The following is a 288,358-nucleotide window of genomic DNA, read 5'->3' as shown; positions in this document are numbered from 1 at the left end:
TTGCCTGGTCATCACAGTGATGTGCCAGGGATACAGGAATGTGGAATATGGACCTCTTGCTGTGGGAAAGGGGATGGAGATGGAAGGAGAAGCTGCTCAGGAATGTCACTGAAGAGCAGGAGCCTCAGCTGGAGGTAAGCCACGGTCCTTTTGCCATTTATCCTCTCTGTATCCACCGTAAATAATGCTTGTGTGGGCTCCAAGTCTTCCTGACTTGTTGGAGAAAGAGGTGATATTACAAATTACAGCGCCTGATTCATTTCAGGGAAAGAAGAGCTTCAAGGAAAAATCATAATTAATATGATAGTTCAACCTTCATTTACCCTTTTCTCCAGTACCCCATGCTCATGTCTGTAACTGGTTTGGAAGTCCTCTTTTAGCCCCTTTCCCAGAAAGGGTAAGTGGCAAACCTTCGTTCTTGCAAGGGTGCGTTTGGATACTGCCTCCCAGGAACCATATCCCTTTCACATCTGTAACCCTTTTTTATCCCGTGAGGATGACTTTACCTTCATGAACAAACTGGTTTTCCATAAGCTCAGTTTGAGTCCTGCGGCCTGAGGTGCAATATCTGCTTATACCTGCAGGTTGTGCTTCTGGACAGCTTTTCTCATGAGCTCTAATTGCTCTCCTAGACCACTCCTGTAAAATAACACACTTTTTATCTTCTGGCAGATTATATTTGTCAGGGAAATTATTAATCACTTGCATTTGCTAGATTACCTTTGCATTTGTATCAACCTATAATGAGCTTATAATAAATCAGAGCGATGGTAAAATAACTGGCAAATATAGCAACAGCCTCAATAATCTATGCAGACATACGCTTGTGTGTATTTTACGATACTTTTACGTGATGCCAACAGTGTGCTAAGCACTTCAAAGCCTCGGAAGACAGATCTTTGCCCTGCAGCACTTGCAAAATAATAAACAGCCATTCAGGGGAAGGGCAGCAAGGAAGTGCCTAATATAGTTGGGATGTTTGAGCGGTACTGTTAGTGCTTGCATAGTTAACGTCCGTGGCATCAGGAAAATGCTGGGCTTGATACATTTTTCTAAGGTTGAGGGGGTTTTTTTGTCTGTTTGATGGAAGATCCCTGTCAGTGGCCACACCTGATAAAGTGCCAGTTCTCAAACTGTGAAATGCAGTGATAAGCCTGGCCTGATTTTGCTGTTGCAGCAGGGAAGGGCTATGCCTTGTGCTGCTAAATGGAGAAGTAACTTGGATATGGCAGGTGCAGGAGGAAAGAGGAGGATTGGCTCAGAACAATTTGAATTTAGTTAGAACAGCTTTTATTTTCTTTTGCTTAATGACTTTGCAGAAATGAGGGATATTTTTGTTTCTTCTACATATTGTATCCAGTTTGCATTGTTTTTACAGCATGTGGCTTGCTCAGTTCTCCTTCTCTCACACAGACACAAAAATGTTATTTTGGATTAAGCCGTCACTGTGGTATGCGTGGCGGTGCTACTTAAGGAAGCAAACAAGAAAATAAAGTGCACCAAAATTCTTCTCCTTGCACTACAGTCAAAAATATTTTTGTTGTCCTCTGGTAGCGTTTATGATCTCCTGACCTTTGTTTTGATTGCTGCAATAGCATTTGCAAGATAACCCTTGAAAGCAAAGGGAGGTATTGCACACCCTGCCTGGTAGACAAGCTTCCTGTCACACAGTAGCCCCGGCTGTTACCTCCAGTGAAGCGCAGGCTGATGTACAGATACCTTTGATTATCATGAGATTAATTTTGGGTGGAGTGGCAATCTGGGCACCCATTCAGCTGGGCTGATGTGCTGGTGCTGCTGCCAAGCGCCTGGAGCAGCCCAGCTCTGCTGACGGCCCCCGCGCCGCTCAGCTCTTCTGCCGGGGAGAAAAAGAGATCACAGGACTCGGGAGGGAGAGTCTGTGATCTGCTGGTTTTGCAAAATGCTCAGCAGTGTCCCTTCAAAAAGGAAACAACGCTTAGTAAGGTGATGTTACACCAGGCAGGTAACAAAGCGGGCAGCAGCTGCAAGCTGACAAATTTCAGCTTGTCCTTTCAGCTAACGTGATTTTTTTTTTTTTTCTTCCCATGACGTTATTCCAACTGAATGCTCTTGGGGTTTGAGAAACCACCACATAACTAGTGGCATTTCAGCTTTGGAAGTGAGTCATCCCCAAGCTCACACAATGACTTGCAGAGCAGGGTGACCTGCATTTGTCGCTCCAGCCGTCAACCTTCAAGCAGCCTGATGGCAGGCGTATAGAAAGATCAGTGGGGATACTGCTACTAATTTACAAATAAATGATAAATTCTGTTATTTTGCTATCCCAAAGTAATTGCTGTTGTTTACGTAGAGAAGGCTGAAGGCTAAAAACACTCTTGGCTGCTGGCTGGCTATCCTGTCTGCTGCAGATTGTCATCTTCTCTGTCACTTTGCTTCAACACTTCACTGAATCTGTGCCCAAAACTGGATCTGGACAACAGGTTTTCTTTAAGAAAAGCACATTTTTTTTAGGCAAATGTTTAATACACTTTACACAGCAATGAGGTATTAATTGTTAACACTTCGTGGGTTGTGATGGTTGACACAATAACTTTACTTGGGGCATCACAATCATGTGCAGAGCTAAGTACAAACTCACATCTCTGCAGCTCCTTTGAAAATTTAGGAATTGAGAGATTTGGGCTGAGCCTTACTAGTTCAAGCATGAACATGGTCAGGCTTAAACATTAAATTTAAGTGTTGTATAAATATATATGTACCCACTGTCTGAATACTCTTCTGTCCCTTCCTTTTGCTTCTCAGGATTGCTCCAGCAGTTATTGAAGCGCTTGTCATCTTCACATCACTTTGCAGTCCATGGGTTTGAGACAAGGGTTGCCTTTGGCTAAGGGCTCAAAAGGGAGTTAGTTGGGCTGGTGTGTGCATTATTACAGATTCTCTGGTGCCTTTGTGAGATGGCTCTGGGGAGCGATGAGTAAGGGCCCAGCCCAGTAACACAAGTCATTGCATTGTTTTACAGGGTTTTCTCTATTTTCTGTTGTGTTTCTGTGACTCAAATGCCCAGGGATCAGGGACGAGGGGCAGAGCTATGTCGAGTTAAGCGCTGTTCCAATATGTGATAAAAGAGACAAGCGCTGAAGAGTTTGCAATCTATTGTTGGTGGCAAAGCTAGTGGTACAAACGTTACACATTCTCTGCACTGATTGTTTTTGGGGGATGGGGTGATTTTGTTTTTTTTTTAAATGATGAAGTCAGCTGGCATTTAGTAAAGGCAAAAAAAGAGAAATTCTGTTTTCTTCTTTCCGTTTTGACACTGGTACAATGGATACTAGAGCGCAGGTCTATTTTTGCAATGAAGACTAAAGACTGAGGGAATAGTTAAGCCCAGCTGAGCCTGGAGCTTTGCCTTATAAGGGAACTGTCAGAAAGTGTATTTCTGTGGTGATCCTCCCCTCAGCAGAGAAATCCATAACACAACGCGGGGATGTGTCAGAGAGGAGGTTGCAGGGATGGCCAGAAAAACAACGCTCCTTTAAATAACTTTGCAAAACCTCAGTGTGAAGGAGGCCCGTGGCTTCCTTCTGAAGAGCAGGGTGTGCAGGCAGGCCAGAAAAATATCTGAGTTTCCCCGAACAGGAGCCTCCTTTGTGACAGCCCGTGTAGTCTCTACTGCAGATGGGTGCTTCAGCTGCCTTCTCCTCAGCTGGAGCTATAAACACCTTCTGGGCTACCAGGCACTTTCAGCTGGATGGAGAGAGCTCCTGCCCCCAGTTTAGGAAACGTTCCTGCCTGTAGCTCCTGGTTGTCACCCCATCCCCCAGTCCCTGCTGTTCTCTCCAGCTCCTGGGGCAGATCGTTCACACTGCGGTCTGCAAGAGCCTCGTCCATCTGCAGACATGCCTGAGCATCCCACTGGTTTTGAGAGGGGAAGCTGGGCTGATAGGTCCTCTTCTTGTACCACACATCCCTGCCCGAGTGAATGTGGTGGTAGAGAGACAGCAAAGATGCTTTGCAAAGACTGCTGGCTCAGCAATGAAAGTAATACTTTTTTTTTTAATTGAAAGGGTAAGTGGTTATGAAATGTTCCTGAAACCTTAATGTAAATAGACATCGACAGCAGCAGTTCTGTTTCAAGCATAATCAATTTAAATAGATCTGCTCGTGTCTGTCAGGCAGCCGTGTGACTCCCCTGGGTTTTGGTGTCTCGGCTACAAGGCAGCGGTTGCAGAGGATTTGCTGGGATGGAGCGGGATGAAATGCAGCCTCGATAGGAGACTATAAGGTGGTCTTTGTGTGGAAGGCAGCTTCCCAAAGCAGAGCATTGCAGCAACACTCCAGCTCCCGGCTCTTATTGCGCTTCCTCTAGTGCTGCGTTGCAGGTCAGTAAAACGTGCAGACAGTCAGAAAGCGAATTTGCAAATGAGCAGATGTGGGGAAATTCCCTTGCTCATTTTAGAAAAGAAGGGCCAAAATTGAGAAACTACCACCAGCTTGCCGTGTGCAGACTGTCACCCTGCAGAAGAGCTTCACCTGATCTTACCTGGTGTTGAGCCCAGCTTCGAAGACCACAGCACAGGGCAGAGACCTCCACCACTTTGGGAATTCAGCTTTGGAGTTAAATGCATCCTCACTGAAGGGAAAAGGTCCCTCTGAGGAAGGTTATGATTTTTGGGGGAGCAGGTTCAGCTCCAGAATACACCTTGAAGGCAAGTGTGAAATATGTGAAACCTGCTTGTGAGAGCACTTACGTACTATCCACTGCTGTTACTGGGTATGGGTGATGTTACTCCGTCACATAGCCATAAAGCTGGGATAATTCTTGGGTGGCAATGACAAAAAGCTGGCGTTATTAAATGAAAGCTACAGCTCCCCTCACTAAAGGAGCAACAGTATAAAATGGTAAAAAAAAAAAAAAATCTGTCTATATACATACTGCTGTGCATGGAAAAACTTTATTTGTGCAGAAACATCTGATATTCAAGAGCTCAATCAGGTGTGATGGATTAGCCTAAAGTTGCACTTGAAGAGCAGTCTTCAGAAGCACAAGGACGTTTCCCCATGTTAAATACGTACGCACGTAAGTGGTTCTGTAGAGGTCTGAAACATCCCCCATTGAGCACAGGTGCAGGAACTTTGCACCTTATCGAAAACTCTTCACAGGTTTTAGCAAAACCTAAGCCCTAGGAATAATCAGGAATAATAAATCCCTTTTCTCAACATTGTTTCTATTAATGCTGTAAAAATTCATATTTAAATTAAATCAATCCCTATTTTATCCTCATCAGTACTTAGTGCAGTGTCCTTTCTCCCAGTGGGATGACTTCACTGTGTGCCGGTGTTTAACCTCCTGCGTGGGAACAAGCCCCACCAGAACCTGTCAGATCTAGACACACGATGAGGTACCTGACCCTCAGGGAAGTTAAACCTGTACACTTCCATCTCAGGCTGAGTTAATAATTGATCTTCCTCAGATGTAAGCTACATGCTTCTGAGAAAATAAAAACAAACATAAATTCCTGCCCCGAACAAATGTCCCTGTGTCTGAACATGGACTGCTAATGAGTAACTTTAGCACAGAGTTTGGGAAACAGCTTTTGTATGAGCCTTGGCTAAACTCTCGGCTTTGCCTCTGGAAAGTATTTGCAGTGTCTAGAAAAAATATTATCGAGCATCTTTTTTCTGACTTGTGATTTTTTTGTATGTGCTTTTCCTAACCACTCTTCTGCACCTGGTGTCTACCCCTAAATGCATAATGTGACTTTTTGGAGTGGACGTAGTTGTACAGATGTGCTGTTCCAGGTGTATGGTATGACTTGCCTTTGACTCTAACCTGATGGTGAGGATGGTCAAAAGCAGCTGTTGAGGTCCCGCTGGTCCAGAAGCCTCGTGGCTCAGCATCTCTCGTGGCTCAGCACAGCCTTTGTAGACATGTGTCACCTCTGTGATGGTACGGAGCAGCCTTGGCGTTTCACAGCGCTTTATCTACTATTATGGGATATGATAGCTTTTAGCTACAAGTTGAAATGTATGATACATTTTCTCTCATCGCAGATGAAAAATGCCAGCTGTTCCTGAGCTGGTCGTCATCAGAATTTAATGCTGTGGAAAACCAATGCCTTACTTTTTTTTCTGTCAGGGTAAGATTGCTCGCTCTGCTCATAATGAAAAAAATTGGTTTTGAGTGCGCATCTTAAACATTTATCTGTATGGTCACCAGACTGCTCAGCCACCATGGCCATCCATTTTTGCATCTGGAAAGATGTACCGTGTTACTGTATTCTCGTTATAGCTGCCTGCCTATTAACATAATCCTTTTGTTGCCATTACATTGACAAATTACACACAGTAATTTTAGCGAGGCAGTTTTTCTTCCAGACGTGGCATTTGCTCCTCCAGGTCAACTGGCAGTGCCTGTCAGGAAAGGATGGAGTTGTGCCTGGCAAGCTGGGGGGACTTCTATCTCACCTCCCTTCTGCTTCTTTCACCTGTTGGTTCCATGTCCTTGCTTCCGAAGCAGCACATGTTCACTCTGCTGTATGCATTTTTTTCATGTATAAGTTTAGCCAAAATTCAGGGGGCTCAGGCCTGACTTCAGTTTGAGGACTGTAATTTTCACATGTACTTGCATGGCTGCTTCTTCTGTTGTTTTCTTCTCCCCTTGCCCACAAGCCCCTCTGCTCCATCTCCTGCCAGAAGATCTACTGCATCCAAGCTTTCTGTCGGCCTTTCTTTGTGATTAACGCACCCTGTTGCTTTGATGCACGTCTTCAGCTGTGGCTTCAGCTCCTGTACCTGCCAGCCTGAGCAGAAACGGTGGTTTTGCAGGAGAACAGTGGCTTTGACTGAGCACCCATTTGACAGAGTGCCAGTGATGTCTCCAGGGCTCGGAATATCTGGTTCAGGAGTAAATTCAGACGGTATCGTGGTACAGACAGTGAACAAAATCTGCATTACCTGCTGAGCCTGATTCCACAGAGCTGCGGAGACCAAGTATCTACCCCAGTGGTTCATGAATATGTCTCTTGTTTCGGTTTGGATAAGATCTGCGCCTGTTCTGGTATTTAAGCAGGGACTTCAGAGAATGTAGGTCGCTTAGTTGACCTGGGCTGTAAACCTTTATTTTTGGTGCAGGTAGGTGTATTTTGGCTGTGTCGATACAGACTCCTCCATCTAGACAGCTCTGAAAGTAAAGTTTGTGGTATGAATCTTGTCCGGTGCTGCCCCTCTAGGAGGTGATGACAACCAGCAAGATGGCCAAGTTGCCGTACGTGTGTCTTCTGCTGGCTTTACCACCTCGTATGTGCTGTAAAGCAGCACCAACTCTGGGCAGCAAGAAGGAACCTCCCTCGATGCTGCCAAAGCCCACGAGTTATGCCGGACAGATGCGGTATCAGGGGATGACTCACGGGATGATATGTCAGCTATGTGACCTTCTGAGCTGGGGCCTGGAGCCAGCTGGAGAGCAGGGACTTGCTCGCTCAAGATAACTCATGCTTTGTTATTGTTGTGCAGCCTTCTCAGCGCCGTGGCTGATGCTGCCTGCGTGTCCCAAAGTAGCCAATGAAGCACTTGATTGCTGGTACTCCTCTCAGTAGGGCTTGAATAGCGAAATAATCACGTGGGTGGTTTTTTTGCCTCCAGATGAACAAAAAAGGACACCTTCCACTTGCAGTGTGTCAGAGCTCTGGGGACGACTTAGCATATCCAAAAACGCAAGTGGTTAGTAACACCATCCATATTACTGCAAATGCTCTCCAGACACAAGACATTGCATGTGTGATGCTATGGCTACAGTATTACAGCCTCTTTTTTCACGCACCTTTGCTGGGGCCGGGGAAGCTTGCTTGGTGCAGTTGCGGCACTATCGGACTGTGGAAAGCCCTCACTTCATTTATCTTCAGCTCCTTGTAAGTGCTGACAGCTGCAGAAGGTGGCTGTGAGGGCCATCGTGGTACTCTTTCCTGGCGGCACCTAGGAAGGATGTTTTTGTGGTGAGGAGGAGCCAGGCGCAGGTGTACAGACCCTGGCCGTGCACACCTGAGAACACTGAGGGGAAGCCGAGTATGGGTCTGTCTTAATCCTTAGGGCTTAGAGCCAAATAGCTGCACGCGTTGGTCCTGTGCAGAATCACGGAGTGGCTGGGGTTGGAAGGGACCTCTGGAGATCGTCCAGTCCAACCCACCCGCTAAAGCAGGTTCACCAGAGCAGATCGCACAGGAAGGTGTCCAGGCGGGTTTGAATGTCTCCAGAGAAGGAGACTCCACAACCTCTCTGGGCAGCCTGTTCCAGGGCGCTGTCACCCTCAAAGTGAAGAAGTTTCTCCTCATGTTCAGGTGGAACCTCCTGTGCTTCAGTCTGTGCCTGTTGCCCATCATCCTATCGCTGGGCACCACTGAAAGAGTCTGGTCCATCCTCTTGACACCCACCCTTGCGGTATTTATCAGCATAAATAAGGTCCCCTCTCAGCCTTCTCCTCTCCAGGCTGAGGACTAAAGGCAGGAAGGCTGCCCAGAAGTGTGGTAAAGGAGCAGTAACTCTCATTTCAAGTGCTTGGGTATCTCATGTCTGGTGTAACTGCCTGAGCCACACTCCTGTATCCTCCCTGCGTCCAACGAACACCGCCAGGAACCTCCAGGGAATCCTTCCCGCAGACTTGGAGAAGGGACCCAGTTGTGCAACATGGGGTTTGCACTCTACTGTGGCTTCCACACAGGACTGGGACAGCATCTGTGCTCTCCCTGAGCTAATCGTCAAGTATGCCAGCGGGGCTGGGGCAGCCAGCCCTCATGGGGGTGTCCCCGACAGTGGAAAATGAATTAAAGGGCCACCGAAGCCCCACTTTTCAGGGATGAGCAGCGACCGCAGGACTTGCCAGGCTCTGGCTTACAGCTGCTTCCAATAATTCCCATGTCCTGGGTAACGTTGTGCATTTCCTTCCAGATTTCACTTGCCTGGGAATGCAGCAACATCTGCTCCTCCAGATTTTGTGAAAGACGAGCTTCCTCGTGGCAGAAAAGTGTATTTTCTTTCTCCCCCCCATTGTTGCTTTAAGTGAGGTTTAGCTCTGAAAGACTGTACATTTGTGTTTGGCTATTTGCTAAACTTTCTGCTTCTGCCTTCTCGTTACACCACCCCCAGCTCTGAAATTATGTTGGGGGCAGCACGCCGAGCCCTGACGGCCGCATCCGAGCCAGGAGCGGAGCTCCCGTGCGCTGCCTCGTGCCGCACAAAAGCAGAACAGATCGGCACCGCCGCTAAAATGTACCCCTGTGGTAGCCAAGTCTGCTGAGGAGGCATAATATGCTCTGGAAAAAAACCTTGCAAAGGTGTGTTCAGTCTGCTGCACAAATACGAGTGAAAACTGAAAAGGTTCACAAGAGTGAGACTAAACAGATAATTTGCTTAGTAAAAAATACCTCTTTAAAAGGTCACTCTTCTGTGTAACCTTCCACTCAGATTTTTTTTTTTTTTTTAGTAGAATATGACAGTTAATCTCTATAGGATCACTTATGGAACATAGATCATAGGGGTTTTTTGCAGAAAACTAAAAGTAATTATCTTTATTAAAAATGCTATGTACGTCATGGTTACCAGTAACATCATTCCTCATTGCTTTTCTCTTCACTGTATTATTACATGGCAAATATAATTTTCTCCTCTCTTTAGGATTATATGGTCACTCTTCCTCTTTAGGGAGGATGAGTGACACAGTTAAGAATAATTTTATTCTCGTGTAGCCCAGTACTAAAGAATTCCAACCCCGCAGCTCTCCTCCTGTCTTCAGCGGGAGCCTCGCACCTCCAACAGCTTCCCAACACCTCTGAGGAAGGCGTTTCTACAAACGAGCCCTCTCTTCGGGAATCATGTCGCCTTTTAACAGAGCCGCCTAAGCCTTTGCACACAGGCAAGTTGTGACCCCATGGACGGGCTGATTCCTGGGACATCCCTTTCTGTGGGAGCAGACATCCCTCTGCTCGGAGGTAATGAGTAACAGGCTGCCAGGCCCTTTGGAAATAATCTTCTCCATCCATCTGCAGCTCCGATCCGAAAGCCTCCGAGAGTTGAAGGTTAAGCAGTTCGGGTTCCAGCTGGAATAAGCAGGCTGAGGTTATAAACTCTGAAATATGCACTCAAAGGTTGCATCTGTAACTTTTTGCAGCACAGCTGCCTGTTACCCGTGCCCTTGAACTCGGAAGGCCTGCAGGTAACGGAGGTACAGAGAAACTAGTTTTGTCCTGCTCGGGGCAAGCTGAAGCCAGCCTGCTCTGCTGCCACCGCTCGTTTTGGAGTGCAAAATTCCCAGCATTGAGTTTCACCAGCTCTCAGTAGGCTCAGGACTGTCCCTCTGGGGGATGGCAACCTGGTGACCATGCTGCTTCTACTTGTCATCTCATGTGTGCGATGCTTTCCCGATTTTGGGGGTTTTGTTGGGGTTGGTTTTTTGGTTTTGTTTTTTTTTTTTTCAGATGCAAGTCTCAATGTGCCAAAAAATGTTGCCTAAACATCAGAAATGTAGAAGGAACAGAAATGAGCAGGTGAGAAAGCTCAGCTGTAGCTCAATTAAAGGTGCTCATTCTTTTTCTCCTCCCTGTAATGTTTTAAAGATGGTGTTGGAGCCAGTTGTATTCAATCTGTTCAGGGATGCAAAAAGCCTGCTAGCAGTCTTCTTTTAGAAGTACTATGAGGGAAGAGCACAATTCCTTGTGTGTTTTTCCAAACAATGGCTTAAGCTGCTGGTAATCCTGAGCGGAGCTGGATGCCGCTCGGCTGGGCTGCACCGAGCACCCAGAACCGGGCCAAATCCTCAAGAAAGGATCAGCAGCGTCCCACTGAACGCATCCCTCAGCTTTTCCTTAAGTACAGGGTCATCCTACGGATGCATCGACTCATCAACTTCCTAAATTGTATAGTTTTTCTTATGCAAATTGATATTGTGATGTAAATTAATCCCATCCCTGCTAGCTGTTAAAATAAGGGGCATAATCTTTATGTTCAGGATGTTTGTAGAAGATTATTACTCACTAGCACGTGGATTTTGATTATTTCCAGTTCTAGAAATCATTAACGACTAAGTAGTTTAAGAATCATTAACAGCTGAGTGGTTTAAGAATTACTTTTTATTTCAAAGGCTAAAATTTATTTGGCTTTACACCAAGGTAGATTAAGTGAGCCACACTGAACTGTTATTATCTATCTCTTCAGTCGTACTGCTGTGTAAAGAGGCAATACATTCTACTGCTTGTGCTTTTTCAACTCTGAAATTCACCTTTAATATCAGCAAAATATGTTGACATATCAAACAATGTAACTAATAGGTAAAGCAGAACAAAATTAGTCACTATTTAAACTATTTTTTTTAGATCATGCTTTCTCTATTGAAGCATATCAATCAAAAGACAAAGAGATACAACTTAGAAGGTTAACCTGATAACCTGGATAACCAGAGGAAAAACTCACAGAAATGTACAAGGTGAGATAAACTCCAGAAAAGAACTGCATCAGAATACACATAATGAAAGTGCAAGAAATAAAACATTTAACTTCTTAATTAAACTAATGACTAATAGGAAGACACATGTCCTGTATTGAGACCTTGTAATTCTGCCACAGACATGATGCAGTAAGTCAAAGCTGGAGAGGAAACAGAAAGGTGGCTGGATGATGTTTTTCCTAACCATAGATACATGAATAATTACATGTGTCTGTTCTGCCTGCCTTGTGGCCCAAAATACTTGACATAGTTCATTTTTCATTTGTTGTCTTAACGCCCTGTTAGCCCAAAATATTCTCCTGACACAGCCTGGTTCTGGTCTCGTTGCTCATCTGTACCACCGCTCTTCTGACCTTGTTTTAGCAGAGCTGATCCTCAAGTGTCTAATGAGATTTTAGTCTAGCGTATCATATATAGCAAAGAGCCTCAAGACAAAAAAAAAAAATCGTATCAAAGGGCCTACTGGTATGCTTTATTAGATTTGTTCTCAAATTGGGCACATGATGTCTTGGATGATTACTGCAGGGTATTACCAGGTTACTTCATGTGCGAGTATGTGACAGAATAAGGGATGTCCTAGTAATTCCAGAACTGCTTATATTTCCTCCCCAAATCAATCTAACCATATTATCTGGACAGGCAACTGTTTTGGCTTCATGCTTTATTATAAGGATATCTCATTGCCTGAAGCTCCGTTTGTTGATCAAGCAATCAGATGAAACTTTATCTAAATATTCAAAATATCCAAGCACTTGGTCATTGTTTAAAAATTGCCTGTGACAGGAAGGCTGTGAAGTCCATTGTCTAATAACATCCCTTTCCTGTGGTACAAGGTCAAGAATACAGAGAGAAACAGAATTATCAAAATTTCTTGGCTACTGCTCTTACTTTGAGCCATCTTAAGGCATGTCTAATTTGAAGACATGTTTCAGGGACTTCTTATGTGAAAATCCTCTCTCTCAAAGAGGAGAATCATCACTCATCAATTTTCAGGCCAGGTTGTCTTGCTCACACAGTTTACAGTGTTACCCAATTTGATAGTTGTCTCAGAACAACTGTGAGGGGGTGATAAGCCACGGCATGTGCATGGGAATGAGTGACTTCGCCACCAGAGATCACGTCGTGTTAGAAATGCTCCAAATTTCAACAGCGCGACCCAGTCAGTCAAGGCAGAAGCCCACATAATTGGGTCTAATACTGCTATGGAAACTACGCTGAGGGCTAAAAATACTATTTAAAAAGTAGAGATTCTGTTCTTGTGTGTTTTTCCATCGACTTGCTTCAGCGAGAGTTGTTTCAAGCCATGTCTGAAAAGACAGAGGATTATGAAGCAGTTAAGGATAACATAAAAATGTTCCATGACAGCAGTTAACTCTAAAGAAACACAAATTATGCTCTTTCACAAATGTTTCAAATGCGCCAAAAATACCTTGTAAGAATTTTGAATGTTTGCCTTCTTGGAAGTTAGGATGAACATACAGACATTTAGGCACTAAACTAGATATTAGCAAAAATACATGCTTAATCCTGCCTGATTTACAACCTTGATTGATCCATTTTTTTAATCTTTGAATTCAGTTCTGCAAATCTTCAGTTCCCACTGGCCTAGTGTTGTGGAACTGTTTGAAAGTTCTTGTCTAAATATTAAATGCCCTTGGAGTGTGATGGTACATCGTGTGCTGCTGGTCGCATGTCTGCAGTAACCAGCAACATGTTGACTCATCCACTGGTACCTGGAGTATCTGCTTTGCTGTGCTCCCTCGCCTCCTTCCTCTCGCCTCCTTAAGGAGGTTAAGTGTTTATAGAGAGAGAATTGGATAGAAAAAGAAAAAAAAATCTGCCTTCAAGGTTTACATCCTTCAAGAATTAAAAAAACAGTGAACGTTTTCGCGTTAGTCTTTATGGGACTGTTTTTAAGTCAACAGGAGACTTACGGAGACTTGCAAATTGTGGTGGCTGCAATGGAAGGCTGAGTCTAAATCACCTCATGTGTCCGTTCCTCTTCCCTTGGTGCGGCAAAAGGAATGAGAAGGTGCCAAAAATGTCAGGGCAGAAAGAACTGTGTGGTTTCACTGATTAGCTTACCATTTCAGAAGTGTTGGCGTTTGGTTGGTGCTGGCATTATTCTCTGCACTTGATCAGAGTGGTTTCTGTGTCTTCCAGAGGAGCCTTCTGGAGGCTGGAGACTTTTAAACTATTTGGATTATCACTTTATGATGAGATGGTTTCTATTAGAGTCTGAGTGCTTGTTTTGCTTGCTTAACTTTATCATTTTGTTTTGTTTTCCTCCAGGATGGGGAGCCATGCTCCTAAGCCTGGGTGCCCTTGTAGGCTTAAGCTTCTACGCAACTGAAATTTCAACCTCAATTTGTAAAAGGGTAAAACCAGATGTGTGAGAGAGGGTTTTTTCCTACATGTGGCCATTAAATGGGACTAATTGGTGTGTCTTTGCCTGAAAAACTGCACCTCCCCAAGCGCCTTTCCGTAAGGTGCTGGAACCAGGTGTGGAGGCAGGGCACTATCATCTCCATCACTTCAGGGCTGGGATGGCACGGGCAGATGTTACCGCTCAGCCAGCAATCGTCCAGCACTGTGTAGCTTTGTTCACGTCCAACCAGCTGGTGCTTAGCCTAAGTGCTCTGACCTTTGCTTAAACGCAGGCGGCGATTTTACGCGTCCATGCTCAGAAGCAGCGAGATGTGATTTCACGGGCTCGGCGCAGACACCTGGGATACAACGGAGCAGCAAGGTGATGCCGTCACTCGTTGCTGTTTTCCAGCATGAGATTACCAAGGCTAATATTTGAGGATGGGGAACATGAGCAGATGATGCAATTTGCTCCTGCTCCCTGGCCTGCTGGAGCAGCAAAACCTGGACTGCAGTTTGGCAGGTGTCATCAGAATTAAGTGTTAAATCGGGTTGCGGGTGGAATGCATGGGGTTCGTGACACTGTGATTGAGGTAAATTATAGCGCAAATAATACGCAATGTGCTGGATGAAGCAGGAGATACTTCTGCAGTAGGTAAGATGTGGCTTCTGAAGGTGAATGCATAAAGAATTTTGCTTCTGAAAAACGCTATAACCAATAATGTGCAAGAGGAACAATGGCACTGTCTCACTGGTGAAGATGAATGGAAACACATTAACAAATAGAGTAATAAGGAAAAATATTGACTAACAGACTGAACAATTAAGACCATAGTTCCAAAATTGCAATGCAAGTTGTCCATGTAGTTGTGAAAGAAGTTTTGTTCCCCATTTGTCTGGTAACGTGGACACACCATATGAATGCAGAAGAATCAAGGTTACCGGTAGGTCAAATTCTAACATTAAAGCTAGAGTCACTTTATTATTTGGGCATATAGAATACACATATCCAGGTAGTTTCCCTTTGGAAGTTATAGACAGAAAAGACCTACCAATTGATGGTTTTAGCGCATAATTAGAGTATAATTGTACTCCATAGAACATAAATGCATTGTTCATATGTGTTTTAAAAAAATCTAGTTCCTTTTATCTCCCCTTTAATGCTCATCTCTCTTCATAATTTAATTTCAAGGCAGCGAATAAAGGAGGTCACCACTGAGAAGCAAACCCTGGGGTAAGGAAGTGCAAGACAGCCCATCCATGCCAAGAGTGGGGAATAAACTTTGTCTTCTGAGACTCTGCTCCGGTGCAGATTTTCAGTGGCAGACAATCTTCCCCAATACTCAAGTTAGGAGATAAGTGAAAAGAAAAGCATTTTAAGTATTATCATTTTGCAGAGATTTGGGTTTGTTATTTTAATCATCATCTTTTCTGTTTATTCAAAATCAAATGGCAATTCTACGGCTTTTATGCATTTTAAAAAATTTTTATCCGTTGACCTTGTGTCAGCCTTCGCAGGTCAGCCTCAATAAACCTACTTCTATGATTTGCTTACTCTGCCATGTGTACACTAAAAAACATAATGTATTGTCTTTTAGTTATTCTAGGAATGTCCCAGGCCCTTGTAGTCTCTTTTCATGCCAGTCTCAGCAACTCTTCCAAATATTTTTCTTGCTTTCCTTTGAGTTACATCCTCACTGCCCATATTCACCTGGAATGAAAGTGATGAGAAACGAGTTATGGTCTCACTCATGTGCTATATGAGGGAGATGATTTAGAATTTTTGCTATTGTTTGTCGCTTGAGGTTACTCCCTCAACTATTACCTTCCAGGTAAATTATTCCTCTGAATATTTTCATCCTCATTGGATTTCTGAGGTACTACACCCAAATATTTTAACCTTCATTTTCTTAGATTAAATAGTAATTTTATTTACTGGTTATGCTTCTATGCTCAGAGGAGGCTGTTCTGTATCCTCTGTACAATCCAACTGGGAATGTTTCTTGTGGCTGAGCACCTTTCATTTGAATCGATATCAGAATGTTACCCAAATGTGCAGCAAGTTAGCCTCACAAAAGAAAAAAAATATACTTTTAGGAATTGCTGCTACTTGAATAGAGTCAAAACTGCAGTTTCTGGTCCTCAGTTCTCTTACCCAGCAACAAATGAAATGGAGCCAACATAACCATTTTAAATAGCAAAGTAAACAGCTCATGTTGTAGCCAAGATAATCCTTAATTTTGGCTGCTTATCTGTGATCTGCCCTGCCGATCTGATGGGAGGATTTAACCTTCCTGAAAGCTGTTATCAGTGCGTGTGCTTGAACTGGGAAGACCTCTTTCCACCTGCTTTTCAGAGCCCTTCCTCCTCGCAGATTAACGCTGCTATGCCCCTTTTAGAAAGAAAAAACTCTGAAATGTGGATTATTTTTAGAGGGTTACATTAGGAATATTTTGCTACAATACAGCTTAAGGGAAATACTTAATAATGCCTCTTTAAAAGATCCACTTTTTTTTTTTTTGGTCTTTACTGAAGAACCATGTCATCTTAAATTACCTCTTTTTGTCTTACAAAAATACACATATAGTTGTGGAAATTAAAAAGAGAATTATTGGCTTATGGTTGTGTAACCAACTCAAAATAAAAGCTATAGGGAATTTTAATTTCAAATCTCTTTGCACTCTGTTGGAAACCATTTCTGTAATTTTCTGTTTCTCTCGGAATGCTGTGTGAACACAGTACAGTGGAGCAGATGGCCTGGCTTGTATTTCCAAAGAGATGAGCAATATGATTGTGCTCAGGAGACAAGTCTAAAGGAGGTTTCACTGAGGTATGGGGAAAGCCTGGTCTAACACCTGGATCAAAACAAAAATCAGAGTCAGTTTAACACATTTAATGTATAACACTTTCCACAAGCAAATGGATGCATTTCTGATGTTATCTTTACTATGTTTTTCATGGCTTATTTTAAAAGTTAAAAAAAATCCATCTTTAAATTAAAGAGTCTCTAGCATACCTGCGCCTTTGGGAAAGAATCACTGGGTGAAACTACTTAGGCTTAGTCATAGTAGGAGCGATGGCCTGAAATATGCAGCAAAAGTTCTCAGAATAGGGAATGAGTCACTACTGCCCTTGAACTTTGTGAATCTGAAACTATATTTGTCATTTTGCATTGTTTCTGAGCTGTGTGTTTGCAGTTCCACACACAGAACAACTTGCCTTTTCTGCCCACAGGAGCTAAAACACACACAAGGGACATTCCTGGGAGAGAAGTTAAGGATTAATTTCTTGGAGTGACTTCTAGGAAAAGCTTTATTGAAGAATACTCGTGTTGGGAGATTGCTTGATGTTATGGTGGTACTAAAAGGTTAAGTAAAGGAATGAGGAGATAGCATGTGGAAGAAAAAAAAAAAAGGAAATGAGTCAGAGTTCACGTCGGGTCAAGAATGTGTAATACAGGTTACTGTCATGAGAGGCAAACATTTTTATTAATGTAGTACTTTTTTTTTCCTTTCCTTCCCTTCCCACAACCTTATTTGCAACATTCTGAACAGCAACCAGAGCACTAAAGGGATCCAGATCATTGCATTTTGCATTCTTCCTCTTCTTCCCCCCTTACAGTACAAGAGGCTAATTAGACAAGGTTTGGAGCCAGGTCAGTTACTAAACAGCTGGTTTGTGAAAGAGCGCAGCTGTCGCACCAAAAATATCACCTTGGCGCTAAAAAATCAGCGGGGAATCTTGTAAGCGGCCGCAGAACCACGTGTTCGATTAGTGACCAAATGCACAGACGTGCTTGCTGCTGCTGCTCTTACACCGGTAGCTCCTGCAGAGAGAATGGGAAAGGTGCTTGGGAGACTTCTAGCTTCAGAATATTTTACATAACGGAATTAAAAAAAATGAGAAATATTGGGTAGCAGAATGAAAGAGGCAGTTATTGGCTTGCCAAAAAGGCTTAGCAGATGGAAATCTAGATTCAGTTCCAGGAAATATAATAGGTAATGTAATAAATATGTGAGAACTGTAGGTACTTTGCATTTTTGTATGTGAAGTGACTGTAGGCCAGGATTACACATCCCACACTGATATTTCAAGTTTCCTTGTTCAGTGGGAAGGAGAAATGAGCGCTGAGGCATAGATTATCAGCTATCTTTAAATCTGCTTCCAAAAACTCTCATGGCTGTTGTGGCGATATATTAGCAAAAGGAACTCTGTGGGCATTTGTGTGGCGGCATAAGTACAAGCAAAGGCTCTTCTCAATAGAGAGTCCGTTTGTAGTGATTATCTCAAACTCAGGAGTGCACGGAAAACAGGCAACAAAACCCCCTTTGTGTTGTATGTGGTTCTTTAACTGCAATTTACTATGTTTAGGCAGCTAAAACTTTCAGTCTGAGGGGCGGTGGAAAATAAAATATATTATCTTCAGAGTAAAACATTTCCAGTAAGGTGTGCAGTGGGATAATTTAAACTCAGAACTACAACTTCTCCACCCCTGCCGAACATAACAAACATATGAAAAGAAATAAATCTTGATGCATGGGGAAATTGTTGACCAGGAAATTTTGCAGCAATAGACTCAGAACTCCACAACTATTTATATTTTTGCTCAGAAAAAGCTATTGGCAAATTAAATACTGCTTTCCACACTGGCACAACCGAAGCAGGACGACAACAGACCTCCACTTCTAATTTACTAATATAGATTTGTATTCATCCAGGACAAATTTAGCCATTGGTTATGTGAGCGAAGAGTTTCACCCGGTAACTGCAAAATCTGTGACTTCGAAGATGCTGTGTGCACAGGGGAAGCAGCACGGTGGGATGCCGTGACGAAGTTTAAGGGCACAGGAGTGACATTTACACCTCGCGCTGAAGCCCTACAGCTATTTTTTGCTCCTCTTCCCACTTTGGCCACGGGTGTTGCGTTACTACGGGTCGGCGGTTCCCAAATTGAGGCCTGTAGATTAGTGGCAGAATTTTCACACTGATTAAATGTTTGATGATGTGAAGAATGGCGGCACCCGGTTCATCTTGCCGTACAGGTCGTTTAATTTATTTTTTAAGTATTTTTTTTAGAAGTTGTATGCTTTGGTATCCACAGCAAGTTTTGGCAACGGGCTACGCAATTACATTTTTATTGCAAGCGCGTGGAAACCCCTTAGAAGAGCCACTCATTAACAGAAGCCTTTGCCCGAAGATTTTTGGGAACCCCTCTTCCCACTGCGGGAAGTTTTCTTCTCTCTTCTGCATTTCTAACAGGTTTTTCTCTCCCCAGCCGTTTCCCACAGCTTCCGAAGGGCTAACACGGGCCCTCTGAACCGGGAGCGTCCGTGCCGCCCCTGCTGGGGCCCGCTTAATAGGTAAAACCAAATATTTTTTAAAAAATCGCCCGTATCCATGGCAACCTAAGCCCGACGGGGCTGCAGCCCGGCCCGTTTCTAAGCCTTGGCAGCGGGAAGCGCCGTCGGGGCCGTTTCAGGCCGTTCCGGAGCCCGCGGGGACCCCCGGGCGCGCCCGGCGCCGTCCCGCAGGTGCCGGCCTCGCCCCGCGCCCCGTCCCCGCCGCGGCCCGGCGGCGCCTCCAAGTTGTCCCCTTCGGGAGCCGGGACCGACAGAAGATGGAGGCGGCGGGAGGGGCGGGGTGACCTCGGTGCGGACGCAGCCCCGGCCCGCTACGGCCCGCCGCTCCCCTCGGCCGCCGTGCGGCGGGCCGGCCCGCGGGGGGGCGCTGTGCTGTGCCCCGCCGCTCCGCTGCAGCCGGCACCGGCCCCGCGCGCCCGCCCGCCCCCGCCGCGCGCCCGCGCTCCGCCCCGCGCCCGCTGCGCCGCGAGCCCCGCGCGCGCAGACCCCGGCGGCCCGCGGGCGGCTCGTCCCGCGCCGGGGGTGCGGCCCGACGCCGGAGTGACGTCCCTGCTGGCCAATGAGCGCGCCGCGTGCCTGACAGTTACGCGGCCGCCGCCAATGGGGTGGAGCGGGGGCGGGCGCGGCGGGGCGCGAGCGGCGCCGCAGGCAGGCGGCTGTGGCAGTCGGCGGAGGGAAGTGGCGCAGCATGATGCGGCTGTGGCGCTCGGCGCTGCTGCGGGAGCTGCTGCTGCTGGGCCCGCCGGGGGCGGCTGGCGGCGGAGGCCCAGGGCCCAGCGCCGGCCCCAGGCGCCTCCCGCCGCCGCTGGCCGCCTTCGGCGTGAGCCCGCCCGCCTCCCGCCGCGGCCCGGGGCTGCCGCCTCCGGCGCGGGGTTTGTGCACTCGCTCGGAGGGAGCCTTGGAGGAGCCGGGGAAGGGGGCGCAGGCGCCGTCGCCGACCCCCGGCGAAGCCCCCGCCGACAGCGGCCACAACAACAACCACGGCGGCGGCAAGGAGCTGGCCGGAGGCGGCGGCGGGGGGGAGAAGTGAGTGCGAGGCGGGCGGCGGGGGTGCGGCGGGGCCGGGCCGGGCGGCGGAGGATGCGGAGGCGCCATGTGAGCGCCGCCTTCCCCCTCGCACGCCGGCAGCCTGCGGAAGGGGGACGGGCCGGGCGGGGCGCGGGGGCCGCCGGGCGCTTCCCTGGCAGGTGCGAGGGCCGGGCCGCGGGGAGGGCGCCGCGCCGGGGAGGCATCGCGTCTCCCGGGGCCCTGCCGCGGCGGGCTGGGCTGTGACGGCCCCTCCCCGGGTACCGCCGGCGGTGCTCGGCGCGCCCGCCCGGTGCCGCGGCGGCGGCCGGCGGGTGGCGGCCGGCGGGCTCGCAGGGGAGGGGAGTGCGGGGTGTGGGGGCCGTGTGCGCCTCTGGGGTTGCCCGACCCGCTGGGGGCGGTCCTCGCCACGCCTGGAGCTGCCACCTGGCTTGAGATCCCTGTCACAGACGACTCCGTGCATATGCAGGGGGTGCTTGTGTTTTGGGTCGGGAAGACAGCGTGCGTTAGGGTGTTTTTTTTTCTAGAGCTGCTACCAGCATAAAATATTTTCCAAACGAAACAAAAGCTGTGTCATCTTACATTAATTATTAAGGGCAATGGATGGAGTGTGTAGTTCAGCCTTGGAAGTTTTGCAGCACTGTCTTCTCTACGTGTGGTGCAATTAGGATTATGTGTTACCACGCATTAGTGGTGTGTACAGATATTCCTAGGTGCTGCAGAATGTGTCCCTGTGCCAAGATGTCCTGATTTGTCCCTAAGTGACAAAGGTCCATGCAGGTCATGGAATTATAAGACCGTATGTGTTTATGAAGTTAATATTCCTTCACCAAGAACCTGAAATATTCTCAAAAGTATTGGTCAGGGATAGGTGTATTGACTCCGGTTTGTGTCCCTGGTAGTGACCAGTAGCGAATACCTGGGATAGAGTATAATGATGAGGTAAATGGATTGATGGTTCTCCTTTGCACTCTGCTCTTAGTCCTTAGCATTATGCAGCTCTTTAAAAGGTCCGGTTCGTTTCCCACCCCCCATCTGACAGTTTGCCCATTGCTTGTTTGAACCTGCAACCCCCATAAGACCCATCTTCTGCGTGTGTTTGGAACATGCCCCTTGGCTTTCTGGTAGGCAGCCCACGTGTCGTCTTTGCGCTGCTTACGGGGTGGTGTAATTAAAATCTAGACCCAAGATTTCCCAGGCTTTGCTATGCTTATTACCTAGATGAAAAAAATGAAAGACAGAGGAAGTAAGGCTAAGAAAAGAGTACCTTGTTTTAATACTGAGCGAAGTCTTTGTTAGCCTAATGCTAAGAGGAAGTCTGGGAAAGATTCCACAAGGCCAGTCGGGAAGGCAGCAGCTCTTAGCTTGTTAATACTTCTGCTTTTGAGTTGTGGTTTTTGAGGGATTTTTTTAGCATGAACTTGTATTTCTTCAACATGGCAGGTGGAGAAAGAAGCTGTTTTCTTGTTCTTCTCCCCTTTCTCCCTCCAAATGTCTTAGCGGCTCACCTTGGTTCAAGCCTTTTGTTTCAGAGGGATATAGTCTTCTTCAAAGGCATCACTTATAATTTCTGCTGTCAAGCTCCTTAAGAATGCATCCATGTCAGGTTATATAAACATATACAATATAATACACAATTATATGTGTATTATTATTATATTTATACCATTGTTCAACATCTATGAAATCCACTTTTCGAATTAGCTCTATACATAATGTTTTCAAACAAAAACAATTATTCAGTTGTGGCTCAAGTAGGTGTGGTTTATGGTTCCATTTCCAATGAGAAATACAGTACCATTACAGTATGCCAACTGTGAGGGGCTTTTGAGGATGCTGAAAAGGCGATTTATTAAAGAGGTAATGTTTTCTTAAACTGAGCTTTTATAACAGCTTTCTACAGTTAGCATCAATTAGGGAGATCCCATAATTTCTAATACATCTGATAGGGCTATGTAGTCACAAACCAGTTAGACACTTTTAATCATTTTTGGCTTTTGCAAAAAGGATGTATTTGAAAGTCAGATTGCTTGTTCTTTGAGCCTTACTGCAAAATGAGCAAGGAACAATTACGTAAAACATACAGCATACAGTTATGAACAAGGAAAAAGCTGGAAACAGTTTCTTTTCAGGCTGTGCAGGAATTCCTGGTAGCACATTAGCCAGGCTGCTGGATACTTTCATTCTTATTTTTCTTAATGCAGATTATGAAAATCTTCTTTAAGTGTTTGTAAATGGTATGTTACATGTGGAAATCATTGCTATATTAAGAAAGAACACAGGATTCAGAGGAAAAGTGAAGTTCTTCAAAAGACAGGTTTGTGGACTAAATTGGTAACTGGGCTAAGTCAGGGTAGTCTGTGTGTTCTGCTGAGTCCAGCACTTTGCCATCCAGCAGTGTATATCATTTGATTTGTGTTTGGCAGATGGTTTGTAGCCCTAACTGGGAAGACAGTACTCCTTTTTATGCTTTCTTTTTTTGTATGTTTTGGGGGATTATTATTTTTCTATTTGGTTTTAAGTTTGTGGTTCTAGGATACTGGAATAACTTGCAGTGTCAAAAGACAGCACTAAGATTCTCTTGCTTCTTTGCTTGCCTTACAGTCTTCATATACAGAGAGGAGGAGTTGCAAGTGAAAAACCTAAAATGTTTTGTGCAAAGGCTGTACAGAAATTTAGAACAGTTTAATTCCTTGTAGAGGGGATAAATTACGAGGTCTGTGGCTGATGAAATAACCAGTATCCCATTGCATAACCAGATCTCCGTGTGCATTTTTTCCTGAACATCTTCCACCACCTCCTTATCCCAGCTATGCAGCCTTTGCTCTGCGTATCCACCTGAAGCTTAATATATTTTGGAAAGGAAAAATGTTTGAGTTTAAACTGAGAGTGGTCATAGACTGGTAATTTTGACTAATGAATGCTGTGGATTGAAATGTAATCATATCTATGTTCATGCTTAAATACTTAAAACACAATAACCTAGTACAGCCCTAGATTATAAATTCTGTAATATTTAATAGCGTTTACTTCTCCTTTTGTTATAACTACATTGTTCTACTTACAACTTATGCTGGAGAGTAGTAGGATCTCGGTTTGTCTTAGTATAAACTCTTTCTAAATACAAGGGCCCTGATTAAGGCGAGAGGGAAGAACTAAACGTGAGCAACCCTGATTTTTAAAGTATAACTGAATTGCAGTAGTGATGGGTGCTAGTATATGGAATATAGCAAAATGGTTAATGGAAGTGTTCTATTAATTTTTTTTTTCTTAAAATGGCAAGGGAGGGGTAGTGCTCCTTTTCAAGGACAGGGATGAATTCTGGAGATAATTTTAAAATGAATGTTGCTTTTGTGCCTGTACTAGAATCCAGAGGAATAACTGCATAGTAACCAGGCAGTGGTTCACCTCACAGGTGCAAGAAACTGTTGGAAGTGTGCTTTGATTAGGCCTTTCATGACTTCCTTCAAGGCTAAGGTTTTGAAGCAACAATTCTTGTTTTTACCATAAACACTTCAAAATCTACTAAAACATCCATTTTTTGGTTTATGTTTGTAAATATGTAGTTTTGTCTGAATCTGAGTAAGTTCTCAGGTAAATGGTTACACACCACTGTTAATGGGATCGGTGTCTGTGGTCAGAAAATAGTGACACATACTTATCTTTTAGTTGAAGATCAGTTATTTGTAAGTATTGTGAGAACTTCAGGGTGCCTGTTCTAGATAAAGCAGCTGCCAACTGCGAGTAGCAGCCCTTGCAGCTTTCAGGTGCTGTGACCTCCTATTTTTATGACTGGTGTCTTATGGTTACTAGTGAGCCTGATACTGTTATTAGCAGTAACATATCTTTATATTGTTTGTTCTGTAAATCCTGTTCTGCATTTTGCCAGTTACATCTTGAAGTACAAAGTAGGAATGTTGCACTGTATTTGAAATTTAATCTTTCTTACATTGTAGAAATTATAATTCAGCTTTTGTTAGAATGCAATCCTCTGTGGAATCTGGTATAAGCACTGTGCTGATGCAAAAAGAAGAGCTGAAGGAAGGCATCATACAGACTGCAAAGTCCTTCTGGTTGGAATTCCTGCACTCTGTTTTTTATTTAAATATAAAGAGCAATGTGGAGCATCTGCCAGTATTCTGGTCCACAGGTTACAGTACCACCGAAAAAGTCTAGTAGCGTAATAGCCTGGTGCCTACTTATTTCCCTTCTCAAAAAAAAAAAAAAAAGTATATATATAAAATCATTATTCATGAAATGGAATAAACGGAAATTTCCATTTTAATTTGACCGTGGAAATTGCAAGTTCCCAGACTTGAAAAACAGCTCTTTACAATGTGCTGAACAGCACTATCTTGCTAAGTGTGCTCGCGGTGCCAAAACATAGCTTTTAGGTTAAGTAAACATTAGTTACTGACATCACGGACCTGATAAACTGCAGAGCAAGCCTTTCCACTTCTATTTAGCTGATAAACTTTATCAAAATACGGACTATTTGACAAAGAGTGATTTTCTGTAAATATATTGAGTGCCATCCTCTTTGCTATGGCAGTCAGTGCAGATCCAGTGTGAAAACAGGCTGACTGACCCAGTATTGAACAGCAGATGTGAGTGATACGGCAACTGTGTCGAGAGAGAATTTATGCTGCAAAAAGCACACATCTCTTTAAGAGGTGAAAATCTTAGAGAGAGGTAGATAAAAATCTTGGTTGAATGCCTGAAGTTCTTTTCTGCACCCTTCCAGATAGAAATTGCACATTTGGAAAAGCTGTAAAATTCTGAGTAATAGCTCAGAAACTTGTCATTAAATAGGTTATCAGTTAAAATGTCTCAGTGTGCTCTCTGACTTGTTTTGTCAAAGTGAAATATGGAAGTTTCCTCTATCAGACGGTCCTGTAACAAGTCTTGTAGCAGAGACATTCCTTAAAACATGAGATCTCAACACTTTGGGGAGCTTGGTTAAATGCTCTGTGTAAATGGGGAAAATGTAGGGGTGTAGGCTGTATAACTCAGCTTTAACAAACAAAGTACATACCTGCAGAGGTTGTGTACAGGTATAGGATGAAGCTTTAATTAGTGTGTTATTATAGCAGTTTTGGTTCTGTTGGCTTGACTGGATGTACTGTTCTCAAAAGATTGAAGGTGCAATGAGCTGCATGGAAGACTTGAATTTTCTTTAGGAAAATGGGTGTGCAGTAATTTGCTTGAGGTAGTTGCAAGCGTTTGTCTTGGTTGAATTGCCAGCCTGTCTGTGCATTAGTCAGCCAGCATCATTAAAAAAAAAATCCAGACTGGTAGACAAGGAAACTTCTGTTGGCTTACAAAGCTGTCTTCTGTTCTTAGTATGTAAGTACAGTGTTTTAAATACATCAGAAAATAAGAAGTGAGATTTTTACTGTTGGTTTTCACTGCTAGTTACGAGGAAATGAGAGAGGCGAGTGCAATCTAAAGGTTGTCTTAAATTTAAAAGGGTATTTGGATATAATCAGATTTTTATTAGAAATAATAATAAATCTGTTGTTGAGCTAGAATAAGCTAGCATTGGGAGAGGAAGGAGGATTAAATATCAGTCTATAAGATTGCATTGGCCTGCCTAGGGTCTGTGCTTAGTCATAGTATTTTATTTTCATAGTTATAACCCTGCGTACTGATATTCAAAGAACTACTAACCTTAAGAAAACTTTCATGACCAGAATGTAGACCTGCTTGTTGTACACACCTTTGTACACGTATAAAAATAAATTGGCACTGAGCATTCTAGTTTCAGGTGATAATTTTTATATATGACAGTATAGTAACGAAGTATTGCCAATATTATTAAATTATAAGATTGAGCTTTAAAATGGATGGTTAAAATCATGTAAGACTGCGCACTCTCCCTTTTAGTATATTTATATCTACATTTTGTAGAGAACTGTTTTGTTTTTATTTAGTTTTTGCTTGTGAAACATCCAAACATTGGCTGTCGACTGAGTTTGTCTAGAACCAAACCTGAGCGCTTCAGGCGGCTGAAGGGATCAATACCTTTGCTATCGCCTCTCTCGCAGTTTGGAACTGTGTGTTCCAGCTGTGCTTGTGGGGGGAGCGTAAAGAATCGAGTACAGACTCGTGCTCCTGCCTGCTGCGGGTGCTTCAGAATATCAAGGAAAAGCAGAACTTGGAGGTTAAACCGTTTGAGACCCTCCAAAGGCTTTGAGAGAAAGCTGTCAGTATTACAGCTGGCTCTCTTGGAAGGAATTTTATGCTTAATCTGGTAGGTTTCCTTCCCTTTTCACTTAAAATGGAGATGCAAATTTTAAAAAAAAAAAAAAAGAAAGAAAAAATGCAGGCATACATACGCTTGGAGAGGCATTTACCCCTGCTAACCACAGTGAGCTTTAAAGAAGCATCCACGCTGCACATTAATGCTTCTAAATATGCAGGATGAAGAGTTTGTGCTGATGGGGCTGAGCTGGTTCAGGTTACGGTGCTGTGCTGCAGGAGGCTTGCTTGCTCTCAACATAACTGGTGGGGCTTATAGCACCTTCTAGAAGGGCAAGGGCTTTGGGGCTCCTTCTAGGAGTCCCTAAAAACAGCATTATTTTGAAGAAAATAATACACAGTTGTCATCTCTTTTGGCTGTGGGACCACTGGGTCAGTCTGCTCTTACAGCTTTATCATGAGGCACATAGGCCTTTGAGTCTTATAAATAATTTATCCTCTGTGTGAGTAACGTGTGTCCTCTGTAACATCAAGAAGAGGGAAATGCAATGAATCTGCTCAAAAAATATCTAAATATAGTCTTAATAATAAATGTATGTCAGTGAAAACATCACTATGTTGCAGTTAAAAATGTTTGCTATTGTAAAGTATACATATGCTAGTTTTAAATATTACCCTTTTTTCCTACTTAAAGCTGAATTAAGCTTTGTGATCACTGATAAAAGGGTTCTTTGAAATTAATGATAGCAGTTATATTGGTAGTGAAAATGTGTTTTCTTGTAAATAATGCAAAAATGTGTATAAATGAAAATATGCACTAAACTAATCTATGCTTTTTTTTTTTTCAGTAAAATGAAGCAAGGTCTCCTTCCTAGCTTAGAAGATCTACTTTTCTATACTATTGCAGAAGGACAAGAAAAAATACCAGTTCATAAATTCATAACTGTAAGTTTACTGTTCCAAAGTGCTGTATGAAAGCAAACTACTGCAAGTTTTGTTAACATTCTAAATGCAAGAATACAAAGCAAAGATTTTCTGTTATACATTGTAAGCTGCAGCAAGGAGTGTAACTACTTTTATTTCTTCCCCTCCCCCCCCCGCCCCGGGACACTGTTTATGTAATTAAGAGAATGAGTGTACTGGTATTGTTATTCACTTATTTGCTGTACATAAGGGAATACTTGAAAGCATCTGTGGCAGGGCTGGGTAGTATTTGCACTTGTGTAAAACATAGTTGGGCCACTGTGGATTTCAAATGACCTTAATCCTTTGACATCAAATGCAGCCAAAATGAATGGCAAAAGGATCAATAAGGTGTCAAAATGTCTCTGTGTTGATAATGTGGTGGCAGAAGTCTCTTATGTTGATAAATAACTGAGCAGTAGAAACTTTGTTATAGCCCATTTCTTTCATTTTAGTAATGATTGTTTTATTGTAACAGGCACTCAAATCTACAGGATTACGTACATCAGATCCCCGATTAAAAGAGTGCATGGATATGTTAAGACTGACTCTTCAAACAACTTCGGACGGTGTTATGCTGGACAAAGACCTTTTTAAAAAGTAAAGTTTCTGTCAATAATGTAACCGTATAATGCTGAATGAATGTCTGTGTGTTACCTTATGCCTCTCCTAAGACAGCGGTCAGTATATAAATCAATACATAATTAGGGAATCAAACACACACTCCTGCTGATGCTGTTTTCATATGAGTTTGTTCTCTGGTTTCATGCAGCAGACAGATTGTGTGTTCTCCACAAGAGTTTAATGTATCAGAGTTGTTTTTGTGTCTATCTGACCCACTACTGCAACTCTCGGTCAGACGCCAAATAAATTAATTGATGCAGCGTGGAGCATTTAGTGTGAGTACATAAAACTTCTCTCTCACTGCATCATCAGTTTTTAATCTGAAGTTCAAGGTATTGCTTCTGTGAAGCAAGATATTCAGAGGATGTATGTAGTTAATTCTAAAAGTGACTATATGAAAAATAGAGTGAAGTTAGATTTCAAGATATGTGGAGATGAGAGCAGTTAGGACTGTAGACACTGCTTTGGTCTGTTTTGGGAAAGATTTATGTGCCATATTTTAGTGATACTTTTTTTTTAAAGAAAAATCTGCGGTCAGATGAACAGTACAAGCACTGTTCAGGTTGTCTTTGTGTTCACACTCCTTTGCTTCTCTACTCATAGCTTTTGTGGGCCAGAAGATTGGAAGTTTAGAGGCGCTCTTAAATGTCAAAATGAATTGTAGACTATTTTTGAATCTATATTTTTATTCCATTTACAGGGTAAATTACATGATATGTAAAACTCGATTATATCATGAAGAGTCTACTTTTGTCAAAATTGGTACATTTTTGTTCTGTAGCTTTTTAAAATTTGTGAGCTAATGCTATTTCAGTTACAATTTAAAATATTTGTGTATAAAAAAAGCTATGTTTATATATTTGTGTATATATTACATACATGTAAGTATATAAAATATGTAGTGTACAGTGTATGCTTATACTAGATTACATATTTAGTTTGTATAAATATAAACAAAGTATATATGTTATATATTTTAAAATACACATAAACATTTTTTGAACTACATTGAGAAAAAATGAATGTCTCTGTATGTGACAAAATAACAAACCAGTCAACTCCTTAATCAAATGTGGGATACTTCTTAAAGGTACAACATGGCCTAACTTTAATCCTGTATCTAAGTTCAAGACTGGTTATTTGTCAGCACAGTAAAAACTCTAAATTGTTAGAGTCAGAGACGTACCTGGGGGTGTGGTTGGATTGGAAAGTAAATGCTTTTGCTGTTATGTATTACATTTTATACTAGAAGGCTTGCTTGCAATAGTAAATTATGAGTTGTTTTAGGCTGGGGCTTTATAGTAAAAAAAAGGACAAGTGATTGCTAATTAGAGGGCTGAAGATTAGCCCATGTTCTGCATCATATCTCCAGGACTTGATCCTCTATGTTAGGGGAGTGGTTGTTACTGTGATTATTTGTGGAAAGTTTACATGGTTGCTTCTTCTGTAGGAAGAGTTTTGAACATAAAGACTGTACAGAAGGTGGAGAGGTGAATCTCTCTTCACATAGCAGATTCTCTGTCGCAGCAGCAGATGTTAACCTTTTTTATGAATTAAGCCCCCTCGAACATCAGTGATCTGTTCCTCCCAGGCACACTGCATTTGCTGTGTAGAGACTTGCACAAGGTTTCTGTATTTTTTGTTCTTCTCTAGGTGTTTAAGGTGCGAAATATAATAATGTATCTACCCAGCTATGCGTACCTCAGGAATTTGAAGTTTCAGTTCACCAAATGTAAAAGTCAAGGTTGTAATTCTCATGTTGAATTTGAATCCAAAGCTGCTAGATCAAATAAAACATCAAGGATAGTGATAGCATAAGCTTGACTAAATCAATCAAGTCCAGTAGAAATTACCTGTGTAATATTTTAGCTTTTTAGCTCGTGCTTTTTTACTGTCTGTAAAGAAGCTTGAACACCTCTTCAGCGGTCTAAACATTAAAGTCCAATTTGATTAAAATTGCTTTCCACTCAAATAAAAATGGGGAGAAAAATCTCCACGTTATGGGCAGAACAACTTGGGTTTTTAAAGTTTCATCTCCAGAGTTTCTTGAATTGAAGGTTTCAGTGGTGCACATTTCAGAGTACTTGACCTGTTTCTTGAATTAGCTGTTTATATAACGTAGCATGTAGTCTTTGTGGCACGAATGGTACCTTGCTGAGAAGAGCCCGTTTACTGAAAGCAGCGCAGTATGCAAATTAGCTTCCTGTGTGGATTTTTTTTCTTTTCTTTTTTTGGTACCCTAGCTATGGTAGGACTTAAAGTAGTAGGAGTAGTATCTAATTATTGTTAGATGAGACTTAAGCAACTTAACAGATATGGAAGATTGTACTTGCTAATCTTCCTCATGAAGTGTGCACATTTTGGCATATCCTATTTTTTTAGATCTGTTTCTATGACATTGTAGTTAATTTGTAGAAAAATTTCTAATAATCTTTGTAAGAAGTCCTCCTACCCCTCTTGGCTTTAATTCACAGCTTGTTACTAACAGAAGAATATTAGACTTGCAAAAAGCCCTATTTGTTAACTAACAATATTTTGGTTGGGGGGGGGTGGGAAGGAAAGGCATGAGGCAGTTGGAATTGAGTGACTTTGAAAAAGGTGTAAAAGTGAATGAGATGATAGCTACTGAGTAACAGTTATAACTGAGGTTTAAACTCGATTCTGTTTCAGAATGACTGACTTTGTTTTGTAGACTTAGCCTTTGTCACAAGGTGCTGTCTATCCTGCTGAGGAAAACTTTCCTTTTAGTTATGCTTAACCCAGGTATTAATAAATGTTTTCATCCCATTTGTTTGAGCGATTAGAAAGCTTTTGACAGAAGATGTAGAGGACTTCTGCTGTGTTATAATATTAATACCTCATTTGTCAGAATAATGTAATTGTAGTGATTATACTATAGCTTTTTAAACAGAAAAAGAAGTTGTCCATTCAGCTATATAGATAGCCTAACAGTTCTTCAGAAATAGTGGGAGTTCAGCCTGTGTTTTTAGCAGATGTCTACTTTGTGTAGAGAAGCAATAATCAGAAAGCAGTCAGAACTTGAAAAAGAATAGATAAATGTAACAAGTTGTGTCATAAAGGAAACAAAGTAGTCCGAACTTTATGATGGAGCCCAAATATTCAGTTGCCAAAAAACCCCTCAAACTGTTACTTTCACTGAAAGTCATTATAGATCATAAGACGTGCATCATGATCTTCGTAACCCAAATGTATAAGGGAAGTTTTATAGCTTGAAAAGATGTGTTTTTAAATGGAGGAAGAAGTGCTTGGATTGGGATTTGGCAAGACAGAAGTTTTTAGGGTGAGACTATAAAGTTTGGAGAAGTGGAAGAATTTGAGGTGGAAGGTTTTAGTGTGCCTATCTTAAACACCGCTAAAGTATGTGGGGGATAAGGGCTATATTGTTTGTAAAATTTGACTGCAGAATGATTTTTATTTATCAATATATTCATTTATTTAAATTCCTCCCTGTGATCATTTCCTGCTGCTCCTTTTCTCAGACCGTTCATCCCCAAGGGGTTACTTAGAACATAAACCGGTTAGAAACTCCAGTGGTGAGGAGATGCCAGTTGCAGAGTATTAGAGGCTGTCAACGCGACTGTCCACTGAGTGCAAATATTACTGCCTCGTTAATTACAACATATTAAGACCCCTGTCACTGTGTCCATACAGTAATTGTTCCAGGTACCCATCTCAATTAATTGAACGCCCATATTTAATGTCTCTGAATTCATGGGATTTCCCTGGGTTAAGGAGTACCAGGATAAATACCTAGACACTACCCTTGGCAGAAGTCTGGGAGCAGTAACTTCTTGCAGAAATAGGTAATGTCCTTAACTAGCATAGCTATTTCTGCAGTGAGTTTCAATCTTGAGCTTAAAATGGTTGAATTATTGAAGTGAGCAGCCTTGACTTTGTATGAATTCATAAGTGTATAAATGCCCTTCCTGTTTCAGACACATAATGTGGTATCAGAGGACTCTCTTTCAGTTCAGACTGCCTTGTTTTCCACACTTTGTATTCTTGAGTTGTTCTAATAGGTGTAAGAAAAAAGAAAAAAATTAAATTCAACTACAAGACTTCTTAATGCTGTCCAGGTGATTCAGACAATGTAGAAGTGCATTGGAAGGTTAAACCTAGTGCAGGTGTGTGTTGTTATTCCTTCAGCACACCCAGCTGCCATAACTGTTATTAATTACTTTTGAAAAGGGGTTGTTGCACCTTGTTGAGGTTTGATTGCAGGGTGACAATAAAACTGTGGCAGATGTATTGTTAACCCTCTCTCCCCCTGCTTTCCCTTTCAGCCCCTCCCTCTCCTCCCTTTCCACTAAGGACAGGCAATTGCGAGGGAAAGAAGGACAGAGAAGAGAGTTGGAAAAATTAAAAATGTTTTACTAATGCTACTAATAAAAATAGAGAAAATAATACAAAATATACAAAACCAATGTTGAAAGTCCCAGCAACTGCTCCAGCAGATGTGGGGATGGCACCCAAAGTCCTGGACTGGACTCTGCAGCCAGCCGGAACTGGATTCAGTCTGTCACTAGGCCTCAGTTTGCAGGGACAACTCGCAAGGTCCTCTCCCAATGTCGGCCATAAGGAAAAGGGAATGAGATCCTCGTGATCCCCCACTCTTACATGAAGTATGACCTGAATGGGATGGAATACTTCAGTTGGTCAGTTTTTCAGTTCACCTCCTGCTTGCACATCTCGCAGGACGCATCATTATCGATGACCTTGCATTCCATTGCTATGTCTACCAAAACATGTACCTAACTTTCAGGAAAACTGCAGTTAGTAAGAAGACTTTAGCTGACAGAAAAATTCACTAAAAGAGAAACCTGTTTTTAACAAAACCAGGATGCACCTGGAGTAGGTAACACTAATTGGAGGCTGCTGGGAACAAAAATGAGCAGGATTTTTTGTAAGATATGTGAAAAAGGAGTGGATAAGCATGACAAATTATACCAAAACCAAATCAATTGCTGTTCTAACGTAAAGACTGTCAAAGCAGCTTATTAGACAGAGCAATTCTTAAGATGCCAAATGTGTACGACGGAAACTTCTCTGTTTCTCTTTCATTCTTGGAGAGTAGCACCTTATGGCATCTGAAATGGTTGTCAGCTGAATTTGGGATAAAGTCTCTTAAACACAATGGCGCTCAAACTGAAGCTTTGAAAAAAGAGAGGGGGATTCAAAGGGAAAATAATTCTGTCTGTTCACTGGTCTTCATGCAACTTCATTTTGAACCGATAATGACTTGTAATAATAGGATTATTGGAAGTATCTATCCCTAGTGAAAGTATAGGACAAGAGGAAAGGGCCTCAAGTTGTGCCAAGGGAGGTTTAGGTTGGATATCAGGAAAAATTTCTTCTGAAGAAGGGTTGTCAGAAGGAACAGGCTGCCCAGGGCAGTGGTGGAGTCACCATCCCTGGAGGGGTTTAAAAGATGTGGAGATGAGGTTCTTAGGGACATGGTTTAGAGGTAGACTTGGCAGTGTTGGGTTAACAGTTTGACTCAATGATCCTAAACATATCTTCCAACCAAAATTATTTTATGATTCTATTTCCCTAAAAATTAATTTTATAAGTCTTCATTGGAAGGATACATGCTCATTTGTATTATGGGCCTAGATGTTCTTAACTTCCCATTCGTCTGGATTAACTGCTTCTGCATAGTGTGAACACGTTAATGAAATTCTTCGTTTGATGCTAAACCTTCTTTTCTCTTCCTTGCACTGGGATAGGGCTGTTAATTCCGTTTATCAGGTTGTATTTCAGCTGATGTGATAAAGGCTCCCAATTCCCACCCCCGCACTAGTTCAAGCAGCAGGTCTCAGCTTGTGTTCTGATCCTTCGCCTCTTCTGTTTCTCCTAGATAAGTCCTTTCCTTTCTGTGTCATCGGTTTTTAAATTTACCAGCTGGGTAATTCAGAGGGTGTGGGTGATAATGTCTTGTGGGTTAAAAGGCAGCAAAGCCTCCCGAACTGGTGGTAGTTTGAAGCCAGAAACTTGCAGTACTACTCAAAGTTTAATTTAGTTTAGAAGACGTTACCAAGCACTTCAACAGGGTTTTGTTCTTAGAGTGGAAACTCATTCCAGTTTGGGCTGTTGGCAGTGGTGTTCTTCAGTTCATGGTGAAACCAGTTGGAATATTGCTTATAGACTGGAAAATTGAAAAGTCTTTCTAATAACAACCTGTTCTTCTGGGCATATAACTTCAAGGGACTGGTCCTTGTTTAAATAGCATGTAATTGCTGCTTAAGTAAGCTTTTTGACAGTACTTTGTCAAAATACTAATGAACTTTAAACATTTTTTGCAGGTGTGTACAAAGTAATATCGTGTTGCTTACTCAGGCTTTCAGGAGGAAGTTTGTCATTCCGGATTTTATGTCGTTTACTTCACATATTGACGAATTGTATGAAAGTGCTAAAAAACAATCTGGAGGAAAGGTAACCTGTTTGTAAATTCAATTTCAAACTTGTAGAGATTTCTTGATATTTACCAAATATGTTTGTTAAGTAGACAGTTTTTTCTTAACATTTTAAGCAAATTGGTAAACTGATAACTTGATAAAATAGTTTTGGAAGTTCAGTTATGTGTGCAACTTGTAAACTGTGTTAGAAATAAAGCTCCTTACTTCTAACAATCAACAGTTTTGGGGTTAGACAGAGAAAAGTCTTTTCTTTATTTTACATAACGTGTAAAACCACTATATAATTTGTCAGACTAAATTTAGTCTATAAAAAATTGTGCTACTCTGCACTACTGGCTGGATTGTGTGACAAATAGTTGTCAACACCATACCTGTGTTAGCAATTCAAGTTTATTCTTGTGCTTATTTTCAATAAATTAATTGAAAAATTCCAGACTTTGTTACAAGCTAAAATTTTATATTATTTGAAAATGCTAAACATGCCATAACATGGAACAGAACTTCCTCTTAGAATGTGCTGAAGTTTGTACTTTCATTGAAAAAATATTTTATTTGATAATGATCTAGTGAATATAATAATTTATAATGAAGTTTTAGATGTGCTAGGTGATTATTGGTGGAATAATTCAGTTGTAACTTGTGTACCCTTTCCATTGGCATTAATTTTGATTAATATATGTTAACATATAGTTAAATAGTCTGGATATCATAATGTCTCTGTTTTTATTTCACATTGTGATAGGTTGCTGATTATATTCCACAACTGGCCAAGTTCAGTCCTGACTTGTGGGGTGTGTCACTCTGCACAGTGGATGGACAGAGGTATCTTCTGACTTCCAGATTTTACTGTTTCCATTCTTTAAATTATCATCTGACATATTGTGAGGAGCAGGGAGTTGGACTCAATGAACCTTATGGGTCCCTTCCAACTTGAGATATTCTATGATATACAGCACTTGATGGTATCTCATGGGTTAATAAAGAAAAAGATTTACTGGAGTTGTTTAAGAAGTGAAATCCACTTGGTCTTAACATTTTTTTCAACTTCTCTCTTTAAACTGAATTATTTTGCTATTATTATAAAATAGTTTAAACAGTGTTTGTAAATACTATATTTAAAGCTATATTGTATTGTGCCTATGATCCAAACACAGTAATGAAGCTCTGGGTAATTTCGGTGATTACCCAAGACCAAGATAGAGACAATGCTTACGTAGCATTAATCTGGGGAAGCTGAAGAGCTTTGTCTGATAGTACCCATGCCTTGAACCACATTATGTTTTCTGTGAGTCACAACATACTTAAAAGTTAGTTCCTTTTCTAGATTTTACATAGTGTAGCATTATTAAAAGATCACTGTGAGTCACTGAAAAAGGTTAGTTTTTATGATGCCAAAATGTTTTTGTAAGTTTCTCTGAAGTCTTTTCACATTTTCTGCAAAGGAAAGAAGCAAATCCACTTCTGATTTTGTCATCAGATAAATGGTTGCTTGGAGCCTTTCGCTCCAGATGGGGCATATGCTGCTTGTATGAGTCATTCTTCAGTGCAGTCTGACTTAGATGTTGAAAGTAAACCTTCTAAAAGATAGCATTTAATAATTGTCATAAAATGCCTATGCCATTATCAAAGGCAGTATCAATACAGCTATATAATTTTTGCCCTGGAATTCCAAAACCGAATTGGATCTCATCTTTCTTCACATAGACATATATATATATATGTATATTTATTTATTTATAGAGTATGTTGTCTGCAATTGAGTAGGGTAAGTGTGTTAACAGAGCTCTGGGGTGATTTTTTTGCTCTGGTACCAACCCATTTCTGAACTTCCTTTTATTTTGTTACATCTCTGTAAGGACCAGCAAGTGACTTTGCTATGCTTAGCTTATGGAGGCAATTGTTAAAACCTTTAAATCTTTTTTTCTGTTCTTCAAAATGAGACTTAGTAATAATATGATTTCGTTTTTGGGGGTTGTTTTTGTTAATAGTCCTGGCAGGTCGAAGAATAAATGAAGCATTTAACACTCTACTTGTCACAGCTGGCAAATAGGAAATTTCAAACCTCTTCATCTGTGTTTTTCACAGGCATTCCGTTGGTGATACCAAAGTTCCATTTTGTCTTCAGTCCTGTGTAAAGCCTTTGAAATACGCTATTGCTGTTAATGACCTTGGTACAGAGTACGTGCACAGATATGTTGGTAAAGAGCCTAGTGGATTAAGATTCAACAAATTGTTCCTGAATGAAGATGGTAAGATATATATATAATACTTAACAATGCAAATACTCCATTTCAGAAAATTATAAAACAAGCTACACATTTTTTTAGTCTTTTCATTTTACTGTATCCTCTTAAGTCTTATTATTAGACAGTGTCCCAAAATGTTTTGCCATCAGCAAGGTAGGCTTATCCTTTGTCATTCACTTTTACCTAATTTAGAATGCTAGTAAAAGATAGTTTACTACTTCTGTTCTATTTGTTAGTATCCAACTGCAGGAAAAAACAACGAATTTTGATAATGCAAGTATTTGAAATGTATATTTCTTGAGTTGAGCTGGTAGCAAATGTTCCTTAATCGTGCCTTCTGTAAAATGATGGTGAAAGAATCAAAGATGTTAAATTGATTTTAAGAAACATGGATATCACTTCCTTTCTCAGCCCTCTGACAAGCAGGCACTGGTGCCAAAGGCCAGCGCTGGCTGGTTTCCAGAAAGCAAAATTCAACACATCTTCCCACAGATTATTCTCAAGTGAATTTGGCTACTGATTCAAAACAATGTTTTTATTTTGTTCTTTTTTTTCCTGTGGCAGGAGTTGCTTAGCAAGAATTTGTCATACATACTTATCTAGATTATTTCTTTTTCATATTATATTAATTCTCAAGCATGAAAATGTCATTTTTAAAAACAATATAGCAAAAATCTAAGAAGGATGACTCATGTAGCCTTAGAGGAAATACTGGATGTTATCTCTGAAACACAAATGTTTCTTCTAGTGGATCCTTCTCAGTAAGAGAACAGAGAATGTTTCTGTTGCTATGGTATTGCAATTAATATTTAATTAAGAGCATAAGGCTTGGACGATATTTTTATCAAGGGCTGTATTGAATTCTGACTTAAATATCTATATTATTAACATATAAATAGTACATAATTATATTTAGTCCATACATTTAAATCCTCTTTCCAAACTTTCAGATAAAACAGATCTTGACAACTTCTTGTCTTTTTTGCTAGGTTATTAACTGGTAGTGAAATACCAACATGCTTATATATCTCCAAGAGGGAATTAAGCATTTTGTCAAGCTTTGCTGTCTTGTTTTTGCTTTCCTACTTTTTCCAAATACAACATTGTACAGTGTGAAAAAGACTGCCTTTTATGTCCTGAGAAAGCTTTCATCTAGAAAAGTTTCGATGGTGCTGAAAATTAAAGCATTGTAGTTTTTTACCACTTTAGTAGTTTTTATTGCTACTTTTAAAATTGAACTATGAGAGAAGATGAATTATTAGGCTGTGATCTTTTATTATATTACTGTTACACTTTAAGAGTGTTTATAAGAGAATTAGGATTATTGAAAGTGTGACCAGTGTGTGTGAAATTAATAGAGAGGGCTAATTAGCATGATAGAAATTTTACATTTTAAGTGTATGCTTGTGTGGCTGATACAACTGACATGGAAAAAAAGTGTTAGAACTAACCCAAACAGCCTCTTATCTATACAGTCCTTAAAGGAAAGACTAAAACAGAAGGTAAAACTCTAATAAATAGGAGCATTTCAGTTAGAGAGAGAGAAAGGGAAGCTGAGTTTTCTACCAGTGGAGGAGGAGGAGGGAAGAAGGGATTATGCTTTACTTGTAGACTTAAGTTGATGTATGAAGTCTGGATATGCAGAGCATCTGGCAGTTTGAACATGCATAACTACCTTGAAGACCAGGTTTGAAAATCTGTCTATATATAATACAGATATTTAATCTATTTGCTTTTTGATTATTGTGATATAGTTGAATTTTGTGTTTGTAATCAGGATTTTGTGAAGTGAAATGCGGGTATTTGAAAACTGGTTAGACATGCATCTGAAGCTACTTTCTATAATTACCACATTAAAGATTCATAAAACAGGATGTTCTTTCATGTCTTTATTTACTAGTATTGAGATTGAAGCTGAAAAGAATGGAGAATATTACAAGACATTTAAAAATCATAGCTAAAAATGCCAACATATAACAAAATGTGTTACTGAGAATCATGTATGTTTTGAGTAAGGTCTGTTCTGTGCAATGGAAATGTGGAAATTCTGCAGCCTTGTGAATATTCAATCTTAAAACGTTTTTAATCAAAAGGAACATCTGCCAAATCAAACAATTCAGATTTCTGGAGAACTAAAACAATTCCCTTGTTAATTAAAACCAGATTATTCTAGTTGATAGAAGTAGATTGGGAATTTTACAGAGTAAAATGTGTCTGAAATAGGCAGCGTCAGGAATAATTTTTATGGTCATTGAGCAGTTTGCAGGTTTTTTTCATGCCTCTTGAGTTGATGGTGCGATATGTCTGACTATACCTGTATATATGCACAGTTAGTATCTCTTATTCATACATGGGACCTTCTCTTGATCATTATTTGTAGAATTAGTTCAGTAATAAAATGGCTTGTAGAACTTAGTCCAGTAATAAATGATTTTTTTAGAGTTTTGAATTTAGATATACCTTCTAAATATATTGCATTTCTCTGTGTAAAAGGCTTTTCTTGCCAAATATCTGCTTCCCACAGCAAAAAGAGAGCAGTGTATCAGAGAATAATATATTTACTATTCAGAGGCTGTTAGGTGGGTTGTTTATGCAAGAGGCAAATCTTTGAATCAGTGTGAGACTTAATCAGGGCACCCCAGTTAAAGTTGAAGGGTTGTTATGACTTGTGCTTTTCATTAAGGATAAAAACATGAATTTACTCCAAAGTATGAGATGATACAGCAATATAAGAGATTTGCAGAGAAGTTGTGAAAAAGATTTTTTTCTTTTTTCAATCTGAGCAGATCATTTCCTTTATTATTTGATTATATATAGTGTATGTGTGTGTTTTTTAGCGATATATCAGTTAGCTTTGCAGAGTTTGATACCTCTTTGTAAAGATTAATACATGAGTTTGTTCACCTCTTTGGCAAAATCTTGCAATTACAGTATTAATCCTCATTCCTTGTTGTTGTACAATATGGAATCACCTTGCTGATGTGAGGTGAATCAGTAGTTGCTGCCGCTTTAGAAAGGGACTGGTGTAAGACTTTCCTTAAAAATTATTGTAGCATCAGAACCTGTACATCCCCAAGAGGTGAAAAATACCTGGGAATGGAAGTATTATTGATGGGAATGGAATACATCTCTTCTTTGAAATTAGCAGGAATTGTTCAGAATGTAAGCTTTTTATTTCGAGGCCCTTAAAAAAGGCAAGTGTATCATAAGTCTGGGGAGAGGTTCTTCATTACAGAACAGAATATTTGAGTTGGAAGGGACCTACAACAATCGTCTAGTCCAACTGCTGGACCACTTCAGGGCTGACCAAAAGTTCCTGCATGTTGTTAAGGGTGTTGTCCAAATGCCTCTTAAACACTGACAGGCCCGGAACATCCACCACCTCTGCAGGAAGCCTGTAGCTCTTGTGGCAAGACAGAAGTTTATCTGTCTGTTGCAGATATCTATGGATGGGAAGTGTTTGGATAGTGTTATCTGGTGCTATCCAGATAATAGTAAAAATCGCTTTCCTGGGACGTGGGTACTCTGACAGGGTTTATTCTGCTTAGGAGAGGCTGTAGATTGATGGAAGGTGTCCTCCTCGCTCTGTGATGTCCTGGTGTTAGGCAGCAGTAGGAGAGGCCCTCAAAGATCTTTTGTCAGTGTTTGGTAGGCTGGGCTGTTGTAACCCCCCCTTAGCTGTTAACACTCCGACAGTGATCGTTCCTTGTTGATTCCTCAAGGAGGGAACAAAACACAACTTCATTTCAGGAAAGTCCGTGTTTCATTTAATCAGAAGGGTCTTGCCATTCCTCAGGTGAGGTCAGGACATGGTGCTGTTTTGGTTGTGAAGTGGCCAGAAGTGGTACATGTAGTTTGCGATGTTAAGCAGTGAGAGACAGGAATCTTCGGAGTAGAGGAAAAGGTGATCAAGAATGCCTTGTGACTTGGAACATAAGTGGTGACATCTTCAAGGAAATGACATGCAATAGAATTTCTGAGGGTGTGTTGTGTTGTATGGACTTACCACATTGGTAAGCTTTTGAGTAGCTAAATGCTAAATAAATATTACATATGCTTTTTATTCAAGTATACATGTAACATGGGGTTTGGGATTTTTTTTTTTTTTTGCTTTATCCTGTGTGGCAAATTGAAGCCATAGAGATGTGCAGAAGAATCAAGAGCAAAACGTTTCTGAAAGTACTTTTAGAATGGGTTGTATATGATTAAGTCGTTAACGTGCTTATGGACTGGAATGATACTGATATTGATGAGAGGAAGCTGGCATCAAGACAAGCATAGCAAGAACTGAGGGTGACAGCCTGTTCTCACCATGCATGGAGGCAGTGTTGTGTTGTGTTGGCTTGTAACATCTTTGGTGGTCGGGTTTTTGGTCCCTAAGGAGATACGGAGTTAGGAAGCTATGGAAATACTACATTTTTGCTACCTAGAGTCTGGTTTTAATCAAAAGTTGAATACATTTGACCCAGTTTACTTGCGTTATTGACATGAGTAGGACAGGATCTTCGATATAGGTGAATCTTAAGTACAATCAGATGAAATGAGAACAATTAATGAATCTGTGACAGAGAGATTAGGAATGGCACTAACAACTTTAAAAATAGTATATAGACATTAAGTTTGTATTTTAGGGGAGCTTCACATTTTTTTGAACAGAAGATACTGGTCTCACCTTTTCACAAATAGAATAAGTTGATTTTTTTAGAAGTTCCTTTTAATATTGACTTTCTGAAAAATACTCAAAGGAACTTGAGATGATTAATTTTTGGAGATTACTTGATAGCCATAGATCGCTAAGTGCTATTCCCCATGACTGGTGTAATTTTCATGGGAAAATACATGTGTGTGTATATACTGTGAATATCGTCTGTGTATTATAAAAATAGTGGACATACTGTGTGTGTTAAATGAAGATTGTTTTCAAATTTGGAGGCAAAGTGACAGCAAATAAAAAGAAGAATTCAAACCTGTCACAGTATTAATGTATTGAGAATTGGTTGACATTTTTCAGACGCCAGAACCCTCAAAAAATCAACATCCTAGTTAGAAGGCACAGGAAAAATGTTAGTTAAAAATAAGTAGTAACCGTAGAAGGTAGATGTTGATGAGTGAAAACTTGTATTTGGGAAAAGTAGAGAGCTGATAGGAAAACTTTTTTGGAAAAAGAATTTTTTTTTAAAAAAAGTGATTCATTCACATGAGTAGCCAAGAATGATTGGGAATGCAAAACCACTGTTAAATATGGAGATTAGTGATGAAAATAAAAAAATTAAGTGTAGCAGGTATATGCAAGTCAATTATAAATCAAATTCTAGTGAGGATAAGTAAACTGTCATTTGTATTTCAGTAGCCACCAATAGAAACCTCTCGTTCTTAAAAAGAATCAGAATTTTGTATTTATGTACAGCAGAAAGGAAATTCAAGAATTCTGTTTTATTTTAAAGGACTTGTATGAACACTTTTGAGATTGCTGAGACTTGGTAACTTGGAGAAAAGCCGTGAGGTCCCTTAGAGGTTGTACCACTTGCAGATGTTGCGTTGATCAAATCTTGGAACACTGGAGAGGATTAAAAATTTTCAAGAAGAGAAATGATGCTAAACTGATTTATTGGACTGTTAAGTAGCATTCGGCTGAGTGTGTTCTAAGCTGTAAAATATTTTGCTCAGAATTACAAAAAAATTGTGTATAATGTTGGGTTACAGTTTAATTTAGGATCATATACCATAATCAGAGCTTTAACTCATACATTAATATATATCAATATATGTATATTAAGTCATACATTTAAGTAATACATTAATATAAATCACTTGACCGGGTTTGTTTGACAAATGTCTTGGGATATATTTGTAATTGAAAACTTATTTCACAGACAAGCCTCATAACCCTATGGTGAATGCTGGAGCAATTGTGGTCACGTCTTTAATCAAGGTAAAAAGTTCATTTTCAGTTTCTCTCAGAGTATTTTAATAGAGTGTAGAAAAAGTATCTTGTACAGATTATGGCCTGTTTTTATTTTGTGTGTGTAATACCTAATGGCAGTTTACTCATTAGTGGATAGAGAAGCTCTGATGTTTTGGAAAAAGTAACACTTCAAACAAATGCAATATTAGACCAGCCATTTTTAAAAAGTAATGGTGCAGCTGAAAGACTCTTTTTCTTTAGTATTTTTACTTTGTTTCCTTCTTTAACTGCACAACACTTGATAGTCTCTCTCGAGAATTGCCTCATACTTGTTGAATGTTAAGAGAGTGTTCTCAGGAATATACTTTATAGCATTTAGAAATATGTTCCTGAATGCCTAATGCACTTATATAGCATGAAGTTACCCAAATATTTCTTGCTGTGCAGAAGCAATGGAAGATACTGTACTTTGTGCAGGAGCAGTGCAGCTATATTTGCACCTCAGTCTTAGTACTGAATTTGTCTGCTATTAACATACTGTGCAAGTAAATTATGCTTAACTTCTATGTTATGTAGTTTCTGTTCAGATGTTAAATGTTCTTTCTTAAAGAAGTGTGTTCGGAAACAGTTACCTCTATTTTACTGCATAAAATCTAACTGAATAATGACTTAACGTCTTTAGTCTGTGATCTTGTGACTTTTGGGAAGCTGTATTTTACTTTCCCTTAGAATAGCTGTATATACCTCTTGAAGCTGTAAGTGGTGTAAATTCCAGGTAATGCTAGTGTTTGCTAGATATTTTACTTGTATTTTCTGCCTTTTTTTGGTAACCACTCATACAAAAACAATTTTTTTTTTTTTTTAAGGGTAACCACTTAGAATTGTGGGGAACATGTCAGTTCTCTGGAGTTTTGAAGTACAAAACTTAATACTGTCATTTCAGAGGTCTAAAAATTTTGTTTATAGCTTTTGTCTTGGTCTTGTTTCAAATTCCATTAGCTACAGTGTTTTTCCTACCTCCTATTTCCAAGTTGTTGATTTTAAAATTACTTAGATCATGATTTTCTGTGTAACAACTCCTGCTTAAAGACATTTATCTTTAATAGCTGTAGGTGAAAGAAAATGGCCTTAAGTATGACAGGTAAATTTATTCACATTTAATATTTTTTTTTAAAGGTTGACTGAGCATTGAAATTCACTTGGTTAATAGTGAATTTTAAAATCTGATTTAACACATTTGTCTGAAATGTCAAAATGTTAGTCCTATGACAACATGCCCTCCTGGTCCTAAGAGAAAACACAAGCATGTGCCTCTTGCAGAGGGCACATAGTTCTTGATAAATGGTGTACTTCTAAATAGATAACGTGGATTCGTTTACTGCATGCAATCGTGATATTTCTTAGAAGGTTGGGGGGTTGTTTTTGCTGGGTGTTTTCTTATTTATTTATTTGCTGTACTGTTCTTATGAAGAGTATTGCATTGCACTGACATCTTTGCATGTGGTAACTGCACGTCTAATGGGCGCATATCATACTTATCACACTCCATTATTTTCAGTGTGATTAAAATGGAGATTATTTTATGTACTGCTTCCACTAAGATACCATTTATCATTTGAATAACTAACCAAACTAAACATATTCTGAAGAAAATCACATAGTGAGTCATGGGTACGAAGTTACCCAAGTCATATTTTTTGTGAAATAACTTCTTTACAATCTGCAACTTAACAATATTCCTACTAATTATTGCGTGCTTTAAGTAATTCACATTTATGTTTGATCTAATCTAAGATTTTTTTTTAAGTGGCCTCATTAACCCATGTTTTGCCCTCAGTTCCTCTGCATTCATTCTGTTTATTTAAGGTGTTACTTGCACATCTTGAAGACTGTGTATGGCTCCTACAGTCCAAGAAAATTAAGGCATTATTAAACATGGTCTAATTCACCATGTATGACAGATTTATATGTTGATAGCTATGGGGAGATTGGTGCTGATTTTCATTGTTAAGAATGCTTTTACCTCATTTGCAATTCATTTTTTAATCTCTTTGTGAGAAATTGATATAAGAATTCTTTCAAAATTCACATACGTTGTACTGAATTCAGCAGCTGTTAGTATGCATGATGTTGCACACAACTGCCCTTAGAATCGGACATAAATTATGATTACTTGTGGATAAGAGGTGATACTCAGACTAATCTTTTTGTCAGAACACGTAATAATGTGAACATTTTAGAGGGGAAAAAAGAGGTCTTAGAAGACACTCAGAACTGGGTATGTGATGCTGAATTTGGTATATACACCTTGGAACAGAGCACTGACCTAAACTGTAATGTTATCTTTAGCCTTTGCTATTCATAATAATAAATAACAAAGCATATGTGCATGTTAAGTTGTACATTTGGCTTGCTTAGGCACAACTATGTCATACTTTTACCAGCTTAAGTGATCCTCCTACTGTCATGTGCTTGGAACTATGATGTATTTACGCTTTGGTGCCTTAACTCACGGCTGTGCTGTAAATGTACTTGCATTACACTCCACAGACTGTTCCAGCAATTTAAAACATGTATTTATGATAAAAACACTTTAGCAAGAAGACATCCCGTGGGCCAGTTTTAATGAAATAAAATTTTTGAAGAACCCTAAGGACCTTTTCCCTTGTTTGTAATTGTACAGCCATTTGCCTTTATTACTAGCTACATAAATTACATAGTTATAATAATTTAAAAGTAATTGTTATCAAAAGAAAATTGCAGTGGCAATTACAGGAGGTTTTGGAAAAGTGATATTAGATATAATGGTAAATTCTCCCATGTCCCTGAGGAAATCCAGGTGCTTGGAAGAAGATGATTCAGCTGGTGCAGAGGTTTAGTACAGATGCAGTGCTCTGAACCACACAGCTTTCTGTGCATCACACGGACTGGGAAAAGTCTTCATTGCCTGTAGTGTGGGTAGAATTTAATGCTTTGATCTGTTGTTTTTTCTTAAACCTTCAACTCAATTCCCAAAGCATGTCAGCTTCAGGAATATATGTGGTTGCGTCAGTAATTGCCCATTTCCGGGTATTTTTAGTGCCTTGAGAGAGTGGTGTCTTAGGGGTGCAAATAGGATGAAGAGGAAAGGTCCAGAGTGAAATATATAGAAGGTGACAAACAACTGGGGAAGAATTCACCAGAGTACACGGAATTAATCTTACATAATTTTTATTGTATACTTTGAGAGTCCATCTGTAGATAAAAGCTTTCTTAGTGTAACAGCAAAGGTTTGGGTAAATACATATTAAAATATATATATATATATATATATATATATATATATATATATATATATATATAAAGCTGATAAGTGCTGACAACCACACACACAATCTTAGACAGTGACGATAGACATGAATGTGCAGTGAAGGGAGGTGTTTTATAGTATGAATTAACATGGAGAGCATTTAAGACACATTGAGGGGCATAGGAGTATTCATATAGTCCTTGAAGAAAACTGGGTGCACAAGAAAATGAAGATACTGATCTTACTGACTTAATTCAATGAAGGCTTTTCTTTTTTTGTACGAAACATAAAGAGGTGTATCCCATATACTTCAGAGCTTTCTAAATATGCTGAAAAGTCATCAAATGAATGTGTCAGAAAGTGGTGTAAAAATATCTAATACTTGAGAGATGGGAAAATGCATGGTTTATTTGTTTATTTGACAGTATAGTTAAATAAATAGTACAGACTTAGCTCAATTGCTCTATGCTACCCAGTCCAGTTATCCTTCCTGATAGACTGATGTGTAAATGTACATGCACACCGCTTTAAAACCTGTGTTGGTGTTGTGATCTTGTCTGCCAGATACTTTATTTTAGTGAAATTTCCTCTTTTCCTGGGTTATTAATTTTCTCGTAGTAACTAATTTTGGATAGAACATACATTCATATTATTCTGCGGTTGTTTTTTTATTATAACTCAAATGTATTGGATGTTACTTGACATAGAATATGTAGTAGTGATATTATAAATTACATGTGATCACATATGCAAGAATTTAATACTGAAGGACACAATAATAATACTTACATGTATTTGAAATAGTAAGAGTATTGGTCTTAGTGGATCAAATACTGTCTGTGACAGTGTGCTCTCAAGTATTTCAGAGCTGAAAATGGCACACTAAGCAGTCAGGACACCAGTTCTCACAGAACAGGCCCAGATTAACAAATAAAATTTAAAATGTGTGTAAGTACAGAAAACTAAAATAAGAATGTTAATAGTTAATGTAAAATGCACAAAGGTAAAAAAAAAAAAAGTTTTCTTGCACTCTGACATAGCATCATAATTTTTTTTCCGGATGTTTTTGTTGCAGTATAGTGTTTGGTTATAAATTTGGTTTAAAAAAATTCCAGAAATTAATTTTAAAATAATCTTCTATTATTGGAAGATTATAAACTTCTCATGATACAGATGTTTTTATTAGCTTGGCTTAGATTCAAAATTTGAAAAACGATTTTAACAAGAGACACATGGTAAGAGCTTATGTGGTCTAATCGTATAAACACTGAATGCTGATCAGTGAAAAGTGGCTAATGTTAACTGCTTTTTAAATAAATATTGCCTGATTTTGTCATTGCAAGCTCTGGTAAGTATCCATGGGTCTCTTCTTTCCAATGTACATGTAGGCATGCAACCAATGCAACTGCTTATATTTTTGTGGTAGAAATACAAATTATAGAAGTACCTTTTTTAAAAAAAGGGGGGAGGAGGGAAGATCACTAAAACCTGACACAGTCAAAAAATTCAAATTTATGATTGACAGCCATAGTGTCCATTGCGGTTTAAGTGTTTACAAAACTTTACTGAGCTGTCTTCTGCAAGTTTGAATTTTCTGCCTATCAGTCTGCTTCAATTGCAACATTTTCAATTTCATTTTGTATTCATTTAGAAGTGTTTTCATATGTATATACACACAAGCATGTATACATGTATACATGTATACAAGTGTGTATATGAACATATGTTCCTATACATGTACTAAGTGTATGTGGAGTTAGTGCATGGAACGTTTCCTTTGTTCTAGACAGATAAATTTGCACCTGAACTTCGATAAAAATGCTTTTTAAGAAATATTGTTGCGGTGCCCCCAACCTCATAGGCTTATACAATCAAGCATTACAATAAGAAGCACTTGTGCAAGAACAGAATTTTTCTTGTCTCTTACATTTTTTTAAATTACATTGGAAAAGTTGCTCAGTATTCTGAATGTGAGGGTTTTATGTTTGCAATTGCATTTTAATCATAGAACGTGTGTTGCCTCTGTGTCTCTTCAGCTTTTTAGGAGGGGCAGCACACCTCTGTCAGCTGCTGAAAGAGGGAAATTAATGTGTTGGGGTTTTTAGTTGTCATGTGTATGGAAGAAAAGTTTTCTGTTTTATTAATACATTACAGTTAAATCCCTACTGAGGTCTTGGTCGTATGATCACTTAAGCAAATATTTTAGATATACGAGCAGTCAGATTTCAGTAATGATGCTTTTATGTTTGATACAAAGTACCTATACGAGTGTGTGGAACGTCAATGACTAGAACCACATCATCTGAGTTAGGAGACAGAAGATTTTCTTCCCAAAAGGAAATTAGATGTTAATTTTAAAGGGAAACCTTTTCTATAACAAGTTGATGTGGAAAAAGTTTGCATTGAGTCTGTTGCCCACGAATTTTATGTGCTGCTAGTAAAGCCAGGTTTTTGTTGAAGAGCTAGGAATTTTTTTTTCAACTGGGAAAAAAAAAAAGTGAAGTATTATGTATTTATATTTTTGCAGAAAGCATGATCCCTTTCTCCCTCTTCCTTTTTTTAACAAAAGAACTTGTTTCAATTTATTATACATGTCTAACCATACAATTATCAATGCAGCATCCCATAACTAATGCTGACCCACTTTCCCAGAAAAAGATGTTCATTGTGCATTTGAAAGGTTGAAAAGGTTTTTGTGGTTTAAATGTTGTTACATATTTTACAGCATTAGGATCTATGGAATATTTTGACAACTGCAACAGTTCAATGAAGTTGGTAATTTCTTCTTTTAATTATTTTTCATTGAACAGATTTGGAGTTAATTTTTTAAGACTTGTGTTCTGGTATATTATACAGGAACATTTTGATGAAATGTATCATGATTTTTTTTTTAATCTTATTGCAAATTAGCTAGAGATTATTGCCTTTAAAGTTATTAGCCTTTAAGCATAAGGTAACCACTGGCGCATAATTTTGACCAAGCAGCGTGGTGTTCCATTCAGCTAGTGATGGTACGTGTGTGGCTGCACAGCCTCGTGTAGATGAGCTGATGCATGGGCTTCCGAGGTTATCGGCAACACCCTAACCCACATACAGAGTGGGACATGAGACTGGCTTTACACAGTTCGTTAAGTAAAATATTAGTTAATAGATAGAAAGCTTCACTTCTTTCCACGTCCTTCCCCGTTCCCATACTAAACACAGCGCAAGTAGCGTCTTGAACTGAGATATGTTGAACAGAGTTTTGTTATCTAAATCAAGTATCTTTAATATTAAAATTATTCATAAAAAACATCTCCAGATACGTTGTTTCCACTTGTGTATGTGATGCCATTGTTTTTTTTAAACTTCCTCAAAAAATTCTGCTTGGCTACCTAAATTAAAACTCTCCCCAGTAGAACATTTGCTTTTTTTTACCTCCCACCCCTCTTTCAATGTCTTGCTATAGGAATTTGTGAAAGATCACCTGTCAGAGACCTGTAAAGAATTAATACATCCTTAACTGGCAGCTACTAAATCTCGGATTGTTCTTAAACAGGAGAGGAGAAAAAAAAAAAAAAGCCCCAAAATAACACCCCTCATCTTCCCTGAAAAAACAGAACACCCAACCCTTATAATTCAGTTTCACTAATATCCTTGTTAAGTTTGATTTAGATTTTTTCCTTACATTGCTAGCCCAATAATGTACTCTATGGCGTGACATTCTATTTTTCTAACTGTTTTAATTTTTAGGAGGTAGGACTTCAATCAGGTATTAATTGGATATATTTGATTAAATGCAGTTATTTTAAGTTTTCAATCTAAATGCTCAGTATGGGCTCTGGCCATGGAAATAACTTCAGTAGCCTGAACTTTCCTATGCTCAGCTCTCTTGGTAGTATCAGAATACCTTTGGGTTACTAATCTATAAAAAGTTAGTGTTTTCATTATAATTATCCTGACTGTAGTTACTTTTGTATTTTTTTAACATACTACATTACTTATGCTAAACACATAAAGCTGAATAGAGAGCACTTAAAACATACCTTTTTCGGTTTAAATTCAGTTCCAACATACAGGTGTTTGATAAGACTCTTATAGGATTATTTAATTTAAATGATAATTAAAGATTTACTTATCTAACACTTTAATTTTTTCATTAATATATGAAATGATTGTAGTACCTTATTCTTAATTAGCCTCATACCGTAGTTATATGCATTAAAAATCCTAATACTGTTAAGTGAACTAACTTCTTTCTTATGTTAACAATTCTTGTAAATTATTTTTTCTTTTCTTTCAGCAAGGAGCAAATAATGCAGAAAAATTTGACTACGTAAGTTAATGTTACAATATTCCTTTTTAAATAAAATTTAATGGTAAAAGTCCCAAGATGGCAAGGGAATTGCAAGTGAAATTTTAGTAATTTCAAATGTTTTGTCTTTTATCTTGGTGGTTTAAACATTCAGTGATTTGGATTGCATTTGTAAAATTGGTGTTACAAGGTTTAGGGTAAGGCTGGATTGAAAGTTCGTTAGTTATAACATTTTAATGTCTGGCAATGTTAGCATGCTTTCCCTCCTCCTTTCTGTCTCTAACAGGTGATGCAATTCATGAATAAAATGGCTGGTAACGAGTATGTTGGGTTCAGTAATGCTACGTAAGTATCTTATTTACTTCATGAAGTTAGCTGGAAAATGCCTCAACTGATAATTGGCATATTGAGCTTATGGCAAAGTTTAGTTATTTACATTGAAACTACCATTTCCTCCCTAATATTAGAAGGTGTCTTTGGCTTAAAATTTAAAAGAACTGAAGTTGTGCATGTCTCTGACAGGAGTGTGGCTAAATCTCACAAAATCTCTTTGAAATGTCAATATTCTGTCGTAGTGCTCTGTTGGTGCTATGGCAGGCAGAGCTCTAAGTGCAACTCTTACCTTCCTGGCATTCAGATTAAAAATTAAACTCTGCATGTTGATGGCTGCAGATCAGGTGTTTAGAAAGCACACTTTATGCAACTGAGACTCTTCATGGTTTTTTTGAATTTTATTTTGCATATTTGAATTATTTTCTACAACACTTCCCCCCCCGTTAGCTCAATGTGTAGCATTCCAAAAATCTCAAGAGCTTTTTGAGGCAGCACAGGTGCAGAGAAGGAGGAGAAGGAGAAGGAGGAGTGTTTTTCCTGAGCTCTGTTAACACGAAAGTGTTTAGCATGGAAGGAACCAGACAGGAGAGAATTACTCACCCATGTGTCCGTACAGATTCCTCCTTCAGGCTCCATCCTGAACATGAGCATCACGACAAACAGTGCAGCCATCAGCCTCGTCACCATTTGATCTTCTGTGCCATTAGTAGAATATTTGTGTTCAGATTAATGTATCCTTTACATGCAGTTTTATTGAATCACATCTCTGAAGTTCAGCATTTTTTTTTGAGAGTTTGACATGTTCTCTTTTTTTTTTTTAAGGTTCCAGTCTGAAAGAGAGAGTGGAGATAGAAACTTTGCAATTGGCTATTACTTGAAAGAAAAAAAGGTTGGTCTCTCTTGTTTATTATATTTTGAAGACTGTGTAGTGTGTGGGTTTTTTTCATAGTCTATGAAGATTTCAAATTTATTTAATGTACAGTATGGCATAAATTATTCTAAACTGTATATGTTTTCGTACTGTTACTCAACGTGCTGTCATTTAGGAAGTGTGATACTTACTATAATAGAACACCTGTAATCTTTTTTCTGTATCACAGCCATGATAATTTGTTCCATTTGTCATAAAATGCATAATCTGTGCTCTATAGATGACTTTATAAAAATCCTAGATGCAGTTTGCAGATTTAAAGATGTCGAAAGCTGTAGTGAAAAATATTTTAATACCTAGCTTATTGACATCACTGCACTGTTATTTTAAAAATCTGACTTGTTTCAATATAGCTGCTTGTTACATTTAAATAAATACTTGATTTTAAATCTACCTAATGCTTAACATGCTGACAGCGATATAGCTTAATTTATGTCTCTCTAGAAGCAATATTTAAAAAAAAATATATGTTACCTAAAGATTCTATTTTTCTTTCTCAGTGCTTTCCTGAGGGCACAGATATGGTTGCTATACTAGACTTCTATTTTCAGGTAACTGACTTTAAAATTGAGACTCATTATAGATCTGAATTACTGTTATAAGCAGTAGAAACTGATTTGTTCCTAGATATGAAGGCTTTAATGACTTATAGTTAGTCTTGTCAGCTTCTGTTAAACTCCATTTGGAAATTTTGTGTATTTGATGTGTCCATATTTGCTTTTGTTTAGGTGATGTATCAGTGCCTTTATTGCTAATGTAAACTAGCAATGGTCTTAAACACTAGTAGTTAGAAGCTTAAAATGTCTTGTATTACAAAATGTTTCTGCTTCTTTGGGTTGATGATCTTTATTGTGCTGTAAACTGTGTGCATGCTCTATTGGAAGCTCAGGGGCAGTGCTATAAACAGAATAATGATATTAATATAATTTCTTTTTGTTTAATTCAATGCTTGTAAGTAAAACAAAGAATATAGGCATATATATTCTCCTGTCCCCTGTGTTTTTTTTTTCTTTTTCAGCAAGTTGCTTGTAACTGTCACAAAATGAGAACTTTGCCAGTGTGAGGTGTTTCGTCAATGAGGGTTTCCCAGTGTTAAAACATTCACAACTCAGCTCTGCTGCATGGAGTTTTCAAGAGGCAGTTTCAGTTGTGTTGCTGATTCAGTCTGTCTGGGATAGCTGTTTGTTTGTTTGTTTGTTTTATCCAGAGTTTAGGTCTCAAAATGAATCTGTTTTTGATTCGTGAGACTTGCTCCTAGCTATGCAAATTACAAACAATATTTTTAAATGCAAATTTTCTGAGTTTTTTGTATTGGGATATACCCGCTCTAGTCTTTAAATCAAATGACTGTTTATGAAGTAAGGGATATGTGATTAGCCCTAGTTGACCTCTTGTTGAGTTGGAAACTAGGTACAAGCTAATAGTCCACTCCAAATTTCTGCTATTGCAGAACAAAGCTGATAGTTTCTTTGAATTTACCGTTTAAACAGGCTTTTAAAATGCTTTCTTACTGCCTCGTGTCCCAATTTGCTTCTGAGTGCAAAGCTATTAATAAGAAAAGCCAAAACTAACTTTTCTGATGTATTTTAATTTGGCCTCATTTTTGTGCATTATGATCTCTAATTTCATGACTGTGTGTCAATTCTTTTTTCCCCCCTTGCAAAATTCCCTTTTCACTCCATACTCAGAAAAAGGGCAGCTCATAGATGAATGGCAATTCTGTTTTCTTTTCTCCTCACTGTACAACGCTTGCTTTCCAACACTCTACTCAGATTCTACCTAAAAGGTTATTTATTTCTTTTCTCTGGGTTTTCTGCAATGCTCCGTCTTCCCTTGTGTAATTGGGAACTTTCTGAACAGAAATAAACTTATTTTCTTATTGTCTCTGTAAAGTGAGGATAGATTATTCTCACGTTAGAGAATGGAGGTACAAAATGCAGGTGCTTAAACTGAGAACCTAGAAACACTTTTTTTTTTCAAAGTAGGTGTTATTGTGTAATACTTCATATGTTTAAAACACAGTTGCCATTTTAGATGCGTCTCTGACAATCTCTTGATTTGCAACTCCAGTTGATTGGACTAGGATGTATTGAGTTTGGCACCCGGAAAATAAGAATTCCAGGTAGTAACTACTCACGCAAACTTGGTTTAGGTAATTTCATGAAGTATCATGTAATGACTGTTTGGCAAAAGCAAGAATACAAGCACTAGTTTGTTTACTTTTCAGAGTAGCATTTCAGGTTGAAACCAGCTTATCTTTTGGTTTCTGCAGAAATGAGACAGCATCAGGTGATGGCATCATATCACATTCCCTGATGTGTCACCAAAGTATGTATAGTCTGTACTAAGCAGGGATCCTGGGAGAAACTATTGTGTGGTCGTAGCTTTAACATACCAAGTATATATGAGAGAAAACTGAAATAAGGCTGCATCAGCAGGAGGTGCTGGCATTAAGACTTGCATGTGCTAGAGTTTGCAGCTTTAAAATGTACTTGTAGTAATGTGTGGGGTCCTCTAAAGCTTAAAACCACCCCCCCCAAAACATATTGAAGAAAAACAGTCATTCTGTGGCTTTGCCACTTAAGTAGATGCAAAATACTGAGATTGTTTTCCAGACCTCTTCTTCTCAAAGAAACATAAGGGGGGTGGGGGGAAGAATCAGGCAGAGACACGTGTGACAAATACTGTCCCAAACTATTGAGAGGGCTTACAAATGCTGTTGCTGGGATCTTTGTAGTAGGAATTCAGACCATATTAATTGATGCTACTAGTGTCACCTGTAACGAATGTTATGCTACAGGTTATTTTATGAGGTGTTATTTCTGTAGAGACATATTGTTGATCCCGGCCTGCCTGTGTGAGAAGTATCAGTTCTTATAATCTCTATTTCTTTTTCATAAGCTTTGCTCGATAGAAGTAACGTGTGAATCAGCAAGTGTGATGGCAGCAACTCTGGCTAATGGTGGATTTTGTCCAATCACTGGGGAAAGAGTCCTGAGTCCCGAAGCAGTCCGGAATACCCTCAGTTTAATGCATTCCTGTGGCATGTATGACTTTTCAGGGCAGTTTGCCTTCCATGTAAGTATTGTTTTCAGATATTTGTTATAGCTGATCAGGAAGATTAATTTGTGCTATTGTTTTCCATGTTCCAGGGCTTGCTTCTGGGGGAGAGGAGAAGGTGTTACATGGATTGTTTAGAAATTGAACACACTTTATGGGAAAATCTCACCTAGGATTCATGGCACTACTAGTAGAATTTACCTTATAGCACTTACTGTTCTCTGCCACTTGATATTTGGGAATCCTTTTCATGTCGAACTGTGAATACTGTCCCTTAAGAAAGGCTGTTAATGATGCAGATGTAGCTGGAAACAGCATTAAGTGAAGAACTCCTGCTGTATGGGAGGAAAAGATTGCAGAAAGCCTTTGCAGACAGTTGCTTTTTCTTAGCTAAGGCTCAGGAATTGTTCTCGTGTTGTAAAAGTGGCTGTCATACACAGCATATGTACCATGCTTCTATATTCCAGCAGTTTGTTTCTCAGATATAAGTGTTTTAAGATGTACTGTGTCTTATTTATGTTTTCAGCATTTTGTTTTGAGCATTTTTGTTTTTTTCTTATTGCATACATATAAAGTCAATTATGATGCTTTATGTGACCTAGAAGTTATTGCTTACAGAGCTATGAGGACGTGTGACATGTTAGTTTCTGCTGGAAAAAAGCAATACCTTTATCTAGATTGTAAATAAATAGCTATTGTATGATTTCATGGGCAGATTCTTCTGTTTTCTTTAGTTTTTGGGTTTTTTTACTTTTTCAAGTCAACTTTTTTCAATATATATATTTGTGATACTACCTTGTTGCAAGCTGTTCATGACACACTTCAAGATACACTTGTGTACTACTGCTTAATCGTAATTACTTTTTATAGTAGATTTAAATTATCTTTTGCACTGTATTACTGACTCTCTGTGTTACTAATAGCAACAATGTATCATCGTGTACCTTGGATTGCCACCAACTGTGCTTCAGGTTGTTGTCTATCTAAAAAGAAATAAGCAATAATGCTTTCCCACCTTAAAGTCCTTTCCAGATCTACATTTTATAAATGCTGCATAACAATCTTCAGTGAAATGCCAAAGCATTGTGTTAGAATAGTGAAGAATGTTTGCAGAGAACAGTAATTCTCTATTTTTTTATATAGGTTGGTCTTCCTGCAAAATCTGGAGTTGCTGGTGGGATCCTTCTGGTTGTTCCTAATGTCATGGGCTTGATGTGCTGGTCACCTCCATTGGACAAGATGGGCAACAGCGTTAAAGGAATTCATTTCTGTCATGTAAGCAGCATTGCCTTTTTTTGGGTGTTGTTTTGGGTTTGTTTTCCTTTTGCAGCTAATGTTTACTGAGCTTCAGTTAGCATAGCTGAGATCTAAGTGAATTAGTGATTGTTACCCTTCCATACATAGTAAGTTTCATCTGAGCCAAGGGTGAAAAGTCCAAGACACTTGCATTTTAATAATAAATAACACTTTAACTCAGTGAGCACTAAGAAAATATGATGCCAAAACCACTGGAGAAATTGATTGTGGATAAGCTTGGAAAAGGAACACAGGTTTTGGGCAAGCTCTTCCTGGCTTTATCTCCTGCGTTTGAAAGGGCTGTGGACAGTCTGTTGACAGCAACGTTAGAAGCAGGAGAGACTTTGTAGGGTACCTTGTAATGATTAATAGAGATGTTTTGTGGGAGAGGAGAATGTAAAAAAAATGTTGTCTTTTTCAATTTTCTCCCTAAAACTACCTTGTAATACCAATTAAGTAATTATAAACGGGGCGGGGGGGAAGTCTTAAAAAGGCGAAATTTAAATATAGAATTGCAGAACAATAGGTAGGCGAAGGATTAACTGCATTTTTTCTGTTATAACAAAGACCTAAAGCCTGATAGATGATCATGGCACACAAGTAACATGAATGTAACATTCACTTTTAAAAATAAACAGCATAGCAAAGTTCTGTAATTATAACTTTTAATGTTGTAATTCAAACTGAATTAAAATCCATTATGTCACACATTTTCTTGTTTTATCCTTTTGATTGAAGTTTTATGTACTAGACTAGCCCAGACTATTCTTCCTGTTCCTGGAGTGTTTCATACAGCTGGAGTAGAAATATTTTGAAATAGATATTTTGCAAATTGCTAGTTTTGTACCTTTTTTTAAAGAGGAGTTTAAAGGTGTTATTAGAACTTAATCATATCATTGTACTAGGTTCAAAAGGCCTTATAAACTTTGGTATTGATTTACTAAAAAAGAGAAGCTTCTGTTGTTACTGGTTTAAGTTATTAGGATATGATGTAAAACATCAGTGTCAGTATAATCTCATCTGTATTTGACTATAGTAATGTAAATAATAATGTGTGTTCTCTAAATATTTGCAGGATCTGGTTTCTTTGTGCAATTTCCATAACTACGATAATTTGAGACACTTTGCGAAAAAGCTGGATCCTCGCAGAGAAGGTGGTGATCAGCGGGTAAGTTAGTGTGTGTGTGTAGTATTGCTTGTAGACATCAGAAGAAATGCAGAAAGTTCTTCTCTAAAGGCAAAACTGCTCAATGACATGTATTGCATCAAAGCTTTCACATAAACTAGTTAGTATGAATTACTAGTGGACGTTTAACCTGGGTGGACCACACCATCGCAGAGTTTTGTACAGTAGAATTTCGTATTAGATTTGTAACTCATTTCATGCAGTTCATCTCCGTCACTAGACTAAGTGTACGGTATCTGATAAAAGTCACAAAGAGTTTTGCTGTACTGGTTGCCTTTAATAAAGATTTGACCAGCTGGTGGGCTTAGCCTTTCTGTTCTGTACTGCATGAGCTGTACGTTCAGCATTTTTTCACAGTGATATCTCTGAGAGCACGTGACTTTGCTGAGAGTTGCACAGGCCCTGAATTCAGGCGTTACAGTGCTGTAGAGTAGTGCCTGTTCCTAAGGAAGTGGTATATATTATATAGGCAATGTCTGGGAATGAACTGAATCCACTGCAGCTACATGGACAAAAGATGTGAGGGTTCTCCAGATAAGGAGAACCTCTTTGCTTTTATTCCCAGTAATGTTTTAACTAAGGCATGAAGATTTCAGGAGAATATACACTAGAATGATTTTTAAAGTGCTTCTGTTTGCATGTATACGTCTGAAAAAATACCCAATTTGCGATTTGAATCTTTTTATAACTGGACAGAGAAAATAACAGTTTATGTGAAGAGGTGAAAACTTGAGTCTGTTAGCATTGACTGCAAGTATGGATTTTTTTTTTCCTTCAAATACACTAATAAATAACGTATGTTGCTTGAACAACTAGCATTCCTTTGGACCAATGGACTATGAGAATCTCCAGCAAGAACTTGCTTTAAAAGAAACAGTATGGAAAAAAGTGTCACCTGAATCAAACGAGGACATCTCCAGAACCGTAGTGTATAGAATTGAAGGTCGGGGAGAGCAAAACTAAATGAATGGGTTCTAGTTTCATTAAATTCTTCATTTTAAAAACCCTCAAGCATCTCTAGTTTTAACTTCAATTTGAATATTGTTTGCCTGGTGTTTCATTTATATATACATTTTGTGTAAATTCTGCATGCTATACCAAAAAGACTGTCGAAGTTCAAGGTGGGGGTGGAAAAAGGACATGCAAAAAAACCAAACCAAACCAAAAAACCACCAAAACCCAGAACTGTTAACTGACTTTTGTAGTTACTTAAAACACATTTGCTTAAAAAAAAAAAAAAGAAAAAGGTAAATCTGAATGTTTTCAAAGATATACCACTTTTGTGTATATCTGTTAATTTTTGTTTATATCTGAGAATTTTAAGTAAATTTACTTTAGAACAAAGCAAGAACTTAATGATGCGTCCTCTGATCAGGGTCAGCATGTAAAGACAGAATTTTAATTAAAATACAAAGTAAGGTAGTGTCAGCAAACTACAGCAAATTCGTGAATCTCTAGATATTTGTATATTAAGTGGAGATAGGTTCTGAGTTGTGTTATTACCATAGGCTTTTTTTTTTAATATGAGCTTTCAAATTCCTTTGAACAGAAAAGGATCCTTTGGATATGCCATGCTAATGGAGATTGTATAAATATATATATAATTTTTTAACAAACCTCTAATGATTATTAATGATAACATTTAAATAAAAAGAGCAAAAATGGTTTGGGAGGATTGAGAGAAGGGGCACTAAAAAATCCTGTCTGGTCTGCAAGTTAACTAATGCAGCAGAAAGATTTCTTAGCAAAGTATTCAGAGTGTCTGCTGGAGCGGGTGATGATGACTCAGAAGTCTGTTGGGCTCCACCCTGCAGAGGAATGTCAGCAATCTCGGGTTTACAGTGGAAACCAGCCGACTGGGAGCAGGAAATATATTCTGAGAAAAGCAGATAGGTATATAGTATTAAAACTGTTTCCAATTGACTTATTTTTCAACTGCTGATGTGTGCGCATGTTCGTATGTGCCATCAGAGGTTTAATTTCCTTACACAGGAGCAAATTTTTAAAAAGTTAACATTAATTGCTGCTTTTAAAAATGAGAGTGAGTTTGCACCTCTGTCAGCTTGCTGACAAACTGGATTTGCATTATTCTACAGGCAACTGCATCTGTTCATCTGCATAATTTGATAATTTGGAGTATCTGAGTAGGGCGTAGCTTGAAAAGGGTGTATGTAAGCTTGGAATAGGCTCAATAGGCAGTGCTGACAAAAGGCACAGACTTGCTAAATTCTTGACACTTGTAGCTATTAGACTCTTAACGATGCTAAAAATCTTAGAAAATTATTACAAAATTGCAGATCATTTGATATATTGTGCCCCCAGTGCACATCATGCGCAGTCCTGGTTTATAAAACTGTGGAACGCATCTGCAAGTAATTATCAGTGATATTAACTTGTGGAGGATTTTAAGAGACAATGAGAGATAATTCCTAATAACGTCCACCGCTTCTCCCAGTCCCTCTACCTCTTTAGTTTATCTAAAACTTGCAAGTGCATTCCTAAGTGAATTTTTTGCAAAAAGGAAGAGTCAGGTTTTTCCTGCCCCTTTTTTTGACCCATCTGTTTGTTTGTTCAGGAAGGTGCATAAAGCAAACCCCATGTTCTCAGAGAAAGCAAGCTGTTCTTAATTACTCTCCTTAGGTAGTGTTAGTTCTGCATAAACATTTGAATTAAGCTCTGACTAAACCCTGAATAATCATCTAGCAGGGTATTGTAAAAGGATGGGCTTCCTGTCTTTGAAGCCTCGGATTAAAATGTTTAAGCAAAACAATGCAGAACATCATTTTTAAGTGAATTTAAAGTCCTACTGGGATGAAGAGCTAAATCTGTGGTGCAGATGTTGTTAATAAATGTCAGTCGCAAATTGCTGAATAATAGCTGTTTTAGAATTGTATCACTGATGATAAGGTTAGCTTCATCAGTGCTTGTCTTGAAAATAAAGTAAAATAAGTAAAGGCAAAGTCTTGAATTATAAAAATGTCTCACCTGTTCAAGGATTTTACAGTAAACTAGTAGTTACAGAGACAAAGCAAGTATTCAGATCCTGCAAAACTACATCTTTACCTGAAATACCCTCGATTGCAAGAAGGAACATAATGTGTCTTTGCTGCTAATGAAACATATTTGCAGTGATGACATGTTGACATGTTGCTGGTTAAATTACTGTTTTAATTGAAAAAAAGCAAAATATATGTTGCAGGATTTGCTTGATCTAATTCTACACACGTTATTTTCTGATTTTTAGTACTATCTGAAGCTAATTCTAAGAACACGGTTGAAGATGGAAAATAGTTCCATCCGGGTTTCAACTTGAAAACAAAAATCTTTACTGTATTTGTGTCACTTACATACCAAATTTGTGATAGAGGCAAGTCTTACATGGGAAATGCAAAATTAAGGAAACTACTAGATCTTAACTATGCATAATAAGAATATTTAGGGTACAGCTTACACAGTCTTTACTTTAGATATGTATATTACAGTTCTGTAATATGTGCTTTTGAAGCCTCTTAGAATTTAAGCCAGCCTCTAGTTTGGAGGAGTCAGGAGGAGACTCCTTTGGACCAATTATTTTGTGACTTGCCTGCACTCACAGATTCTTGTTCTGGGGTGTCTGCAGAGGGCTCTGGGTCACAGAAGGCTGGGATTATAGTTAGGTCTGCCAGGAGGACTTACCCAAGCCTGCCTTAAGTGTGGTGAGCGGGGCTGAAAGAACGCAGCGATAGAGGCTAGTCGTTCCATGTCTGAAGTCTGCAACGGTTTTAGTGTTCACCTGTGCTACAGTAATAGCAATTCTTGATATTCAAGCATTTTAGCTGTTTGTTTTGTTTTTCTTTGTCAGCATCATTAACATTTCATTAGAAATGTAAATGCTTTTTAAAGGTTTATTTTAGCATTTGTGTTGTACTTTTATGGCTCAGTTGTTATCTGTCTCGTTTTCCATTTCTCATTTGCATTGTATGTTATTTATGTATCTTGATTTCCAGCATGCTTATTTTTGTATTGTTTAATAAATTTATTTTAAGCTGATTTTTATTGTATTTTTTTTCTCTCAATAGAGAACAGATTTGTTCAAACACAGTTTTGAGATTGAAGTGAGGTAGTGAGCACTCAATTCATAAAAAAGATAAGTTCTTGAAAAGTAGATGGAATAAGCAGATTTGGTTAAACCAGTCATTGAAAGACCTTCCTGAGATTTCTTAAACATTTTGTGCAATAATTATTGTTCTCTTTGAACTGTTATCTCTGAAAGTTGAAAGAAAAGTCGAAGTAGTGAAACTCTCTCTCTGTGGCTTTCCTAATAAAAGCGTCATGGTGCAGTAGGATGTTAACGTCACAGTGTATTTGTGTGGTTTTGAAGATGCTGATTCAGTCACTTGGAAAATATGTGGTTAATGGTACCAGTGCCAGGGCAGTAACTGGTGGTCCTGAGCATTATGAATTGAAAATATAGCTTGGCCATAATTATTAATTTAGCTTTTCTGTAGATTGATTTATAAACTGCAGTTACTTGTACTATGTTTTTAAAATTAGCTCTATGTTCATTACACATAAAAAATCCCATGTCAAAAGAGTTTATTCTCTTGAAGTCATAAAGATGAGGAAAGATAGAAGAGTAGTAGATAGAGAGAACCAGGGGTGATTTACTCTGGAATTATTTTGGCTCTTCTATTTTGGTTTTCATTGTGCGTTTGTGTCAAAAGGCCAGTGGGTGGGTAGATGAATAAAAAGGCAACGGAGTCACAAGAGGGTGGGTGGGAGGGAGACAGATTATGTTGGGTTTTATTTTGCTTGGTCTTGATACATACATGTCATTGATGCACAGTAGTTAGCTATGAGCAAAGTAGTTAATTACAAGTTTCATAATTTATATAAAATGTTTTAGTACCCTAAACATTGCTTGTAGGGTTTTACTGTTTTATTTTTTCAAATTGTTTAAATATTTCTGTAGTTTCCTGATGGGAGTTCAGAAGCAGTGAAAGACGAATAGACTTTTTTCAGGAGAATTCTTACTGGGATGACTCAATACACGTAGTAATTTATCTTCAGTGCAGAGTCTCTTTGTGGAATTTGAATGTCGCAAATGTCTATAGTAGTTGCAGGGGCGGCAAGAGGCTTTAAATTAGGTAGAAATCTGACTAAAACTTAATTATGTCTTTTTTATTGCTTATCTTGTTTGTTCCATGCTTCTTGTACTGTATAGCAAACACATGACATAAGTAGTGTGTGTGATGAGAGGCTTTTAAAGGATGGGTCACCCACAGCCCGTTTTCCTCCAGGAATTTGTCCTGGTATGTTGGACAGTTTGTTGCAGTCTAAATTATTAAACTACCTACTTAGAATCAAGAATCAAGTACCATTTGGTTTTTCTAGAGAATATTGTGTACAAAATAGAAATTCCCTGTTTCCTTTTGGTTTTCACGCAAGTAGAAGTCAGTTTATTATTGGTGTCTAATACTGCTTTATGCAGACTTTTTATATCACTTGAACACTTGGCATTTTAAAGTTTCTGCAACACTGAAGAGTGGCACAGCTCTGTACATAGTTAGTTACTTCATGTAGTAGTTAATCTGAAGCTGCAGTTTAACTAAATAAAGCCCTACAGTAGAGTTTAAGGCAGAAGTGTGGTGGTGACAATTTTTTTTTTTTTTGCACCATTTTAAGTAGTTTAAACAGAATTTCATTTAGGTAATGAAGCTGATGTGGGTGCATGACCTGGAGTAAGGGAGACAGAGTTAACTTGGACCATGCAAATTTGTGTGCATTAGGAGAATAATGGAGACAGGGTTGAAGGAAGTTAAGCAGCACTACTATTTTGTGAATTATGGGCACTTGTGCTCCTCCTGTTAGAGATCACCATATATTAATTTCATTATTATTTGCTCAGATGTGGAATAAAGGATGACTTTTTTGTTCTCCCCCCGTATTTGCACTTCTGTTAATCTTTTTGGCATCATTATTTTTCAGTGAAATTGTTTGAATTTGATTCTTATTTTTATATGTTGAGTATTCTGAAAATTTGAAGTTATTGTTTTGATAATACGGTCAACAAATATCTGTTATTTTGTTTGGAAGGTTCTTTAATAGCTAAGTGCTATTGTTCACTAGGCTTTTCACGTGAGTTGCAAAACAGCCGGTACACACAATTTGAACTATTCGTGCGTTATTACAGAATTCTTGTGCACACTGTTAATTGGGAATTTATCTTCCTACCGTATCTCTTCTTAAACCAGATCAATTTTGCTCTAATACTTCCATCGTCAAGAATTTTTTCTTAACATCCAGTGGAAATTGTCCCTTTCTGTAGCTGGTGGTGACTCCTGTCTTGTCACCATACAAGATGAGCTTACCATCAGGTGGAAATGGTGTGGAAAGGTCCGTCTTTAGGGAGTCCTAGAAGTGGTGTAGGTAAAAAGGGCTTTTGATCAGCAATAACTAACATTTTTCACCTCCTGATGTATTTTCCTACTGGATCCTAATTAATTTTTTAACTAAATTGCTGAAAATAAGGTGATTTAAGGGGTTTAAAGCTCTGTATTCCCTTTATTTTTCTATTAAAGCATAACAGGCTAAATGCAAACATGGAAGCATGTTATTTGCTGAGGGACAGCATGTTACTATTGGGACCCTTTGTGATCAGAGCACGTATCAAAACAGTGAACTGAGAACACAAGTGGCGTGATAGGAAGAGATAACGTTGCTCGATTCCTGTTGATGTCAGTCACTGCTCCAGCTTTTCCCTTGAGGCTTGCAACTTTATTGTTTGCTCAGGAATTACTCATTCGATATCAGGCTTTTTTGGACTGGTAGACCTCTTTTTGGTTATTATGTGTAGCTGTATGGTAGGTGCACTTCACACTTATTTTAAAGGACTTGTCTTTTAAACTTTTCCGACCTGTGATTGTTTCTTGGGCTGAGAATAAATTGTTCTGATCAAATGTGTTTTAAAAAAAAAATTACCCATGCCATTGCAAGAAAGGATTAAGAATGATGACTGAGGAGAAGGAGCAGCAGTTGTAGGAGAAGCTAAAACACCCAAGTACATTTTACCTCATGAATCAAAGGCTGGTGGGGAATAATATGGCTGTTGCCAGGGTTTGGAGAGAAAACCGCGGAGGTAGATCTGTTTAAGCTAAGAGACTTTTCCAATGCAAGAAGAGCAGGTACTGAATAAATAGTCTAAAAAATAGACGGTTTCTAGAAACTTGTTCCTAATAGTTTTGAAACGATTCTCCCAACAAAAGTAGAGCGCAAATTTCTGGTAAGATTTCACCTATTCTGCTTTCAACCTGGAGGGCGCAGTCAGTCTCTTGCTTGTAAAGGTTCAGTAAATATCTCTTGAGAACATCCTCCTCTATTTTGGGAATAATTCCTGCTCTGAATCCTATAGTTAAGAGTAAACTGTCATCCATACATTGCAAAGTGCAGACAGCCTGGGATGCGGGAGCATTGCCCACTTGTGTGGTTATCAGTCGCAGTAAACAGGTCCTTGAAAAGGCAGCAGACGTTCTTTTGTCCCGTCTGTTTCGTACAGCAAGTGTCACTAAAGCACCCGTCAGCATTCTGCTTTATTTGGGTGGCTGTTGTTGATCCTACCCTTTTAGTCCCAGATCTTGCAGTGTTTGTCATGTCTGTAGCCACTACTTCAAAGGCTCTTTTCCCCCCCTGCATCCAGAGTCAACTGGTCAGTGTTCATTCCTCTTGTTAAGATTTCTGTATATATTCTGTGCTTTTGTTGCAGAAGCATTTGCAGGCTTTACTCTATGGGAGGACTGAGCAGCAATATCAAACTCTGTATCATGAGACAATGAGGACCCTAAGTTTCCTGCAGTAATTTTCTGAAAGAGCTACTGTTTTACCATTTTGGAATTTCATTGCAATTTCATTGCTGCTAGGAAATGCTGAAAAACTTTAATGACAACAGAGTCATTCATTTTTCTCCAGATAACTTTAATTTGGACATGGCAGCGAGACTCATGTATTTCCATTCAAAATACTGATGGCAAGTGCACACCACCTACAACTGAAAATTTGCCTGGTCTTCATCTTCTGACTTGAAGCGTGGAAGTCTTTATGTCTTAAGTGTTTCACTTGATCTGGTAAACTTCTTGTTGGAATAATTTGTCTACCGACTATTCCTTTGTCATTCCACTCACAGCAATAACATCTTTGGTCATCAGGACATGAGCCAGGTCAGAATTTTCTGTGACTCTCTTCTGAAGTCACAGTTCTCTGGAATTGCCTCTTTCATTATAGTTGTTCTAATTTGGTTTTCCTTATTAGGCCTTCAGAAATCTCCGCTTGCTGCTGCGATATATAAGTTTATGAATATCCATGAAAGGTCTTTCTGAAGACCCTGTCACTATGTGGAATCAACCCACATTAGTTCTGAAGTCTGGTGAAAGATGATTAATTTTTTTGCTTCACATTTTTGGAGTTTTGTCAGCGGTATGCTTAATTCTGTTACCTTGTCCGAAAGTAGAAAGTGTGTTAATTCATTGATAACCAGAAGAAATCAGAAGGAATAGGTGGAACCAAATGTGACCATGTTCATTGTAACCTAGCCAAGGCTGTTTTGGTACTCGAGTTTCTCTTCCCAGGATTCTACCTTTTGAAACCGACGTAATCATCCCCAAAACAATGGTTATGGGTTGAAAAAATTTAGGATCATCTGTGAGTTGTTCAGGGGTGTCTGTGACAGAACAATATTGGATGTGGCTGTCCTAGTACCTCTTCCTTAATATTGGGCACCGTAGTTGTGTATAAGGGAACCTTGAGGCCTTTTTGCAGGAATTGTCTTCGGACCAGAGAAGTTTCTGTTCCTGGGATCTTGTCATCTCATGCCAATGGAGTTGATGGCTCTGAATCTTGAGCTTTGACTTGTCTGTTCTTTTTTTTTTCTGTGTTCCTCTTGAACCAGCTCATCCTTAAATGTGGTTTTATCTGCTACAAAGGGAAAGACACAACTGATCGTGGGCTGTTGCTCCCATAACTTTCCCATTTTTGTGCTGAGAACCCCCTGCCTCTAATGGGGGTACAGGAAAGGAGAAGTGGCCCCATCCCCACATCCTGGACATTCTTATGATGCTGTGTACTCTTTTCTGGATAAAAATGAGTTTGAATGTCCTGTTTCGGAGGAGTGTGTAAGGATCCACCTAAACTTTGGTGTGACCCACTGCTCCACCTCTGGAGCTCTAGTTCTACAGTGGGTGTTGGTGAAGGGACCGATTCTTCTGCCTCCATTGGGGCAGGCAGTGGTGGGAGTCGTGAATCGTGGCGGCTGAGAACAGCCTCAGCTCTCCCAGGGATTTGCACATCTCGGGAGTGCAATAGATGGGCACGGTCTTGCTGAAAGAATCACGGTTACTGGAGGTAAGTAGATGTTTCACTTAAATCTAGCAAACATTTTGTTTAATTATTGAACTCTGAGCTCATTTTAATTAAGTAGTCTTATCTGTAATGTAAACAGAGTCAGTTTAACTGATACTTTAGAACTAATCAATAGCCAGAAATGTAAATAATAAGTCAGTGCAAATTCACAGCGTGTGTTGTTGTGGAATAAGGTCTCTGCTTTTGCAGCCTGCCGTCCTTGAGGACAGTCAACCAGTGCCGTTGTCACTGTCTTTCAGGCACTAGAGCAAAACCAAACATAGTATAATATGGAGTAGACTGTTACTTAGGGGCTCTTGAAGTATATTGCCAATATATAGCATTTTAAGTTTCGTTTACAAGATGACAAGTCTCATTTAAAAATTAGAGACAATGAATTTCGGTATTCTCTGAGCATGCAGAGGTGGAATTAGTTGTAGAACTGAGCTCAGTCCAAGCTGTGACTTGTGCTTTTCCTCCATATGTGTTGAAAGATTGTTTTTAACTCCTTAAAGAGCTTGCACCTCCTGCCTGTTAGTATTTAAGACAAATTAGCCTTTTCCCAGGTACGGAGATGTTGTTTTGAGGATCACCAGTGAGACAGACTCTTCCCAGAACTGTGTGTCCACTTGATGATTGTCTTAGGAGCAAGAGGTTGGGATTGGAAGAGGAGAATTCTGGTTTAGTCTGTCTTTCATAGCTGCAAATTGAGAAGAAAAGGTAACCCTCTGCTCCCAATTACTGCTCCAGCGTCCTTGTTAGGCTTTTAAAATTTTATGCAAAATAGTGTAACAGCAGAGAAGATGGACAAACGATTATGGCATTGTGCTAGCTTGTAGCAAGTGTCATTTTTAGATGCTTTTAAATACCTAGGTTATTTTGAAGTATTCTGATAAAAAAAGGACTTTGGGCAGAGATGGGCAAAGAAAATTAGCTTTTACTGTAAATGTAATATTGCTGCTACAATTATTTGCAGTTTCAGGTAGGCATACTGTAGTACTTTAAACTTTTTGACCTGTCTCTAAAAGGTTTGAATCTGAAGGAAATATGAGTGGTTAGAAATTCATTGAAACTCGATGAGTAGGGAGAGAGAGAAGAAACAATTTATGCTCAGCATTCACCTACAGGAAGGTTTCCCCTTTACTGACTTTAGCCTATGCATTATCCAGTAAAGGAGATTGACATTTGTTCTCCGGGTAGAGGAAGGGGCTTGCGATTTGTTTGTTTGTTTGTTTTCTTTGTGTTAAGAGGAATCTTCAGTGTACATATTTCCTTTAATTAAATGTTTTTTATATTCAGCTACATGCACAACTCCTGTGGCAGGTGCTAAGATTGAGCTACCAGCACAAACTTGTTTGTGCATTAGCACTTTTGGGACTGAACTGCATCCAGTCAAAACTCTTTTGCTCTGTTTTCAGACCTTTAAAGGGACACTTTTAGGACCATAGAATTGTTGTGTCAAATATCCACCTGCCAACTTTAAAATGTATGAAGTCAGAAGAAGAAATGACCAGCTTTATTCTAAAAGGTCAGATTTGGATTTGAAACAATTTGAAAAGTTTAAGTGCAAAAAGAAGATATTTCAAAGTGTACTAACATTTTGACCAGCTTGATATACAATTAGAGGGGGAAAAAAAAAAGGCTGAGAAGCTGCTCTGTGAACCTGGGTAGCTAACTGGCTTGCCTGAGATTTTTGCAGCTATAGGAGTACAGCGGGTTTAAAGCTACTTTGGGTATGAATATGTGAAAATACAGCCCCTGTGGCTGCAGTCTCAACATAGCTCCTGGGAGAAGCAGCTTGTGGTATTTACACAAATCGTGTTTGAACAGGACTGCCAGAAACCGTACAGCAGTTACTGAGGTATAAATAAGTGTTTTCTGAGTCTGTTTTCGACCAGCAGCACAAGTTATGTGAATAATTGCTGTGCAAGCGGCGTTTCCAGTTAATTCCACCAGGGAGACTCCAAAAATAAACTCTGTGGTAACAGCTTTGAAAGTGACTCTTGCAGCTTTGGCTCCAAAAATAAATGCTGCATCCATAGTTCATAAAAACCGAAGGAGCTGGATATCGTCCTCTGTCCTGGGCTGTGGAAAGGAGCTTGCACCATCTAGAGGAAAAGAAACCATAGTTGGTGCATTAGAAAATGGGCTGGAGGAAAAAAAGACAAAAAAAAAAAAAAGACAAAAATCTTATTGGCTGTCTTAGTTTCAAAACACAGAAGGTAAATATTTGCAGATTCAAGAGTTATTTTTGCACTTTTTTCACATTGCATTAGGAAACAAGGATCAATATTGCAGAAAATAGGCTGAAGAGGTGGGGGAAAATGTACTGAAGAAGAAATGAAAGCTTTGTGGACCAGTCAGCCTTGTTTGTATTCTCAAATATAGCTGTATGTCATTAATGTAAGTGTATGCATTAATTTATTCACATATCCTCTATTTATTTCCCTAGAAAATACAGCTCACCTTCACATTGAGGAGTGGTATTTTAAAAGAAAACTGTGGCTATCTCGTTTAGACTGGAACAGTGATTTTTTTTTTTTAGTTTTTATTTTCCCCCAACACTACCCTTCTCAGCAGACCGTGGACAGCAGATTTCAGTTTATTGCAAATTAATTGTAAATACAAAAATGGTCAATTTTTAAAATAAGTGGTCCTGTCTTAGTGTCTGAGCGTACAGACACCTGGGTTCCTCTCTGAGACTCGTCCCTGATTTATTTTTATCCTTCTAGGGACTACTCGCATTTTTGGTTTTGTTTTGAAGTTGAAGCTTCAAAATTTGTTTTGAGCAGGTTGTTGTTTTGTTTTCATTTTTTTTAAATTTTATTTTGAAACGTTACATACAGGGAGAAAGTCTTCTATAGGCTACCTTTCAGCATAGTTGAATTACGAGTTCAGTGCATGGAAACTGGATGGCTAAATTGTTTAATTTGTGTTCTAGATTTCCTTTTTTTGGTTTCAACAATTGGCGTCTTCTGGGAATTTTTCTCCACTGATAAAATAAGCATCTAAAAATCTGGAGTTTTTCTGGGGAGCGGGAGGAATGATCGCTTTTTGCTATGTACTCTCATCAGGGGGGTCAGCTTTAGGAAAAGTAGCACAGCTGCATTAATACGAAGTCAAATTTCTGTTGGTTTTGGAGCTTTAATTACTTTGTGCCATCCCTCTTGGCTCAGGTGACCTCTTTGCTGCTGCCTCACTTGTGGCTATGTGGCCATTTGTGAAGGTCGGGAGAACAGGAGGGCTTTACAGTTACCTGTCTCTTCCCAGCATGAAATGCTAATCCTGGTTCGCTAGACAAACGCTCACCTTAGACAGCTTTACAGTCTATTTTTTGCATTTCGGAGCTAATCCAGCGCTGAGCCGGATTAGCGGTGCCGTGGCAGACCTTGGTGCGGGATGGAGAGGTGCGCGGGGTCCCTGGGCCGGTGGGTCAGCGTGACCCAGCTGCTGTGCAGGGTGGGAGAGAGATTACCGCCAGGATCCGCGGTTTTGGGATAATATCTGTCAGACTTTTTGTATAAATAGGGAGATCGAGCTGTGTCATCCTCGGTTGTTGGTGCGGGTGCCAAAGGAGGACAGTCAAGGTATCACGGAATCATGGAATACCAGGTTGGAAGGGAGCACAAGGGCCATCTGGTCCAACCTTTCTTGACAAAATCTTGGCTGAACCTTAACATGTCCCATGTTGTGGAATCTACCGCTTCCCTGGGGAGGTAATTCCAATGGCTGATTCTTATAGTGAAAAATTTCCCTCTTGTATCTAATCGGAATCTCCCCAGGAGTAACTTGTACCCATCACCCCTCATCTTTTGCATGGGACTCCTTGCAAAAAAGGGAGTCTCCGTCTTCTTTGTTCAGGTACGGCAAAGTTCTTGAGAAACAATATGCATTCAAAAAAGCTTTTTCTCTCCGCCCCCCCCCCCCCCCCCCCCAATTTTTGAATGTCTTTTTTTGAGAGGCTTTGTGGCATTGTCGTAAATATCATGTAAAGAGCGTTGGAAAGATGAGAGGGGTTTGTCTGTTTATCCTTTTTTGCGTTGCCTTTAGCAGCACCGTTTTGAACTATAGGGCTTGACTGTATTCCTCAGCCACCTGGAGAAACAGTGAAGTTGGGAGCAATATTTTTTTAGGCTGTAAATTCTGTGATGTTTTTTAATAAATTGGGGGGTGGGGAGCGCTCTCAGGAAGCAGGACACAGTAGGAAATTAAAATCTACATTCAGTGACCTTTTTAGCTAAGAGCTTCTCATGGAATTAATCCAGCTCTAGGCTAAATTAATTTTTTTTTCTGAAGGATTTGTTTTCTTTGCGTGCACAGCTGTCTGGCTTTTCTCTCCCGACCCAAGTGGAGGACAGGGCAGAGGCTCATCCTGCTGTGCCGGAGTCATTGCAGCGGTAGCGGAGCAGGATAATTTTTTAGAATCACTATAGAATGTCCTGAGTTGACAGTGAACCACAAGGATCATTGAGTCCAACTCCTGTCCCTGCATGTGACAACCCCACAGCTCACACCATGTGTCTGAGGGTGTTGTCCAGTCTCTGCTTGAACACTGTCAGGCTTGGGGCCGTGACACCTCCCTGGGGAGCCTGTGCCAGTGTCCAGCACCCTCTGGGTGAAGAACCTTTTCCTAATGTCCATTCTAAACCTTACCTGGCACATCTTCCTGCCATTCCCTCGGGTTCTGTCACTGGTCACTAAAGAGAAGAGTTCGGTGCCTGCCCCTCGTCCTCCCCTTGTGAGGAAGCTGTAACCACAATGAGGTCCCCCCTCAGTCTCCTCCAGGCTGAACAAACCAAGTGACGTTAGCTGCTGCTCATATGGCTTCCTCTCCAAACCCTTCACTAACTTCATAGCCCTCTTCTGGATGCTCGCCAGTAGCTTAATATCTTTTTTACCCTGTGGCACCCAGAGCTGCACACAGTGCTCCCCGTGAGGCCGCACCAGTGCGGAGCAGAGCGGGACAATCCCCTCCCTGCCCGGCTGGCCATGCTGTGCTGGATGCACCAGGACACGGTTGCCCTCTTGCCTGCCAGTGACACTGTTGGCTCATGTTCAACTTGCCGTCAACCAGAACCCCCAGATCCTTCTCCACAGAGCTGCCTTCCAGCATCTCGTCCCCAGTCTGTATGTATGGCCGGGGTTGCCGTGTCCCAGGTGCAAAATCTGGCACTCACCCATGTTGAACTTCACGTGGTTGGTGATTGCCCAGTTCTCCAATTTGTCCAGGTCCATCTGCGGGGCCTCTCTGCCCTCGAGAGTGTCGACAGCTCCCCCCAATTTTGTGTCATCGGCAAACTTACTAAGCCATCCCTCAAGTCCTGAGTCATTTATAAAGACATCGAAGAGCGCTGGCCCTAAGATGGATCCCTGCAGAACCCCCTAGTGACTGGTCGCCAGCCCGACATAGCCCCATTTACTAGAACCCTTTGAGCCCAGCCCATCAGCCAGTTGTTCACGTACTGCTGTGCGTTTACCCAGCTGTGTGCTGGACATCTTGTCCAGGAGGATACCGTGAGAGACAGTATTAAAGGCTTTGCTGAAATCCAAAAAGATCACGTCGACAGGCTTCCCTTGGTCGACTAGGTGGGTGACCTTGTCATAGAATGAAATTAAGTTGGTCAGGCAACACTTCCCCTCATGGACCTGTCCTGGCTGGGACCAATGACTGCGTTGTCATTCAGATGTTTTTCAATAACTCCCAGAACAATCTTTTTGCACCAGTCTGTGTTGAGAGGAGTGATTCTCATCTCAGTCTCGTATGGGGATTCTCTATTAACTGAGACTATCCAAATGAGTCTTCTCATGGGGGCTGGGTTTGGGTGTGCAGCTCAAACATAAAAGGAAGACTGTTAACAAAGACGATTTTGATACAAATACTCTATAAAGGCTGTTCCCATGTACCAGTGAAGCACTTTAGATCAATTAGACATGTTAAAATTTCACCTGTAACTTCACCACATTAATACTGAAACTAACTGATTTTTAAACAGTTTTTTTAAAATTTTTTTCTCAAATTCACTTTTTATGTCCAGCTTTGCTTATAGTTGCCTTTTGATCAATTTTATTTCATACCTTACAAAATTTGTTAATTTTTTGGCCTGGACTGTGCTGCTGATAGAGTAGGGTGAAGTTACAGAGTTGGGAGGTGTTTTGTTGCCAGCAGATCCAACCTACTTCTTCCATAAAATCACTCAAGTCTCAGCTGACATGGGGACACGTAGCCATAAGGGGTTATTTTAGCTCTGATGGCTACACTCTGTCTGTTTTTTTCCAGCTTCAGTTCATTCCTGACCAGTTTTGGATAATTATTCTGTGATTAATTTTCCTGCTAAATTTGTTTTTCTCCTACTTTTTGTACCCCGTTACCTTCACTGTTGTACAGAGAGCATTCATATTTCCTCTCGAATTTCCTTCTTATCTAAACAAGCAGATTTTTTTTTGTCTGGTCTTGTATTTCTTTTTGTTTTGAGCTGTCAGTAAGTTTTTTTTTATAATAATGTGACCTTGGATTTTGTTATTTAAGAAAGGAGCAGCTTTAACCTCTCCCAGATTTCTGAGACATGGCCTAGGATTATTGTGTTAGAAAGTGTCAGGAATCTCCAAATCACATTTTGTGACATCATTAATGAAAATTACTTCTTCGCAAAATGTGCAGCTGAATCCGAAGGGAATCTGAGCCCTACCTGCACTTGGAAAGTTATTTTTTCGTAAAGATGAAATGTGTGTTGTTTGTATTTTATTATTTCAATACACATTTACATTTCCCAGAAACATACAGAAGCCCGGCCAAAACAATCAGTTACCTCTGAAATGGTTTTTATTAAAGACAGGATGCCCTTTGCTCATCCTAGATCCTGAAAAGGGGAGAGTATTCGGCACCTTCAGGACCCGAAATGCCTGAGTGTGACCAGCCCAGTCTGCTGGCAGGGATTATCAAATTTAATCCCCCTTTCACACCTGTGTTTACATACAGCCTGCAGCCCAGTGTCTATGAAAGATGCACGTTATTTTAGGAAGTTTTAACATTTTGGTGTGACTGTGCTGTTTTCTGTTGGAAGCCCAATGGGAGCTCTTGGGTGTTTGCTGCTCGGGGTGGTGCGGGCGATGCCGTCCCCACGGCAGCTCCGAATTTCCCTCAAAAATGAGGAAACATGACATCCCCGGGGGCTGCAGGTGACGGCTTCTCCCTCTGGTTCTATAGGTGCTGTGCTGAGCAAAAGGCAAGAAAAGAGGCAGTAGGGGTGGGTGAGCTCAGCCAGGGACAGCTGGCTCTGCAACCGGAGCAAAGCCCACGCTGACCTGCTGTACGATTCTTGGTCACCATACTTTCCCCACCCCGCCTTTTTTTTTTTTTTTAAATTTTTTCAGAAGCTTTAAATAAAAACTCGATCTTTGTGTGTCCCTTCCAACTCAGGACATTCTATGTTTCTGTCAAAAAAAACCTTCATGGGAGGAACAGAATTACATCAGGCCGGTGTGAGGAGCCCTGGGGCCCAGCCCGTGAGGCCAGTCAGGTTTGGAAGCAGCCTGGGGGATACTGAGCCTCCTGAGAAGCGATGATGGAGACCTGCAGGTCCCTCTGACACTTGCTGGGCAAAGCTCCGAAGCCTGACGGGCCTTGTGGTGCAAACGGGCAAGGAGCTGCAGGAGTTTGTGGGTGCTGGAGGAAGGAGAGCGGCTCTGGGTCTGTCCTGGCTCTGTCTCCTTCTGCTTCGATCTCTCTTTGCGTCAGCACATATTTGAGGTGTAAAAAAAACCCGAGCAATTCCACTACTTTATAGAATCACAGAACAGTTTGGGTTGAAGGGACCTTCCAAGCTCACCCAGTGCCACCCCCGCCATGAGCAGGGCCATCTTCACCCAGCTCAGGTTGCTCAGAGCCCCGTCCAGCCTGGCCTGGGATGTCTCCAGGGATGGGGCATCCACCACCTCTCTGGGCAACCTGGGCCAGGGTCTCACCACCCTCAGCGTAGAACATTTCTTGCTCATGTCTCACTTATTTAATTTTATAAAAGGCACAGATGTTGGCTCGTCTGGGGCCCTGTGAAAATACACCAGTGTTTTTGCAGAAATCTGTGGGAGACTCGCTTGTGGGCGGTGATTTTTTTGTGTGTGTTTGTTTCTCCTTGTTGTGGAAGGTCAATGCAGCAGCAGTTTTCTCCTTTATCTCTGTTACTTGTCTGGTGGCAGCAACAGAGCTTTGTAGACTCAAAAAGTAAGCCAGCATTTGGGAAGTTTACTGGAAAATGCTGTAAAATGGAGCCTAGAAGTGGCCATATCAGTTTCTGACAGAAGCTGAGGTGGGATGCCCGAAAGCATCTGTCTTGTCGTTTGTGGCTCTTGTTAAAACTTCTGGAGTTTTTATAGCCAGGTTGCGTTAAAAATGTGCATGGGACAAAGTTGGTAGCCTAACAGTGTGGTTTCTTGTTCGTTAATACAGTTGAGAAAAGCACTGCTTGTCTGAGACTTTTCCTCTCTTCTTTGATCTAAAAAGATCTTATTTTTGTCTGCCTTGAAACCTTACGTTTCTTGTAGTGGTTCATTATGTGACAGAATTGCTAAAATGGCTTATTTGAAGAAAGTCACTATATTAGATGCATGCTGTAAAAAAAAAAAAAAAAACCAAAACCAAAGCAAACCAAAAAAAATGTTACTTTTCCAGAATGAGTTTGTCTTATGAGGTGTTTGTGGTTTATGCAAATGGATGCTGTCTTTGTAATTCAAAACTGTATCATTGGGCAATCAAAGAGAGAAATAGGTTTGTCCAGACAGCAAAGCTCTTTTTTTTTAAATTTTTTTTTTTTACCACAGTAGAACGGAAGTGAACATTTTATGATTCTTTTACTGACTTCAACCTTGGAAAGACAGACATATTATGCAAGTACTGGCAGTGAAGCAAGCTGGAATGAACTCGTCCAGTGTCTGTATGGCAAAATGTGGCCAGGGAGGGAGATAAAATAACAGGTTCACAAGCGCTGAACTGACTGGCCATGCTGGGCTTTTCTGGGTTTTCCATTTGTTTTCTTTTTGAGGAAAGAAGCTGAATAAACTGGCCTTCATCTCTCTCTGTAGGTGAAGTCTGTGATAAATCTGCTGTTTGCTGCCTACACGGGGGATGTGTCTGCACTCCGGAGGTAAATATGGGTGCGGGGTTGGGAGGAGGAAAGCTGCTTGTTTGATACCTAATGCTGTTGTTTATTATGAATATGCACTGTGTCCTTGTTGGGGACATCTGAGCTGCGCTGGAGATTCAATAAGGTCACACAAAAACCCAACCAAACAAAAAACTCCGAAACTTACCATCAAAAAGCTACCCTCACACTGTCCTAAAATCCCACTGTTTTCCTGTTCTTTGGACTGTACTGAAATAAATTTCCAGGATTTTTAGACTTGGGAGTTCTTCCTGGCACAGATTTACTTTGCCTTATATGACTTCGCTTGTCCCTCTTAGATTTTAAATCAGATATGGTGACTGTTACAAACCCTGCAAAGACATTTTTATTTTATTTTTACTTCTAACAACTAGAGATCAGAACGAAAATTAAGCCCCTACCTTATTTTTAGAGCCAAAGCAATAAGGGCCCCTTTCGTTATATCTGAATGGGCTCTTGATACCGTTTATATCCTCTTGCGGCAGATGTTTCATCGTTTTAGCATAGGGGTATTGTTCCATGCTGGTTTTGTAACTTGCTTTAATTATGTAAGGCCTCTTTGTGGCTTTTTTGTGGTGTGGTTTTTATCTATTTTATTTTATTTTTTTGTTAGATTTGCTCTGTCAGGAATGGATATGGAACAACGAGACTACGACTCACGAACAGCCCTGCATGTAGCAGCTGCAGAAGGTGATGTCTCCTCGCATGTGCTTTGCTCTCTGTTAATGGAATGTGGTCACTTTTTGTTATGGTGTTTTCACTATATATATGCATACCTGCTTTTAAAAATGATGTCTGTCTATATGCATATATGTATTTATATATAAATATGTACGCTCACAGTCCTGCTTTTCTTACAGGACATGTGGACGTTGTTAAATTTCTGCTGGAAGCGTGCAAAGTGAATCCTTTCCCCAAAGACAGGTGAGTGGTTTTACTGCCTGTTTGGAACTCTTAACAGGTTCCCTACCGAAGGAGAGCGGGATGCCTGTAATAAAAAGTGGTGAACCATTAAAAGAATTATTTAAAAGGTTTTGTTCCGCTTAGGAAGCGTTTTTAATTACTGAACTTAGTGTGGTCTGTGTGCTGAATTATTAGCACTGTCTATCAAGAACTAGATTTTTTTGGTAGTTTTTGGCTCTGTACTTACGTGCTGATCTTAGAAATACTCTGCTCCTTCTCGTAGGTGGAATAACACTCCTATGGATGAAGCTTTACACTTTGGACACCACGATGTATTTAAAATTCTTCAAGAATATCAGGTCCAGTACACGCCATCAGAGGATTCCAATAACGGGAAGGAGAACCGGACGGTTCATAAAAATCTGGATGGCTTACTATAATCATCCTCAGCTAGATCCTAAGAATCAAATCACTTACCTATTTAATTGTGGTATGCATAAGTAATGAAGAGCGTGTGTGTTTCTATCTGATAGTGGTATATATTTTACAGAAGTCTCTGTTACTTCAGTGTTATGTTACAGGAGTTTCTATACGCACAGGACAAATCCAATCTCTCTCAAAAGAAACAAAACCAACGAAGAATCTCCCTCCATAATGTGAGCAATATTACCTCATGCTGCATATAATTGATGTATAAAAATATTTAGCTGTTGTTGGCTTTACTGTGCACTACTTAATTTATTTTTGTTTTCTATGTGAACTCTAGTCTGTGGTCAGGAATTTTTCTGCTCAGTTTTTGTTTCTATAGCCCTCTGTTTCCAGTATGGCCGAGATGAGCCAGAGGACTGTTGGGTATGAGTGTCAGTGAGGTTTTCCAAAAGCTGAGGGTGCTGATGTAGATGTAGGCTGGGTGTGTTAAGTAATGATCTGCACTTATCTTTGGGAAAAAATAAAATAAAATTTCCACACAACCTTGTTTACATAATATAAATATCCACAGAGTATATAGGTGACAGTTGTCAATGGTCTGGGCTTGTTCTTAGAGATAGTTTTGTCAGCGACTCTGTGTTAAGGTTTGTTTGACCAAATGGCATTGAGGAATGTGATTTGTCATTTCAAACTGTGTTTAGTGGGGTGTGGGGTTTTGTTGTTGTTGTTTCTTTCGGTTCTTTTTGTCTCACCTCCCTCCTCTCCGTGTTCAGCTGCTAAAGCGTTTCCCTGTGGCTGGGGCGAGCAGGTGCTTCGCAGCTGTGTTCCCGCAGGTGTTTTTGCACTACGGCCTCGACAAGCCGCAAAAACCCCCTTCTGGGCTCACGGGTCGTTTTCTCGGGGGGGCACACCGGGAACCAGCGAGGGGAACGGAATTATGCGAAAGGCGAAGTACTAAACCAAATATTCCTTGTAAATCTGACTTAATTCAGGCTTGTGATAAGGAACACGGCTGGCGTGAGAACAGCTTTAAGGAGCATAGAGCCAATCAAAGCACGAGCAGGGCAGGAGATAAGCCAAATTTTGGGGGTATGTTCTCTCCTTGCACTACCGTCAACCAGGGAGCGGGATGCGGTGTTGGCGGGATGGGTCCTGCTGGTGTCAGGCGGGAGTTCGGCAACAGGAGCACAAGCAGGCGATGCCTTTTGTGGCAAACGGCGGGGTGGCGTTTCTGGTGCTGCCGCTGCAGCCCCGGCGCGGGGAGCGTCGGTGCCAATAGTTGTTGTTGGCAGAAGGACGATGTTCCAGCAGTTCCCTGTCCCATGCGCAATCGCTTCTGCCAGTGCTGTGGCATCAAACCTCAAAAGTGAGCAGTTAAGACTTGGACGTTCACAGAATGCCACGGGGTTTTGGGCACAGGCAAGAATTTTAGCACAAGAATTTTAGGTAAGAATTGTTTAGCACATGGAAAAGGAGACTGAGCTTGAGAATTTTGTATATGGCTATTTTTATTCTAGCACATAGTGTATGAGTCATTAGTAGCTCTCAAAATTCAAATTGTTTTGTTTAGGCACCAAAATCCTCCAGAAATAATGTCCTAATTCTTTCTCGGATGGCTCAAGCACTTTATAAAGATGATTGAACCACATTATCCCCCTTTTGCAAATGAGTCCAGTAGGGCACAGAGAAAGGTGGCATCTCCGGAGTGACCCAGCAGGTTGGTGGTGTTGAGAATAAACCATCTTGGGCTCTTTACTGAGCCCCGTTGGTCACTGAGGAGCACAAGGTCTCTGCTGCACCTTGGACTCAATTCCAACCTGTTGTCTCTGGCAACAGATCTGTCAACTTCAGCGTAGAGGAATGTTTGCAGAGGGAACTGCAGTTCAGTGTTCTCTATCTCAGTGCTCATATGACTGCTTCTATATTTTAATTTTTTTTCCTATTAAAATGTATCCTTTGGCTTCTCAGAAAATCACCTGATTTAACTTTATTTAATTGAAATTTGCATTGTTCATACTGGCATTTTTAAAAGATAGGTATATTATATAATACACATATATACAAAAATAAACCAAAAGGAGTCATTTTAACTGAGTTAGCATTAAAGATCATGGCTGTCCCTAAGCTTAACGCTTTCCTAAATCATAATGAGTGCTTTTAGCTTCAGTGCATTTCTGCTGGTTAGTTTTAGTGTTTTCTCATTGTGAGAAGATGCTTTGTTTTGTAATGTCCAATTCAGCAATGCAGCTATTTAGACATGGCGTTATTTATAAATATATGCAGTACATTGGGTTGGCTGTTGATCATTCATGACACTGACATGTAGATTTTTGCCATGAACAGCTTTTTGGTTTTCTTATCAAATGCTCCAAAGAGGATTCCCCTACTCCTTTGTTTTTATGTCATATATGTTTCTTCTGTACCACAACCTACAAATCGTTAAGCTAACTTAATGCTTTGTACTCAGAAATATTGTGATAGTCTTAGCATTAATTAGCCTCTCTTTGTGAACAAATTGTATTGTATCATATTTTTTTTTGCTTTGGAGCTGGGCTGTCGGTGATGATACTTGCTGGCGGTGTAATTCTGGTCACGGTAATGGGGCTGATCTGGACTTTTAGATTCTGTCTTGCGGGGAACAGACAGCGATGAATGTATTTCTAGCAGTTTCCCATGATGAATCTAAACTTGAGCTGTACTGGTTCTGAAAATGAAAGTTATTTATTTTAAGAAATAAAATCCAGATAGCGTTGCTTTTTACAGCATAATAAATGGAAATACCAAGGTGGTGGTGGTGGTGTGATTTATTGGTTATTGATGTGATTCCTGTGGAAAGAAGCTTTTGGTCACGGGGCAGGCTGGCCAGGAAAACCTGCTGTGGTCACTTCCCTTGTGCAAAGCTCACAGGAAACCACGATGAGTTTATCTGGTTGAACCTGGCTTATTTTATTTTTTTAAACCTACACTTCCGTATCTTTTCACTGGTTGATTTTTGTTAATGCTGGGATTCTTAAATTGAGTGCCCTCAATAGCTCTAGCTTTCTCTTGCTGTCTCTTCTCTCCTGCTACCCTTCATCTCCCTAACAGTTTCTTTGCTTTTATTATTCTTCTGGCCCTGTAGTTAACAGAAAAGCCTGACAAGTGTGAGACAAGGGAACTGTGTCAAAAATGATGCAGCAGTGGACAGCTCGATAGCTCACAGTGTTTAGCTGTAGACCAGTTATCCTACCGATCAACTCCAATTACAAATTTGAGATCATTGAAGTTTGGGTGGGAAAGAAAAAGAAAAACATGTGATGTAATAATAATAATAATAATAATAAAAGAAATTATTCTGCCAACCACCTTGTAAGAACTCTTATTGTGCAGACTGATCTGCAACAACGCAGTGAATTAAAAGCATCTATATTGCCTTAGGCTTCAGAGCTGTAACTGCTTAGTGGCAGCAGCAAGTTTAGAATGAGATATAAACTATTGGCAGACACATCATCTTTATAATAGAAATAGCCAAAACACGAGAGAAAGGGCACAAGTGTCAACTGACAGTTCCATTTATTTAAAATGGCAAAAGAATATTCCACTTGGGGGAAAAAACCCATTGCTTCTAGAACTATTGGCTGTGTAAAAACAAAGCCAGGAATAAGGCCCTTGCTTTCAACCTCAATTTTCACCCTGGTTGATAAAACTGAAATAGAAAAATAATGAAAACAAACTGCTGAACAGGAGTACAAGATATAGCTCAAGAAACCAATATTTGATTTTTGTCTTACGATATAGATGTACATTCAGCTACTTACAATAAAAGCATTAAGTCACTATGTGATGTTCTGTAGCACTGTTCACCTCAGTAAGCCTGGCTACCAAAAATAAGTCAGTTTAGCAATGGTTTCCGTTTAAATACATACATTATATGTTTTAGGTCCTTTAAATTTTCCTTCTCTCTGGCTTTTGCAGGGGGTACATCTGTCTTCCTGGGCACAACACACTAAATTGTACCATTCATTTATTTTCTAAGCAGCAGCTGATTGATCCGGCATCTTCTTCACTTTCCTGTGCCTTATCCCTAATTGCAAACCCACTTCCTTATCAAAGCCTGCAGGGCCTTCTAGCTCTTCAGATCAACAGTTAAATAAATGCCCTGGTTCACAGTGCATGATAAAATTAAGCTCTGTTTCACCTGTTAGAACCTAAATGGGGTATGCAGTATTGTAAAGGATATGACGGACCAGATCCTCATTGTGGTACATTAAGCACAGTGAATAAAAACATACTGCAACCCCTTTTGCACCCTTTAAAAAGAGGAGGTTCTCATTTTGTCCAATACTGCTGCCAGACAGCGTGGCTGCAGTCTGTAGAGGCTTTAGTCTTGATTGTACAGGTTGAGTTTTAAGCTCAGCGTGTGCTTTAAGGTGGTTTGCCAAGAAGTGCTCTTTACGAGAAAGATTGCGCTGAACATCATACAAGAAGACTTTGCCTTAAGAAACAAGAGAAACTGAAATGCAGATAACACTTTTGACTTCTGTTTTCTTAGTAGGCTGTGCCCTTAGGAAAGATAAAACCGGGACAAACTTGGGCAGCACATGGATTCAGTGTAGCATATACCTGTGGTGTTTTCTCCTTTCTGTGATGCAGGTGAGAATTCAAAGCTATGAAAGTTCCTCAGAAGTAGTTAACACAGAAGGTGCAGCTTTCCAAATGGGAGCCTCTGCAAAAGAACTACCTCTCCTTTGAAGCCTTCTAGGTACAGCCAACTCTTTCAAACATCACATTTAACTAACTCCCTTAAACAAAAAATGCGCTTCTCCCATCATTCTTGCTGAGGACCTCTCATTCCCATCCTCCTCTCTTCGTCCACGTTATTTCACTAACTGAAAATTCCTTAACAAAGAACTTCTAAACAAAAAAGGTGCAAGTAAGGAGGCTGTTCAGACTGCTGTTCGTATTCCCATTAGCTAAAAGCTGCTACCAGGATGAGAAACTGATGTGCTCTAAAATATTTAGGACCTTCCCAAAGAATCGAAGCATGTCACCAAGTCACTGACTGCAGAGCAGGATGCAGAAGCTAATCAGCTGTGTTAACAATGCAGCGGGAAGCTTTACGTTGTATATGCTGAACACATCTGCAACAAGAAAAGTATATATCAATTAAACTGAGTAAAGCACTAACATTCTAGTCTTTGCTAACTACAGAGCACAACCCAGTCCTCCCCAAATAGCACTGGATTCATGTATCAGGATCAAATTACCATGGAAGGAGGGAAAAAAATAATGCTTTAATTTGGCATTTTTTTCTGAAGTACACCCCAAAAGGATGATGCTGCCCTGTTAACAGCCAGTACCTCATCAGTGGGGCAAGACTTGCAAGCTGTGTACCTGCTCATTCTTCCCCCCCACACTGTTACTCCTTCTGCCCTTCCCACTGCTCTGCAAGATGCACACTGGAAGCTTTGCTCTCCCGTTCTTCACCCCCATCCCCACAAAAAAAAAAAAGAATTTTAGGAAAAAATAATTCACGGAGGGGGTTGTCGGGCATTGGAACAGGCTGCCCAGGGAAGTGGTGGAGTCACCATCCCTGGAGGGGTTTAAAAGGTGTTTCGACGAGGTTCTTAGGGACATGGTTTAGTGCTAGAGTTAGGTTAGGTTATGGTTGGACTCGATGATCTTGGGGGTCTCTTCCAACCAAAATGATTCTATGATTTTAAAAAAGCACAAAGAACAACTGGTAGCGATCTCATTCAGTCTCCGGATTCCTATGCATTTGAAGAGCTGCGTTCTGAAGCGTTAACCTTGTGTTAAGTGTCTGATGGATGTCTGAAGGGAAAAAAAATGGAAAAAAAAAGCAAGTTCTGGCTCAACCCTCCCACAAAGGCTGGGTTATGATACATACCACAGTATCAATCTCTTCTGGGCCCACCATCTGAGAGACCTCGTAGAATTCTTCAGGAGACATGGGGAGCAGGTTTTCTGGAGACTGGAGCCTGGAAGGGTGGCTGAGGGAAGGAGAAGAGCAGGGACAACCCTTCAGTGAGGGAGCGAGGCACAGCTGGGCCACCACGCTGGCTCTGAGGCCACAAGGGCCACTACTGAGGTCTCCGGGGAAGAAGCCCATGAGCCACACACCCCACTTTGCAAAGCCAGCATGGCTTTAAATGAAAAGTGGGACTGCTCACTGATCTACCTTCTAAACAAACAAGTCCAACAAGTCTTTTAAGAACTTGCTTTTCAAGACGTTATTTGCCAGTGCAACTACCTGCAAGTTCCTAGGGTTTTTAACCTAAAAATGGTGTTTCAAACACAGTGCTGCATTAATGTGGTGTGATCAGATACTCAAAGAAAGGAAAGATTTGACAGGTGCATCTACTCCTTAAATACTATGAAGAGACAAGAACTGCAGCTAAAAAGTTATGATCAGTTCCTAGAAATCCAGCATTTCTGTGGAAACTTACACTTCAGATACAGAGATCAACTCAGTCTTGATATAGCCATTTCCCTTGGGACCATCCAAATCCATCGGCTCTGGTGCTTCAAGGAGAAAAAAAAAAAAAGCAGCTTATTTTTGTGTGTGGTGGTGTTTGTTTTTTTTTTTTAGCATGTTTACTTCACATTGCCATCTTTATTGTATCAAAAATAAAGCCTGTGACCCAGATAATGTGCAAGTCTCCCTCTCGTGCATTTTACAGCACTATGGTTAATTTATTCCATTTTTTAGCCAATTTTTCCTTTTTGCTTTTCCCCTCCGAAAATGGGGAATAAAACCTCCCCTGAAGTCTGACGTAGCTGTACCAACCACACAGCCAGGATCAGTCCTGTGGAACAGTCACATTTGAGTCACAGTTCCAGCTGTTAGTGGGAACCTACAGCCCCGAGATATCTCACAGGAAAGCTGAATTCGAGGGCCTGCAACAATTACGTTTCCAGTTTTAGATCCGACTACATATCATGTTTTTAAAAACAGACTTTTTCTTAACCTGCTAAAGCTGAAGTGCCTGTTCTCTCTGTTCAGCTGAGAAGCACTCAAGCAAGGGTTAGGCTGCTGAGGCAGCCCAACTCCTACCCTTTCTTTCCACGCTGCAGACATTATCCAGTGCGCAAACATCTGAAGAGCAAACATCACACTTAGGCTGTCTGAGCCATTTATAGCACTCACCCTCCTTAGGCCTGGAGTAGTATTTGCCAAAGGCATTGTCTTTGGGTATATCTGGGTACAGAAACCTCAGTGGATTTTCAGGAATGTTTTCAGCTGCCATCACTTTGTAGTTGCGAATGATATCAGGGAAAGTAACAGCAGAGAGCTCCTTCTTGGTGTACGGTTCTACCGAGTGGAACTGGGGCTCTGCAGAGGAGAGAAACAGTGACTCTTGAAGGTGGTTTCCAAGTTTTTTCCTAAAACTGTCCAGAAAAGCTGCAGCCATGTCCACAAATTCAGAGGTCATGAGAACAAAAGACTTACCTGGATGACACCTACTGTGCTGCAGGTAAATATTTAATGACTGTCAAAAGGAAAGGACAATTGTATTGAGGGGTAGGAAGGCATGTGCGGGGATGGCTTATAGCGATGGCTTTTGATGTATTTTGTATACATAATGACTGGGGTGACCTGTGCGTGGAAATGAACAGTGGTGTTTAATTATAGCTGTGCTACCTTTTCAACCTTCTTCCAAATGATGTCATTCAAACTCTGTTCCCTATTAGGAAGCTTGATCCCAATACACCACTTGGAGCTCTTGTGAACCATAGAGACAGATAAAGCTGCCCTGAATGCTCCAAATACACCCTCCTTTGCTCAGTTTATGGATGTCTCAGCTATGAAGGCAGCAAAGGGAAAAAGCCATTCAAGCACATTCAGCAGTTTCTCTTCCAGCTGTTGTAGGTCTTGGGCTCGTCAAAGTTGTGCCAACAGCTGCAGCACCCTGGCAGGTGGGGGTAATTTAATTAGTATGATAAGGGGAGGACCCTGATTTGGTACAGGGGTGGTTATAGGTTTTTTGCAGCTTTTATGTTTCTGGGCTTTCTTAGAAGAGGGGTGAGGGAAGTCACCCAGCTAGTTGAGGAAGCCAGCTCTTTGTGAGTTCTTCTGGAAATAGGAAGAAGGACAACTCCTTGGGAAATGAAGTGAGTACGTGGTTTACCTGGGAAGAATGTGGGAAAGAACAAGTGTGCTGGGCCACGAGTTAAAGTTGTTTGAGGAAGGAGTGTTGCACACGAGGTGAAGTGCTGAGAGAGAACAATAACACAGAGGGTGAAATGTGGCTGTAGTAAACTTTTCCTGAGAGAGAAATCTCTGGTGGGAAGGTGATGGGGTTTGGAGGGGGATGCAGCTGTGTGTGTACTAAGGGTCTCTTGCTTGGAGAGACCCCAGGGAGGCTGAGGAAACAACCCAGTCAGTTTGTTTGTCCTCAACAAAATTCCAGGCCAGCAGCAGTACCTGGGAAGCATTACTGGCCTTAGCTGAAACCTTAAACAATCCCCTGTATGGCTTACGAACTACACCCAGTAAGGCCCGTGTCTGCTATGGTGTGTGGGGATCGCTCAGGTGGTGTGTTGTATCGGTTCTCCGTGTGAAAGAGCATAAAAACTATTTGTTCTGATGTAAGCTTGTATTTTGAAGATAAAGATGTCCTCTGTTACTGACTTACCATTTTGAGATCCTTCCACCCAAGTAAACGTGATGGCTCCCTCTCTGCTGCTCTCGCTGAATCTCAGTAAAAACGTTCCTGGGCTCTGGTCCTTCAGTAAAGCACGTTCTTTCTCTTTACTTATGAAACCCATGATGCAGCTGTAATGTTGAAAAGAAAAAGCTGTGTTAAAACTTTAACAAAAAAAGCTGGGCTAGCTAGGAAAATTAAAAAGCTTTTGTCACTTAAAAGAGCTGAAGTGCTTGTAAAAGCCTGGTAGAAGGCTTTGTCTTGTGACCAGCCGGAGCTGCCCCAGGCAAGCCGTGAATCGCTCCAGCTTCCTCCGGCGCTCGTCTTGGTGCCTCGTACAAATGCTTTTCTGAGCTCAGAATGAAAGAGATTATCTCTTGCTGTCCAAGCTGGGCTGTGGAAGCAGAAGTTGTATGTGTGTTTAATATGGTCAGCTCGCAGTTTTACCTTCAAAAGCGTATCAAGGAACAGTTGTTTCTCCCCTTTGGCTGCTGAAACAGTTTGCTGGCTAACAGGTTGCATTCATATGGGCATGGGGTTTGTTTTGCTCCTAGCGCACGTTTTCTAGATGAGCTGTTATGCTTGTGTGACTTCAATCCCCCCCAAATTTGCTCTTTTCAGCAAATGTCATTGTGTGGGCAAGGAGGCCCATGTGGAAATCATAGAAAATGGGTTGGTATGGGGAGGGGGTTGCATGAGCCAGCACTAGGGGTATAGCCTGGGTCAAAACCCAACTGCTTTTTTAAAAAATGCGGAATTCCTGTGCACTACTTCTTATTTCTCAAAACATTCCATCAATAATGAAGTTTGAGTACTACTGCTACTGTCCTTCTGTGCATTAAGTTATGAGTTAGGGAAAAGTGCTTTTTGCACAGAATCTGCTAAATAATCATGCTTTTGCTTAGGATTTCGGATGCTGTAAGCCGTCTTGGTTTGAGTTTAGTGGGGGGTTTTTTGTGTGGGGTTTTTTTTTTTCCTTTTTTTTGAATGGCTTGCTTTAGGTAACGAATGTGTTTGGCAGTAAATGTTCTGTGTATAACTGAAGTTTTTGAGTCTTTTGCCTTCCCATCCCTCAAGTATGAAGAAAGGCAAGTGTTCTTGAGGCTATAATACTTATTGTTTTGTATACAAGGGGAGCCTTATCTTAAGGAACACTATAGATTTCTCTCCTTCCCACTCAAGTATCTTTGCAGCTGGCAACAGTTTCCCCTTCATTTCCCTTTTTGCTTTTCTAGGAAATGAAGCTCTGTGAGGATCTGCCCAAGCCAGCTGAGAGAGAAAAAACTAATAGCACTCAATTTCTGGTTTTGAATACATTCAGGAGTTAACTTGTACCTCTTCTTTCTGTTTAAACCCTAAACAGGAGATGGTTCTCACAACTGAGAGCAATGACTAATGATTTAAGACTGCATCAGAGTCCACTTAGCTGAAAAATATGTAGGTTTTAGCAAGTGAAACAAGGCTTATGTACTATGAAGGGCTTTGGCAGAACTTGTCTGGAGCCGGGGGTAATAATTTGAAGCCTGCTGCTGAATGCAGAAGGGCAGAGCCCTTCTGCAAAGCTTGTGGGATAGCAGGATGCTCCACTGTGTGTGATTTGATAGGGTTTCAGAATGTGGCTAAACCCAAAATGCAGGATATTGACCTTGGCTAAACCTGTTTCTGGCAGCAATTACTCCTGAAATCAGCAACAGCAGAATCAAAAGTTTACTAAACCACTATTTAAGGGCCAATGGAACTGGTTTTCCATCTGGCAGAGTCTTACTACTTACTACTACTCTATTAAAATCAGCAAAGACTTTCTGGGGTCATGTTGCAGATACATGAGTTCAGAGTCTGGCTGCTGCCACCCACAGGAGGTTCACAGTAAAGTGTGTTTGTGGGTAGGGTTTTTGTTTGGTGGTGTGTGTGTGGGGTGGTGTTGTTGTTGTTGTTTTGGTTGTTTTCTAAAGTGGATGATCCCTTTATGACTTATACTTTGTACTTCAGTCCTCCCTGTGAAACACAAAAGAGGCTCTTTTCTAGGGCGTGGAAAGAACCTACTTACAGCAGGAGTGGATGCAAAAAAAAAAAAAATCTAACATTCGAAGCCCTGCTCTGTGACTTAAATGGGACAGCTTAGTCATTTGATTTTTTTTTTTTTTTTTTTTTTGCTTTAAACAGTTGCCTCATTAGAGGCTTCCTCACTGATAAGAATTTACTTGCCTCAGATTTTCCTGGTTGCAGGTTCTACTTTGTGCAGATACTTTGGATCCAGTAACCTCACAACCTCAGGATGCAACTGCTGGCCTAAATGAGAGGTCTGAGAAAACAACCGCGTCTTTGTTAACTTCACTAAGGTCTTACCCATCATTCCAGAGACACAGGAGGTGTTTCTTAATCAGTTCCAGGATTCCCTCAATCCACAGCCAAAAGGGGAAATTTTTATCATTCATATTTTCCTGAAATTAAGATTGCAAAAAGGCAAGGGTGGGAGGGGGGAGAACAGGGATTGATGAAACATGAGTTTTCTTAAGCGGAGAGGAAGCAAATTCTCAGTCCTGCCAGCATCTCCTTGCTCTTGCACTGTTCTCCCCTCTTCCTTCTTTCCCACCCTTCCAGTATTCTCTTATTTTTTTTTCTTTTTCCCTTTCTGCTTCTCTACTCCAGAAGGACAGAAACTCTTGGGAATGAAGCGTGTACTGAATCTTAAGGCAAGAGGTCTGCCTGAGCCTGCAGTCCACACAGACACATGATCCATCACCTTTCCTGCAATGACACTGGTCTGAGAACAAAGAAAGGGCTCTAGTTCCTGCCTAGGCACTGTCCTTATTGTCCACTGCTGTCACCTCCTGCTTATCTATACCAGTTCAGGGTCGAAAGCCAAAGAAAATGTGACAAGTCGCCCTTGTCTTGCTGCAGCCAGGGTTGCGAAATCCCATAGTGTGGCTTTCTGCCATCATGCTGACCACCTTGGCCGCCTTGTGCTACTCCTTACCATAACGTAGTTCCCCCTAGTCTAGGAAATGTCCTTTACTATGCAGAGAATGTTCACCCTGCTGGGTTTTGATTTTTTTTAATATTTTTTTTCCTGTAATAGTTAAAATGGACAACTATTCTATTAATAGAAATTGTATTAATAGTAATGAAGATGCTGTGTTTGAAATATGTTTTTCTATATAGTTCACACAGCTGAAAAGCAATCTCAATCACCTACTCCTTGCTATTACAAGACTATTTTTTTCTCTTTCTACTGTTACTTTAACCTCACCACCCAAACCTTCTACAACCACCTAAGCTCTAGGATAATTAGGATACACTACTGAAAAAGAAAGCACCCTGGGGAAAAAAACCCAACAAACCAACCCCATGACAAAGCTCCTTCCATCTCAGTTTTTAAGCTGTGTTCATACCTTGCAGAATCTTGTCCAAGGAATAAGGCCATCATGAGATCCTCCACTTGTTGGCCCTGAACAGAATAAATTGACTTTAGTCACATTCTCTAAGTTACTTAGGCTGAAATGAAATTACTTATAGTACCAAGTTCTGAGTGTTTATTTACAACTCTGAGCTGTTGGATTAAGAAAGAAATGCAATACTACTGTATTTGCATGGCTAGTACAGGGAAAGCTTGCAAAATTCCCCTCTGGAGAAGTTTGCTGCATTGGAATGACCAAATGTATTTAAACAGCCCTTGTGTAATGAGAACTGTTTTGTTCTGACACTTTCTGCACTTGCCAGGTTCAAAATGTTTCCAGGAAGGAGACTGAACTCTTGCACAACTCTTCTCCAGCAAAACAAAACCACAACTCAAGCTTTTTTGTAGGAGCTCAGCAGACCGTACAATATCTGAGATCAAGCACTTTCCTGTCTTAATTCTGGTGACTTGTAGGCTTTTGCCTTAGAAACTCTTGACTTCTAGGTCTGCCCAACCACAGGCTCATCTCATTCCTGTCGCATTCATTTCCCCCTCACCTTGTTCTTAGGCCAACAGTGTTTCATAACCACATTTAAACCACCAAGAAAATCCTATGCTGTGACTACAATAGTGAGAGCTTTGCAGACCCTGACTGTATTCAGAGCCAAATTCTGTCCATCACAGATCATGCTACGGATTTCAACAAAGTCAAAAATATGCTGCTTCTCCCCTTCATCTCTAGAAATAAACTGGTTTAGGGAGCTTGTTTCTGATGCTGCTGGTCTTAGAGAAGACCAAGATTCTGTCAACTTTTGCATCACAAAAACAGCAGGTGAGTTGTACCCTGGCACACTGTTAGATTCTGTGTCCCTTTTTGCTAAGGAATCCTGAAAACACAGTGTTTGTCTACCTGGGCTTTTTTTTCAGTAGTTAAATATCTTAGCTCTACAGCTAAAAGTAATAGCATCCCTACTATTACCAGAGCTTGACAAAAATCTCTGAAGTTCTAAAATCCAAGTTTAACATTGAAAGTATGTCAGTGGTTAATTTGTCTTCATGACAGTTAATTAAACTAAAAAACTACTCTCCTTGCAGAATTCTGAGAAGTAATCTATTAAATCAGTAAGTGTTTTGTCAGATCTGATGTCTCGGGGAAACTGGAGGAATTAGAGACTGGAATGGTGTACTTACCACCTAGACCCACTAATGTCAAATCCCTTTAAAGAGAAATGCTTCCTGAAATTTAAGGTTAGTGGAAAATACTGAATCAACAGTACTTTTATCTATGCAAACACAGTAGCAGTGTCAAGCAAACTGACAAGGAGTTTGTAAACAAAACTCATGGCTAAAATTAAGCTTTTACTAAGGACTCTTGGCTAGGAGATGTTCCATTTGATATCCTTTAATCATCTCACAGTGTTTGCACTTTGATATTGCAACTGTGTTTATGCAGATAAAGCCCCACTATAGTTGGGGGCACGCATGAAGTTAAAATTAATGGAGATGGATTGAAAAACAAAAAAATCCAAGAAATGGCCACTTCGAAGACAGACTAAACGTGTTGTTTCAGTAGCTCTTCAAAAGGCAGAAGTAGCCCAAATCCACACTTCCTTCATGCAGAGAACTCCTAAGTTAGAACTACGGACTTCTTTTTTTCACGATCTGACCTTCGTTTACAAACTCTACCATATCGAAAACCAGAAAACACTTTATTGCTATGTATTGATATTATATGGGGTGGGGGGGAAAGGCGTGAGAGGAAGTAAAATAGATTGCAGAAAAGAGGTAGAATGAGCTTCAGCTCAAACAGAACACCTGTGATGGAAGCAGACCATACCAAGTAGCTTCTCTCCCAGCATGCTCAGCTGATCTGCATTAAGTCCTCTTTTTGTTACAGATGAAAACTGCCAGCTCAGAACTTCAGAAAGTTTAGACCACTTTGCATAAGGTGGATTCAGGAAGAAGGACAAGTTCTAGAATGGAAGGGAAAAATAACAATCTACAGTTAACTAACAGGAATTTTGGAATGCCATTTGAATTTATGAAAGTGTATTGCCAAAACAAAATTTGGATTTAAGGATGGATGTTAGCTTGAGACAACTCTGCAAAAGCAGGCTGCTGTTCTGCCAGGTGCTCTTCACCAGGAAAAGCAATATCTGGGACTCTGCTTGGGATGTGTCTTCTCCCAGTGGGTAGAATTCCAAGATTACTTAAATTTATTTGAATTCTTGAATGTTTACTTGGCTTCTCACTGTACTGCATATACTGAATACAATGTATAATATCCTTATGTGGGTTTTAAACAGTGCTCTGTTTAGGACAGGGAAGTCACTGTCTCTTGCTGCACCTGAAAGCCATCAAGAGTCATCTGCATGGAAAAAATTCAGCAGACACTTGTATACAGACAATGCTTGAAAATTAGAGTATTTCTGCTATTTTTTTTCTGTGAATACCTTAGGATCAGTAGACAGCATGTTGAACCACAAGATAGAAGCCCATCCGCTTGGCAGCTGGCTGACGTTTGAGATCACAACGATGGGAAGGGACGTGGTCTGAAAGGGACACAAAAGGACTCACGTCAGGTTGTCCCGTACCGCTGCTGCCGTCCTCCTCCACATTCCCCACAAACGCATTTCCACTGTTGTTCCCTGCTGGTCTCAACTTTTTCACTTGAACTTTTTATGTAGGGGAGAAAATGTCAATATGATGAAGTACTAGAAAGACCTGGGTGATTTTTCTCTGATACAGACTTGAATTTAGTGTCAGTTAAGATAGTGCTGATAGCAACAGTAGAGTTCACAGCATATCACTTCCAAAATAAAAGGAAACTGATCACGTAGAGAGCTTAAAACACAGGTTTGGTTATCAGACGCTTTGCAAAGCACATCTACTCTTATTTACCTAGAGACTTCACAGCATTCTCACTGTATGTGTCTATACAGAGATGTTGTGAAGTGTCATTCATATCTTTTGAAATAACAGGAAGTGCTTGATATCCCAATACTTTAAAAAAATAGAAAGAAAGCCTAGATCGTCAGCATGAGTGACATCGAGGAATTTAAGTCCATCTCTTTCATGTAAGACATACCTCTAGGTCTATCACCAAGCCGGGCTGGCACAGCTGTGTCTCAAAACTCAGAGAGTGAAGTTCTTCTGTTACAATGAGAGGACCCTTAAAAAAGAACCAAAACAAACAAACAATAAAAACCACATACACGCAAAACACCTTTCAGGGGTGGAAAGACTGAAAATTGCTTGGCAGGAAAGTGAGGAGATTTATCATGGTGGTGAAAAACCTTTTCTGCCCAAGGGTTCTTGCTCTAGACCTCAGAGTTTCCAGGTTAAAGTCAAATGACAACACAAAGTTCCTAGAAGTGCCTTTTTTTCTGTTTGGTGGGGTTTTTTTTGGCTTGTACACAGAAGCTGTAGAAAAATCTGTCTTTGCCAGAAAGACCTGTTAAAGTTACTTGTCCAGGGGGACACTGTTCTTGCAGAGACCTCCTACACAGACAACTTTCAAAAAATACTGAACCCCCCTCCTATTGATCTGCCATCCTGTGTGCTGCTTCATGGGGTTGAGTGAGCATTGTCTTAAATGCCCGAATGCCTTTTTAGTATTATGCATAAGCTTTACAAACAAGGTTAGTGCTGCTTACCTCATTCGTTCTGTTTCCTGCATTTTTCTGTTCTTTCAGTTGCTGTAAACGAAGAAATAAAAAAAGCCTGTCACTCATTTACCTTGGCCTCAAATGAAAGTGGGAGAGAATGGAAATGCTTGCATTGTAGTTATTTAACTGTGTGCAAACTTGCTGCACTAGTGTCTGATTCTATTTGGTTCTAAGCTGTGGAAGCCAAAGGATTAAACTGTAGATAACTACTACTCTTTTATAAACTAACCATCTGTGAAAACAGATATTGCTTCGTTATGATGTAATGTCTTAATGTGAGAGGCCTTATAAGAACAGCAGCAGTGTGAAATAGGGAAGGATCAGATGAAATATGGGTTTATCCTCTCTGAAGTGGATGATAAACTCTAGACAGTGTCTGTTCGAGGCGAGGAAGGGAGACTTCCATGTTCAGGACTTGCTTTTTTCTGGTCCTGTTGTAATGATAGAACCAATCTGATTTATCTCGGAATCTGCAGATCAGAAGTGTTGTACAGTGTGCTGAAGCCACTGAATTTCTGGTAGCTGCCCACTTCCAGACAACTTTTGTTTTTCGGACTCAAAGCTCTTTAAACTAGAATGTCCTCAGTTGGAAGGGACCCACAAGGATCATCGAGTCCAATTACTCCAAGCTTTCCTACCTATGGACCTTCCTCCAAAAGGCCCAAACCAGCATTTCTAGGCTTCTTTTTCTTCTTCCTCTGAAGAACTCCTTACAGCATAAGCTGTATGGCAGCAAATACTCTTGTTTGCATTTCTGGCCCCATGCCAGTGACAAAAGCAATAGCATTTAAATTGAAACAGGCCAAAGATTTCAAAAAGGGAAGAACCAAGAAAAAGGAGAAATGATTACAGTTCCTCTTATACAGAAGTAAACAATTACTCCAATAACTAAAGCAAATTGTCTGCTTCCTACCACTCCCTCTACCCACACAATGAAATGGATGTGTCAATGAAAATTTAAAAAAATCCCCTACCAAGTGCCTGAATTCTGCTGCTAGACTTCCATTAGTAGATTCTTCCATATTCATTACTTTTGTGTTTGTTCCCAAAATATTAAATTTCCTGAACCTTCACAAAGAGAGAGAAAAGAATTAAGTCTCAAATTAATTGGAAGAACCCAACATTAATATACTGAACTGTGATGCCACATACCCTTTGACTGAGTTCTTCTCACTTACATCTCTGTCAAAAAAAAAAAAAAAAGACAAAATCAAAATCTTTTAATGGTTCTGCCGCAGACAAAGAAAATGTGTGTGTTTTGGTAGCTGAGAACTGGTAAAAATGCTTTTGTGAAATCTTTGGTGCAAAAGAGGAGGCAATTGGTTCAAGCAGTCAAAATAAATATTGTGCTACACAGGCCGTCCTTTACCAAAGCTTAAATTTTGCTATGGGGGCTTTATAATCAAAGTCCTTTATTTTGTTACATAGGTCTTAACTCTTGCTCTGAGGAAAAAAAATATATAGCACTGCCATTCTAAATCTGCTTTCAAACCATACAACTTATTGAATACATTGCTGCATCACTTGAACCTGTTTTCCCACTACTCGGGATTTTACCGAGTTGCATTGTACCTGATGTACTCCTCAGAGCCTCAGCTCCCACATCTGCATAAGAATTTCTTTTTCACAGTTCTCTGCAATCTTCTGGGCCCCTGAGCTGTTTCAAGTGAACAGAATGCTCCCTAAGGACTTGAAAGGGAGGACAAAAACCCACTTGCTTTCTTAAGAGCACAGCTACTGTTGTTATTTTAGAGCATCTTTTATGTTTCTTTCCCTGCCCTTAAAGTGTGTGCTAAATTCATCTGAACTGTATTTCTTATAAAAAGCTGAGCTTGCTTACAAAAGATTGGTAGTAATCTGTTCAGATTGCTTTAAGTTTTTCACTAATTGAGAATGTCATACATTAAAGATAGACCGTTTATACCTCTAATTCCAAGACAGCTTTAGGATGGCTAGATCCCTCGCTAGAGGCTACCCAAAAAGTAAGATATTTTTAAGACATGGCTCAAATATGTGACTGTTGCAGTAGTGAGCTCTCTTTGGTGCACCTGAGTGGGGCCGGGGGAAAGAAGTTGAGGCCATCTGTGCTTTGTGATGTGTCTCTAACGGCAGAAAGAGATTTGGAGCAATAGCAGGGGTAAGAAAAAGGGAGACTGAACCCGCTGCCATGGACAACCAACCTGCTCCTGGCCAGCTCAACACTTAAAATGTGACTGGCCTCTTGGATTTCTGACCATGGGGACTGCTTAGCATTAATGTACATAGGAGTGAGAAAAATGCAACATACTTATCAAATAGAACTTTCACTTTCAAGTTGTAGTTCAGTTCCTGCAGTTTCACCAACAATCTGGAAAGAGAATTTTTTTTTTTAATGGCTGCAATTGTAAAAGACAGGTGCTCTTCTATGACATGCTTATCAAAGATATATTTAGGCTTGCCACAAAACAAGAATGAGGAAAGGGAAAGTATACCTCAGCTTTACAGTAAACTGTACTCCTGTCTTCAGGACCAAGGGCCTCTGAGGGTGTGTTGGCATGCAAGGCTGCCTCTCTACCACAAAGGAGCTATGGAAAGAACAGATTAAAAGCACTTTATCAATATTGTCTTTGAGGAATAAGAAATTACATTTAAAAAAAAAGTGAACTTTGAGAGAATGGTGATTTACCAGTAGTACTGCACAGCTTATTCATTCAGTTTCAACCTACACAGAGGTTTGTGTGTTGGTTTATTTCATTTCTATCAATGGGGCTAGAAAAATTTCAAGTATAAAGTGATTTATAAGGGCTGGCTTGTCCTAAATGTATTTGTAGCTTGAAGAAAGTGAGTGTTACCTCAGACATCCCTGAAATCAAATAGCAGGTAAACACTGTGATGCAACTAGCACAATCCAAGTGAGGAGTGTTGCTTTGTTTGCTATTCCCAGCTCTTTCCAAATGCTTACGGTGACAGTGCTACGTAACAACACGTGCCCAAGAGCTAGATAGGAGAAATGGGGATTTGATAAGGGCTAGTGAAGCCCACAAAGCAAACTCCTGAGCCTCTAACCTGTTCTGATACACCCCAAGCTGTTGCTGTCTTGGGCACTTTTTGTTTATCGAGCACTGTGCTGTGTAGACATAAATCCTGAAGGCTTTCTATTATTACCAAGTCCTAGGCAGCATGGAGACTTTTCCTTCTGCTGTTTTCACAGGCAAGAAAACTGAACAGCAGCTTACAGATAACAGCAGCTACATTTCAACAGCTCTTCCTCATTGCCTTTGCTTTGAAAAGCAGTACCTGTGTTTTCCAAATGAAGATCAGTGGTCAAAGCATCTGAACAGGACTCTGGAAACCTGGGTTTTAGCCCCCCGGGACAGGGTGTTACCTACTGTAGCTAAGCCTCTTACCTGCTAGATTCAAGTCTTCTGCAGCATTATTTTTTTGTCTACTATATGTTTAAAGAATGTAAATCTGATCTTATGCAGGGCAACTACCAGCTAGAGTAACTTGCACATTAGGGGTGGTACAGAGACAGGGCCAGTCTCTCTGTGTTGGAGATTAAGAGGATGCATCCAGACACAACAGGTTGGACAATCTACTGTGTATTTATCTTTGGCATATCTTGATGTGGATGGTTCCTTGCCTCCAGTTACTTGAGCTTTGCAGGGCTGAATCTTAAAGCAAAGAACAGACTAAGAGATTAGGAGTCTGATTCTGTGATCATGGCATATTGCAGCCTAGCTCTTGCTAACTTAAATGATGACTGATCACAAACCCTTTCCATGGGCCTAAGCCTGTTGAAACACTGCATAGGGTAAATCTCAAAAATAGTCATTTACTTTAATGTTTGTGCCAAACTTAGGAAAACCTCAAACTGCAAAGTTAGCACGTAGGAAGTATTGAGGGAACAGAAGGGAAGGTGCTCTCCATCCATTTATTCATGCACACACAAAAAGAGTCTCTTTGTTACCTCTGGATGAGCTGTTTGAAAAGACTGTATGTTCGGTCCTGCAGCACTTGTTTGTTTTTGGTGATGGGATCTGGGTCATACGTAAACTTCTGTTCCAGCTCCTCAAGCTTTTTGAGCTGCTGACGAACTTGCTGTAGACTTTCGGCAACAATGGTGAACCTACGATTACAGGATCTTATTACTTTTTAGTGTGTTTTTGTATTGTAGCAATGCTGAAACACCAGCCAGGTGACTGTCCCTGAGGATGAGGCACAAAGAACACTTCTTGCTCGTTGGAAATGTGGTGAGGTGATAAAATCAATGAAATGTAGTGTCGTGACAGAATGAAAGTGCATGATATAAATCATTATATTTCACAGATCTGGTGTTCCTTCATAACACTTCAAGTCCCTGCACAATGCAGCCCTTGACCAGAGACTCACCAGTTCTGTAGCTGGTCAAGGCAGGCGTTGGGTGGGCCACCGATGCACGCAGTCTGCTGCCTGTGTTTCCATTCCACCAGTTCCTCCTTAATAAGAGCACTCTGTGTGTGCTCTGTGTTGTTCAACAGCTGTACAATCTTGTTGACCACTTCCTATAGAGAGTATAAAATTATGCTGTTTATTAAAAAAACTTCACATAGGAAAGCTAAGCACTGTTTTAGCTAATGCTATCTGTCTGGCAAAACTCTACAAGGAGCTCAAAGTAATAGTTTCTGTCAAGTGAGGATGGTTTCTAGAAACACCTGACACTTTTTAGCTGGAGTATTTGTTAGATTAAATGGAGAAACAATGGAAAAACCAAAGCATGTTCAGTATTCCTGAATTTTGAGCCAGTGTCCCACATCCATGTATGTCCCAAGTTATACATCTGGGATCACCCAGTGTTTGCTGTAGATTTGAGCAGTGCAATGAGTGTGTAATATAGCTGCAATTAAAAAAAAAAAAAATTCTTTCCTCAAGAACATGACTATTGATGTGACATATTTTTCCCTCTCATTGTTCTTGTAGCTTTACCTGACAGAGTTTGATAAAGGTTGCTAGAAGAGAAATAAAATTGTGTACAGGGATTCCACATTTTTCAGTCAGGATTGAAAGAATGAAATCTTAGTTCAACTGATAATAGTACAAAAGTTTTCTTTTATATAATTTGCTATGTCAACCCAATGAAAATGAACATGTGTTCAAAATGAGGCACTGTTGTCTTCTGAAAGAAAACTTGAGCACTACCTTTCTCTTGAGGTCAAGTGATAAAAACATCTTCTTGAGATTCATTTGCTCTTTCTTAAATTCCTCCTGTGACATACCATTGGAGTCGTGCTCTGTAAAATAAGTCCAAATTGTGAAGGTGAGGCTGAAGGAGTGTTGATGTATGGGTGGGGGAAACACTGGAGGCAGGCGGGGACCTGCCTGGCTAATGTGAACTATATCTTTAAAGCTTAAGAGAGGAAATATTTACTGCCTCCTAGACTGTGGGGTTTTTTTATTCTTCCTTTCCCTCTTCTGAAAGGACGGAGTCAATAATTAAAGCATTAATTCAAGGAAAAGCCACTATCCCACTGAACTAATTGAGATGGGTTTGTTTGCTTTTTAGAGCAAGAACCTGATTTAAAATAATGATTATATCGTGTGAAGATACACACTGGGCTATTTGTTTTCATGCTGACTTCAGACATGAATGATTTATATTCCTTAACCTGGCAACAGAAGTTAACTGTTATTTCAAGGGAGATTTACTCACCTCTATTTTGCAAGGTTTTACATTTAAAGTCATATTCATCTTGCATATCCTCTAATGTCTTGATGTCTTGCTCCACGTCCTGTAAAGCACAAATGAAGGTGGCCACAATTATTCACTATTTTCATGTAATGCAAAACTACTTCTGATTAGGAGCTGCCTGGTACCAGCCCTCTACAGAGATGAAGTCCAGTTTTGTAGCAATGCCTCTTCCTGGAACTTCTAACAGAAAACATCCCTAAGTTAGTCACCTTCTATTCACTCTCCCTCCCCCTATTAATAACTACAATCTGTTAATTATAAAAAACCTAAGTTCACAGAGTTTAGAAGAACCTAGGCTACAGGGAAAAAAAAACTTGAAACAGCACACAGCATTGCTTGGAGAAAAACTTTCTGTCATTAGTGTTAAGACAACAAACATCTATGTGCTAGATTAAAATCTTCTAGTTAATGACAAATTGGTCAGTATGTGATTTGTTAAGAGTTTTTCCTCAGTTGCTACTATTTCAGACGGGTAAAATGTTTTTGTTGCTAAAATTTAGGCATGAGAAATTCAATCTTGCTAAACCAGTCAAATCTCAATCTGTATTATGGTGCTACTGACAAATAATTACTTTATATTTTCAGACAGTTACTGGTTAGAGACTTGTACACCAAATCATTACCTTATTTTTATTTGTCATTTTAGGAAGTCTTAGGTATTGAAAGCTTTTCAACATCTGTGAATCAACAAATACTACTTTAAATAGTTATACTTACTACAACGCTGTTTTTTACAGCCTTAACTTTCAAATCGAGCTCCTTCTGTTTGTCCAGCATCCCAATCACAGTGTTCTGTACGCTCCCCACTTCCATCTGAGGGAGGAAAGCAGAACAACACAAATCAAACCAGAGCAAATATTTTTTTTTTTCCCATTAATATAAGCTAGTGGATTTTTTTTTTTGACAAACAACCTGATGAAGCACAGCTTGTTCTAACAAATCATACTAAGGTTTTATAATATAAAGTTGAGTCCAGGTGAATTTACAAGAAACAAGGGAGGATTAAAAATGCCTGTTGTGCAGTGATGCTGCAGTTTTTCATCATAGCATTATAAAGCTATAAACATAGTCTGTCTTCTCTCTGCACAAATCCATTATTTTGTTTGCATTTCTTCATGTATCTTCTAAATGTATTTCAAGAAACCAGCAACCCTGAAGGCTGGATGAGGATTAGATTCATCCATACAGGGTATGGAGAGAAATGGGCTAAGAACACAACAGGTCTGTGTGGAGGTAAATGGGATAACTTGATTTGCTATTTCTTTCCTATGGGGTATTCAAGCACGTTTTAGATCTCAGTATAATTTCTTTGAAAGCTGACCTCAGCATCATTCAGGAATTTTATTGCATGGCTTCACTCAGGGATAGTTGCAGTAATTTGAAAGAGAGGATTTTTTTTTTTTTTTTTGGTGGTTGTTCCACACATTAATGGTGTTAGAAACTCGTTGTTTCTCCAGTGTGGGACAGTCAGGTGTGCATTGTTCTGATTAATTAATGCTCCAACTCAAGCAAAGGTCATCTAAAGTATTAATTTTGGGAAACGCTCCCCATCATAGATATAAGTCAGACTATTTGGGCAATCCCAGCATACTGAAACACTTGGGATTCTCCTTCGGTTTTTAAGATGCTTATAATTGTGCTTGTTCTGCATTTTACCTTCTCAGCTTTGGGAAATGCAAATATTTACCAGAAAGCAGAGGTCGGGCATAGTGTTGTACCTAGTGCCAACAGTAAGTTTCCCTTCTTAATGACCCACACGTATTACATGCTGGAAAGGCAGTTTTGAGTGGTTTATGTCATTGTGTGCCAGAAGTGAAACCAAACAGCTGTGCTGCAGCTGCGAGGGCTCTGCCAGAGTCACACTTTTGGTGGAGCTGGTTTGGACACAGCTGCATGAAGCGCCTTGTTGAAAGCTTGTGCCTGAGTGTTCTTCTCACCCTACCAATACGCATTCAAAAACCTGCCCTAAAGGGAAGTATTTCAGTATCTAAACTTAACATGCTTGGTCAGTCGTCACTTTATTACTACGTAAGTGGATTACATCTAGCTATATAGCTTGTCTTTCCCAACTGCAGATTTTTTTTTTTATTGCGAAACAGCTCTTCTTACAAAAGGAAAAAACAATGATGAAGCCTGAGAGCAGATGAGGAATAAGAAGGCGGCTTTACCTATGGTTCAGAGGAAAGAAATGGGCTTCATTTAAAAAACAAAAATGGAAATAAAGACTTGGAGTTAACTGGGAAAGGGAATGATGCAGCATTTTCCCCAGAGAGACAGTCCAGAGAAGCACCAAGGCTCAGCTGCTTGATAGAGTACACTCAGGAGTTAAAATACAGAAGAAGAACTCTACAAAATCTTGCTGGAGAAATCAGGCAAGCACTAATTATTAAGTTGTAATGAAATCTGATGAGTACATCAGGTTATATGACAGAAGCGTTAAAAAAAAAAAAAAAAAGCATGGCTTTTATATCACTCCAGGAATAGAAATTACTTCCTGGCCATTTCCCTTTGAAATGCTTCATACAGTACAAACAAGCCCCACTGTCCAGCTGGTACAAATCAGTGTTCACTCTTCCGTCTTTAAAAAACCATGTTGTTGGGCAGAGAGGACAGCCTGTTTCCTCCTTCAGTAGTCTTCTGCTCCCTCTGTCCCAAATAATAGGAAAGGAAAGGGTAGATACAACTGCTGTAGACATTCCAAGACTGTTACCTGACTCAACAGCTGGGCACTGTTCAGTATTTTCCTCTCTTCTTTCAGACAGTTGTGGATGATCATTGCCATGTGTATTGGGTCTTCTTGGAAGTTATCCTGGCATTGGAGACAGTCTATTGTTAAGTTTCATACCCATGATTTCTTGTCCTTCAGTAAACTGATTGGCAAAAATATTAGAGCCTTGAGGCACATGCTGGTCACAGGATGCTCCAAGACTACAGGGAGCGTGACAGCTGCACCCATGTCCAAGAACGAGCTTCTATTTTAGTTCATTGGTGTACAAATAGATGGGACTGGGCACAAAGCAACAGGAAAGGGTCAGAGACATGAGTGGGAGAAGGGAGGTGCTTCCCTACAGCCTTAGATAGAGCTCATCCTCTCTCCAGACCCACCCTCCTACATAAAAAAAATACAGAAATACAGCTGCTGGTTTTGAAGGGCAACTAGGGATATGTTCTGCACTGCCACTCACTACCACCTGCTTTGGCTCTTTTCTCTGTCAGGATGCACAGAAGTGCTGTCTGATGGCAAATCCCTTGCTATTAACTCTGGTTCTGCAGTTGCACAGGAAGGATTTCTTCCCCTGTGTTTCTTCTGTGTCAGAAGCTTCTTAGGACACTGAGGAAACCAGCTGGGGAAGGGGTGGGGTAACCGAAACTACACTCAAATAAGTGCTCCAAATATATATAGCGAACATCTTACACATGACAACATTTTTCTTCCTGGAGTTCTCAGAAACTTTAACTGTACTGGTAATGAAACTGTAACTTTCTAACCGAAGGCAATGAAAACAAAAATGGAGCAACATTCGAATTCTGGCTTTTAAATTGGGATTCTCACACATTGCCTGCAAAAATCCTTCATGGCAGGGTAATTTGCTTAGAGGCATCCAGTTGTGCAACTGAAACATGCAAATGTACAGGCATATACCTCAGGCATACCTGAAGATTACGTTTGCTTTTCCTTATGTTGTGTTGCAGCAAAAAGTTGTTTTCTATCAAGAATCTACTAAACTGATCATCAAGCTGTGACAGCAGGTCATGGAATAACACCGTAGCAAAAGACACGTTGCTGGCTGCATGTTCCCTAGAATAATTTAAGGCATGCTTGTGTTAAACACTCTTTCAATACAACATTCAAGAAATGCATACAGTAGTACTTTATTTTTAATCCCCAAGTCCAGTTGTAGTATATGCAAACAGTAAGAATTACCTTCAAACACTTGCATTCTCTCAACTTTGACTTTCCTTGATACAGAAATGTTGTTTTTCTCTGTATTATTCTTGCCACATTCTGTGCAACTTCATTTACTCATTCCATGCACACCAAGAAGCTAAAAGCGAGCTTAATTCATGTGCATGTTGTACCGCTCTTCTAAAATAAGAGAATTGCAAGAAATCTTGGCAAGTTCAAAGTCTGCCAACACCAAGAGCTTGAGCTGCCAAGGTAGTAACTGATTGCTCTTAAAACAGCCGCTTTTGTCACAGACCAACCAAGGAAAATATGAGACAGTACTTGTTACTCTCTAGAAAGCCCTGGAGGGGCAAGAACACAGGCAACAGCACCCACACTGAACTACCTGAAGGCCACTTTCCAAGCTTACCAATCCTGGTTTTCCAGCCACTGTGCCAAGTACTGCCTGATTTCCATAGGAAAGCTGTCATCGTATAGCTGGTGAACTTGCTCCAAGAACTTGGAGTCAAGTTGCTGGAGCTGATACCACTGAGTCATCCTGAGGAGGAAGCGGGGGGGGAAAAAACGGTGTAAATGTATAAGTAGGACTGCACTGGTAAAGACTAACTCCTAAAGTTTTCATGAACAATAGCAAAACTGAAGAAGTAGGAAGGAAAAGTGTTTGCAGCAAACAAAAACATTTTCAGTTGTGACTGTTTTACAAAGGTAGTCATTACAACTGAACACTTCTGTGTTTAATTTAGAAGAAAAATTAAGAAAATTGCAAGACAGTGAACTCTTTAATGAAAAACAACTCAAAGCTAAATCACCCTTCCCTGTGAAAACTTTTTTTTTTTTTTCCCCCTTTGAACACCTTTTCACTGTATTTAGGGTACTGGTAGTGTTATCGCTCTCTTGCTTAGCAGGGACAGGATATAGGAATGAGGAGCTGTGTTTGATACCTGTATTCTGTAGGATTGAGATCCTGTACGTGGAGTTTTGCCTTTTATCAGTGCTGATGTACCCCTCCTCGCCAAGAGGTGGAAAACCAAGGAAACCTCTAAGGGCTCATTTTCAGGTGCCATTTGTGTTCTCACTTACCTGCTCTGAAAATGAACAATATCTGAAGTTGCTTTAAACAGAGAAATATTTGAGAGCTATTTTTCCTACTGTATGCTTCAGTTCCCATGATCAAATTTTCAGGTGAAATTAAGTAATGGCTGCAGTAGACACAGGGATTTTTTTTTTTAAAGGAACTAACATGATGGGGAGAAGCTGTGCTGTACAATGACAGGCTGGCTGGACGGTCAGATATTTGGTCTCTGCAGATTTGTTACCATCCCCTCCCTGGGCTGCAGTTTAGTGTCTTGTGGTAGAAATGGCATGTCAAGATATGTCTGCGGAACAGTTTGGGCTCAGAACGTGGATGCTGAGATGCAAGTCCACTTGCAGCTGCAACTTTTAAAACAGGGTGATAGGACCTATCCAAGGAACAAGGCAGCATCTGGGTGAAAAAATATCTTAGATGTGGCTTCTTGTCAAATGCCATTATTGTCTGTGTACCAGCTCCTCCAGCTGCCCTGGGGCATATGGGTGAGAAGAAAATGGGAGTTAAACATGCAACTTTTTTTTTTTTTTTTTAAGTGGGGGCTTTGAGGGTTTTGATGTGTGTGGAATTCAGATTACAGGTAACGCAACATTTGAGAATGTTGTAGTGGCACCACGGTGAACAGTTAAACACAACGTTGGTGAGGAAAGCTGGAAGGATTTGTCTAAATGCATGAAGTTAGTCTGCTGTGGGTTTTGTTTGTTTTTTCTTTTGTTCTTTTTCTTGGCGTAGTTTAATATTCCTGTGTCTTAAAGCAACCAGACTGGGAAAAGACCTAAGATGGGTCACAGAGAACCATCCAAAGGGGTGGTTACAGGGCAATATGATAAGAGCAATATGATAACACAGCAAACGCGATCCTTGGGATGCAAGCAGGGAAACGCTGAAAAGTTGGGAAGTTGGCACCTTTTGTGGCGAAGAGAGAGCGATACTGGGGTGTAGTGCTCACCCTGCCGTGGACTGACAGGTGAGGTGGGTAGGACAGACAGCCTGCTTTGCGGTCCTGCCTTCCCTTAAATAAATGCAATACGATTGCTGCTTGGGAGTGTCCCTGGAGAAAAGGGGACCCGGTTGGAAGCCCCGAAATTGGGGGCGGCTTATTTGCAGGGTCTGTGTGCCTCGGTGCCAACCGTGCTCAGAGCTCGGGCTCCTTCTCTAACCCCATTTAACCGCCTCATAAAAATTAGATTCTCCGTGTGCTTCCCGACCGATCACCGCCGAACCGTGCGACGGCAGCTCGGGAGCAAAGGGCGGCTGAACGCCGTCCCTGCCGCCTCCCCCGCGCCCCCGCGGCTCGGACAGCGCTCCCCGGGCCCGTGCCCGCGCCCCCGCGGCTCGGACAGCGCTCCCCGGGCCCGTGCCCGCGCCCCCGCGGCTCGGACAGCGCTCCCCGGGCCCGTGCCCGCGCCCCCGCGGCTCGGACAGCGCTCCCCGGGCCCGGGCCCGCGCCCCCGCGGCTCGGACAGCGCTCCCCGGGCCCGGGCCCGCGCCCCCGCGGCTCGGACAGCGCTCCCCGGGCCCGGGCCCGCGCCCCCGCGGCTCGGACAGCGCTCCCCGGGCCCGTGCCCCGCCCCGGCCCCCGCACTCACCCGCGGCACCCAGCAGCTCCGGCTCCGCACCGCGACCCCGCTCCCGCCTAGAAATACCCGCACGGCCAGCGAGCGTGGGGCGCCCCGCAGAGCCAATCAGAGCCCACCTCCCGCCGCCTCAGCCAATGGGCGCGCGGCAGCGCCGCGATGCCCCGCCTACAGCCCTTTGCTTTCCGCGGGGCGGGCGCGGTGTTCCCGCTGCCGCGCTCCCCCCCTGCCGGGGCCGCCGGTCACCCGGGGGCTCCCGGCGGTGCCTGCCCGGCTGGCTGAATAACCGCGCGTGTGGCGTAGAGAATGTGCCGCTGTCGGGATGTGAGAGCAGGTGTGACAGGTGGCTCTGCCCGGCAGGTAGGCGCTGTGGCTCTGGTGTCCCCACAGGCCCTGTCAGGGTGAGGGCCCTCAGGAGGTGACTCTCCTCGCCCCAAGGAGGGAACGCGCTGAAGCGCACAGCCCCGGGGGCCATCTCGGGCCGGCAGCCGCAGGTTCAGCTACACGGGTGCCCCGGGCATTCACCCCGCTCCTGGGGCTGGCGGCGTCGCCCCCTTTCCCCGCCCGCGCCAACCCCCGGAATCCTCCCCTCACCTCTCGGGGAAGGCTCCGGGAGCCTTTTCCCGTGCCCAGCCCCCGGTGCCCGCGGACACCGGTTCCCGCTGCCTCAGTCAGTCACACCGGGCGGAGTGCGCAGGCGCGGGGGGGAAGTCTTGCGGCTGGAACAGCCGCACCACGTGATTTCGGGGAAAGGCGGCGGGGAGCCGGAAACCGGCGGCTGAGGGGAAGGCGAAAGTGAAACCGGCGGCGGCCCGGCCCCCTCACCCCCGGGCCGGCCGCTCGCCCGGCCAGCCCTGCCGGCTCAGCTTTCTGAGAGCGGAGCGGTCGGACTCGGCGGCGAGAGGGGCCGCTCCGGGCGGTCCCTGAGGCGGCGGTGGGTGCTGCGGGGCCTGGCCCGGCGCTCCCTGCCCAGGCCGCCGCTTCACCTCGTCGTCGCGATTTGTAGGGGTTTAAAGCACTGGAGGTTAAAAGTGGTTCTGAACTGTGAGCAATAGAAGGCAAGGTGACCTAATTTTCGTTGTCGTGAGAAAATCTCATGGTTTTCAGCTTGTTGGTGTAGTGACAGGCTGGCTCTGGAAGGTGGTATTGGGGCAGAGAATCCTGTGAAAACTGCTGATTTCTCAGCCATCTGCATTGCACGGGTGGAAGCAACGCATGGAAGTGCACTGAAGGATTGTACAGATGCAGTTGTTAGCTTACAAACCATAACCCAGGCGTCCATCACTTATGGAAACTTTTAGGAATGCTTATGAGTGCCAAGAGGCTGAGCGTTCTAATCGTTCCTGGAATTTTCTTCACACTGATAATGAGGTTTCCTTTTCCTCCATGTCATCTTTCTTTCAACAGTCTTATTTGCCAAGATGCTGTCACGGCTATTTAAGACACGCAACGTCTTGTTTGTTCATGTCTCATGAAGTGGCAACAAAGACTGGAAGAAGTAAAGTCCAAGTCCAGGCCTTGGTGTGGTTCTCCAGGATACCTGGATCCTTTTTAGTATGCCATGTATACCCATCTCCTTAGACAGAGGAGACAATTCTTAGTCCATGGAAGAAACAAGTATCTAGAAGCTCTGTTTGCTAAATTTCATGGCATGAAATGCTGAGTAGGGGATATAAATGTGGCTGTAAATGAAAGCTATAGTAGAAGGTAACTGACAGCTTTTACACTTGAGTAATTAAAATCATAACAGTGATGCAGTAAAGCACAAAACAATTACATGATTTTTTTCTTGTTATTTTTTACTGTTCTGCAAACCACAGTGAAAGCACAAACACAGTTAGTGAAAGTACTTAAAAGTAGATGTTTTGTTTCTTCTGGCAGTATCTGAGGCATCCTTTTCACCGTTGTTTTCCCTTCCCTTCTTCCCTCATAATTTTACTAGAGAACCCTGTTCTTACTCATAGTGGCATAAAGACAAAAATGTCTTTTTTTTTTTTTTTTTTTAATAGGAGGAGGCTTGGGGGGTATATGTTTACCTTACAGAAAATTACTCTGATGTTCCTTTAAAGCAGCAAACTGATTTGAAATTGTATATATGCCTTTGAATTAAGCATTAAACCCGCTCCTTGGAAAATCTGTTTTAAAACAACAGTAGAAATTGTAATGCCAAAACCTGACCAACAATGCCATTCAGTAACACAAAATACGTGGTACTCAGGTCAAGACTTGAGAGTCTGGAAGAGTTGCATTGCATGGGATGCAGGGGGGAAGGATATAGAAAGACTGATTCACATGCTGTGTCTGGACCTTTTTTCACAGTACTTCTCATGAGTTTCAGACAGTCAGAAGTATAGGGTACCCCACATTTTGTTTGTATTAGGATTGTGAGAACAGGCTAGAGTGAAAAGGCATAAAATGGGTGATGCGATGTGAAGTTACATTTGCTACTTCAGAAGCCCATGTTACTGCTTCTAGTTTGACAAAAAGATGGCAAGACTGGTTTTGTTGTATCTTGAAAAATTCCACCAAAGTCCAGGTATCCAGCTTTAAGGCAAAATCTGTGTTTATTCATACTGATCATCTAAATTACAGATGTTACCAAACTATATACACAGTTGCTCTCATTGTTCTGGAAGATTATTTATACATGATGCTTTCTGAGGAAAAATGACTTCGTCTCTGCAGCTTGCTTTGGATCACTCAGATTAATGAACAGAGATGTATTAATTCATTTAAAATCTACTCCTGTGTATCACGGGAGTATCTCATTCATTTTTCATTCAGTTGCTTTCAACTAATGTATGGGTGAGAGGGGTGAGTAAAAAAGGAGAAATGAAAGTAAAATCCAGGTCTTACTGATTCAAGGAGGTTATGTTTCCATCTCGCCTGTCTGATTTGTACCTACTCAAGAAGAGCGTAAGGTGCAAACACTCAAGTGTTCATACGCATTTTAAGAGCTTTGCATGCTTCAACCATATATTCTGCAGGCAAGAATTAAATCTTGAATGAGCCTGCATCCATGAAATGCAGTGGCCTTGGAATTGTCCATTTATTAGTCTATTAACAGAGTTTTAAGGGATTATATTGGGGGGGGAGGGGGAGGAAGAATATTTTTAAAAGGCAGTTTACCACTTACATAAAAAGTAGTTATTCTGCTTATTAAATGAGTCCCTGATAGGCACATAACATTCTGTCATGTAGCACAAATTACCCAGCAGTCAGCAGATGCTGCAGCTCTTCAGTAACTGTTTTAAAAAACTGCCTCCCAGTTTCTGTTTACCAGATAGTAAAATGGAGACACCACCAGTTTCGTGTCTGTTTGCTTTCTGGAACTCCCTTCTTCTCCCAGACTGCCTGCCTTCCACAACTTCTGCTGTGGTGGCAGATAAAGATCTATGTTGAAGGTAGTTCATCTTTGGAACACAAGCAAACCCTGGACACCTATGGCACATCTGAACTCAGAGGGATGAGAATCTTTGCTTTAAAATAGAAGCTAAACCAATGGTATACAAGATGATAATGAAACAGAGACTTTTTAACATAATAAATGCTGATTTCCGCAAATGCATGAATGTCTTTAGTTATCCTTATATGCTGTTCTCAGAAGCGAAACATTTTGTTATACTCTTGTATTTACAGCAATTCTATGGATGTTAATTCTGCAAGTAAAATTTATCCCTGCTCGACCCCACTGAAGTCACACAACCTCCAAAACAGAAAGGATTTGGCCTTTTATCAGAGAGGACAGCAATTCTGACTTGGAGGAGGCTGTTTGCAGTCCCTAGGGAGCAGATTCGTGGTTTACATGGTATCGATAACAGAAAGAGCCCCAAGAATAACATAATGGTTTCCAGGAAATGCTGATTTACAAAGAATGACCCCCCCCAAAAAAAAAAAATTACTGCATCTTTAACCCATCCAGTGTTCACACGATTCCTGATTTTTCCAGGATGTGAACTTCAGTCAGTTGAGTAAGGAGAACTCAGCTAGAAGAGAAGAAGGAAAATATTAGTCTCATGGTAGTTTCTGCTGTTTATTCACAAATAACTGCAGATAAAACCTCGGCAAGGTGACTGCAGCGTCATTTTGACAGTGTAGTACAAATTGGTAAGGTTCTGAGGATCCTCTTTCTGGCCCTTTACAAAATACAGGAGCGCTCGTTAGAAAACACTGTGGGAAAGAGTTGTGATAAAAATGGCATATATTTTATATGAACTTTTGTGGTTCTTGCAGCCTATGGATATGTATAGCAGGGTTCTCGACGGAGTCTTTGTTTTCCTAATAGGTAGGGGAATCTGGATACGGGGGAAATAAAAGCGAATTCAGCAAGATGGCAAAAAGTATCTCTTGCTGAAGATAATTTTGTCCTGCTGCAGATTTCACTTTTGTTCTTTGTGCCTCACATAGTGACTTTTATTGGCATCTCACAGAGGAAAAGTGTTGCTTTAATAATGCAGATTATTTGCTCGCTGTACTCAGCCAACTCTTCCTCAGAGTAGATCGTGTTGTGTGAATTTGGGATGATAAAAAAAAAAACCCCACAAACAACCTCCATAATTTCCTCATTCCCATTTAGCGAGGTAAATAGAATGGAAAAAGGAAGGAATTCTTTAAACATCTTCCAAAACTATTTTTCTCCCCTAACTTTTAGCAGAACTTGAAAACACTTCTAGCAAGAGCCTCCAGAAATCCACCTATTATACTATCTAACAGCACTGAACCACTTCTCTAGTAACCTTAAAAAATGCAGCATGATTGTATTTGACTCTCCCAATTTGTCCCCACTTTTTTTGTGTGGTTGCAACCCCAAAAGATGTTGGTGGTCACAGCTGGTTTGGAAGCTCTGGGCAGATCTGGTTTGAGAATGACTGTGCATGCTAAAAGAAACTAAAAACATTTGGAGCCCGATGGAAAAACAAAAGCGAAGCCAACTATTCTTTTCACTACCGAAACTTTGGGAAATGCAAATGCATACATAGCTCACAAATGCAGTTTGGAAAGTCAGAACTGTTTTCATGTGTATCAAACAAACAACAAACGGGTGGGGACATGTCTCAGATTGGGTGCAGTAGGTTTTAACGCAGAATTTTCATTTAAGCTAGTATTTCAGTTTTAGCTGAAGAACTAGTTTGCCAAGAGTGCTAACAGAGAAAAAGGTGAAGAAGCCAAAAAAGATATTTTGCTCTTGAACAGATCTTCAGCTTGGTGTATATTAAAGAACTTTTCTACTTGTGTATAAAGTTTAACTGCTTCCAATCATTGACAGTCAGGATTCTGGTTTAGTTTTGTTCTGTTTGTGGGTGAGGAGGAGTGTTTACAGAGAGGCATTTGAAGGGGAGTTGACAGGCTTTTAAATACATAACCATTTTAAGATCATAAATCACCGAACATACAGAAAAATAAGCGCTAGTATTAAGAAGGATGTTTTCTTTTATAGCTGTTAAAGGCAAACCACTGCTGCGTTTCCAGATAGAAGTCTGCAGAACAAATCCCCAGTGGGTATACAGCAGTGCTCTAAGGACTCTAAGCCACGATGATTCAGAACACAATTTCTAGTCAATAAGCAAAAGAGGGAAATATTTTTAATAGGACATTGGTGCAGTATTTTCCCAGTGTTTCTGTGTACTAAGTGAATACTGGTTCTATTTGCTAAAAGTGTTTTAGTTGACTTTTAATTTCTCACTTTGGTACCACATGTAGAAACTTGCAGCACTAAAAAGTTGTTCAAGTTTCCTGAATCGGAAATTTCTATGTTCCTTGTGCATTTTCACAGAGCAAGTCAAGTTCCTCGTGCTATCTACAGAATTAATGTAATTGTTATGTATTTGTCAGTGTAAAGACTTTGTGCTAGAACTCTGAGACCTTTCAGTTATGACACTCGTGGTTCACAGGCCAGCGTGTCCGACAGTTTCTTGTAACACAGAGCTTTCAAGGATGCTTGCAGCATCCTGTCCCCTTTAGAATAGGAAACGGCTGCACCATCGTTTCAGAATGTAATACAGCAAGTGATCAAAGAGCTCTATTTTTTTCCTAATTGTACAAGCAGCCTTTGTATAACCAACGTGTATGTTGTACATGTCCCATTTGCTTAGTATTAACTTACGAATGGAAAAGATTACAACGTACAGCAGTTTCGATCACTGTGGGACTCAGGTGTTCTCTCAGCACAGCATAAACACTTGGAGACATTGGAAGAAGATCTGATGGAGAATGTGGATCTGTAGAATCATTTAAGCTTAAAACAAAAAAAACACAAAAATAATCTTAAAAGCAACCTAAATCCCTCTAACTTGATGCATACCAGTGGAGTATGGTGAATGCTTACAAAGTTAGTTAAGCCTGTATGGGGCTTGCTGGTGGCAAAAGCTAACAACCTGGTATATGTTTAAAAATGTAGGAGATAAGAGAAAGGGACGAGAGAATAAACCTGACTCTGTAATATCACCTGTTGGAGCGAAAAATGAGACAGTGAAAGACAAATAGATCAGAGTACTGTAAAGTCTGCATTCAATTTTTACAAATGTTTTGCCACATGGATGGGAAAAGCATTGTACAAGTGAAGCTCTTTAATTCCCTTTCTTGTCTTTAACAACCTTTTGGCCAAATAAAAATAATATGTTACTATCCCAAACTATTTGAATAGGGGAAGGGAGGCAGGGAAAACTTTGAAATAGCATGTAAATTTAACAAAAATAACATTTGAAGTGTAATACATCTATAAGGATACTTACATTTTGGAGACTGGGATAAATACGGAAGGAACATAGCCTTTGCCTCCTCCATCTGAGGGCTTTGAGACTAAAAGTAAATATTAGAGAAATTAAATATTTCCTAGTAATTATTTATTTGAAAATGATTATGTGCTTTAAGTGCTGCAGACCGTAATATATTAAAAAAGAAACGTCTGTGTTTATGCTCAAATAAGTAGCCATAAAAATGAGGGGAATTCCTGAGATTAGTCTTTCAATTCAGGTCTTAGTCATGTAATTGACTGTGCTCCCTTGATATGAATTGACATCTCAGAATGTAATACAGTAACAGATGAAACAGATCTTGTCAGGTCTTCAAAAGCAAATATACTGTTGCTCTACAACCTTGGAACTTAGAGCGTCTAGATTTCAGTCTGCAAATGCTTGTGTGGAACTCTTATCTCTACAGACACAGCTTCAGCAATGTCTTCTGTGTGAAATTATGCATATACATAATTTTTTAGCGGATTGGAGCATTAGGCAAAGTCCACTCAATTAAAATGAAGAGGAAAAATGTTTGTAGCTTCCAAATATTTTTTGAGTAGTGTAGAAACTTGAATTCAAATGGAGTCATAACTTTTGGCACTGTAAGTCTGGAAGAATGTATGTTCTCTCTTAAAAATATCAAGGCTTTGAGGGTTTTTTAGAGAGAGCGTGCGATTGATCTAAAACCGGCCTGACTTGGACAAGAAAGAGCATGGGCCTGAACATATTTGGAGTAGTTTTTGTCCAGCCTTTTTCTGTTTTCCAGTGCAGTTTCCAGGGGTTATGCTGCCGGAATAAAAGTAGGTCTTCCAAGCTGTTTGGAAAATACAGAATTTCCTTGAAATTAAAGAGACAGCATGCTACAGTGTAACACAATTATGAAACCGATAAGCAGGATGACTTTCCAGTTTCATCTCATTTGAATGCCTGAGCACTGAATTTTGTAATGCATCAGTCAGGAAAAAATCCTAATTTTTTTGACTCTTTCTACCCCAAGATGTATTTCTTAGCTTCTTTTCAGTATTGTTGTCATTGCCTCTAATATAATTTCCAAGACCAGGGATATATTTATAAAATGAAGCTGTCTAAATGATAGGCATGCATTAAAACAGTTCTCTTGCAGATGCCAATTAAAGGAGGCATCTTAATCTGTACCCTTCCTCCTCCCCTTGCATTCCTCAAACAGCCTCTTGACTTGGCAGCTGCTTTGCAGAAAGGGTAAATACAGCAACGGAGCCCAAACCTTCACTTGGCTGACAGCTGTAGTGTTTGCCAAAGGCCTTATCTTTGGGAATATCTGGATACAGATACTTCAGAGGGTTTTCGGGAACGTTGTCTGCCATAATCACTTTGTAATCGCGCAGTATGTCGGCGAAAGGCAGCGCAGATAAGCGACCTTTGTTATAGGGTTCCACCGAATGAAATGTTACGTCTCCTGTAAATAAAAATACAGAGGCACTGTAACCACTGATACCTGGGAGATCAGCATCTGCAGTTTTTTTGCCTTTCTTTAGCAGTTTACACTAGCGTGGATTTTACCTGTTTGTCCCAATGTTGGTATCTTTCAAGTTATGCATTCTGCACATGTGCAAAGAAATTTAAAGCCTGCAATAAGCAGGTGCACCTCCTAATGAACTTATATGGTTAATATAAAGAACTGAGAGGTAGACTGTCAGAGTTTTGGTTTGTGTTTCAGTAAATATGATACTTCTATCTTGCCCAAAACCATACTAAGGCATGATACACATGAATTTTACTTTTAAACCAAAGAAACTGTGGGTGTTGCATTACAGGTGTATAGCAGAGTTTGATGTTAATATTCTTTTTCAAATATTATACTTACCATTTTCTAACTGATCCACCCAAGTAAAGGTAATTCCACCCAGATTGCTTTCACTAAACCTTAATAAAAATGTTCCTGGTGTCTTGTCTTTAAGCAAAATTCGTTCCTTTTCTTTGCTGACAAATCCCATTACGTACCTGAAGTGTAACAGGAAATAAAAGGTTTGGAAAAAAATACAGACTTCAATCTGTGCAATTGCATCTGGCCAAACTTTATACAGGTGTTCAAAGCCTGGTTACAAAAGCTTTATAAGGTCTTGGAACTATTGACAAAAGCTTCCTGTGAGTTACGTGTGGATTGCGGCATTGAGCTCAAAGTGCTATGAAGCACAATGACATTCATTGCCGTACTTGGATGTCCACTGACACAACTGATAAACGTCTAAATCTGCATTTCTGAGAGATTCAATAATGTTTCCTTTTGGCAAACATTTCAAAAAGTTATAAATGGGAAAAGGGAGACAGAAGTACAAAGCTCTTTACAAATTCTCTTCTGCATAGCTAAAACTGAGCTTAATAAAGAAAAAAGACAAAGCAGAGAGAGAACAAAATTCAGCTGTTTCCTTGTTGCTCACCCATCAATCCAAAGAGGAAGAATGTGTTTTTTAATTAAGTCCAGGATTGCTTCAAGCCAAACCCAAAAGGTAAAAGACTTTCCAGGCAAATGTTCCTAATGGTTGAAAAGAAAAAAAAAAAAACAAAACCACACGAGAATTGTGAGAGTGTTGTTAACCAATATCCACATGATATGGCCATCTCAATTTCTTAAGAATAGTCTAGTTTGTTCAAGCGAGAATGAGAAATGTGAACTGCTGTTTTGAGTAATGTCTCTCAGCCTGATACAAAAACAATTGGTTTTTACGATACACACTAGAAGCACCTCATTTTTCACGGAAAAAAAAAAAATCACATTTGTTTCTTCCTGGTTATGAAATTACATTTTGAGATAAATGATAAGAAAGTTGAATTTCCTTCCAAGGTTCTATATGTGTTTAAATAATGTAGCGAATATCAATAACACGGGTTTACTCTTCTCAAAAACCTTTCCGTTCCACATTAAAGTTACTGGATATATCACCAACTTGAAATAATTCAGGTCAGAACTGAGCATATGAAAATATTTACTGTTTGCTTTATGAAAAATGCATGCTTTGATAGCACAAATTTACATTACAGAAATATATAGGGTGTGCTGTGATGGCCGTTTCTGATCTCTGTAGCAATGTAACTGGAAATACTATTTTCATAGTTAATTTTTTTACAATGAATATGATTGTGTTGGGCTATGAGTCCCACATATGGCAAGTGGGAATCTCATCAGAGAGAGACAGAGTAAAGCACATGTGTGGGTAGTAAGAGGAGTCTGGGTTTACTTTCAGAACCGTACCTTGCAGAACTTTGCCCAGGATAGCTGATAATCATTGTAACTGACTTGTTGTCCTGAGAGGGGGGAAAAAAAAAAAAAGCAAACTGTGAATCTATTTTTCTGAAGTTTTGAAATAGATAACAGGTTGGTATCTGTGTAGTTGTGGGTTATCAGGGGGGAGTACATTACATCCAGACTTGGAGAGGCATTGAGAGGGGCATGCGTAGGGGCTGTACATCAGCTTTTCTGTATCCCTTTGAAGCAGCTGATAATAGTAATTTTCGGAATATTTGCCTAAATTAGTCTGAGACTTTGTTTCTGTAACTATGTGCTCGGTTTCAGTTTGTAGCCCGAGTGTTACTTCTCTTGGCCTTCACTCTATCTTAAGCTTACATATTTTAAGACAATTTAGTTTTTCTTTCTTATGATTGTTGTTGATTTACAATGGCACCTCTCAACTCCACTACCTCTACTAAGCAAGAACTCTCCAAGAAACCATCAGAGAAAGTGACTGTCACGCAGGGAAACCAGTCTTTGAAAGCAATAACAGCAAAGATTCCCCTCAGTCTCTGACAAATGCTCATGCTCTTGCCCAACAGCAGAGGCATCATTACCCCCTCAGCTTCGGGTTTCTTACAGCTCACAATATATCATTGTTTCTTCTCCAGAAACAGATAAGGCTTTCTTTTCTTCTGCAGCTTTCCCCAAGTCCGCCCCCTTCCAGGAGACAGTCACATCAAAGTGTTTGATGGTTCATCTCATTGCAGTTATGGGGCCTCTTTCCTGTGCTGTCACCAGTGAAGGACATGTCCCAGAAGTAAACAGACCCACAAGGACGGGTACTTAAAATGAAACAAAACTCAAACCAAACCCCGTCAGCAAGCAAAAAGACTTCCTTTTAATTTGAGATGCAGGAGATAAATTACTTGCTAAGGAAACAAAATAACATCACAGTTCAGTGTGACTCTGATGCCCTCTTTCTTCAGTTTAGCAGTCTGTGAGTTCAGAAGTTGAATCACTGTGGTAAGAATAAGCTGACGTGCTTTTCTTTAAAGAAAAAAAATGTCTTTGTGGCATTTTTGACGGCAACTCTGGGAGTGGAGGTCATGCTTAAACTCGTTGCCTGTTAACTATCAACTGTAAGAGCCCAAAAGCAACTAAAATCTTTGTATTTCTACCGTCTTACCCGTAAGTTTCTCCGCCAGCATGTTGAGCTGTTCAGAATTGAGTCCACGACCGACATATGATGAAAACTGCCAGCTCAGCACTTCTAAGAGCTGACTTAAAGTGGCAGTAGGGGGATTGTTGAAGAAAGACAAATTCTGCAACAGAATTAGTAGATTGTTTAGACAGTTAGCAACCATTAAATGTGGTACAGGCTGTCAAAGAAGGCTGCAAGTGCTTGCGCGTATTCCAGAAGTGTAAAAAGGGGAGGTCTGTAGTATATATTGGTATATATGTAAGTATAAATTGGGGTAAATGAGTGCTGGCCGTCCCACCTGCAGCCACCGAGCAAGGTCCACTTGGGTGCCCGGGCAGGGTTGGAAGGGAAGAGGGAAAGGGAGCAAGAGAATGTATGTGCACCTTGGATGATAAAATACCTTGCTATGTTTCTCATGGTATCATTTATTAGCACAGTGAAAATGTGCTTAAAGCCTATCTGACAAATACAGATAGTCTCACCATAGTGTTTAGTGCATGGAAATCCCAAACGGTTACATGCTCGTATAGCGATATATTGTTCAATTGTTTGGCTCATCTTAGTTTTGCATTTGGTTTCTGGACTGTACACGTGATGAACATAGTACAGACTGTGCAGAAGACTCTTTGGAGTATCACAGGGTGATCACGAAGTCGGGGCTGCTGCTCAGCTGACCTGCCATGGTTCTCAGGTGCACTCCATGGGAAACTATCTTACCCTTTCTCTCCTCTGAATGTCTGCGTGACTGCTGCTACTCCCCAACTGAAAGCCTGAGAGCTATTGACAGCACTGTTCTACAATCTACAAATATAGTGACTGAATCTAAAATATGTGCTGAGGCAGCAGGAGCCTGAGAAAGAACGATTCTACTTTTGCTCATGGCTAGAGCCTCTAGAAGGTGCTACCTGGCACTTCTGATCTTCTCCATAGAAAGCACTAGCTCCTGGAAAATGCACCAGGGAAAGCAGCACTTAAGTATATTACAGAGCCATCTATACACCTATTTTGACAATTTTGAATTGTACTAGTAGGATTACATTGTACCATGTATAGTTTTGGTGAATTGCATCCAAAAAAGACAAATTCAAACTAGAACGGCTGTGGAGAAGGGCTATCGCGTTTCTTTAGTTTAAGAGCTACTACTTTAGTCTACAAAATGGAAGGCTGAGCGTGCCTGTGGCTTTAGATCTGCATGGGCAATAAAAGATAAAGCAAACAGCATTAAAGTATGCCATTGATAACAGTGTACATGAGAAAAATAAGGCCAGTTTAAGAGGGAAACACAGCCTTTTTATAATTAATATATTTGGTAACCAAATGTGGAAATGCAGAAAGTCAGTACTTGCGTACTGAAGACCTACCTGAGGATCATTGGTTGATAGATTGTACCAAATAATAGAAGCCCAGGCGTTGGGTAGTTGGCTGACATTGGAAATCATCACCACAGGCAAAGAGCTGGTCTGGTGGAAAGAACAAACGCAGTATGTAAATGCTGCTATGGAATGTGTTAGTGCTGGGTTATGCTTTGTTTTCTTTTAGCATCTTCTTTCTTTCTTTTTTGTTCCTCCACCCCTCAAAATACTGTTCTTCAGCTTGCAGAGCAGGACATGGTTTAGATGTGGACTTGGCAGTGTTGGGTTAATGGCTGGACCTGATGACCTTAAAGGTCTTTTCCGACCATAATGACAATGGTATGAGCAGCCAGAAGAGTGATGTGTGGCAGTCCTTACCACTGTAAGAGGTCCCGAAGGTCCATTTTAGGCACACAGGGATGTCCTCAGCCTATAACTTGCAGTTGGCATCATAGACTTTCTCTAAGGCATTAACTTAAAACGTGTCATGGAGGGATGCGCCTGCCGGTGCATATGGATATTGTGACTGGATTTTGTCACTGACTCCAATGGATCCCACAGTCTTTACTCTGTACGATGTACCTTTGCATAGCGTAACAAAATTACCATGAGAGCCAGTATTTGAGCTTCTGAAGGGCTAAAAATGTTGCTGTAAACCTGTGCATACTGCTTTCTGTCCCGAAGTTCTGAAAATCTCATGTCTGCTTATGTTTACTGCTGACGACAAAATCCAGGATAGACGGACCTGTTGTCTGGCCCCGCGGGGCTGTTCTAATCGAAGGTGCTGGAAAATGCTTTTTACATACTCACTTCCAGATTGATGGTCAGTCCGTAGAGGCAGACCTGCGTTTCGAAGCTGATGGAGTGCAGCTCCTCGGTCACCATGTGCGGGCCCTGCGGGAGTAAGGGGGTTGGAAAGCTGGGAGAGCACAGGTGGCATTTGGCACTGGTTCAGTGATCCCACTGCTCGGATTACACAATTTGGCAAAAAAACCCATATCCAGTATATAAGTAGAGCAGGACAAGAAGTGAATTGTCAGTTTGTTAAACGCTGACATGAAATTAGTCCAGAACTGGTGGTGTTTCCTGATGAATCTAAAAATCCCCCTGACATTGTTAAAGCAACACTCTTAACTTGTGCTTTTAATTTGTTTAAAACGTTGCTTTTAAACAGTGTTGTGCACAAGAAGTTAACAGATTAGGTTTTGTGTCTGATAAAGATCATCTCCAACTCTTCCTAAAGTTTCTTCACTGATTGATGATTCCAATTTAAACAGAGATGTTAAACTTCAAGGAGAAGCAAAATGGAAACAAAAAGCCACAGCTTTAATGATGAATAGGACCCCATTTTACAAGACGTTTGCTGTGAGTATCCTTACATGCTACTAATTGAAGGAGTAGAGACCTAAATCATTAATCAAAAGTAAATCTGATATTAAAAAAAAAAAAGTTTTTTGGACAGAAAAAAAAAAAGAAAAAATCTGTTTGATTAAAGTTTGCAGTACAAGTGTTTTGTGTTGATTACAAACTAGTATAGCTCTGTAAAGATCTGAATCTCTGCTCCTTGGGGAAACAGATTTTTTAAAATACATTTCCATCCCCAGAAGTCAAAGCATAAAAATCTATTCGTCCTTTTCCTATTTATTTTTGTCTGTCACATATTTGTTTTGTCAGATTTTCTAAAAGAGAAACAAAAAATCCTAAATCAAAATGTTTCCATTTATTGAAATACTCTGCTTTCAGTCAATGTAAAATAAAATTATTCCTTGGGGAAATGCCTCATACAGGACACTGCAACAGAAGATAGTTGTATAAATTAGAGGTTGAGACTGCAGGAGATCCTCAAGCATCTGAATAATAAATCTGCCTGGATAAACAGAAAATCCAGCTTAGACCTGAAGGCTTTTACATTAAATACTCAACCATCAAATGAGCTCAAATGTTTTAATACAAGTAGAATCAACCCGTATTGCTCAAATAAAGTTGAAAAGGGCTGATGAAACTTTCCTTCTCCTTCCCACCCTGTTATGATTTTGCTAAAACTTGGGGTTTTTGTTATGGAAAAATCATCTAGGCAAAACAGCATATCTGCATGAAAGGACAAATGTCAAAGACAGAGAGTTTCCACTTTTTTTTTTTTAATGAGGCCAGTCATGCTTAACAAGTGCACTCAGCTTACTAAACATCCTGTAAGCAAACCAAGTTTTTATATTATTGTAGTCACTGTTAATCAAAAAACTTGTTCATGCTAATGATGATTTCAGACTGTGACTTGACCAAGGAGAAGCTGTTTGAGGAAATCAGTTACCACTGAACTGTGTCACAGCTCAGCCGTCTTAATTCTCCACAGCCCTATATTTTATATAGTTATAAAAGCCCTATGTGGGAAAGTGGGAGTAAAATGCTACCAAAAGTAGAGCACCAACAATTTTCCACCTATATTTTTGCCTTTGCTTGTCTTGATGCAAAAGACTTTAAGTAGCAAAGTAGCTGGGAGGCGAGCCCGGAGTTTCAGTCTTGCTAACCGGGTTGTGGGTTATTCCGTTCAGAAACGCCTTGTGAGGCCTTCACAAGTACCTTCTGGGGGAGGTTTTTGGTGAAAATTCTCCGTGCTGATCACCGCACCTTAAAGACTGCTGGTAATAACTTTTGTGCTTGCATAACTACGCTTATTTGGACTGTGATGTTAGCGATTTTGGTTTTTTTATTATTATTTTTTAAAATATTTTTAAACTCATCCATACGTTACCCTCAGCACTTCTCTACTTTTATGCGGGTGTGGAGATACCTTACTCCAGTACAGGCAACTTCACTTCCTAGGTCAGTAGATGCATTCACAGAAGCATCTTATTATTTCATCGACCTTGGTAGACTCTGGTGGCCCTGTCCTGGTGGCCTTGGCCAAGGCTGAATCCTTGACCGCAAGCTGATAATGCTGATTTCTGTTCTCCGCAAAGCAAGAGCATACGGATTTTAAGCTCCTCTGTCAGGAAGTACGTGCGTGTCTCTGAAATCTGGGTGCTGCAAATACCTGCCGGTTTGTGAGGGTGAATACGTCACCACATCTTGTCACCACCAGAGGGGAACCTACCACCGGGTTTGGATGAGTATTGCTGAACTAAGCACACGGGTCCTGCTTGAGGCAAGCAAACTTCTTTGATGCAAATATGATTATACCCTTACTTCAGCTGTAAACTTGGCCAACAGGATATATATTCAAAGGGCAGTTCCTATAGGAGAAATAGTTTCAGAAAAAAACTCAAAAAGCTTATTTTTTTCAAAATGTAAATGATCGAAAAGGCAGCCTTCAAGAGGAATTGCATGCATTCATATTATTACTTCCTACTTTCTGTTGTAACTTTTAAAATACAGATATTTAAGGCATGTAATTAAAACTTATACAAGTAGTTCTGAAAAGTTCTCATTATACTATCATGTGATAATTGGGTCCTATACTTACTATAAGAATAACATATATTTCAAAATCTAACAACATATGGTTGCCCTTGGATTTAAAGAAAATCCAATCTGAAATAATTGGGAGAGTAATCAAAAATAATATGTAAAATAAATGCACAAACCTCATTTCCTTTGCTTCCAGCACTTGATTTCATTTCTTTGGGTTGCTGTATAAAGCAAAAAGATATTTATGTGCCAAAGAAACTATAGACAGAAGTACATGTAAAGAACCTCATTTGTAACCCTGATGTGGTTCGTATAATAAGGTTTAATTTACAATATACAAATACGCTGTAATTAAGGCTCTGACAACATGCCTTGAAAAGTCTATTCAGTGAATAATCTCTTGATATTTTTTAAAGATTTTTTTAAAGTAAGTTAATGTAACAAAATGTTAATTAGAGTGCTTGCAAAGTATATAATACAAAAAAAAAGAACTAAGGACTGTCAATCTCCATCTCCTTTTGCAAGACTACACCGGGGCACTGCATCTGTGGTTAAGGCAAAAAAATCCCACCATATTTCCTCTAGACAATTGTGGTGGTGTTCTGTGGTGGTTCTTTGTTTTGTTTGTGTGTGTGTTTGTTTTTCTCCTTTTTAACAGAACTCTGAAAAGCTGTAATTCAGCATGATTAGTCTTTTATGGCATTAATTAGGATTTGCTTTGTCATTTCTGTGAAAATATATAGTCTTCTTTTATGGAAGGGATAAGTACAGAATGGGATAAAGAGGTTAAGAATAAGCCTTCTGTATAAGGAAAAAGAAAATGAGTGTAGACTTCACAGTAATATAGTTCTCCCTGCATAGTTTTTAAAGAATCTTTCATTTCTTTGCCAGAGGCGTACAACAAGACAAAAGCAGTCAAACTTACCAAGTGTCGAAATTCTACTGACAGGCTTCCATTTGCGGACTCATCCATGTTCATCGCTTTCACGTGCGTTCCGCACAGAACAAATCTGCGATTACTATGGAGGACATTACACTTATGCACTCAAATAATATTGTACTGGGTAACTTAAGAAACATGATATTTCATTTTCTTACCTTACAGTTGAAACGTTCCTAAAATAGAAGAGGGGAAGGAACAGATTGAGTCAGTAAATGTGTAAGTCATAACTTGTACTGAGAAACATATCCCCAGAGAGTAGATTTTACCTTGTCAAAGTTAATTTGGATTACCAATAGAACTGCAGTTTTTAAACTAAAGAAAACTGGATAGCACGCAGCTTTGGAGAGAAAGAGTCCTGGTTCCTCTCCTAGTGTTTTCCCTCCTTGTTTTGGGCTAACACCCATGTCTGTGTGCTCAAGGTGTTTTTTAGGGTCCCGCAGAAGGTGACTGGGACCTGGGGATGGTGGGTGGTGAGGACTTGGGTCACCTTTGCTGATTTTTGAAATCAGACCTTGACAGCAAGTCTTCTGTGTCGTGTTTTATCATGCTAGGGTGGCCTGACCTATCTGTAACTGAGCTGGCTCTACAGTGCTGGGTATTGCTCAAAATACAGCTTTATTTAAAGTTTTTGTGTGATGCTACTTTTTCAGACCGACAAATTCTATTTAGCCTTGAAGCAAATCTTAAATAGACTTCTTGCCTCCAATTTGAAAATGTCAACTAGACATAGCAGGTTTTGGGTTGTTTTTTTAAGAAAACACAAAGAAATCTTCCACATTAAAAAAAGACAAGCATTACCCTGATGTTTTAACTGGGTTTGTTTTTGTATTTTTGTTTTTTGGTGGTTTTTTTGAGCAACTTCTAAATCAGACAGGGTAGCAATTAGAAGAACTTGTGTCTCTGCAGGGAGAGAGCGAATATCCTCCCTTTAAAGTTTTCTTACTTGTCAATAGTTGCTTTCACTCTGATCTGGTAGTTCAGCTCTGGCAATTTAATCAGCAACCTTCAAAACAGAAAATGGACAAGTGAATATGAACAGAATAAACTTCTTACTAGAAAATATTAGAGAACAGTAGCTCCACATTAAAGTATCTGAAATTATTACAATCTGAAAACAGATTAGGCATTTAGGATTATGAAGGAGTTCCTATCAGGTTCTCTTTCCTTACCTTAATTTAACAGTGAACTGTATTAACGTTTTAAGAACCATTGGCCTCTGGGGATGCGTTGGCATACAGGGCTGCCTTTCAACCACAAACGAACTGTGTGAAAAGAAGCAAAACAAATAGATTGTTAGGAATATTCATAAACAAACAGCTATATAAAGGAGGAAAAAAAAAATGCTGGTATCTCTCAGAGACCTGTTTCTCTACAGCTGCTGAAGTGGGAGATATATGTTCCAATTCTCAGTTCTCAGCATGATCCAGTGGTCTAACTTACAGTTGAATTGTTCCCATAAGAAACAGATATTTGGAATAAATTAAAAGTCAAAACAAAACAAATTCTGTAGTCCTAAAATATTAGGCTGATAAAAGTCTGGAAGACTGAGACTTTTATCAGAACCATAAAAGAGAGTATGAAAATACCCCGAGCCTGACTCCAATGAAATGAAACAATCATTTTATTTTTTTTATTAAAAAAATTGACCTTGTTTTGCTTTCAAATAGTCACTCATGGTATATCTCCAGTATAGCCAGTATTAAAGGCAAAAGGAATGATGATAATATTTTATATATTAATAGAAAGGTGAATTGGGCTGGGGGGAAAGAATGGGGGAAGAGGAAAGACGAGGAACAAATTAGCACCTGCCACTTTATATATATATATATATATATAGATATATATATATATATATATATAGTTTGTTTGTTTGTTTAAACAACATGGTCTCATGGTTGCCAATAAATTAGTGTCCGTGATTTATGTACATTGACAATGGCTTACGCACTTGCGGAAAAGGTTGTAGAGCAGAAAGTTGACTTTTTCCAGCAGCTGAGGTCTCTGCACTGGGATAGGGTCCCCATCGTACGTCAGTCGGGTCAACAGTTCATCCAGTTTTTCCAGTTGCCTTCTAACTTGAAAGAGACTCTCTGCCAACAGTGTAAAGCTGCAGCAAGACAAAAAAAAGAGTTTGCGATCTTTGAAGTAAGCTATTTCTTAGAAAATAATGGCTCCTGAGGTTCCTGCCTAGGGAAATCAGAATTGGGACTGATTGGTGCTTTCTAGCTTTATCCAAACTCACTTCCATCCATCTTTTGTTTACAGGAGTATAAAAATATATATCAGGCAAATTACCTCCTTTATTTTCAAAGAGAAATATTTACACAACAGGCCTCATCAATGGCAATGCAGCACCGTCTCTGATAATTTGGAAGAAATATATATACGTGGTCCTGATGTTTTTACATGCAGGGCACTTGTGTCACTTTTAATTCTTTCCTACAGCGCAGTAGTTTTGCAAAACATGCTCTTTAAAAGGATAATATTTATATACAATAAGCAAGTTACCAAGACTGAAGAAGTGTAAAAACAACAAGGAAAATAAAATCCAAACACACTTGCTAACAATCTAATCGGGTAGGTGTGTATAAAATCACATTCTTGAAGCTATTTTTAACATCTTAATTGGAGAAAAAAAAAAATTCAGTGAAAAAAAGAGGAAAAAAAAATGGGGGGAGGGCAGCAAAAAAATACTTTTTTTTTTTTCTTCAAACCTGAAAGGGTTCTTGATTGTTTTCCTTCCTTTTTCCTTCTTATTCTTTACGTTTTCCAGAAGATGAGTTTGGGAGAGAAATAACCAGCACATTGACATTCTCTAGCTGCATTATCTTTTAAAATACAATGCCATTTTCTTTTTTATTTGCAATCGCTTTTAGAGATGCCACCACAAAGACTCCTGCCATTCAATTCCTCCCTAGTTTGAAGTCTGGAGGAGTGATGTACCTAGTGAGTCAAAGCATAAAGCGTCTATACCCAGCTCCTGCCGAGACCAAGCTCCCCCTGTCCTCGGTTACAAAGTCAGTTCTTATTAAAATAAAACTCCTGAGAGGGTACTTATCATCTATCTGGAACAACTGCCAAAGCAAAAAATGAGTGACTGTCACGGCTCAGGCTCAGCAGTTGTTATTAATTATTCTGAATAACAAATATTGTCCACCAAAGCAGATTTTGTTGTTGTTGTTGTTTACTTGCTCAGCTGCTAATGAATTTGCTGCTGTGGCAAGGCAGCGGATCTAAAGGAATGCTTTATTTTGCGTGCAGCAAACTTCCTGTGGTTTTGGGTGGAAACGCGAGCGCGGGGCAGGGTTTTACCAGTTCTGGAGCTGATCGAGGCCGCCGTGGAGTGGACCCCCGATGCAGGCGATCTGCTGCCGCCTCTTCCAGTCCAGCAGCTCCTCGGTCAGCATGTTGCTCATCAGCACATCGATCTCGTGAATCACGCGCCCTATTTTGCTGAGCACCTCCTGCCAAACGGGAAAGGCGTTGCGCGCCGACCGCAGGGCACAGCCACGCGATTCGGCGATTAGCATGAAGTGCTGGTGACGTTTCTTTCAATTACTTTGAAACTAACCGTATTTACTCCCCACGGCTTTATTCTCTTTAATTCAGAGGTGACTGGATTCGTCACCCATGGGATTTGATAATTACTCCTGAATCTCTATGAGCTCTTCCTCAGTAAAACTTCTTTTTTTGAGGGGTGGAAAGGAGTATTGTTGCATTCTTTGTGGGCATAACACCTCCAAGAAGTTGATGTTTACAAATACTGCTAAGGTCAAAAAGTTGTCCTTTTGTTTTGTATCATATCCAGTGCACTGTTTTGTTTTGGTTTTTGCTTTGTTTTTGTTGTTCTGCTTGCTTATATCTGTAAAAAGCACATGGACTCAAACAAATTGCCTAAATGTACTGTTTTCTGTGCCAGCAAAGAAGTGGTCAGGGGAATATTTGTCATATTTGCAAGTCTTGGTTACTGAGCAAAGCAAAGTATAATTTTGGGGTGTTTTTTTGGTGGTGGGGTTTTTTTTGGTGGTTATTGTTTTGTTTTTTCTTTTTTAAAAAAAATTTTTTTGTTCATTTTTTTCCATGATTAGATTACATATACTTTGAATACCTGCTGCTTACTTTAAAAGGAATAATTGACAACTAAGTTATCCATTTAGCACGATACATAAGATACCCCCACCTCCTTTCTAAGGTGTGCAGACCCTTATCCTTGATTGAGCCATTGCTTAATTGCCAATTTCTTAACTGCTACTCAAAATCACCCCCAACCACCCAAAACCTTTTGTGGATTTGTACCTCCTATGTTATTTGTCTGCTCTTCTGAGAGGAGAATTTTAAAAAGCACACGTATGCATTTGGGTATTCGGTGTGGGAATAAGAGGAGAAAGCGAACAAACCACAAATGACAGAATGCGTCTCTGACCTTTCTCTTGTAGTCTAAAGTGTTGAGCATCGCCTGCAAGGCCAACATTTCCTGCTTAATGAGGGCGCTGTTTTTGTCGCTCTGCTCTGTAGAGGGATGAAAAAAAACAGTATAATTGCGTGTGGGTGCGTGTGTGTGCTTATAAGGGGAGAAGGGGAAAAAACCACCACCAGTCCATGGTGTGAAGTAGTCAAAGAATTGATTACAAGCATCAGTAGATTACATAATAGTGTGTTTTGTTTGAATGGACTAACTTTAGTACAAGTTTAAGATAAGGTCTTACTACTCCACTCTTTAGATGTGTATGTGGAACAGGAGAAGGTAGAAAACATAAGGATGATACTTAGAAATTTCTTATTCTTTTGCATGCTCAGGTGTATTATGTACATCTGGCTTGGACCAGTGATTGATCTGTGCACCACTGCAACATGCTTGTGGTGTCAGCAGTTAAGACTAAAGCTCTTTGGGCTCCACGTCTGGCTGAGAGAACGGAGGTTGGGCATTTGAAACGGAGATAAAGCGTTCATCGCCGTGGGGATCTCAGCAGCCAGGAGTATTGGGTGTATCCCCCTCCCCATAACTTTTTTCCTTCTCTGGATCATGCATTAGTTTCAAGCTTCCCCAAGCTTGCCCTGCGCTTGTTATTACCCCTTTTGCTGTTCTTGCATCTTTCATGCTACCTTCAAAAAAGAAATTGGTGCCAACTGTGTCTCTGAGCTCTGGATTGACACCTGCCCGTTACATTTGGGTAGATGTTTCAATAACCAATTGCTCGCGCACATTTAAGGTACCGCAAGCTGGCTGTGCTGGTTTAGAGCATTTGTTGACATAGTGAAATTTGAAGGCCTGTCTTTTTTGTATAAGCATGTTTTATTTTGCAAGTGGGGCAGGTTGCAGTCATCTTGTGTGGTCAGTAATTATGACCAGCCTGATGACTAATGACTCATTAAACCATGGCAACTTGATCTCTTCCAGCCATATATCCAGCCTTAAACATATTGATGTGTTAAAGAACTTGGACATTTTAAGCCCAATATCTTTGCTTGTTCAAAGGGAGATAATATGAAGATATCTGGGCTGACACAAGTGGACCTCAGTTTCTTTTCTGAAAGAGATCCTGCCAGGGCTGTTGCTGTGTGCAGATCTCAACCATCGCAGGCTGGTCAAACATGCATTCAGAGTGCTTACCAGCTGGTTATCACCACTGCGGTCAAAAAAAGAACAGAAAGCCAAGTTAGAGGCTAAAAAAATCACTTCTGAACAACTCAACTCTGGGAAATAAGAGGCTCTTCTACATCCTGCCAAGGAAGGGCCATGTCCAAGGCGAAGAAATTGAAAAATAGGTTATTTAAATTAAGAAAACTACTACTTTTCATGCCATTATGCAACTTATCTACAGAAAATTACTATACTTGCTTAACAAGATCCTATTAACCCTCTTAATCCCAAAAGTAATTGTGGTCCAAGACTATAACTTTATATAAACTAAAAATCTGGGGTTTATGTTTACATATATTATCTGAGGTAATGCTCAAAAAAACTCCTGACACTGAGGTCTGTGGAATCAGCCATTTCCTAGAGAACCTAAAAAGTATTACAAAAACTCTTACCTAAGCTTTGTATTGTTTTATACCTGAAGTCAAATTCGTCTTGCAAGTCTTCCAAGTATTTGACATCTTGATCAGTCATCTTTCCCAGGGAAAAGAAAGTAAAATTATTTGGATATTCACAGTGACATAAAAAGGAGTTTGTTTTGTGAGGGACAAATGCATAATGTAGTACTTTCCTTTCCTATAAATTGAAAATCCCTAAACAGTTTTAGGAGGTCTGGTTTACTAACTTGTAAACTTTTAAAAAGACAATTGAATTAAAAGTGCATATTTATAACTCCGTATTTATTTTACCTGCTCAGAAAGCCAACTATTATCCTCTCTCCCACAGTCAAACAGTAGTTGATGCAATGACGTACTGGAAAGTAAGAATGATTACATTTTCCCTGAGATAAACTGAAATTAATATGCCAGTAATTTAACTTTCTTCTTGGACCTTTAAAGCAGGGCAAATGGATAATTTTGCATTGACTTACTGGAAATTGGAATGGAATGTGCAAAGCCAAGAAAGGTGGAGCCCAAGATGGGAGCAGAGCTCAGATATTTTATTTAGAGAATTACTTAAGATTTTGGGTAAAGAAATGAAACATTCTTGCTGCTTTGGCTTTTTGCAAGGGCTTGTTTTCATATGTACTGCAAAAAGTTTAGAAGGTGTTTTCTAGTAACCAAACAATGGTAATACAAAGAAAATACACATCAAAAGAAGAAAAACAAAACTGTAGGAAATAATCTGTTTTGCTTCAAAGGTTTGTTTCATAGGAAACCTTGATTCTGCCAACAACTCATAAACAATCCTTTTTAGTTCCCTGAGATATGCATGTTCAATGTCTGTGAAAAAAACCCAAGAAACCTCACTCGCTAAATTAGGACACACAGAATCAGCCCTTTCCGTTTCCTCTTTATTTTGGAGACTAAACATTTAAATTATATGTGTAAGATATGAAATTACATACACAAGGAACTGGCTGATTTCTGTGTTCAACTTAATTACCTGCTAAAAACCCCCTTGTCTCTAGAAACCATTCTCATTTTCAGTTTTTCCAGGGATGTCTGTGCTTCTCCTCCAGGCAGAAGGAGCAGCATGGTCGGCTGCTGCTGGGTTGCAGCTTTGGTTTTGCTCTGCAACTCTTACAACTTTATACGTAGATAGAGATCTAGCATCACATTCTTCTAAAGCTAGCTTTATCCTTTTAAGGGTTTCATAGCATCACAGAATGGTTTGGGTTGGAAGGGACCTTCCAAGCTCACCCAGTGCCACCCCTGCCATGAGCAGGGCCATCTTCACCCAGCTCAGGTTGCTCAGAGCCCCGTCCAGCCTGGCCTGGGATGTCTCCAGGGATGGGGCATCCACCACCTCTCTGGGCAACCTGGGCCAGGGTCTCACCACCCTCAGGGGCAAAAATGTCTTCCTCATGTCCAGCCTGAATATCCCGTCCTCTAGTTTAAAACCATCACCCCTTGTCCTATTGCAATAGGCCCTGCTAAAAAGTTTGTCCCCATCGTTCTTATAGTCTCCTTTTAAGTACGGAAATGCCGCAATAAGGTCTCTGTGGAACCTTCTCTTCTCCAGGCTGAACAGTCCCAGCTCTCCCAGCCTGTCCTCATAGGTGGTTTCATCTCTCTAACCCTTCTTCCACATGTGGGGAGACACTGATGAGAGGACACTACTAGGACCTCTGTCCAGTATACCAGAAGTGTTGCTCCTGAGTGGCCCAGGGACTTCTGCACTGAGGCTGCTGCAAAGCTGAAAGGAGAGGTGGGACAGCACAAAGGCCACAAATAATCTGAATTCTTATCTGGCCTTGAACTGAATGGGCGGGTATTCAAGGCCTGAGCTTTCAAAGTCTCTGTGGGACACAGCTACAGGTTTGGCTCTGCCCTGTGTAGGAATCTCCTGGAGAATCGTTAGCATCAGCTCCCAGTGTTCTTCTCCTCTCATGTCTCCAAAACATGTAATTATGTCAGGTGGCTTTCAGCTTTATGACAGTCTCGGTACATGATTTGGAGGTCCCGAAGGGTAGCTACTGCTGGCCCAACTGAAAGAGGTAAAGTTACAGGAATACATCGACTGAACCCCACATATTATTAGAGACAGTAGGTATGTTTTTCTTGCACTTGGTGGTCTGCATAGGGATGAGTGTGATAGCTTTAAAATAGGGAGCTCTCACACTGAACCCAGAGCAGCTGTGAAAACCTGAGCATGCAGGTATGTCCTGAGTAGCTGGTCTGGACTGAGGTCCTCAGAAGAATGGAAAATGGTTGGTGCAGCTTGTCATCAAAACTATTTGTGCAACCCAGCTTAAAGATAGTTCAGGTGTGTATGAAAATCATGGCTGCATAAACAGCAAACAGGACAAAAAAAATACCTGAGCGCTGTTCTTGATGGCTGACACTTTGTGTTCTACGTTCCGTTGTCGTTCCGAAACCACGGAGTTCTGCAGAGACTTCTCCAGTGGCCCCTGGAACACACGGAACAAATAACAGGGGGATGAGGAATAATGAGTGATTGTAACTGTATGGCGCATACTGTTCCCGCATAGGGAGGGGACTGAGAAACTGGTCTTCAACTGGCTGAAGGCTGATGCAGACAAAGCTGTTTAGTTCCACAGATCTGAAAAACACGCTGCTTTAACTTTGAAATCCAGAAGGTGAAAGGGTGTGCGTATACTGCAAACATTAAATATCTAGGAAATTCAAGAAACTGAACGATAGATTATTAGATTTCTGAAAAAGACCCATGTCACAATGCTCATATGAGAATATGTATTATATCCCCAGATGATTAAAAAGAACACATTTGACTTAAAAATTCCGTCTGGGTTTTAACCACGTAACAATTTCCCCAAAATAAGTTTTATATGTAATTTTAAAGTTTATTTCTTCAAAAGTGAAAACTATCAATGCCTTTGTACCATATCAGATGGAATGTCTTTTGCACTGCATAATTAATATTAATTGATGCGTTGCATAATTTAAAATATATTTGCAAAGAATAAACTTTTTCAAGCCCTTCCCACAGATTAATGTCTTTGAAGATTAGCTGTAACACTTATAGCAATGTTTGCGGCAGTAGAGCCACTAAAGAAGTACAAACGTGAGTTTAAAGGGCATCATTTGGCAACTCCTCGTGCACACAAATCACTCCGCTGGAACAAGAGGACGGGATTTGGTCCTCAAAGCATGTAAGCAGATTAACAAAATATAATTCATTACCTGTACAGGCATGCTAGCTGCAGCCAATATTCTTCGTTCTTCTCTTAAACAGTTGGAGATGATTACTGCTATATGCATGGGATTACCATGATATTTGCCCTGCAAGCACAAGGAAATACAACTTTTAAAGATTCAGAATTCAGGGTGTCCCTCTGGCAATCACAACGTGTTTTGGTGTCTACAAGCAGTGGCGTGAAGAGACTCCGATGCTGCTCTTGACCTTTCTTAGTGCTGGTTCAGCCTGGCCGTGCAGCAGCAGTTTGTGCCATTGTCATAAAATATTCTTAACAAGGTTCCGCAGAGATTATAAAGATACAACTCGGAGATATACATGATTTGGAGATCAAATTGCTCTGCTGCTAACACAGCTGTTTTGAAAGGGCTTTCCTGTCAGCCTGTTCTGTGCACGATTTTATCATGTCTTCCATTTTCAGTAGCATGTAGCACTTCTGCCAACAAAAAAATGGTTAGCGTATCAATACGGTAATGATGCAAGCAGAAAAGCCTCCCCAGCATAAAGCACAAGACCTAAAGTTTAATGTCTATGAATATTTTTTATCCTTCCATAACTATCATGCCTAAGATGAAGGAAGAAGCAGCTCTTGCCTCAAGCCAAAGAACAAAAAAAGTCTCTATTTTTACACCACCATAAGCAAGGTGCAGAATTGCTGATGTGTGACTGAGGACTGGGCACAATTTGAACAAATATTGGTTTGTGCTGTATTTATTGGAATGACCGAGGACTCTCGAGCAGCATCTTTCACAGTGATGTATTTGTTCAGCGTTTCTCAATATCCTTCATGCCTTTTGTTCGGTATTCACGTATCATTCATTTATTCAGTGCTCATACAGTTTTCAGCCACTTGTTAGAATTAATCCAGTTAATTTTATTTTTCCTGTACGGTTTCCATTTTGGACTTTTTCTATTTTCCCCTCTTTCTGATTAGTTTTTATTCTCATCATATTTTCCTGCCACTCGGAACTTCATTTATTCTTGCTTTCTCTGAATGCGACAATAAGTTTATACATACTTAAACCAATGCTCTATTTTCCTTTGATATCTCATACCAATTGTTGTATTGGAAACATGGGTGTGAACACATCTGATAGAAATGTGAACATGCTGCTTCTATATTCCAGCTATTACTATGACAGTTATGAACTAGACTGATTTTTAGGAGTTTCTCTGGAAAAAAGAAATGGTAACACTACCCCAGAACACATTGTCTCTGATGAAACACTCAGCACTCCCTGTCTTTGCGTAGCATCAGGATGTAACTTTGGGAAGGGAATGTGGGAAATGGCTACGATCTTCCTGCAGATGGGGTGGAGCTTCATGGAGAAGTAAGGTAGTGGTAGGGTCCAGCAGCAGCAGCTGGAGAAAATTAATTGCAAACAAATGCTTATTCTCCTGGCCGTCCTGCCTTGTTTCTGTTGCGGTGAGTGGTATCCCTAAGCTGGTCTCATCTATTGGCACCCCGACTAGAGGAGAGAAAAAAGAATTCCTGGTTTTAATAATGCTTGAGGATGAAAGCTGTGGTGAGAAATCTGTGAGTAGAGTAAACCCACCGATGTGCATATTAATTCCTCAATTAATGTCTGCTTATTTCTGCTTGTTGCTGTTATTTTTTTTTGGCCAGTAAAACAAGGTCCCACCTTCCACATAGATGCTCATATAATGAGGTCCATACCACACTACAAAGCCCGAGGAGTGTTTAGTCCTGGCTTACCACTGCCCGACAGAATTGGAGCACTCTAAGGTTTGATGGTTGCCCTTTGTCTTTGCCCTGTGACAAAAAGGAGTCAAACAAAAGCTATTTAACAAACTCAAGAAGAAAGAAAAATCCCTTCTTGTAGCTGGAAAATGCATTTATGTAGAAGAGGCACTTCTTCTGACAGTGGGATGGTTTAAAATCCCCCAGAAAAAATGCCAGGTATTGGGGACTTTCCTAGCATTTCTAGATACTATTCATACGCAAAACTTTAAAAGCTCTTTCTCTCTATCATTTTCTTTGTTTCATTAAGAGAAAACCATCTGAATCAAGAGATGAAGTGGAAATTCACTTTTTTTTTCCTCCCTCCCTTTCTTCTCTAACTCGTAAAGCTCTAGTTATAAGCTGTGCCTGTAGTGATTCCCATACTTGGGCCTGTCTGGTGTTTGCTCAACTCCATTTGATTCGGTTTGAACAGACACCGAGGAAGTTGGTGGAGAAACTGCCACCCACCTTCCTGACAAAAGCTGGAATAATGATGGATCTGCAGAGGTAATTTGACTTCAGAATGTGCCACCCGGTATTCCCTTATTATCATTTGAATGACTAACTGAAAATTATTTCCCATCATTGAAAGAGCAGTATAGTTGGAAAATAAAGGAAATTTAATCAAAAAAAGGCTTGAGATAGGGGAATTCTTACTTAGTGTGACATGAGCATCGGCAGCCAGGAAAGGAGAAAGGGTGTGGATTCTGTAGTTATGCAAAACTGTTTTATTAAGTTTAGATAGAGAAAACTTACAATCATCTTTTGATAAATACTAACAAAGAGAAACTGAGGATTCACTTTACACCTGAAGTTTCAAATCAAAACATTAGTCTTATCTGCTAACATTACTGTAATTTGGTTGTTCTTAGAAATTTTCTTTCTCCTCCCTTCCGCTTTGATGAGGACTTCCATGTCATGATTTACAACAAACAATAAATGATCTTATTTGGACTGTCATCTTCTCAACAACTACCAGCATGATGCTAAATTTAAGCAAATGGAGGAGATTAAACTTTCATTCCGAACAGGTGAAAATTTTCTCTGAATGCTGATGACATTTCCTCAGGAGAAAACTTTCCTACCACCACCCAGCACGCGCTGTGGCTGCTCCAGCTGTTGTGATAGTATCTTACTAGATCATGGAGAAAAACAATGCAGCATTTCTGGGAGAAAAACAACAACAACAAAACCCAAACCAACCAAACAAACCAAAACAACAACAACAAAAACAAAACAAAAAAAAATCACACAAAAAAAAACCCCAAAACACGCAAAAACAAACAAACCAAAACAATTTATACATTATAGTGTGGAGGGTTTAGACCCTTTAGCCAAATTTTAAAACAGCTTGAAATATTTGGGGTATGTTAGGATGCATGAAACAGTGGCTGGGAATGCAAGATTTGATTCTCTAAGTTGTGACATCATGGAAAAACTTTAAAATGCATATCATGACACTAAAACACACGTGCTTTTAAAAAGAACACTAAACAACTGTCAGTTTTAGTATCTGAAATTTACTGTTTTTCCTGAGATGAAGACATTTAGAAGACAGATTCATTCTCCTACTCTTCTTCCCATTTTTTTAAGTTTCCGAAATTTAGCTTATTTTCCTGTGGGCAGCTCCGCCAAGTGGATCACTTCTAACCACAGGAATATTGCCCAGCTTTCTTTTCATGTGTCAAAGGTCTCTATATACTGTGCACATCTGTAAATGAATACTATATAGCCACTACTTGAGCATCCTGAGTCTGTTTTCAGTGCTTAAAGTAGAGGATTAGGAATTAATGGCTGTTGATCTCTACTTGTAATGTGGAAGGATGTGCAGTGCAACCTTTAGAAAGTCAGTCAGGGGTTTACCTGGTTATCTCCCGGACTTGAGTAGGTTTTAGTGCTGTCTAATTCTGAAAAAAGTGCTTCAGAACTTGATTGGGTTTTCCCCACTATTTTTTTTTTAAATTTTTTTTAACTACCGTAAACATCAGCTGTATTTTTTTTTTTCTTGGTTCTGCTGAAAAAGCCCTGCTTGAGCTTTTTAATTGTGTACAATAAGAGCTTTACTGGAGGCATGGAACTGTTAACTAGTATGACTGATGTATTTGTTGAAGTTGAATGAATATTTAAAGAAGCTGATGGAAAGGAGGTGCGACATGGAGAGATAGGAAACAGGGTTACCAGTCAAGGAAAAATACATTTCCTACCCTGTTGCTCACTTGTGATTATGCTTATTTTACTAAGTGTGATATTCAGCATCTTTCTAGATAAGCTGATCTTTCAACTTTCATGTAAAAAAAAAACCAGGGAGGAAGAAAACCTTTTCTCGAACATTTTATTTTTGAAAGAAAAACAACTTTGTTATAGTTGTGTATCTCAAAGAAATGTGTGGGTGGGAAGGCATAACCATACGTGCATTTCCCGTTTTCACCTTCAAATATGGTAAACAACATTTTTGCCTTGATTTGTTTTTTACTTTTGTTTATGCATCCAGACAGAAAATCTAATAAAGTCAGCACTAGAATAGCGAGAAAGAGTCAGTCCTTGTGATACGCTGATATAGGTAAAGTGGTTGGGACTTTTTTGAAAGTCTGTATTTAAACGGGTGGCATTCTTACTGAAAATATCTTTTTTCTAATAGAGAAGTGGCTCTGTTTTATCTGGGTCTTTTAGAGGAAGTACCTGTGACACTATCTATTTAGACTGCTCTTGTTAGACTTTTATTTTTAGATTTCCCCTTCCCCCTCTCAAAATACATGAGAGAAATTTAAGGCAACCTCATTGTTTTAGACAATGATGTGTGGGACATCCTCAGACATATGTCTGCAATGTTGTAGTTCTGCTTTTCTCTTTTTGTGTTTTGCATAACTTCCAAAAGAATGTAATTGGGGGATGGAGCGGGGATGGCATGTGTAAGTAAATTGCAACAGGCAAGGCTGTAAAGGCACCATGAATAAGCTGTGAAGACAGACATCTTTTATTTCCATCCCCCATTTTGCCCCCAAATTCAACCGCTGAGTCTCTCCCAATGGACACTAAAAGTAGTCCAGGAACAGCAGATTTCTCAGCAGGTGGAGTGAGATACTGCTACAGAAAATATATGGCTGCAGATCTCATAATTGGACTTGTTTATTTAAATGAGATTGTTTTCAGAATAAATAAAAGTACAGTATTCTCCATGAAAAAAGGTAAAACAGCAGAGGGGAGAGAAGACTGATTGATTGATTGATTGATTGATAAAATTTTTTTTTTAGTTCATCTTCTGGACACAAAGACCTGAGAATTATTAACTAATCTCCCAGGCAAATGTTTGACTGCAACTGGACCCTTAATACTCCAGAATGAACAAAGCCCACAAGACGTTGATTGCTTTTTTTTTTTTCCAGCTTCTGTTGTGAGCTCTTTTATTCCTTCTACAAAACAAAACTGAAACGTTTATAATTTTTCAGTTACATTCTTCAAATAATAACTAGGAAGTTAAAATATTTTACTTCTAATAAGTAACATTTTTTCAGTCTTGTGTCAAGCATTTTTAAAAATCTGTGTTAGCTGATGTGCCATCACCAGCCAGTGGTCACTAACACAGCTGCTTTAGCACAGACTTCTGTGCGGGGTTCCTCATTTGTAAGCAGCTTTAATGGTGGAACTAGAAAACTCACTGGGTTTAAGGTGCTAATACAAAAAACCAAGCCGTATTTTATTACACAGCAGGATGTATTGTTGCTTTTTTGATCAGATAGGTTATATGAGTGCAAAATGCAGGTAAATAACATTTTAAAATGGATTTTCTGTGGTACAGTAGAAACTTTCTCTATTTTGTTCTATTTTCACCTTGTAAGTTTTAACAGGAAACTGCAACTTAAACATCATCTGTTTCCATTCTTCACAAGTGATTCTCAGCACAGTGCTTATTAGAAATACTTGTGAAGTACCAACTGGGATGTCCCATTTCTGATCTGATGCTATTTTCTCCATTTTCTTTGTTGCACCAAAATAAACAATCTTAGGATTCCTTGTGCATGTACCTTTCTGGTGCAGTGACTTGCGTAAACAGTCACCTGAACTAAAGTAAAAAACTTTATAAGTTTGCTTTAGTTCTCTTTGGAGAAGCACAAAGATGTTCCGTTCTCATTACAGATGGAAACAGGCTGTGCTGTATAACCGAGAACCTGAAACAGAATCAGGAATGCGCTACTGTTTTACCGTTATAGAAGTAGCATCATGTAAAGTAACAGGCTATTTGTTTGTGCTACTGAGAAACAGAGTGAATTTTTTTGAATGAAGTGCCACGATGTTAATATATGTTGATTAGGCTGACAGAAGATACTTTTAGATGTTCTTCCAGATCGTTCTGTTAAAAAATAGGGCTGTGTAGGAGGAAGAAATACAACTAAAGTATTATTTCCCAACGTCATAGTGCTTCCAAAAGCTTGTTTTCCTATAATTGGTTGGTGTGAATTGGCAAATCTGGTGGTTCTGCCTGACCTCTCCCTTGGTAAGCCTGGCCCAAGATGTTCGTGGTCTGCTCAAAGACCTGCTCCTTCAGGCAGAATCCTCCCTGCCAAGTGGGTAAAGTTCACCGATACCTGAGAATCTGCCGTGAGTATTAAATGAATACCATGAACATACATCATTTTCAGCAAAATGTTCCCTAGAGCACACAGTATATTAATTAACTCAGGCTTCAATGGCAAATGAGCAGCGTAGCACTTCTTCCTATTCCTGAAAGCTGTTATTTCACTTTTATAAAGGAAGATTCATTGTGATCGGATTTTCTCCTGAATACTGTAAACAGTGATGTGACAAAGATGCGTGTTGCCATTAATGAGAAGGGATTGCTTTCAAAAGTTATCTTGGGACTAGAGCATAAATGAGACGTACAATCGTGAGGAGGACAATTCTGAGGATTTCTGCTTTTTCCTGATGTAGCTGTGGTGTCCCCATTGCTGCTCGGTTCCTGGGAGCTCACCTGAGCCCACACACAGGCCGGGCTACACCCCACGGAGCTGCACCTCGTCTAGCAGGTACCTGCCGAGTGCTCCAAATTTCCAGCTTAGTACTGGGGGGGAAGAACATCCCTGAGGGGAACGTCGTTGTGTTACTCAGAGACCCACAGCCTTGGCTCCCCAGGGACACTGCAGCCCGGCTGCTCTCCCCGAACCAAAGGTTTTGGCACGTGAGTCATTTATAAACATTCCTTCTGAAAACTAAGATGTAGTTGTTCACAGGTGGAGGTCATGTAGACTGTTGCATCTGTGATTTGGTTCCTAGAAGTGATCGGCAGCTCTTCCAAGCTGAACATCTGCCCTTTATGCTTTGTTGTCATGGCAGCAGCAGCACAAACCATCTCCTCGTGACTAATCTGCTCTGCTTTTCTCCATCGAGGCTTTAAACGGGAGAAAGAATCACAGACATAGTTTTCCCCCTTCCCTCCCCTGCTGCCTCCAAACATTTTCTCTTCTCATCCCTTTCCAGAACCACTGCTGTGGGGGGCAGGAGATGGACAGAGAATTTAACCTTAGCAAGTGCCTGTGACGTGCTGTCTCCCACAAAAATTCACAGCCACAAAGGCTGCTCTACTATAAAAATGAATCTAATTTACTGACTAGAGAAGTAAAAGTAATAATAAGGTAAGATGTAAATATGAAGGATTTTAACCTTAAAACACTGACCCTGATTTTAATATAATATCTGCATTTGTACCAGATTAATGTCAGGAAGTGATGTTTCAATGAAAGCAAGAAATAGAGAAGCAAGTTGAGAGCTAGCAGTAACCTCAGCTCCTTAGCTCAGTTTCTCAGCACTTTTTCAAGTGCTTGTAATTTTGTCAAATTGCCTGTTTCAGGTCAATGTTTCTTTTTGCCTCAAGACAATTTTGGAAATGTCAGTGGTCTGAGCAGAAATGCCACATTCTGTAGTTATTTCTCTAACGATGAGAGAATAGGGATTGTCCCAGTAGTCTAAATTGCCAGGTAGACCTGTCTTCCCACTAAGACTTCTGCTCTTTGCCCTTCCCAACACCTAAAATTGCCCAAATCTTTGTATTGCAAGTATGAGGCAGGCAAGTTCTCACTTCTTCCACTGATATTTTTGTGGCACAACTAAGATGTTTACATAAAGATGTCTCAGGTGAAGCTCAGAATAAAACATTTTCTCCATTTTATGACAACAAAATGAATCCCAGGGAGATCTTTCGGATGGGGTGTGCTCAGCTGCAGTGCCAGTAACTCATAGGCATAATTCTCTCTAGATTGAGTAACAGCACCAGGAATCTTGATCCTAACAAGTCCTTTGCTGTTCAGCAAACAGCTGCACAAGCCATTTGTAAAGCGTGCATTGCTTCCACTTCTCTGGCTGTTGTATTTCTTGTTATACATCAGTCCTTCATTTTGCCTCTTTTCAAGAATGCTACAGATTGCTTTTGAATGGCTTTTGTGTGCTAATTTTAATTATTTTATTATTGCTATTGTCATGGTATTTAGGAACCTATACCATAGCTCACCAGCCTACTCCACATATTTAGTGATAAACACTGGTTTCCAGCATTAGCTAATTTGACAAGTACTGCTTAAAATTGTAACACGATTTGGCTCAAAACACCCAAACATTGTGCTCAGATCATGTGTTGAGTTTGAAGAGTTTTGTGTGTATATGCTCACTGTGCCTGTATGTCTGTGTGTGGTGTAGAGGGGAAGGAAGAGGAGGGAGTTGTGAAATTTCGAAGCAGCGCTTGCGCTGGAGAGCAAAGCGGAGATGAAGGTGGGCTCCTGGTAACCAGCCTTCAGAGAAAACCAAACCAACGCTGTTCCCAGAGCCACCAGCAAAATGAAAAGATGTTTACAAATGCAGCTTCCTCTCCTCTTCAGGAGACCCAGGCTTCCCTCCAGTAAAGCCAGTGAAAAATCTTGCTAGTTTTACAGGGTACCCTCCCAGTTTACCTTTCTCTAGGTGGTGTGTTGGGACAAAAGGGACTGTGGCACCATATTTCAGTCGCCTTTTTCTGGCGTTGTCTCATGAAGCTGTCACAACTACCTCAAATCGCAAGTTAGGTGTCTGCAAGCACATCCAGCTCTGGGTGGGAGCCAAATGCCCAGTTCCAGACTTCTCATATGTTCAGCAATAAAACACAATCCGTGATGCTTTAAAAAAATTACACCCATAATGACATAATTTGCCTGCTCAAATTTAAGAACATTACAGCAGATACTGTCTGTACTGCGTGTCATGTATAGCTCATAGTCCATTAATAATGCCTGACGGTTAACAACAAGGATAAGATGACAGCTGGTGACAACTACTATAGCATTTTTTTTCTGATGTACTTGCCTCACTAATAAAGAAATAATCTGAACAGCTGAAGCTCAAGGCTGTGCAGCTCTATAGAACATGCAGCCCATATTTTAGCTGAAAATGCACTTACCACTTGTGTTGCAACTTGTAATTTTTAGAACATATTTTACACAAAAATCCAAAATACCTGTGTTACAAATTTCTTAAAGACATAGTTTAAGTTATTTGCTTTATCCAAAATAATAATAATAAAAAACTCAGTGCAAGAGTCTGGTCCTATTCCAGCCTATAGAAATCATTTTGGAAATCAAATTTTGAAACTCAATGAGTAGCTTTTAATCTAAATACAGGTTATCTGAGGTCTTGATATAATGGAGAAAGGCCAAACATTATTAGTGATGGAAAGAGTTGCTGGTTTTGTTGTTTTGGTTTGGGTTTTTTGTTTGTTTATTTTTTGTTTTGGTTTTTTTGTTTGTTTGTTATTTGTTTTTTTACCATTAGCGTAGTGAGACTTTGGCCCAGGTTGCCCAGAGAGGTGGTGGATGGCCCATCCCTGGACACATCCCAGGCCAGGCTGGACGGGGCTCTGAGCAACCTGATCTGGGTGAAGATGGCCCTGCTCATGGCGGGGGTGGCACTGGGTGAGCTTGGAAGGTCCCTTCAACCCAAACTATTCTGTGATTCTACAATTCTAACTAGTACGTGGTGGCTGTAACCTTGCTGTACAGTTGTTATAGGGATGCTTGAGTGTTTTGGCTTGTTCTGGAATTGTGACTCAGATCCTTGCTACCTGAGAAACCACTTAATCAGAAATCACTTAAAACTCACCTCTCTCTTTTCTGGAATAAGCCTCCTTTGCTTTGTGCTCTTCAGGAAGCACGTCATAATATAATTTCCAATCATGCCAGGACTTAAAGGAAATGGCTTTAATTCCAGCCATTTTCACACTGACTATTGTGTAGCCTCATGCATGTGTGTGCTCAAGGCCTGGTTACTTGCCTCTGTACACCAAATTTCCCAAAGCATGCAGTAAAAATTTTAGAATAAAATAAATGGTGTAAAGAGAAGAAGAAACAGCGAGAGACTTTAATTTTGTGGAGCCTGTATGTAAATGTATACCAGTCCTTCTGGATGAGCACATTGTGATGGTCTAACTGTAAAACGCACAATCTTTCAAGTCAGGAATACACCAATGCAACTGCTTGTTTCAGTGCCCTGAAATGCTCATCCACGTGTATGCTACTGTGGGCAAATACCTCTACAAAGGTGATACAGGTCTGTTGCAGGGGTAAAGTGTGCCAAGACCATGCCAGAAATAACAGGATTGACCTTTCTGTGTTTAATTCCAAAAGCAGTTGAGTAAATGTGCTGGTTTTAGTAGTACTGAAATTATGGATAGTACTGCTACACAAACCAGAAAAGTAATAAAAAGCAACTTTAGTTTCAAGTTACATGAGACTGCTTGCATAACACCAGAAGAAAAAGTGGTAGCGATGGAAATATTGTCACATTTTTAAAAGGCCACCATTAGGGATAAAGAATAGAAAGATACACAGCCATAAAGGGAACAAAATAATTGGCAAGGTCATGCTAGGATTTTCCAGACCTGTGTGTATGTGTGTATATATGTGTGTGTATATATATATATATATATATAAAAGAAAGAAAATGTTTTGCAAGCAATATAATTGTCATTTAAGTACTAATGGAAAACACCACCAAAGAAGAGAAAAAACCCCAAACTTTCATTAAACTCAGATGCATATCTGTTTTATGCAGAAGACTGATAGATGTCAGGAAGTAGGTGACTAATGAAGTGGAAGTCTGAGAATCCTTGCCTTAGATAACCAGTTATTAGAGAAACATTCACCCAGTCGAAATAAATATCATTTTGCAGAAGCCTAATGGAAAATCCTTTAAGCTATTCATAACAAATAATCCCAGCTAAGCATAAAGTGGCAAACATGCTAATGATTTACAGGAGTTCCTTTTTCAGGGCACTGCTTTAAGGCCAAAATATGCATGTCTGTTCCTGAGATAACCACAGCTAATCATAGTGAAATATCTGTATGTGTCTGAAAGGTGATAATTACGTTTGTAATAAACATGAACATCCATAAGCACTACACAGTATTATTTTTAAGAGCTGAGTGAAACACAGATTCACCTAGAGCTAAGTAGCCACAGCATTGTTGTATCTGAGCAGAGTGCATTAAAATGTGAATTGTTGTTCCACAAAGTAACAGACAGTGGTATTATTATTTTGAATTATCTTGCCAAAGGCTTGGTCTTCCTATAGCTGCTTGGAGTCTGTAGCAGTCAGGACAGCTCTGAGCTGTGCACAAGAACAAATGGTGTTCAACAGAGGTTGGGCACTGCCTTTAGAAACCAGTACGAATACACAATTTGTCATCTGAATGACCTACCTGCAGCAGCTTTCTGATTCTTTTCAGGTTGTGTATCAAGAGAAGATTCTTCTCCTGTGAAACCCGGTCCAGCTGTTCATCCACCTGTATCAGCAAATTCTGTAAAAGGATCGTTGCCATCGCTTCATTGTTGGACGCAGCCTCCCTAAAGAACAAATGGAGAACCACGCGTGTTTAAAATATGGTAAGAAGTGTCATTCTGTCTGTACAGAAAAATCATAATCCATTTAGGAATCTAGGCAGCAAAAAAATGCTTTAAATATACAGTGACTTGCATATAGTTAGAGGTTTGTGAATAATTGATTTTATTTATGTTCATGTAGATATGCAGCTATTAAGACAGTGTGAGGATGTTCTTAGCACAGGCTATTGCAGGGGTGTCAAACTCATTTTCACAGGGGGCCACATCAGCCTCGCAGTTGCCTTCAAAGGGCCGAATGTAATTTCAGGACTGTATAAATGTAGGAGTAGTTATAGTTATCCAGTCCTAAAATTACATTCAGCCCTTTGAAGGCAACCGCGAGGCTGATGTGGCCCCCTGTGAAAATGAGTTTGACACCCCTGGGCTATAGGGTCACCCAGAGGGGACACAACCAGCGTTTTCTAGTTTCTGGTCCAGTGAATATATAAATATTTTTAGCCTCCAAATAGGGCTTGTGCATACTGTCCCTCTCACTCTGTCAGTCGCACAGACATCGTTTGTGAATTTGCTGCCCAGTTTCAGGCAAAGTTGACACTGGGCTCAAAGTCCAAAAGACAGCGCGTTCTTACAAATTTCATCAAAAACTGGCAGGTTGGGAGAGGAGAAGGATCCAAATTAGCACCTCCGCTGAGGAAAACGGCAATAATAACCTGCTCCAGGAGGCAACAGCCAGATGGCCAGTCACACCAGGCACCAGATGAGCCTTCGCTCGGCCAAACTATTTGGGGATACAGGAAACCTCTGAAGCTGCTGGTGAAGGGTATGTAGGGGACAGAGGATGCAAAAACATGCAGAAACAGGCTTTGCTGGTTCTGCTGTTTATGGAACAGTTTGGTAGGTGAAGGTCGATAACATTAGCAAACAAAATAGAGGAAGATAGACTTTGGACTGCATGGCGTCCTTGTCCTTGGGACATTCTCCTTGCCCTCCAAATGGCAGATGCCTGTTTGAGACATGCCTGGTAAATCTTGCAAAAAGGAGATTTTGATGTTGCTCATGTTCCCATAGCCTCGTAAACACTGGCTATAAACTGTAAGGAAAGATAATATTCCTTACCAGATTTTTTTTGCAATAGTCTTGTGGAATTAGCTTGAAAAATTGAGATGTATCTGGTACAACTAATATAAACCTTTTTTTGGCATTTAGTTCTGAATTTTCTTAATGTAACTATCCAGTGGATTTGATCTAAATTTTTGCATAATTTCACCTTCTAGAGAAAAGTTCCTGCAACCGGCTGTCTTGTTCTGCAAAATTATATATCCAGCTTTAAATGTAGTTTTGGATAAATGAATCATTTTATGCTGCATGAGGTCAATGTGCAACATTTCAATTGAAAACTAACTTGTATTATTTTTTTTCTACAAAAATCCTGTAATACCATTAATTTTCTAGACCATTTTTATTGGTTTTTGTTTAGTAGTAAGTTCAAATGAAACCTCACCTCCAGATATTACTTAAAGTTTGACAGTTCAACATGCTAAATCCAGAACTACTGGAATACTGTTCTTGGAGTGCAGGTGCCTGCACAGCTCACAAATGAGCATGCTAAAATCTGCCAGATAAGTAAAAAATTATTTATGACTGAAATAATAAGAGAAGGAATAAATTTAATCCTACCAATCTTGGCTTTCTATCCATTGTGCGAGGAGATGCCGGATTTCCATGGGGAAGTTATCATCATAGAACTGGTCTACCTGCTCTAAAAACTTTATTTCCAGTTGTTGAACTTGACTCCATTGGGACATACTGCAAAAGAAAAGATTAAACATGTTTGCCATTGAAAGGTGAATACAAATTAATAATCCAAAGTGCATAAATTGGTTATTTTCATTGTAGTTCTTATTACATACTTAATACTTTATTCTGTCTTTCAAAATGGATGGTACTTGGCTAAAGTTAGTCAGGTAAAGGGAAGAGGGAGAAAAGTGAAGAAGACCATTAAAAGGGGTTGAAGCTCTTACTCATGGATGGGCACCTCTACCAATTTCCTTCCTTAATCTAAATGTTTTGGGGCACTGTCTGATGCTTATAAAGCAGGGAGCTTTACACAGCATCTCTTTCAAATCCAGGTAAAATTATTCTTATGAAATAGTGGTAGAAAGCTATGAATTTGCTCTCTTTTTAGTGAATTCATAACCACTCAAATTTTTCCTAAAGCTATAAAGGTTCTATGTTACTGTGCTGTTCTTAGAGCCCCAGATCTTCTGTTTGAACAGTACTGTTTGGATTACAACCTTAATTGTTTATCTAGCACTTCTTTTCAATTTTTAATTGCCACAGAATTCTCAGATTCGGTGTTACAGAAAGAAAAAAAAAAAACAAAAACAACAAAAAAAACCGCCAACACAAAATTGGGAAGAATAAGGTCATAAGAAAAACTGCAAGATGAGTAAGAGTAGCATCGCCCAATGACAGCCTCTGCAATTCTTGCTGAAATAACTATCCCAAGGAAGTTTTGGCTGTTTATTGATTTTACTAGAGATTGCACAGCAGTAGGTCAACATATTACATCTGTTGGAACACTTTTGATAGAAATTTTGATTATTAATTTTGATAGGAGATTTTGTAAAAATGGATGTTTTTGTAGAAAGTTGACCTTTTTATAAACAGCTTTTCTATTTCCAATTCTGAATCACAGTTTCAGAATGCCAACAGTTTGAAGTGGAGAATACATCACATATTTAATGCTGTGGTCTTTCATTTTGCATTTTCTTAAGTCAGAGGGGGAAAAAAAAAATGAAGTATCTCAAGGTGTAACAGAGTCCTGAGTACTTACTCATGCAAAAGTAAAAGTGACAGGTTTTAGTTTCTCCTTACCAAAGGCTGGATGGGATGGTTCTGTGTGTGGTACGAAGGACACTGTTTAACGTCAGTGGAAATGTGCCCAGTGACATTTCCCTCGTCTTTATAACTTCCATTCAGAGAGGAAAAAATACTGCCTGAACATTTACTTTGTTTCTTTAAATTGCTGAAAAGGAGTAATGCATAGGAGCTTTTCTGTTTCACTGTCTTTATTGCTATACCCATAGTTACAAAGAATCACAGACCTTATTTCTTGAGATGCATACAAGGAGCCAAATCATGATTCATTAATGACTCATGCTCAGAAAAAAACCCATATTTAGATGTGTGAGCCTCTTCACTTTCAGTGCAATTTCAGTGCCAATTTCTGGTGAATTCTGTTATTACAATATCCTAAAAATATTACTAAGAAAACTTAATATTATTATCTAAAAAAGGAAAAAAATACATTTTGCCTAGGCTGCAACCCTTCCAGGCCTTCTCTGTAGAGTGCAGGGATGCTCACATGCTTGCAAGGCACATAGGTACGGTTTGTAAAGGGGGTTTTGTGACATGCTCAGTACAATACATCCTGGCATTTATTTTTCCTTTGTGCGAAAGGAGTCGCGTAACAAGCTAAAAAGCTCAGGTGGTGGTTATATTATTCTGGACTCTGCCAAAGGCAGCTAGCAGAGATGGGTGCCATGTAACAGTATTAAGATGCAGTTGATTGCAGTAGTGACGGCACAGCTGTTTGATGTTCTATTTTTCACGTGGCCAAGTGCTCACTTAAATGAATCATAGAATCACAGAACAGTTTGGGATGGAAGGGACCTTCTGAGCTCCTCCAGTGCCACCCCTGCCATGAGCAGGGCCATCTTCACCCAGATCAGGTTGCTCAGAGCCCCGTCCAGCCTGGCCTGGGATGTCTCCAGGGATGGGGCATCCACCACCTCTCTGGGCAACCTGGGCCAGGGTCTCATCACCCTCAGTGTAAAACATTTCTTGCTCATGTTCAGCCTGAATCTCCCCTCCTTTAGTTTAAAACCATCCCTCCTTGCCGTGTTGTAACATGCCCTGCTAAAGTCTGTCCTCATCTTTCTTATCGGCCCCTTTTAAGTAATGAAAGGCAGCAATAAGGTCTCCTCTTATATCAATCACAGAATAGTTTGGGTTGGAAAGGGCCTTCTAAGCTCATCTAGTCCAGCCCGCGATGCTGTGGGTTCTGTCTGAGCCCCTGTCTAAGCGCAGCACCTACACCAAACCCTCCGAGAATTTCCTCCCGTCCCTCCGGCCGGGACCCGCTGCCCTTCCCCAGCCCCTCTCCCCCGCCAGAGCCGCAGGACGGCCCGGCCGCCCCCACTCCAGCCCCGCCGGGATGCCGTCCCCCCCTTCCCGAGCAGCTCCACTCGCCTGTGCCCGCGGCGGCTCCTCCAGCCCGGCGGCTGCTCCTGCCCGCTCCCCCCCGCCGCACCGGCTTTATACCGCGCCCGCCCCCGGCAGCGCCTTCCTGTGCGTCAGCGCCCGTTCCGCCGCCCTGGCACCCCGGGGGCTCCGCACAGCGTGTTCCAGCTGCGCGGGACTGCCCGGGGAGGTGTTGGAGAAGCAGAAAGTTAGGGCGGTTATTAGCTTGGTGCAAAAGTAATAGCGGTTTCGGACCGTGAATTTTAAACCGTTATAACCAGGCTCAAACACATCTTTCTTAATCAAAATAGGAACCATTATAATCGACACATTTTTGCCAACAAGAAGTAAGTTTGTTTATTCCTGTAGCATAAAAATCCATGCTTCGGGATTTGACAAACTCTTGGAAAGCATTTTCTGCATCCTGGTGGTTGTGGAAGCATTTTCCCTGCAAAAAGTCGTCAAGATGCTTGAGGAAGTGGTAGTTGGTTGGCGAGAGGTCAGGTGAATACGGTGGATGAGGCAAAACTTTGTAGCCCGATTTGTTCAACTTTTGAAGTGTTTGTCGTGCAACATGCGGTTGGGCGTTGTCATGGAGAAGAATTGGGCCCCACCAGCTTCCTCACGCATGTACTCACTATCTGGCTTCCTTGCACCAAGGAAGGTTTAGATTGGATATTAGGAAAAAATTCTTCCCGGAAAGGGTTGTCAGGCATTGTAACAGCCTGCCCAGGGAAGTGGTGGAATCACCATCCTTGGAGGGGTTTAACAGATGCAGAGATGAGGTTCTTAGGGACACGGTTTAGTGCCAGAGTTAGGTTATGGTTGGACTTGATGATCTTGAGACTCTCTTCCAGCCAAAATGATTCTGTGATTCTGTAACGAACACTAATCAGAAAATCAAAGAGCAGTGCTTAGAGGAGCTTGGCAGTAGAACATAGAGATGTCACACACCGTTGCTTCCTACAGCAGCTCCTGCTGTTCCTCATTTCAGGCAGTACCTGGGATGCAGGAGCTTCTCTCCAGGATAAGAGACTTGGTCCCTGCCCTCGGGAGTTAAGGATCCAACATTGTACCTGTAAATGATATTCTTACAGTAAGGGTTATGGCAACAGAGACATGCTCCAAGTATTTTTTCCCTAATGTAGTACATTACTGGAAAGAGGATTTCTAGAATAGTAGGTGCAATAATGCATAAACCAAAGTGAGTGGAAAATGCTAAAGTATTACTATTTCAAATCCATCTTAACTCATTACAGAGCTTGAGTGGTAGGACTGTGGTTCTGGTGTGATGCGAAGCAGCTGCAATCTGCTGTAAAGAGCATCCTTTTGAGAGACAATTGTTTTGTCATATTTTGTCTTACCAGAAATCTCAGTCACGAGCAAAGCTTTTCTGTGCCAGGCTGTGCAAACCCGAAGTAAGAGGTGTGCTCACAGAACCTGCTTGGGAGCTGACTGAGTGGTGGGACACAGTGCTGGGACGAACAAGAAACCTTGATCAAGAGAAAAAAACACATGATGGAAACGCAGGTCAGAGGAAGGTGCGTGTTCCTACTGATGTATAATTGCATTTTCCAGATAGAGCAGAGGGAGAATTGAAAGTGAGGTGAGAAGCTTTGCTAGACAGGCAGCTTCTAGAAGATCATACACAGGTGCCAGCAGCTGACCTGTGTCTGAATGTTGGCTGGGTAAACATCTTATTCACTGTACGCATCCTTGAAATGAGATTCAGCGTTATCTTTAATAGCATTTAGGAATTTTTCGGGTGCGTCTGTATACAGAGAATCAAGATCATAACAGAATTCTGCAAAATCCTGATTTATAGAATTGTATAGTCCAGTGCATATTTCAGTAGATTATTTATTTCTGATATTCTTTTATGTTGTAGCCTTGCATATTTGTTCATTACCTTTTTCAAGCGAGATGAGGATGTAAAGTACTAGAGGATTTCCTTCAGCCTTTTATTTTTTTTTGCTAAATGACCACAGTGCAAAATCACATTAGATTTACAACCCAGAAACAAAAGCTAGGTGTGTAAGGCTGGAGGAATGCTTCTGTTGCTGACCAGATGCACATCTAGTCCCAAACTGCATTTTGACTTCTGTAAGTGAGCGTTCTTGATTCTGATTTGACTCAGCTGCCACTGGCTCAAAAGAGCTGACACTACAACAGAATGACGATATTTTCCCTGCCTTCTGCTGGGAACTGGGGACTAGAGTGAATGTCAGACTTGATCTTTGAAGAGGTCAGTCCCCAAATACAGCCTGGGTTTGGCAAGTCTCTGCTCAGACCTGCCATCTGTCCTTTAGATTTCAGCTGCACTTTACCTACGTTTCTGCTTTTGTTGACGGATATCCTGGTATTTCATTCAGAATGCATACCTTCACACTTTTATAATCATTCTGTAAGGCTGCATACTGACATTTTGCATATGTGATAAATAATCTTAGGGATCAAATTTTGTTCTCTACCATTTGATGAATCTTCATGGTTCTGACTGATTTTTGACATGGTTTACTGTGTTAGCGGTAAGCTTGCATAGGTACCACATCGGGGCATTGAATTAGTAATTTGAGGACCATCCAAGAAATAACATTGATTACTAATTTGATTTCGTGTTGTCACTAGGGGGAACTATTGCACTGTACTTTTTTTCTTTAGCCTTTAAATAAATATTGGTAACTATTTTTTTTTTAGGTTAAGTACTCGTTCTCTGGGCATCCGTACATAACTGCTATCTGTAACGCTAAGAAGACAAGGTAGTTCATACCATTCCAATAAAATAAAACAGTAACAGGTTTCCAATTCCCTTTTTGCTTGCTGTTTCTCTGCTTAACCTAGAAAAGAAGCTACATGGTAGAGTGGTTGCTATTGAGACGATACTATCTGATGCAAATACCTATTCAGGCTTGCTTCAAGAGTCCAGGAGAAAAAAGTTCAGTTAGGTGTCATTCCCAAAACCTAGAGGTCGTTCTTCATCTGAGCTTGAGAGATTAATTTCTGGGAAGATGGCAGGAAAACAGGACAATGATCCTCACAGCGAGGGATGCAGGAAAATGAGTGGAGTCGCTTGTGGCATCACAGTGAGGCGGGGGGACCCCTGGGGCTTTACAGAACCTTGTTGGAGATGGTGGAAGGGACATGCACTTTTTTTTGGAGGAGGGGAATAAAGAGGCTTGTGGTCCCAGGTCACGGTTAATCTCACTCATCCCACTTCACCAGCGTTTCAGCAGCGATTGAAGCAAGAATAAGAAGCAAGTGTTTAAATTAGGTGGGCTATTTAAAGGGAAGAAAAAGTCTCAAGTGATGGAGAAGGGATTCAGGACATGGTGATCTTCTCATCAAAGATTCACAAAGTTGTTTCTAGGAACAAGGAGCAAATTTATTACTTTGATCTGTCTGACCAGCCTGTAATCACGATTATCATCTCTTATGTTTGGCCTCTAGTCATTATACTCCTTGACTAACCTTTAATTAGAGAATGTATCATCTGTCTTTTACATAAAGGAGACATTTAACTTGTACATGCTATACATGTGTTATGTCTTGTGTCTGAACTGTTCATTCTTGCATTCAGAACATGGACTTCTGATCTCAGTGAGACCAGTAAACACTGTAATCGTGAGAAACTGTCTTGCTGGCAGGATAGTTCCTCCTAGTCAGCACAGCATAAATCAGCAGTTGTGTGTGCAGGTCACGTCCCTTACTGTCCTCTGTTTGGGGAAAAAGGCAGAACAGCAATTTTGTCGTGAAGTTACATGTTGTAATAAGCTGTTTATGAAAATTGGAAAGAACTCTTAGCTCTCTGTTTATGTGTAGCTAAAAGAATTATTGTTATACTTAGAAAATATGGAGGGTTTTGGCTGTTTGGTTGCTCTCGATTGCTGAAAAACTTACTGTTTCCCCCCTTCCAGTAATAAATGAACCATATGTGCAGATGCATAAATCCATATGAAATAAAGATACATATCTCTCCCAAATTCAAGATGATATCAGCTAGGAAAAAAGTAATTAACTTAACATGTAGAGAATAATGAGAAATCAGGAATTACAGAAAATGAAGTTGTCTCCCGCTGAGTTGAGTTTGGGTCTCTGCTTTCACGGCAGTGCGGCCTTTCAGTCCTGCAGCCTCTAGCTTTGCTTTTTTTTTTTTTTTGGCAGAGGTGCAAGTAGAGCAGCCACGCAGCAATGCAGGACCAGGTCAGAATGAGTGTCATTCCTGCCGCAGGGAGAGGATCTTCTGCACCGCTTCATAGCAAGATCAGAGTGAGAAGTTCTTCTGTCAAGCTGGGACATCAGGAGTTCTTTTATTGTTATCGTTGAATAACAGGTATGTTACTTCGATGCACGCCTTTTTTTATCATTTTACCTCTTGATGTCATATTTGCAGTTTTGCACTGCATGATTTAATGCGTATCCTGAGAAAACTCAGAGGTGTTTGCTCTAAAGAGACTTGGAGACTCTGAGTTGTTTTTTTTTCCTGGGAAGGAGGTACTCCTCTGAGAAAGAGACCTGTGCATCTCTCTCATAGAAGTTAAGGCCAATGCCACTTGAGGTCCTAAAGTCACCTTGCAAACTCATACACTGACAAAATTAAGGTAGGAAGAAATGATCTGCAAGGCCTCAGTTCCTCCTGAATGCCAATGGAAAGGGCATGTGTGAAGAAATGGAGGAAGCATAGAAAGAAGTGAGGGCAAAGAAAGTAGTTTAGAAGAGCAAGGAGAGGAACTCTGAGGGCCTTGTATTAATTACCTTGTAGTGTAAATGAAACTTCCTTTTGATAATGAAAAATTGCATATGTGGAATATCATTGTAAATCTGTTTTGCTTTGTATCCCTCCTTGAACTATTTTTTCATCACTTGGTATATATGATTGCTTTAATCCTTCCACTTCCCAAATTATATGATGCAAATTTAAGTTTTGCTTTTCCTGAATTACTTTGGAGTCAGGTTTTCTTTTTTGTTTGTAGTTATGTAGATTGTTAGAAATGCTACTAGTGCTATTTTAATGGGCATTTCCCCTCAATGCAGTCTGTGGGTGCTTAGGAAGCTTTTTTTTTTTTTTTTTACATTATACAACAGCTTCCCTGTCAATTGGTAATGATCTCTCTTTGTTTGCACAGCAGCTGAGGACTTTGTGATTAGCGCTTTCCACAGTAGAATGTGAGAAAGGAATACAAAGCCAGTGTGATTTGGGGAACGCTGTGGTTTTGTATCTCTGTTCCTGGGAGGTAACAGCTTGGAGGGCGAAATGGAGACTCCTGGTGATGCAACTTGATTAGTATGTAAGTCAGCGTTGGCTGGACAAGAAAAAAGGGAATTTCTTCATAGTAAGCTCACTTGAGGTTTGTGCTGTCAATAGTTACTCAAGTTCTTACTGCCTTCCTTACCTGGGATCAAGATGACTGTGCATAATGGTAATTTCTGAGCATACTTAGGAATATTTTCATTTTGCAGTCTCTTAGGTCCTTAGAGGAGTCCTTGAGTTTTACTCAGCTTGCTAGGCTATGCTAATTGCAGAAACCAGTTTGATGCTGAACAATGAGTTTCAAATGAAAAGATCAATAATTTTAGAATTAGTAATGGATCGTGGTCTGAGAAGATAACTTGGTTAATTAATTTAATAAAGTCTTTTCACAAAGGGAGCAATTAAACCAGAGTCTGATTATCTCTGCTTGATAATACTTGAAATATTCTGTATTAACGTTACAGGTTTTAACTCTGATGGTACCAAAAGAACCTCTTGATTTATGTTACTCTCTGAAACTTCTTATCTCTTTATATTATTTGTATAACAAAAAGCGTACGTCTTCAAAAATAATGTCAGCTTTTTCCTCGGCTAGGCAATAAGTTATCAACAAGTCTGAAGCACTTGTACAGCTGACCGTGATTGTGTTGTTGGATATCACAAGGAGGACATCAGTCCTGCACCCGTTAAGGACTCATTGCCTTTGAGTCCTGGCGAAAGCCTTAAATACAGTGCATGGATTTGAAGGGGAGAGGGATGTTTTGCTGAGACCTGTGTGTGTTGTGTGTTGTTTGAGCTTGCGCTCTGGGTTAGAGCGGTGCCGAGGCTCTTGACAAACTGGAAAGTTTGGAATCGGAACTGAGTTGGGGCAGGAAGGTGTTGAACAAACCTGGGTACAGGCAGCACAACTTCCATGGCATCACCCGGACTCCCACAAATTCTAGATGTGTAAAAGACTGAGCAGCGATTCTGAGGATTACCTTCCTCAGCTCATAAATGCTGCCTAGATTTCGTTTTAAGTGCATTCAGGATGTCATCTTTAATTTAAAATGAGGCTAAGGTTCTCTTTGATATGCTGCCTTGTATTCAGCAACGAACTGCCGTGTTGTTGCTGCTCTGTGCACGTGGCTGAGTTGGGTTGATGGGTCATAGGAAAGAACTACTTGGGTATTTCTGCATCTCACCTTGTCAGGCCCTTTTGTGCCGGGGGAGCATTCCAGCAAGCAGTGTTAGACTCACCCTGCTCTTCCGTCCCAAGTGTCTAGCAATGTAAATGTGGCCAAAATATGGAAGTGGTAGGTACTATGAAGGTACTTTTTCAAAATACAAACCTTAAACAACTTTTTTTTTCTGATGTTGACTCATTTATCGTTTCTAATATTTAATGATACATATTTCTCACATTTCTCAAAACTTTGAACACTGAATAAAGACTTCGTCTTTGTACTCTTTTGTATGATTGGTCCTAAAACCAACATGAGTGGAAACCTGTGATCTCAATTTTCCTCTCCTCTAGTTCAGGATCCCCAGCATCTGCCTGGTGAGAATCCGCAACACTTACATTTTCAGATAGGGAACCCTGATGGTGAGGCCATCTAGACCACTGTTTTACAGGTGTTTTTTAATAATATGGCCTCCTAAACTTATGGAAAAAAAATCTGAGAATTGCCTAACTTCTTTGGGAGGAAAAATGAATCATGAATGCATTGTGGAGTGCTGTCACAGTAGTTATCATTTGCAATCAAAAAGAATGAGGCACAGCTTTTGAATTATCATCATTTTTCCAGTGCTGATTTTGTTTAGTTCTTTCCATACCTAGGAATGTACGCGTATCTTTCAAAAAAATCTCACTTTGTGTATAGTTGTTTTGCAAACCGCTGCACAAAGGTTTATGACCTACTTGTGACCCAGAGAACTGCTGCTCCAACAGCTCCGGTGGTGCAGATAACCTCCACCACTAACATCTTTTGTCAGAAAAGAAACCACTGAGCTCTCTGAACCCCTGAGAACCGAACAAGAAGTTCTCAGTTAAGCTGATGTTAATATTTCTTGTGGTATATATTTTTTTTAACTTTGTTTTACAAGCCATATGTTGTGTGCTTTTTTAAAGTGTTTTTACAGGGAAGGAAATAACATAAGACTGTGTTTGAAAGCACAGAGCAGCCACATCACTAGGAGGTGCAGGGCGCTGAGCGATGCCAAAAGGTGTGACATTATTGAAGGTTGTACTATTTTGTTGTATATGGCCTGGTTTGTAACTCCCTCCCTTGAAGCTCTAGGAACAAAAGGGGCAGCTGAGGAGTTTTGCCCAACCTGTTTGTGGTGCCTCCCTTGGCTGTGTGATGGCTGAGCCCTGGGAACACCTCGGAAGGGACCTGCACAAAGGCTTAACGGAGCGGTACAGCCCAAGTTTGTATGCTGTATGGTTTGAAGACTACATCTTGTAAAGTGCCATTCCCTTGTACACAAGCTTCTTATTTTTTTCTTGAGATGGCTGGAGCCAGGAGTGTAAGTGCACGTCTGGAAGGAGAGGACTTCTCCTGTCTGAGGGAGCAAGTGATCTCCACCCCTCGGTGGCTCCTATGTCATCAGCTACAAGCCATGCATATGAAAATAGACCAATACATTTCTTAATATTAAAATCATATTTAGCAGCAGGAATTAGCCATATATGCAAACTTAAATGGCCATACTCAGCTGATGAGAAGAACGATCTTGATGCGTGGTGTTAAATTTTGCCTACTTCTGCAGCTAGATTTGAATCTTCTGTCTTGAGCTCGCTACCAGTGTTGTATAAATCATACCATATGTCAGGCATCTTCGAAAGAAAACTGAGCAAACGACACAGTAATTAAAAGTGTGTTTTTTGAAAAATCAGACTGTTTTTTCTTATTTGAAGATATATTGCTTTGCAGTTCTGCTGACAAGTGTCTTTTCATTGTTTTGTGAACTGCATATTTTTTTCTCAGAGAATCCTAATTCTGACTAAATGCTGGAATCTATGGGGTTTGTGCCGTGTCCATCAGAATCAAGAGAGGAAACAACTATGCAGGCAGTTCCCAAATGCAGCAGATTATAGCTAGGGGACAGCAACGCCTAGCGTTGTCTCGAAACTTTTTGTTTCATCAGTCTGAAGAGATACAAGCATTGATAGGTTTAATGAGGTTCTCAAGTGACAGGAGGTTGTGTGCTGATGTGGGAGTCCTGTGGTGACTCAGAGGTGGCCACGTGTGAGTTGCACAAATGCATGTGTTTTTCAGCAATGTGGTTATATTGCCTGAGTTCACCAAGGTAAAGATTCTGTTTTTCATGTGCCTTTCTTTACCAAAAGCTAATGTTGTGCTAGGTAGCAGGCAATTAGCAAGGAGGCTGCTAAGACAGACCCTGATGAAGTTACCAAAATTAAAAGGACTGTGTTGCCATTCAAAAGATCCTTTGAGAAAGTACATAAAATTAGGTTCTACCTCATGTTACAGAAAGATAATACTGGTAGGATATAGAATCGTGGAATGGTTTGAGTTGGAAGGGATCTCAAAGATCACCTGGTTCCAACTCCCTGCAATGAGCAGGGACACCTTCCACTAGACCAGGTTGCTCAGAGCCCCGTCGAACCTGCCCTTGAGCACTCCCAGGGATGGGGCATCCACAGCTGCTCTGGGCAGCCTGGGCCAGGGCCTCTCCACCCTCATGGGGAAGAATTTTGTTCTTATATCTAATCTAAATCCACCCTCTTGCAGTTTAAAAGTGTTAGCCCTCATCCTTTCACTACACTCCCTGCTAAAAACTCTGTCCCCATCTTTCTTACAGGCCTCTTTTAAGTATGGAAAGACCACAATAAGGTCTCCCCAGAGCTTTCTCGTCTCTAGGCTGAACAACCCCAGCTCTCTCAGCCTATCCTCATACAGGAGATGCTCCAGCCCTCTGATCATCTTCATGGCCTCCTCTGGACCCACTCGGTATAGCTTGTTTCCAAACCAGATCTTGCTCCTATAGCTACTTTTACTGGCCTAAACATTGGCTTGGCTTCATAGCCTGCCAACTGGGTGGGATGTGGAGAACCTCTTGAAAATAAAGCAAACTAATAGGTGTTACGAGGTGTGTTTAATTCCGATATATTAAAAAGGAAGTCATGTCTCGCACTGACATTGAGACTATCCAGGGAGCTGTTATCCATTAAAACATGAGATCAGTATTTTCTTCCATGAGTTGTAAATATTCTTTATGAATATGGAAAACAGGCTAAAGAGAGTACTGGTTGGAAAAGGCATTTTGAGCCATCCAGGAGCAAAGTCCAGGTTCAAATTGTAGAAGCCCATTTGGTCTTCTTTCAACATTCAGGGATGTGTATGTTGCAGTATCTGCCAAATCCCACCAGTAAGCGTTTCTTCACCGTAATAAAATGTTTCATTTGTTCTAGTATCTACTATTTTGGTATTATCTTCAAAGAGATTTTTCTACCTCTATGGCTCCTTTTTTGTTCCTTCTTTTTTAGTGTTTATATCTTAATCTCTAATAGATATGCTTGTTTGACCTGGAGGAAAAAAGCGCGATGATGACCACAGAGATGCTTCAGAGTGGTGAGACTGTGCATCAGTTATGCAAAACAGAAGTATCAGGTTCATATGTAATGAGTTTTATTACAATAAAATTTCCCTCTTGCATTCCTTCCTTCCAACCCATCCTACAGCCAGACTGAGGACTCTGACCACCCTGATCGTGTGTGTGGTGATGGTGCTTAGAGGCCCTGACTCAATTTTGCTAAACATTGCATGCATCTCTCACCCAAAATGCTTATTATGGAAAGGTAAATAGGTGGTGCAGTTGAATGAGCACTAGAAATGTGGAAAGGGAAATAAAAGGTGGCAGGGGAGTAATGATCAGCGTTTGAAGCAGTAGTCACGGTGCTTCAGCTGCCTCTCTGACTCAAACCTTGAGGCAAAGCTGCTTAGAGGAACACGTTTGGCTTTTGGTGCCTCAGTTTCCCCATCTAAAATGCAAATAGCTAAATCCATCTGGCAAGTGTGTTGTCCTGCTTGCGAGGTTCTTGTTGGTTTTGCACGTGAACGCTGTTGTGATGGCACAGCCATTGTTTTTGTTAATGAGGCCTGTGGTGTAACAGAACTTTTTTCAAGTAGACGGCGTTATTAAAATCACCATGATATAGAAAAATGAGGACATTCAAGTACAGTTTGGGTCACTTGAGAGATCACTTTGGGCATTACCTGTCAACTTTTGTTCTTTCCTTCTTCATTTTGTTGTTTGTTTCCCTGTTACTCTTTTTTTGGGAGGGCCTGTGCAAGTAGCTGTAAGGGTCCTGTGACAGCCAGTGTTTCTGTTCAATTCCATGTGCAGGCATGTGATGTGTAACAAACCAAGGAAATACTGGTGAGATCACACTGAGTGACTGTTAGGCGTGATTTGGTGGGTTTAGTACTAGAAATGTTTACAGGCATCTTATTAACTAGGGGAAAACTTTCCGGATTATTTATTATTGGCTTAGTGTTCACGCTGCAGCTTCTACTCTATGATTCTGTCCCTCGTGGATTCCACGATTTCAAGCCTTAAAAAACTAAAACATACAGAAAATATCAATTTAAATTCTGCCAAGATTAGCATTGAAACAAACTCTTCTGCACAACTTTCTTAATCCTTCTGTGAAATTTTAATAATCCTTTTCTTTTTTCTTCCTTTTCCTGCCTCCTCCCCATTGACCTCAACTATGTGGAAAGTATCTTTGGAACATTTATTTAAAACAGTAGCTCAGAGTCGTGAGCAGACACCCACATACACTCATCACCTGGAGTTAAGTGCTTTAATGACAAACCAGGGTGTAGCGTAAATCAGTCTGGATAAAATAATTTTAATTGAGCAAGAGTTGCTTGTAGAAACACTGGTCAAGTTTGGTTTATTTTTGGTTTTGGGGTTTTTTTTAATAAGGGAAAAGATGATGCAAGTGCAAATTGTCGTAATGCTGAAATACTGTAGGTGTTGTTTCAGTGGGAGAATAATAGAGTCAGGACTTAATGTCTCTATCTCATCCTCCTGGTTATTTGAAGGTAGTAAAATCCCATTGCAGAGCACATGCTCAGACTTGCCACTACATTGTTTAAGTGTAACTACTACCATATGAATATTTAATTTGAAGGAAATACGGGGAAAAAAAAAAGGCTTATTTTTCAGGGCTTCATCAAACTGTGCTCACCTACAAATGATGCCCGAATTCCCTTCACATTCTGCCAAACTTAAATAAGAGAGAGCTTGTCAGGATTTTGAGGCATGCTACACATTTAGAAAATTCAGCTCTGAACTCTCTGGCTTCGAGACATCCTGAAGTCCATCATCTGTCCTGCGGTGTTCCTCAGCAAGAGTTGATCGAGCCTGACGTACACTGTCAGGCAAAACTTTGTCTTTGAATGGACATGCCTGTTCATGAGAAGGTAGTCTTATTTGGAGTAAAATCACTTCTTCTTACAAAGCTGGGCAGTGAAATAACATCAGAAATCTGCAGGTATGCCTTCATGAGAGCAGTCGCTAGCCCTCCACTTTAGGCATGTTTCCTATATAATATTGAACTTACCAGTAGGGACTTCCAAACTGGGAAAACCAACACGCACAGCACTGTATTTATACATCAAGTGATGTAAAACTTTCTGTTGCAGAAGGGGAAGTGCCAGATTTACTAAACCATGTCATTTCTGTAAAGCCTGCTAATCTCTTTTTCTTGTTTCTTTCCTTCCATCACAACATTAAATGCCCTGAGCTATCTTTATAATGATTTCAGGCAGCAATCTACATTGTTAGTTTATTTCCCCTGGGTATATTTGGTGTATTTTTGAAAGTAAATTTAAAAATTGCATGTGGATCCATTTGAAAAGAATACAGCAGTTTCCGTTCAATTTTGCCTTACGAGTGCCTCTTGCAGGCTGAATTACCAGAGGCACAGAACTTCTTGGAAACCTGTTATGGAACGGTAGAGTCCAACAGGAAAGGTGGTGTTAACACATCATGGCTCTGGTATTCCGTGCTCCGGGCAAAGACTTGCAAGATGGGGAAAGAAAATCACAAGTAAGTGATGTCTGCAGTTAGTCACCAAGTATGTGTAGGCAGATGCGCCGCTTCCACTTACGCGTGTGCAGGTCATTGAGCGAGGCGATGAAAGCAGATTGCCAGTTGCACCCTGAACTCTGAAGAGCTGGACTCACCGAAACCTTAGTTGAGACTGAACCTCTGATTTTTCTTGCCATTAAATAAAATCACCTAGAGATTAACAGGTCTGTTAAAAGCACATTTACTGATTTTGTATTTTCCAAACCAGAGCTGATTAAAGTGTTCAGCTCCAGTCTGTGTTCCCTCGTGCTTGGTGTTCATGTCTCACCTTGCTAGGGAAGGTGTGCTGCTTTCTGTCTTGCCTCTCAGTTCCACAGATATTTGTGTCTAAAAGCCACCACAGCCTTAAACATCATGACAGCTGGTGGACGATTGTGCATTTCCATATCTGGATTTCTAAAAGATTTTGCACATCTGTTTCGCCATGGCCTTAGTATTTAGTTTGGGTCTTACTCCATACTCAAACCAGAAGGACTTTTTGTCATCTTCTACCAGGGAAAAGTGATTGAATATCAGGCTTTCCATTTGTTAATAACTCTTTTTCTGATAGCTGTGGAAATGCTGTTATGACTGAGCAGAAAAATTAGATAAATAGCTTTGCAGTCCAGAGATATGTGCTCCGCTGTTCCACTGTTATTTTTAGAAGACTTGTTCTTACCTTAATTAAGCTCCTTGTTCAATTTTGGAAGAAAATGTTTGACTGTGTTCTGCGATATAATTGTTCAAATAAGAAATTGCCTTGCTCAATAAGCAAGAGGAAGAATTCAGGTGCTCAGCCCACCATGTGTGTTGCAATACGCTGAAATGCAAGAAATTATCCTCTTGACGGGGTTTACATTTCCTGCTGAGGCTTGAAGGACAAACCAGCTCACCAGTTTATGAAATCGGGTAAAGCTGGATTGTCCCTTGTCTTGCCTAAGGAAAGAGATAATAAGTATGAGACTATACTTTAAAAAAAGGGGGTGATCAGTTCATCTTATAAAAGAATATAAACAAGTCTCCTGCTGGCCAAGTGTGATGAATCGTATAGAAACATTGCATTTGTTCGTGTGTGGAAGGTGTTCCTGCTAAAATCACCCTCCAGCTTTCTGCTAAGTCACTGCACAGCTCTGGAAAAAGCTGCACATGCAGAGTCAGAGCTGGTGGATTTCACAATTAAACACTTCTGCTGACTTACAGGACTCTAATTCTTGATCAAGATGCATGACATGTTAGTTCGTGCCATCTGGCGTGCTGATTGACAGTCGGATAAACACAGAATTCATAAGGATTATTGTTTGATTCTCACAGCGTCTTGCATGTTTGACAGCCATGCAATCTATGGACCTTGGGATGCTTCTGAAATTTGCCTCTTTAGTGGCCTGGGTTGAGTTTGAGCTTCACAGAAACAAGGTTTCCTTTGTGTTCAGGTGGAGTAAAGATTTCACTGTTTGGTCCACTGACAGGCTCATATGTTTAGTGAAAAATCTTCAGTTTTACAAGGATGTCTGTTTTTAAGCCATTTCACAGAATCAAGAAAAATTTTGTGGAAAATGCAGTTTAATTGCAGTGGCCATGTTGAGGATGGACTGAGTGATAAAATTTTGGATGTTTTTGATGAAGTGTAATTCAGATAGAGTTGTAATCCTGGTGGGACAGAGGCGATGTGATTTCTCCCAGTAAATGAGGCATCTATAATAAATGGAATCCCTTTTTAAGGAACATGTAGCCCCAGAGGACACTGCAGGTGTGAAACACACACTCCTGCAGCTCGTGCCAACCAATGCTGCTTAAATGATACACTGGAGCACTATTTTATGTAAGTTGCCATCAGATGGCATAAATTCTCTGACAAGTCTTAACTACACTGAAGCGAGCATTCTTGGAATAGGTTGTAGTTCTGGAGCCAAGCAGTTAATCAGGTGTAACATGAGGCTTTGACGTGATTTACTGCCTGCTGGTAGCTTGTACTGGGACCGTATTGTCCTTCTGTATGTACTGTATAATAGTTTTAAGCTGTCCTTGGACAGAGCCCTATTGTAAACAAGCTGTCTGGCTTAACTGGGATATCCTGTAAAAATATGTTAATAAAAACTGAAGTCATTGTAAGGGATCCTACTCCTACTATTTCTGCTTCCCAAACTATTCCCACCAGTGAAGGGCAGCACACGCTCTTAACTCTTGCTGTGCTGATGCTCTGCTGGTGTTGTCATCCTGGTTTCCAAACCGCTCAATCATCGTGTGTGTCGTGTGAATTGTCTCCTGCCTCGGCTTACACAGTGCAGAAATTACCACCGAAATAAAGCTTATTCTCAAAGGGTCACATAGTTTTATTAGCACTTGTTTTACTTCATGTCCCTTCATGTCTCAGCTTAGTCGGGTCTATTGACTGAGTTCTGAGGTAGTACTTTATTTAAGTTAAAAGGAGTTTTTAAAATGAGGTAACTTCTATTGGGTATTACTATATTATGTCAGGTCCTTGTAGCCTGGAGCCAGTAGGTCAGGATACAACAGTAAACCCTTTATGGGGTGTAATTTTCAGAAGGCGATTCTGGAAAACATCGTCAGACATCATTCACCGAGGGCAACCTCTACTAGACTTCCTGAAAATGCAAGTTCTTGCAAAATGAGGGGTTGTTCCTTTAAATGGAGAGATGTGCTCTGGTGGGTTTAGACATGCTGAATTTCTGGAGGAAACATGCTGAAAAGTGCATGCTGAGAGTCTTCTCACAGAAATCACTGCATTTTATAGGCAGGGGGAAACGTTTAGGAGACCCTCAGAGGAGACGGTGACCTGCTGTGGAGACATTTCTGGTTTTTCCCTCTCTTCTCCTCACCCTAGAGCTCTGCAAAACACAAATCCTCTGGAATACAGGCACTAGGATTTTAGCAGAAGCTCAAAGGGACCCGCTGGTGGTTCTAGAGAGATGCATCAGTTCCAGTTTGAAATGGCCCCCTCCCACCCCACTCATTTTTGTTAAAGACAAACTTGTGATATCCTTCCTTTTGTAAAGCAATATGTAATTTTGAATGTAAAGCAGACATCAGATCTTTTCAGTAAGGATTTGGATCACCCCCATAGCTGGAAACAACACTTGTGGGTTGTGTGGTGGTTTGGGGAGGGGAGGGTTGTGTGTGCGCAGCTGTGAAAGACCATTAAAAAGTGACCTGAGCCCCCCTGAGAGCAAGCCTGGGATTAACTGTAAATTGATATTGCAGATCTCAAACACAAATTTCAGATTTCTGCATGGCAGAGTTTTCTAAATGTTCTTATTCCAGGCATTCTGGTTATGCTAATCTTTTCGTGCACTTTTAAAAATAGACTGCACAGCAAGCCATCAGCTGATGATACAATTTAATAATTGAAGAGTTAATCTTTCAAATCTGAATGAGAAAATGAATCCTTCCTGATGCATTTCCAGCATAGTAGTCAGTATAGAACTTATCTTTAAAAATAGGACAGAAAAAGGAGGACTGACAGTTTTGGGTTTATATTACAAAAGGAAAAATTATTTTTCATGCTTGGTTTTTAAACTTAGAAGCATATGTTGTCTTTGCTCTAGTAAACATTTGTCACTGAACGCTACAGGACTTACTGCCATGATTGTGCTGCGTAAAGGTTCAGCAGAGCTCAGGATAAAATTTGTCAGTGTTGGAGAGAATGAGACAGTGGGTCCCGATTGAGGTTTGACAGAAGCTCGCAAGCAAAGCTCCCGTGATGGGAACACTGGTTGGATGGTAGTGGAGAGGGCAGAAGGTCCTACATGTTTGGGTTGACAGACAACTGTTTCCCCAGTGGTGTTTTGGAGACCTTTGGGTAAGCCCATAAAGCACTTTGTCAGGTAAGAGTGACTAACTCTGAGGTGGCAGAGCGCTAGAAGCAACTAAACGCATCAAACAGCCCAAAATGGTGGCAGTTGGCCACCAGCGGGCTCTGTATGTTATACCTGTATTTGCAGTCCCTTGGTTACTGTCCCTTGAAAGAAGGCAGCCGGAAGGATGGAGGAGGCGGAAAACCATGTCCTTAAATTCACGTAAGTGTTTCATTTTTCAAAGGCCATGTTTTATTATTTCTCTCGATTCCTGTGAGTGGAACCAGTTCCAACGGCGCCGGAAGCAGCACTGCAAGAGAGCGATTGCTGCTTTTCCATGGGAATATGGAGCTGAGGAGTCAATGTGGACCTTTGTTGTCTTTTCTGGTTTTGTTAACTAGTAGTTTAATGAAAACACAAGGAATGGAACCTAATTCTTATAAGATGACTGTCTTTGGAGCAACAACAACAAAAGCTATCACGTAATGTTGCATGCAAATAAGCATCAATGACTGTTTAGGGGAAATACAGACAAATTGCTCATTTGTAATAAAAGAAAATGTTGCCCTCCCCTAACATACTTCTTTTTTGTTTTGTTCCTCAGCTTCTGTCTGTACCAGTTCTTAAGGGAGTCGCACAACCTGTTTTCAGCAAGGTAAAGCTGAAAGTTTTCCCAGTCCTGTAAAAACATGGTGAGCCATGGCCTTCAGAATATCATTTATTCACTCAAATGTGATAGTCATATCTTGCAAAACATTTTGCCCTAACTTGTCTATAAATTTTTCATTGACGTAGTTTGAATTCATCATTCATTTCCCTCCCCTAAGCCAATGAGACTCAGGAGGGAGTCATGGCAGAGGATTGAAGCCTATTGTATAATCTGGTATTTAAGGGGCATGCCTTTTGCATACAGTAAAAGCATCAGGGATTAATGAAAGCATTTTAGTGGATTTCTGTATTCACAAATTGTAGCAGAACCGTGATATCACTACAGGCAGCCTGACTACCAGGTTTTCAGACTGGGTGGTGCTACTCTATATTAGCAAGGGTAGCTTTTCTATGTGAAAAACAACAACACAAAACAAAACAACAAAACCAAAACCAACAAAGCCCTCCACAATAGTGTTTTTAGTTTTTGCGTTGTATTGTTATACTGTATAAGATGCATGCTAAAGCTAATCAAAATAATTTTGACAAATAGAGAATTTATATCTTAAATTTGATCACTTTGCCTTCTGTACCGATGTGTCTTCTAGCCTTTTTCTGAAAAACTGAAGCCACTCTAAAATGTCAGTTTTATGACGTACATAAGATACTCTCTGGATTCACAATAATTCCCAGTTAGTGATAAAATAAGTGATGTTTTCCCATAAATACATCCAACAAAAAGCATCACAGTAATATAATCGTAAGCTTATTCAGAGTTAAGGTAAGAAGACAAGTTAGATCTGCCTGTGACATGCAGGAAATCTCTTACTCTGTGTAATGCCTAGAAACCAGACTGCTCACTACCCTGAAAAGGTGATGTAAAAAAGGGCTGAAATCAGTTATATGGCTTGTAGCTCACTTTAAAAAAAAAAAAAATCCTTAAATGCTAGGGAGCCTCACTTCTCCCTTTCTAATGAGAGCCCTTTCCTTCATTCTGGCATCGTCAATGGGCCTTAGGCTGATTTTGGTACCATTTCTTGAAGGTCCTCAGTGCTGCTGGAGGGAATCATAAGGAGTAGTTATTCTAATACAGATGGAAATCAGACATAGTGCTCTGTCCAGGAGACAGTAGCCCTGTTCATAGCTCTGTTTATGAAGTCATTAAAAAATGAGGAGATTGACTTCAAAATAGAATGAACAGACACGTCCAAACTTGGTTAGAAACGGAACAAGTTGGACAGAAACTCGCATTTTCCTATAAAGTGGTAACTGTTTCCTATAGAGACCATATGGAGTCTGACAAGAATAGCTGAGACAACCCTAAAGGTTTTAGACATGAGCTTTCCTTAATCGTTAAATTAGTTAATGGTTTTCTTCCCTGCCACAATGAGGATAAAGCAGTTACAGTGAAGCACGTACAGTGGATGACACATGAACACTTTCCATGTAGATGTAAGTTTGCCTATCTGAGCAACGACATCAAAAGGTCAAACGGTATCCTAGAGACAATGGTAATATATGCATTTAGGCAGACCTTGGTCCATGGCTTACAATTCTTTGTAAAATCATTGCACGTTTGCAAAAGATGCATGGCTTGCAAAAATGAAGACCTACAGAATGTAAGATTTAATACCTAGCACTAGCCTAAATTGACAGTTTTAGGGCGTGGGGGAGAATTCTCATCTAATTGCTACCATGCATATTTTTTTTCAGTTTTCTGGATTTAGTTTCAAAGCGTAGAAATACTATTTTCCCCCTCTCCTGATTGCTCAAGACATTTTGATTATTAAAATACATTTTGTATAATTTCTTCACATAGCCTTACAGTGCCCCCTTTGAGCATCTGTTTGAATTGTTCTGAAGCAAGCAATGATTTCGCTGGCTTAAAATTTCCAAGACTGGATGTCAGTAGCAATGATTTTGGCTACTGTCTTACTCTAGTCCTGCCAAAGCAGAAACTCTTCAGGCTATTCACTTCTGACTTTTTTTTTTTTTTCTTTGGTTGAGGGGAGGGTGTCAAACCTTAAACCAAGAGATGCGTGATCCGGTGTTAGTTTTGATTGGCTTTCAGACTCATTTATCAACACGTGTCCCTTCCTCTCTGCAAAAATAGTACATAGGAGTTCCATAATAATGCAAAAAAAACCTGCTTGCTTTAGCAATGAGAAGGGATTGGAATAGGCCCAGCATGAAAATGTTACGGTGGTGAATATGAACCCTTGCAGCTAGTGTTTACAGCTGTAGAGGATGTTTTCTTGTAGTCATATTCTTGTCTTTGTGGTTATTGTTCTGAGTAACTTATTCTGTTTGCTCAGGAGATGTCTATGTTTGGCATCCCGTGGAGCTGGAATATGTAATACTCTCTTCTTTTTTAGGAACAGTACAGTGAAGAAAGAGAATAAGACAATATTTAACACATCCCTTGTGCAAATAAAGTGAGTTACCATAGATTACTGTTACGTTTGAAATCAGCTGTATCTAGCCGGTTAACAAGGAAAGGGCTGAGGGAAGGAGGTGCTGCCCAAGATTTCTTAACACATGTAATGGAAGGACACAAGCAGATGGACAGGATTAACCTTTTTTTAAATAAAAACAACTTGCTTTTTGTCTACTTTTTAAGTGCCAACTGAAAAAATGTGACATCTCAGATTAGTGATTAGCCTTTCTCTCTCTCTATATATATATATATAAAATTATTATTATTATTAGGACAACTGCAGCTTGTGCAAGCCATCCTTGTTCCACTCTGTTCTGCCACGACTGTGTCCTTGGCCGTATCAAAGGTGGTTCAGAAGCAGTCTGGGGGCTCTCGTCCATGGGTTCCACCTGCGTAGCTGGTGGGTTTTCTCCTAAATTTAAAAGGTCCACTGGCACCCAGCAGCAGACCGTTTCTCTTTTCCTTTCTCTTATTCAGTGTTTCTGTTGATCCTTTAGGATAATATAGCTTTAGGGAAGCAGTTTGCTCAGCTGTGTCATAATCTTCTGCTAATGAGGACAGGCAAGCTGTGTGTCCTAGAGGAAAAATTTGCTATTTAAGTGAAAATTTGGTTTCTTGTGTTGGATATCAGTGTGGTGGTGCATTTAACCCTGTGTGAAGCAGCGGCACAATCCTGCGCTGTGCTTGGGCTTCAGGAAGTTTGTCTTGCTTTACGCCTTTTCTTAAGTACAGAGATTATTCTAAACATATTTTGACATATCTAAATTTTCTAAACGTATCTAAATGATTCTAAACAAGATTCCCTGAAACAGGTGCCTGTTTTGAAATATCCATGAATTTAACTAGATTTCCTAAAAGTTTGGTTGCAGCAAGGGCTGAAAAAGCAAGAAGAGGCTGCAGAAGGAGCTGCAGCCCTTCTTCCACTCCAGGTGGAAAGGATGGAGAGGACTGAAATGAGTATCCTAGACAAGTAAAAATACACTTGTCCCTTAATTATTTGAATCTTGCTTGCAGAGGATAGGGCTTTGTTTCTGCAGGTGGCTGAACATATTAATTGGTATTTCCTACCCCCTTATATGCACATCATTCTGTTGCCACTTTTTTCTTCAAAAACTTCAAAGATTAGACTGCAGTATTACTGAAAAAGTTGATAATAGAGATGCTCAGTGAGCCAGAGCAATAAGAAAGGTGTCTACCCTGGGGGAAGGAGCCGGAAGCCCCAGGGTAACTGTTTCATCAGCGATATGTCCGTGATTAACAAATTCGTAAGATGCTCTTGTGCAGCAGCCCACAGAACAGATCAGTGAGTACGCATTTGAAAAGCCTTGTTTTAGTAGATTAATATTTATACAGGGCTATTCTAATTTCACAGCTGGTATTTTAGTGTGTGATCTGAGCCACTATATATGAAAAGCATAAGTACAAAAGGCTTCATAAAAATCTAATATTGATAGAAGTAGTTTAGTGATAAACTATTTGCATAAAAGCCTTTTTATTTTAAATTAAACACCTGTATGGTTTTTGCAATGATATCGTAGCTGTAGACTACTGGCATAATAAAAAATTAAAACAAACAAACAAAACATCAAAGAACACACACACGCGTGCACGAAAACACCACCACCCCCCCCAAAAAAAACCCAAACCAAACCAAAACCAAACACACTAAAAACCCAAACAAAATCCTAATCAAAGCATAAGATGAACTTATATAAATTCGTCTCTCAAATGAAGTGACTAGTTTTCTGAAGGTTTTTGTTTTAAAACTGATGTGATATTTAGTTTCTGTCTTTCAGTATGGCTTTTAATTTGGAATCCTCTGCTCCTAACATGCACAAAGAATAGCAAAAACACAGCTAAAGTTAGTACATCCAGTTGTGTTTGTGTTATTACCTTTGGCACAAAGATTCAGCATCTCTTTTTAGCTTTTAGATATAGAAGCACAAAGTAAAAGCCTTTTAGAGTGAGAATTTGCCTTTCTCTCTTCCAGTAAGGCTCCAGGACAGTTTCTTTTAGTCTCTGGATTTACAAGGACAGCCCAAAACTTGGCTTAGGTGGCTGAGACAAAATTGCATCAAATTCTGAATGTTTTGCTATCTGAAGTCCAGATTTCAAGTTCAGCCACCGCCACTTGGGATAAGCTCATTCCTTTTGGCCTCACTGATGCTTAGCAAATAAAATCTGGCTGTTCAAAAGACCGAGGACATGATAAACGCAGATATTGCCTATATCACAGCCTGGATGTTTAAACAAGAGCGAGTTGTTCATTAACATTAACTTTAAAAGAAATCCTTGCTTACACCTGAGCTTGATTAAGGCCTTGTGCTGCTCAAACTGCACTGTCAGGAGATGAACAACTGCAGACTAATCAGGGTTGAAATCCTAGTTTCTGCTCTGAAAAAAAAAAAAAAAAGAAAAAAGAAAAAGGAAAAAAAGCAAACCCGAGGCATTTTTGTCACAAGCTTTGAAATCTCAAAGTGGCAACAGTTAGTGTGTGTTTGTATGAAATGTGCGGTGCTCTCTGCAGCGCTTGCTCATTCCTCTGAGCCCATCTCTGCTGGAATTTCTCACAAGGAGAAAGTTATGTGCTCGTTAAACAAGAAAATGTAAATTAATGTCTTTAGTAGGAAACATGCTGAATAAGGATCTCCTACAGACCTAGTTCTGTATGTAGGCAGAGACAGTTTCTGGATTTAAGCCATTCATTTTTCTCCCTATAGTCAAAAACATTCATTATAGCCTACGTAGTTTTACTTGAAGTCTACCAGCTTTGTTTGTAATAAAGAATCCAGCCTTTTGGAGACTTTCCTCTCTTTTTTGGTATGCTATCTTGATAAAGTTTCCAGCCTTAATTCTTGTATTATACCATGGTAAATGTGTTTTATCCATCCTTTCATCGCATCACAGAAACTCCCTGTCCATGAGTGTTCTTTTCAAGGGCTTGAAAAGCAAACGTATCCTCAGCATCTGGGTCTCGGTTGCCTGTTTGCATTGCTTATCATCCCGTCTTTCAACAGCCAGCACCTTAGTGTGATGCTAAACCATTACCCAGAGTGGTTCCCTGTAAGGTACGGTGTGGTAGCCCTCATTGTGCACCCTACAGGGAAGGTTTTTCTAGAATTTTCCCTTCTGAAGTAACTACCAGATATAAGAGGCAGTACAGTAAGTAGCCTTGACCAGTCTGGACCATTCTCCTTCTTTTGTAAGGGGAAGGCACCTTTTTTCCTCATCTGCTTCCCAGTATTTATAAGATGTACGGCAGGAACAATACTTGTGCTCTACTAAGTCCAAGTCTAACTTCCCCTGGCTCCTGGGATGGGTGATGAGTTGGAGGAAGGGCTCCTTTTTTTCCCCCTCTCTTTCTCTCAGGACGATTCTCTCATCAGTTTTTTAAGGCAAAAAGAGTAATTCATTCCTTAAGCAGGTGCTTCAGAGCTCAGAAGCAAATTATACAGATGAAAGAGCAGCTTTCTAGTTATTTTCTCTGTGTCAGTTATGCTTTCCTAAAGAGAATAATCATAGAAACCACAGGATCTTGTATGAGCCCTTTCTAGCTGTGTGTTATATTAATGCAGTAAATCAGTTTCTTTCATGAATGTGATTTTTCTGTGTGGAAGCTGTTGGGTAATTTAGTCCAAAGTCAACTGAATATCTTGAGTTACTTCAGAGATAACGTGTCCTATGGATGGTTTCAATTAACATTTGTTCAGGGCTGTCTAAAGCAAGTATCTAGTCTGCTTGTTTAGTGAGTGTCAGAAATATTTCTATTTATGCACATGAATTTCAACCTTCAGACCTGTCGCGGTTTGGCACAGGCTTTTAATTTATGTTCTTCCATCTTTACCTTTTTTTAGCCTGTATTGGAAGTAGGCACAATACCCAGGGCTTGTGGGATGGTCAGCCCCAAGCCTGTGCATCTGGTTGGGGAACAAAAATAGTCATCTTTGTTAAAGCAGTTATTATGGATTTTACAGAGTGTATTTTCAATGTTCAAAGCCTGGTTCAGCCCAGCTCTTCTGCTTCAAATTAGCAGGCATTTAGGAACAGGACTTAAACATGAACATGGTTTATGCAGTTCCCTGGCTGCAGTCCTTCAGAAAGCAGCAGGGCCTTTTTGGTCAAACCAGTACTGGAGATAAGGATGGTTTATTACTCACACAATAAGAGTGTTTCTTAATGAGTGAATATGAAATAATAAAGTAGATGTTTTGAAGAAAAGACGGGCTGTGAGATCTATGAAAGCAAATGGTTTTTTGTATGTATTGTAGGACAACACATGCATAGGACCAAACACCATAAGTATATAGAACTTGATTATAACGTATACATTTTGTTTGTGTAAAAATGAGATTCTATATATTACATGGTATAATAATCACAGAGAATAGCCAAATCATACACAATCAGTGAATGCTGGAAGTGTTCGTGTAAGTTACATTTTGACAGAGAGTAGTGATTAATCTGGTGACATTTAATAAAGTATTTTCTTGGATTCAAACAGGGAGAGGAACAGCTTGAGAAGCTGCACTGATGAGGAGATAAAAGGGCAACGCAGAGGTAAGTTGCATTGATGTGTTCACTCTGTTCCTGTTTGGACAGAGTTAAAAGTTTGGCTTAGGCATCAGTTACATCACGGTTGCCTTGCTGCTTCCAGCAGAATTCCAGCTGGTTCACGCTGGAGCAGCTGGGGCCGGATTCAAGATCCTTGAGTCTCCAGCATCTCTCACAAGCACCACATTCACCTATGATGGAAGCAGAAACACACCATATACACGTTATTAATTTGCTTCTCATCGGCAAAAATTTGCACTCCTAAAGAGTTCACTATGTTGTAGTAAAGCTGGGGAACAAAGAGATTGCCGTTTCCCTGCATATAAGACATGCATAATCCCCAGTGAGCAGTTAACATTTGGGGAACATAGGAAGGACTCTGGTGCTAGCGATGTCTGCCTGGCATGTGCAGGCACAGTCTTCACAGCTGGGTTACCTTCCCCAGACTTTGCTTGCAATTAAGCTGGAAGAAAAAATTGTCCTTATGTGCCCTGGATAAGTTGATCTCTTTTCTTTAGCGAGCAGGGGAAGCGGAAGGCTCTCGGGCTTACAAAGTTACTAAGATGGAACTTCCAGAAACATCTTGCTTCTGAGTTCTTTAGCCATTGATTTTTCCATGCTGCACTCCTCTTTATTATTTATACTGCTCTCATTGTTGCTACCATTCATAGACTGGGGGACAGCCACCAGAGAGTTCGGCTGGATTGTCCATCTGTCTGCACTTTTGCTTGGAGCTTTTGAATCCTCCACAGCTTAAAAATTGCAGAGTCTTTTAGGATGCATAGTTGTTTAGGATGAGACCTTTTATAAGATCATTCTCTTTTAAACTTCCGTTGGCTTAAATGGTGCAACCCCTTTTCTAACACTGTCTTCCGTCAATTACTTCAGTAAGAAGTGGGCTTTCATTTTCCAGATTCTAGTAGAAACTGCAGACCAGTTTTAAATAGTGGGAAAAATAATAAAAAAGCACAACTCCTCATTAGAAGTCTTGATAAATATATTGTAGAAATTTCATAGCATTTCATAGCATTTCATACTACCACACAGGCATGGTCATTCCCAGTGTGCAGCAACTTGTTAAGCCTCAATATATGGCATGTAGGATTTATTATTGTAATATACTTGGTTTAATTCTGAAAACAAGTCTGCATATACCTACAGTTCAATTCCAACGGTTCTGTGTTGGATAATTTTGTTAGCAAGAATAGTCATAATCCAATATCCTCAATCCAAGGACAAGTTTTTGTTCCAAACAGCGTCCTTGATAAAAGGGGACCATACAAAGCACAAGAACATCTCATTGCTACGTTCATATGCCTACAGGAAGAAGGATCTCCATATAAGTGCAACTCTCTCTTTAACACATCCCATATTGTGCTTGGGAATTCACAAAAAGGCATACATTACAAACCCAGGCTTATCTGTGAGAAGTATCTAAAATCATAGAATTGCAGAATCATTTCAGTTGTAAGAGACCCTCAGGATCATCAAGTCCAACCATAAAATGGGGAAAGAATATCCACCATTACCGTGCTGCAAAGATTTTTCAAGGTGTGTATCCCAGTATGCACGGAGATCACAGTGCGAATACTTTACTGGTGATGTTTGTCTTTTTGGTGCACAAAGAGACTCTTCTCCCTAGTGCTACATGGTTTCGAACTGAAGATTTTTCCCTTGACACTTAATGTGAGGACAGATCTGACGTGAACTTTTGAATCTCGCAGGACACTGGGCCTTTACCTCCATTAATTATGCTTTTTATTATTTGCTTGGGGGGGTGTTTGTGAAGAGGTGCATGCAGCCATGGCTCAAAAAAGTTTCTTTTTCAGAGAGAGGGAAGATTAATTTGTTGTACTAGGAAATATGGGACCCTCTCCTGTCCCGTAAGATCAACAGTACAATGCTTTGGGCACGTGGGGGAATATTACTTAGGAAGTCTGAAATTGCAAGCGTTACCTCTGGCAAACCCTTCCTTAAGTTGCTGAAAAACGTTCACGTTTGCAGAGTTACGGGGTGACAATTCAGAAGGTTCTCATAGCTTTCTTACAATTTTTTTCCCCGCCTTTTCCTTATTTCAGTATGTGTACTTTTTAATGGAAAAGTGGAGACATTTGGGTAGTTTGAGAAATCTGTAATGGGAAGAGTTCCTAAGGCAGTTTAGCAGGGAAAGTTGTATATTGTTTGTTTAAAAAACAGGAAGAGAAGAAGATCCAGCAGCTACTGAGTCCATTGGACCATGTAGGACCTGCTTCCCTGGGGAGTCCATTTTTCTGTGCTATTTTCCTTGGCTATCACAAGACCATTAGCATGATACATACAAGTAAGGCTTGGGGACTTTGGTAGCTTGCGTCATGTATTAATACCAAACTGATTGCAAGCCTGAATTAGCCAGGAAAAAAGTGAATGCTGCTTCTCAGATCCTGTCATGTGCTTAATGCCAGCACACCGGGTGAACTCCCCGGGGGCGACCTCTTCTCTTGGACTCCAAGTCTGGACCCTCCGGGCTGTCTCACGCAGGTCTTTGCTGTGAAGGACAGACATGCCGAGCTAATTGAAGGCATATTGCTGCCTCTCAATGAAAAAGGAAAGTCCTTATTTGGCAAAATCAGGAGACTTTATGGCAAAATGGAAAACTGACGGTGTTTTGACAGGTGGGAATATAAATCCTGTAAAAGATCCTCAGTTGGAGAAGGTGGATGATCCACCTCCATCCTGAGTTAACCGATGCTTTTCAAAGCAGCGGAGGAGCATTCCAGCGCATGGCTGTACAGAACCATCACTTTTTCGTTCTAACTTGCACACAATTTAATTTGCCACAGGTGGGTGAAAGATGAAACCTGTTCAGTTTTTGCTTTCTGGTTGTCCAGTCACAAAACTGGAATTCTTGGGGCTGCTGGCAGCTTGTTTATTGAATCATTTACTCATGCTCAGACAGAACTCAAACCTGTGGCCATTTTCCATGACAAAGAAGCCAGAGACTATTATTGTTAAATCCCTGTGCTCAGTCTTGGAGCAAGATTTCCTGTCATTGTCTTACGAATATTATTTTTGGTTTTTTTGCTTGAAGTGGAAAAGTATTGCAACTGCTGTAGAGTATATTTCCATGACTCTCAGTCCCACTGATTTAGAACAGAGATGTAGCTGCAATGTTTTATGAGGGCGCAGAATTTTCTTACCGCATATAGGAAAAATGGCTAAACTTGGTGTTGTGACCAAGCGTGAGTTTAGAAACATGGACATCTAAATTGTGTTTTCAGGTCTGTCAAGGAATTGCTATATTTTTTTGGTTGGGTTTTATTTCTTGGCAAGGTTGCCTAGGAAGTACTTCTAGCCATTAACTAGTGCTCTTCTAATTGCCGGGGATTGTCATAGGCAGATCTAAGGACTTTGAGTGTTTGATTTGTGTTTGTCAGTCAAAACGAGTCCCTGAATCTCTGCAGTTTTGCCCTTGCAATGTTAGCAACACCTAGTTTTACAGTAGGCTTGCTTGCTTGGCTTGTAGGCCTTAAGGCTGTAATCAAGGGACTATCTGCCCTGTGGAAAGGTCCAAAAAGCGAAAAAGAAAATTTTTAAAAAGGGTCATCTGTAAATAAGTGTCTCCTAAACTGCTCGATGTACACGGATGTCTGCCACAGCTTCTGCTGAGTCTGATTTGGGAGATGCAAAACAGGGGTGCAGCCACATTCCCCTTTTCTCTCTGAAATTGCTGTTGCCAAATGAAGCCTCTGCCCTTTCAGAGTGGCCTAAATAAACCATATTTAATGACTCAGTAGCTAGAAAATCCCCTTAAAAATCCTCTGGGTTATATCTAGTGTTCAAAAGAGACCTGAAATGTGTGCTGGATACTGATTATCCCTGATCTCTTATATGGTCCAGGATATACCATTTGGCTTTAGAAATGAGCCATTTCTTAAAGAATTCTGAGTATCTGCCTGAGCATCTGTGACCAGACATGTCTTTTAGCTTATTTTAGATGGGATTTTTTATTTACTGCAGATTGGGTCAGTGGCAATTATGGTAGTTCAGTAGATGTAGTGAAAAGAAAAAAAAAAATCTAGCTTGAGTTGTGATACCCTTTGTACTAACTTGTGTTAGGGCCACCACACAGGTTACAGGACCAATGTTTCTTATTAAGCCAGGCTAAAGCAAAGAGTGTAAAATATAGCAACAGGCTGCTAATTCACATTTTATGAAGAGTGAGAATAGAAAATTGCCCCAGAATAAGGATGGATAATGAGAGATGTTCTTTCGCACAGATCTGAAACAAGGGAGGAATGGAGTGCTGGAAGGCCAGGGGAAAACTCTGGATATTTGTGGCTCATTTCTTATAGAGGACGAGGCAGCCTCACGAGGACGCTTAATGTTATCTGTGTATGTAAGTGCTACCACATATGACCAGCTGTTACAGATGGATATTCTTTCTTGCAGGAATCTCAGCATCAAATGTGTATAAAGAGCGCGTCTGAGAAGCAGGAACCATCAGCCCTTCTGAAGCGCAGTGGCAGGATATTGGAAGCAAAGCTATACTGTTTTTTCCCTGTGTTGAAGCTTCTCTTTGGATGAAAGGGAGAATATTAAACTCTGAGGTAGAAAATTTTGTATTTTCATGCCAATGCGATGACTTACGATAGCTTTAATGGGTAAAGTTGAAACAGATACTTCATTAAATGTTTGCAGTCATCGTACTGTCATGCAACTTTCTGTTCTGGGTGCATTGTTGATAAATAGTGTTGGCTTGACAGTAACTCCTTTCCTTACAAAAACTTGAATTTACTTTTTATTTAGATTTGGAGTAAAAGGAAATTACTTTTTTTTTTTTCTTCATTAATTGAGAAAGAATGCAATAACGATGTCCCGGAGCAGCAAGCTGAGTCATGAGCAAAGCGCTCAGCCGAACGGAGAACGGGGCGAAAGGAGGGAGGGGGTGACGGTGCTGCTCAGGGATGGTTCTTCCAGACCACCCCAAACCTGAATTCTCTTCCTGAGAGCACCTGCGTCGGAACTGGCGCTGCTTCCATACAACCGAGCTTAGACCGAGCCTGCAGGTTTTCAGTGGGAAAGATATTTTGTTGAAACAGTTTTGACCACTTCTGATGAAAGCAGTCATTGTTTTTACTGATAAATAAATACTTAAGGGCAAAACAAATCTTGGGAGCCAAGCATCTGCTCAGAGGATCTACAGATAATAAACCAGTGATGAGTCTATGCATTAGTGGGGCTGTAGGGCTCTAGTTTCTAGAATTCATCCAAAAGCTGTCTCTAACATTTATATAGTTACAGATTTGCAAATTTGTGTGAGAATGCAATATCTTTCTATATGCAGAAGGGCTACTAAGGAATAGTATACGTAACTGAAAATATAGTATTGACTTTGAAATAACGGGAGTGTTTTAATGAGAAAGGCTTCTAAAATGCATTTTGCACCTTTACTGTATGGTTCTGATCGTACTGAATCTGGTGCTGCAAGCTGCATTTCTACCCCATACAAAGAGTTTTGCTTGTGTTTCTGGAATTCAGGTCCTCTTCACTGTTATCTATCAAACACAGGGTTCGCTTGTAGCTGAACTGAAGCTTATTGCTCCTTAAAAATGAGCCAGCTTGGAAACGGGGCACCAGTTCAGCCCTTTTCACCTCTCTCAGGAGCAAGTGGAGTGTTTAGGTACGAAGGGCACAGAAAAAGCCAGATTTACCTTTCACTCCTTCTTTTTTTTTTTTAATGCAATAGTTAGTTCTTTTTGTATGTAATTTGGTCAGCTTAAAAAGCCTACTCACAGTCATGAAAAAAATAACAAAAAGATCGTGTGGTAATTGCTTTCTTAGGAAAAAGTGCATGTGGCAAAACTTTTCACGCGGGTTGTTTTGCCAGGAAGTGTGTGAGTGTAATATAAAGATCTAAATACTGCCCTGTCTCATCTGTGCCTTGGGGAATTTTTATGGGGGTGGGGAGAGATGTCTGCTTATTTTCCCTCAGACCCAGTTTCAGGGGTTTTAGGGTTTTTTCTTTCTTTTTTTTCCCCTCTTTTCACAGAATGGGGAGTCGCCCTACATTGTTGATGGCTTATGGTGCTTATCAGGGGCAGGATTGGGCAGATAAGATATGTCAAAGCTTGCTGTAAATACTTTTGGGTGCTTACATTTAAAATGCTGGTATGTTTTGAGAAGGTGCTGAAAACATTATTGCAGAAATGTAGTTGGGGATGTTGCATTTCACACTAAAATAGGTCAGTCTTTTTGTTTAGTTTTTGAAGGCTAAATGTGAACAATACACAAAAAACCCCGATTAATGCCAGGGTAGAGCTGGGGAGCTTCAAATGTTTACAGGTGTGAGTCGTACAACAAACGGGATGGGTGTGCACCCAATTCCTTGCAGCACATGGGGCAGACCTGGGGAGGACCTGTTGGGGTGGGTCCAGAGGAGGCCAGAAAAATGGTCAGAGGTCTGGAACAGCTCAGCTATGAGGAAAGGCTGAGAGTTGGGGTTGTTCAGCCTGGAGAAGAGAAGGTGCTGGGGAGACCTTATTGTAGCCTTTCCATACTTAAAAGAGGCCGATAAGAAAGATGGGGACAGACTTTTTGCAGGACGTGTAGTGATAGGACAAGAAGAAATGGCCTCAAGTTGTGCCAGGGGAGGTTTAGATTGGATATTAGGAAAAAATTCTTCCCGGAAAGGGTTGCCGGGCATTGGAACAGGCTGCCCAGGGTAGTGGTGGAGTCACCATCCCTGGAAGGGTTTAAAAGGCATTTAGACAAGGTTCTTAGGGATGTGGTTTAGTGCTAGCATGAGGTTAGGTTATGGTTGGACTCGATGATCCTGAGGGTCTCTTCCAACTGAAATGATTCTATGATAGGACAAGGGGTGATGGTTTTAAACTAAAGGAGGGGAGATTCAGGCTGGACAGGAGGAAGAAATGTTCTACGCTGAGGGTGGTGAGACCCTGGCCCAGGTTGCCCAGAGAGGTGGTGGATGCCCCATCCCTGGAGACATCCCAGGCCAGGCTGGACGGGGCTCTGAGCAACCTGATCTGGGTGAAGATGGCCCTGCTCATGGCGGGGGTGGCACTGGGTGAGCTTTGGAGGTCCCTTCCAACCCAAACTGGTCTGTGATTCTATGACTCCGGCTCGGGGGCACCTGCCGTGGCTCAGCCCGTGCGGGGCACCCGGGGCACCCACCCCGGCACAGGCCGAGGCTGGTGGTGGATTTGGCTGGGGGTGGATGCAGCCGGTCCCCGGCCCCGGGGCGGTTCGGGTCGCTCCGGAGCGCTCCCGCCGGGCGGCGCTGCGGGGCCGGGGCCGGGGGGGCGGCGGCGCCTCCGCCCCTCGCAGGCGGGCGGGGAGGGGCCGGGGCTGCGGGCGGGGAGGGGCCGGGGCTGCGCCCGCTCCGCTCCGCCGCGGCTTCTCCGGGCGGGAGGCGTCGGGCAGCTGCGGGACGGCGGGCAGCGCCCTCGGGCTGCAGAGGTACGGCTGTCCCGGGGTCCCCCTGCCCGCGCGGCCGGCCCCGGCCTCCTGTGTTGGGGGCTGCGAGGCGCGGATCCCGGGATGGGATGCGGTGCGGGCCGGTGCTGCAGAGGCTTGGGGTTGGGGGGTTCGGCGCCGGGTCCTTTGGGAGAGGGGAGCGGCGGCTCCGGGGTCCGGGTGCCGAGCGCGCGAACCCCGGCGCCTCCTGGGCGGCTCTTCCCGGGGCAAAACCTGCGGCTTTGGGGCGGTTTACGGGAGTTGTGGCTCTCGTTAGCGTGTGGTGAACGGCTGCGGGCTTGAGGCAGCTTAAATTTAGGCACGAGCGCTGGTGTGCACACACGCAGGGATGGTCCGGATTTTACCCTTTAAAATAAGAGTGTGTGTGTGTGTGCGCCTTTTCTGGAAAGAGACCGTGGCATCTGTTTCATCTTGTCTAAAATAATTACCGTGTGTGCATGTCTTCGCTCGGTTCAAAAGAGCGGGCTCGGCTTTGGGAAGAGGGAAGGACCGTGGGAAGAGCGCCCGTAACTTGGAGCAGGATGATAAATTCAGCCGTCGGGGAACTTTTGGAGGAGAGTCTTAGGGGAAGTGCTTTCCAGGGCAGGGTTGTTGTCCGAAAGAGCTTGCCTTGGTGCAGCCTCCCGAGTAAGACCATCTGTCTGCGCCTACGGGGGCTGAGGCTGTCGGGATTCGGGGTAGGACATCTGCTGCCGCTGTGTTTTGGGAAGGGCGTCCCTTTGTTCCTTGGAGCGGCCGGACTCCCCCGCACAAAACAAGGGCCACCCTGGCAGGGCCCACAGGGCTGGTGGGATGGTCACAATGTAGGTGCAGCACTCACTCGTCTTGCCCGTGGTACCTATGCGTGCGTCTGTCCATCCACATGCACGGTATTTGCTTTTTCAAGTAATTTAAACTTCTGCAATTTCAGGTGATGTGGTTAAGTCAGTTGCTGTGTATGTAATCATGACTGCCATCCAAAAGGACAATCGTAACAGTATGAAATAAAAGCTAGCTGCTCTTACAGTGTTTATTGGAGAAACTATTTAAGATACATCTGAATTGGGAATTTACCACTGGAAGATGTGAAAGTCAGGTAAAATGGCTGACTCTGCAATTTTTATGTTGAATCATGAGTTTCCCATATCCGGCTGGTCCTATTGTTAATTGTGAACTAAGGCTGGCAACGAGCTGCCCATCCTTCCCTGGATGAATCATCACTTTGTCAAGCCCTGTGTCAAAAACAAGGCTTTCCCCAAAAGCATGCAGAGTTAGGGAACAAAAATAGTCTAACCCATCTGTTAAAGTAGAGTTCAGCGCTTGGTTGCTTTAAAACGTATTAAAGGTAACGATGTCCTTCTCTTAACGTGTTTTTATTTCCAGTCGTCCCAGGCTTGAGTTTCAGAATGTCTTTAATTTAGTGCTTAATGCAACATGCTGCCTCTGGCTTGATATAGTTGTAGCTGGCTTGTCATAGTTGTAGCATTCCTGTTAACTCCCGGAGTAGCATCCAGTGGTCACCACTTGTGTCAGGGTTTATCATCGAGTAGCGATTACTGATGTGTTGGTTACCACAAGCTTCCCCCAGTCCTTGGGAAAGAAGATGTTTCTGGAAACACCTTTGTGGTGTTTGGTGGTGTATTCCGTGGACATCCTAACATCTTCTGGCTCCGTATGGGCACCACAAACAGATTGAAACAGATTGAGTGCTCTGCAAGACGAAGGTGAAAGAAGTCGTAAAATTGTCTTGGACTACAGAAATGCAACTTTTTTTTTCTTTTATTTCTTTTTTTTGTTGTTTTTTTTTTGTTTTTGTTTTTTTGTAAGAGACCTTGTTAAATCACATCTGTGGGGAGGAACTCCGTGAGGAAAGGATGCCAGGTAGTTTGATTTAGCTGTGTGTGTTGGCTCTTTCAAATGTTGTGCAAGACTTGATGTAATTCCCTGCAGAAGGGCAAATGCACATTGCAAGCCTACTAGTGCTTCTGGGGGAAGGGAAAATAAAAGTCTGGCAAACGAGAGGAGGAAGTGGGAGAGCAAAATTGGAAACACAAGCAAAGCCATTAATTTTTCCCACTGTGCACTCTGAAGAAACTGCTGGCAGTGTCGTGGTGATGCTCTGCCTCATGGAAGTGTCATGGACTTGCTTCACATGATCCTCTGAGATCATCCGGTTTCTCTGTGGGAACAGAAATTCCTCCTGGTTGGAGTCCGATCTCATCTCCCTTCTGCAGCAGCAACAGCGGTGGCTTGGGAATCGGGGAAGAAGGTGGAGAAGGGGTGGTTCGGAGAACAGCTCAGTGCTCCTGTAGGACAGGACACTCTCGGGACACCCTGAGTTTCCTCCTTTTGCTTGTCCTGTGTGGTCAGAGCCAGGACAAAGCCTTTTAACACCCAAAGTTAAGCGCAGTCTCGGTGTGCTGAGCTTTCTTAGTGCAGCTCACGCGTCAGACTATCCTATAAGTCTTACCTTATATTTCATTCATCCTTTTTATTGTGCTAACGAAGAACAAACTGAAATGGAAAATGGTGACTTGAGTGATTATATGCGTCAAGCTCAGGGAATTTCCTGAGTTTGATGAATGGCAAAAATAAAGGCTTCCCCCCGACCCCGCTATGTACTTAGTCTTTTAAATTCTCAGAGCCTTCTTACTTGGAAATAAAAGGCATCTAAGTATCTATCCTGTTTGTTGAGAGCAAAAAATTGAGGAAGGCTGCAGTAGTGGTGACCAGCCCTTGAGTCTGTAACCTGATCCGCAGCTTTTTGTCTTCAACTGGGAAAGGAAGTAACAGCTCCTATTACACCCTTATGGAACCTCTCCATTCACATCCTCCAAAAAGAAGGAAACTGGAGCTTGATTTCTGGTGTATAAACTAACATCAAGGCATGCTTTGTCATAAAGAAGCGGTAAAGAATAACATGAATTTTCTTTTGTTTTGCAGAATGAAAAAAAAAAAAGAATAAAAGTAAAGATTTTTCTTTTGTGCTGATGTGATAGTGGAAAGGGTTGCAGTTCTCTGTTGTATGCTGTGAAATAGCTGTTAAATAGAATATTTGAACTGCAAAAAGGGTCTTTTTGTGAATCTTTTCTGGTGGGTTTGACCATTAGCCCCACTTGGCTTGTAGACTGTGGCAGCTTTGCTCTCTTGGTTTTTATGACTCTGGATTTTGGTGTCTTGATCAAGTGTGGAGACCCAGATCTCCTCTCTTTTTGCTGTTGGACTTCAGCCCCATCTTGGGGGAGAGTGATGGGGAAAGAGAAGGGTGAGGTTCTCATAACCTTACCATGTGCTTTCACATATATAAAAATGTATTAATGTAGTATATTAGGTCTTTTTCCCTTTCAATAGGAGAAGTACTTCTGCTCACTGGGCAGATAAAGGAAACCTCTCTGTAACTCAGCAGAGCAGGAGTGTGCTTTCGTCATATGCATGGCCATTTTCAGCGGCTCCTGCCATTTTTGATCCTTTGCTCCACCTTTGAAGAAACTTGTAAATCCAAGCAGTTCAGCCTCACCTTTTGCTTATCTTTGTTTAAGTAACTGTAGAGTCTTTGGAGCTGCCTGCACACTCAAGGTTTTAGACCAGTGTATCATCCAGCCACAGGGCTAGAACCATCCAGATTGTCTTTTTGCATGTAAAGAGCTAGTGGCATGCCTTTTGGAGAAAGCTTTGCAGACGCTTGAACTTTTTGTCCCTCTCAACTCCTTGTTACTGGGAAATTTCCCATGTGGCATCAGCAAGTAAACTTGTGTCCGTTTTGTGCTTTGTTTTAATTCCGCTAACAAAGTCACTGTGGTGATGAAATTGTTTCAATGAGAGGGATTTAACTTTCAAAATAAGGTTTCAGAGATGAAGTAGATTTAAGAATTCCATTTTTCATCTGCAAACTGGTTGGAGCATCATGCTGTGCAGACAGTGTAGCAGAAGCAATGGACCCCAGAGGCAGGAGCAGCATCCTTTCTCTTTAGCGGAAAATGTGTGCACACGTGTGTACACGCGCACTAGTGCTCGAGCCTTTGGGATGAATGCAATCCAGAGGTGGCCTCTAGCCTAAGCAGACTTAACGTTTCAGCAGACAAACTGAGGACCCAAAGTAAGGAATACAAATATCCAGAGTCCCAAGGAGCCGAAGGTGAGAAACATTGACTGCTACAAAGATTTTTCTCCTTTGCAGGGGTGGGGAGTGGGTGTATATTGCTAATTGCGTTGTCCCTGACTTTGTGCAGCGTTGCCTCTGAATTGCTTTGGGGTGTGGATGTACTAATTATCTTCATAAACTTTGCCTTGTTCTCCCTCTCATTTACAGGCAGCAGCCCTTACAAGGGCCTTATATTAGCAGAAATCCTTATGCTGCTGGGCAATAGGACCACAAAAAGCAAAGCTAGCAGGAAGAAATGAAAAACATATAGGAAGGAGAAAAAGAGGAGATAATTGTGAGGAATAGGTGCTGACTAACAGAAGGATTGGTGGGTCCTGTACTATCAGAATTGCTTGCTGTAGATTTCTTTATTTTCTAAATACAGGAACAAAGAGAGACTCATTTTTCCCTACTGTCAGCAGAAAGCAGTTTTTAAAGGTTTGAGACCACAGCCTGGTCAGCATTGGTACAAGTTTCCTGGGCTCACAAATATGCTCTGTATGATCTCTTGCTTTTCCCTCTCTGCTCTTTTTTCTGTAATTTTCCATGATTTTCATAGTCCATATGCTCTAAAACGCTACTGGGGGTACTTTGAATTAGAAGAAAGAACAATTTAAACTGCAGGGTTTACCACAATGGGGATAAACACAGCTACAGAGCAGTCACATCCTGAAACATTCCTACCCTTTTATTTGTCTTTATGGAGTCTGTTCTTGTGTCTGAAAGAGCATAGTGGTGTTTGAATGTCCTTGCAAAGGCTTGACCTTAAGGTAACCAGTTTTTGTGCACAGTAGAGCATATGTAATGTCCTGATACTGTGCTATAACTTTTCCACTGACCTTTGAAAAACTTGTACCTCAGAAATGAAACAAGGAAACTACTCCGTGTTGAATTCTGTATCTTGGGAAAGCACGGGCGAAGGAAGTTGCACCTGCTCTCTGTATTTTAATGCCTTCATGTTAAAACAATTTGTAGGACCATTAATGGTGTCTTTTTCGATCAAAGAGGTATCTTAAAAGTCCTTATTGCATAAGGACTCTTTGGATGGCACTGTAATGAGAAATTAGTTCTGGTTTTAGGAGACCTTTGAAGGGAGTGAAGTTGGTATTAATCCTCTCTGTTCCTCTGTGGAAGCAAATAAAAAGATTAACAGAGAGGTGTTGGTGATGCTGGCTGGGAGATCATAGAATGACAGAATAGTTTGGGATGGAAGGGACCTTCCGAGCTCATCCAGTGCCACCCCCGCCATGAGCAGGGCCATCTTCACCCAGATCAGGTTGCTCAGAGCCCCGTCCAGCCTGGCCTGGGATGTCTCCAGGGATGGGGCATCCACCACCTCTCTGGGCAACCTGGGCCAGGGTCTCACCACCCTCAATGTAAAACATTTCTTGCTCCTGTCCAGCCTGAATCTCCCCTCCTTTAGTTTAAAACCATCACCCCTTGTCCTATCGCAACAGGCCCTGCTAAAAAATCTGTCCCCATCTTTCTTATCGGCCCCTTTTAAGTACGGAAAGGCCACAATAAGGTCTCCCTGGAACCTTCTCTTCTCCCAGCTGAACAACCCCAACTCTCAGCCTGTCCTCGTACAGGAGATGCTCCAGCCCCCTGATTGTCTCGGTGGTCTCCTCTGGACCTGCTCCAACAGCTCCATGTCTTTCCTGTACTGAAGGCTGAAGAAATGCCATTTTTTCTGGGACTCCAAGGACCAGTTAACCATCTGCCAAGTAGTTTTACTGGAGGTTCTTGTTGGAGGGCAGAGAAAAAAGCTTTTTCTAGTGGGGCTCATGCTGCAGTGTGAAGGAAGGAATACCTGGGAGTACCAGCTGCTTCCCTTCTCATCAGGAGAGGCTTGGAGAAAGGTCAGAAGGAAGATGATAGGGGTTGAGAGGCAGAACATTTCTGGGAATAGTTAAAACTAGAAGCTAATTTAGTTCAGCCTTACAGCTAAACCAGTAACCAGTTGGTTGCTGAGTGTCTGGAGACCCTTCCTAGTTTTTACCTGTGAAAACAGGTCTGCGACAGATGGAGCAGCCAAGCTTGGTCACACTGGGTAAGCCAGGGAAGTGCTGATCCCAGGTGAAACTTTGGAGGAGGAAAAACGAGCAGTGAAGAGGGTGAAAGTGAATCCCTCTCTCTTGGAAGGAATATTCACAGTTGTCACAAGGAAATACTGCTGCCACAGCGTCCCAGGAATTCTCTGTACAGCCTTGGTGAACCCTGCTCAGCAAAGATGGGCTCAAATAGGAGTGGGAGCGGAAAAGGGCTACTGGGATGGTTGGGGAAATGGAGAAGCTGCTGGGAGGAAAATGAACAGTCCTGGCTATGCTTTATTCAGAATGAGGACCAGGAGAAGATCCTCTCTAAAGATTTTTCCTGTGAGGAAAGAAAACACATTTAAATTTAAAACCAAAACAAACAAAAAAAGCACCCTATAGCATTAGCCCAAGCAAGAAGAAGTGGATATTAGCTGACCATGAATACATTTAGGAACTACATCTCATGAAACATAACGCTCTGGAGTAATGCAGTGTAGTGCTCACGACTATGATACAGCGGTTTTGGCACCGGCCTCAAACACGCAGAACAGTTATAGCTGCTGTTGCCATTGTTCCCTTCACAGGCTGTCGGGCTGCGGGAGTTAAAAGGGCTCTGGAGATTTTCCGTCGGTGATCAAGGAGCGCAAGGCTGCGGTAAAACAAAGTTCACTCTGGGAGAAAACCGGGAAAATCTTTTGGCAAGCAAAGGCAGAGCTGGAGCTCCTCGTCCCAGGTTTCTGCCATGGGGAAGCTTGCGTGTATCCCATGTCAATAGATCTTTTTGCTTCCTAAAACTGCCAGATGATAATTCTTGCTGAAACAAAGTGAGGGAAAACTCGGTACATCTGGGTAGATGTTGAGTTTCTCTGCTGAGAGACCAGCTGTTTTCATTCTGGGGAAGGGAGGTGCTTTCTGGTGATGCTTTAGGAAGGTGTCCCTCTCTAAATCTGCAAAGTGTTACATTTCATTTGTAAACGCCTTTATTTATCGTGCAAGATGTTAATCAAACCACTTGTGTACTGGCTTCTAACTTCAGAGCTGTCTGGACAAGAGCGATATGATTACCGTGTGTTGAAATGCTGCTTCTTGAACTGCCCCTGTTGTCCGAGATGCCTCTTGATAAGAGATACCCAGGGATAGCTGGAGAGACCTTGGTTTAAAACCTGATGACTTTGATCCTGTGATTTCAGGTGTCTTACTGAAAATGACTCTTGAGAATGGAAATGACAAAACTCTGCATATCATTTAACACCTGGGACAAGCAAACATGTCTAACAGTACATGTAATGTGTCTGAGCTTCCTCTGCCTTTAAATAGATTTTTTTTTTTTTTAGCATGGATTTAGGCAAATATTACTTCCTCTTCCTGTATCACTTGCATCCTTTAAAAAAAAAAATTCTCCCCTGCTTTTCATTAAAAATAGCATTGTTTTACTGGAGAGAAACCAATGTGCAGAACAGACAGTGATGGCAAGTTGTAGGGTGAGACTCCGCACCATTCTGTTACCTTGGCAGCTGGTCCTGGGAGAAATGGGACTAATCGAGTCTGACTTCCCGCAGGTTTTTCTCTTGCATGGCTTGACTTGCAAAGAAGCAAAAATTTCCGTTTGAAGCTTTTCTGCAACTCGGGAATCTTGTGAAATGCTGCTGCAGTGGCTCAGTGGTACTTAAGAAGGTGTTTGTTCTCCTGGCAGCCCATGTCTCTGATGGGATGCAGATGCTTGAACCTCCTTCCCTGCCTGATTTTACAAACGTGTAGAAAATCAGCTGTTCTGTTCTCCTTTACTCCTCTCTCCTTTGAATGAAATTCAGCATTAGGTATGTATGACAGAGTAGACACATAGACCAAGACCTGTACAGCTAGCATCATTTGTTTTATTTTTATAAAATACTAGGTTAAAATAAGACGAATATTATTTATAGATGTCACAAGGAGCTTGCCAGGTGTGGTTTCCAGGAGGGGAAAATTGCAGCGGGCAAGAATGAGATCTCTGGAGTGGCGTTCGGGTGACTTCTTTTCCTTCTGTTTTAGATGGAAAAGGAAACTGAATGGTGTGGAAATACACGCTGCTTTCAGCCATGTAAATTTGAGCTTTACTCAGACTTGTAGTGCTTGGAAGAGAATACAGGCGTGTGGAAACTTGGACCCTGCTCTGTGGGTAACTCTGTGAGTGTGACAGTGTCTCCCAGCTGCTCGAGGAGTTACGGGTACGCTTGGGTATCACGGGTAGTTTGGGGGTGGGTAGACAGAGGCACCAGTGCTGCTTCTGGGATCTGCGTTTCCTGAAGCTCCTGACGAGCTTCGTGTTTGTCTGTGCCCAGTTCTAAGTCTGGTTCAGTGACCGCCGCGACGACTTTAGTTCTGTGGCTGCTTTTCCTTCTGCTCATGGCAGCTGAGCGAAGCTGCGGTGTTACCTGCTCTGTTATTTCATATTCTACATATCTTCGAGGCTTATCATGGACAGGGAATGCACACAAACGTTTGAGGAGAAGATTAGCAGGTGCTCTGGTATTTTAACCCTCTAGTATTAAGACATCTCTTAATATCCACCTTAGTGAAATGACATAATTTGTATTCACTCCAGTTGCCCAACCATGAGTAGATTTCTTTTGCCTGTATCAGGTATGTTTGAAAGTAAAAACCCAATTCTAATAAAAGTATAACTAAAAAATACAGATTACAGTTGATTGCCGCATTGCTTCCAAAGAAGCAAAACCTCACTTGAAGGAAATGTTTTGATTTGTGAGGGCTGGTTGTTTTTAAGTGGTATTTTGTGCAGATCTGCTACTGGAGGATCTTTTGAAGGCAAGCACTGGTGTGGTAGCGAGCTGCTGGTGTGTCGCATACAACAAACAAAGAAGATTCTTCCAAAATAAATATGCGCTACCTTGGTTTTCGTGCCCCTGTTCTGCAACAGCTATGCAAACATAACCTTTGGATTGGGCAGGATCCTGAAAAATTGGCAGAAAACTTGAAGCGGCAGGTTGAAAGATGATCAGTTTAAAAGGGCACTCTCTGCTTAGTGGAGTTCAGATATCCACTAGTAAAAGCTAATTTTTGTGGATTTTCTTTTTTTGAAAGAATGAGGGTGTTTTCTTTGTGTCAGTGTTCTGTACTATTCTGTACTGACAATTTCAAAAAAATCACGCCTGAATAACACTGTTAATCTGAAATCTAGTCTTTGATTTAGGGCAAGAAGACCTTTGACAACTTTTAGTTTTGCAGTCACATTTTGCTCCTTATTTTGATAAATGTTCAAGAGAATCTTAACAAGGCATGTGCCAAAAAGAGACCTCCCCTATTCCTGAATATTTTATCCCTTTCTGTAGATGTGGACCTGGAATGATTATAAAACTCCGTGGTTAGACAATGACTAAGAAAAGCCTAAATGTCAGAAACCACCGTGGTTCTTGTTTCTGCTGAAGTCAGTGGGAATTTGACCAGAATTTTGGACTCCAGACAGCCTTGTTAGTGAAGACCTATTTCCAGATGCATTAGGCATTGAAAATGCCCACGGTGTTCTCCCTGTCAAACAGAAGTCATTAACAAAAAGTAAAAATAGAAAAGTCAGGCGGCAGAATAATATGAAAAAGGCTACTCCACACCTATAATCTTTGAAACCTGTCAATATAATCCCAAATATAAAGAAACTTTTGCAGAGTAGAAATGGAGCACCAATCATATTTTATCAGGTGCTACAGCAGAGTGCCTTAGCAATATTGAAGGACCAAATATTTTTCCCCAAACCTGGTGTGACTGTACGACGGACCCAGGTGAGTTGAAGCGAGGCCGCAAGTTGATTTAGGAAATAGGTCAACCCCCGAGTGCCATTACTGGTGGCAGTTATTGTGTTGTGGTTGCAAAATAATTATAAGCAGTAATTTGAAAACGTGTACTGCTGGGAGCATAAAGGCGAAATAGCAGAACAGATATACTCCACGGTCTCTTACAGCAGGTAATACCCATATTAGTGCTATTCAAACTATTGTGCAAAAGTACAATAACAGAAAGCGGCCTTAGAGAAATGCAAACGCAGCCCCTCACTCCTTCCTCCAGGCTTATGGATTAGTCTTTTAATGGGGAAGAGAAGGAAGGCAAAGCTGTGTCTTCTGCATACGTGACTCAGGTTATTTTCAGGGTTTTTTCGTGGTGAGGTGCTGTGCAGCTTTTTTGTGATGCGAGTGTGACGATGGGTATGAACAGAGGTACGAAAGAGGCATCTCTCTCGCTTTTGGGGGATTGATAACAACTAATTACTGCTTAATGTAGATTGTAACTAAGCTGATGTAAAAATAAAAGAACCACCTAAATCCCTCAACAAAACAAAAAACCCCAACAATACCTTCATAACAAATACCAAAGTGACTACAGCAACCAAACCTCTCCCCTCTGCATTTATAAAGAACCTGAGTCCTGTTAGTGCAGAAAGCTTCAGCCGCTCTTTATGTCGGTAGGAGGTGATGTCCCAGTGAACATTTTGTACGCTTCCTAATGAATGCTCATTATCACACTGTCAGTTTTTCTAAACTGCAGTTAAGCCTCTGTTGTTAAATGACTGAAAAATGATGTTGGTTCACGTGGCTGCAGCTGTTTGTTCAGCAGTACTTTAAGTGGCCTATTTCTTCCTTGAAAATTGCCCAATCTTTAGCTAAATGCGTGGCGTTTGGTAGCAGGAGCCAGCGGAGTGTTCGTCCCTCCTATGGAATTCTGCTGGGCAAATCTGTCATCTAAATTGCGGTCACTGGCACACAACACTGTGCTGATCTGATGTTGCTAAAGAGCTGTTCCCATTTAGCTGATGCTGAATGCGAACATTCCTGTAGTCTTAATACAAATATACTCAGTAATGTCACGTTTTACTTCTGTAATTTGCTGGAGCTGTTTATTGTTACATACTCGAGGAATCTGATACACACGCGTGATGTTCAGTGCCTGCAGAAAATGAAGAGAAGTTGCATGAGGCTTTCAAATAATAGCTCTTGCTTGGTAGGTAGGATGTGAGAAACGTTAGCTAAATCAAAAGCCTCAAATTATAAGCTTTTTTCAGTTTGGAAAGAACTGATTTGTTCAGTAGGACTGTGGGAGGAAAAGGAATTCAGAAGATATTCAGAAATTGGCCAAACCAAAAGCAAAGCTGGGAAGTCAGAGGAAGCGTTTTGGTTTTCTTGAGAGTGCTTTTGCTGCTCTTCTGATATCTATCAGCATTCCTACTTGCAATCTGCCTGTCAGGTTTCTCCAGTCCCTTTTCCTGCAGGAAGAAATGGTGGCTGGGAACATCGTTGCTGTTTTCTGCAGGCTCTTTTCTTCAGCATGTTGATGGAGCCAGAGCCACATCTGTAGCAGCCACAGCTGGGCAGGGGGGACACCGGCAGATGCCGCGTGCACAGAGCTCCTCCAGCGTCCAGAGTCTAAAAAGTTGGAGGATCTGGAGGCAAAGCAAATATTTGGGATGGTATCAATGTTTCCCCTACATGCTGATGTCAGGAAATCTCACTTTGAGGGAAAAGGGCACTGGAAGAGTTGATCTGCAGAGCCTGCCTCAGTTTACCTGGTAAACCAGCATCAGGTGTTACCAAGGAGCTCGCAGCTCCTGGGCATCAGTCGCAGGTCAGAGATATATGGGCTTTGTTGGGCAGCAGCACAGGACGAATATAAATCCTGTCCCTCCTTAAAATGGTACTTCTGCTTGTCGTGAGCAGTACAAGGCGGCTGTAGTTGCTCTTGGTATGGTTTTGTTTGGGTAATGACACCGTGTCCCCAGCGGTTTGTGCAACGGTGGCCTGTCGGTGTCCCTGCTCTGCCTGGGCCGATTGCTCCCCGGCAGAGAAAAAAGGCAACCAGGGGGCAAGTGTGATTGCAGCCCGGCGGGAGCTCAGGGTCAGCCCTGGAACATGAAATCAGTTTGAGCTCCGCTGGTTGCACGTTATTCCCATTAGCTCTTGTAAAAAAGAATAAGGTGGTTATTTTCTACTGCGAGTTGGTGGTAGTGCAATCAAAGGATGTTGTTTTTTTTTTTTTTAAATAAAACTTGAAGCATATGTGAGTACCTTTATTGTGGCGATTTTGGTGGTAGGGAAAATCATCCTTTTGCTACAATGCCAGAAAAGAAGGAAACCAAGCCACCTCCGCAGTGCAGCAGGTGCAAACGTGCGCTGAGGGCTGCACATCTGTTGGAACCTGCTGAGAATTGTCACTGTTTTACTGCCGGAAGGTGATACGGAAAACCCTGGACAATTCTTTATGCTAATAATGGGGCATTACTTCATTTCCCCCTTGGAGGATGCATGAACTTAATTGTATGAGACTTTGAGGGTTTTGCCTTGCTCTCTGTAGCATCTTCCATTTATATTTTTTGTTAGCTCTCGTTTCAGATTGCCTGGTGACAGGACTGGTGTGGCTGTATAGCCTAATTTTTAATTTGCCGTCCTTGGGGCCAAGAGGGATGAGAATGCTTTAGATTCCATTGGCCCAGCTGGGTGGGAATTGCAAGTATAAGCTACAACAGTCCGTGTTTTAAAAGGCTATGTGTCACGTGGGAGCGGCTGGATAAAAGCATTTTAAATCCTAGCGTGCTCAGCCCTTCTCCTCTTGAGCACGTTGTCCAACATAGATCAAACTGAGAAAGATTACTGAATTTTTTTTTTCATTTTTCTGGGAATGGGAACGTGTTGAAAGCGTTCTCACTCTGTTGAATGAAGGCCTAGGTGGGAAACCAAAGTGAGGAAGAACAGATTTGACAAGTGACTGAAGGGAGATGTTCTGAAATGCTGCCGAGGTTTGCTTTGGGGATGAGAAGGGTGAATTTGGGAGAAGACTCAAGTGGTTAGTGGGTATGGGAGAGATCAGGGAACATTTGAGGAAGAATCTGATTTGCAGACTGCAAGTGTTGGAAGAATCTGGTTGTTTTTTTTCTGAACTAGTTTGTTGCCATATTAATATTTTGCAACTGTAATCTTTATACAACACTGTTTTTCTTCGTCAGAGTGAGATGTTGCAGTCATAAAAGCAATGTATTAGATAAATTGAGAGAGCACCAGTTATATTTTTAGGTTATTTTTTTATTGAATTGTCAGAATGAAATTGCAGCACAGTTCCGAATAGAGCCTGACAGCAGCACCTCCATCCACCTTCTCCCATCCAGCAATCCTCATTAGAAAATAAATAAGTCGTCCTTCTTTTAAAGAACACAACCCATTCGTGTTCTTTTTTTCGAACTTAATTTCCTACTTGGTGTTTTCTCCCCAGCACAGCTCTGGTTTCAACCATTTCTGGTCTCTCTGACACCGCGAGCACGTTTTGGTCCCGTCCCTCTCATAGTTCCGGTTCTTGAAAATGGTTCTAGAGAAACCTTCACCTTTTTAAACACAGACCGGGGTGGAAGCCGCTGACTTTTATGTGCTGTTCTCCAAAATGTGGCGAACACGTTGTCACCAGTGCTGATGGGAAAAGCTTTCCAGCTGCAAGACACCTTTGAATATATGGCAAATACTTGGATGTGGATTTGGATTGAGTTTCTGAGCTTAGTGACCTGTTGCTAAAAGTCTTGACTTGCAATATAGCAAGGGTTTGATTATTCTTTTCTGTGTAGTGTGCTTTGATTTTTTTTTTTATATATATATATTTTTAGCTACATTTAAAATGAGTATTTGGTATTTTGAAAGCACTGTATATATTGATCTTCTGTTAAATTCTTCTACTGGATTAAATTCAGTTATTGATTAAATTAAATCTAATTGTTTAATGTATGTTTAAATGTTTTTTCTTAACTGCTTTTTTTTGCCCCACTCATTACCTCAGGCAACCAAATTATCCCACAAGCTTGCCAGATTTTCCTTTGCTGTTAGCTAAACCAGAGCAGGGATTCTGAATGAATTCCACCAAAGTGGGGGCTAAAAACATTGATGCATCACAATACTCATGAATCATACATCAGTGGATGCAGTAATCTTCAAGGAATATTTGGCAAAGATAAATATTGCAAATGATTTTGAGAATTCAGCGTTAAACAAGATGTCTAGGCTTATTGTCCATTTTTTTCATCACCTATGTTTCTCATACTTTCTGGCTCTCAAGTTAATGGAAATATTTTAACCATAGAATGATGTTAAATTATTGTGGAAAAAAAACAAGCTGAAAATTAACCTTTGACCGTAAAATTGAACTTTCCAAATATATTAATAAATTAGTATTTGTATACAACTTTCTGATCCAGCTTTTAGTAGTAGATACGGTGTCAGTGCACCTCTTCTGCAAACCCTGCCTCTGAGCTTGGGATACCGGAATGTTCTCGATGGGTTTGGCTGCTCTTGGTCTTGAAATTCCCGAGTAGTGATGCATGAAGTGTGGTAGGTGGTATGTGATTTCACAATGGTAGATGAGGTACGCCACTTAAAACTTAAATTGTAGGTTGAAATTGCCCATATTAGGAATTTTTTTTTTTACTCCAAACCCAGTATTTAATAAGTTCCATGCTTAAGAAGGACTTTTTTTTTTTTTTCCAGCCTTCAAAAATTATTTGAGCGTTAGCCGATGTATGGGAAGTAATTAGGTCATTGAAACAAGACTGGTAGTTTAAAGAATTTGTCTTAATGGGATGCAGAAGTTCAAGTGATACCTCTGAAAAGATTTTGGGAATGTTTAAAATTTTTTTGGTGCTTCAGAGAGGTGAACTTTTAAGAAAAAAGTATCTTTCTTTACAAAAATATTTGTCCAGTGTTTTTGTTTAAAATAAATGCTCTGTTGTTTGTTTAGCAGAGTTGACTCAGCTTTGGTTGGTTGTCATAGTTCAGCACTGTTTTTGCATTTTCATGTGAATTTTTAGTCATTCCCAGGCTTGGTTTGGGTTTGGGGGATCTTGTTGTATCCCTTGCGTTAGCTGCCTGCGGAGCTGCGCTTCTCTTCGCCGAATTTGGAAAAACATCAAACATGACTTAAGTCTTGATCTGATATCCCTCAAATGTCACTCACTGCTAAAAAAAATGTAAAAGAACATGTAGTAATGTGGTGGCTGTGGATAGAAGCAAGAAGTAAAAGGCTTTGCTTGTTTTAAATTAGTTACTTGATGAGTAGCTATCCTGTTTCCCCCAAAATAAGACAGGGTCGGTATTAATTTTTGTTCCAAAAGGTGCTTACTTTTTTACATGTATAACTGCCTGGGCACTATTTAAATTGACTTTTTTTAATGAACTGTAACTAGGCTTATTTTTGGAATAGGGCTTATATTTTGAGCATCCTCAAAAATCCTGAAAAATCATGCTAGGGCTTATTTTCAGAAAAAACAGGGTACTATGGCAAGTTAATGATGATTGTATAAGCTAGTAGGTTGGATTGGAAGGATAAAAGGCTGGGATGATGAAACAGGTGCTGAGTTTTGGCCTGAGCTTGGCTTCTTTGTCTGAATTACTTCGTTTATCAGAGTTGGTTTCTTTGTTTGACACTAGTCCCTGGTTTAAGCCCAACTTCTGCCTTTCGCCACGCTCTGTAGGTCTGTAGGTCTATGTGCAGAGTCTCCACTTGTCAGCTGGATTGTTGCTGCCCAAAGAAAATGCTCTCTTAAGCAATAAAATAACAAACAAATCCAAATATGTTTAGTTAGGAAATGAAGTAATTTGGTAGCCGCGTGTAACAAAGAGCAGTCCTATACTGGAATATAGGTGCTGCAGAATACAGAGTTTATGAATTAAGATAAAATAGTGTGGGTTTTGTCTCTGCATGAGTACACTTAATTGGTTTCCATTTAATTGTTGATGTGGTTGGAGAAATGCAAGTAAGGGTGAGAAAGAAATTCAGATTAGGTAACTGACAAATTTAAACCCTGATTTGTTTTGACGGTGAAGCTTTTACTGAAACTTGGGTTTGCGTACACTTGAACATGGTGTCGAAGTCATCCAAAAAATCTGGATGTGGTGCCCACTGGGATCTTCCTTCCTGTTTCTTGCAGTTTCAGGTTTAATGCATAGTGGGCCAGAAGGCATTATTGACTGTTAGAAATTATTTTTTTGGAATTGTCTGGACTATGTGGGTAGATAGAATGAACTCGATAGTGTTCTTTGGAAAAATATTTTAATGCAGTGCTATTTGATGGGTTTTTAACTTGTATTCATTAACTAGTGTTACTGGATAATGCCTGTGAATAATTAGAATAATTTTGAGCTAACTTTTCTCCTTTTTCTTTTTTTCTCCTCCTTTCATTGCAGGACAAAATGGCAAAAATGGAGGTGAAGACGTCACTTTTAGACAACATGATAGGGGTGGGAGATATGGTTCTTTTAGAGCCACTTAATGAAGATTCGTTCATCAATAACTTGAAAAAGCGCTTTGATCACGATGAAGTATATGTGAGTATATGTTAACAAATAACTTTCTATGAGGAGCTGTGTTGTCATTCTTAAAATATATGTTTGTTTATAAGTATGCACATAGACTGAATGCCTGAACATAACGTATTGTATTAGGGATATTTAAAACCTTACACGTGCTGTGGTCTTGCCCGTACTGCACTGTTTGTATTTGATCTTTTTCATCTAGAATGTTTTTACTTTTTCATCATTGCACAATGTGGTGGACTTCCGATTTTCATAAGAAACAGTTCCAGAACCGATGATGACAGTAACTTTGATACTTGTGTTGTCAGAGGACATCACAGGTATAAATAATTCACTCCCAGGGAAGGCACTTCCAGGACATTAGAACAGATGGATGTAGAAAGTTTATGCTTGTGATATGCTTGCGGTAGCTTCAATGTTGCCTGCTGTCTTTGATTTGCCAAAAAAAGTTATGTTCATTAGAATGGTTGGATTTTAAACTAGAAACAGTGAGCTTGGATATATGTGGAAGTGATCAAAATGTTCAGGCGTATTCATTTCTGAATGAGGATTGATAGGAGAGGTGTTGTGAACTGATATTTGAAACAGGATGGGAATGAAGAGGCAAATTGAGATTGCAGTGAAGCTTTTCGTTTCCTGCTTCATCCCTCTTTAGTCCGTTTTTGTTAAGGTGTGCAGAGTATTGTATCTGTTGTACTGCTGAGGCTGTTTGAACTTTGTGATTTGTAGGGACTTTCCAAGGCTGCTGGTGAAAGATATAAGTCTTTTAAGAGTAAAGCTGAAATATTGAAGCCAAAGCATAGCTATGATCTGCAAGCAATTGTGTCTGCAGCTTATTACAAATCAAATAATGTGTTCTGTACTTAATTATAACTTGGCTCCCCCCCAGCTTTTAATTTTTGGTGTGACTATATTTTTCCTTCTTGCTAAGCATTTGAACCTTCATGGTTTCATTATACTTCTTCCTTCCCATCCTCCCATATGGGAGGATCAGTGTTATTTTTGTTTGCTTCTTCTGTCCCTTAGTTATAGTCTGTTGCTTTTGTACCTCTGCTATTCTTTGCCTGCTGCATCTTTTTCCTGGAGTCATTTTCCTACTCAACCATGCCTGTTCCCTTTTCTGTAGGCATAAACTTGGCAATACAGTGTTGCACCTATCTGCTATTGGATCACCTTCACTTGCTTGCTCCTAAAGTCTGGACTGACAATTTAAATTAACCAGAAAATTAAAGTAAGATGAGGATTCTCTGTATCCATTAAAACCTTGTTGGAGAAGAAACCAAAATCATATGTATTTATAGAAAGACTTCCACAATGCTCAAAAGAAAAATCTTCCTGATACCTTTGAGAGTTACATCGCCAAAAATTTGTGTCTTAAATTTTCCTTGTTTTCTGAAGACGCAGAATGCTCCCTCTTGATAACCCTTGGATGTTGATACAAGCAGGTAGATGTCAGACTCCTCTTTGCTGCTCTTCACCCAGCTCTGGCAAGTCCCTCATTCCCAACAGCTGCCGTGGCTGCCTCTGGCGGGATTCTGAGGTTTTTTTCAGTCAGCGGCTTGTATGATTAACCTGTTTCACATCAGTTTTGGGGTTAACTCAGTATTCCTAATACCTGCAGTAAAAGCAGGTGATGCTGAATCATCTCATTAAAATTTAGCTCATAAAAATATGAAGGAGAAGGAAAGGGAACTGTTTGCCTAGAGACTGAAGAAGATGGTACTGCCAGTTTTGGGTCATATTTGAAAGTTTTATTTAAAGCATTAAGGATAGAAACCTGTTCTGTGAGGGTACCCTGGACTATGGAGTTTCTTAAGAAGGATTGCCAAAAGTCATATGGGAATGGAATTGTCAGGATTTTTTTTTCACGTAAACTACTATGGATTGCAAAGGATTTAATTACGTGTTTCTACTTCATTTAGACTGGAGAGCTTTTGCTTGAAAGGAATCAGTTTGAATGGCAAATGGGCAATGTGTTTTATTTTTATCTGCTATTACATGCTAGCTGACAAGCGTGTTCAAACATACGGTTCTTTGAGACGGTGACAGAGAAACATGTATTTCCGTGTTTCTGATTCGTCTGGGCCTGGCACTGATGTGCAAGGTAATTAACAGTATTATGTGCTTTGGCAGGTAATACAAGGTGTTGCTTTTCTCTAGCAATGTAGGATCCTTTGCCTTGCAGATGGGAAACCCTTATACTTAAACATGCTCTCTTGAGAAGTGTGAACTGCTGCCAAAACCAAAATATATTTTTGTTGGTGTGTTTTTGGTGTGCGTGTGTGTGTTTTGGTATTTTTTCCCCTGAGTCATTCCTTTGTAGTTTGTTGTACTATCAGTTACCCTTTTTATCTCCAGGTTTGTTTGATCATGTGATTTTTAAATTTATTTATTTTATTTTATTTTTTAAGGTCTTACAAGTACTGTTTGTGAATATACACTATGAAGGCAAAATGTTGCAGATCTTTGCAAGTATCAAAACATTCACTACATCCATGGTGGAAAGAATAGATGTTTCTGCCTGTGCCACATGCTGCTACCAAGTATACAAGTTAGTTTGTGGTGCTGCGTGGTTTTATTTACCAAATCACTTGAGGAATATTATCTCCTTTCTCGGTTGAGTTCTGCTGCCCTGCGAATTTCATGCCACTGTTACGTATTTTAGAAAACTTTTCAAACGGTAACAGTTGGAATGGTGCTCATGGTAACAACCACACATTAATTTTCAAGTGAAAATTCTTCTCTCCCTTCTTCTTCTTGCCACCCACTCTCTTCTCCCCAAACCTCACTCATGAAAACTACACTTTGCATTTCTGTTTTTAGACTCCAATGGGCACAACGAAGCCTTTGTTACATCTGGAAGTAATGTTTGTTTTACCACGTAAAATCCATAGTTTGCATGCTATCCTGGGGAAGCCAAATTGGGCTATTAAAGAGCTGCCGTTGGTGCTTAACAAAGACTCGGGATTTCTTCAGTTCTAACAAGTTGAGCTCTCGGGATCCTTTCACGGGCGGCAGGAATGGATTTGTCCTTTTGTGGCTCAGTCATGGGGTTAAGGTCACCCCTCATGTCAGTGCTTCATTGTGGGCATTACCAGAAGTGGTGTCCAAGTTTTTAAAAAAAAAAAACAACTACGTCAAACTGAAGCCATATGAAGGGATCGAAATGTTTCTACAGCAGTAAACCAGGGCTTACTCAGAATCAGCTTCTAAGCAGTTTTCTGCAGGCTGATAGCTGTGTCTGTGCTATGTTTGTTCATTTTAAAACAGAGTTACAGTTACAACCTTCAAAAGGGTTTGTTGTGAGACCTGTAACATGAATAGCTTTGAAGATGCTGTAAAGTTGGCCAGATGTTGCATAATGGTGTTGGCCGGTCTTGGTAGGTAAACGTGAGAGTCAGGTCAAGCCGTCGGTGCATGGTGCCACATCTCTCCCCATAGCCAAAGGTGACCAGATAAATGGGCTCATTCTACTGGAAGAGAACACAATTTTTGTCTTTTGTAGTCTTTTTGCCAGTAGTTAACGTTTGACGCTGAATGTTTGATATTGGAGATCCTAGCGCCAGCTCCATGTATCCCTTTGAAATTCCAGATCTGGTCTGTAAGAGACACAGTGCGAATTTTGGGGTTGTCCTGCGCAGGGACAGGAGTTGGACTCGATAACCCTTGTGGGTCCCTTCCAACTCAGGACATACTGTGATCCTATGATAAGAGCTCTCCTTGCCAAAACCATTCAAATGTGGATCCCCTGACGGTTCTCTTGGACCATCCTGGGCATGGTCACTTTAAGCCCTTCAAGAAAATTATCTGAATTTCATACTGTGGCACAAACAGGGCAATAAGAACACTCCTAAGAGTCAGAGAACAGGCTACAGCTTGATTGTTCAATTTTATATGTATTTGAGGGAAAGTTTAATGGACTTGGGTATTAGGTTGCGTACCAGAGCGCAAAACTGGAGGCTGTGCCATAAAAATAAGTGTGAAGGCTGGTGGAGCTGGAGGTTGGCCAAATATTCTACTCAAGTCCATCGGATTCTGCAGTAATCTTGTGCTGAGTGGCTTTGGGTGGAAGGGCTCGTTGGGTAACACGTATGTGTTAATTGGAAATGGGAATCTTGGAGTTAAGTCATGTCTGGAAATGTCTGGGGTATGTCTGACCAAGAAAAACCTCATTAAAAAGCTGTAGTTGTTGGGGTTTTTTTGGTTTTTGGGGTTTTTTTTTTGCAATGCTTAAACTTTTCATTGGTAGAATTCGCATTGCTTTTTTGCAAAAGTTGTTTTCTGTAAATATCAGTAACGAAAGCCTGTGAGAGTTTTTCTTTAACTTTAGAAAGTAAAATGTTGCTCATAGACAATGTAGTTAGCAAGTAGAAAAAAACCCTACAATGTTGATTATTTGAAGGTTCCAGGGAGCAGTTTGTGCGGTTGAAATGTGTGACCCAGAGACCGCATGGAAAACTTCAAACGCATTCATAAAATTCGGTTTATATGTCACTGATGAATTTCGACTCATTCTGTTGAACTCTCTCCCTGAACTTTTTATTTTGATTTTCTTTTTTAAGTTGGCTGAAACTTGCTCAGCCTATCCAGCTCAGCAATTATTTTTCCTTTGTATTTTTGGGATGCTGACAAATGGGAGGGGGGCATCTGTCTATATGTGAGTTTACAGTGACTCACGAATGGTAGAGATTCAGGCTAAATTGTATATATGTATCGGTCTGAAAATTATTTTTGGGCTTGGCTTGTTGTTTTGTGAGGAGTCTGGAGGGGGGCGGTGCTGTGGAGGCCTTTAGGAGCAAGATCCAGCTTTATTCTGCTGCCCTGCACATTTTTCCCTGCAGTTATGTTGTTTCTTGAAGTCTTCCCAAATTTGCAGAGGTCAGTGTTTTGTTCCTCACAACAAAAATGCTTCTTTGCTTTTTGTTCTTTACAACAAAACAGAATCTTTCTGATGTCAGCGTTTAATTTGTATTTTCTGCGTGTGGAGTTTGTGGGCTGCTTTGGGCAGGAGCAGCCTTATGGTGCTGAACACATGTTGTTTTATCACTGAAACATGAAATATTTGGCATTCCAGGGTAATAATTCGCTGTTAGCTGTTTGAGGTAACATCCTTGTGGCTATTGTGGTGTGGTCGTTTCACAGACAGAGCTGCTTCCTCCGGGTCTCTATTGTTTTAATATTTTAGGGGTAGCCTAAAACTTGACTTTACTCCGCTATGTCTGCCTGTATAATTGATTCACCCCCTTTTCAGCTACCTTACAGTATTTAGGAGTTTACTGAATTGCTGTGAAGCGCAGTGGCTTTGTTCCAGCTGCGCTTGTACCTGGTATTCCAGATGCTATGTTTGGAAAGAGAGGGTGGAGGACAGAATTATGTGAACGAGACTGATTGTCATGGTCTGTATTGGCCTTGTGCGACCGTCCCTCCACGTCATTCTGTTGCTGTTTTGAAGAACAGAATTTTCATAGAACCATTTAGGTGGGAAAAGGCCCTCAAGATCATAGAGTCCAACCATAACCTAACTGGAGCACTAAACCATGTCCTTAGGAACCTTGTCTGTGCAACTTGTAAACCCCTCCGGGGATGGTGACTCCACCACTGCCCTGGGCAGCCTGTTCCAATGCCCGACAACCCTTTCTGGGGAGAAAGTTTTCCTCATATCCAATCTGAACCTCGTTTTTTTGGTATTGGGAAATGTAAATGCAGCTTGCTGGGAAAAATCTTTGTTGTAATATGATCGAGTGATTGGTGAAGTTCAGTTTTATTCTCAGTTTCACTGCCTTCTGATGCCAGCAGTGTTTGCTGGCGTTTATCCCGCCAGTCCAGGCTGGACTTTCCTTGTGGAGCTGGAGGAGCGGCAGGTTGTGGTGGCCGAGCCCTTTCTGAAGGGCAGGATGGTTTGAGAGCCGGAGCCGTGGCCACCCGTCCACCCGTGGTGGGACCCCAGGGGACACGAGTTCCCTCTGATCTCCTCCTCTTCCTCCCTTGGGAGATGCCTGCGTTGGTTTGAGTGATTTTTTTTCCCAGCAGTGCCTCAACAGTTTCCCTCTTTGAGGTAAGCGACTGAGTTGTAGTAATAATATTGTTGCAGCTGCCGCAGGCTGGGACCTTGGAGCCTTCTGCTCCTCCGGCAGATAGGAAGAAGGGCTTGTGTCTGCCCAAGGCACATCTTTTCCCGTGATCGCTTGTCATCTAAGTAGCAGCGTTCTGCCTCCCTGTAAATCTTGGTTTGCTTGTTATCTAGATAGAAATCCTGTTGGTCCTGTGGCCCTTCGCATCAGCCCGCTCTGGTAAAACAAACTCTACCCCTGACTCTGGGCAAGATGTAAAGATTTTTGCAGCCAGCAGGTTGTTTGCTTTTTACCTTCAAGTGTTTTGTGGGAGGAGAGTTACGTATCTCAAGGCAGTGCTTTGTGTCTTTTCCTTTTTGTACGGCTTTTTTTGAGGCACTTCGTTGTAGGGCCGTATGCAATATCTGCGTAAAAGGAGTAAGAATACATAAATAAGGATCACAGAAAATTTTATGTGTATTGTGAGCTGTGTGTAGATGTGAGATGTGAGATTTTGAGCAGAGAGAGGAGGTGATGTAGGAAATGCCTCCTGTAGGGTTCCAGGGACTGTTGCAGTCTTGACTCTGCCTTAAAATACTATATATTTCTTCCTTAAGGTGATAATGACATTTTGGGCATTTTCTAGTGGTTTCAGTGCATGTTTTATGAAATAAAATACCAAAAGGAAGATTAATGAAACGTTGGCAAATAACAGAAATAGAATCAAAAGCATCCAAATACTGTAAAAACATGGTTTTCACTGTGAGGAACATAGGTTAGCCTTGGCTGCAGAGTGGCAGGAGCCATCCCCTCACCACATTTTATTCATACAGAAATAATGAAACATTGTGGACTGAGCGCTCTCGCTAATGGTTTCACCAATAGTTTCTTGGCGCAGACACTGTCCAGCCTCCAGCTACTGTTTGCTTACGAAAACAAGTCTTTATCTTCTGAAAAGTGAGCAAGCACTGACGTTCTGGGGTATTTAAATGCTGTCTTTAAAATTTTTGGGATCTGTTTTGGGTTGAGTTCCTCATCGCTTACTTTACAGGTTTTGTCTGTAATTGTGTCTTGTGTAGGAATTCTGTTTGTTTGTGTAAAAACACCCCAGTATAGTCAGAGAGGCGGATGGCCGAGATGATTAATCTGCTTTGTTAATAACAACATTAGAGTCTGTCATAATGATCGCGAGGTTAGCAGCAATATTTGCTGAGCATCAGAGAGATTTTTGGGGCTCGGATCTTGGTTTAGATTGTGGTTGTGCTACGATTAAGGGCTTGATCCTGATTCCTTTTATTTGTTTTTATTTCCCCCTTCCCAATTCCAGGAATTCATTCACTGCCCTTCTATGTAGTTTCCTTTCCAGTCTTTCCTGTCCCATCCAGGTTTTACAAGGCTGCCTATCATGATTAGTAACTGCATTAAGCACATAGAATAGCTTACCAGGATTGTTTGTTTTCTGTTACAACATACAGACTTTGTCCACTACATTTCTGGGGCTCAAACGCTGTGTTTGGGATGGTGGTCTTGAGCAAGGGAATTTTAATAATCACGAGGAATAGGCTATGTTTGTTCAGAAATCCAGTATTATATGTCTTCCCTCATACAAACAAAATTAGAAAGACCTCCATCCAAACTACAGGGAAAAACAGTATCAAGGAGAGAGTTCTCTCTATATATCTAGGGAGAGAAATACTATGTATGAGAGACTGGTTTGTATTTTCAGTTTACTGCAGACTAGCTTTTGGAAAAGTTAATTTTTAGCAGCAGTTTCCCTTCCAGCAAGTGTGGGGGGGAGGGTGTGGAAACAGGCTTTCTTATCTGCAGCAACTCACAGATTGTTCCAACCTCTTTAGAGCTGATCAAGAACTTTGGAGAGATGCTGTGTTTGCTGGGAAATACTAATGAGAGGAGCCAAAGCACAGAGTATTTATTTTGCTCATTAAGGATTAGTGCCATGGGATGCTGTGCAAGTCCAGCCCTTACTGGGTATAGGAATATCCAGGCGGAAGGTCCTGTTTGAGGAAACTTTGTTAGTTCCCATTCTTCCCACTTGATCATCGCTCTTTGGGGTTTGGGGTTGTATTGTGCCGGCATCATTGCTTGTAGGTGGTACCCGGAGGTTCTGCTCACGCTCCCAGCTCTCCGGAGCCCAGCGTTGGCTCAATGCAAAGCTCAGCTGCATGGCTTGGATCGCAGGTAGAGTTTATTTTGTGCGTGCTGTCATGAAACAGCACGCACAAACCCCAGGATGAAATCCTAGTTTGTTTGTTTTGTGTTTTTCAAGTGCCCAGCCTATCCCTCCCCACCAAACGACACAAACACCTACATTGCTACACACAGTAATACAATAAATGAAGTCCCCAGAAACAGTCATGATCCACGGTGGGTTTGCTTTTGATCTTGATGTAGCTTTTTTCCTTATTCTTTTCAAACAGAGCATCTTGCAACTTTGCAAGTGTTTCCAACCTGAAAAAACACAATGGACCAGAAGGAGAGTGCATTTAGCTATTTTATTGTGGCCAGCCACAATGAAAAGCAAATTTAAGCACACAGCACGATTGTTCAAATAATAGGCGATATTTTAGTAAGGCAGTGATCTTGTTGCTAATGTTTATTAAAATGAGAAAATTCATTGTGGAGGAACATGGCAGTGTTAAATTTGCAGGTTCTCTTTGAGTTTAAGACAGTTCAGAAAACAGAACATATAAGTACAGGCTTCCTCTGCATCGGCCGTCGCCTTGGCCTTGGCTGTTCTGAGCATGCAGGGGCACATATGCTTAAGAGCTGGCAAGATCCAGAACCGCAGTGGTTCACGCAAATGCAAATGAAAGCGAGTATTATATTAGAAATGTTATTTTGCATATGTCACATAAAAACAAAAACCACACAAAAATCCCCACAAAACCAAAGAGCAGCACCCCCACCCCCATCCTCCCCGAAGAAAAAAGTGCTGCCGGCCGATCCTTGGTTCTGGATTTGTTCCGATAAAATCTAGTCACGCTTCTCTTTGATCTTACGTCAGTGTCTCTCATTTCAATCAATTGTTATAGTGGTGTGATCTTAAACTCTTCAAAGTCATAGGAACTCAGTACATTAGAGCATAATCTATGCTAAAGAAATGTGCTTTATGCACATCTGGAGTATTAACATTGGTCCATATAAATGGAAGAATCAGTATCCACACTAGCAATCGTATTTTACTAGAATTTCTTTGTTTCCTATTTCTGTGCTCCAACATTCAAAGAGTAAGTCAATAGAGGACCCTTACTGAGCCCTGGCCGTTTAGCACACTTGCAGTTGGGCGTTTTACCGCTGGACTGATGTGTGTGCAGCAGCAATTTTTCTAGGCTGTTACACGCTACCACGGGTAAGAAGGTGCGAGTTTGTTTTCAACAGAGCTGCCGAAAGTGATGTATGCTTGCAGCAAATCTTTGTAGAGGCTTAATAATTTTAAACTCAACAGAAGGTTGTTTTGCAGAGGATGCTTTCACCGTAGTGCCTGTGCCTCCTGGGTGCAGAGGTGTCCGGGGAACTTTTGCCGGGCTCTCTGTAAGGTTTGTGCAGCCTTTCAGCTGAAAAGGTCCCCAGGCCTTTCAGGCAGTTCGCCAGTTTCTAGCAGTAGCTTTTCCCCAACCCTTGGCCGCCTGTAGGCTTCTCCTGAGCAATGGGAACCTTGTGTCATCTTGCTATTTTGGGCCTCTTCTTAAGGCAGTTTTAAGGTTAGAAAGGCACAGAAGCCCTCACAGTAGCAGTAATGTCTTGCCCCAAGCAGTTACGTTGGCTTTCAGCCCTAGGGGGAGAAAATGAGGCATCAAGGTCTCTTGGATGTTGCATCTCTTAACAGTACTTGGAGCTTTTCCAGTTGCACTGGTATTTAGAATTTTCTTCCTACTCAGAGTCTTAACCCCTTTACTGGACAAGAACGAGTTGTCTGTGTCATTTTGGTGGAGCATGCAGAATGTGGTGTTGTTTGACGTGATAGAAATTTGAATACTGTTTTCCACAGGTGAAATATTAGCCCATTGCAGCGTTGCCATGCTACATGACAGATGCACCGATAAACGATGAGTTGAGAGTCCTTTTGGTTTGGGTTCTGGACAAACACACCAAGGAGGCAGAATTTGCCTTTGTGAGTTATTGCAATAAAGTGGAAATTTGGAGAAAGGAGCATTATCAAGAGTCTATAGTTAGCGAAACTCAAGGAGACAGCAGATCTTGTCCAAACTCGTGTAACAGATCCATGTCAAAGCCAAGAACGAAATCGGATCTCCTGACTGCCTCCTATGTGTTCATCTTCATGAGGCTGTTCCTCTGGGGTTTCATTTTTTTTCCCTAAAACAGGAAAAATGAAGGGTCTCTGTAGTCCCTGGGGTGCCACGGTAGAGTCTCCCGCTACTCTTTGGCATTCTGCTTTCAGCACTGGAATGTTTCTGTGCTTCTTGCATGCTCAAGGATTTAAGCCATTTATTTTGTTTGTTTATAATAGAGTTCTGGTGGGAAGGCAGATGTTATGTGGGAAAGCTATTTTCTGGATCTGTTTATCCCCGTTATGTGGAATCTCACAGACCACCAGTAGCAAGTAGCTATTAGGCATCAGCATTGAGATACTGGCATTTTTAGAAGAGGAAATATCTTAGTTCTTATAAGCAGCTTTGCAGCAAAACCAGCGATTTCTTGGCATGCCTTGGCTTAGTGTTTAAAGTGGACATGAGTATGTCTTTGTTTCTATATAGTCATTTGGCCTTTTGAAATATTGATATTTTAGGAAACGGTCTGTATTTGTTCATGTTTGACAATAAACAGCTGACTTGAATTCCCAGAATACATCATCTAAGCAATACTTAGCTACAGGGAGATGGTTCTGAATAAATCTCATTTGAATGCTTGTGTTCAAAATTAAAGATCAAGGTTTTCACTTTCACTTGTCTTTGCCTTGCATCTCAGGATACTTCAAGGAATTTAGCAGTTCTATGCTGTTATGATAAGCAGAAGAGCTGAAAAGGACAAGCCTTTGAGTTCCAAAGAATTCCTGTTTCAACATAAAATCTTCAAGATCTGACCCTCATCTCTTCTGCTGATGCTTTCCAGCACTGATTTCGCAACAGGCTGAATTCACAAATTCTTAAGATGTAGGAGGAAACAAGTTAACATATTAATGCTTCATTAGGAAATAGTCCTAACTGGGGTATCCGTGCACTTGTAGAAGACTAGAAAGCTTCCTACTCTTGGGTGTCTTTTATTCTTGCCAAGAATCTGTAGGCTTGCAAATTGCCAAAGCTGCATGCATTGAGAGCGCAAAGTAAACACTGTAGAAAGGCAATTTTTGCATTTTCTTGTTGTTCAGCCAAAGAGATTAGACATAGATGGAAAACACTTTCCTCCTTTGGGGGAGGATGACCACAAAACTAGAACAATTTTTTAATTATTATTATTTGAAGGAAATATATATAAGCACACACACTGTGCCGTGTGTTTGAAAAAAGCAAAAATCTTAATTATTTGGGGTATATGGGGGGGGGAATGTTTTGCAGAAGGTTCCTGGCCAGTTCCGAAGGAGAGGAGAGAGTATGTGTTGTTTAGAAATGGTGAGTCGTAAGGCCAATTAGTCAAGTATCACATTTCATCGCAGCAGTTGTATGACAAATTGTCAGCAGTGGCTGTTCCTGTTTCATCGGGTGGGTAGTAAATGCTACAAGGATGAACTACGAGGGTCTCTGGAAGTCTCATGCTACTTGTTTTATCACTGCAGTTTAGTTCAACTCAGTTTTAAATGGGACAGAAGATGCCGTCCGAGTTCATGGCTTACCTGTGCATGTGTGTGCTGTGGAAAATGGGAAGTGGTGCTCTTCTGGCTTTCTGCTTAAGACCAGATTTGGTTAGCATTTAGCAGAAAATTTCTTAGACATGCAAGTTAGATAGGGAAGGGTTGCAGCAATTAGTATTTTTAATTAGTGGCAGCAGCTCTGGAGGTAATTCTGTGCTCTTCTTAGAGAGAAACTCGGGCTCCTGGTTCCTCTGTTCCCGGTTAAAAATGCATATTACGTGCTGCTCTGTGAGAAAAGCTGTGGAGAAATCCAAATAGTGACTGCGAGGTGCTAAGGTATCACTGCAAAGAAGCTGCTTAAAACCATAGATTTATGTTAAAAACCATTGTGAGGTGGTTTTTTTCCCCTCTTTTCTCTGTAGTTACTATCAAATGTAATCCAAATAACAGGAACCTGTGGCTTTTGTGTACTGCCTTTACACCACCCAGGAAGTCCCTGCTTATTGGAAAATGGTGTTTTACCAGGTGTTATTTATTTATTTCATGGTTGTGGAAAGAGATACCAAACACGTGGGGATTAATTAGGCTTTGATGAGTAACTTGCAGATAGAGTGGAATGGGGTTTTGGCATTTTTTGCCACTGGGGTGTGTTTGAATGCAGCTCTGGCAGTTGGAGGGAGGCACAGAGAGCTGTGGGGCTTAACAAAGGTGGATTAATTGTGTTGCGTGCCAACGTGGTAATTAATCATGGCGTATAGTATCGGTCTTCATTCAGCTCGGGAGTGAACGGGACCTAATGGAGTAAAACAATACATTACTCCCGCTTTCCAGGGGTAATGGTGAGTATGTGTAGAATCTGGAATTAAAATTATCTTCAGTGCCCAAGGCTCTGTAGAGACGGCACGAAGCTCCTGCAGCTCCAGCTTTGCCTTCACGTGGTTTTGTGCGAGTGCCCAAGGGCTGCAGAAAAGCTCATGTGATGTTTGCCACACAGATGGAGTCGATTCTTCGTGATGTGTGTCCTTGTCCCTTTCCCAACTGAATGAGTCACAGAAATATGGTACGGTTGTGCTTTCCTTTAAAAAAAGGTTCATAAGAGGCTTTCAGTTATGCAGAAATTGCTATTTGGTACCCAACAGTGATTGTTAAGAGAGAGCTAAAAGGTGTTTCAGAGTCTAGGTACTTATCTATTCGTCGCTACAATTAGGCTTTTTGTTTGGTTTTGTGTAAGTATTAAACGAGAGAATTATATATAAGAAGCTAAAGTCTGTTAAAAAGAAAAATCCATAACGATTTTTTTGTTTTTCTTTGACAGACATACATTGGCAGTGTGGTGATATCAATAAACCCCTACAGACCTCTACCCATTTATACTCCAGAGAAAGTGGAAGAATACAGAAACCGAAACTTTTATGAACTCAGTCCTCACATGTAAGTACACTGAAGAAGTTTTAGTTTTCATTCTGTCCCAAAACAGATGGCACCAGCTGTCTCTGTCATCAAAAAGTCTGTGCTGGTTAAAGCAAACAAAAATCACACCGCTACTCCCCAAAATGAGTTTTTATTAGTTCATCCTTATTTTAAAGAGAAGTCAAGATGAAGTTACTCTTTCTACTTCATGTATTTAGATCCTGATATGTGCATTTCGGAACATTTTCCTGTAATTGTTGGCAGTAGCCTTTATTGCTGCATTGTGAAGTAAGTAGTCTGTTTTAGCGGAAATGTGTTTCTTTCAGAGTCCAGATTGCCTTGTGAAAGCCTCTAGCTGTTCAAAATATTTGAGTCATGTAGTGTTACATAGGAAGCTCTTAATTTCTCTTTGCACAATGCCAAAAATGAGAAAACCCTCATGATGAATGCAGAAATATATTGGATATGTCTGAATGGTATCTGTAGGGGAAAAAAAGCTTGGTCTCCTCTCCTCTGTGCTGGGTGGCAATGAGCCCATTCTAAGAGGGCAGACAGAGTGCCGTAAATACATAATGCAAATTTTAAGGCTAAAATATGTACCATATATGCAGACATATAATATTGCAAAATATTATTTGCATATGATGTAAATTTCAAGTCTAAATTTTAGTGGTGTGTTTGTTTATTTAAACTTTTAGGTTAAAAGGAAATTATATTTGGAAACAGTTCCGGAGGTTACTTTGTTGTGATTCATTTTTTCGCCTTCACTCTTCATCAGTAACTTTTGCAGATGCATTGGCTGAAATGCAGACAGTCGATTAATCAGATCGAATAAGCTTCTGGTTGTTCTTGGCCCTCTTGGGTCTGAACTCTGGCTATGTCCAGGTTTTCTTTCTGCACAGTTTTGTTTAGCAAGCACAGCTGCTTGCTAAATTAACAAAGTTGCTAAAAGAACTTTCTGCTCTGCTAACTTTGTTCAGCTGCATAAAACTTACTGTTGTCATATGATGGAGGATTTTTAAAAGTAAAATCTGGGAGTTACAATTTGTCTCGCGTTATGGAAGTCAGTACTATGTACTTGGCTGCATGTTGAATCAAGTTGAATCAAGTATGAGGTAGTTTTCCGGGATAGAAATGCTCAACAGTCAGTCTGGTATGTATTACGAGAGTCTTAACTTGGCAGAAAAATGTTTCATAAACATCACTGATCACTAAAGACAATCATTGTGTAGTCAGGCTGCATCTCAGAGCGAGAACTTCTGGAGTCCAAACACTAGAAATTCACTTTAAAAGCAGTAGTTTGAAGTGAGAAAATGTTGAATTTTAATTTATGTCAGGAGATCTCGATCGCATGATGGTAATAGATATTCCTGGCAAGTTTGGATAGAGTGCCGAGTCGTGAAAAGTGTAAGACTAATTTGTCTTGGATAGATGTGATCTCTCCACAAATTTTCTTTATTTGGTATTGTTTCTGCATGAAAATTTTGTTGTCTGAGACCTGCTAAGTAGACAACATATCTTTAAAAATACAGGATTATGAAATAATCTTTGTTATAGTTTCTTTTATGGATACAGTGTTTTCAAACTGTAGAAATACAAAATGATCTTACTTTGTGATGACCTTGCTTCCCTTCCCACCTGTCCACAGATGCTTATGAGAACTGCAGAATCAAGAGAGTCACTCTTGTCTCTGCTAAAAATTGGTGAACTTCTCACCATCTTTAAAAGATGCTTTTGAAATATTGCAGATGTCTAAAATACAAGCCAAGAACTGGGTTTGGGTCAGAGCTGGCATCATCCAGCCTTGGAGCTTGTGGCTAATTCTAGGGTTGACGGATGTTGGGAGGCTGCTGTTAAACGCAGGGTTCAGACATATCTGGGCAGGGAGATACTCTTCCACAGACACCTTGCAATCAAGGTTTGGGTTTTTTTTAATTTTATTTTTTTAGCTGCTCAGGAACTTTAATGAAGAGATGTTATGAGGCAAATTGCAATTAGTGGTATTGCTTCTGACACGGGGGTTAAAAAAACACCATGTTGATTTGCGGAGATGTACATACTTATTTTTCTTTGATGTGTAAATCTCCATCGAGTCACGGCCTCTGCGGAGGAGCTAATTGTGGGTAAGCCCACTGTGCCATTTGAGTGTGCTTTGGGAAAAGGGGATTGGTTCCTATTGCGTAATCCCGAGCAAAGCAAAACTCTTGACTGTTTATAAGGACGCTAATGCATATGACCTACAAAGTGTGTCTAGAAATAAAATTATATATAGTGTATTTCTTATTTCAGCATCTCCTTTGTGCAAATAATCAGTCTAATTTTGTTGCTAGTGCTAGCTAGGAAAATGCAAACAAGGGGGTTTAGTCTCTGCCAAATTTACTCTTCTAAAACATAATGCTCAAAGCCTCTGTGAAGAGAGATTTTTCAAAATTAGGCATGTGTAAAAGCGGCACCCTCTCTGTAGGCAGGGATGTGCTCTTTGATTATTTAGACAAATAAAAAGCACAACCATCAGCATCGGGCATAAATTGGGCACAAGATAATTGGCGTAACCTGCAGAGTGTCACCGACTGAATCAGCGTCCTGCACAAAAATGCTGGACTTTGGGAAAAGGAAAAGCCATTGTATGTGTCGTCTTGGGCACGAGTTGAAGCCAGAGACCAGCAACAGGGCACCAAAGCCCAAACCGTACAATTTTTGCAAGCCCTCGTCGGGTCTTTGCAGGAGTAAGCAGAGGACTTGAAAAGACAATTAGAACAAGAAAAAAAAACAAACAAACCATTTACGATCAGCTCTTAAAGACCAACTTATAGGCACAAGCTGCAGTGGCTCTTTGCCTGCTGGAAGGGGGCCTGTATATCCCTCCAAAGAGCTGGATGAGGCGAGATGGAGGATGGAAATGCCTCCTCCCTCTCTCTGTCCCCTGGTGAAAACCGAGTACCAACACGAGCATGGTGAATACGAATCTTCTCAAATTATCACCGAGGAGGTTCCGCACTCTGCAACTGAATTAGTCAAACTAAAAAAGGATTTTAGTTGTTCACCAAAAGAGTCTGAGATGGAATACATTTGGAGTGTGTCATTGTCTGAGGGGATCAGATATTATTAAGTGAATAGGAAGCCAAGGGCTCCTGGGGGCCAGGAGTGTTCCTGACCACCGGTGACCACCGTGTGCCCTGGTCCCTCACCCAAAGAGCGGCCTACGGGGCTGGAGGCCTCAACCCTTTGGAAAGGGGGGATCCCCTCGCCATTGTGGGGATGGTCGACCAATTAGTGGAGAACATACAGAGGGCAGCTTGTCTGCAAATGATGTGCACCCGGGAGCTTAAATTTAAACAAGAATCTCCAGTGATGATGCCGGTTGACCCAGAATGAATGACACCCCTCATATGCGGCCTCCTGGACTCCCTAAAAGCTTTTGGCATTCAGCTGCAAGGAAAAATACAGGTGATGTCCCAGAGCAAAAGGGCTGTCGCTGCATTAGAGGGAATAGTGACCCCCAATCACAGATCTCCTGAAAAGAAAGTTTGCACTTGAGGAGAGGTGTCCCAGGAGTTAGTTCATTATGGCCAAAAGTATGGCTCGGTGCCCTCTGTTGAAGGTGACTCTAAAGCTATCAGATGAACAGAGTGGCACCCCCCTTTTAAAACAAAACTCCTATGGAATAACAGCAGTAGGGGGCACCCGAAACATGGGGATCCCCAGGCCCCAAGGGGGAACCGCTATGCCCTCCGGAAGAAGGGTATTTTACAGTGGATCCCTTGGGAGGTGATGGATGGGTTACCCACTCACTCCCAGTCTGGAAAGGTTCGTGAAAGGCTGGGCCAGAATACTGGCGGATTGGAAAAAAACACAATCCAAGGTGGACCTTAGGAGCGTGAAAGAAAATGGAGGGATAAAAGCTACACTGGACCCCAGCAGGGGCTCTCGAGCAACTACTGTGGGGTGTTCCCAGGGCTCTGGCTATGTGCGGGAGCTCCTGGGAGACGAGGAATCTAAATCACATTTTGGTTATTTTCCAGTAGTTTTGTACAACCTCCTGTCTGTGCTTGAGGTACGTGCAAGTGCTTCAGCGGGATTGATTTTGGTGTGGGGAGGCTGTGCTTGAGAATGCCAACTGTACCAGTAAAAGAGCAGCCTTGGTGAGCACATGAAAAAAGAAGGAAAGAGAGAGAGAGAATTATATAATGACATGCAGGAAATCCATACCTAGAGAATTTTTTCCATATAGGGCCATTGAAGGGAAGATATGGGAGTGAAAAATCTCTTCATGTGTTTTCTTAGCCCTGGTCGGACAGAAGAGGGGAGCGAACACCCAGTCACCTGCGTGTCCTCAGGAGCGTCTGCCAGGGTGACTGATGCTCACGGTGACGCTAGTTAATACTTAACTGTAGGGTTTGGGCAGGGTTGCTTTTTTTTTTTTTTTTTTTTTTTTCAGATGATCTTTGGAAACTGGAGTAAAGCCATGGACACATTTTGAATGGGCAGCCAAACTGAATTTCTGGCAGAAAGTTTCTGGTCAGATGATTTTTGGATAGCGTTATACCTGATAAAATTTGATTGAAGAGATTTTATTTTAATTGTTTGTTCCTATCTTAATACACCACTGTTGTTGTGGCACCATGCAATAAAGTGTTACTATTCTAGGTCTCCTGCAATGCTTGTTTTGCATAGTCTGTGGCTTCTTGCATAGCTGTAATAGGAAATTTACCAAGCTTTTAAATTTTTTTTCCAATGTTTTGTTAATCTTGCTGGTTTTGTCTTTATCTGCAAGGCAAGATCGAACTTGTCTCTGACCTGGCAGGGCAGACTATGACATTTCAGCGTTCAGTGCTTGATTTGTGCAGTCCTTACGCTTCTGTTCTGCTCGTTTAATTGATGTAATTACTCTTTCACTTGACGTAATTACTGTTTTGCTTACCTTGTGGCTAAGTTAGACATGAGAGAGGACCAAGCTGTCTATCCTGCTAAATTACCTTGACTTCTACCAGTGCCAAAGGCAGCTGCTGGCATCTTTAAACCAAAGGTGGTAGGAAATAAATAGCTTTTTGTACCATTTATTTGTAACCATCATGCCATATTGCTTTCCTACCAGTAGCTGGTTTGCTGTAAGGGATTGCAGAGTAGGTGCTTTCTTACATTTCCTATTTTAACATCGGCTCCTGGCAGCTCTCTGTCCCTGGGAGGTGGGGTGGAATGTGGCATTTTGCTCCCTTTCGTGTTCAGAAGCACCTGCGCGCTTTACAAGAAACATGGATTATTTTGAGGGACAAAACAGAAAATGGCAACAGTATTGCTAACGACAAGTATGTAAGAGTTCAGAGTCACCGTGCATTTTTTTTTTTTAGCAAATACTGAAGTATTTGAGGTGAATAACTGGGACAGCAGGAAAATATCTGGAGAAGGCTTTCAGACATCTGTTGCATTTCACATAGGCAATTTTGCTGTACATTTTATTTACTTTTTATTAAGTCAAATATTTCTGAAGAGACAGTAGTTTTGCCTTTAAAATCTTCCAAATTTGAAGACAAACTTGTGCATGCAACTCCTGAAAACCAGCTTCCCTTTATATAGGACACAAGCACAAATATATCAACCTGATGCTTGTTAAAATCCAAGAATGAGCAATGTTCCCCATTTCAATGATCATATTAATAATCATTGGACCAAATAATTATTCTGCAGATATCTGTAATTACCCTGACAATAAATACAATTTGCTGTTTCCTTTTCAAGTTTTGAGCCAGTGTCAGCAGTGAATATAGAAATTATATTTTTGTTTCTGGCTTTTTTTGCTCGTATTCCAGGGTGGCATGTCTTCAGAAACACGAAGGTTACAGTAACTCTTTTTCCCCTTTTTGTCCGAATGGTGTGATAAAGCCCCAGCTGTGAAGGATGGGTTTTGCCTAGATGTAAAACTAAGCTTTTCCCCATTGGTAGCAGAGTTTGAAGCACACAGTAGCTTGCTTTATTTGTCAAAGAAGGGAATGGTGGGGTGAGATACCGTGCTGTAGTTCAGTGTCCTTCATTGCCCTAGTATGTTTATTTTAACGTTTCCTTTTCCATTTGTCCTTTCCTCATTTGCATTTGCTTTAGTTTTGGGGGTTGTGTGTGTGGTTTGTTATGTGGTTTGTTTTTGTTTGGTTTTTTTTAATTCCACCCTATGGTTTTGCTCACCTTGCCAGTTATCCCCCTTTTACAGACCTTTTGTTCTACTCCTAGTAATTCCTGACTTATCCAGAGACTCTGTCTTTGGACTTACTCTTGTGGCTCAGTGAAGTGCCTCTTTCAGAAGAGATTTACAGTTGAGGGAAGATGAACTCTTCAGAGGTTAGTTGGCAAAATTAACTGCTGGGCAGGGAGGGAACATCCATGGCTGACAGAAATCATAAATAGCAATTAGGGAGGACTGCCAGTATGTAATTGCTAAATCCATGCTAGGAATGAGATGAATGAAGAAGGGGGAGGAAAAAAAAAACCCTACTACTCTTTTAATCCCTAAGGCGAGGCAGTGCTGGATATGGTCCATCCATGAATGTAAATCGCTCGAGTTTATTGATGAAAAAGGGGTGAAACATCACTTGCTTCAAGAGTCAGAAGGACTTTGGTGCCTGAGAAGAGCCTCTTCTCTTGCAGGCTGCTGGCACCAGCCATGCCGTGCATGGTTCCCCAGATTTTACACTTGGTAGGAGACCTCAGAAGTCCTTCTGAGAAAAGAGAGTTTTGAGGGAGGCAGTTCTGATGTGGCCACATGGAAATGTCAGTCAGATTCTCAGAGTTTTGTGGGCTTGAAGGCTTAGGGTATAAAGCAAGGTTTTCTCTCACATAAAACAATAAATTTAAGACTTTCCTGAAATCTGAGCAGGGCTATTTGAGTTGGTTTGGATTGCACATAATGCAGCCACCTCACCCCAGTGCTTTAGAGGTGAATATAGTCTTATTGACAAGAACAGTAGTTGTTTGTTTGCTGCTGGTATTAGATTGCGTGAAATTTTGTACCAAGGCATAATAATACAGGAACTGATTTATAGCAGGACATGCCATTGTAAGGAGGCTCAAAAAATGCACCCAACACCCAAGAAATATAAACAGCCTGGAAAAGCAGCATATAGATGAGTGGTGTGCTTTATTTTAGTTTTGAAAATGGTCTGGAGTGACGTTTAGACTGGATTCCAGAGTCCACTGGAACGAGCCTTTCTGTCAGTCCTCTAAGTAGAACTGCCTAAATTAAGAAATGAAAAGGTCCTTTAAATTCTTTCTGTTTGGCACTGGTGCTGTCATTCTCCTGCAAGTGTCTGGAAAATGGGATTTCCGACACGAAAACATCAGATGCTGTGCAGCTGTGGAGCCGCAGCACAGGCTCACCCTGACATCGGACGGTCTAGTGGTGTGGAACCAGGTGGATTTTTGTGCCGTTTTGGCATTTAAACACTTCCTAGGCTAGGGAGGAGCATATATAGACTACAGGGGATATAAAAAGCATCAAGACAAAAGCATCTCCCAAAATATTCCAGGAAGCAGAGTGGACTCTGCCTCTGGTCTCGCCCTCCAGCATCTGTCTGTCCCTCAGAAGCTACAGCAGTGTATATTGAGGTGGCAAAAATTATTCAAAAGCACCAAGTCCACTGGCTCACAGATGATTTTGGTCTCCAAGGCCATCTCGGTTGGCAGCACTGTCAGTCACCGCTCCTGAAGTCCTGCTGCTGGAGGTCCCTTCTCTGGGCAGGACCCACCTGGCTTTGGTAGAGGCTGCTCAGCCGTCAGGTTCTCCTTTGGAGAGCCCTGGGTGGTCCTAGCCAATTTAAAAAACAAAACAAGCAAACAAACAAAAAAAACCAACCAAGCAAAAAAACTCCCACAAACAACAACCAAAAACCCACACACAAATTAAAAAAAACAAAACCAAACTAAAAAAAACAACCAAAACCAACCCCCCCCCCCAAAAAAAAAAACCAAACCCCAACAACTAACCAAACAAAAAACCACAATAAAACCCCAACCAACCAAAAAACAACAGCCCCCCAACTCCAAAGGAAAAAAAAAAAAAAAAGAGACATTCACATGTCAGGTGGACTTTTTGAAGAAACTTGGAAGAATTTGGGACCTTTAAAATGCAGTGGGTTTGCAAGGGAAACACTTAACTCGAGATCTGTTCCAGATGCGGCTGTAACTCTAGAATTGTCGTCATGGTGCACGGAGCAAAATAATCTTGGGGCATCCTTCATGAATTAACTACTGGCTTAGAGCCTCAACAAAATGACTTTGTTTTCAGGACTGGTTTTGAATATTTACTCAAACCTCTGTGCACAGCGTACTTGCACATTTGACTTCAGTCGTATTGGGGGTTGAGAGTCAAATGTTATCTGTGATTCTCTCTCTTTTTTTTCTTTTGCATGTGAGTGTATTTGTTATAGTCTGTGTTTATTTGTAAGCATGAAAAAGTTTGGGGTTTGGCTAGATTGTTAGAGCAAAAATGATAAAAAAGGAAAAAAAAAAAAAAACAGAGAAAAAAACCCCCTTAATATATATTGGATAGTTGGAGATGTGCGTTAATGCTCCAGTAGTCTAAACTAATGGTAACTTTTTTGCCAGATCCAATTTCTCTCATTTTCCTGGAACTGGAACATTCTGGCTAGTGTTCATACTATGCCATTGATATTTTTAGGACATAAAATGCTGAGATTTTTTTTTTATTAATTCACATTGTCACATGAAGTAGGATCCCTGTAATTCACACAAAAGGCTTGGGAATCCATTTATTATGTCTGACTGAATTTTTGTGAATGAAGTGGGCACTTAATTAAATACAGGACCTTTAGTAACTTTTCGGTTTTGTAATGCAGTTCTCCAAATTTGTTGATACATAGCTGTTCTTTCTCTCTTCTCAACATTTTAAATAGTTTTTCCAGCTCTTCATTTTTACATCTGGGCTAGAAATAAGACTAGCCTTTTTTGTGCTGCTTAAGAAAATGAGGTTCTTCTGATCAGAAAATTGACTGATGTTGTGAGAGGACTTGGAAATAAAAACATTTTTAAACACTTGATGTGGCTTTAAATATAACTTGTTTTTTTAAAAAGAGGATCCAATAGCTTCATTTTTATTTTCATTAGCATTTTGGGACTTTTTGCACACTGGAAGGTACGTAAAAGGAGGCACCTCTCTGTTTTGGTTTCTAAATGCAGACTGAAAAGTGAGGGCAGGTAAAGACCCTGTCAGAAATGACAGCAATCCCATTGAACGCATTTTGGGTACACGGACCAGAATTTTTATTAGGCCTTTCCTGAATGGGCAGCACGTTTACTCTCTTAAGAACTGAGATTTCAAATTGCAATTAAGAACAGCTGTCATCCTTTCATTGGAAGTGTCTCTTTGTGTTTAATGGTTGTCCATTTTTTTTCTTCTTTTAGCAATTTATAACACGCCAGGAAATGCCCATCTGCTGTGCTAGAAGCCTTTGTCAGGATTTTAGATACAGCGTAAACAAGGCTCATGTTTAAAGCCTTAAAGAAACTTCAGTAAATTCTCGTTCTTGTACCACCTCAAGAGGCAGAATGTTTTCCATTCATTTGCTTTTTATTGGCAACTTTATGCTCTGATTTCTTCAGCTCTGGGTACATCATGGTTGATGTAATTTGGGTTATTAAACTTTTTCATGTTATGAATCAGGAAATGCACAGTCTTAATATTTACTGTCTAGCTCACTGCATAATCTTTGAGTTATGTTTTGAATAGATAAGAGAGCTGGGACTGGGGTTTACAAACAGAGGTCTGAACTACAAAGACAGTTTAATTGTGGTCATTTCAGTAAATTAGTTCAAATCTGCATTTTTCTTGTATGCACAGTTTCCTTTTATATGCTACAGAGATGATTTTTAGTTGCTAAACCTCGTGGAGTTCAAACTGAAAATGTTCATAATTACTCCAAGACAATTCTTACTGAGGATCTACCTACAGACAAAAAAAGATACCAGTGTTGACATCCTGCTTGAGCATCAGCACAGCAACCAAGGACATAGGTCAAATAAATTGTCCCTGGAAATAATCCACGTGGGTTGAACTGAAGCCTCATGTTTGGGCAATCTGAAGAAGGCTTTTAATTTCTTTCTTTGACCGTTCACGGAGAGAAAATTTTTGATATATATCCACAAATCTCACGCACAAACTTCAGGAAAAGCCATTTTATCGATTGAATAGTTGTTGTACCTGAGCTAACAAGCTCTCAGAAGCTGAGATAAGCTGTTGTGCCTCCTTTGTCCAGGGATTCATGAGAGGTACTTTATTTGGAAAAGAGAGCTGGGAGGCAAAAAATAGGTTGTATAAGGCTTCTTAACAAACTGCTGGGTTTGTTAAGAGGACTTAAGGGTTACTTGCAAAATTAAAAAGTTCAGTAACTCTTCCAGTAAAGTAGCAACATCGCTGTGTAATTACATAGTGTTGACTTTGCCCATAATGTGTTTTCCAGATAAGTGAATGATTTCTATTTGCAGTTTTGTCACTGTTGTCTCTGATAAACTTGTGGCCAGCTGCATGCTGGCCTTTCTGTTACAGAGCCTAGACACCAGCCTAATCTGATGATTAGCAACTTACTTTAGCTTGTCAATAGCTGTGAGAATGTGATAACACTCCTAATTCTCCAGTATTGTAATGTGAATTTGGTGGAGTGCTCAGCAGTTTTTCTGATGGCAAACGGTTGACTTCCAGTGCACATCTGATATTTCTTCACTGTCTCACCATGCAGAGCTGTGCAGTCACTCCAGGATGCACCTTTTAGTGTAAGATGCTCTAGTTCTTGGATATGTTCAGCATCCTGGAGTGTAGTTGTGTTACAGTATGCTATTATTATAGTTTTGTATGCTATTATGTACTATTGTCCTGTGAGATGAGCCCTTTGAGAGCTTGTCCCATTTTATGAAGTGAATATGTGAAACTGGGCACCTCACATCACTGTTTATCTTCCCCTGAGTACTAGGACATGTTGAATTTATTCAGAATAAAGGAATAAATTTGTTTTTTATTTCTGGTTAGTGGGGTAGAGCAAGCTCATCTGAGAGTATTGATACTTCTGCGATAAAGTTATTTGCAGCTAGAGAAGTCTCTGTATGAGCATGTGTGGGAGCCAATGCTTGACTTGCTTATGCTCAAACTGCAAGGCCCAAAGATAACATCCTATTAAAAAAAATAAAAAAGAAAATGAAAAAAAGTGATTAATAGTATATTTCCATCTCTACAGAAAAAGCCAATCTATCATGATAATTGTTCCCTTGGTAGGATTATAGGGTTTGGTCTTTTAAGTATTTCACTTAATCTGTACTATGGGCCTGTTTTTTCCTGAATAATTTTTCTGGAGAATTGTGAGGACTTGTGTTTAGCCATGATCAGTGTTCTAAAAATGAGGAACAATTGTTCCTCAGTGTTCTATGTTGATGGGTTATGCTTAGCCACCGAAGTCAGGATGAATTACGGTTTTATCGAGGGAGTTCACTTTTCGTGCGCCGTTCACACAGCGCAGCAGCTCAAAGCATACATTCAAAGCATGTCTTGTTCCGCAGAAAAAGATTTATTTTGTGTAAAATTTGGTTGAAGCCGACATGAATTTGAACATGTGTGTTTGAGCAGTAAACTTCCATAATTTTCAGACACATGATGTATTAGGTAGAGAAACTAATTCAATTTTCTGTAAAATATTGAGAGTCTGGCTATTTCAGGGCAGAAAGGGAATGCTTTCCTTTACTCCCCCTTTAGGTCCCTGTCCCACAAACCCTACATTTCCACCTATATGCAGGAGCTCAGAGGTGCAATTCAAATCTGTTAGTATGGAGATGAAATAGTAAACTGGGATTTTAAAAAAAATGTTGTGTCCTCTAGTTGAAACCAGAGAAGCCAAGCAAGGAAAATCAGTTTGCACCTCTCTTGCCTTACGGTCCCATTGAGCTCTCCAGCCCCTTGCTACACCATTTGAACAGGAGAGTGCGTTTGTTAATGGAATAAATACTAATTTTTACAAGCCCAACCTCAGAAAGCTGCAGAGCTCCAGAAGGTCCGTGGAGAAACAAGTCTGTCCCCACCGGGATTTCTGGTGTGACATGAAGCTGCTCCCCTTGCAGGTTTGGTGCAGTTCTGGCAAAAATATAAAGCTTGTGATACAAAATATGGCTACTAAAGGGTTTGACGGATACTTTTGCAGTAAAACCACTGAGTGTAAAGGGTTGGCTGTTTTAGGCAGTCATTAAATCAAGCATGCAAGTACTGATTTAGGAAATAAACTACATCTAATTAAATATGGATTTTTAATTAAAAATATTAGAAAATACTTCCTGTACTTCCCTTCAAAGGATATCGCAGCCCTGTAAAATTATTATTTTTGTAAACAGAAATGCCTTTTCTCCCAAGAGACTTAAACCCCTTGCAGTGCACGTTGCAGCAGACGGATTTGCCGTAGGTCTGTCGGGGGCCTGGCTGTGTCCTCCCTGGGTAACGCAGCCCGGTGTGTGGGGTGAGGGATTATTTGGGTTACAAACCCATCTGGGTCACGCTGCGCCTTGGAAACGGGAGTTATTTGTTCATGCCAGACCCATGGACTAAGTATCAGTATGGATGAGGAGGTGATGGTTGTGTGGCAGAAAATAAAATAGGCTGGGTTTGAAGGTTTTGTGTACAGTGCTGAGGAAAAAAAACCTGTTGGTTTTAAAAAAAAAATGCATTTTCTTAAACCGTCAGTCAGTAAAAAGGAAGTGGTCAAAACCGATAAAGCCTCCCGCTTGCTTGGAGGGGAAACGTGTGGGGAAGAGCATTGGGGACAGATCAGTTTTGAGGCAAAATCCATTGGACACATCTGAAATCTGCTTCATCCTGAGAAAGACAAGATTTTCACAATGAATATTTTCATCTTTTGTTGTCCAGACCTCAGAATATTGGCCTGAACCAACTCTTCTGCTAAACCTGTAGTGTGTATATGAGTATCAGAGGGTATATTATATTCTCAGTCTACCAGAACAGAAAATAAATCTCTCTGGCTTGCTATTAGCTTGTGTTTTAAAGTGTTTTACTCTTGAAAATCAAGAGTGGCTTTGTCTGTCCTCTTCCCCTTCCTCTCTCCTCTCTCCTTCCATAAATTACGGCTGCTTCTCACAAATCAAATGGGCTGCTTTACATAGCTTTGGGCTTTATTAGGCATCTTTATTGTGCATCTAATAATGCCACAGTTGTTAATGTGAATAACGAAGTGGGGAAGCAGGAGGAACCTTTCTGCTGTGTATGTTAACCACATAGCCCTGTTGACAAAACAGGTTTCTGTGCTCACCAGGGAGACAAAATTGAAGAATATGGATAGGAGAAAAGGCCTTCCATCTGTCTTAGCACACCTCTTTGTCCTGGTGTTTAAACTTGTTTTATTTTTTTTCCCTGATTGGCACTTCTCAAAGAGCAGCTGCTTGCCGGTGAAGGTCTATCCCAGCCCAAGCTCCATCAGCGTGGCTGTTACTTTATTCACTCCAATGGCAGGGTAATCAACCTTTTGTTTTCCAATGTGTCAAAGTGCTGAACACGAGACAGTTTGTAATTATGGAAAATGGGAGTACACTTCTTATCCTTAGGGCAATTAGATGAAATGATTCTGCACTATGAGCTAATACTATAAATAATCTCTTACGGTTGTTTTTCCTGAATGGTGAATTTTCCACTGAGCTTCAGTGGGGGGTGGCAGGGGGGAGGGCATATATAGCAAATAGTGATGATTTACAATGTAAAACCTCAAAGCACTTTATAAAATGTGCTTCCACTGTTCCTGGCTCAGGGTTCTGACATTTTCCCACTGCGTGCTGTGAGAGGAGGAAATCATTTGTTTGCTCTTGCCCTGTTACAGAGCACTTCTATGCATTCAGAAAGAAAAGGAAGGAACTTAAATGATGCTCTTAATTAAACTCAAAAGAATGAATGTAAGTTATGTTTTGTGTAAAATTTGCATTAAAAATGTATGCACAGTTTACATTTTACTGCTGTTCTTTTGAGTCCAGCATGGTCTTTGATAAGCACTGAGTTCTAGTATCCTGCCCAGTGTGTTTAGACACAATTGAGCAGAAATGAAGTGGTACCAGGGCTCTCCTTCGTGAGGAATTGGAACGGTCAAGAAGAGAGATTTTTCTTAATTTCCTTTGAAAGCAGTAAATGAGTCGGCAGTTGCAAGCCAAGGATAAGCAATGGGTGTTTTAAAACGCGGACCGAGACTCTCAGAATCAAAGCCACAGCCGGTGAAGATGTGATGTAGGGAATTGACTCTATTAGTGCCTGAGAAAAGCATTTGGAAGGAGTTGAGATAGTGTTAACTAATTACTGTTAATGGAGAATGCTAAGGGAAATGAGAGGAAGAATGGAAAATGGTAGTGGAAAGAAGTACCAAGAGCTGACAAATACTGATCCTCATGATTTTTTACTTAAAGGAAAAGGATGGTAGAAGAGAAAAGCTGCTCCCCTGAGATGAATTTAGGACAAGAAGGGTGAGGTTTTTATCCTGGTGTAATCATGGGTGCAGTCATGAGTGTTCAAATGAAGCGCTAGCAGGTGATGGCTTGTTTTGGGGTGAGTGGGAAACTTGCTCCTCTCTCTTCCCGACCTCCCTATTTTGTTTGAGCGGAGAGATGCCATCATACTGCCAAAAATCGCTGGAGCCCTTTGGAAATCCCCCTTGGAGCCCTTTTTGCTGTTTCGTGTCGGAATTTTGGGGTTTAGGACTTGGTGACAGATCTGGCCATCTGGAGCAATGCGGCTGAAAGAGCCGTGCTATAAAAAAAGCGGAGGCTTCTTCCTGAGCGAGGTGTGGGCGGCGTTTTGATTTCAAATTGCTTCTATACTTAACTCTTAGCTAAAAGAGAACTCCAATAAGTATTTCAGTGTTTGTTGTGGTAGGAAAATGTCGTTTTCTTTCATGAAAACCTAAAAATCAAAGGAGAGCTTATTATAAGGTATGGTAAATGACACTGCTGACACACTCACCAGCTAATTCGAAACACATGGTTTATAATGGCTTTTTAAACTACAAACTATTCTAAAATTTTCCTTAGGCTCTGTAATTGTGAGGTGGCTCAAAGAGGGGTATGTGGTTTAAACCTATCATTGCAAATGCTGACTTTACAGAGCTGTGTTTGTTAATGTTGCTAAAAGGGAAAGAAGGATTCTTTGTGGTCTATGGATCATTAAACTAAAATGACCTTAAATGAAATTACTTTATACGTTTGTAACAAATAGGGAGTAGCATGAAATTATATTTTTTTTTAGCAAATAGTTTGAACCAAAAGACTCAAAGTTTGTGTCTTTTTTCTTTTATATACTTCAAAGATAAAAGGCCCTAATAGATAGGAAGGACTGTGAGGCGTAATGGTGCGCCATAAAAGTCAACATGATAAATGAGTAGATCTATCTTTTTCTTTGAGATAAAGATCTTTGTTCAGGCTCTGACATAAATGTGTCTAATGCCAGAAAGACAAAGAAATATTAGTTATTTAAATATACTCTTGGTTATGCCTCCTCCAATTGAATTGTAGGAGCGGTGGCTGAAATGTCAGAGGTACATTTTAGAACACTTCTACTAGTTAACTTTTCAAAAGTACATATGCAAAAGTTCATTTGAAATGAATTAACTTATTTTTTCTTTTGTCAGTAGTAGATAATAATTGATAGACTGGTGAAGTATTAGGCTTTGATGGGTTGTGTAGAAGATTGGACGAAAAGATGATGGTATGCCTAGCGTCTCTGACCAGATTGGATAAAAGCAGAACTGGATGAAATCCCACTCTCTTCTCCAACTTCAGAGGTCTTCTTGCTGTCTTAGACCCTCAGTTTCTCTGCTGAGTGAGGAGGAAAAGCATGATTTGGTGTTTTTAACTATGCGGTGCAGGCAGAATTAATAAATACATCACACGGTAAAATATATTTTGACAGGGCCTGTTGGGAAATGAAAATTCAGTGCGTTAGAAAAGATGAATGGTTACTAAGCTGATTAACTCAAAACTAGTGTATCAACAATATGCCGACTTAATTTTCTGGCATGAAACCACTGCCAAGAAAGTTGTTTCAACAGTGAAATAGCAGTTGATGGCCGAGATTGTTTGAAGGGCAGCAGGCACAGAGTGAGCCATGTGGTCTGTAATGTTGAAAAGCATCTCGCAGTCTCACCTTCCTGCTGAAAGCCAGTTTGCTTAGTCAAATCCAGGGACACTATAGCATTAATATTAACCTTCTATCACGTGAATGCGCCATGCTGTTTTATTTCTTTCCTCTGCATCCTACTGCTTTTCATTTTTTTTTCCTTGCAAAAAGGAATGTAATGGGTGCTGGAATAAGCTCTTCTGAGCGCCGCACATTGTACTCTCCAGCTTACAAGTACATCTGCAGCAGCGTTCAACAAATATTATTCATTTCCTAAATATGTCCTGTAAGAGAGTCTGGTAAAGTGTTATTGCTACTGTAGTTTGGATTCCAGACAGTAAAGTGGATGCCAGAAATTGTGTCATGGTCTCTCAGCAGCAGCACCAGAATGATTTTTTTATTTTTTGCTAGATCTCCAGCATGTTGGCCACATCACAAACTGACTTTGTTGTAATGCTAAAAACATTACAGCCTGCTGCTTTCTCGTGAACACATTTTCACCTCCAGATGAACTACTGTGTTCAGATGCTCAGATCATCAGGGCGGTATGAAGTTTTGAGAGATCTGTCTTCATTCGGGTTCAAGGGTGTATGTATCAAAAGGAGCTAATGACCTGTGATTATGGTGGTGAAGTGGATGGCCCAGCCATCTGTGCAGAGGGAGAAATTGTCGTTTACTGCCTTAGATGGTGTAAACTGGGGAGAAAAGCAGTGAGAGAGGGAGCCCTGGGTTGGTTGTGCAACTAGACCATATGCTGCAGGAGGGACACAAAAATGAGGGAATCGACGTGAGCATCATGGGCAGGAACTAGAGAGGAAGAGGAAGGTGGGATTACTTAGTAAAGGAGCCGTAAGATATTTCATTTACTGTTCTCCAGACTTTTCAGAGTACTGCTCACTTCTTACGGTGGGCTCTTGCAGGATGGCTGAGCTGATAACACAATACAACCATAAAAAGACCCAACCAAACAAACCCCAAACCCAAATAAGCAAATATGAGTCTATACTCCTGAGGGATGGAGAAATATAAATGGTGTCGCACATAGATGTGGTGATAAATCAGGCATAATATGACATGCTCCCCATGAACTTTTTGGAGGATAGAAGCCAGAAGGAAGAACTGCCTGAACCATGGGACAGTAGTAGCAAAAAGTAAATATGGACTGATTTGTGTATATGTAGGTTTAATATTTGACATTTTCAAGCTGTGGCGATAGAAGCTGGTGGAAAAGGCTCTGTGTGGCTCTCAGTACTTGGTGTTGTCCTGCTTCCCCTAACTAGTTCCATTACAAAAAGCTTGCTCATCTGTTAAGGGGCTGTGCTTGCATGTGAAAGCACTATATGGCTACGTTATTGAAAATAAATACTTGACCTATTTGTAGTTATCAGCTGAATGCAAAGCTCCTGAACTGCCCTAGAGTAAAGAATCAAGTTTCTAAAAGGTGCATTGAACCTGCAACCATTATGCATTTTGTGTTGAGCTAAGAGTTCTTTCTCTTTTTCATGCCTGGTTTGTTTACTGTAAATAATATCCACTCTTAAGTACATGCAAACATTAAATATTTTACTAGGTGCAGTAACCTGACAAAGCTCTTGGTCTGCTGAATGGATATTTATTTAGTGTAAAAACACACTGTGTTTGGCTATCAGTTTCTCTAACTTGTGTAATGCAAGTGTGCCTTTTTATTTGGATTTTACTTTTATGTCCTTTTTCAGATACTACTTGCTTAAGTTTTTCCAGAGGGGTTCTAATGCTCATTTTCCAGAGTCCTTTCTCCCCTGAACTAAAAATGCAGTTGAAACAAAATCGATATTACTCTTTGTCTGCATCAAAGTTACTACTAAAGAGAACTAATCTGCATGTCTCCAAGATATATGTTGCCACATGGCAATAAAGTGCATCTGGATTCAAAATGCATCCCAGTGGTTTCAGGACATGATGTTCTGAGCTCCGTGGAAGGACATTTTTGGTACAGGAAAGCTGTTGATTCTTAATATATTATTTAATTTCACTACGATGTCACCTTTACTGAGTTAAGAACATGCTTATGGGGAAACACTTCTGCATATTTGTGCAGAAATCTGGCAATACCCGAATCCTTAAAATGCTCAATATTTTATAAGGTTCCGAGATTTCTTCATACTTTTCAGAGTATAAATTACAGCTCATGGTGTTGTTAGTGCTCAGGATTCTCCTGTTTCCTTTTTTTAAAATGTCTTCAAACAGAATACATCCTGTTGATGCACTGGCATTTTGTCCAGTAAAGAATATGACTTTTTGTTCAATGAATAACGCTACCTAAATTTCCCTGAAATGTTGTGAATTTGTTTTGAGCTTGCGATCTTTAGAAAACCTGAGAGATTATGCTTCCTTGTTCCTGGAGAAAGTCTAAATAAACCAGTGAGAAAAAGTATCTGTTTTATTGCTATGAGTCTTTATATTCTGAAAAATGAACGCTTCACCACTTACAGAACATTAGGACTTGGGGGTTTTTTGTTTGGGTTTGGTTGTGGTTTTTTTTTTTCCCCGATTTTATTTTAATTTTATTTTCTCCCTCTGCCTGGACATGAAGGACAGACTGTAGTTATTGTTTGTATTTTTTAAATCTAATTCTCAATTGACTCTTTCTTCCTTTGCAGCTTCGCTCTGTCAGATGAAGCATATAGATCTTTAAGGGACCAGGACAAAGACCAGTGTATCCTTATTACAGGAGAGAGTGGAGCTGGAAAAACAGGTAATAAGCAGTTTTGATCTTATTCAAAAAACAGAGTTATTGAGAGTCTTGCAAAGTGCTGCTAGAGTCTGTAAGAGTAAAATAATACTGGTTTGTGAGAGAATATTGTAAGGGCCAGGAAACTTTTAGGCTCTCCCTGTAGGAAACATGAAGATGGAAAAAACGGAATGTTCTTAGTCTTCTATGGAAGACAATCCTTTGATGCTTTTGCATGTCTTTTAATAGATATATACATTTAAACTGGATCACATCATTTATCCGAGGAAAGTAAATAATAGTAGCTGATTACTTTGGAAATTTCATCGGGTTTTTTGCGTGCTGTGCTCAGCTGAAATTCTAAGATGGGCTTGTGTACCAGAACACTGTGTTGCTCAGGCAAAGCTGGAATTGCCTTGAAAATGCTGATTTTTAAACCAGAATGGTAGAAATCAAGCGAGGATTTCATAACTGCAAACATCTTAGGTTGACCTTAAAAAAGAAAGATGACAGTTATTTTCTGAAATAAGACTAAGGTGACTTGCAAAAGAAACAGCAGGTAGGAGCACATACATCTGTTTTAATGTAATTTAAGAGTTTTTTCTTTTGAATCTGAGAAAATGTGGAGCTTTGTATGCTTATACTGAGCAGGACTTAAAGTGGGTGAAAAGAAGTTACTTTCCAAGCCTTTTGTGAAAATGTGAAGTGTAGGCTTCATTTTTGTTTGACTGCTGGCATCCAATTGAGAGGTCTTTACATCTTGTAATATAATCCTTTTTTTTCAGTTCAGTAACATGAAAATGCATGTGTTTTCAGTAAAAGTGTGTATCAAAATAATCAAGTTCTTATTAATATGATTGTTAGGGTTTCTGTCTAGGAGTTTGGACTTTAAAAAGGAGTGAATTTTCAAGCACCTCATACAGCTGAAGTCCACCTTTTATTCATTTATTTATTTATTCAGTTGAAAGGTGCAACAGTGGTTGAGTTTATGAACGTCTCTATTTGTAGAGAATATTCTGGTAGGTTCAGATTTGTGTAGAGATTTTGGGTGTCCTGTAATTTTTATAGCCATATAGGACATAATATGAATTATTCCTTCTTTAGAAAGGTAAGTACAGAATAAAATAGGGTTCGAAATTCAAGTCAATAATGGAATCTGTGCTATTGTCTCTCTAACATTTGATGTCACTGCTGTTGCTGAAATAAGGCTGTTAGCCGAGAAGTCACGTTTCTGTTGCAAAAAAACAAAAAAAAAAACAAAAAAGGTACGGAGAGGGAAGTGTTGAGGAAACAAACTTGTGAGTACAGATCCTGTATAAATGTGTTCTAGATTTCTGGTAGCCAGAACATTTGGCGTGTTAGGACTGCAAGAATTGAAACTGAACTGTCATGAATTGGGCTTTTCTATTTCCTTCAAATTTTGTTCTTTTGCACTGCATGTGTTTATTGCTAATTGATAGTAACACTGTGCAAGAAAACATAGTACATTACCAGAATAAGTGGTGTATTTAAATGTTTTTAGATGTTAAAGTGATGATTCCCTTCCTGGTGTCTTTATTGGACCAGACTTCCTAATAAAATAGAGTCTTTATGTTCTTTCAGTGATATTCAAAGTCTGTCTTGAAGTCATTGTGTGTTGTCTTAATGCATATTATTTTATAGTAACCTTATTTGCTGCTTTAGTGCTTTCTTCAATCAGTGATTGAGTAGCTCTACTTCAATATATTGATTGTTTTAGGAAATAAATCAAAGAATTTTGTAATTCTAAGCTCTAAAGGGAATGGATTTTTAAAAATTGAGAGCTGGGTTCGAGGTGTGATGAAAGGAGATGGGAGACCTTACGGACACACTGATAGCTCTTGCTCCCTGGGCAGCAGGTTTGCTCAGTTTTCTCTACAATACAGGATAGCAATTTAATAATAGCAAACAAAATTGATACTTTTCACTGTTTTATTTTGTTCTTCCACCCTACAGAGGCGAGCAAACTTGTCATGTCATATGTGGCTGCTGTGTGTGGAAAAGGGGCGGAGGTTAATCAAGTAAAAGAACAGCTTTTGCAGTCAAATCCCGTTCTTGAAGGTAAGAACCTCATAGAGCACGTACCAGTGTGTTACCTCTGTGGGTACCAGCTTTCCTGCTGAGCTGGCTTGGAAATCTGTAACTGTTATTTCATTATTATTTGGTGTCCAAAACCATAGGAGATGCTTTCTGTGAAGACAGCTACAAGATTTTATTCTGCTACAGGGAGGTTTTCTTGAGAAGAAAACTGTTTCCTTCCTGCTGCTCTGACAGCGAACCCTTTCTGAACCCTGCCTTGATGATGCTTGGCTCTATCAAAAGGCTTAACTTCAGTCCCTCTGATTCATTTCCTTCCACATTATATTATTAGAGTCTCTAGTAAACAAATAAGCTCTGTAAAGCATTATTTTTCTTTTAGGAAAAAAAAAAAGGGGGGTGGAGAAATGGATCTCAGAACAAAACTAAGCCAATCCATATGCATGGCTGTTGTTCCCTGAGACTTATTGTTCCTTGGGCCTGGTGGCTCTGTCAGCCTGTCTTCCTGACAACAGCCTTTCCTGCTCTCCCCTGAAAGACTTTTGATCTTTTAATTAGCCATTTTAATTTAAAGACATGACTGCCAGAAGCAGGATCTTCATTTTTCCTAGAGATAGGATATATGATCCTCAAAGCTTGCAGTGTTGTCCTCTTGTCCAGTAACTGCCTTCAGATGCGCCTTGGTCAGCACTGGCTTATTTAGGTTTATTGTGTTGATCCCTAGCTCAGCCTTTCCCACAGTTCTCTCAACTGTTGTGGTGCTGAGACAGATTCTCAGGACTGCTGTACAATAGTTTGCATGATGGCCAGATGATATGCCATGTTTTTAAGACTGTTGAATGGCAATATTTTGCCTGTTGTCTAGCTATCTATACATATATGTGGTGATTTGGAGTCTATAGGAAGCAAGCACTTTACAGGTGAGAACTGGAGGGGCAATAAAAAAAAGGGAAGGAGTGCAAAAGCGAGCTGAGAGCAGTGGTGAATTGGATGGGTAAAATGCAGCCATTGACTGTACACAAAACAAAATTGTAAGCAAACACTTGTATATAAAGGATGAAATGTTAAAATATAAGAATAATAAAAATGCTGGATAAGCCTTTCTTTGATGATCAAATATGTTCCACTTACAGCCGAATGGTGGGACTGCAATCTCGCATTGGTTTGGATTCTCAGAGAAGTGGGGTGTTGCTTTTGTCACTTTTCTGGAAGACAGATTTCAGATGGAGACAGAAATAGTATGGGAAGCGTGGAGGCTTTTCTTGCCAAAGATGGATTTTTTTTTCCCCAGGGACTGCCAAATATATTGGATTTCTTGTTGGTTTGTGAATCTTTGTTTTAATGCGTAATGAATAAAGTAAGCTTGCAGAAAGGTGCCTTATCATTTTAAGGTATTACTTGTTCTACTTGGGGCTTTTTGGAAGGTTGGACACGGGATTATTCCACAAGGCTGCTGAGCAAGCCTAGCTGCTTATATACATTTTAGACAGAAATTAAGCATTTGTGGTTAGATTTATTTTTCTTTGGTTATGTAGTTCTGTTTTCAGTCAAGCTGCAGTGCAAGAAAATGATATAAATGTTCCATGCGTGTAATTTATCTTATGGGAATTATTTTTTTTTAACTATAGTTGCTACTATAAATTAACTTTCAGAAACAATGAACTTAAGGGAAAACTGAGGAATGTGTCTCATGCTTTATAATGGAACGTTTGTGCTTGATTCTGTGCGGTTATAAATGACTCTACTGTTCAGCACTGTGTTTAAGAAAAGGCAGCTCAGAGATTTGGTTGTTGAAAAGATGATTTATTGCAGGGCATAAAGATTTTAAAAACAATTCTTTCACTTTTCCTTGGCCTTCAGGAGCAACAAACTTCTCCTTTTGGCTTCGGTTCTTCAGTCTACTCATGCAAGTTTGTTGAAGGCTAAAAGCATGTATTTATTTCTGTTCAAAAAACATTGACTTGATCTTTGAAAATAGATATGCTATATAAATAAATACTGGGATAAATAAAGTCTCCTATTGGAGCCCTATTCTTAATAATGTAGAGGAGAGTCCTGTTTGACTCCGTGTCCTTTGACAATGTGTGATGAATGTTGAATTGTCCTCCAGTCTGAGTTCTTGTCCTGCCGATGTTCTCAGCTGGTGGCTGCCCATGTAACGTGGCCCTGGGATGGCCTTTCTTGGAGAGTTTTCGCCGTCAGAAAACTTGAGCTAAAGAAATTGAAACAAATCTGTTCAAAAAGCGAGTTTAGGTCATGCTGGAGAAAGTGTGTTAAACTCTTGTTGTAAATCAGACTTATTTAAGCTGATTAATATTCAACTTAAGCTAGGATAAATGTATTGGAATAGCATAAATAAATCCGTTTCAAAGCATGGATTAAACTGTTGCATGGAAACAATTTTTAAGTGTCAATCTGTAATTTCCTCCGTTCTGGCCTCCCATCTTTTACCATCTTCCCTTCTGGGAACTAAGGTTCATTTCTTCTCTGAAGAGAAAGAAGTATTTCCTATGTTCAAAGTTATTTCTGTAATAAAATTTTAAATATGGTGATTCAAGCCCTAAGGTTTTGTCTTGGAACCTGAGACAAAACTTCTTTGGACTTCCATAGGTGTTTTCCCATTTGTGATCTAGTCTGTCACACTCTGTCAATCCCCAGTGACTGATACCCATACACTTTTTTTGTCCAGTCTTTTATTCTTTTAAATATATATAAAGTCATAGATATTTTAGCATTTAAATATTCCTTGACTGATGGATTTGGTCTCCTTATTTGTTTTTCTCTTTCTCCAGCTTTTGGAAATGCCAAAACTGTGAGGAATGACAACTCCTCTAGATTTGTAAGTATTTTCTTCAAGACCAAATTTGAATTTCATTTAGGGGAACATGTGGTGATGTTGGCTGTTTCTATTACACCTTGTATCAGGCACCTATGAGGAGGGAAGGAACGATTTAGAGAGAGAACATTCTTGTAGTTGTCTGAGGGCCATGGTGTGAAGGCAAACACCATCAATAGCAAGCAATATTTCATTTTGTACATTCGAGCATGTTCTTCTTCCCCAATATGTTAGTAGCGCATTATTAGCAGTCACACGCATTTTTAAAAGGTGTTTCATCTCCTTGTTAGAAGTCTTGTTGGTTTATGATGTGGGCATAGAGTTCTATTGAGAATCAAATTAGAGGCTTAAAAAAATAAATTAGGATGTGACAGTCTGTGACCAGATGAAAACATAATTACAGCGCAGCTGGATTCTTTAATTTTCTGGCACTGGTGGCTTTAATGTCAGTGACCATGTGCCCAGAAATCTGTCTGCTTAGCAAGCTGATCCTTCTGCCTGATCTCATTTTCCATCCATACACAAACATATTTTTGTTAAAATTTTTATTTTGGATTCTCATTTTCTTCCTATGATGTTTCAAACTGTGTTTACAACTTTAATTTTAACATGAACTTTTTTAATATTACTTTTTTTCTTACATTCTTTATAATCAACTGGTCAAATTCAGGGGGTTTTAGCATGAAACTGAATGTGAAATTATTTTAATTGACCGTTGGCAAAAAAAAAAGAAGTTGAAGCTAGAATTGGGAGATTCTAAAATGCGTAAATCGTAGTTTCTCCTGCCAAAATCAGAAGACTGAATGCAACTTTGTAATTTGCTCATTTGTGTGCAGAAGAGTAATATGAGACGTGTAAAGTAGACAACAGAAGAATTAATACACTGGCAAAATTGTGCGTTGTGAGTAAAAGCACGTGGATAAAAGGAGGAGGAGACGGCACAGAGGAGAAGAGATGCCATTTGCAAACAGAAATCTTTCCAGGACAAAGTGCAACCAACTAGTATTTTGCCTTTCAAGTCCTTGCTTATAAACACAAAGCTAAAAATACTTTTGGAAACGTCCAACTGGCCCAGTCCTTGGGAAATTAAAATTTAATTATCTGATTTAATTCTTTATCTCAGAAATTTGAATCTGCTCAGAATTAACTTCCAACAAGAAAGCACAAGTACTGTCCTGCCCAGCCTGCCTCAGCTGCCAGCGAGGAGAAGAATAGAGTTTAAGTAGAATCAAGCCAATCTTGCCAAAATACCCAGTAAATTAGAAAATGTCTTCAAGGGAGTTGATGTAAAGTGCTTGTTTTTTATGTTCCATAATTAAAATCAAAAGAGAAAGGAAAAAAGAAAGCCTTAAATGCAGTGAATAAGGAAGTACAAACACCAGACGTTTCAATAAGTTGGTTTTGTCCTCTAAGTAAGCACCAGAGGGTGGTGAGATCATTTCTGTGTGTGGCTTGTGGAATTTGCCTGAATTACTACCCGCAGTTTTTTATCTTTCTACACTTCCTTGCCAATGTGAGCTGAGCTACACTGCCTTTTTTCTTTTTTTGCCTTTTCTACACAGTCTGGGTCTGTCCATTTTGTAGCTGTTACTACATTAAACACTTGTCACATAAATTAAAATGAAGCAAAGACCAGAGCGGTCTTCTGTGATGTGGAGAAGTCAAGAAAACATGTGGTGCCAGTGCAACTGAAAACAAAATGGCTTTTGCGGTGACAAGTCCGTTAATTATTGCCTCTGGTCTCCCGAGTTATGGGGGAAAGAGTTCGGTGGGGAAAATCCATCACTTTTCCAAAGTGGGCACACGCCTGGGGACAGACACCCCCCTGGTTACCAACAGGGATCGGTGCCAGCCCGTCCTTCCAGCCAAATTGAGCAGCCGCCCTTCGGCTGCCTCAATTGATGCTCCAAAAAGATCGTTACACTGAGAAAAAAAGTCTGGGTGGAAGGTGATTTCCGATGACATTTTTCTTTTAATAAGCGTGGCAATACCTACATTGCCACAGGTATTTTTTGGTGTTCTTGGTGCTCTGGTGAAAGTTTGTGTAACATGTTTTTTCTTCATATAACCTTAGAAACTGAGCAAATTACTGGCTTGCATTACAAACCTGATTTAAAGCTATTCTCATGGAAATCTGACTGTGATAATGCAATCGTCTTAGAAGCTTTGAATCATCTTCTGCTTTTCAGAATTTGACAGAGTTTACAGGGTGTTTCCAGATTGCTCTATTAGCCTGTAAAAACGACCAGCTAACTTCTTAAAAAATGTCTTGAGCAGTCTTTTATTAAACAGAACTAATAAACTATATTGCCTTCACAGGGAAAATACATGGATATTGAGTTTGATTTCAAGGGGGACCCACTTGGAGGAGTTATAAGCAACTGTGAGTATTACTCTTGGTATCAGCACGTTAACAGCTTAAAATATTTTGTTCTAAAAAGAAGATGGTTAAATTAGTGAAAAGATGAGCTGTGTTTGTCTGGTCAAATCTCTCTCCACTATGTGGTAAATTCTGCTTTTTAATGTTATTGTTGTTTTGGTGTGCCTTAATGTAAGTGAGAACAGACTTGAAGAAGTAAATGTGAATAATGAATGTAGTGCGTTGTTTAAAAGGTACTGAGTATGTGTCTGGGTTCATTTTATACTTGAATCCCTGAATCGGTTGTATTACGTGGTTTGATGGGTCATGTATTTATGGTAGATGATGTGTGTTGTAATTTGAAAGAGGGATACAAGGTCTGTTGGAGAACACTGTGATGTTTATTTGGAATCAAAGCGTTTCATACTAATTTTAACATAGCTCACAGTGCAGGAAAAGGCTTCTCATGAGTGAGGATGGACAGCAGTTGAGTTCAGGGAGGAAAAAGTGGCCCCAGAGGTTCTTGACATGAGGATGCTGCTGTGAAATCTATAGCAATTCAGCAATTTTAACCAGCTCTCTGTTGAGAAGGAAGAAGCTGGGAACTGAATGCCAGCCCAGGATACTTTGACTAGCTTTCCTGTTGAGAGTTTAAAAGCAGCTTTTAAAAAGAAATTGCTCTTTTGTGCTATATAAAGCTGTGTGTGTTTGTTTTTCTTATTTTTAAGGAGGGATGGAGGAGGGCAGCGAGTGACTACACGAGGTGTCACTGACCCAGCCTTGCCCTTTCTTTCCTCTCAGCCCAATTCGTTCATCTTTCTAAAGACTGACTTTTGACACCATTGGCATTTCACTGGTTGTGAAATAACGAGAATAATCCAAGGTGAACTGAACTCTCCATATATAGTACAAACATTTCAAAACCTTGCGAAGACTTTTACTCAGAAATATAGGTTGGGTTTTTTGTGTGGTGGTTTTTTGCTTTGGTTTGGTTTGTTTTTTCTTTTTTTTTTTCTTTTTTTTTCATAGGACAAACATTTTTTCCTGCCCCAGGTCACCTTTTGGAACTGTGCCTGAAAGAGCGTGATTTTTGTGAAAGAGGAGATCTTTAAACTCAAAGCAGTCACCATTTAAGTGTTTACAGCTATCTATTAACTTTGACATTTGGCGGTTGACAAAATTAGAGGCCAAACGTACTCAGTCTATTCATCAATAATTAAATGGGAACAAAAGGGTTCTAGCAGGCTAGCTGTGTTGTTTGTTTCTTTTTATTTTGCATTCAAAACAGATACATAAAAATGAACCGTCCTTTGTAGAGTGAACATTCAACCATTTGTCTTTGAAGGTACTGTGCTGAGCCATCTAATTAAAATATTGTGTCATATCAAAAGGTGATCCAAATAATTACTCTATGGTTTATCTGCCCTATAAATCTTTGCATGTTGTAGTTGTAACATTACATGTAATTATAATGATGTGATGACATATGTAATGAAGGGCAGGCATATTTTTAGACCTTCCTGAAAGATGTCTATTTTAGGCATTCTCCCTGTCTTCTCACATTTAATAAATATCTAATAACAAGAAGATGAATTTAAATTTAAAAATAAAGACCCCGTATGTAAGCCCTCTCGTGGAAAAGATTTTACTAGTTGAAGGATGAAACACCCCATACTTGACAGGGTATGTCACAGATAAATACTGAGTTCCTGTAGCTGTGTGTTAATATATCTTATCTTTGATTTAATGTTCTCAAAATATGATACTTCATCTATCTCTCTTTAAAACAGAGTTTGAATTCTGTACAGTTTTAAAGCAAGTTTGTTGTCCCACCTTAGATCTTTTCCACACATCTACAGCATTACATTGCAACAGAAATGTTTCTGTTGTGAGGTATCACCACTCTGGATGTATTGGGGCTTAAGTTCTTTTACACTGCTTAGAATTTACTCCGATTTTAGTCAAATTTAGGATTTGTCTTCTTAATTCATCAAGTAGGAAATCAAGTAGTGCTGAAGTTTCCTATCCTTAAAAGGGAAAGCATGATTAGTTTGTTCATAAATATTCTTTGCTTTCTGACCATCTATTGGCTCGGTGTTAACATGATGTGAAGATGATAGCGTAATATTTTGATTAAACTTTAATAGTTCTATCTGACAAGCTTGATTTCCAAACATCAATGCAACCAGTGGGCAATTTGAATCGCAGCCTGTGCCGCCAAGTTGTGTTCCATCCTGCGGGCGCCTGGAAGCAGACGCAGGGAACATCTGGTTTATTTTGGTGGCAAGAGGGATAATGAAGATAAGCTACTAGTTTTATCAGCCTGGTAAAGATAAGCAGAGGCCCATTAGGCTAAAAGGTCTTGTTTGAAAGAACCTGGTCTCTCCTGCTCTGAAACGCGGTGATGCTCTGTGAAAGGCTGGTTCATCCGCTTAAGACCCTTCGTGGAGGGGCTGGTGCTCTTGTGACCTTCCCTTGGGCCATTCTCCTGGTGCCCTTCAATCAACTCTGACTTCTTACTGACAAGGCTTCACCTACAAGTAAACCTTTGACAGGATGGAGCTAGAGGGTGAAATTATCGTGACAATGTGTACTGCATGTCTGTGCTGTTTGCAGTGAATGGGAAAGTCCATTGGCTTGGGCAGGAGCCGATAGACGGGAAGTGTTTAATGTGCCGTGAATGGAAGGGTCAATCTTTTGAGTACAATTAGAATGGGATTAGTAAAATGGAAGGGATTGTAATAGGTTTGTGAGATCTATTAAGTCAGAACTGGTATGTTCCCAGACTGAACCTTCTCGCTCTCTGCAACTGCCTGAAAGGAGGTTGGAGCATGGAGGGGGTTGGTCTCTTCTCCCAAGTAACAAGTGATAGGACAAGAGGAAACGGCCTCAAGTTGCACCAGGGAAGGTTCAGATGGGATATGAGGAAACATTTCTTCCCAGAAAGGGTTGTCAGGCATTGGAATAGGCTGCCCAGGGCAGTGGTGGAGTCACCATCCCTGGAGGGATTTAAAAGACACGTAGATGAGGTTCTTAGTTTAGTGCTCCAGTTAGGTTATGGTTGGACTTGATGATCTTAGTGGTCTCTTCCAACCAAAATGATTCTATGATTCTGTGAAGATAATTTTATGTTTGAACAGCACAAAATATGTGTAGACTCATTACATTACATGGCTACTCAGAGTACACTGATTTCTGAGGCATTTGATGTACTGCTATATCATAACGTACAGTCATAAAAAAGAAACTGAGAGTGAAAAATCTGAGACGAGCATGATTCTGTGCAATCTTTAAGTATATTACTTCAGTCAGGACTTTTTTCCCCCTTAGACTACAAAATAAAAATGATTTCAGGTTGTTTGACCCTATGTCGGCAGCAACTGCGGTGTGGGGGCGAGCAGGAGGGTGAAGAAGGCTGAGTAAGCTGAGCCGTGGAGTCAGCCTGAGTCGTTCTAGTCCTCCTTTTTTTTGTGAGTTTTCTGTGAAGGTCCTGGCTTGTTTTCCTGATGGGTGGGAGATGCTGGGATCCGTGCAAGGTGAAGCACACAGCTCTGGTGCACCAGCGGCCAGCCCGTCTGCTCACGGGCTGCCCTGTTCCACCTCCTGCTCTAAAATGCATTTACAAACAGGTGAATTTATATTTTCTCTCCCTGAATTGAGTCTAAGGTGTTTCTACTTTTTGCATCCTCCCATGGGGCATTTGCGGTTGCTGCTGTTGCAGTGAACACTTTTGCCAGCGCTTACACAGGGTGGGTTTTTTTTCCCCAGAGCACTTGTGAGGTAAGACATTTGGAGTGTTGGGTAATTAGCTTGCTTTCACCTGGGTGTAATATTGTGGAAATAATTTGCGGAAGCCATCAATATTATTCTTAGTTTGCCGTTTATGGTAACTACCACAGTGTAGTGGGGATGGGAGCAGCAGAAAGGTAGAAAAGAACCTACTGTTCTTCTCTAATTACAGAATAATATCTATTTTGTGTGAAGATGGGTTTGTTTTCAGACTAATACATGCTAATTGCAATAGCTTGTACAGCTCTAAAATGTGACTCTCTCCACAGATGCTGCGTCTGTGTTGTTCTCCAGGCGATGTTTGTATGCGCACTTGGTTCATTAGTTTTGTGACTGGTTTTGTGTACGCTAAATTTTTATGGTTGAAATAGTTTTGCATGTTACAGTCCAAAACACTTCAGACTTGTGTTGTTTAGACCTTTTCAAAAGTAGGGAATATTACATTATCTTTCCCAGGATATTTGATTTTCACGTTTCACCCAGGATTTCCTGCTGAAAGATATTAGATTTTTAGCTTTAGGTGATCTTTCCTAATCTGCCTAAGCCTTTCAGTGATTTAATGATTAACTAGATGGCAGCGATAGCGCAGGTGAAGTACAGTATATGTAATGTCTGTTTTTGAAAAGCTATTTTTAACCAGCGCAGTGTACTTAAAGTCCAAATAACGAGTGATTAAGAAAGAGCCCTGTTTTACCATCTTTTCCAAAAACAAGATGAAAGAAGGCCAATGGCATCCTGGGGTGTATTAGAAGGGGGGTGGTTAGTAGGTCGAGAGAGGTTCTCCTTCCCCTCTACTCTGCCCTGGTGAGACCTCATCTGGAATATTGTGTCCAGTTCTGGGCCCCTCAGTTCCAGAAGGACAGGGAACTGCTGGAGAGAGTCCAGCGCAGGGCCACAAAGATGCTGAAGGGAGTGGAGCATCTCCCTTATGAGGAAAGGCTGAGGGAGCTGGGTCTCTTTAGCTTGGAGAAGAGGAGACTGAGGGGTGACCTCATTAATGTTTATAAATATATAAAGGGTGGGTGTCACGAGGATGGAGCCAGGCTCTTCTCGGTGACAACCAACAGTAAGACAAGGGGTAATGGGTTCAAGCTGGAACACAAGAGGTTCCACTTAAATTTGAGAAGAAACTTCTTCTCAGTGAGGGTGACGGAACACTGGAACAGGCTGCCCAGGGAGGTTGTGGATTCTCCTTCTCTGGAGACATTCAAAACCCGCCTGGACGCCTTCCTGTGTAACCTCACCTAGGTGTTCCTGCCCTGGCAGGGGGATTGGACTAGATGATCTTTTGAGGTCACTTCCAATCCCTAACATTCTGTGATTCTGTGAAACCTATGATGTTTCTCTAAAGCAACAACTTTTTTCAAGTTACCGAGTGGCAGTGATAACTCTACAACTTGTTCTTCTTTACAACTTGTTTGTTCACTGTTGTGATTTAACCTCAGCCAGCAACCAAGCCCCACGCAGCCACTCTCTCACCCACCCAGTGGGATGAGGGAGAGAATTGGAATAGAAAACATGACAAAAACTTACACGTTCCACCATCTCCCTTGGTGTTTCAGTTAGCACAGTTGCCAATGTTTGGGCAATTGCCTTGCCTAAATTAGGAAGTGTTTAAAAAAACCCCAGCAAACAATACTAAACATTTTGATTAGCTTGTTTTCAAACATCATTTACCACTTGGGTAATCAGGGTTTAACACTCTTAAAATTGTGCAGTCATTGTGTTTTCACTGCACATGCTGCCCATGTAGTAAGTTTTGTTTGATACAATTATGGATCATTTCATGCAAGAGAACATTGTTATAAACTTGATGGGAATAACGGGAAAATGTTCCTGAGAAGCCACTGCTGTATTTTGGTTTTCATCAGTGGCTTTTTTTTTTTATGACACCTGAAGAATCAAGGTAGGAAAACAGAAACCATAATGTAACATAATGTAGGTGTAGAGATAAGTTTCCGTGACTAGAAAGTGTTCTGTAACTGGTTGAATAGCTAAAAAGGTCCTTGGTCATGGCCAGCTGAAGAGACTGTGACTGAAATAAACTTTACCTTTTTTCCTTTTTTCAGAATGTACCAAGTTAGTGTTGGGTTTTGTTTGTAATGTTTCCTTATTCCTTTCTTGAATGTCGATTACATTTCTAGGCTATTTAGAGAAATACAAATATCCTAAATTCTTCTGCATTGATCAAGTTCATGTGTCAAGTAACCAAAAAGAAATAATGTAAATTTGTATGTTAGAGTTTGCAGAAGTATTCAGCATCAATTTAAAAAAAAAAAAAAAAATTATTTATGTTGAGTTCAATTGACTGGTTTAGCAGAATGCTTACACAGATCTCTTGCATTTAAACCAGTGTTTTATAGGAATAACAAAGTCTTCATAACCTAAGGGATGTAGTTGAATTTTGAGTCATCTGAATCGATGGGTGTTCAAAAAATATGATTTAAGAAGTGTTTCCAGGGTGGACCTTTCCAAACCAATTGAATTTTTACAGTTGCTTTGATACGCACCTGTTAAAAGTTTCACTTCAAGCAGAAGCATCATTAGATAATGCAGAAAATAAAAAATAAACTAATCCATAAATACACCGTATGTTGTTCTGTATGTTCTCTCTAGATGATTCTGTATAGTCACTATACATAATAAATAACAAAACGTAATATGTATAGTTTGGGGTTTTTGTTTCTGTGTGTTTTCATATAGATAAGCACCATCTGTCTGCACGTGCCGTAGTAAAGAGAATTACCAAGTGGGTGCATGCAGAAATCTGGTGAACATCTTTGTGTTTGACTGTTCAATCCACAGAATTTGTAATCATGTGAGAGTTACCACAAAAGTTACTAGTTGTGCAGTAGTTGCTTTAAGGAAAATAGATTTGATTGATTTATTAAAATGCTAATTAGGGCAAGGAAAGGGAAGAAGTCATCCTAAGAGTAGGGCAGATGGTCTGGATCTTTTTTACTTTCTGATTTCAGTCTGCATGTGGATATGAAGAAAAGGAAAAAAAAAAGGGAGAAAATTATTAATAAGACAGATTTAACAAGAATTGGTAGGAGCTGCTTTGTTAAGGTAAATACCTGATTTTCTGTCAGTAACTGATTTCTGGAACTTTTTTCCTCACTTACAAAGACTAACAGTATGGAATATTGGGACTTTGGAAAGCTGACTCTTAATTATTTAACCCCCTTGCTTCTAAAAATATGTAAATAAGATAAATGGTGGTGAAAAATCCAAGGCGGTTATCCTCCTACCATAACTCATTGGACATCTGCTCAAGAAACTGTTAAAACTGTGGAAGGCATGCATGTAATTAGAAGAAGGCTTACATATAATATTTTGCCAGGATATCTAGATAAGCTTTTATGGCAGCGTTTGAGTAAATTTATACGTAGAATATTTTTAAAGCCAAACCGCTTCACAAACAGCCTTGATTCAGCATCCTTCGCAAATGCAGCTGTTTCCTGAAGTGTTCACAACCACCGCAGGAGCTGAAGTTGTTTATTTCTTTGGGACGAAAAATTTGGCTGCAGGTCCATTCCGACACTTCGCTTGGGCGTCTCTGGTAGCCAGCATGACTCTGAACTGCCTGTAATTTAAAAATAAAAAATATTTTTTAAAAAACCAATAAAATGGAAAAAACAGAAGTGGAAATCTGTAACCTGCTCCATCCTAATGTAAAGATGAGCTGCTGGCAAAACCACAAAATAAGACAGGGTCTTATACAATTTTTGCCCCAAAAGGTGCTTACTTTTTTACATGCCTGGACACTATTTAAATTGACTTTTTAAATGAATTGTAACTAGGGCTTTTTTTTGGAGTAGGGCTTATATTTCAAGCATCCTCAAAAATCCTGAAAAATTATGCTAGGGCTTGTTTTTGGAGTAGGTCTTATTTTCGGGAAAACAGGGTGTGGGACGGCCACTTGTCTGAGTGTATCTTGGGTTACTTTGTCATCAGGATGTGCAAAAACTTCCAGGTGCTGAAACAGGGAGAGAGACTGTAGGGTTATTGAGTTATAAAAACACAAACGTCTACTTGAACAAGGCTGCAGTTGTGATGTAGTTGTTGCTGTCACTGGCTAATTATTGGGGAAGAAATTAATTTTTGAACCCAGCTTTCTGTATTTATTTGGAGGAGGGCCTCCTAAGGCTCATGTAACTTTGTGGGTTGAAGTTTGGGCTTTGGTTCCTGTTCCAGGAGAAGGGGTGTGAATTTGGGTAATCCCAGTGGGCAGCATGGGCACAACATGCTGCCCGTCACTAGCAAAAATAAGAATACACTCTGTTGCTTCCCTGCTTGCTCCTCTGCTCGTGGAGCAAACCACGGGGCAGGTGTTGAGCACCTCCTCCAACTGCGGCTAAACAGGCTGAGTTTCAGCAGAAATGGAAACCTGAGGAAACACATCATTTAATACACATCAGATACTATAGCAGCCAGGCAGGGGAAGTGCTTAGCAGCCACCCTTGTGTTTTACCTTTCCGAAAGCCTGATCTCAGCTTTACGACAGCTCTTCAAAGCGTGACATTGAAGTTGTGGTCAGTTCCCTTGCGGGGCTTTCTTCTTGCATGGACGCAGCTTAACCCCAGTCATGGCGAGCTGGCAGTGGTATGGACATGGGGAGCTCCTTTGCTCTGCACCTGGAATGTCTCTGTCTCCGTGTAACTGAATAAATGCAGCTTAAGAGCATCCTGGCAATGGTGGTTTGCTGGCTGGTGTGGAACCCTGGTTTGCCACTGTCCGCTTCTGCTCTCTGCCTGGATTCCCACACTTTTTGTTAAAGCTTAGACTTGTGGCTGTCGCTAACAGTGGTGGGCGAAGTGATCTTCTCGTCACACCGCTCAGTCAGTGCAGTGAAGCTTTTCAAAGCTCTGCTTTGCCATTTCACTTTAAACATCCTGCGATGGAGCCGCTGTCAGTCCCATTGGGGATTATTTCATAGTCTTGTGCCCCTGAGGATCACAAAGTGCTACATGTTTTTTCAGTTTAACTTCTTTACTTGGCTTCTCCCTTTCATTTACCCATCGTTCATGTGCTTAGCCTTTTAACACTTCTTTTCAAAACTTCACCCATACAGTCATTCTCACCAAATCATAATTTTGTGGTGGTCCTGTGAATCGGTTGACATCTTCTAATCACGTTGCTTCCCTGACCTGAGTTTTCGTTGCAGCTCATACACTGCAGCATTTAGAAGTGTACTGGGCTTCCAACTTCCTCAATAACTTATTTGAGAAATATGTACTAATTTGATACATTGTGATGAGGTTTGTGCCTAATATTTTTCATCTTCTAATTCGCTGACAATGATGTAAAGCAACGAAGTAGAAAACAGTAGGGGTTTATATTCATATTAAGGGGTTTGCTCCAACAATCTTTCCCTGACCTGTGAGATTTTGTTTCTTTAGATCTGCTGGAGAAGTCTCGTGTTGTTAAGCAGCCAAGAGGTGAAAGAAATTTCCACATTTTTTATCAGATACTGTCGGGTGCCTCAGAAGACTTGCTCTGTAAGTGTTACCCTTCTGCTCTTTTCAGGTAGTCTTTGTATTTCAGGTGCTGTTCCATGCACATCTTGTTTTGTGGGAAATGTGATACCAATTAATTTTTCAAATTATTGGTGGTAGTGGCAATAGCAATACCCGGAGTAAATATATGGTTTGATATTATCCAGATATCTGAGTCAGAATTGGCTTTGCAAGATACTATAAACAAAGAAGAAAGCCTGTCCTTATTCAGAAGGCTTATAATTAAAAGATACTTAAAGAAAACTTAATCCTACTAATAACAACAGTTCTTGGCAATAAAAGAGCTGCTAACAAGAATGCGGTTAATAATGAGATTTTTATTTGATTTATTAGGCAAACTCAAACTGGAGCGAGACTTCAGCAGGTACAACTACCTGGGCCTTGATTCTGCCAAAGTGAATGGGGTGGACGATGCTGCAAACTTCAGAACGGTTCGGGTAAGAATTAACAGGGATCAGGTTTTTGCTCGGTTGTACTTGAGAACAAAAAGAGTACAGGACCCTGTTACCCAGTGTTTGCAAGTATAGATTCTAAAAGTTACTGGATTTTAAAGCAACAGACTGGACTGAGGAGACAGCAGTACGTGGTCATTTGACTGTGAAAAATTGGGTTGGGTTATAAACTAAATTACGTGGCTAAAAAAAAATTCTGCATTTTAGAAACCCGTAAGCTGAATGAATCCTAGAAGTGGACTGGGCTGACTTGCCAGCTCGATTACCAGATCTTCTTGAACCTGTCTTTAATATTAAAAAAAAACTTAGATAAGTATAGTAATCATATCATGTTCTTTTTGTAGCAAAAGTGATCATAAAACATTTCTAATTTATGCTAATACAGACAAATGGTGAATTTTGCAAGTATGATCTGTTTAAATGTGGATTCTTTTATCTCATAATTTTATTTGCCCTTTTTCCAGAATGCAATGCAGATTGTTGGTTTTATGGATCATGAAACACAGTCTGTTTTTGAAGTGGTAGCAGCCGTTCTGAAATTGGGAAATATTGAATTTAAGCCTGAATCTCGTGTGAATGGCCTAGATGAAAGTAAAATCAAAGATAAAAACGGTAAGATGAGATTAGTGATGGGAGCAAAACAACTAATTTGCCTGAAGTAATTATTAATTCTATAATTTTATGGTTAATTTTGTAGTTTCTGCAGACATACAATATCCTTACAGGTAAATTAAATCAGATTGTTTCCAGAACTCACCCACAGGCAAATATGGGTTGAATTCTGTACAATTTCAATCGCTCTCTTTGAAATTCCAGATATTATTATTTTCTTTTTTTCCTACTTTATTAACACTTTCTTCTGAAAAGTTGAACGGTGCTGTGCATTTCTCTAACTGGTTATTCTGAAGTGGAGAGTTTTTGTTCTTTTGTAGTAGGGTATCTCCGCCTGTAGCGTCAGATTCATTTGGCCCTGTTTTTGCAGTTGATACATTTTGAAAGTTCATTTATTTTCGTTTCGAAGTTTTTCATCATGATAAGTAGCCTGTGCTAAATGGAAGAAAAATTTCCTCACAAAATTAACCAGATAGAAAGTGCTTTCAAAACCAATAACTCTTGTTTCCTCATGCTGTGCATATATTTTAAAAAAGTTGATTGGCAGGGTAGCGGGGAGAGAGTGTGGATGGGGACACTTCTGTTGAAGAAAACCCGTTTTGCAAAAATACTGAACTACTAAAAAGCCGATAGTTTGGGGGGAAAAAAAGCAACGATACGAAAGGATTAATTTGATTTACACTCTCCTTTTTCATGCTAGAACTCAAGGAAATCTGCGAGTTGACGGGCATAGACCAGTCTGTGTTGGAAAGAGCTTTCAGCTTCCGGACAGTTGAAGCCAAGCAAGAGAAAGTTTCGACGACACTAAACGTGGCTCAGGTAAAAAGAGGTCCTGATTTTTAAGGAAATAATGGTTTTAAATGGCGATTTATTCTCCATTACTGAACCTTAACTGCCCACATAAAAACTATAACAATTAGTCTGGAGTGAATAAAACATACCACTAGAATAAACATGGGTTTCCTTCAGCAGTTTCTAAGTGTTCAAATATACCGGATGTTTTGTTTTTAAGTGTGAATTACCTCAAAAAGAAGAGGGATAGTAAAACGTTGCAGAAAACGAAAAAATTTAACAGTTCCACACAAAACACACGTCAAAAGTATTGTGGCAAACTATTTTCATTTAGAGGAACTGGTGTAATTTCATGTGCGCTCTACACCCCAGGCTGCTGAAAAACTTTTGCTGCCAGCATGAATTTATCTTTGTAACACTGTAGAGCCAGCGTGACTGTCACCCATGTCCCATCCAGTCTGGCCGGGAGGAATGTCCCTGCCCCAACTGCAGCTGCTCGCATCCCTTTGCTTGGGATTAGGAGGGGGTTTGTGAGTCTTCCGAGGATACTCAGATGGGCACGAAGGGAGTGGAAGTGCCTGGATTGTGAGCAAGAACATAAAACATTTGGGATTAACCCAGTGTTTATAACATTTTTCTTCTTTCTTCTGTTTAGGCTTATTATGCCCGTGATGCTCTGGCTAAAAATTTATACAGTCGGCTGTTCTCTTGGCTTGTTACCAGAATCAATGAAAGCATTAAGGTATTGTTGTTTTGTGCCTGTAATGAAAAAAAAAATTAATAGAAATCCTTTGAATTAAAGTGGACAGTAAAACTGTGTTTGGCAATTTCATTTTTCCTGATTGCACGACATTACACATGGTACAAGTGAGCAACTTGTTGAGGTGTGATACAGTTATTGTCTGCTCTGTTACGAAAATATTATGAAAAATTATGAACGTTATGAAAATGTTAAGTGTATTTTGGGAAACCATACTTAACATTTTAGTTTACATAATTTCACAGCTTACTTACGAGAGACATTCATTTTCTTGATTCCCAAGTGTGAAGTGTGCAGATGACTGACTCAGCATTTAATTTTTTTTTAAGGCACAAACAAAAGTGAGAAAAAAGGTAATGGGGGTGCTGGACATCTATGGCTTTGAAATTTTTGAGGTAAGACCTTTATAATGGCAAAAATTTAGTGTGAGAACTGTTATTAAAGCTTAATAGAGTAGTTGATGAATTTGTAATCGGAATACATGTAATTTGAATCAAGCGTGTCATTCCTAACAGAAAAACACTAGAAAAGTAAGCCAAAGAGAGATGTCTTAGCGTGTCTGGCAATTGAAATGAAAATTTATGAAAGGCGAACTTGTGTTTTTACACCATAGGTAAATACTTATGATGGGTAAATTAAATATGTTTTGTTGTGACATACGTTCTGATCATAAGAGAAACTCTGGCAGTGTCATTTCTGTCCTGAGGCATTTTGTGGATGTCTTTGAACAAGCTTTGTATCCTTTAAAAAAAAAAACAAACCACCACAACAAAAACAATACATTTTTTTCCTGTCAGAATTAAACAAGGAGTTATATTCCGTTCCATCTCGATTCACTTAGATAAATATTCTCTGCTGATTCTTCGCTAAGTATGTGTGGCTCACTGCTGTTTGTGTATGGTAGTATTTTTAGATCAATGGTATTTTGAAAAAAAACAATCAAAGAGGAGTTTTTAATTGTGTTAGAGAGCACCAGGGAGAGGGAGTTTTCATAAATCTTATTCTGACAATTTATTTTAAGAGATTTATAGATCTTGCTTGGAATCTGTATAGTGTTTAAACTAGAAACTCAGTTGGAGAGAAAAATCAGTAGAAAATATGCAATCCTTATCCGCTTCACTCCATCCCTCTTGGAAATCCAGGCAGGACATTTTAACTGTATAGAAGACCGAAATAATCCAGAAAATAGTATTTCTACCTGGGAGGGTGGTGTAAATTTTATTTCGGAAGCATAACATCAAAGTAAGTGTGATTCAAAATACCTCTATAAAGAGGAAAACCAAAGCTGATTCTTGCTTCAAGGGTTTCCCAAGCCAGGTTGTGTCGTTTGCATTAAACTTGAGGGCATACTTATGGAAATATATTGCAAGTGGTCAGGTGGATGGATGGAGATCTGGGGCAGATCTCTTCAGAGTGGTCCTTGGTGCACCTTCAGGAAGGTGGACGCTAGAATGGCGCTGCTGGCATCTTCAAGCCCAGCATCTTAGAAGGTCAGAAGTAAGGAGTTGAATACAGGAGATGTAGTTTTGCAGAAGAAAAATGAAAAAAACAAGGCTCTTTTCACTTATCTTTCATACCGAATTACAACGTAGCTTTCCCAATTCATAAAAATTCAAAAGCTTTGAAGTAGTATAGGTGGTTATTGTTTACTCCATTAAATGTCGAGCGTTGGTTCTACTGGAGAAGGTGGGAAAGGTTTGCCTTGTGACTTGAGGATCAAATTGGTCGGTACATTCATACAAGACAGGATGCTTCCTCTGGTGAGTTAAGACCCGTGGTGACAGCCAAGCAGCTTGGTTCAGCATCACAGAAATGATGGAATTATTTCTGAAAATCGGGTAGTGTGCCAGAAACATACATGGCCATACTGTACCATTTTTTAATCTAAAGACGTTTGGAAAAGAAACGTGATGAGTTGAAGTTTGTAGAGGTAACTAATACAATTACTGGTATTGCGACTGCTTGGCAATGCTCTAGTTTGAAGGGTGAATAGAAAAACAATCCCTTAAAAAATCCTGAACCAGCTGTATTTCCAGTACTGCCCATTTAGCCATCCCTGTGTTTCCAGCAGGTTAATTTTATAATCAGATACTGCTGGCTTATTCTCAGTTGAATCAAAAGCAAATATATTCTTTCTAGGGAGAGCAAAACTAATTTTCTCTGCAGCTCTAGTTGGAGCAAAAGATGTTATATCATAATCCTTAAATTGAATAAAATAATTCTGTGATGAACACTGTATAGGCAAAGTGTAACTCATCTTGTGTCACTTCAATGAATGTTATATAGTAAAGTAAATTAAGAGGATGCCTTTGAAATATTATGTTAAGTTTTGCAACAAATAGTCATAGTCGAGTCTCACAAAAAGTATTAAAGATCTTGAGAAAATGCTTACAAAAACTAATTATTGTTGAAAATTTAAGTAACTACTTCACAAAAAGGACATAGTTTAAAGTTAATTATGTTAAAACAATAATAAATGAATGAAATTTTAACACTGTACAATACCATAACTCAAGAAAAATTCAATAGCATCTTAAAATGTATAGCCTAAAAAGTATAGTGGATTTTGGAGTGGTTTGCTGTGTGGTGCATTTGTAAACATGATGGCTAAACATTCAAAATATTAAGATTAGCTGAGGTGCAGCTACTGGCAGTAACTATATCTATCGAATTGTAAATTACTTAAAGCCTCTGACTAAAAATAAGCAGTTCCCTTTCGAGCCTAATTGTTAAGTCAGGTTTTGATTCTCATGTCTCTTCTTGAAGTTTAGCACTAACGTCATCTCTAACAAAGAATGCTTTTTGGCAAAAATGTATTTGAAAGACTGCTTCGTCTGTAAATCTGTATTGTGAAGACAGTATTTCTTGGGCCTTATTCCTGTTTAGGATGATTCCTTAAAACATCCTACAATTCCTCCTGTAAGAAGAATAAGGAAATCCAGGTTTACAATTCTGAAAGATTCTACACTTCACCTTGTGATGACAATAGCAGTCTTGTTCTATTATATGTAAATTGAATCTTATCTAAAAGATTTTTTTCATCTATTTTTGAAAGATTAATTTATTTACTGCCCACTGTAACTTCTACAATTTCCTGTAATTAAGATGAAGTTAATTTACAAAGTAACTGGAGGTTTAATGAAATTTAACAAAGGGAAGATACTGGAGATCTAATGAAATTTAACAAAGGGAAGATACTGGAGTATTGATAATGCTGGCATATACTCTTTGGGCTTTGGTTTCCGCTAGTATTTTTATCAAGCACAAAAGCCATTTTTCAGACAAACCCAGAATCCATCCAAGAAGGCAGATTTAAGGACTTGGCTGTCCAAAAATACAGATTAGGGAATTTAAATCTATCGATAATCCTCTGCCTCTGTGGGTTTGGCAGATGTCAACAGCAAGCTTGGCTAAAATAGCCACAAAATAGGTGCCGTAAAGCTGTGTTTATTTTTGAATGCTGCTATGCCCTTTGTGGTATTTTGAAAGTGAAATGTTGAAATTTGGGTGCCTCTGTGTGCAATGTCTCTGGGCAGGGATTTAGGGACCAAAATTAGCATGAAAATGCAGGTTCCATGACCAGATTGTGTGTAACGCTGCTGGAGCTTGAGCAATGGGTTGAAGCCTGACACTAATTGCCCCAATTAAGTTTATCCACATTTTTGAGCGGCTGTGCATGTAGTCGGTCTGCAGTCCGGACCGTGATTTGAGACGGGGCAGGGATGGGTGGCAATGGTAATTTCAGAACCAGTTCAATTGCAGACTTCTCGAAGTAGGTTTAGGGCTGGTCCTGTTTTATTCCACGTTTGATTCTGTATTTTGGGGGAAAATGTCGGGGTAGAGTTGCGGAAGGGGTGGGGTTGATGAAACATAAAGGGTTTGACATGCTTTAGTGCCAGTGTTAGGTTAACAGATGACTGAGGGCCTGGCAGGTTTCAATAGAGGTGAGCAGAAGGCTCATTCTGTTTGCTTTGGATGTTTGATTTTCTGTTGTGTACATTTCCTGTGCAGACGAGGGCTTAGGATATGTAAAAATGAATGCCATGGAGCAAGTGTGAATATTTCATCCAGTCCTAGCCTTCAAAGAAAAAAAAGTCTGTCTATGTAAATTGCCTTAAAGGCTTTATTCTGAATTTTCAGGCGGCACTATGTAGCTGGTCTGTATGATGAAGCTAATGGTTTGGAGTGCAGTTTTATGAAAGCTAAGGCTGCCGAACAAGGCTTATTCTTAAAACTTGCCAGGCACTGAGAGGACAGTTTGAGGGCAGGAATGCTTTCTGCTCCATCACTTGGCAGAGCAGTTTGTTCCGTGTATTTTAGCGTGAAGAGAAGTGGGGATGTGCCGAGGATAGAGCTGCAAAAGTAAAGGCTGCAGAAAGACAGTTGGCCCTCATTGACCCAAGAGGATGTGAGTCCCTTGTCTTTGGAGACAACACTTGACCAACTCCTTTGGCTCCAGGTACACAAAAACATACAAAGATGTGGCAGCAGCCATCATATTCTGCGTAAAACCCAGCAGTAAATCAAAATACCATCAGCGAAAGAGCCAAACAAGCCACCCAGCACTAAAACCAGGTCCATTTCTCACAGTCTGTGATGCACTTTGCTAATGCTTCTTTTTATTTATGGAAATTAGCTTGTTTCTCATGTGTAGAAGTTCCTTGAGGTGATGGAAAGAAGCTTGGTCATATTGCATGTACTATGTAAACTGTCAACTGGACGTTGATAAAATGCCAATGTCTTTATTGAGAGAGTCTGTTAGAAATACGAAGAATGCAGTTTCCATCTATTAGCATGCTCATAGTTGTGGTAATTAGCTGGTTTTAGAGGCAGGTAACCAAATAAGGGGGTGGGTAAACATTGAAAATACCTTTCTGAGATATTTAAGGCATGAAAAAATTGGAGAGGTACTTCCACTTTTACGATAAACCTATACAGCAGCTTGGTCCAGTTGCTGAATAGTTGCTTTGCCTTTTTCTGTCCTGTTCATCATGTGAAGGAATGCTGAGCTCTGGGAGATTGCTGCTGGCCCAGAGACTACCCTCCAAGGATGATTTTACTGGAGAAGGGTCTAGTTATTTGCTAGAAAGATGACTTATTAGAGGAGGAGGGAGAAAAAAGGGGCATATGGAGAAAATTGCCTTACCAGGATGATCTTTTGTCTTCATATTTTCTTTTTTTTTTCTTTTTCTTTTTCTTTTTTTTTTTTTCATTCTTTTAGGCTCTGGGGACCCTTTCTTCATGTCTTGACTTTGGTTCTAACTCAGCCATGGGTATCTGTTGTTTTGGTAGTTGCCTTTACCTGCAGACTGTAATTTCCAGCATGTTTTCCAGGCTCTCGTACCTTGCAACATATTTCCTTTTCAAAATCGTTCAAGCTGTTTCTGATGCCAGTTAGGTTATCATCTACTGGCAGGTGGCAGTGCCAAAACGTGTGTACCCTCTCGTCAATCTGATTGCACAGGGCAAAGCCCACTCTGGTGTGAAAGAACTGATTTTTTAATCTGTAATTGATCAACTACATCTGCTAACCAGTGTTATCAAAGTGGGGAGCTTTACATAGAAGGGGACCCTTGCTTGGACTCCTAGGTACTATGGAGATTATTTTAAAATACAGTTAAAACTATAACTTCCTGAAGTTCTAGAATGCTCAGAAGCAGAGGTGCATCCCCGGAAGTTAATCACCATTTAATTAATCACATTATAATGTAAGTATTTAGAGAGGCTTACTTTGCAAAACACAGGTTTATGAAATAAATCGCATTGGCTGACGGTTTTCAACAGAGGAAATATTTGAAATGCTGGAGCAAATATACACAAATGCTGTGCTTCAGGTTGTGAGAATAACGTTTTGCCCTACAGCAGCTATTCTGCCTTAGCAAAGGAATGGATATGATTATATAGTAGGTTCTTGCCTATTTGTAGCTCCTGTTGTTCGAGTACACTGGAACATAGTGTGATTACATATATGTGGAATATTTACAGTTCTGGTTCTTTGCCTATAGAGATATTTACAGGGAAGGACAGAGATTATTCTAGTTTACATGAGATATTTTTCAATTAAGTTTGATTATGTGGATGTTTGTATATGTAAACAGAAAAGCACAGGATAAATATTGATAACGTATCTTCACTAAATTTGCAAATAATTTTAAAAAATGTTGTAAATAGGTCACACGTAGCTCATTGCTTTCTATATATAATAGCGTCTTTTTATTTTCTCTAAATGCACTTTCCCCATTTTACTGGTTTTCATTTTCTAGCATTGATATTTCTTAGTTTCATCTCATAAACTTTTATGCTTCTGTGGTCATTCATAAAAATCCCTATCCCCAGACACCTCAGGAGGATAAAAATTGAATTTGCTGGTTTTTCCATTCATTCTACCCTTCATCTCAGTGAAGCGAGTATGTTGGTCTGTAATCATCATTACTTTTGCCATCTGGCTATTTCTCTAGGAGCCTCAATAGAAGTTTGGGGGCCTGATGGAACTACCTGGGATCACTAGTCTGTGTTAGGAGCTGCGTTGATGTTAAAAGAAGTTACTTTCTGGAGCTGTATGTGTTAGAGCAGAAGCATCAGTCTCTATATGTCTTTCCCTCTCCCCACATTGATCAAAAAGTTCATTTTACTGGCATTAGTTCTGTCGAATTCAACAGTCTCAAGACTTCAAATATTTACATTTTAAGTTATGCTTTTCCTTTAATAACTTCTCACATATTTTTTTTTAATTGTATGTGTTGAAATAAGGTATTTTAAAAGGTGTTGCTGAACACCTTTTTGTCAGTGTGGCTGGCCTGAGCAATATGCAGATTTTTGAATTGGCTCTCAACAAGAACTGGTGTGATGGAAGACGAAGAAGGAAGAGGAAATATTGAGAAACACCTTGTATAGGTGTGATACTGATGGTATACCTGAGTCTGTAGATTTGGATCAACAACATATGCTTGATTTGGGGAAAACAGTGGAGAGGACAGAAGAAAATGGAACACTTAAACTAGGACTTTATTATGCAGATGGAAGATAATAATATACTCCTACCTACTAGTATGGAAAAGTACCCACTTTTCAGTTTTAAGTAGGTGTCTTAGTTGCCTCAGTGTCTCTGAAAATCACTGGAATCTGGGTACTCACAAGTGAGTTTGAGTTCTCTGTGGAAAGAGGAGGTTAGAACATGGCTGGCTTTCAAAGGAAAATACCCTAGTTTAGATATTTTGTGTTTGTAAATCTAAGGCAAGAAATGAGGCTCAGCGTATGGAGACATTTCTGCCTGAGACCAGTTAAGAGGCTTTTACATTTATTTTATTTTTTTTTTTACAAAAATATTTTTGTCTGTTTGCTATTGGTATTTTACTGGTATAACAATGCATAAGGTCAGGAACATCCGTATATGTTTTTTTCGCATGATTCCATGATACACATGGCTGGAATCTTCTAAAAAATAAATTGGGTAAAATATTGAGGAACAAAAAATATTTTCCTTAGACTTTCAAGCACCTGTATGTAATTCATGCAATAGCAGTGGTTCAAAACTAGAACTTTCTAATCTTTTCATGGTTGACCCTAACAACCTGAGCGAGTACAACATCGTGATCTGCTTGTGTATATGAGCACTATGTTTTTGCATGGAGCAGAGTTTTGCAGAGTTCAAAAACCTGCTGTTCATTAAATGCCGCCCTGATACCCAGTAGTTTGAAGGCTGATAAAGAATAAAGCTGCATGAGCAAGACACAGTTATTTGTGAAGTGAAAAACATGGTGAAGTAGGCTTTGATTTTTGTCAGTGACTTTTTCTACTTGTCTGAATTTATTGTTGCACCTGGTAAAAGATGGAGAGGATAAGCTGAGGGTTGTTGGTTGGTCTGTTATCTATAAATTTGACATGACTTTAAGCCTGTCTCAGCTGACATTCTGTTTCCCAGCACCTTTAATTTAATTTGAGAGACTGGGCATTTTTTTTTGTTCCCTGAAGGTTGTATTTTGTATTCCACAGTGATTTCAAAGGGATAGTTTAAAATGCTCCTATAAAAATGCAGAGATTGAAGTGATGCTCTCAACATTAAAGTAGCAGAATTACAGCCTGTAAGAGAAGTTGACACTTTGAGAAGCGCTGGTCTTGATTTTTTTTTTATCCTAGGAATATTTGAATTTACTAACTCTTCCTTTCTTCGGGTCTGACCGTGCTGCTTCTGTGTTGGTCAAAACCTTTTCTGTTGCTTAATGCCCAGGGTCAGTGTAAGGAGCAAGTACAGTCTCTGATGGCTGGGTCCTTCCAGCCCATTTCTCCTGGATGGATTTAGTGATGTGCTATTGCTGACATTAATTGCCTTCTAAAGGCATAATCTCTTGCCTTCTAAAAAACAATGTCAGAAGTCCTTCAGATCCCTTCTACTCCTGCATATTGACTTCTAGGAGCCTTCATCAAAAATATTGGGGGACAGTTCATTTCTGAACATTCCTCAATGCTTTGTGAAGCCCTCACATAATTAAAAATTAAAGATATACAATAAGGGAGAATAAATTCACAATTTCTGTTGCCTGACTCAGATTCACCCAGAGATAAACACACTAATTGATTTTTCATACAGTGTTTCTTAAAACCTGTGAAAGAAAATGCCGCTTTCTGAAGTGTGTTTAATTTATCAAATGTCTTCTGGTCTGTTTGGAGTTAAGTGTTTCGAGAATTTCATTAATTCCGAATATTTTTCCTCATTTTCTTTGCTGTAATTAACTGTTGGCCTTTTGCACTGTATCATACATAAAGTACAAAATTGCCTCTGCTCTTCAATGACTTTTTTTCCTGGAATAGCAATTTTTGGTGGCTTGGCAATGTCCAGTAGAATTTCATAGCTTAAAGTGAGTGATTTGTGAAGAACTCTGTGGGTTTTGGTTTGCCTTTCTTTGGCAAACCATAAATGTCACAGATACACAGCAAATTAGGAAAGCATCTAGCAGTTACTTTAATATATTAACATTAATATTAATTAAACATTATTAATTATTAAACATTAAACATTATTAATTAAACATTAATATTAACAAATGGCCTTTTGGTTAGATGGTTTAGCTGGATTTGCATTTCAGTTTCCATCCTCTTTTGAAGATGAGGACTGTATATAATATGTGAGTGAAGTGTCCTGCAGTCATTGTAATTGGAATAACTTTTTTTTTTTTTTTTTGAGAAACAATCTTTGGGTGGCATGCGCCTGGCAGGGGGATGCAGAATGTATTTTCCCCTTCCTCTTTGCCAAGGTGATGTGCCTGTGGGGGGCCTTTTCCCTCAAACTCAAAATATATAATGAGATGGCCATGTCTGAATATGTCAAATAAACATTTGCTCATTCTTCCTCTGCTATTCTCTCTTCCCTCCCGTGTTCTTCCCTCCCTTTGCTGAGATATGTGTGCCAAAGGTTGTATATTTGGCTTTTTGAGACAAAAGGTAGGTGGTGATTTAGAGACGTGAGGTTGCAAGAATGCTGTTCTCTGATAGCCTCTGATGTGCCTCAATCCCTTGATAATCTTTGGATAGTACCCACAGATACACTCATGTCCAAAGCAGTAATAGTAACATTTATGTAGTACTTCACATTTTCAGTGACATACAAATATGAGTCTGTTAAAAAGCCAAATAAATGCTGATGGATATATTATATTCTGTGTTTTTCTGGAAGCGGTATAAGTACTGACTGCAGTTTATGTAATTTCTTTTTCCAACAGAATGCAGTAAGTATGACTTGTTTGCAGTGCTGATTTTGATGCATGCCAAATTTTAACTTTCTCATTCAGAGCTATGCAAGTTTTGCAGTGTCCGATTGATAATTGCAGTTGGTGTGAGGGGCAGAGTTTGATGTGGCTGAGAAAGTTTGGTGATCAACTATGATCTTGCTTTACCTAAAACTAAAATGATAAAAGTAATCTGTGCTACCTCAATATTTTCTAATCTGCTTGTGTGTTCTTAATCTCATTTTAGCAACCAGATCCTTAATTTAAAACATTTAAATGATTGCAGTTGCCCGGAGTCATAAAAATTATATCACCATAACTTGAGCCTCACAGGTGTTGTATAGCAGATTTATTTGATAGCGTAAAAAAAGCATAGTGGTTTATTCTGCTTTTCAGGCTGCCTAGATAATCAAATTTTTTTTCAATGACTAGTAATTAAGACAGAACTCCTTCCAAGGTCTGCTCTGTGCCCCAGTCCTTTCTGCAGAGGGACACATGCGTGCTTGCCCTCAACCCGCTTTTATATGAATTAGCCTTTTAAAGGATTTTTTTGATTGATAAAGTTCTTTTAATTCCCAGCATTTCAAGGGGCAGTTCCCTGAGCAGTTTGTTGGCAGGGAGGTGGTGAGTTGACCTCTGGAGCTGATAATCTCTTAACCCAGGCTCAGCTGCAGCCAGGAGAGCAGCTTGGGGCTCGGTCTGCGGTGAAGTACGATATTTATTTGCTGCTGAGTGGTCCCGGTTGGAAAAGAGCTAATGCTACCATCATAATTTTATTTACCAGAACCTGCAGGAGACTACATTTTACACAGATCAGCGCAGGTAAAACTATTGTTGCTCATTCCCTGACACCACTTGTGCCAAGGAATCAATGCAGAGGCATTATGAATATAAAGCTACAGAGTTTTTGTCCCTCCCAATGGAGGAAGCCTCAAGAAAGGATTTGGTCTAAAATTTCCAAACTAATCCCATTCTCAATAAAATATTACTCAAACCATCACATCGCAAAAGCTGGAAGGAGCAGTTAATAAAGCAGCTGGTTGACTTGCAGCTGCTGCAAGCAACTCCAGCTGGGTTCCAGGTTGTTTAGACAAGAGCAAACACAAACATGTTTTATCTGACAGGATAACAGCTTCGAGCAATTCATTATCAACTACTGCAATGAGAAGCTGCAGCAGATCTTCATTGAACTTACCCTCAAAGAAGAGCAGGAGGAATACATCCGAGAGGTAACCCTTAATGGATCTTTCCTTGCCTTCTTCCTCTTGCCCCTGTAATGAAGATACACAGGCAAGCGCACTGAAATCTCTTTCTAGGGAACACTCACTTTTTGACCACAGGCCTGGCATGGAGCATGTTTGTGTTGGACTATGTGGCAGTTATATTAAGCAAAAAAAAGTTGGGTTTGGTTTTGTTTCACATTATAAGTTCTCCAGGTATAAAAGAGACCCAATTCTCATTCATTGCAACACTGACTGGCAGTTCTGAGCAACGGCTAATTATTAGAAGACTAATATTGCATTCTGCTATTAGTGCTAATTACGCTGTGCTTTGGATTATGCAGTCGCATCTGGGATACACCCTGACAGCGGCCACAACTAATCTCATTTCAAAAGAGAATTGGATGGGTGAAATGAGCGTACGAGCTGAAAAAAACCCTACAAATAGATTGTGGTTCTAGTTTTCTTTCCGTTAATTATTGAAGGGAGCTGTGTGAGCTTTAAATTTAAGATGTGCTTTGGAGCCCGGACTCTGGTGGTTGATGGGATTCTGTGAGTGAATGTCAAGTTAAAGTTTTAATAGGTTTTAGCAGCACTCCCCATGATACACAGGCAAAACACCAGTTCGCAGCTGTAGAAACTGGCATACACTGTCCCTATGCAAATTAGATAATACCGTTTTGCTGGGTAAACACTTTAAAAAATTAAATAAAGATCCCGCTTTATAATCCTGAGGATAACGTGAAGCTTTGGTGTGTCTTTTTTTTATTTTTGCATTCAGCGGTGGAACTCTTGAAACATCATTACTGCAATTTGCTTCTTGAATGATCTTTCAAACACTCTGAAAAAAATAAACTGTAAGATGTACCACAGAATGTGAATTGAAAATGAAGCTCATATTTTATTTTTTCAGTCCTTTGCGCTACCAGTCTTACCTCCTGATGCATTAGCATCTCATCTTGGAAATTATATTGCTGGTATTTGAAAAAAATAGGATATTAGCAATATCTGAACAACTGCCAGACTCTAGATTTTTCAGATAGCCCTATCTAAATTTAGCCCTCTGTCTTCCTCCTGTAGAGAAAAAAAAAAAGCCAGTGAAGAGCTTAGAAATGTTGATCTGGGATGCTTGCAGAGAAATGGGTTTATTTCCTTGTGTCCAGTGGGAGGTGGGAGCAGCTGGCGGGGGGCCAGGGAGTGCATGGGAAGCTGACACGGGTGGGGGAAAGGAATGGAGAGCGGGTTTGGCAGCCGCTCAAGGACAGTCCTTTTGCGTAGATAAATGTTAGCAGTAGATGATTGCATTTCTTTTTTTAATGAATAAAATGTTGGTAAGCATATAGAATTAAATTTGAAAGTAGTATCTTAATTAACTGGAATATAACTTAAATTGCCTAGAGGAAAATATTCCTCGATTGTTTTCCTATTCATACATATTTTTTTTCCAATAGGGGATTGAATGGACTCATATTGAGTATTTCAACAATGCTATAATTTGTGACCTAATAGAAAATGTAAGTTATATTCAATAATCTCTCTGAATAATTTTTTTAATGCATTAACTGAGTTTAGATGTAAAGTCTGTACACATCCTCACACCCTTTGATTTTATAAAACAAGCCACTCGTTATATTAGTCATTATATTTTGTGTGGTAAAAGTTTATTTTACTAATTTTTTGTGTGTGTGTGACTGCATGTTACTTTGTTAGAAATGTTCAGTAGCATCTATGCCAAAAAAAAAAATCCACAAGCAACCCCACAAAAAATCCACAAAAAAACAACAAACCAACCTTTAAATGTTTCCATTGAGCGCTGTTTTCACTAGCAGTTATCATATGACGCGTTATAAGTTACATTTTTTTTCACATGGAAACTAGAAAACTCAATGACTTGTTACTGAGTGCTTTAGGTACAGAAAGTACTTGTATGTAATAAGAGGACTTCCAAGGACTTAGTGCAGCAAGGATGAAATTCCTTAACAATTGGAAAATAATAGGTTTTAACAATTAACATAGAATGTATGCTGGTTTTACTCCTAAAATGGCTACTTCCATTTAAGTTGGAGTTTCTACAGTCTGAGTAAATGACATGAAATTCCAGCATGAAGTTTAAGATTCAGATCTCAGAAGCAGTCGTTCAAAAATGGAGGTACTTGGAAATGGGGATAAGGAAAAGAACCAAGCTTTGAGGTGGCTTGAAGAACATTTTTCTGGGTTACAGAAGCCAAATGAGAGAGAGCAGTCTCCTTTTTATGCCTTGAGGGAAATGTGATGGAGAAAAACACTAAAGCTCTTGTCTTGAAACTTCAGAACCAAACTGGAATCCTGGCCATGCTAGATGAAGAATGCCTGAGACCAGGAACTGTCACCGATGACACCTTCTTGGAAAAGCTGAACCAAGTCTGTGCCACTCACCAGCATTTCGAGAGCAGGATGAGCAAGTGCTCGCGGTTCCTCAATGACACCTCCTTGCCTCACAGCTGCTTCAGGATCCAGCATTACGCTGGCAAGGTACCTGGTGAAACGGGGGGTACGCAGTGGTTTGGGGTGTCGTACGTGTGGGAAGCCAAGGTTTGATACAAAAGGGAGGCTCTTTACCCATTAAATGATGTTACAGTAATGAAGGAAAATTGCCTCAGTCAATAGTTGATCAAAAATCACAATGAGGGTGGTGAGACCCTGTCCCAGGTTGCCCAGAGAGGTGGTGGATGCCCCATCCTTGGAGACATCCCAGGCCAGGCTGGACGGGGCTCTGAGCAACCTGATCTGGGTGAAGATGGCCCTGCTCATGGCAGGGGTGGCATTGGGTGAGCTTGCAAGGTCCCTTCAACCCAGACCTGTGTTAATCTTTTCCATCTTAAGCCTAAGATTTGTGATTTGGGCTGGAAGGTTTTCCGAGATGGTGCTGCTCTGGTTGAAGTCGAGGGCAGTACTCCTTGCAGCAGAGGGGAAAGATGTCCCATGTGCTTTGGTGGTGAACTGCTTGTGCCGCTGGGTCTCTGGAAAAAAAAATGTTGTTTAGAATGACACAAATTCACACACATCTAAAGGCAAGACATTTTGGAAACCATGTTCTTTGTTGCTGAACTAGCTGAAGTCAAGGGATGGTTGAGGTTGGAAGGGACCTTTGGAGATCATCAGTCCAGGAGTGTCAAACTCATTTTCACCGGGGGCCACATCAGCCTCGCGGTTGCCTTCAAGGGGCCGAATGTAATTTTAGGACTGTATAAATGTAGGAGTAGTTACAGTTATACAGTCTTAAAATTATATTTGGCCCTTTGAAGGCAACCACGAGGCTGATGTGGCCCCTCAGTGAAAATGAGTTTGAGACCTGATCCAGTCCAACCCACCTGCTAAAGCAGGTTCACCTAGAGTAGATGCCTTAGTCCTTAGTCACATCGATGAGAAAGTGGAATTTTTGTACATTTGAAGGAAGAGATTTTATTTTGACAGCCTATGCGTTTAACCAGATGGAAGAGAAAGTCATAGAGAGGGTTTGCAAATGTATTGGCTTTTTACAACATAAGCAGTATGAATAAGTACAAGTCTGATGGGTTTTGATGTATAATTTTGTATGACTTTTTATTAATGAAAAGCAACGTCATGAAATTTGTAAAAAGACAACTTATTTTTAAAAAATATTATAAGTAAGCATAGGGGTTGAAACTACACCTATGGTTTGAATCTGCTGAATTGCTAGTTTCACAGAGTAATAAATATTTGGAAAGTGTTTCATTTTGCTAGGATTGTTTAATACTTCCCTATTTTTTAACATTTTCTCAGTGTTACCATTTTGAATAGCTTGATAAGGTGCGCATTCAGAATAGTGCTGGAAATGTCCTACTTCCAGCCTTTGAGGCACCTATTCATTACCTTTATGTCATGTATTTGCTAAGAGTATTTCGTAATTGCATATAATCCATCAAACAGGCTGGTTCTTAGCAGGCAGTGGTGGTCTTTGATCGTTATTGGCATTCACTTACCCAGTAAAGCAGTCAGTGAATTCCTCCTATTTTGGGAGGAATGTTGTGTTTTTCCATCCTCAGCTGAGAACGTTTTGACCCAGTCACTGGACAGCAAAAGTCTGATTCTTCTTTTATGAAGTATAAGCAAGTTCATATGAACAGGTTGTGGTTTTTTTTCAGTAGTGGCAATGACCACACCTGTCAGAAACAGAACCCTGTGCTCCGAAGAAAAATGCTGCCTGAGTTCCCAGTCGCTTGCTGTTGTGTCAAATATTTTGTTCAGTATTCTGTGTATGTAGTACATATCTATGTAGAACTGAGAAATCGTGAAGCTAAAGGATCTGTATTACCAGCTGGGTGACTTGTTGCAATTAATCAAACTAAAATAAAAATAAAATTAAATTAAATTTTAAAAGCCAGTAGCAATCTGAGATCTGCAGGAAGTTCCCCTGGACGCCTCCTGGTTCCGCAGCTGCAGGTCAGAGCTTTGCTTTCATGCTTGTTGTCATTGGACTGTTTTCCTGGTGAAAGATCTTTAAAATATCAGTCCCCTGAGGACCGCGCGGGTAGCTGCTTGCTGCTGCAACATCAAGAGGTGATATTTCGTATCTCGTTTTAGTTAGGCAGATAACGTAAGCATTGGTACTTTGAAGGGAAAAAGGGTATTTTTGCTGTTGTGATTCAAAAGAGAGGGAGAAAACCTTTTGTCAGCCAAAAAAAGATCAGTTTGGAGTATTGGCAAGTAATGATGTATCTGAGTTATCACAGAAGATTTTTTTTTTTTTCCTTTCCTATTTCAGAAACCAGAACTGATCGGCTGCCAGCAGTGTGAGAAGTGCATCTTTCTCAGGAAGTGTGTTCACAGACATTTTATCCAACAAAAAGTCTTCCAAATGTCAAATTTAAAATGAAAGCTGAAATGTCCTTTGTTTTGGATAGTGAGAAAGAAGAAGAAATTAATTTCTTGCTTCAGTTTTGAACAGATCTATGTTATAATTCCAAACATGCTCTGATGAGACTCTTCTGTATTTTTCAGGTTATGTACCAGGTAGAAGGATTTGTTGACAAAAATAACGATCTTCTATACCGTGACCTCTCCCAGGCCATGTGGAAGGCCAGTCACTCTCTTATCAAAGCCTTGTTCCCAGAAGGTAACCCCACTAAGATCAACCTGAAGAGACCACCGACGGCAGGTTCACAGTTCAAGGCTTCAGTTGCTACCCTGATGAAAAATCTTCAGACCAAAAATCCAAACTACATTAGGTAAATTACCCTGTGGCAAAGCTTTGGTGAATTTATGTCTGGTGAAATTTTTTAAAAAAACAAAAAAAACCTGACCAAAAAAACCAAACTTGATTTCCAAGGGTAAACTGTGGAAATATATGGTTTAAACTCACAATAATAGTTGACGACACGTACAGTGCTGCAAACTCTGTTTGTTTTCCTTTTCAGGTGCATCAAACCCAATGACAAAAAGGCTGCACACATTTTCAATGATGCCCTGGTGTGTCACCAGATCCGCTACCTCGGTCTGCTGGAGAACGTGCGGGTCAGGAGGGCAGGTTATGCCTTCAGGCAAGCGTACGAGCCCTGCCTGGAACGCTACAAAATGCTGTGCAAGCAGACATGGCCCCACTGGAGAGGGCCAGCCAGGTAGGAAATCAGCAGTGTTCTTATCTGCCCTGTTTGTTTGTTTGTTTTTAATTTAATGAACTTTCAAATATCATAAAAGTAAATTAAAAACTAAGCCAGTGTGGCTCAAGTGTTTTACTTGTCTGTTGTTCCTTAGCGTCTGGTTCCAGATTTTCATAGAGTCATAGAACATTTAAGGTTGGAAAAGACCTTTAGGATCATCGAGTCAACCATTAACCCAGCACTGCCAAGTCCACCTCTAAACCATGTCCCTAAGAACCTCATCTATGCGTCTTTTAAACCCCTCCAGGGATGGTGATTCCACCACTTCCCTGGGCAGCCTGTTCCAATGCCCGACAACCCTTTCCATCAAAATATTTTTCCTAATATCCAATCTAAACCTCCTCTGGCTCAAGATTAGGCCATTTCCTCTTCATCTATCACTTGTTACTTGGGAGAAGAGATTTTAAAAGAGTTCATTCACCAGGAAACCCATACTTTTCAGTAGGCTCAACATTACAGTTCCTCGGCAAAGGAGATGATTTTAGTGATGAACTAACCTAGTAATGGAAAAGATTCTGCATGTGAGCAAGGACAACAGGTTGTTTTTACAATATATTACAGCTTTTACTGATTTAGGCCTGAAAGACAGAGAGATTAGTCAAAATGACAATGTCTGGAATGATCAGAATGACACTTTAATAACAACATTCAAAGTGTAGGAACACGCATTTATTCGAAGACAGTCGTGAAATCATCTTCTGTCCTTTCAAGAAAAAAATACATAATTATTTATCAACATCTGTGAGATAATACCTCTTGCAAATCAGTTGTATTAAATATGTAATTTTAAATTGCATAGTATCTACATGTATTTTTACAGATGATGTCTTGGATGTGATGAGCTTTTCTTAATTCTTTTTACATGTGGCCACCAACAGCATGATTTAAATTCCTTTCATAATAGATTAATAACCTTAGCTACAATTGAAATCTTTAGGTTATCTAGATAATGGTGGAAGTGCAGTATTGCTAACAATAGCATTATTAGAATCCTCACAAAGTTCTGTGCAATTCTTCTCTTTTTTCGGTAACATTTATAAAATGCAGTTGATGGAGTGTGGAACATTAGCATTTGTCAAACTTGTCAGTCTTTGTTTCACTTTCTGATTTATTATGAGAGTCCTTCCTTTTTTTCTTTCTTTTTATTTATTTATTTTTTTAATAGTAAAATCATAGATACAAAAGGAAAACATAGGCCATTGCTGATGATATAAAATAAAAATAGATCTTTTTTTCATCAAATTATTCTGAATCTTTACAGTGATTATTCTTACCTTTAGCTAAATAACCAGTGAGTAAATGAGTTAAGTTTCCTATCTTCTTAAGTCAAGCGCTATGTAAGAATTTAAAATACACTTGCATATACTTTCCATAAATTAATCTGTGAATATGTAAACTAAGAAGTCTTAGAGCTGGGAGTTATGTTCATTAAGCTTATTTGCTTCTTATTAGGGCTGGAGTAGAGGTGCTGTTTAGTGAATTGGAAATCCCTGAAGAAGAATTTTCGTTTGGTAGATCAAAGATATTCATCCGCAACCCAAGGACGGTAAGTGAAAAATGCCTTCCTCTGCAAAATCAAGCCATTTTTCACAAGGACGGCTTATTATCAACTGCATCGTTCACTGCCTGGTCACTGCAGATTTTTCTAGATACTGCGCTTTGATGTACTATTGTGTAATATGGCTTTAAAAAAGGCACTTTTTAATGTTAGACCCATTAAAATTGGTGTGAATCAAGACTCTGTCATAGCCATCAGGCTGAATTTAATGTAACTTTTTTGCACTAGCTTGTGGCAACGTATCTGCCAATAACCCCGTTGATGTACATGCCTGCAGCTCTGAAGATGAATAAACCAAAAGGTGTCTGGAGGGGGACTTGAGTAAAGGACAGATTTCTCTTAAAATAACCATGCTTATGGGTTTTTTGGTCTTTTGTCCCATACTGTTTTTCTTCCTACATCAAACAAAATCTTAAAAATCTCCACACCCAGCTCTTCAAACTAGAAGATCTGAGAAAGCAGCGGCTGGAGGACTTGGCTACTCTAATTGCGAAGATTTATAGAGGTTGGAAGTGCCGCACACGCTTCTTGTTAATGAAAAAGAGCCAGATTGTGATTGCTTCTTGGTACAGGAGATATGCAGTAAGATAACATCCTTACTAAATGGGGGGTTCTTTTTATTGTTTAATATGTTTTTTCCCAAAAACTTGATATGATATTTCATATAACCCTCATATGATATTTTTCCTTGATATGAATGGAGAAGTTTTGAAAGAATTCCATTTTTTGGTAGTATTTAAGCACCAAAAATGTGAATAAAAGGAAACTGATTTTCTAGAGACCTCTATTAAGTATTTACTTTGTGCTTAAATAATTAAAAAGCTCACCAGAGCCCTTTAGGTCTAGGAGAGTGGGATTTTGTGGCGCAGCTGGGAAGAGCCTTTCTCATTCAGCTAAAATGCTTTGCTGCCTGGCACTTAGAGTGCTCTCAAAACATATGGTTAATGGGTAAAAAATGTTCCGTAATATACATGTGCAGTTCTGTGGAATTCAGTCATTCCTAAGGCTTTTTGTATTTTTGCCTTATTTGGAACCTTTGCATTTGAGGCTCAAGAATGCTGCTTGGGAGGATCCCAGGGATTTATTTTAATTATAGCTCGTAAGACTCATAGTTCACTAGTTGTTATTGATAACAGTTCTAAAACAGTTTCAAATCTGTTTGTAGACTAGTTATTCTGTGTCATGAACCGAACGGTGCTGCTTTACGACTCTTTCTTGTCTTTTCATCAGTTAGTAAATAACATTGACTTATATGACCAAAAAAAAAAGATTTCTTCTTTTTAAGTTTTAAAACAATTCTTAAACATCTCAGCTGCGTTTTGCTATTGTGTGCTTATCAGGAAGCTCGATAAAATATATGGTATGGAAAGGAAGAAGCTGCAGAATTGACAATCACGATTTTTCACTTGAGCACTTCTGTTTATCATCTTGAAAGCCAGTAGTGTTTGGTTCAGTTATCTTGGATAATTTTGACAAAGTACGAATAAATGCTTTTTCACTGTAAAGCCTCTTCTCTCTGAACTTTTATGATTGGACGCACCGTTTCTACAAACAGCATCATTACAAAGTTGCATTGTGCCCAAATGGCTTCATTATGATCTCATATGTTCTAGACTAATTAAAAATGGAGTTACCTCAGCTAGACTGGCACAACTGTTAATATAAAGAAAACAAATACATGACCGAGTACACATGATTTTTGATTTCTTGTTGCAAAGTCTTTCAACTGTTGTCCACTTAGGCTTATACTTAGTCTTACACTAACCACTAGTCTGCTGGAGAACTTCTAGAAAGGAAGGAAAACACTCAGCTGTCCAGGAAGTTAATTGTTCGAACTGGCATACTTGGATAATACTCCAGCATGTCATTGGGGTTTTTTTCCAATTCCTAAGTTATCATCAGCATTTAGTATTACAAAGGGACTGTGGGTAATAGGAACAGCACAAGTCTCATGAAAAGATGGTAAAAAGCTTAGCCAACAAGCCTGAGCGTTTGTGTACTACTCTGTTGGCGTGAAAGACAAAGCTGTCACTGTTAGTATTTAATCCATGTCACTTTTGTGCTGCTGACCATGAACTTAGTGTTTCTGTAAACACAGAGTGACATTGTCCATCCAGCATTGTCGACGTAATTTGCTTCCCCTAGAATTGAGCACAGAATCTACACTTTGATCTGCTTGGTCAAAATGTATTCACTTTTTGTATTTAGTGCTTGTATCCTTAATCTTATTTTCACAAATGTTAGTAATGAAAGTTTTATACAATATTTTACAGTTGCAATGTTCTGTTCTAAGCAGCACATATTTATTTCCAATACAGCAACAAAAAAAGTACCAGAAGATCAAGAGTTCGGCTATTATAGTGCAGTCTTACATCAGAGGATGGAAGGTGAGTCTCCTGTTAACTGCGGCTGGGTCTGTACAGTGAGAATCATAGAATCACAGAACAGTTTGGGTTGAAGGGACCTTCCGAGCTCCTCCAGTCCAAGCCCTGCCATGAGCAGGGCCATCTTCACCCAGATCAGGTTGCTCAGAGCCCCGTCCAGCCTGGCCTGGGATGTCTCCAGGGATGGGGCATCCACCACCTCTCTGGGCAACCTGGGCCAGGGTCTCACCACCCTCAGAAAACAGCATTCCAAGTGCAGTGAGCCTCCTGACTTTCATACCTTCTGTCCATTGAGCTGTGGCTGTGCTGTAGCTGTTAAACACTCATGTTTGCCATAGAAGAGGTGAGTTTGGGATATCTGCTGGTAGCCTGGGTTCAAAATCCCTGCACCATGCTAAACTACTGGGTTATCCTTGGGGCATGTTTTGACAGAGAATTTGGAGAGAGATGCCCTCTTTCCATGGACTGGAGTGTGAATGGGCGGGTCTGGTGTTCAGAGCAAACCCAGGTATGCACTAATCAGGCAGGCCAGAGAGGGATGGTCCAGGGCTCTGCCACTGGGCTTATGAAAACTGACTTTGGACTGATTTGGAAGAAATAAGTCACGGTTGGCAGTTATTTTACAGTTAACAGAATGAACAAAATTGAAAACAGGCTTAAAATAAAAGAGTTTGGGTCACCAGTCCTCAATCCTCTGCGTGCTCAGCAAAGGGGCAAAGTGTGTTGTACTCAACTTGTGTTGAGCAAGTACGTCATCACTGTTTGCGTGTCCTCTGCCTCAATTTGCTACAACTTTGCTGCTTCTCTGAGAGATTTGAGCTTTGTGAAGGGATAATCCTGCAGTCATAGCAGAGACTGAAGGAGTGATGCTGTAAAACCAGGTAAAAATGAGGTTAACAGCTCACATGAAAGCAGCCACAGTGCTTAAAGCAACTACTGCTGTCCAGCTTCAGAAAAAAATGTCCCTGGGCTCTTCTGTTTTCTTACTAACATTTCTCCACCCCATGAAATGTGGGTTTCTCCTCTATTTAGGGAAGAACAACTGCCTTTAATTCTGAAGTCTGTTCCCCTCCTGTCAGCCGGGGAAGGAACGGGCTGCAGTTACTTGCTATAGGTGTAAACAGCCCTCTCCTGCCCAGAAGGCTTTAATTTTGCCAGCAATAAGCTATTGTAATTTAATTTTACTTTTTTTTTTCTTTGATTTTTACATTTTGTTATTTCATGTAAATTAGTTAAAAATATCCTTTCAGCCTGACTGTCGATGTGGTGTCTTTTCTCATGAGCATTATTTGAAGAAAACTGGGTAAAAGCCTCATCTCATCTGGAGTTACGGTTTTCTGTTTGTCGTTGGAGAACATGCTCTTTTGGGGGTAGCACTGCCATGGATAAAAACTTGGTACGACAGCAGCCTTAACTGTGACCGAAAGCCAGGCACTTTATTTGTGATTTGTTCTTTATTGCAGTCTAAATGGGTAAGATATATACTGTGTAGAGGAAGAGTTGTGCAGACTGTTGCTGTTGTGCAGACAGACATATTGATATCTGAGGTGATGCAGTAAATATGGGAGAAAACTAAACATTGAACTAAGATTCCCTGAGCTGCCACTCCCGAGCTCTTACTTGTGGACAGAATCTTCCCTGGAACAGCAAATATTGGGCTGCAGAGCATAGGTGAATTTCTTTTCCTGGGGATTTGGAGACATTATGTTTTGGTTTTGCCTAGATTTTACAGGTGGCAGTGCCTTAGTTGAAAATCATTAAGAAATCGTAGTTATTTATTTGAATAAAATCATGTTTTCAAATCTTTATAGGCTCGGAAGCTTCTTCGGGAACTTAAGCATCAGAAGCGTTGTAACGAGGCTGCCACAATAATTGCCGCTTACTGGCATGGTACCCAGGTAAGAAAGTGGCAACAAATTGTGCACATAATGGTCTCTACATAGAGTGAAGAAGGCCCTTCAGGATAAAGTTATCTGGGAATATTTTCAGCGGCTTAAACTACCAATTTTTGTGTTTCTCTTTGCAGCTAACATGTTTTAGCTGGTGCAATCCGGGAAGCTGGGACGCGCTTTAATATTTGCTGTTTGTAGTGACTGGTTTCTTTCTTTCTTTCTTTCTGGCACCACTGGGAACTTTGCAGTAACCTTTTCTTTCCTAAGCCTTTCTATATCCCGTTTCCAAATGCATCACAGGCGCGAAGGGAACTGAGACGGCTGAAGGAGGAGGCTAGAAATAAACATGCTATTGCTGTTATTTGGGCTTTCTGGCTTGGATATAAGGTACTTCATGCACATATCACATGCCTCCCTTCATTACCCAACAATATCAACATTTAATCAGTAGTAAATAGTGATACTTAATAACTAATACAATTGACTTTAGAATAATAGAGCATGATCATTGATTCCTTCCATTTCCATTCATTCCACACTTAATAAACCTGACAACATTCTGCCTGTCAGTTTTTTGTAGAGTAGGAAATTCTTTGCATGGCAGCCAAGTAGTGATTTGCACTAACAAGCCATTAGACTAGATTAAAAATGACTAGACTATGGTATTCTCAAATTCAGAAATGCATTTAACTCCATGTAAATATGCAAAGCATGGTTTGCGGCGGGGAGAGAAGGTTGGGGATTTTTTTAGTGTGTTTTTTGCCCCCTCCAACAAGTGCTTTCAGTGACACTGTATTAGCGGTTTAATTGAGATTTTCACCAGGCTGTATATTCTGCACCCTGGACAGTCTTCACTTACAAGTTCAAACCAACGCTATTAAGTTTTACTAAATTTTAGTTTTAATTGGTTTAATTGATTCTCTGGCTGTGATTTGAACCAGTAAGAAAATTTCAGTAAGTACAAGCACAATTTTATGACCTGGTCTTTGAGCAGAAAATGATGTTAGTTTGCAATTCTGAACTTACAGCCCTAGAAAAATCCCAGGAATTCCAGCATCAGCTGTTTGTTTTCAGAAGCAAAGTCCCACTGAAAGATTCTTGTTAATCCCCAGCTTGCTGTTGTGGGTTATGTGAACATTTGAAATGCTGTTTGCTACAGGTCAAAATTTTCTTGGTTTAAATCAATAAATTTGTAATGTAGTTGAAAACTATATTCAGTAAATACATTAAGTTTAAAATGTCTTCCAGTTATTATTTAGGTTGGAGGGGTGGCGGGGTTGTTGTCAGAACACCTGGCCAACTAGATGGAGAAATGTGCTCAAATTACATCTGTGATATAATGCTTAATTTGACCCTTGCTATTTTGATATAAATATTTTAGATTTGTATTAGATTTCTAAAGAATCCAAACAAACACATACAGAATTTTCCTGATACTAGAGAGACTTTGCATCTTTTCAGTTCTAGCTTGATATTTAGGTATCTATGAAATTTGACAGACACGCTGCTTCCTCTGCATTTGTTTAAATGCAATATATCGATAATTTCTTTTCTTTTTAATCAGAGTTCCATTCACCAAAAAATTGCTCAGTACTGCAGAAGTGATATTTACTTTCCCAGTTTTAAGACGATCTTCAGAATTAAAAAGGACACATCCAGAGAGCAATGCAAATAGTATTAACTGTGTTAGAGCTCCTCATTTAATTTAATTTAGTGCTAGGGTTAGGTAAGGTTATGGTTCGACTCGATGATCCTGAGGGTCTCTTCCAACTGAAATGATTCTATGATTAATTATTTAGCAGATTTGGATAATTTTTAACATGTTTTAGTAGTTATTTTTATCAATTGGCTCACAGGAACTTCATGAAAAATTGCCTCCTTATTCCTTAAATATAAATTATATGTATATTTAAAGATAATCTAAATAGAATTAAGATTAGAAAAATAATTACAGTATCTGATAAAAGATAAAATTTGTTTTAACTTGTGCAATGTTTTATCTTTTCCAAGGAGAATATTTAAAACTAAATTTCTGAAAGTTCTCTTCAGATAACTGTAGACCTCAAGTACTCCGTTTCCTTCCTTTTCACAAAAGAGACAAATACTGTGCAGACCCCTTGTTTTTACAGCGCTGTATAGTAGGAGGTTTTGTTCCAAGCAGATGAGTGACAAATATTCTTGATGAGAGCTGACATCTAACGCAAATTAACCTTTCTAGTTATGTCAGAAACATGTCAGTGGCACAGGCTGGAAGTGCTTCTGTGTATCCCGTTTCCCCGAAAATAAGACCTACTCCAAAAATAAGCCCTAGCATGATTTTTCAAGGTTTTGAGGATGCTCAAAATATAAGCCCTACTCCAAAAATAAGCCCCAGTTACAGTTAGTTAAAAAAATCAATTTAAATAGTGTCCAGGCAGCTATACATATGAAAAAGTGAAATTAATTGGCAATAGAATGCAGCAGGACAGATGTAACAGAATGTGATGACATGACTATATTTGAAAAAAATGGTGGTTTTTTTGTTCAAGAATAAATGTAGATTGTCGTTCATGGAAAAATAAGACATCCCTTGAAAATAAGACCTAACACATCTTCTAGAGCAAAAATTAATATAAGACCCTGTCTTATTTTCGAGGAAACAGGGTACCTCAGCAACTAGAGCCACTGTGACTGATCCTGTAATACTGGAACTCTTCATTTTGCTTGATTGTATTATCAGATTACTGAATAACAAATGTACCCGTTATCTCCTAAAATGTGACATTCTGTTAAGTTGCTCACGCACGCCTTTTTGTTTAGAATACTTAGCAAATGGCTTTCCTAAAATGGGACTGATTGGTTAAATGTTAGTAGCTGCTTATCTCTTTGTATGTGAGGAAGGCACAAGATTTGGGGGATTTACCCTTTCAGTCCATAAATACAGACATAATTTACCAGGCTGGAGAATCAAAGTACGTAAAGATAAAAATAAAAAATGAGCTCCAGAATAAAAGCCCTCAATACAGTGCCGGTAATTCATCGTTATGTATGCAGTGTCAGAGTTGGTTCTCTTCTGCCAGTGGAAGAAGGGACCAGACAGTGAGATCTTTAGTAAATCTGGATATTCACATGCATCTTTTTCATCATGCAGCTGTCAGCAAAGTTCTTCATTAGAATCCAGTTACGAGATACCACAGAAAAGAAGATGGAAAACACTGATAGCACATCACAGGGCTGACAAAATACTTATCTGTACATGCCACTTAAGAGGCTTTTTGAACCTCCGACGTGGCTTCACACCAATTCCCACCAACACGTTGGGGTTTGAAGGTTAATTGCTGTTCTTCTGTCTCTCTGTATCTTGATTTTAAGTCGGCTGTTCTGTTTGGGGAGAAGCCTTTTCCCGGTGGTTGTGCTATCTGCATCGGGCTGTCTCTTTTGTTCACTATCTAACCCTTTTAGGCTCGGAGGGAGTTGAGACGCTTGAAGGAGGAGGCTAGGCGTAAGCATGCTGTGGCAGTCATTTGGGCTTACTGGCTTGGACTGAAGGTACTTTCTCAACGTGAACTCAATAAAGCGTGGCATCTTACTAACACTTAATGAACGAGCAGTTATGCAGGCTCACTAGTAGGGGTGATTTTTTTTTTACACAGAATTACTTTGCTTAATTTTGTCATGGACTTTACTGAAAAAATCCTAAGCCTCGTTTACAGCAATATTTAGGTATCGATGGGGGTTTTTTGTCATATCAGGAATTTCAGTTTTCAACCAAAAGACAAATGACAGATTAAAGGGACCATATTATGGTGGTTGACTTTAAAACGTGACCCACGTTGGCCAAGATCCTATCCAGAAAGATTACAAGGATGTATTTTCTTATCATGACCTCTGTTTGTTTGAGTGGGCAGTAGCGTGGAGACCCCTGTGTCGAGGGCATGGGGTAAAGCTAATGATAATTGATAACAATAATTGATCTTGGGGTCTCTTCCAACCAGAATGATTCTATAATATCCTGTCACTTCCATCGAGCCTTTGTAGGTCATGACATTGTTACCTATGGCTGGTGGCCACCAGGAATTCCCAGAAAAACTGAGATATACAGGAGTCCCTTGTTCTCTGTCCCTTTCTTTCAACAACTGGTCAGCAAAAGAAAACACATTTGTAATTTGGAAAAATGTAGTTCTGCTCTGTAAACAGACTGTGAAAAATGGCATCTTGAGATGTTTCAGGTCTGTGCCCAGATGATTTGCATAACACCGTTTCCAAACACTTTTACAGCCGCAGTCCAGAAGACCTGTGGAAATCTGAATCGTTTTTGTCTGGCTGGGTTTCACTTTTGCAAATAGGGGTATTGTAGAAGTATAAAAGGGAACAATTTGCTTGATAATGCAGAGTTCAGCCCAGCTCTCCTATTTTCATCCTTAATTCTAGCAATGATGAAATGGGAAAAATAGTTACAAAATATACAATTATATATAATCTATGTCTATTATGTACATCTGTGTGTATTATGTATATAAAAATTAAAATACATCACTGGAAACCGGAGCTGGAAATACAAAGGAGCCATTTTAAGAAGTCATTCAGCAAATCAGAATCACACTTTATGTACTACTGCCGAAGTGGGTCTGTTTTTATGATTTTGAAACAAGAATATGTCCCTCCTGAGAACTCAGAGGCTGTTTTATATCAAACAGCGGCATTTAAATGAAAACTGATGAATCCCAAACCTTTAAGGCGCATTACAGCAGAAATATGTTTCTGCCTGTCTGTGGTGTGGTTTTCCAGTTTATTTTTTCAATAATGTAAGCAGCACTTCTGTCTTACCTGAAACACAGAGATATTTCTGAATAAGAACATAATCTGTAATTCCAGTGTATCACTGTTACCATGGGCAGTTCTCATTTGGTGGCAAAGTATTTTCACCCGTGACATGTGGAGGTGAAGATTTAAATTTATATAAATGATCAAGATGACACCATTAATTCTTGAGGTTGTGGTTTGGGTTTGGTGGTGTGTTTTGTTTTGGTTTTTTTTTTGATTGTATAAGTGGATTTTAATAGCATTTGTAGTAGTATCCAGATTTAGGCTTTTCTGGAATGGCTTGCATTTCTCAGTGCTTGCTTTGCAGCTTCTCTGCAGCGCCAATAGGATGTGTGGGTGTATATTAGTCCCTTTGTTCCAAATTAATTTGCACCTTGCAGCTCACAAATAATTAATATAAAGCAACATCATTAAAGGGAGTCTATGAGAACATGGTGAGATTTGGGATGATTGTGGTTGGAGTGGCTTTGAGTGTGTTAATTTCCATCCCTGAATAATAAATAAAGGATGTGCACTAATTACAGAGCACTAAACCTTACAGAAAATCAGTGAATAAGAACTCTAATAATTTTTCTTACGAAGTGAGGAGGAAAAGAAATATGTGCTGTATTTGCATAGAATGAAGACAGCTGACTGCTGTCCATTCTGTTGATGCATCTTAATGTGTAGTTAAGCAAAGCCTATTTCTATCTGGGGTTTTTTAATCCCAGATTTTTGCTTTCAAAACACTGGCTTATCTTAAAATGCCTGACACTCAGGTTGGGGCAGAAGGTGTGCCAGGATAAGCCAAATGAGCTTTTTCTTATAAATTGATGTGGGTTTTTCCTCTGTGGGTTGATTTTCTGGTTACAGAGACCTCAGCAACACGTAGCGAGTTAGCTAAAACCACTAAATTTGCTCTAGGGTAAATTATGCAAAGCCAAGATGTTTTCTCTGGTTTTTGCTCAAAACTTTTAACAGGTGTGTTGCAAGCTGTGCCAAACTTAAAAATAAAAACTGGGGGATGTTTCAGCTAATTTGATGTGAGCCGGGGCTCCACATAAAACTGCAAATTGGTTGTGGTCTCTCTCAGATAGGTTTCCCGAAGGGAGGAATTCAAATACTGTGCTAATTAGCACTGATAGAAGTACCAATGACAAAACAATTACTCTGAAATGTGCATTTACAAGCACATATGAAAAAATCAGTATCACCTGGAAGAATGGTTCTCAATGATCACTTTTTAATTTTTTTAAAAAATAGGTTTTAGTAGCAAGTATCAAGCTCGCTGACATTAAGCAACATGTGCTTCTATCGAACGCAACAACTTGTTTTCCGTTTTGAGTTAAGACTGTTTATGTGAAGAGTTGTTCCATGCATAAGTCTGCTCTGCAAAAAAAAAATCCCTTTATATTACAGTAAACTCTGTATTAAGCATCTTAAAGGAGAAAAATGAAAAACAGTTCGTGAGTTAACTATATAATTACCATTAGTTCAGTGTGATTTCAGACGCAATGAAATACATATTACTGATGATACCTCACTTCTTCCAGACCAGTTTTATGCAAAAACACTATGAAAATTGATTCATGCTATGAATTCAAGAATATTTGAATATCTTGCCTTTTCACAGGAAAGTATTTCAAATTCTCTGTTAAATTTGGAAATTACTCAGGTCATCTGAGGTAACCCTCTGACCTCTTGGTTCATGTATTTTAAGTGTACTCAGGTAATGTTCCTCTTTCAGGGGACACTTTGCATGCTTGTATGCTTTTTAAGTATTTTCTGTCATAGAGCTTTATAAAATAGAGTACCTGTTGAAACAAATTTGTTCTTTGTATTCACTTGGAGGGTTTGTTTAACTTTTCAGGTCCGTAGAGAGTACAGGAAATTCTTCAGAGCCAATGCTGGAAGAAAAATTTATGAATTTACCCTTCAGAGACTTGTATGTATATATCCGTACAAAGCACGTGTACATTTTCTGTGTTTCAGCGTTTTATTTTCTAGCAAAAGTAACAGCTGTATTGTGGCCTTAATAGTCTTTGTAAGGAAATGTCCGAGGTCAGCATATGGAAAATTGACAACTTAAATACTCTGATGTTGTGAAGATAGTGTTTTGAAGTTGTGGGAATGGCACTGACTAAGCATTTGACACACTTACATGATATCTAAATCTGCATATCTCAGTATACCTGGCTTTTTAAATCCATATTCAGTTTTATTAAAACTGAGAGTTGCCATGTAGTGACCGTGCTTTTAATCACAGAGCATCTGCTTTTCCTTGCTTATCTGAATAACTCTGGTATTTGAGCATTAATTAACCATCTTGCTTCAATTTTATCACAGATGCAAAAATACTTCCTGGAAATGAAGAATAAGATGCCTTCTTTATCACCAATAGATAAAAACTGGCCAGCGAGACCTTACCTTTTCTTGGATTCCACTCACAAGGAACTAAAGAGGATTTTCCATTTGTGGAGGGTAGGACACATTCTGGCCCAGTCTCTATAGAACTTCATCCCATGATTCTCGATAGTTTTGTTCATGAGGAGCCTGCTTTTAGGATGTATTTCTTCCTGTTCCAGCCAGGATGATTTTATTTCTTTGGAATAAGTGTGTCTTTTGATCATTGTCTTTGGCCTCCAAGGGGTATCTCTATCTGCCTACTCCTTTCTGGGCCTAGGGAGAGGATTGCTTCCTGCCATCAGCTTGTAACCTAATAGTAAAGCAGTTTATGTGCCTGTTCCCTGTTAATTGGTAGCTCATAATGCTTGTGTCCAGGGTCAGGACTGGGACTAGCGCTTGGACTGATATTGGAAGTACCTGGTGGAATTTTTTACTTAGAAACTGTGGTCAGCTGAGGTTTGGTTTGGATCTTTGGATGGAGAGAACAGCGAGAATCCATATAAGTGCTGATGAGACGTTTTACTGATCTTGTGGGCTACGTTTTTTGTGAATCGTCAAGGAACGGTTCTTCTTTCTGAGCCTGCAAAATTCATCCTCTCAACTATGTTTTGTTCTTTCTCTCTGCTTGCATAAACTTCCACAATCATGAAACTGTATATGTTTCTGTGAAGCGTTTTAGCACAATCTTCCAATGACTGGTATTGATAGATTAAGCTCATGTTCAAACGCAACATGCTTAAATAAGATGTTTTGGATGTTGGTTGTGGTGTAATTCAGAAGTATCTAGAAGGGGTGAGTAGAAAAGCACCTCCGCTGTTTGTTACTGTGCTACAACAGCGTGTAGGATGGAGCTGAGTCACGTCAGAAGTATACAAAGAATGTGCATCTTGAGCAATAGGCAAACATTAAGTCCTGTTGCTTCATATCAGATGTGGAAGGATAATTTTTTGTTTGTGTAATATGTTTTGTAGTGTAAAAAGTACAGAGACCAGTTCACAGATCAGCAGAAACTTATCTATGAAGAAAAACTGGAAGCAAGTGAACTTTTTAAGGATAAGAAGGCTTTATATCCAGCCAGGTAATGACTTATTCTACTGCTTTTAGCATACAGTACATTCAACATCCTTACATAGATTTAGGAAACTAAGCAAGATTTTGCTTTTTACCTTAAGCAGGAAAGTGCATTTTCCTTGTTTGATGATGTCCCTCCATTCTTTCTCTTTACAACCCTGGCAATTGACCTCAATTTGCTTCTAATTTAAGATGGTGCAGCACGAATCCCGTGATACTGAGCACTTCTATCTAGAAGCCATGATGTTTTGTTGTCCTAACCCCCCGTGACCTGTTCACATCGTAAAAGTTTGGAGAACTCGTAGAAGGAAACGACTCTCACCCTTTCCCCTAGTTTCCATCACGCTGGTTCCTGCAACCAATTAAGTGACCATGTCACTCCCCAATGGCACGTGCCAGGGACCTCTCATGTGTTCAACCGTAGTACGTCCAGCCTCATGTTCTCACGTGAAGACTGGTAATTTAAGAGTTAGAAACGTCGGTATATATATTTTTCGAAGAATATTTTAAAAAAAACCCAGAAGTGCTCATTTCCATTTTATATTTTTTTAATTGCAGAATTTTTTAAAATATGAAATCTTTGCAAATGTTTTTTTGTTTCTCACATTGAGTTCTTAAAAACTGATAAATTCTTGTCATCGCTATCTGCAGAGCTACTCAAGGAAGTGCAGTAGAATCTGATTTTACTTAAGGAATGCACTTTTTTTTTTCTTGCATGCAATAAAACTGTCAAAATAGAGATCTGATGTCCTTGAAAGAACTTGAATCGATGTGAATATGAGCTTAGAAATTGTGTTTTTCTTGAAAATAAAGGTCTTGTCCATCTCAGGAGAGTTTCCTTTTAGAGGCCATAGTTTGAGCAGACCAGGAACAAGGTGCTGTAGAGCAAGTTCAAGGTTCAGAACAGGAACCTGCAGGAGTTGCTGAGGGCAGTTCCACACATGTTCAAGCTCTGCTTGGTTGGTTATGTGTTTTACTTCATTTTTTTCCTTTTTTCTTTTTTTTTTTTTTTTTCAATTGAGACATTTCCTTTTTTCCTGTAATGGGCTCAGTATATGTTTCTTTTTCTTCCCTTTAGTAGATGATTTATTTAATGGCTGTATATGTTAGCTTGTGGTTTTTTTCCCTGTTTGCTTTGGGATGTCTTTTCGTGCTGCTGGAAAAAGAGAAAGCTGCTGCCTTTGGACTTTTCTAGGAGCAAGGAGGGTTTTTTTGCTTAAAGTCAGTATACAGCTGATCAGCATAGAGCTCCTTGGGAAGGAAGGAATTTTACTTATATCCCTGTTTGGGTACTTTTAACGCTAAGACTGAACAATGAAATATCATACAGCAAAATATATATATCTGAATTACTTTTATCCGAGACATTTTTAAGTGGTATGTGTGATAGAGAGTAACTGCGGACTCGTTTCAGTTTTGGCTTGTAAGTCGTCATCGTTTGATTAGGGACAAAGTCCACAGGGAATCTATCATTTTAGTGACTATGGTTTCATAATGCTAATTAATAAAAACAAAACAAGAAAAAACAATAACAACAAGAAAACAACAAACACACAAAAACCAAACCAACCAACCAAAAGCCCACCACCAACAAAAAGCAAAGCCTAAAGCTCCAACATGGTAGAACATTGCCCATCCTGCTCTCATTTTGAAACAATTCCATCTGGTTTTGTCTTTTATTCAGAGCTGATCAGCTCCTGTTGCCTTTTTTTAATTGGCCTTAAGGGTGGAGGAAATTACTTGTATAAAGTTTCTGATCAGTTAGTATAATGATTCATAGGATGTGGCTAATTTTCTGTGTATAATATAATGATTTAAGGACAGAGAGGGACTTCTGGTGAGTACTGAAATACCAGTAACCCTTCCCCTGGCTCCACAAAGCCTGAGCAGAACGTGACGGTCTCAGGAGGTTTACTTTTTCCCTGTGATTTTTTTATTTAATTCGTGTCTTTTTGCTGGGCAGCGTCGGGCAGCCGTTCCAAGGGGCCTACTTGGAAATCAGCAAGAACCCCAAGTACAAAAAACTGAAAGATGCTGTGGATGAAAAGATCATCATTGCGGAAGTTGTCAATAAGATCAATAGAGCTAACGGGAAGGTAATGAAACAGCATTGCTTTATCCAGAAGCATAGATAATTTTTGCTCTAGATAAACTGAGAGGGAGACTTGGTTTCTGTCACGTAATAGTCTGAGGATTTTTAAAAATGCCTTTTTTTAAGGGCAAGACTGGAAATGTTTGATTTATAGAAACTGGTGATTTTAAGCACCCATTTTACATTTACATAAAGATACTAAAATCCGATTCGGGTTTGTAGTTTTCAGTGAATTTTCCAAATAAAAATGGCATCTCATCAACTGGTAAGAGGTTGTACTGATTCACAACTAAATGGAGTCTCTGGACCAAACTTACATCTTCTATTAGCCAACTGAAGAAAATAATTTTTTAGAGAATGTTGTTCCTGTTCAAATATTTAGAAAACATAAACTTTCAAGGTTCGCACTGTTGTTCAAGCTCCTCATTATTTTTTATTATGTTTTCAAGTTGTGAGTGGCATATTCTGCTAACTTTGCCTGTCTTCTGATTGATAGCAAAGGGTTTTTGGAATGAAGAGGCAGGTTTCTTGTATCATTTGAATAAAACTGTTAAATATGCTGGGTACTTTTTTATTCTGCCAATGAAGAACTTGTTTTGCATTTAAATTATACTTATTAAAACAGGAAGCATCATCTCCCTGTAGTAAATGTAATTGTTTTTACCATATCTGTCTAAATATTAGAAGTAGTAGATCTCAGCTTCTCAGGTGTCGATGTCGTTTATGCATTCGCGGGAGTGAAATTAGGTTGCCTCTTGCTGATGCCATGTTAATTTTATGGTTTAGAAGAAACTAATTAAATGAAGACAATATCTTTTCTGTACTTGCATAGGCTACAGCTCTCAAAATTTTTGAGAAAATAAAAAAATAATAATACAAAAAGATGTATGGTTCCATGTGCTTGAGAAAGCTGCTTCTTAATTGTAATAGTTAAGATTTTGTTATTTAAAGCTTTACAGGAGAAAAAGTGATATCTAGATTAAGTTCTCGTTTCTGTTATTATTTTCTAAGATGAATTCAGTAACACATTCATGCTTTAAAAATATTTGTTGATTGAAAATATTAATGTGTATTCTCTTAAAGAGTAATTCCAATAGATAAAGAGAGGAGAACATAACGATGAAAATACCTATGTGATGATTTGTGTTCTGCAAGACAGTTTTGGTGTGAATAACAGTAAATAGTGAGGCTTAGTCCTGATTAGCTGTCATCAAAAAGGTACGTTGGTTTTCCTGGAGACGGACAGAGCGTGAGAAATGAGGTTATCCTGATTTGCATCGTTTCTGAGTTTCTGTTTCTGAATTTTAGAACTCTAAGCTAGTAATTAAAGGAACTGTTTATATCTAAGCATATGTGCCAAAATGAGCTAAGCTTCTCAATCTATAATTAGATACATAAATAAATTTGACCTGTTTTTAACTGATCTGCAGCTTTTCCTGGACATCAAATGTACATGTTTACTAATGCAGGCCAAGCTTATTAACTCTATGAAGTGCTCGTAGTCTTAGTTAGGTGCTCAATAAAGACCATTTCTCAATTTGTGGAGGTAATGGTTTGCATTTTTGTTTTTTTCACAGGCTACATCCAGGATTTTCTTATTAACCAAAAATAATGTGCTTCTTGCGGATCAAAAATCTGGGAATATCAAGTCAGAGGTTCCACTGGGAGATGTTACCAAAGTGTCCATGAGCTCCCAAAATGACGGATTCTTCGCCGTGCACCTGAAGGAGGTTGGTTACAACTTTATAATGCAATAATATGACTGGTTTACATGCAGTGACATGAACATTGTTTAGTAATTGCTTTTCAGCATTAAATCATAGTGGTTAGCCTGTAGGTTTAGAAGTTTATTGAACTTTGCCACATCTGCAAAAATTTAAAACTACTGAAGCCAAGTGAGAACGGTTATGACATTACAAACGATCATTTACTTGTGAAAATCAGATTTTGTATTTCACATTTCACTATAGCCTTTCCAGGACTGGAGTTTTCCCTTTATAATATGGGCCTTCAATCTGGTTCAGATACCTTGTGGCTGTATTTTCCTTCTAGCTTCTCGTATAATTCTTCCTGACACACTTGCAGAATATTTCTCTCTTCTTTAAGGGATGCCAAGAAATGCACGTTATGGCACAGCAAATTTGGGTTTTTTAATCTTCTCAAGAGGTTTGTAGTTTATTTGGGAGTGCATTGCATTTTGATCCTATACACTGTACTGCATCCCTATTTAATTTACATGACAAAAGACTGTTATTTCATTGCAGGGGGAAGAGAAGACTCCTCGTCAAACCTCCTGCTTGGCTGGCATTTAATATTTTTCATATTCTAGTAGTCCTAACTGCTTTCTGTTTTAGGGTTCGGGAGCAGCTGGTAAAGGAGATTTCCTGCTCAGCAGCGACCACCTGATTGAAATGGCCACTAAACTTTACCGCACGACTCTCAGCCAAACCAAACAGAAACTCAACATCGAGATATCTGATGAGTATGTTTCTTGTTTGCTTAAAAGTGCATTCCCTTCTGTGTTCCTTACTAATGTTAGAAAAACAAAACAGATTTTTGTAACTAATCCTTCTTTTCTCTTGACAGAATACTTGTAAGTAAGGATCTGATTTTCAATGTACGCTCATTTCTAGTATTCATTTTGGCTCTTATTTCCTTGAAGGTCATTAGAGAAAATGTGCCTAAGGTAGCTTCAAATAGGGCTATGAAGCAGAATTGCTGCTGTAGAAATGATTAAAATATACCGCATTGGAGAGAGTCTTTTTGTGTGTGACTGAAAAGTTCACGTATTCCTATGAGATGTTTATTGATTAGGGTGGACACTAGGTGCCAAGTTCTAGCAAAAACAACCAAAACAGAATGAAAAGGTCTTCCCCAAATACATGGAGTGATGGTGCTAGTGATGCAGGTCTATAAAGCTCTACCTTCTTTTTTGCAAAGGTGAAAAATGTATTCTTAAAAATCCTGCTGATGGTGTTTCAGGCACCTATTGTTGTTTGGGGTTTTTTGGTTGTTAAAAAGCATTGATTGATAAAAAGCTTCCGTCTCAAATTAGTATTTATTTCTGCTTGGTACAGTTTTGCATTTGGCCTTGAGTAAGGACTGCACTTGCAGTGTTTATAGCCATGGAATAAAAATGTGTGTGTGAACTCCTGACGCCTCCTGAGTCAGAGTCCTTCAGTCCAGCTTTGTTATGTGTTCAGTCCATTGTGCGAAGGGCCTCCTGATTTCAGGAGCGTTGATTTGGGGGGGCTTGTTAATTGTGAATAAAGAAGAAAATTTGGAACCCTTTAGCAATAGTGAAATAAAATTTCTGTGGGCAAAAATTGAACCTTTTATCTGGCTGCACAGCACTGTTTGTATTCTAGAGTCACGATGGCGAGTAGAGTTTTTATCTGTTCAGATTTGAGGGTTTATTTAAAGCCTAATTTTGCTCTTTCCTTGAAGATGACATCTGCCATTTTCCTTTGTTCTGTAACCAGATGTGATTTAATTTGGTCAAGGGTGCGTGTGGTTTTAGCCTCTAAAAGAGTGTGGCGGTCCCCAGTAAGTTTCTACTTTAATGATGGCTACAAAGGAATACACTACTAAACCCAAGTTAAAGCATGCATTACACTAGTCTGGACTGCCTGCCTTAGGTCTGGAAAACAGTCTGATTTCGGGGAGTCTTGCCTTTTGGGACGTGGTTTTGTTTCTTGTCTTTCAGATTAAAAACATTCAAGCGTGTATTGCTATTGAGTTTCTCCAGACTAAATAACTTTTAAGTTGTTAGCAGTTCCATGTCTGTTGATGGTGAAGCAGTACTATCTTCTCCCTCCCAGAGTTTGGATACAAGTAGGCACTGAGAAGAAAATGTGGCTTTATTTTGACTACTGTACACTGCTTTTTGGAAAGAGAGCTGATATTGGCAAAAATGCTGTTGATTCAGGGGTATGTCTAGTAAGAGACATACCATTTATATGTATAATATTGGAATAATGTGCCCAGGAAAACGCAACACTGGTGACAAGAGATGATGGCTGTAGGACCTGCTGGCATTTTTTCTGATGTTTGCATGGCTGGGAACGCCAAACAAGTTAATTTTTGAGCGTCAGGGCTGTGCAGCAGGAACGCGGGACTGAAGGGTGCAAGAGAGGCCACTTCCTCCCCTGAGCTCTGCCGTCAGCTTGATTTGTGTTTTCCGGCTGCAGAACAAATTCTTTGAAGTTTTTGGCCCCCGCTGAGGACTTTTTAAGGATGGTAAAAGGGAAAATTCTGCCGTACTGCAAAGGACTTTTTAGGTTGGCGACCCGCCACGTGTCAGCCAAGAGGCAGCGCTGCCCCGTTTATTGCTTTTAGTTTCACTGTCCAGATCAGCAAGAAGTTTGAGGCTCCACAGGAGCCTGTCTTTTTTGGTTGGGTTTTTTTTTGTGTTTGGTTTTTTGTTGTTGTTTGGTTTGGTTTTGGTGGTTTTTTTTTTTGGTTTGTTGGTTTTGTTTTGTTTTTTTAAAGCAGTTCTCCACATTCAACAAAATTTCTCTTCCAGAAGAAAGTGAAGAGGCAAACCCAGAATAATTTATCCTGGACTGTAGGAAATATTTAAATTTGGAGACTGCTGGGAAGGAAGTGAATTTTCCCAATTGCCAAGCAGGGGGCTGTAAAAGCTGACAAAGGATTAGAAATCTGAGAGCTGCTACAAAACCAGATATATTAAATTAACCATAGACCAGAAGACCCACACTCCGCATGTTGCCATAGAAGCATTTAGCTTCCTTCCATGAAAACAGAAAAATCCCTTTGGACAGTGGTGAAGCAGCTGGAAATACTCTTTGTGGTACATTAGAAATTATGTTTTAAACTGCCTTCTTTCTAAAGGAATAGCAAACTAATTAATATAAAAGGTCCAGAGTTACAGGCAAAAGGCAATAATTAAGAGATACTACCTGAAGGAGATTCAAGCCATATGGCTTTTTTTTTCATTCTGCAGCTCTTATTATTAATATAGACCTGAAAATGATGTTTTTTGGAGTGATGCTCAGAATGAACAGGAAAAAACTTTGGCTCTTCATGTGGTTTTTTCCCACCTTTGACTAAAATGTATCTTATTCCCTCTCCTAGGTTTCTGGTCCAGTTCAGGCAAGACAAAGTGTGCGTGAAGTTCATACAAGGCAGCCAGAAAAACGGCAACATCCCGACTTGCAAGCGGAAAAACAATCGGCTCCTTGAAGTGGCCGTCCCGTAACTGCAGCTGGTGACTCCCCCTTTCACGGACTTGTTTCTTTGTAATAGTGCAATTTTAGTTGCTTGGTTTGGCTGGTTTTATCCCTTTCCGGAGCTGTTGATGACCAATAGCTTTAGAAACCCTAGACAAAATGTTTTGATCAATCCACTTTTTAATCTTTCTGTCCACGTGAGAGTTTTAACCCTCAAAACGCAGATTATTTTACCCAGTGAGGCATTTTTACCAGCTGGCATCTATCTGTCATCCATGAAATCATTCTCTTTGTTTAGCAGCCATATTTTAGCGCAGCATACCATAAACCTACATATTAATGATAGATTAATCATATTCCTTAGTCTAGAGATCCGCTTGACCGGAACTGTACGTGGTCTTGCGGCTCGATGGCCACTTGTGCCCAGTGTCATTTTGTACCGTTTCTGGGTGTTCTGACGGGCTCCTTGCTTGGCAGCGCTGGGGAGAGCGGCAGAACGGAGACAGACACACTAATTCCCGTAGTTAACACTAGAACCTGCATAACTTGGTTTTCTAGTCAATACACCACGCGAACATCTAATTCCGCAAAACAAAAGGAATATATGATTATACAAGCAGCTATATGCGTAATTTTGTAGTAAAAAAAAAAGGCAGAAATTGCGAAGCAGGATTTTTAATTAGGTCAGATGTTTTTAATGACTTTATACAGTAGAAATCAGTAAAAATAAAGAAGCTTGTTTGTTTCACAAAAGCTATACAGTTCAAGGCGTAATTTCTGTTCTCTTTTTTTTCTTTCTTTTAGATTATCAGTTAAGATTAGAGCCTGGAAAATGCAATAGTATTCATAACACGAGTACCTGCTAAGTATTTAAATGGTTAGTTATCAAGTGAAGGGTTTGAGCCTTTCTTTTAGATATTGGCATGTACAATGTGCAATAAAATATACATGACATTTTGTGAAAAATTATTTATAATACATTTTTGTGTGCAAGAGAGAGGATTGGTGCAGACTGCATAGACAGCGTAGGGGTTAAAATAGATTTGTGATGTTAATTTGCGGTTTTTTAGAGTGTACACTGCATTTGTCAATTTGAGAAGCATACTTAGAATTAAAAAATCCTTCATTTGGGGTCTGTATATAAATTGCTATTACGGTAATAAAACCGTTCTAATTCTGTGCTGTTTGGTACTCCTATGTTATAACCGTATTTTTGTACTCCAGACTATTTTATATAACTTGTGTGCGCCCGATGTAAATGCGTGCACAGAAAATACAATCAAGAGCTGCATTATCAACTCTCGGTGTAACTGATTGCACTTAAACTTTTGTAAGCCAGAAGCACGAGTTGAAATCCTGAGGAGGAGAAATGCATTTTTTTTAGATAGCAGTAACCGCTCAAGTGATGGGTTTGTTGGATGTGCCTGTTTGATTTGCTGATGCGAGGATAGCGGAGAAAGCGTTGTATTTGTGCAGCCTGATATAGGACAGACTAAGACCCTGGGTATCTGATGTGCAGTGCTGGAAGTCCAAGCATAAATAAAGGAAAGATAAAGAAAAGTTCAGAGTCTCGTTACTCTCCCGGTGGTAACGTTACGGAGCGTTCATGGCCGTGAAGTCTTTGGGTAGTTCAACGTTAACGTTGGCTCTCTGGGTTAAAACAGCACTTACTGCAATAGTCGTTCTAGGCTAATTGTTATCGGTTGGAAAAATACAGCCGGTTTGGGTTATCCCACGTTTTGCTTTGGGATTAAAGTAAATGGTTTTGCTGTGATCTGGATGCGTAACGGTCATTTGAACTGGTTGCTTAATGTTTCTATGAAAAATCCACGCGTGTGACCTTGAAAGGTGGGAGTCATCCAAGATGTATTTTCCCAACTATGACCAAAAGTTGCCTCTTCCTTATGATCTTTTAATAATTGAGTCAAGTTAATAGTTTTGTAAAATTTAAATCATTTTACATGTATTATAATTAGAGATACTTGCAAAGGAAATCGTAGCATCAGGTTATAATGCAAAATTAGGATAATTGCCTTAAGAAGACAGCACGTAGTAACATGGTATTTAAAACTCCTAAATCCAGTATTAGAATTGCTGCTTGGTAAAGACTGGAGGGTTTGGAAAGCTGGTCAGGATCTTGAAAACCTTACAGTAAAATCCACGAGGGGCAAATTTTTGAAATGCATACAAAAGCAAAATAAACATTTGAAGTCTGATGTAATCTTGTAGGATTTCAGGTAGGAAATGGGAGAGTTTAGATATCTGGATATCTGGCCCATGAAATTAGGATATTAGAGGCTAATATTAGGATATTTGACCCATCCTAGGCACACCCAGTACACATCTCTTATTTTTTTGATCTTTGCAGCAAGTCGCAATAGCTACAGTAGCGTAAGACTGGAAGAGAGGCAAATTCCTCACTTTGTTTCTGTTGCTTCATTTGTTTTTCTGGGCCTTTACAATTTTTACCTTGCATATTAGCTGGTACTTTGTGATAGTGGCCATTTGACAGTCACATATTTATTCATGTACAGAGCAAGTTTTGCTGAATGTTAAAATTATTTAGAGATGGTAGATGAGTCGTGGTATCTTGATGTTTAGATTAAAGTCTCCGGGATGTTGAAAATAAAAATGCAAGGTCAGCTAGGTATTTTTCCTTTTCCTCTGTTTTCTTTTATAACCTTCTGTCAAATGGAGCTGTAAAGAAAAGACTATTCTTCCTATGGTGCTAGCCTTACACATACTTTTACTCGTAAATTCTAATTTGTCATCTGAAAGCTGGGCAAGGATCATAAAAAAAAAAAAAAATTGTTGCATGATACTTTCCAGAATCAAATAAAATTCTTTTCCTAGACCTATACTTTCTCTATATCTGTATCTTCCTTACTGCCATCAAATCTAAAAAGTGCAGGCAACTGGTTCTTAGGTTAAATGTACACAATATTGGTATGTGATTTGGAGAGACAAGAAATTTTTATTTTGTATGCGTTTCCTTAAGAGGCAGCCTGTCGTTCTCAGTGATTCACAATAACCTTCTTCAGTCCAATTCTTCAGCACAAATCCTTTCCTTGATATTCTTTTCTCTGAAAAGTCTGCAAACTCAACCTTCCTGATGTTACGATTTCGATAGAGTCCCTAAGAACAGTATTAATAACCAGATTAACTTGATTTTCAAAAAACTTACTTTGAGCCCGAAGCCTATCATATTCTATGTGTTTTGTCACCTTTTGTTCCTTAACAATTTCATCCCGATTTAAGGTTTTGTTGCTGTTGTTCATCGGACAAATTATGGAATAAAGAAATTAAAACGTAGAGCAGTAGAGGCAAGTGTGAGTTTTAGTTATCTCCAGCATCACTAACAGATAAGTTCTGGCTTTCATCCTCTTTAGCTTTCATCCTTACTGGGGTATTTTGTCATAAAAGGAAGAAATGTTTTGCACTGAGGCTGATGAGACCCTGGCCCAGGTTGCCCAGAGAGGTGGTGGATGCCCCATCCCTGGAGACATCCCAGGCCAGGCTGGACGGGGCTCTGAGCAACCTGAGCTGGGTGAAGATGGCCCTGCTCATGGCAGGGGTGGCACTGGGTGAGCTTTGGAGGTCCCTTCCAACCCAAACTGTTCTGTGATTCTGTGACCTTCCAGTTAAGCGTTCACTAAGGTTGTTGGCAGGTAGTGGGATCTTGTAGCCGTTCCACCACAGTATTTCCTAATTTGCACGACAGAGCTGTCTGTCTGAAGTTGTATGAGCTGTTAAGTAGTTTCAGGAAACTTAATTCAGGCAGTGGCATCCTCCCTCAAGGAGAACAACCTTCGCCTGTCAGTCCCAGTTACAGCGAGACTTTCCATTTTGTGACTAATGGGAGTATTTCCTCCTAGAGATGTAGGTAAAGGGAGGTCTAGTGTATGAAAAAAATCAACTTTGCCAGAGTTTGTTGGCAGAGCAGCACTTGCTTCTACTGAAGCATCACATGGACGAGCAGTCACTGCTTTAAGCACACACACTATATAGAGAGAGAGAGAGAGAGACTGCAGGGAAAAGACACGTTCTTTCTTGCAGGATGACACTGACAGCAGAACCCGCTCATTCAGCAGCACCAAATCTCTCTGTTCTTCTGCACTTCTGACATGGAGTATACGGAGGATGGAGGTGAATTTACAGTTGCTGTTAGTAATTCTTGTAAACATGTATTTACATAAATTAGGGAAGAGTTCGTTTGTCCAGTCTCAAAAAATTAACTGCAATGCAAAGAGGGAAAAAGTGCTTCTACAAATTTGTTGTTTCTAAGGAAATACATCACTTTTTCATGTCTGGCTGTATTTGTAAACTGGGGCTATTTATAGGATTGGGACTGTGAGAGGAATACCAAACTTAATCCCAATGGGTTATCAGCTAAAACCAGTTCTGCTCCTGCTCCCTTACCCATATGGATGAGTTGAGTATTCAGGCTTTAACTTAAAATGAGAGTTGGGACAGTTTGAGGGCATTGCAGATAATTTTTATTATGATCAGTTTGTAAAACAGTGTCCTAAAAGATTTTTAGAAACAGATTCTCTCTCTCCTTCATCCTTAACTCTTAAGATGTTGACAACTAATTGTGAACTGACTAGGCA

At 40.2% G+C, this 288,358-nt stretch overlaps 4 protein-coding genes across 11 annotated transcripts; 2 read left to right on the top strand and 2 right to left on the bottom strand.

The window, feature by feature from the left end:
• The first annotated feature begins 19,856 nt into the window (after positions 1–19,856).
• Positions 19,857–79,667, top strand: GLS (glutaminase). 4 transcript variants are annotated; one of them, XM_065637457.1, is made up of 18 exons: positions 19,857–20,226; positions 27,276–27,372; positions 27,869–27,990; positions 34,338–34,467; positions 35,194–35,273; positions 36,537–36,700; positions 42,571–42,629; positions 50,174–50,206; positions 50,472–50,530; positions 51,341–51,407; positions 51,950–52,000; positions 54,351–54,527; positions 55,653–55,784; positions 56,881–56,973; positions 75,436–75,497; positions 76,129–76,205; positions 76,376–76,439; positions 76,702–79,635. In XM_065637457.1, the coding sequence occupies exons 1-18, from the start codon at positions 19,889–19,891 to the stop codon at positions 76,856–76,858; spliced, it is 1,962 nt and encodes a 653-aa protein (XP_065493529.1). In that variant the 5' UTR covers positions 19,857–19,888; the 3' UTR covers positions 76,859–79,635. The 4 variants fall into 4 exon arrangements, with proteins under 4 accessions (XP_065493529.1, XP_065493528.1, XP_065493531.1 ...); XM_065637456.1 differs by lacking the exons at positions 75,436–75,497; positions 76,129–76,205; positions 76,376–76,439; positions 76,702–79,635 and adding an exon at positions 57,808–60,920 and having other exon boundaries at positions 19,879–20,226; XM_065637459.1 differs by lacking the exons at positions 19,857–20,226; positions 27,276–27,372; positions 27,869–27,990; positions 34,338–34,467; positions 35,194–35,273 and adding an exon at positions 48,617–48,666 and having other exon boundaries at positions 36,684–36,700; positions 76,702–79,667.
• Positions 79,668–80,382: 715 nt separating this feature from the next.
• On the bottom strand, positions 80,383–105,521 carry STAT1 (signal transducer and activator of transcription 1). 2 transcript variants are annotated; one of them, XM_065637454.1, is made up of 25 exons: positions 105,430–105,521; positions 104,848–104,894; positions 102,581–102,709; positions 101,919–102,063; positions 100,975–101,073; positions 98,982–99,077; positions 98,226–98,304; positions 97,715–97,806; positions 96,929–97,080; positions 96,507–96,665; positions 95,029–95,121; positions 94,845–94,904; positions 93,710–93,739; positions 93,532–93,625; positions 92,546–92,587; positions 91,978–92,061; positions 91,343–91,441; positions 90,727–90,862; positions 88,885–88,940; positions 87,839–87,933; positions 85,484–85,623; positions 83,995–84,180; positions 83,294–83,369; positions 82,735–82,837; positions 80,383–81,967 (listed from the first exon to the last, which is right to left on the bottom strand). In XM_065637454.1, the coding sequence occupies exons 3-25, from the start codon at positions 102,706–102,708 to the stop codon at positions 81,944–81,946; spliced, it is 2,268 nt and encodes a 755-aa protein (XP_065493526.1). In that variant the 5' UTR covers position 102,709; positions 104,848–104,894; positions 105,430–105,521; the 3' UTR covers positions 80,383–81,943. The 2 variants fall into 2 exon arrangements, with proteins under 2 accessions (XP_065493526.1, XP_065493525.1); XM_065637453.1 differs by lacking the exon at positions 104,848–104,894.
• Positions 105,522–108,480: 2,959 nt separating this feature from the next.
• On the bottom strand, positions 108,481–144,341 carry STAT4 (signal transducer and activator of transcription 4). The gene is made up of 23 exons (XM_065637455.1): positions 144,214–144,341; positions 142,395–142,539; positions 130,925–131,023; positions 130,078–130,170; positions 127,712–127,790; positions 126,102–126,187; positions 124,991–125,142; positions 123,627–123,785; positions 122,848–122,940; positions 122,622–122,681; positions 121,834–121,851; positions 121,661–121,754; positions 120,912–120,956; positions 118,141–118,224; positions 117,340–117,438; positions 115,964–116,099; positions 114,799–114,842; positions 113,987–114,081; positions 113,413–113,549; positions 112,813–113,004; positions 111,567–111,633; positions 110,962–111,070; positions 108,481–108,821 (listed from the first exon to the last, which is right to left on the bottom strand). Exons 1-23 carry the CDS (start codon positions 144,339–144,341, stop codon positions 108,795–108,797), a joined length of 2,241 nt encoding a protein of 746 aa, XP_065493527.1. The 3' UTR covers positions 108,481–108,794.
• A 30,770-nt stretch (positions 144,342–175,111) lies between these two features.
• MYO1B (myosin IB) lies at positions 175,112–286,534 on the top strand. 4 transcript variants are annotated; one of them, XM_065637656.1, is made up of 31 exons: positions 175,112–175,149; positions 194,389–194,529; positions 207,650–207,765; positions 226,525–226,619; positions 228,570–228,674; positions 231,443–231,489; positions 233,806–233,869; positions 243,037–243,135; positions 243,487–243,590; positions 244,070–244,217; positions 244,918–245,036; positions 245,665–245,751; positions 246,099–246,164; positions 256,616–256,720; positions 258,163–258,225; positions 259,022–259,222; positions 261,713–261,939; positions 262,129–262,329; positions 263,824–263,917; positions 264,362–264,511; positions 266,248–266,316; positions 268,125–268,211; positions 268,506–268,592; positions 271,647–271,733; positions 274,858–274,932; positions 275,334–275,468; positions 276,365–276,471; positions 278,428–278,560; positions 280,134–280,286; positions 280,911–281,038; positions 283,654–286,534. In XM_065637656.1, the coding sequence occupies exons 1-31, from the start codon at positions 175,123–175,125 to the stop codon at positions 283,775–283,777; spliced, it is 3,444 nt and encodes a 1,147-aa protein (XP_065493728.1). In that variant the 5' UTR covers positions 175,112–175,122; the 3' UTR covers positions 283,778–286,534. The 4 variants fall into 4 exon arrangements, with proteins under 4 accessions (XP_065493728.1, XP_065493730.1, XP_065493731.1 ...); XM_065637657.1 differs by lacking the exon at positions 175,112–175,149 and adding an exon at positions 177,946–178,018; XM_065637658.1 differs by lacking the exon at positions 268,506–268,592 and having other exon boundaries at positions 175,118–175,149.
• The last annotated feature ends 1,824 nt before the right edge of the window (positions 286,535–288,358 follow it).

This window comes from Caloenas nicobarica, chromosome 6 (assembly GCF_036013445.1).
Source record: "Caloenas nicobarica isolate bCalNic1 chromosome 6, bCalNic1.hap1, whole genome shotgun sequence".
NCBI classification, from domain to species: Eukaryota; Metazoa; Chordata; class Aves; order Columbiformes; family Columbidae; genus Caloenas; species Caloenas nicobarica.
This window is presented reverse-complemented; position numbering and strand designations above follow the sequence as displayed.

Bases quoted from the DNA above. Each gene is read 5' to 3' on its own strand.
- GLS (XM_065637457.1), top strand. From the start codon at position 19,889: ATGATGCGGCTGTGGCGCTCGGCGCTGCTGCGGGAGCTGCTGCTGCTG. The intron at 20,227-27,275 runs GTGAGTGCGAGG...TTTTTTTTTCAG, and splicing joins GGCGGCGGCGGGGGGGAGAA to TAAAATGAAGCAAGGTCTCC. The intron at 34,468-35,193 runs GTAACCTGTTTG...ACATTGTGATAG, and splicing joins AAAAACAATCTGGAGGAAAG to GTTGCTGATTATATTCCACA.
- STAT1 (XM_065637454.1), bottom strand. From the start codon at position 102,708: ATGACTCAGTGGTATCAGCTCCAGCAACTTGACTCCAAGTTCTTGGAG. The intron at 93,626-93,709 runs GTATGTGGCATC...CTCTTTGTGAAG, and splicing joins GAGAAGAACTCAGTCAAAGG to GTTCAGGAAATTTAATATTT. The intron at 88,941-90,726 runs GTATGGTCTGCT...TATTCTGTTCAG, and splicing joins GCTGGGAGAGAAGCTACTTG to GGCCAACAAGTGGAGGATCT.
- STAT4 (XM_065637455.1), bottom strand. From the start codon at position 144,341: ATGTCCCAATGGAGTCAAGTTCAACAACTGGAAATAAAGTTTTTAGAG. The intron at 131,024-142,394 runs GTAGGTCATTCA...TTGTGCTTGCAG, and splicing joins GAATCAGAAAGCTGCTGCAG to GGCAAATATCATGGTAATCC. The intron at 108,822-110,961 runs GTACGTTGTAAT...CTTCTCTTCTAG, and splicing joins CCACAGTGATCGAAACTGCT to CTGAGTTCTCCTTACTCAAC.
- MYO1B (XM_065637656.1), top strand. From the start codon at position 175,123: ATGAAAGGGAGAATATTAAACTCTGAG. The intron at 243,136-243,486 runs GTAAGTGTTACC...TTGATTTATTAG, and splicing joins TGCCTCAGAAGACTTGCTCT to GCAAACTCAAACTGGAGCGA. The intron at 256,721-258,162 runs GTAACCCTTAAT...TTTTTCCAATAG, and splicing joins AGGAGGAATACATCCGAGAG to GGGATTGAATGGACTCATAT.